The sequence below is a fragment of the Oryzias latipes genome, chromosome 3 (genome assembly GCF_002234675.1).
Source record: "Oryzias latipes chromosome 3, ASM223467v1".
Classification (NCBI taxonomy): Eukaryota; Metazoa; Chordata; class Actinopteri; order Beloniformes; family Adrianichthyidae; genus Oryzias; species Oryzias latipes.
Window position 1 is genome coordinate 1,824,042 of NC_019861.2, and position 288,358 is coordinate 2,112,399.

The 288,358-nt window shown below is 43.3% G+C and overlaps 11 protein-coding genes across 24 annotated transcripts in view; 6 read left to right on the top strand and 5 right to left on the bottom strand.

Annotated features, from left to right (window-relative positions):
* Nucleotides 1-1,783: 1,783 nt before the first annotated feature.
* Nucleotides 1,784-6,356, bottom strand: LOC111946827 (ZP domain-containing protein-like). Its single transcript, XM_023951574.1, has 9 exons — nt 6,187-6,356; nt 5,635-5,776; nt 5,415-5,558; nt 5,263-5,325; nt 4,995-5,053; nt 3,053-3,644; nt 2,768-2,867; nt 2,345-2,534; nt 1,784-2,267 (listed from the first exon to the last, which is right to left on the bottom strand). The coding sequence occupies exons 3-9, from the start codon at nt 5,555-5,557 to the stop codon at nt 2,131-2,133; spliced, it is 1,284 nt and encodes a 427-aa protein (XP_023807342.1). The 5' UTR covers nt 5,558; nt 5,635-5,776; nt 6,187-6,356; the 3' UTR covers nt 1,784-2,130.
* Nucleotides 6,357-6,523: 167 nt separating this feature from the next.
* LOC111946831 lies at nt 6,524-9,929 on the bottom strand. Of its 2 annotated transcripts, XM_023951607.1 has the most exons (5): nt 9,343-9,929; nt 9,168-9,263; nt 7,750-7,955; nt 7,529-7,666; nt 6,524-7,074 (listed from the first exon to the last, which is right to left on the bottom strand). In XM_023951607.1, exons 1-5 carry the CDS (start codon nt 9,349-9,351, stop codon nt 6,807-6,809), a joined length of 717 nt encoding a protein of 238 aa, XP_023807375.1. In that variant the 5' UTR covers nt 9,352-9,929; the 3' UTR covers nt 6,524-6,806. The 2 variants fall into 2 exon arrangements, with proteins under 2 accessions (XP_023807375.1, XP_023807369.1); XM_023951601.1 differs by lacking the exon at nt 9,343-9,929 and having other exon boundaries at nt 6,525-7,074; nt 9,168-9,336.
* LOC101157114 (uncharacterized protein YMR317W-like) lies at nt 7,529-185,567 on the top strand. Its single transcript, XM_023950970.1, has 14 exons — nt 7,529-7,585; nt 177,849-178,006; nt 178,599-178,804; nt 178,888-179,025; nt 179,480-179,618; nt 179,709-181,287; nt 181,698-181,839; nt 181,916-182,059; nt 182,149-182,211; nt 182,414-182,472; nt 183,651-184,242; nt 184,428-184,527; nt 184,763-184,952; nt 185,032-185,567. Exons 2-14 carry the CDS (start codon nt 177,881-177,883, stop codon nt 185,154-185,156), a joined length of 3,603 nt encoding a protein of 1,200 aa, XP_023806738.1. The 5' UTR covers nt 7,529-7,585; nt 177,849-177,880; the 3' UTR covers nt 185,157-185,567.
* LOC101155409 (very-long-chain (3R)-3-hydroxyacyl-CoA dehydratase) lies at nt 55,382-82,681 on the bottom strand. Of its 2 annotated transcripts, XM_020711151.2 has the most exons (11): nt 82,664-82,681; nt 81,079-81,177; nt 74,984-75,029; nt 74,825-74,898; nt 71,686-71,850; nt 68,856-68,907; nt 68,634-68,744; nt 64,326-64,453; nt 60,634-60,853; nt 60,435-60,566; nt 55,382-56,418 (listed from the first exon to the last, which is right to left on the bottom strand). In XM_020711151.2, the coding sequence occupies exons 2-11, from the start codon at nt 81,157-81,159 to the stop codon at nt 56,342-56,344; spliced, it is 1,086 nt and encodes a 361-aa protein (XP_020566810.1). In that variant the 5' UTR covers nt 81,160-81,177; nt 82,664-82,681; the 3' UTR covers nt 55,382-56,341. The 2 variants fall into 2 exon arrangements, with proteins under 2 accessions (XP_020566810.1, XP_023807367.1); XM_023951599.1 differs by lacking the exon at nt 82,664-82,681 and having other exon boundaries at nt 55,384-56,418; nt 81,079-81,365.
* Nucleotides 81,578-92,662, top strand: slc22a18 (solute carrier family 22 member 18). Its single transcript, XM_011486316.3, has 11 exons — nt 81,578-81,689; nt 81,838-82,217; nt 84,721-84,818; nt 84,921-85,066; nt 85,579-85,711; nt 87,394-87,506; nt 87,876-87,986; nt 88,062-88,162; nt 88,244-88,345; nt 90,773-90,893; nt 91,089-92,662. Exons 2-11 carry the CDS (start codon nt 82,062-82,064, stop codon nt 91,271-91,273), a joined length of 1,266 nt encoding a protein of 421 aa, XP_011484618.1. The 5' UTR covers nt 81,578-81,689; nt 81,838-82,061; the 3' UTR covers nt 91,274-92,662.
* On the top strand, nt 136,997-141,486 carry LOC101156874 (photoreceptor-specific nuclear receptor-like). Its single transcript, XM_004066761.4, has 8 exons — nt 136,997-137,381; nt 137,682-137,832; nt 138,720-138,823; nt 138,910-139,197; nt 139,531-139,709; nt 140,245-140,485; nt 140,624-140,729; nt 140,985-141,486. Exons 1-8 carry the CDS (start codon nt 137,288-137,290, stop codon nt 141,115-141,117), a joined length of 1,296 nt encoding a protein of 431 aa, XP_004066809.1. The 5' UTR covers nt 136,997-137,287; the 3' UTR covers nt 141,118-141,486.
* LOC111946765 lies at nt 146,505-153,418 on the bottom strand. The gene is made up of 12 exons (XM_023950963.1): nt 153,293-153,418; nt 152,495-152,700; nt 151,682-151,820; nt 151,526-151,591; nt 150,487-150,733; nt 149,936-150,077; nt 149,716-149,859; nt 149,564-149,626; nt 149,303-149,361; nt 147,530-148,121; nt 147,246-147,345; nt 146,505-147,018 (listed from the first exon to the last, which is right to left on the bottom strand). The coding sequence occupies exons 1-12, from the start codon at nt 153,416-153,418 to the stop codon at nt 146,599-146,601; spliced, it is 2,304 nt and encodes a 767-aa protein (XP_023806731.1). The 3' UTR covers nt 146,505-146,598.
* Nucleotides 185,568-227,433: 41,866 nt separating the features above from the next.
* LOC101156150 (HLA class II histocompatibility antigen, DP alpha 1 chain) lies at nt 227,434-228,990 on the top strand. Its single transcript, XM_011486340.3, has 4 exons — nt 227,434-227,535; nt 227,617-227,862; nt 228,324-228,602; nt 228,673-228,990. Exons 1-4 carry the CDS (start codon nt 227,469-227,471, stop codon nt 228,792-228,794), a joined length of 714 nt encoding a protein of 237 aa, XP_011484642.1. The 5' UTR covers nt 227,434-227,468; the 3' UTR covers nt 228,795-228,990.
* Nucleotides 228,991-230,772: 1,782 nt separating this feature from the next.
* Nucleotides 230,773-237,998, top strand: LOC101156391 (H-2 class II histocompatibility antigen, E-S beta chain). The gene is made up of 6 exons (XM_004066759.3): nt 230,773-230,846; nt 230,925-231,197; nt 232,574-232,787; nt 235,224-235,291; nt 237,325-237,438; nt 237,514-237,998. The coding sequence occupies exons 1-6, from the start codon at nt 230,777-230,779 to the stop codon at nt 237,537-237,539; spliced, it is 765 nt and encodes a 254-aa protein (XP_004066807.2). The 5' UTR covers nt 230,773-230,776; the 3' UTR covers nt 237,540-237,998.
* A 16,480-nt stretch (nt 237,999-254,478) lies between these two features.
* Nucleotides 254,479-256,580, bottom strand: LOC101157353 (photoreceptor-specific nuclear receptor-like). The gene is made up of 4 exons (XM_020701272.2): nt 256,357-256,580; nt 255,602-255,842; nt 255,358-255,463; nt 254,479-255,102 (listed from the first exon to the last, which is right to left on the bottom strand). The coding sequence occupies exons 1-4, from the start codon at nt 256,474-256,476 to the stop codon at nt 254,970-254,972; spliced, it is 600 nt and encodes a 199-aa protein (XP_020556931.2). The 5' UTR covers nt 256,477-256,580; the 3' UTR covers nt 254,479-254,969.
* A 10,022-nt stretch (nt 256,581-266,602) lies between these two features.
* Nucleotides 266,603-288,358, top strand: part of LOC101157600 (liprin-alpha-1) — a 65,264-nt gene continuing 43,508 nt past the window's right edge. For 11 of the 12 annotated variants that reach the window (XM_023951646.1, XM_023951643.1, XM_023951668.1 and 8 more), the window contains exons 1-2: nt 266,603-267,488; nt 271,175-271,438. In XM_023951646.1, coding sequence (XP_023807414.1) covers nt 271,175-271,438 — 264 coding nt within the window. In that variant the 5' untranslated portion in view covers nt 266,603-267,488. Of the gene's footprint in view, nt 267,489-271,174; nt 271,439-288,358 lie in introns of those variants that run through there. The other variant, XM_023951655.1, reaches the window with a different exon arrangement.

Genomic DNA, 288,358 nt, shown 5'->3' on the forward strand with positions numbered 1-288,358 from the left:
AGTAACAAAAAATATGTTTCCTCTAAAAAAAAACAGAGACTTGATTTTTTTATTAACTAACTCTAGAAGCGCTAAGGGTCTGAATGGGGCGTTAACATGCCCACGCCTTAACACCCGGTGACGGAAAAATCCGCTGTGACTGAGACCGTGCCCTACCATCCGGTGCGCCCTATGGTCGTGAAAATCCGGTACATGTGATGCAAACAAAAGGACGTCCAATCACAAGTTTGCTTCCATCAAGTCAGGTCAGTTCCAATTGGCTGAAGGTGAACCACAGTGAGGGATTTGTGTTGTGTTCACGAAACATATAATAAACCTTTTTTGCATAGCACTACAAGCAATACGTGAATAAATTATTATGACACACTTTTACTAACCACAAAGTCTAACGACTTAAAATACAGTGATCCCTCGCTATAACGCGGTTTACTTTTCACGGTTTCGCTACTTCACGGATTTGCATCGTGCATTGTGTTCTGCATTCTGATTGGCTAAAAAGTCACTCCACTTCTTACCTGTGCGTCAATAACGTTGCAGTTTAATATGTACACGTACGTAAATCAGCTTGCCAAATTACAACAGATACGTGCAAATCATCTTGCAATTTCGAGTTTCTCTATAACCTCATGGAAAAAAGAGCGACACCAACTGTCAATCACTGTGTTCTTCTCCCGAACAAACACACACCTGCGCTGCGGGCTTCAAAGGGAGAAAACACTGCAAAGCAAAGTCAGGATGCAGTGGCTCAAGAGCAGTGAAATACACCGGAGTCACTATTTGTCTGACCTTACTTTGTATTTTTTTTAAAAATCATTTTAATTTTTCTCCCGTTTAATCCAATTACTCTCGGGTCGCGGTGGGCGGGGCTAATCTCCGCGATTTGAAGCCTGATTAGTTATTATTTGACAGTACAGTACAGAAGATATTTGTTGAAAAACCTTTTCTAAAGTACTTTTATTTGTGAAACAAATGTCTGAGCCTGTAAAACGGTTTGTTCTTTCTTTTCAATGTATAATAGAGTATTTAATAGTATAATAATTGTTAAAAAAAAAGGTTTCTACTTCACGGATTTTGCCTTCCACGGGTTCTTTTTGGAACGTAACCCCCGCGAAAAACAAGGGTTTACTGTATACATATATGTAAAAGAATTTAACTGTGTTGTATCGCCACAAAGTTCATCTTTTATGCAGCCATAAGTGGGCCATGCATGGAGACACGTATTGAATCCAGCGAGAGGGACAGATACACAACCCTAAGAAAAACAAATACACTTAACAAAACTGTACTGGACTTTTAACTTTATCTGGACAGAGAGTAGTAGAGAAACATGACAGACTGAGACGTGGGTGTTTTTATCGAGTCCTTAAGAATAAACAAACATCTAGTTTAGGCTAAAATAGTTTTTAGTGTTGTGATTGCTTATTGGTAGCTGATTAGCAACTTCTGATTAGAGAGTTGAGGGCATGGGTCCACCCCAAAGAGGGGCTTTTCTGCAATGTTAGAACACAAACTTAAACCGTTTCGGTGTCATCAGCCTCAACAAAACATCCATCAATAAGGCGGTGCCCACCCGAAGACCTCAGTGACCTGCTTGGACCCCTGCAACAGCTGGGCATTGTTTTCCAGTGTTGAGCACAAATGTTAGGTAGAATAAAAAATTCTAAGACATAGTTTTATCGGATTTTCACCTTTGGCTTACCTTCCCCAGCACATTTTCTATGTCATAAAAGAAACTTTCTTGAAACAGCATTTTGTAAGATTTGAAAAAGGAAATGCTTAGAAAGACAGTTTTGATTTTGATTTTATTTAATCATGTCCTCCAACATCAGCAAAATGACATAAGAACATGTTAAAAACACCAAAAACACAATTTTCTTCAGAGAGGGTGTGGCCTGAGGTCCTTTTTTGTAAAGCAATGGGTCAAAATATGGATTTAAGTTTTTGCTAGACTACTGCTTAAATGGTTGTCCATTATTTCTTTATTTGTATAGTGTATTTATTGTTAGCACATGAATGTATTTTCTAACGCCAATACAAAAAACAATCTGTTAAAATGCATACATATATGAAGATTCCCAAAGCGTGAGCTTAAGGATAAAAACTGGTCTGCAACCTGCACCTCTACAAGCTTTAGTTTTCGTAGGTTGGTAGAGGTTGGTATCTGACTTTGGACATTTTGGTCTTGAAGACGACCACGCTGCAGATCATTCCCAAAGTAGCAAGAAGACATCCGGCAATAAAGACCAGGTTCAGGTTCAGGTTGATCGCTGGAAATAAGGAAGGCCCAATGCTGTTTCAGTTTTGCCCACAGATTCAGAAACCTCTTCTGGACTGCCGTACATACCTGACGCACTGTTGTCTGAGTGCAGGCGCAAAGGACCCTGGGAAATGAAGTGAGGTCTGCTCTGGACGGTGGCCTCTCTCTTGAGGATGTGATGATGATTGTTGGAACTGGAGGAGTTCATGCATCCCTGAGAGCACCTGGTGTTGGGGTTCCCTGCTTCACACACCATCACTGAGCAGCTGATGTACACCTGAACACAACATCACACTGTGTCACTCTTCCTTTCCTGCTGTGGACCAGTGGACCAGTGGACCAGGAACACAAATGTGGTCAAATCCTCCTCAAATGTCTGCCACAGAACCACATTCATTCAAGCTCCTATCACAGGGTTAAACTTTCTAAAGTCAGAGCGGCGGTTTTACAGACCTTTGTCACAGAAAAAGGAGAACGGTGGCGGCTACACCGAGACATAAGAACACAAACCTGATCATGCAAACCAATGAACTTGAAGGCATCCACGCTGAACCGGAACTGTTTCTGGTTGGAGGGGGCGTAAATCTGAACAGTTGGATCCACTGTGCACCTTCAGGATGATACAGAGATGTTAGTCTTTTTGTCTGGGAATGGCAAGATACCACACAAAGTACAATCTAAAAAAAACTCTTCTTCTTGACTCTGAATGACCCAAGAGGTGAGCCACGGATAACAGAATATGACCTGTGGTTGGAAAATAGATGGATTTTCTCTGTGCTATGTTCTCATGCCTACCCATTGTCAATGATGGTGTAGGTGGAGTGGTAGTTGGGGTTGTCATAGGGTGAGGCTCTGCAGGACTCCACAAACATCTCAGTGTTGTTGGGTGAAGAGGAGGCTTCAATCTCCATGTAGATCTTGCTTCCTAGCTCATACTCCAGAGGGTAGGAGTTCGGGTCAATCATGGCTTGGTACTGGCTGTCTGGGTAGAACTCAAACTGGTAGGTGAAGGTGCCGAAGCCTCTCTCCCACACGGTGACGTTCTTCCTGTGAGCTGTGAAACCCACAGTCATGTTGCTTTTCTTGGCGTACTGGCAGTAGAAGCTGATCTCCATGAGGTGCTTCCTGGTGATCAGCTGACTGGGGTCGTCCACTGTGGTGATCTCATTCTTGAAGAAGAGGTTCTCGTCATCCTCCTCGATCTGAGTGCCACAGGCGTTGAGGGGGAAGTCGGCGATGACGTGAGAGCTGTTGGAGTGAGTGGTCAGGCTGCAGACAGTGTTGGTGGGGTCACTCAGCTCCAGATGGTCTTCAGAAAGTCCAGTGAGGGAATCTTTGGGGATCTCCACCCTCATGGAGGACTCACCACAGACCACGTTGGCTTTGACTGGAGGGAGAAACCATTCATTAAAAAACACCTTCATCTCCACAGATCTACAAAATGACATACCGTATTTTCCGGACTATAAGTCGCCCTTTTTTTCATAGTTTGGCAAGGGGTGCGACTTATACTCCGCAGCGACTTATATTAGAAATAAATTGAAATAAATACATTGTTAACCCTCTTGTTATGTTCATTTGTGAGGAACAGAGATGATGTTCCTGGGTCAATTTGATGTATGAGGTATGTTAAGTGTTAAGAGTATGTTAAGTGACTCAGAGAATCAGCAAACTTTTTTTACAGTAAGATCTTGAAGGCTAAGAACATAATATTCTATTTTCCAATGATTTCATAGATTCAGAAATGCAATAAAAATGATAACTGTTTCTACAAATACAGGATGAAAACAGAGTATTAGTTGGCCAATGATGCTTCATGAAAGGAATAAATAAATAAGTATGACAAAGAATTACTGTGAAATTATTAGATAAACAGTCTGCTATGATTGTGTCATATAAGGTTGTGAAAGTTAAAATGCGACTTATAGTCCAGTGCGACTTATCTGTGTTTTTTTCTACTTTATAATGCATTTTTGGGCTGGTGCGACTTATACTCCGGTGCGACTTATAGTCCGGAAAATACGGTACATTTATAGAATAGAGGAAAGTTGCATTTTGGCTGCTATTTTCTTTTAAATGAGCCATTTCTGAGGGGATTCATTTTGAAGACCCACTGCAAAAGTAGTTTTATTCAGGTGTGTTACAAGTATACTTAGGCCAAATCTGAATTCATCCCTTACCCCTACGGCTTCTCCCTACCCCTCCAATTGTAGGGGCATTTGGAAGGGTAGAGTTGTTCCAAATGGATTTTTTAAAGCTCACCCTTAAAAAGGGCATCCCTCTGCTGCAAGGGTGTTCTGCGCCGCACTGCGCAACAGAGGAGTAGTGCTTTTCTTCAAGTGGGTGTGCGCTGATGCACAGAAGTTACATCTAAATGCAAGTAATGACTTTCTTTCAGCATGACCTTTCTAAAGGTAAAAAAGCCGATGTTATGCATTTCTAGAGCTTGCAGCTCCGCACCAACGTAGCTGACCTGCGACTACTGAAGACGTCATAGAGTGGGACTAACGTTTGAATTTGAAGATCCAATTTTTCTATAACTAGGGAGAAGCCATAAAGGTAGGGGGAAAAATTCTGATTTGGCTTTAGTCTGTACTAAAAGTGAGGCAGTATGCTTTAATAACTGATTTATTAATAACTGATATATTTGAGTAGTTGTAAATGAGTTCAATATTTGGCGCTTTGCCTTTGTGCCATTGTCAGGTTTTCTTTTTATAATAGAAGATTGTAGACTCACTTTGCTCCTTTCCAACGTCCACAAGAACACACCTCATCTCAGTCTGATAGACACCAGACCTAAAAAATATTTATAAGACTTTTGCATCCAGGAGAAAATGTGTGTTCATGTATGTCTAGATATAAATAAAAAACTATTTTGGAAAAAAAAAAAAAAGAGCAGTGTTTGTTACGTATAATGGGAATCTGCTTAATAGGGTCAATAAATAATTCCAATAAATAATTATTTATAATTTTCTTAAGGTTTTAACAACTGAAATGTCACTTACTGTGAGACGGGTGTAGCATGAACATGATTATAGGAGGCAGTCTGAAAGCTGCTAATAGCTGACCTGTAAAAAAATGAAGAAAAAGGGATTGTTGATGATTGTTTCTTCCTCCTAACTATCTTTTTGCTAAATGAAACAAACTCTAGGCTCACCCAGTTGCTGATTCCACAGCAAAGCAGATTGGGTAATGCTCTCCCAGGTCATCTGCCATGGGTGTCCACCGGATGACAAACTCATTGTGTGTGCTCCTGTGCATGCTAATGTTTGAAGGTCCACTCATGATGAGGTCTTGCATTCTGCATGAAAACCAAAGACAGGATGATTGATGGCATCCTGCAGCCACCAGGCTTCTCTGAGCTCCACCTGACTTACACTGAATGAGTTGCTTCTGCTTTGACTTTAATCTCCACCTCTTTGTTGACCTCTGCCTTAATGCGTGCTCCATCTGCAGGGGTTGGATGCACAAACGTTGGAAGGTAGACTCCTTCTTTACAGGAAGGGACCGCTGGATCCACTGCAGTTAGGAAGGAGAGACAAGAACATTCTAAATTTAAGTACCGCTTGATAAAATCAACAATGCTTCTTGGAGTTCACTGATAAAAAAAAGGAAAAGTATTCGTCTGAACTAAATGTAATCTGACTCTGTTAAATCCTAAAAGAACCAGTGGAAAATGTAAATATTACACCTAAGATAACACTGTCTCTTTGTTCTTCAGTGCTTAGGCTGTGATGTCATACGATCGGAACAGAAAACCTTTGGTGTGGTTTTGCACAACATGTAAAAGTTTATATTTCATTGTGTATGTTCACTGTGTTTGTTAAAACAGTAGCAAGGTAAAAAGCATTGCTGGATCAAAAGATGGTGGTTTTTATAACTTGAATTAAAAATCTAGAAAATCTGACAACAAACACAAATATCCTTACCAAGTAAAGAAAACTGGAGGGGCAATTTACTGAGAGGTGGAGTGTTGGTGTACGGAGGATGTCCTGCGGTAGTTGTGCTTTGTCTTGTAGTGGATCTTGTAGTTTGTGTTGTTGTTGGTGATGTTGTTGTTGGAGTTGTTGTTTTCGTTGGTGATGTTGTTGTTGGTCTTGTTGTCGTTGGTGATGTTGTTGTTTGTGTTGTTGATGTCGTTGGTGATATTGTTGTTGGTCTTGTTGTTGTTGTCGTTGGTGATATTGTTGTTGGTCTTGTTGTTGTTGTCGTTGGTGATGTTGTTGTCGTTGGTGATATTGTCGTTGGTCTTGTTGTTGGTGATGTTGTTGTTGTCGTTGGTAATGTTGTTGTTTGTGTTGTTGTTGTTGTTGGTGGTGTGGTTGATGTTGGCCACATCCAACGGCTTGCTGCTGATGTTGGGGATGGTGGTAGTGTGATTGGCTCTGATTGGTTTTGAGGGGATGGTGTAGAACTCTCCACAAACACACTCCTCTTCCTTCTGGCCAGCAGTGGATGCTTGTGGGCCTTTGATCCGTCTGAGTAAAACAGATCAATATGCTGTCTGGAATAATCTTCTACCACCATCTCAAAGCCATAGACTCTTGGGTCAGCACTGCCCTGCTGATAGTGCAACGTGCAGGAATCCTGAAGGGGGAAAAGTCCACACAACTGAAGTTGGCAAAGCACGACTTCTTGTGTTTGTGATATTCTTGTACAAAACTGTTTTTGAACCAACCTCATCAAGGTGAAAGCCTGATGGTTGATCACATCCGTCACACTCTCTGTCATTGTATTTTCCATACCGACAGCGGACTCTGTCACCGTCAGGATCAAAGGCCATCAGCTTGTATGACCGCGGGCAGTTTTCAGGAACTCTTGAATGGACACAAAGAAGGACTAGTAGTTCACAACAAAACTGGGTTAAATCAAGGAAAGTAATTACAAATGACCACATACGTTACTGACTACATAGCAGATATGAATCAAATGACTTTCAATTAAGGAATCTTTGAAATCAACTTGTTTGAAAAGTGCTGCTTTCTAAAATACCTTATTAACAATTAACTGGCATTATGATTTGGTCAGTAGAGAATGACCTTACACAGGATTTAGCAGACACTTCTACCAAAACACTCATTGAAGACATTTGGAATTCTGGTGTCTTGCCTAAGAAGACAGATGCATTGTGGGATCTGAAGCCATGAACCATGTGACAGACAGCCTGTTTGTCCCAGTTTAACACAGCCACACAGAAATGAACCTGCCAGCAAGTTCATTGTGTTTTTAAATGAAAAAGAGGGAAAAGGAAAAAACACAACTGAAGTTTACCTCATGAAGGGAAGAATGGCAGTGTCTGGTGAATTGTTTGGTTTTCCGGTGTCAGATCTTCTTCCCAGATCCACCAGAGTATTCAGTCTCCAGTTATTGACACCGTTTCGTGTTGCAACCCAGCAACAGCTCTGATCGCTGGGAAAAAGACAAATTGAACTTCAAGTTCAAGTAAAGCAGCAAATCTGCTGGAGATGAGAATTCATTGAAAACATGCTTACCTCAGTTCAAATGGTTTGTCACTCCCAACAGTTCTTGTTTCCACTGTTTCCGTTTCACACCATTGGCTGTTGTAGATGGGAGCATTGCTACTGCTGTCAATCACAGTTTTTTGCCCTTCGTTGGTGGAGCCACAGTTCCCTCTGGAGCAGGACCAGTAGTGACTAAACTGACATCCATCATAGGTGGCCTTGTTACGAAAGGAAACCTATAGAAGAAGAGTTAGCAACATGAAGGAACTCTTTTATTGCAGCAGGAGAGATGTACTTCACTTCTGTTTTTGAGTTTCTGGTTTAATGAAATATAAAAGAAAACACAAAAGTGAAAAAATAGAACTAACAAAAGTTAATAGAAAACATTTCAAAGGCTAAATACTCAAATAAAGAACAAAATATTTGTATGTTGATAATTTAGGACTTTACTGAATAAAAACTTATCTTTTGTTGCTCTGCATCCTAAATACAAAAACGTTTAAAAAACATTAATAATAATTTCTACCTTTTCTGTCCATATTATATTATAATTAAATTAGATATCAATATTAAAAGGTGAACTGTCTTCATAAAATCCTCTTCTAATACACATGTGTCAAACTCAAGGCCCGGGGGCCAAATGTGGCCCGCCATGTTATTTTATGTGGCCCGCGAGAGCATAAGAGTTTTTAATTTCTTAAGATAAACTGTTTATTTAGTTGATTACATATTATTCATGTTTAGCTGCTGTTGTAATTATTCAGTTTTTGCAGGTCTTCTGTGAGTTTGCTGACAAATTGTTGTCATCAAACCATCAGTTGGATGCAAGGCTGTGTGCTGCCTTTTTTGTAAAATGTTACAAAATGTAACATTGTAAAAATGCTAAAACAAAATGTAAATGTAATACATGATCTTTGCAGCTCAGTTTTATGTTATTTCTCTTTATTCACTTGGACAGTCTGATCCTTCATTAATGGAGTTATGTGGGTTTTAATATGCGGTCAAAATTTAAAAGGATTTATGGTAGAGTAACAAGCAAACATATGTTTTCTGTGCAACTTCAATTGCCACTTTAAACAGTTATAATACATAAATAATGTATTTTTTTACATCAAGGAGTAGTTACATTTTCTTTTCATTACATTTAGCTATATGTATAAGTTATATCTGGCCCTTTGAAGACAGCCACTATGCTGATTCGGCCCTCAGTGAAAATGAGTTTGACACCCCTGTTCTAATAGATCATTCAGAGCACTTGTTTCACCAGAACGGTGTGAATTAAGACGTAGAAATATTATTGTTGGGACAAACTTTCCATTTTTCTTTCTTTCACGGTTGATGGAAATTGAAATATTTAAACCACTGGAAAGAATCAAAGCCCATAAAGCTAACTAAAGAGACTTAAATAGGAGTAATACATAACATGAATTTATTGCTGCAAGCATCACCTTGAAGGATCCATCAGGATTTGTTCCTTTGTAGCTGAAGCTCACGGTTCCCCCAAAGTGATGAGAGGCCGACACCAGCGGGAGCAGCAGCAGCGTCTGAAGCAGGAGCAGCACCATGGAAGTCATGTTGGTGCTCCAAAGTCCACTCTGTGGAGAAGATGCTGCTCACATGCACCTGCAGCATCTTTATACAGCAGTCTGCAGGAGGTGGAGACGCCTACCTCAGTCCAGTGGCATGCACACCGGGCTCCAGAACCGGAAAAAGGCTGCAGAACCGGTTTGAAGGATTCATTTTCAACAAAAAGGAAACAAAATATTTCTCCATCTTGGAAGAAAGAGTGGAGTTTTTTTTCCATTAATCAAAAAGCTCAGAAAGTGGTCCAGACATTAAAGAACAAGTTAAGATTAACACCAGAAATTCTATTTTAATTCTAATTTAACTAAGATACGTTTAATAAAAATGTTCTTGATTTTGACTAAAATAACTTTGTTTTTTAATCTTAGCTTCCAGCCATCAAATTATTTTTACTTTTGTTTCTTCTGCAGTGGTTATTCACCAAGCACTCCCAAAATTCTGCACAGAGGTTGAGTCAGAAGAAAGTAACGTCATCTGACTATAGGATCACTTGTTTCAGGCTAAATATTTGTAAGCATTCTTAAACTTATGTCAGTAAGGAACCCAAATCTTTCTGCAATCCTGCATCATGCAGGAAACAACAGGAGAGAATTAGAATGAGAGAAATCCTTCAGAAGGACCAGCGACAGAAAAAAAAGCCTCTGGATAATCATTAACAAGAAAAAGACGACAAGTTTCTATTGATGATACACAGACACAAAGTTAAGAGGGCAGAGTAGGAAAACGGAACGGTCAGGAAAAAGTAAATGGGGTGAATTGATTTTTCTTTAGTGTGTGTACAGATTGGGTGGATCCGCCGCACCACTGAAGTCAATGTTGCTGCTGCAAAAGCTCAGGCCTTTCCGCCAATAATTATAGTAGTATGTAACTGCAGATGCTCCTCAACCAGCAGCAAGATTTCTGTCCAAAATGTAGAAATACCAGCTTCCTTCCAGCGGCGCTGGATGGGCTGCCCATCTACACCTGGGGCTGGGATCGGCCCTTCCCTGGCTCTGGGGCGGGACAGGACAACCCTCTTGGGGCCCCCGGTCGCTCTGGGTGTCATCCGCTTCGGCTGCGGGGTCTGGGGTGGGGTGGGGGGTCTTGTCGGCCCTGTCCTGTTGGGGGGCATTCTGGGGGAGGGGGGGGGGCGCTATTGGTACGGGGCAGGGGGGCTTGACGGGTTGGGGTCTCCGCTGAGGCCATTGGCGGTTTCCCCGGCCGGTTGGCTGCCTCGGTCCCGTCGAGGCCTGACCAGAGCCCTTTTAGGGCCGGCGTTTGGGGGTGGGTGGGGGGGGGGACGCTTTCTGGCTACTCTCTCTCTGTGTGGGGTGGGTGGTGCTGGGCCTGGGGTGTCGGCGCCTCCGGGGGTGGGGCCCCTGGGCTGGGTGGGCCTGGCCCCCTTGCTGGGGGAGGGCGGGGGACAGCTGTTTGACCACCGGGGGACAGTCTACCAGCTGTCCCCAACTTATATAACCTCATATTAGGGTGAGGGGGTGGGGGGCTTAGCCTGCGATGAGCCTTGGGGGGGGGGGGGGGGGAACTAGGCGGTGGCCCCCCTCCTATGGTTGCCGTTTGGAGTGTGCCCCCCGTCTTTCGGTTTTATTTGCACCTTAGACATGTAGGGTCCTTGGTAGGGGGGGTGCTTGGACATCACTGCCAGCAAGCAGCAGATGTCCTCCTAGCACCCTACCCACCAATTTTAATCGCACCTTAGACATTTAGGGCCCCTTGGTGGGGAGGGTGAAGGGACGTCACTGTGTGTAATCAGGAGATGTCCCCTTAGTGCCCTACCTGCCAATTTTAACTGCACCCCCCTTAGTACACACACCCCTCCCCCCTCAATATATACATCCCAACATTAACACACACACATGCACACACACACCCTCTCAAACACACATACACGCACACACATTTTGCAAGGAAGGTGGGACCTAGGACCATCTGTCCCCTACCTCTTCCCTGGTGGGGGGTACGGGCCCCTTTGCAACGGCGGCCGTGTCCCCGGGGTGCCGGCTTCCTGGGCCCGGCGGTGCTCTCTCCGCGCGGTGGGGGGGTTCACATTACATCTGAGCCGGGGGTGTTCGTGTCCCTGGGGGGTGGGTTCTGGTCCTTGCTCCTGAGCGCTGGGCCCCGCCAAATTTCCAAATGTGGCCGAGCCTGGTCGGGCCATATTTACAACACCCCTTGTAGGCCCTCTTTTTTCCCCGGGGTTCCCCCCTCCTAGGCGGGGGCGGCGGGCCCCTGCCTTGCTCCTCCCTGGACCAACCGTGGGCCGGGAGGATGGCTGCCTGGAGTGCGGAGCGGGTCTCCCATGGGGGGTCCTGGCTCGTACCTGGGGTTGGGGCAGGGGGGATGCACGGAACTCCTGGGTGGTGGTGGGGTGCTCGTCTCGGGCTGTGGGCGTCCTTCTCCGGTGGGGCCCTGCGTAGGGCTCTCCCGGCGCGGCGGGGGGGCTGCTCTCCTGGTTGGGCTGGGGCGACGCTCTCTTTCCCTCCCTGCTCTCTGGCTCTGGGGGCCTTGTGGCGGTCCTGCTGGCCCTGGCCTGGGTGGCGGGCTTGGTCGCCCGGGCGGCGGTTGTTCCCTGCCGGTTCCCGTGTGGCGTTGGGGGGATTCCGGCTGCTGCTGCTGCTGCGGTGGGGGTCTTGGGGTTGGGGATGGCTGGGCACTCTCCCTCCTTCTTTTCACGTTCCACCATCCATTTTAGAAGAACATAAACACTCACCTGAGCACAGGTGTTAGCTCACCTTTGCACTAACAGTTTGCATGATTGAATGACTGAAATATTTCACACTAGTTGGTTTTAAGGCATAAGTATGAGTGTGAACACTATCTGTTTTGTGTACATGTCGACAGGTGGACATTTTTGCAGCTAGCAGGTGTGTTTATAACATTTGAGTGTGTGTGTGGACAGGCCCCGCCCATTTTGTACTACATTTGAACCTTACCATAATGATTAACAACCAGTAAACTTGTTGCTTTATGCTGCTTCATGGTCTTATCCCCCCTCCCCTCCTATTATCACCCTCCTACCCCCCCCTCTCCCTAGCGTCCCTCTCTCTTCTTCCCCTCTTTCCTTTTCCGTCCGGTCCAACACCAAAGATTTTCAAACGTGATTGAAATTAATAAAGTTTGGCCTCAATTACAAAAGGGGTTTATTCAGACATACCTTTGGTTTGTCTGAAGATTAATAACCCCTCTTGTTAAAGTAAAATATGTACAAACACAAGAGGCCCTCAGCTCTCATCTGTCTGCCCAGCTGTTGGACAGGACAAGTTAAAAAAAAAAGAAAAAAAAAAAAGAAAAGAAATAGCAGCTTCCTGCAACTCAACCACAGAAACGTCTGAGAATTGATTCTTTTTCCTTTCAGCTTTTGTTCTCCAGATTACTGTAACCAGCATCCTGATCAAAGGCGTGTCTCAAGTTCAACATCATGTTCCCGTCAAAAGCACTTGTTTTTTCTCAGAACAATGTTGTTGTTGGTTCAGTTTCATAGTTCACTAATCCTGCTAGTTTCCATCACACTCATTCTATACGGTGATTTGTGTTCTGTCGTAACAAAGGCCGATAGATTTTTTTCCTTTCTTTCTGTTTGCACACAAGATCAAGACAAAGACAGGAACTCATGTTGAGTTTCAGCTGTCAGTCACGGCATCTGTACACAGCAAACAGGAGCCACATCAATTCCTATGGTTTTGTGCACCTAATCTGTTTATTTTCTGTATTTTTCCTTGAATGAAGGGAGTTCCTTTTGTTCTACAACCTTTTGTCCTTTATTGTAGCTGGGGATTAGAAGAAACTTGATTTTCCTAAAGATTTTCTTGTAAAAAGGGTGGTTGTTGTCATGGTGCCTCTGCCAATAACGCCAACCACAAATCGTCACCTTTGTGGATTTCAGCAAGGCTTTTGACACGGTTCATAGAGACACCCTATGGAAGATACTGAGTCGTTACGGTTGCCCACAAACCTTTATCAGAGTGTTACGCAGTTTTCATGATGGTATGACTGCTAGCATTTGCTGTGGTGATAGTTGTTCAGATGCATTCAGTGTGGGACATGGCGTGAAGCAAGGATGTGTTCCTGCACCAACTTTATTCACTATTTTCCTTACTGCAGTCCTACAAATCATGCCAGAAGAACTTGGTGACCTCTTTATTAGAACCAGAAGCGATGGAGATATTTTCAATCTTAGGCGCCTGAAAGCAAAGAACAAGACACGGCAACTACTGATACAGGAGTTGATCTTTGCGGATGATTCAGTGCTTGTAACTCACAGTCTTCAGGCCATGCAAGAGCTACTGACAGCCTTTGCTAAAGCTTCCACAAGATTTGGACTAACAATCAACATCAAGAAAACAGAAGTCCTAATCCAAGACACCCATAAGGCAAAGCTGAACCCACGAATCGTGCTCCTGAATGGTATTCCACTGGCTGAAGTAGACAAGTTTTCTTACCTGGGAAGTACTATCTCCAATAGTGGAAGTATAGACTGGCCAACTTCCCGACCCTGCTGACCCGGAAGGCCTCCACCTAGCAGTCAACACGCAGGGCATCATGTTGGGACGTCAAGCGGATGCTTTGACACAAATGGCTTCTGCCCAACAGGATCTATTCCAACACCTGGATGGTATGACCCAAACATTATTAGAATTAACAGGACAATTTTCCAAATCTGACGTTTCAGCTCCACTTCCGCCCTCCGGCAACATGACTACTTCCGCTTCCGCCACGACCCTGGAAAGTTATCATCTCCAGCATGAACCTTTTTATGGCGATGTTGAAAACTGTGGAGGATTTCTCTTACAATGTCAACTCCTGTTTCAACAAGCTCCCAGATTCAATCACACGGACCACAGTAAGACAACTCTGATTATCAACTCTCTCTGGAACAAGGCGTTACAATGGGCTCAAGTCTTCCTGGCAGCTAATCCCATCAGACATCGCCACCAGACAATTACTGAGCCTCAAGCAACGTAATGTCAGCGATCACGTGATCGACTTCTGAATTCTAGCGGTGGAGGCAGGATGGTCCGACCCAGCTCTACGAGGTATTTTTTTTAAGCAATTTCTTAATGACACCACAAAAGACCATCTCTGTACCCAACCTGAAGCACAATCTTTTGAGGAACTTCTCTCCACAGCTCTACGCTCCGACACCTGCCTTAGAGAACGCCAGAATGAACGCAGTCATCAGTCTCGTAACCAATCACCTAACAACTTACAGCAACCTATCGTTACCAATGTTTCATCGCCGTCTGAATTACCACGTAAACCTCCAGATGAACCTATGCAACTCGGTCATTCCAGACTATCAGCCGAAGAACGTTAAAAACGCAGAGAAAAAAGGCTGTGTTTCTACTGAAGCAACCAGGGACACCAGGTATCACAATGTCAACTTCGTTTAAACTCCCGAATCCCCCTGCTAGAAGACAGGCCGTGTGAGGTTCAGCCAGTCATTTCCACCCGGAAAGACTTTTGTTATATCCCTGTCAAGCTATGTTGCAACTCGGAGGTCACTAACGCTCAGGCTTTAATTGACTCTGGAGCCGAACAGAAAAACCCGGTTGTCTTAGGCTACTCTTGGCTTAAGATCCATAATCCCCAGTTCGACTGGATCCACCAACGTGTGGATATTTGGAGCGCGTTCTGTTTGGCTAACTGTCTCCAGTCAGCCATCCCACCCGTTCTGTCTTCCGATACCACCATGTCAGAAAATATCGATCTCTCTTCTGTTCCCCCTGTTATCATAACTTCAAGGCCGTCTTTAGCAAAGCCAAAGCTAGGGGTGAAACGAGAAAAGAGGTGAAATGTTTTCTAACTTGAAAACTGTGTCAGTCATCAGGAAGTCGCTTTCTGCCCTGCAGCACATCAAGTCCCCGGCAGAAGACCACTGTATAGTATATACACTGAACAAATATATGAACGCAACATTTTTGTTATTGCTCCCATTTTTTATGGTATGAACTCAAAGATGTAAAACATTTTCCACATACACTAAATAACCAGTTCTCTGAAATATTGTTCACAAATCTGTCTAAATCTGTGATAGTGAGCACTTCCCCTTTGCCAAGACAATCCATCCCACCTCACAGGTGTGCCATATCAAGATGCAGATTAGACAGCATGATTATTACACAGGTGAGCCTTAGACTGGCCACAAGAAAAGGCCACTATGAAATCTTCAGTTTTGTTTTATTGAGGGGGTCAGGGGACTCAGACAACCAGTCAGTATCTGGTGTGACCACCATTTGCCTCATGAAGTGCGACACATCTCCTTCGCATTGAGTTGATCAGGTTGTCTATTGTGGCCTGTGGAATGTTGGTCCACTCTTCTTCAATGGCTGTGCGAAGTTGCTGGATATTGGCAAGAACTGGAACACGCTGTCGTATACGCCGATCCACAGCATCCCAAACATGCTCAATGGGTGACATGTCCGGTGAGTATGCTGGCCATGCAAGAACTGGGATGTTTTCAGCTTACAAGAATTGTGTGGCCGTGCATTATCATGCTGCAACATGAGGTGATGTTGTTGGATGTACGGCACAACAATGGGCCCCAGGATCTCGTCACGGTATCTCAAAATGCCATCAATGAAATGCACCTGTGTTCATCGCCCATGACAGATGCCTGCCCATACCATAACCCCACGACCACAATAGACAACCTGATCAACACTATGCGAAGGAGATGTGTCGCACTTCATGATACAAATGGTGGTCAAACCAGATAGTGACTGGTTGTCTGAGTCCCCTGACCCCCTCAATAAAACAAAACTGAAGATTTCAGAGTGGCCTTTTCTTGTGGCCAGTCTGAGGCACACCTGTGCAATAATCATGCTGTCTAATCAGCATCTTGATATGGCACCCCTGTGAGGTGGGATGGATTGTCTTGGCAAAGGAGAAGTGCTCACTATCACAGATTTAGACAGATTTGTGAACAATATTTCAGAGAACTGGTTATTTTGTGTATGTGGAAAATGTTTCACATCTTTGAGTTCATACCATAAAAAATGGGAGCAATAACAAAAGTGTTGCGTTTATATTTTTGTTCAGTGTATATATATATAAAATAACACCCCTCTCACCCGCTGTTTACTGCCCGGGTCTTGTTTGCATTTATGCAACATATTCTTTGTTCTTGTTTTTTTATATTATTCTTAGTCTTTTTTTTCCTCTGCTGTCAGTTGCTATGGTAACAAACACATTTCCCACGTGTGGGATCAATAAAGTAATTCTGATTCTGATTGTTCTTGCCATTGAGCTGGCTTCTCAGGACTTCCCTTACTCGTTGGAGGTATTTAGCTGTTGCAGCTTTCCTTGTTGCCTGCTCCAGGTTGCCATTTGCCTGTGGAATTCCAAGGTACTTGTAACTGTCCTCGATGTCTGCTATTGTTCCTTCAGGAAGTGAGACCCGTCCTGTGTGGACTACCTTGCCTCTCTTTGTCACCATCCGGTTGCATTTCTCAAGCCCAAATGACATCCCAATGTCAGTACCGTAGATCATGGTGGTGTGGATCAGGGAGTCAATGTCACGCTCGCTCTTAGCATATAGCTTGATGTCATCCAGAGGAGGTGACTGATGTTGGCCCCATTTCTGAGTCGGTATCCATAGCCAGTCATGCTGATTATTTGGCTGAGGGGGTTCAGACCTGTGCAGAACAGCAGTGGTGACAGAGCATCACCTTGGTATATCCCATATTTGATGGACACTTGTGCAAGTGGCTTGCCATTGGCTTCAAGGGTGGTTTTCCACAGCTTCATTGAGTTTCCTATGAACGCTCTTAGAAGACCCATGAACTGAGACCAAGCTTTCTGACACTAGGAAGCACATACAAGCATACATCCATAATGCCTTGATAATCTGGAGATTTCCTTTTACCTTGCACAACCTCAAGATAACCTGTGCCAGATGCAGCAAAGCAGCCCCAGAACAGAACTGATGTTTCACAGTAGGGACAGTGTTCTTTTGGTTGTATGCTTCATTTTTGAGTCTACCAACATGGAGCTGATGTGCTTTACCAAAAAGCTCCAGTTTGGTCTCATCTGTCCAAAGGACATTTTCCCAGAAGCTTTGTGGCTTGTCAACATGCATTTTTGCAAATTCCAGTCTCGCTTTTTCATGATTTCCTTTCAACAGTGGTGTCCTCCTTGGTCGTCTCCCATGAAGTCCACTCTGGCTCAAACAGCGACGAATGGTGCGATCTGACACTGATGTACCTTGATCTAGAAGTTCACCTTTAATGTCTTTGGAGGTTCTTCTGGGCTCTTTGGATACAGTTCAACTATCTGTCTCCTCAATTTGTCATCAATGTTCCTCTTCCATCGTCCAGGGAGGTTGGCTACTATCCTGTGGGTCTTAAACTTCTGAATAATATGTGCCACTGTCGTCACAGGAACTTCAAGCTGCTTAAAGATAGTTTTATACCCTTTACCTTTACCATGTTTGTCTATAATTTTGTTTCTAATGTCCTGGGACAATTCTCTCCGTCGCTTTCTGTTGTCCATGTTCAGTGGACAACACACATACATATATATATATATATGCATGTATGTATGTATAAGGTATATAAATAAAGATAGATAGATGGATAGATGGATAGATCGATCTTCCAGACATTGTCAACTCAAAAGTAGCTCACATGCCAAAAAAGTGTGGGCACCCCTGGTCCATGTGATGGATAACTGTACCATCCATTCCATTACCTAAACCTGCTGTATCATTTTTGGGGTCACCAGGCTGCTGGAGCCTGTCCCAGCTACACCCTGGACAGGTTGCCAGTCCGTTGTAGGGCTTATTTCCTGGCATGGTGTATTAATACTTTTGTTTTTGCCAAAGTAATACTAGAATTGCAGCTGACCTTCTGAAGGTTAAAGCCTGTGCTATCTGGCAGCGTTTGAAAGGGGCGAACTTTCTGTTCCTGTATTTTCCCAGTGAAGCAGAGCATACTTTTTAGAGATGATTGCCAACTTTCTTTGTGCGGGGGCAGTTGGTTGAGATGGGGGTAAAAAGGCCAATCTGGTTTTTTTTTTACAACAAATTCAATTCTCGTCACTCAGAACAATTCTGTTCTTGAAAAAGAAAACCCTTGTTCTTATGTGGGTCCTGCAACACCTTCATGTGTATGTAAGCAGTTGTTCTGAGGGTGGATGCTCTGACCCAGCAGCCTTTAAGTCCTCTTCCAAGCTCACACTCCATGTAGTGGTCTCTCTCTCTTCCCTATTTAAGGTACATGATTTGTGTTCAACCTTTGACAGTAAAGATTAAAGTATTGTTTTTCAATGTGTTTTAACCATTCTTTAAATATATTTATTTTACCTTTCCAAGTTTACACAAAATGTCTATACAGAACCAATACAAATCAGAGCAACTAATATTCAACCAATTTTTTGAGCTCATTTAAAATGTCAATTGTTTTATACATTTTAGAAATGGCCTAATTGGCCTCCGACTGCGGCTGGCTTGGCGTTTCTGGCTGCCCGGCCGCTCTGGGAGGGGGGGCGCCTACCGCGGCCGGCTGGGGGGCCGGTCGCTCGGGGGAGCCTTCTCCCCCGGTTGTGCCCATCCGCCCGCTCCTCCCCGCTCTCACCCAAACAAATATTGCACACAGGCACATAGGGCCCCGGGATCTGGATGGGAGGGGTATGCTGGCGGGGCTCACTGGGGATGCCCCTCTCTGGGTTCTCGTTGGCACCCGCCCTCCTCCCCGCTTTTTACTTGCATATTAGACACTCTGATTCATCTAGGGCCTTGTGGAGAGGGTCTGGTGGAGGGGGGCACGGTGAAACATCCGTGCTCACCTTTCGCTGGCCCCCCCACAATTTTAACTTCCTCTGTAGACACACACACTGCATGCTAGCAGCACACACACAGCAAATACACACCACTCACAGAGGGACTCCGGAGTGGGGGGCTTTGCGGCTTGGCAGCGGTGGATCCCCCCACACTGGTGACCTCCTATTTTACCTGCAGCACACACACAGCACTCCCACACCTCCATACATGGGTGGGGTCGGGGGGTGGCGGCCGGTCTTCACCCGCCTGGTCCTCTCAGGGCGGCCGGGCTTATGGGTGTCCTGTCGGCTGCGGGAGGGGTCGGGCATGCGGCGCGTGGGGTCGGCCGGCTGGGGGGGGGGTTGCTGCTTGGCGGCGGGGGTAGGGAGGGTAACCAGATGATTGTGAGTATGTGTGTGTGAGTGCATGGGTAGGACCGACCTGGGGGCTGGCTCGCTGGGACCCTCTGGGGCTTTCCCTCCCCATCACAGAGAGGGGAGGGCACTGAGAGGGTTGGGGAGGGGGGGTCAGATATTATGGCGGGGGGGGTGGTAGTGCGTAGGGTTTTAGGGGGGTGGCTGTGGCTGTGGGTGCGTGGCGATCCCTGGGTTGCTAAGGTCGCGGGCCTGGGCTGGCTTGCGGGGACGGGGCGCCGGTCGGGTGGTGGCCGGCTCTTGGGTTCCGGGGGCCCTGGCTTCGTCCCTGGCCTTTGTCTCGGTGTCCGGCGCCCGGTGGCCCCCATGGCTGCCGCCTGGTACGGCTAAGCGCTCCTGTCTTGTGGCCTGGGGGCCGGACACTGGGTTCGCTTGTGCCTCTGGGCATTGGGGGGGCCCCTGTAGGGGGGCCCTCTCTGTGCCTGGCTGGTGGGGTGGGCGGTCCCCTCCTCCTCCCCTCCCGGGCTGCCTGGGTCCGGATGCTGGGGGGGCTTCTGGCCTGGGGGGCTCTCCTTCCCTCTCCTGGTCTGGCTGGGTAGGATCTGGCTCCCTTTATGAACACACGGTTCACGTCGGCAGCATGCATGTATCTCCACCCCCACGTGCACACTCCACACTGCTCCCTGTCTGCTTCATCCCTCCTCCTTACCTACAGTGTATTGATGGACAGATTTTTTTTTTTCTCGCTCATCTTAGTGTCAGATTTTCACCTTTGATGTAACATTCGTCTTTCCAGCAGATCTGGTATAATTGTTACAGCTTAAATTAATAACTTAGTCAAATCAGTGCTTGTATCCCCCACCTTTTCACCTTTCTTCCTTTTACTCTGTTCCACCCTCCCCTCACATTCTTCCCCTCTCCCTCCCCACACACACTAAATGTAACAAATAAATAAAAAATAATACGACAAAAAGGGGTTTATACAAATCTACACTCTAGTTTCTTGAAGCTATATAACCTCTTTTTGTGATAGTAAAACCTGTCCAACACAAAAAGCCTTCAGCTCTAATCTGTTTGCTCAGCTGTTGGACAGAACAAGTTAAAAAAGAAAAGAAAAGAAAAAAAGTAAAAAAAGAAAAAAAAAAAGAAGAAGAAAAAAAAAAAAAAAAAAAAAAAAAAAAAAGAAATGGCCTAATTGATAAATTGATAAAAATTAGTTCCATTGTAAAACCAACAATTACATTGTGATTAGTGGTTTCTGAGTACAGGGAAAGGGTTTCATAGAAGCAGAAGATCAGGGTATTGCCATTGTAGCATAGAGTGGCAAGTTCTGTTTTACATTGAAAACCAGGTACATTTATGAAATGTAGAAGGTTAAAGGACAAATATCAATAACATGACTGTTTCCAATAAAAAAACATGGAAATGTTGAAAAACAGCTAAAGACAAGAATGCAGAAAAGACCAAAATGATGCTAAAGAAATCACATTCCCTAAACAAAACCAATTTAGTGATGTTGCACTTACTACAGAAAATTCAAATAATTCATAAAGTTGGATATATAGCAGAGATAAGTGTTTTTTGTGTGAAGTTGGTACTGCTGAAATTCAAAGAGCTTTAGGAGTGTTTAAAGTTAAAAATAGAGCTGTACCAAGAAGTCAACAAGTTATTTGTTTCGCTTCAGAAGATAAGAATCACAGGAGAAGCTGTGATTTCAAGTTTCAATTTCCTCGCATTGCTTTAAAGCAAACCTGTTTTTACTTTGGTTGGGCTAAAAGTTTGGAATTCCCTACAGAAGGTCCTGAAAAGTTGTCCAAAAAGCTTTTGTTCATGAGATAGAAGAACCCTGAGGATTCTGTAGTGTGGTTATTGTATGTGCTGGCAGGCAGTGAAGCCTGTCAGGAATTGTCTCTTTTTTTCAATTAACATTTGATAAAAGGGCAGAAAGTAAAGAACAACTTTATTCTTCTCACCTCCCTTCCCTGTTATGAAGTTGAGTGCATTTATGAAGTGAATGTGAATGTGTTGATGCGGTACTCCCAATGAAAGGAACAAAGAAACCGAACCGAACTTTCAAAAAAGCCCTTTTTACTTAAAAAACTGAGACTGTGCTTAAGCAAACCCTTAAACGTACCTGCTGATAACTGAGGCAGTAAGAGAGTAAAACCTGATCACAAACACTGTTTTTCTTTTTATGCAATCAAAACCCTTTTTGCAGTCTTCTTTTCACCTCTGCTGAAGCTGCATCGTTACACAGCACCATTTCCGTAACTAGAAATCTCCAGAGCATTGTTTGAATTCCAAGTAAAACGTTTCAAGTAACAAATAAATCTCTACTTCGGTGTTAGAAAACACATTCATCCAAACAACCAAGAGTAGCAGCGCAGATTACATTTCATTCATTAGACTTGGAATCCACAGTAAGAGTTCTTCTGTTGTCCCTGAGCAGAGAAACTTGAGCACGTAATTATCAGGAACCAGATGAGGCAGAACAACCACATGAATAACCATTATAATTGCAGAAACTGACAACCAGTCCATGAGGAAGCTAAAACTAAAAAAATACCAGCAGCAATTATTGGCTTAAAAGTATTGCTAATGCCAAAAAATAAAATCTTTGCTAGCTTCTTTTTTTTTAATTCCTGTCTTTTTCCTGCCATTGTGTAAAATCTTTAAATTATTCACAAAACTAAGATTCTCCTGCTACTTTCCGTACATTTTCCCGTCCTACTTTGAGGGATTTCAGCATCTTTGTCTTATCTTGGACTTGGACTTCATCTTATCTCATCTTTGCTTGATGAAGCCAACAGGACAACATCATCTGCAAAGAGGAAATCCTGTGGTCCCCAAACCAGCCCCCGTTTGGTCTCTGGCTGTGCCTACAAATTCTGTTCATAAAGATAATAAACAGAACCAGGGATAAAGGGCAGCCCTGCACAGAGTCCAACATGCACCTGAAACCGGTCTGACTTACTGCCAGCCATGCACACCAAGAACTGGTCCCACAGAGACCAGAAAGCCCTCCGTAATGTTTGGATATTCTCGAGGTGCTTCAGGTTCTTCACAGCCCCAAAACAAGCATTACTGGTCAACTGAATTAGGTGTGTAGTTGCAATTGTGGTTGTGGCCTGCAGGTAACGCAGTATGTAGTCCAGTATTACTTTTTTGAGAGTTTCAGGCATGTGAGGTACTAGCCTACAAAACACAAAAAGCATTTATTTCTTCTTAAATATTTTTTTCAGGGGCTGAATTTGAGACTATGGTGAGGTTCATTTCAAATGCCTAAAGTGGTTAAGGTCGAAGAATCTGCTAAACTGAAATGTTAAAATGATTGATTGTCTGAACTTGATTTTCTGGCAGAATAAATTTCTGACAAAAAAACTATCACTGCTTTGTTTGTCAATCAAATAATGACAGGCAGCTAAGGTGTGTCACAGGAAAATGCCAAAGTCATTGCTGATCGTTTATTTGAACAGAATGTTGGTACAATTTAAACCAAATGGGACTTTGCACTCCACCAAAAAGCCATTGACTTAGAATAGTTGACCTTTACTGTAACTTATGGTACTTGTTGTATGCTTACTTGGACATTACCCACTTTCAAATACTCAGTTTCATCCAACTAATCCCTTGGATAAGCTCTAAAGGTCATGTTTGTCATAACGAGAATGACGTGGCAGACCCAGACGCTGAAACCCGGAAGTAAACTCAAACCAGGAAGTCTTGGAACAGTTTTATTTCACTCCCAAGCGTGGTATAAAAGAAAGTTAGTAGTAAGGGTTTGTAGCTTCTTGTAGTCTTGCCATCGGCGTAGAAGCTGGATGTTTGTCCGTGGCAGGAGTCTTGGGCAGGCCGCTGAGAGCGAGACCGGAGTGTGACGAGGCAGGATCGTCGTGGCAGGAGCTGGATGGACCGAGGAGCTCTAGAGAAGGAGGAACCAGGGATACTCGTGGTATTGAACCTGGGAGTGAGCGACAAAACGAGGTAAGTACAAGTCATGATTGGGAAAAAAACGAAAACGTAGCTGAACTTGGAGACCAGACATAAGCACCGTAGTGAGTAATGAACTTGCAATGAATTCTGGGGTTGGATCTCCTTATGAAGGCAGGAATGTGATGAGGTGAGTAACGGCAGCTGGTTCCAATCAGCAGAGCAGAGGGGAGGGGGAAGGTAGACTGCCAGAGGCACCATGACAGAACGCCTCTCAACGGCCGCCTCCAGTCGGTCCAGGGCGGCGATCCGGGTGAGCCCGATAGAAGTCCTCAAAGAGTCCTGTGGGGGGGGGGGGGTCTTTCCGGGGGGGGGGGGGGGGGGGGGGGGGGGTTCGGCGGGTCGGGGGCAATCGCTGAGGCAATCGGCGGTTGGCAACGGCGGCCGTGTCACCCGGGTGCCGGTTTCCTGGGCCCGGTTGGTGTTCTCCCCACGCAGGGAGAGGAAACCCTGAGCTTTCTGGCAAGGCCAGAAGCCGGGGATCATATCACACCTGAGCCGGGGTTTTCTGTTTCCTTGTGGGGTTGGTTCTGGTCCTCGCCAATTTCCATCTGTGGCTGAGCCTGGTCGGGCCATGTCTACAACAACACTTGTGGGCCCGCTTCTTCCTAGGGCCCTCCTCCTGGGCGGGGGCGGCTGGCCCCTGTCTTGCACCTTTCTGGACCAACTGTGGGCCTGGTGGATGGCTGCCTGGAGCGCGGAGCGGGTCTCCCTTGGGGGGTCCTGGCTCGTACCTGGGGTTGGGGCGGGGGGATGCCCAGACCTCCTGGGTGGTGATAAGGTGCTCGTCTGGGGCTGTTGGCACCCCTCTCGGGTGGGGCCCAGCGTTGGGCCCTCCTGGCGCTGCGGGGGGGGGGGGGGGGGGGGGGGGGGGGCTGCTCTCCTGGTTTGTCTGGGGCGGCACTCTCTTTCCCCCCATGCCTCCCTGCTCTCTGGCTCTGGGGGCCTCGTGGCGGTCCTGCTGGCCCTGGCCTGGGTGGCGGACGTGGTCACCCGGGGGGGGGGGGTTGTTCTCTGCCTGCTGCCGCGTGGCGTTGGGGGCTTCTGGCTGCCGCGGCTACTGCGGCGGGGGTCTTGGTGTGGAGGTGGCTGGTCACTCCCCCTCCTTCTTTTCACATTCCATCATCCATTTTAGAAGAACATAAACACTCAACTGAGCACAGGTGTTAGCTCACCTTTGCACCAATTGTTTGTGTGATTGATTGAATGAAATATTTCACACTAGTTGGCTTGAAGGCATAAGAGTGCATGTGTGAACAATATCTGTAGTGTGTACATGTTGACATGTGGACATTTTTGCACTTAACAGGTGTGTTTATAACATTTGAGTGTGTGTGAGGACCGGCCCCGCCCCTTTGAGATTTGTATTCTATCTGAACCTTATCGTAATGATAAACATCCAGTAGCTTGTTGCTTTACGCTGCTTCATGGTTTTACCCCCTTCCCCCCTCCTATGATCACCCTCCTATCCCCCCCTTTTCTAACATCCCTCTCTCTTCTTCCCTTCTTTCCTTTTCCATCCGGTCCAACACAAAAGAATTTCAAAAACAATTCAAATGAATAAAGTTTGGTCTCTATTACAAAAGGGGTTTATTCAGACATACCTCTGGTTTGTCTGAAAATTAATAACCCCTGTTGTAAAAGTAAAATATGTCCAACACAGGAGGCCTTCAGCTGTCATCTGTCTGCCTAGCTGTTGGACAGGACAAGTTTAAAAACAAACAAAAAAAGAAAAGAAAAAGAAGACCTCGATGAGGAAACGGTACAGAATCAAGGAACGGGAGATCCATGAGCTTTCCTCTGGACCTTAACCCTCCCAGTCCACCAGGAACTGAAATCCATGAGACGGCGCCAAACGTCTAACACCCGATTGACAGTGAACGCAGGAGCAGCATCGATGATGCGGGCGGGTGGCGGGGAAGCGGACGGCGGGCACAGAGGGCTCTCCTGAAAAGGCTTGATTTGTGAAATGTGGAAGGAGGGATGTACCTTTAGGGCTGCCGGGAGCTGTAGACAGACACAGGTGGGATTTATTATCCGTTCGATGGTGTAAGGTCCGATGTAGCAAGGAGCCAGCCTGTGTGAAATAGCCTGGATGGGGATGTTCCGTGATGAGAGCCAAACCCTCTGACCAGGCTGGTACGTGGGCCCCACCACCCTGCGACTATTGACGATGCGGCAGTTGCTCTCCCTGGTGCGCTGGAGAGCTACCCTGGTCTGGTGACAGATACGTTGGACACGCTGGAGATGGTGGTGGACCGAGGGCACTGCCAAATCGAGTTCCTGGGATAGAAACAGAGGTGGGGAGTACCTGAGGGAGGCCTCAAACGGAGACAGCCTAGTGGCGGTGGACGGATGATTATTGTGGGTGTATTCAATCCACACCAGAAACTTGGACCAGTCGGAAGGATTTTGGACAGCCAGGCAACGTAGAGCGGCTTCGAGCACCTGGTTAGCTCCTTCTGCCTGCCCATTGGATTGAAGGCAGAAGAGAAGAGATCAAAGCTATGAAGATTGTTCACGGACAAATTCTGGATCCTATCGGAGAAGTGAAGCAGGTCCGGGCTCTGCAGGAGCAGTGTTTCAACAGGATGGATATAATCCAAAAACAAATGGATGACCAAGAGCAGATCTCCAGATCTAATGACGTGATAATCACCAGATTGAAAATCAAACCCCGGTCATACGCGCATGCAGTGACCACCGGGGACGGTGAGGAATCTGACGAGCAGGAGACGATCTCTGTGAAAAAACAGGTGAAGGAGTTCCTAAAGTCCAATGGAATTTCTCTGGACAACAACAATGTGGAGATCTGCAGACCGCTTCCCAAGAGAAGAGACACCAACAAACAAGCAATCCTCTTAAAGTTTATCAATCGGAAACACAAAGCAGCTTTATTGAAGCAAGGAAAAAATCTGAGGGGAACCAACGTTTTCATGAATGACAACCTCACGAAAAGGAATGCCGACATAACCAGAAGAGTACGTTACTTGAAAAAGCAGGGAAAATTCAAGGAACCTGGGTAAAAGACTGTAACATTTATGCCAAACTCTGTGGCTCCCCTGAGCAGTCCAAGGTTGTTCTTATCAGGAGCCTGCAAGATTTGGAAAAATATTTACCCACTATAGTCTAAACAAGAGATACGTGAAGATGCTGGACTTACGAGATGAAGAGACGAACTCTACTATCCATGGCTTCTAAAAAATACAATACTTTTTATCCAACAGTCACCTGCAACCACAACTCTCAGAGAGATCTGAATGGTGAGCAAACCGACCTTAAAATATACAGTGATCACAACAACAACCTTCAAGACATTGACCCTGATCAATTCTTTTCCACTGATAATATGGACTGCAAATATTACAAAAAAAATTAATAAATTGTCTGTGGCAGTGGATGGAATACTGGAATGTCTTACAATTGAAATATGTAACAATTCAGTGAAAAATGTCATTATAAGCTGTGTTTATAGGTCACCAGGGTCAAGCTTAGAAGTGTTCAGTGAATGGATGGAAAAGATGTTTACCTCTCTAAATAACAAAATATTATACATCTGTGGAGACTTCAATATGGATCTGATAAACCCCAGCAAACATAAAGCCATCGACGACTTTATCAGCAGAATGTATGCTATGAGTTTATATCAAATCATAACAAGACCCAGCAGAATCACTACTCAAAGTGCTACTCTTATTGTTAATATTTTTACAAATGATATAGAATACACTCATATGAGTGGACTAATGATATGTGACATTACTGATCATTTACTAGTTTTTGCACTATTTGACATCAAGGTGAAGACAAAGAAAATTATAAAAGAACCAATCTACAAAAGGTTGAGAAATGAAAAAACCATGAATGCTCTAAATAATGACTTATCCAGACAAAACTGGAACTCTGTGTACAAAGAGAAAGATGTTGATATTGCTTATAAGTGTTATTCAGAAATATTTAGCTCACTTTGCAATAAGAATTGTCCAATATATAAATTCAAGAACAAATTTGCCAAATGCCCTTGGTTAACCACCGGTCAAAAAATTCTTGTAAAAAGAAAAATAACCTCTATAAAAAATTCTTAAAACAGAGGACAAGAAAAACTGAACAAAGATATAAGTCATATAAAAACAAACTAACTGAAATAACACAGCACAGTAAAAAAGTGTACTTCAATACTCTACTGAATGAAAATAAAAACAACGTCAAGTGAGTTTGGGAAATATTAAATAACATAATTAAAAATGGGAGAAAAAAGCGATCATATCCAGATTACTTTACAGATGAGAAGGGTCAAAGCTATAACATCAATGTAGCAGCAAACGGTCTCAATAACTACTTTGTAAACATGGGTCCAGAGTTGGCAGCGGAAATTCCAAGATGGAAAACTAGCAAAGACAATAATCCACCATGGAAAGGATCCCACACTCGATCTTTCTCTCTGATGTGAACGAAAATGAGCTGATATCAATTGTGAATACATTCAAGAGTAAAAACTCAAAAGATTGTGAGGAAGTAGATATGAAGGTGGTGAAAGAGGTCATTTATAGTGTATCTAAGCCTCTAACATACATATGTAACTTATCATTACGAACTGGGAGATTCCCAAATCAAATGAAAATGGCCAAAGTGATTCCTATCTATAAGAATTTACAAACTATAGACCTGTTTCTCTTCTTCCACAATTCCTTAAATATTTTAGAAAAAATATTAAATGATAAATTAGCATTATTTATTGAAAAACATAACATTATAAATGAAAACCAATATGGTTTTAGAGAAAATAGATCAACCTCATTGGCTATCATTGATGCTGTGAAGGAAATCCCAAATGCTCTGGACAAAAAGAAATATGCAGCTGGAATTTTCATTGACATCCTACTTGACAACCTGGAAGTGTATGGGATTAGAGGACTAGCGCTAACTTGGGTCAAAAGCTATTTAACGGGAAGAAAACAATTAGTAAAGATTGATGAATTTACATCAGAAACCAAAGAGATCAGTTGTGGTGTCCCACAAGGATCAATTCTAGGCCCGCTGCTATTCAATATTTACATAAATGATATATTCAATGTTTCAAAGCTTATGAACATCATATTATTTGCTGATGACACAAATGTATTCTATTCTACAGACAATCATAGGGAACTTATCAATGTGGTATACACAGAGTTAAACAAAATAAAATTATGGATGGATTACAACAAATTATCTTTGAACCTAGATAAAACCAAAGTGATGTTTTTTGGAAACTACAACGCAAATAAAAAGTGTTACAGAAATCAAATTCTTAGGGGTTTTTATCGACGACAAACTAAGTTGGAAGCCACACATCAGACACATACAAACTAAAGTCTCAAAAAGTATTTCAATCGTAAATAAATCTAAACATATATTAAAATACAACAGTAGATTTTTATTGTACTGCTCCTTAATATTACCATATTTCACCTACTGTATAGAATTTTGGGGGAATAATTAGAAGAGCTCACTACATCCTCTCATTTTACTTCAAAAACGAGCCGTCAGAATTGTACATAAAGCCGGTTATCTTGATCATACAAACAATCTATTTTATCAATCGAGACTTTTAAAACTGCATGACCTTTTTACACCGCGCAACTTTTATACAGAGCCAGAGGGAAATCGTTACCATTCAATATCCAAAAAAAGTTCTTAGAAAATAAAGGAGGCTACAGACAGGGGATGTAGGAACTTCAAGATCAAACTGATAAGAACCACAAAGAAAAGTTTGTGTATGTCGGTGTGTGGCACTAAACTTTAGAACGATTTAAGTAATGAGCTCAAAAAATGTTCAAATATTCAAGAAAATGTATAAAGAAACTATTATTTCAGGATATGAAGATAAGAGGATTCAAGGATCAACAGGTGGTTGAATAATTCCAAATACATGTTTGAACTTGATTGTGGTGAAATAATCAAAGCTCTTTTAATTACAACCAATGAGTATTACATTGTAATGTGCATTAATGATTACTGACTAATGTTTGAATTGCAACCAAAAAGCTATTGATTTTGTTTACTTGATCTGCAATGTGTAGCAATAATTACTGGTTTATTGTGATCATGTGTTCTAATGATAATCAATTATTATTACATATCGGTACAGTTACTGTTTACTCAAATCATGAATGAATGTTTTCTGAAGATTATCAGTCATTACTAGGCACTGGATTTTTTACTTGAAGAGAATCTATCTGATCAGAATCGGATTTAAAACACTGTAAAACTATCAAATGAATGGGGTGGGATTATATAAGATAGCTTCTTCCCCCTCCTTTTCAAGCAATAAATCAAACTCTACTTATACTTTAGTTAATGATCACTGTATTTAATTAAGCAAATGTGATGTAAGTGACGTTTTTGTTTTATTTTCTGTCTTTTTAATCTTTTCTGTCAATCATTTCTGTAATGAGTTTGATAAATATGTGTAAATTCTTTATTGCTTTGACTACAATGCTTGAAATAAATCAATAAAATCAGATTACCTATGATGCAGGTTGGTGGAATGATAGGGGTAGAGTCCTGGTTGTCACTGGTACTGAATTTGCGAGAGAGGGCACCGGCCTTACATTTCTGCTGCCTGGCCTGGACAGGCTTGGTATACGGGTGTGATACGGGTAAGAAGCTGGCCCCCTTGTCCCTCAGCCTTGACAGGTTGATCCAAAGGTTCTATGGGGAGATTTAGCCTGGAAACATTTAAAACATAAAAAATTCTTCTCCATGTTAAGGGAGAAACTACCCGCCCGCATCCTGTCGTCTAGCGGGGGGTTCTGGCATTCAAACGCAGCGTACATTGGTGGACTAGATGACCTGGTTGACCACAATAAAAGCAGGTACCTTCATCTCTGCGCTTACGTCGTTCCTCTGGTGTGAGCTTCGAATGACCAATTTGCATTGGTTCTTCGGAAATCTTTCTGACGGGTTCCTGGGGAATGGATGATGAAGGTTCGAGAGTCGTAGGTTTAAGATGTGAGTTGGGGAAAGTCTTTTTCTCGTGACGGTTTTGTTCCACCTGGCGTTCCCGGAGTCTGATGTCTGAACGAAGGGCTGCAGAAACAGGCCCTTCGAAGGTTCTAGTCTCTGGTTGAGAACACAGGTGGTCTTTGATGGTCTCATTTAATGACTGATAGAAAACGCCTTTTAATGCAATGTCCGGCCAACCTGCCTCCACAGCCAATATACGAAGTCAATTAAATGATCACTCACAGATCTCTTGCGTTGCTTGAGACTTAAGATTAGACGAGTGGCCTCCTCCTCCTTGCAGGGTTGATCAAAAGTGAGTTGGAATTCACCTATGAAACGATCAAAAGGAACTTGATAAATGGGGTTAACGGAAAGATATGCCTGAAACCATTGCAATGCTGTGCTTCTCAGAGAATTTACAATCAGAGTTATTTTGCTGTGATCAGCTTGATAATATTTTGGAGCCTGCTGGAAAATCAGTTGACATCGTAGGAGGAAACCCCCGCATGATTCAACGTCACCATGGAAAGGTTTGGGTTGGAGCCTGAAATTTTCGTGGGTCCAAGTGGCAGCGGAAGTGCCCGAACCCGAATGGCCGTGGGGGGTCCTGGGGGCTGGGGCCTGGGCTTTCTTCTGGGGGGGGGCATGTTTATAACACTCCTTGTGGACCCCCACTTCTCTTGGGTGTCCTCCTCCTGGGCAGGGATGGCTACCCCCTGCCCTGCTCCTTCCTGGACCTACCGTGGGCCGGGTGAGTGGCTGCCTGGAGCGTAGGGTGGGTCTCCCTTGGGGAGCTTGCACTCTCTTTTCCCCCATGCCTCCCTGCTCTCTCGCTCTGGGGGCCCCTGTGGCAGTCCTGGTCTGGTACCTGGCCTGGGTGGTTGATGTGATCACCCAGGGGGCGGTTGTTCTCTATCTGCTGCTGTGCAGGCGTTAGGGGGTTTTGGCTGCTGCTGCTGCTACGGCGGGGGTCTTGGTGTGGGGATGGCTGGACACTTTCCCTCCTTTTCACATTCCATCATCCACTTTAGAAGAACACAAACACTCACCTGAGCACAAATAGTTTGCGTGATTGAATGAAATATTTCGTATGTATGCGTGTGAACAATATTTGTATTGTGTATATGTTGACATGTGAACATTTTCGGAGCCAACAGGTATGTTTGTAACATTTGAATGTGTTACAAATAGATTTGTATTACATCTGAACCTCACTGTAATGATAAACATCCAGCAACTTGGACAGGACAAGTTAAAAAGAAAAAAGAAAAACTTTGACGCAGAGACATCACATTTGAATAAACTCCATCTGTGTAAGAATGACTATGGTTGCTATGGAAACCTATCCGTTGTGAAGCTTGCAGGCTTGAATTTAAATGTGACTTCATAACAGGTTACAGCTGATTTGTTATTTAGACTTTATTGTTATTTGGAGGTAAACATTTGGTTTCTTCTAAGACTATCACAGTTTGTTGGCTTCAGCATACAGAGCCATTCAGCGGTGCATTTAGCTTCAATCATAATCCTATTTTAATCCAGAAGTGACTTTCTTTGATGTAAACATATGGAGAGAAAAAGGTCTCATTGGATTTGTGTGTGTTTGGGTGTAATACTTGATTTGTAACTCATGCAATACATTTTCTGTGTGTACTTGCAATTAAGTATTCACATGTACACTTGTAAAACGTAATATTATGAAAGCATGAAAGCACTGATGTTTTTTTAATATGAATGTGAATTTTCAGGGCAAATCTATTTTAGAAAGTGAGAAAAAATGTCAAGTTTTTACTAGATATTAGTCTCCAATCATATTTCTTGTGAGCTACTGTCCTCGTTTTGCAGCTTTGTCTGCTTCAGTGATTACTAGTCACCTGTGTGTTCAGCCAATCAGAAACTGGGTTGAGTCAATCAATCAATCAATCAATCAATCAATCAATCAATCAATCAATCAATCAATCAATCAATCAATCAATCAATCAATCAATCAATCAATCAGGGTCCACTGAAGCAGGGATAGCTGTAAAGCCATCAGGGTAGTAGCTCATGAGGAACAGGGTTGGAGACGCCTGTTAAAACTCTGATGACCCAGCATTCCAGCAGCATTTGAACACATCGTCTCACACAATTCTGAAGTCGTGAAAGGAGTCACACAACTGCTGATGCACTTGTACCTCTGATCTGTGTATAAATGTGTATAGATGTGATTGATGCCGTTTTGAATTCCTAGTTATTTTTAAGTTGCTGGAATTTTAAGTTGTGCGTGTGTAAATTTTACTTCATATTTATATTTTTTTGATATTCCAGTGTACATGTGAATACACAACTCCAAGAAAACACAGTTACACACAAAATATATTGTATGAGTTACAAATCAATAATTATGAATGTAAATCTGGTGAGACTATTTACTCTCTATATCAACATAAAATACATAAAAAATTCATCTGAATGATGCTGATCTGAAAATGATCATTTTATTGATGAAGGTATAGACTTGTCATTAACTTTTGTGTCATTAACTTCAGTGAAGGGACTTGACGTGTTAAAGGGCTCCAGCGTCGTCCTCAGTCCAGATGATGCAGAAACGCCGATCACCAGCATAACATGGAAACACGGAGCTGATTTGGCTGCAGAGTGGTTTGGATGGAGTCCAACTTTCTACCACAGCTTTAACTGTGAGAACTTAGTTTTCTAATAATAAACTTTTAAAATGAGACTTTAATATCCTGTAATGTCACATCTCGTCTATGTCATTTAGTGTGAAATGTGATTGTTGGACTGGCGTTATCCTATGTGCTATCTTAGATGACCCCCCCCCTCACATTGACGTGTTCTCCCTACCATGACAAAGGTGGATAAAGGTGGAAAGATTTCATGTAATCCATGGACACCAGTGAAGATCACAAATCATTGAAGAAAAAAGGTTCAGAGCACTGTCTAGTGGGTCTAGATGACCCCACTCCCAACGTTTAAGTGCCTTGGATAACACAAGGGATAAGCCTTTTTTAAGTCCCTACCCTTTCTTGCTGCCTAGGTGTATTTTTCCTCAAATATCCCCTTTTTGCAAATATCTGCAGTTTGTCACCTGAAGCTCAGTTTTCTGATCATATGCTGCTATCTTTTTGTGTCAAAGTCTCAGTTTCCAAACTTCCACTCACCATAACTTTGTGGCATTGCCACATATGTAAATATATGTTTGGGATTGTCTATTTACTGAAAAGAAAAGAGAAAAATGAGTATTGACTTTCCTTTGTAAACCCTGTTTAATATGGTCCTGTCTATATGTTCATTTCTTTTGGAGTTTATGTTAAATGGATAGCAGGGGCACAGAAACTACATTATCAGGAGACTCAGGACTACAAATCTGGCTACCTGGGGACTTCCTGTGGCCAGGTGAAAAACTAATTAATACGAGCAAATGGGGGTTTAAGCAGGGAGACACAGGAGTTGACAGCCACAGGATACATACATACATGCCGAGGATTACCGTGACGTCGGAGAGAAGTCCAACCGCGTCAGTGGAATTTATTTCTGAAGTCGGGTGAGACCTCCACTTGTATGGAGTGACTGAAAACACCGCAAACAGTGGACAGAGCGGGTAAGGCCGCGTATGTTCATCCTAACGACGGAACTTCCACGTCCGGCGAGTCACTTGGATCTCTGATTTCATATGGTGCTGATAACGCCAATAGAGGCGGTGACTTTGTAGATAACGAACTAATATAAAAAAAACTTTGGTGTATTGGCAGAAAGACTGGGGAAGCTCACCTGGGGTTGAATACCTGAGACTGTTTAATAGCTTGAGTCATTTTGTTTGTTTGATTTTTGTTTATTGTGTGTAATACTTTAATGGTGGCTAGTATGGGGAACGATTTGGGAATTTAAAGGGTTTTTGTTTTTGTTTCAGGAGTGCTGTACTTTTGTAAAGAATGGCAGCTGGTGGTGAGGATAATATGAGGACGTCAGCCAGGTTTTCTTCCCGTGTGGTTTTTGCTTTGGATCCTGGCTTTACTGCAGGTCCTTTTGTTACACGGCTGTCTAATTCGCCTGGGGAGATTTCTTCCATGTTAAGCTTGCTGCATCTGCAAGATGAGGATCAGGTCTCTGTACACGATGCGGGGGAGCTAAATATTGAAGGTGGGCATGAATGTGATGCGGATGAAGGTGCACAGTTAGAACAGGGGAGACAGTTTGAGGAACCCGTACCACCAAATGACGATGATGTGAACCTAGAACTCACTGCTTTAAAAAAAAGGTGGAAGGATGTGAATAGAGAGAGTAGTTTCAGAGAGTATGTGGATGCTAGTTTCGCTACACTAGAAAGACAGTTTACGTGTACTGTAGATAAATTAGAAAAGCACATGGTAAACTACATGCTTGGCCGAGATGAACAATGGAAACGGCAGTTAGCGACACTTAGATCTGCTAGTACCCCAGTAGCAAAAAAAAAAACATAGCTATTTCCACAGATGTTAGTACCATTGCTCCATCACCTCAATCTTACTCCCATCTCTCAGGTCTGTCTGGTGCAACCCCATATTACAATAAACCTCCGGTTCGACTGGATTTCCCTACGTTCAGTGACAAAAGTGATTCTGATCCTATTAACTTCATGGAACTATGCGAGAATTGCCTGGACCTGAGGCCTTTGTCCAATCATGAGTTAATGGGAACTTGGTCTGCAGTCTTGAAGGGTCTGGCTTTGAGTTGGTGGAAAGCCACAAAGGCTGAGGTGCAGGACTGGTTATTGTTCAAAGAAGCTTTTCTGTCTGCATTCCTCCCCACTGATTACTTAAGTGAGGTAGAAGAAAAATTACGAGTCACGGTCAAACAGCCAGACCAATGTATCAGGGATTTGGCCTTTGATTACCGGGCATTATGTCTAAAATGGAAACAGGATATGCCTAAAAAAGAAATAGTCCATAGAATTCTTAACAACATAAAGCCAAGAGTTGCTGGATGTCTACACGGAACAGTTTAATCTGTTGCTCAGTTGGTAAAAATTGGATCCATGGTTGAGAGAGACTGTACAGGTGTTAAAGAGTATTGGCAGAAAATAAATGCCAACACCAATCGACCTCCAAGAAGACCAGGAGACACGAAAAATACACCAAAAGGGAATATGGGTGTGACACTGTGCCAAACAAACCACCAAGAATACCAGGACCCGAAACTTTTGATAGTGCCCATTACTCTTAGAGGAGTAAAGTGTAAAGCTGTGTTAGACACCGGGAGCACATTCACTTTGATGAAAGCCAGTCTGTGGAGGGCTGTCTCTCATACGGACGACGCAGTCCAACTAGTTACAAGCATAGGTTTTGTGATGGCAGATGGAACTGTTCACTAGGCTCTAGGGAAGAAAACAATAAAGGTGGAATGGCACGGAAAACAATGGCCATTAGATATAAACATCATGGAGGATGTCAATCTGGCTTTCCCTCTGATCTTGGGTTTGGATTTTCTGACGAAGACTGGTGCTATTCTCAACCTAGCCAAAAGCAGCTATGGTCTGAAAACCGACCAGGGATATGTATTCCATGCTTTCCTTCCACCAAAAGACCCTCCTTCGATACAGACGAACCCTGGATTTCATCCAACTTCTCAAGTCCTTCACTTGTATTATGCTTGGCAGCCATTATTGGACTGCTACTGCTAGTTATTCTGGTGGTCCGTTATTCAACTGTGGTTGTCCTGAGTTACTCCAACAGCTGGTTAAAAAGTGGCCAACAGTCACCTCAGGTGTGCTGGGAAGAACTCACCTTGAACAACATACTATATTTTTACAGGATGAGGTCCCTGTAAGGCCTCGAGCATACAGGGTCTCTCCCCTAAAAAAGAAAATCTTTGAAGAGCATATAGACAAAATGTTAAAAGAAAACATCATTGAACCATCCCAGTCTGCTTGGTCATCCCCTGTGGTCCTGGTGAAAAAGCCAGATGAGTCTTACCGGTTTTGTGTGGATTATAAACATGTAAAGGCTAAGACCTTGCCCGATGCATATCCGATGCCAATAATACATGACATCTTGGAGTCACTTGAAGGTGCCTACTGGTTTAGTTCCCTAGACTTAAAGTCGGGACACTGGCAGGTCGAAATGGCAAAAAACAGTACCCAACAAACCGCATTCACCACACACATGGGCCTATTTCAGTTAAAATGTTTAGGGGTGCCTCAATACGGGTCCTAATGCACTCTCCCGGGTTGTTGAGCCGCTCGTCATCAGACCTGGACCACAAAAGTACTCAGGCAAGAATTTGGCTCCATGTTTGAACATTTCAGCCAAACCTTTTTCTGACTTACCTGCTATGTTGGCTGAAATCCCACAAGAACAAGATAAAGATCAAGTTGTTATTGGTCTACGCCAATCCCACCTTACATCCACCCCTTCGGGTCGCATAGGTTTTGAGACACATCAGGGTGTGCTGTATCGAAGGGCGCCATTAAAAGACCAAGGTGTAAAATATCAGTTGGTAGTTCCCAAGTCCCTTATTTCGGAGTTCATCAAATATTTCCATGACAAGCCACTAGGGGGCCACCTAGGTCAACTGAAGACATTCTTACGGGTCTTGAAGGTTGCTTAGTGGCTGAACGTAAGAAAGGATGTGTGGGTTCACACAAAGAACTGCCAAATTTATCAAAGAATGAAAGCAAACAACCCTAAACCATCCGGTTTAATGCCGACCACCTCGGTGACTGCTCCAGGAGAAATGTTGGGGATTGATATTATGGGACCATTTCCTAGGAGTAATAAATCCAACACTGTTTAAGTGGTGACAGTGGACTATTTTTCAAAGTGGGGTGAAATGTTTCCACTGAAAGACAGTACTACTCCACGTCTGATTAAAATCTTGAGGGAGGAGATCTTCACTCGCTGGGGCGTTCCCAAGTAGACCAGACAGGGGTCCCCCAATTTACAAGTCACCTGATCAAAGAACTAAGAATGCATGGGGGGTCATTCATAAGTTGACTACCAGTTATCATCCAAAGACAAATCTCATGGAGAGATTAAACAGAACGATCAGAGTCATGATAGCCTCCTTTCTTGGCCAATACCACAACACATGGGATCAATGGCTTCCTGAATTCCGTTTTGCCGTTAATACTGCCCAACAAGAGACCATTGGGAAGACCCCTGCAGAGTTAGCTTTAGGACGGAAAATATATCGACCACAACAGAGACCATCCCCCGAACATTCATCTACATATGGTTTATTGGAACAACAGCAAAGGATGTTTGAGGATGTTCAAAGGAGAGTGGGGTTTCACCAGTCCAGACAAGCAAGGTATAAACCGGAGTGTTAAAAAACTTGAGTCATATGGTTTTTTTGCTACCCAGTATTGTTTTTTTGGGTGGCCAGAAAGGTGTGTGTGTGTATATATATATATATATATATATATATATATATTATAATCAAGTAGACAAATTCTGTTTGGTAAACATTTCAACATAAATATCTGTCATTCTTCCAGATCGCTGCAGTTTAAATACTGAGACGGGGAATCTGATGATCAATGATGTGAGACCAGAGCACGGCGGTGAGTACACGCCAGATATTAAAGGAAAAACATGATCGGCTATAAAACTACAGGTTTTCTGTAAGTTGTAGTTTGTTTTTCTGTAAATTTGCTTTGATTTGATTTATTTTTTTGTATTTGTTCTCTTTTCAGCTCCAGTCCCCAAACCCAGCATTAGTCATGACTGTTATCCTGGAGAATCCAAATGTTCCCTCACCTGTTGGTTTGACAGAACCGATAATCTGGGAAATGTTGAGGTTTGCTGGTTTTTTGACGGCAGATGTGAAAAATGCACAGAGCCACTGAGGTACAGAGAAACATTCGACATTCAGCCACAAACAATAAAATAAAGAATTTCTTAATTAAACTAAAAATTATTAAAAGCAAAAACCCAAATTTTCTCCAGAGAGTTATTTTGTCTTTAGGAGACAAAGGAGGATGTTTATCTGCGGCCTGAAAAATTCTGTCAGCTCTGAGACCAGCACTGAGCTGCAGAACCCTCTTATTGTTATAAACATGGCCCGACCGGGCTCACCCACAGTTGGGGTATCAAGTGTGTAACAGAATCACAAAAACCACTACAACCCAGAACAACTCATTAGTGAGTCTGATTATTCTCTGTGTTCTGCTTCTTGTAGGCGGAGTAAGTTTTGTCGCTCTACTGACTGTTGTGTTCCTTAATGTTCTAATGGTTCTCTTTGTTCTGATTGGGGTTGGACTTCTCTTGATTTTCCACTACAAAAGTAAGAAAATCTTCTTTTTTTTCAGTTCAGTAAAAAGAGCAATAATCTGAGTGTCTTTCTTTTTTTAAAGTGTTAAATGAATTCAGTGTAGCCAAAGTCCTCAGCATCAGTCTTTTACTTTGCGACTCTGTTTTTGTTTTTCGAACAGTTTATCTGAAGATTTCAAGGTTTTTCAGAGGAAGAAATGAACCACCACCACCAGAGGTCCCACAGCATCACACAGCTCTTCAAAGGTTATGTGGAACTGTTGGATCCACAGATTCTCAGTGAAATCACCATTTCCCCAAATGTGACAGAGTTTATGCAGTTCTCATTTGCTCACACATGCAGTTATCACCCTAATATGATTGTGTCTCAGTTCTGTCTTTCAGTGAGGAAACAATGACGTGCAAACTGTTGACTATACACGACAGGATGTTCCTGTTCTGCCTGATTGAATGACCCTCTTTCATGTCTGCAACCCCTGTCAACAATAAAAGCGGACTCCATGCACGGGGAAGACAAAACTCCTCTGTTGCAGTTGTGACAGACCGACTGTCCTCCTGCAGGAGTCTAAGAGAAATTCTTGTTTCCTGTGTGGTTCTTCTCTTTGTTAAAGAAATAATTAAAACCCTGACAGCTTCATCCGTAGCCCCTACCACGTTAAGCCGGGTTTATACTTCAAAGTGACCGGTCATCGCACCAGTCACATCCACATTTGAGCGGTCTACACTTTTATGTTTCACATAAACAACATCCTGCTCCTTAATTTGCTGTGTCACACTGAGGACGTTTAGCAAAAAGTAGTAGAATGAATGACTTTAACCTTACTTTTCTTTACAAATGTCTCCCATTGTGAGAAAAATGCCAAAGGAACATGTTAAAAACCCCTTTTCATTGGAGTGGGTCTTTAAAGACACGCCCCTCCAGAGAAAGCAGCTGCTTTTTGAGGAGCTAACAACAACCTTGAGCAGCATGGAGGTCATGGAGGTCACAGCATCCAGCTAGTGGTCCGCCTTTGGTCTTCAGCAGGTTTCAGCGATGCAGCAAAAGCTTCAACTCCTGCAAAAGCAGAACAAAGTAATCCAGCTGGACCTCCAGAAACAGCAGCTGTCCTTCTTTAGACGTTTCTCAACACAGAACCATTATTGACGAAGGTTTGGACCAATCATCAACAGATGACCTGCGTAAACCTGGACTCATCTACATTCAACAACCACTTTATGAAATGAAGGCAGCTTGAAGGTCTCCTGAGTGTCCAGCCCACCTTCTGTGCAGCGTTGGAGTACGGTGCCAGGATGTCGCTGTCATCCATGGACTCCAGGGCTTTCAGGGCCCAGTCCAGGCGTCCCGGCTGCTGCTGTAGGGTTGTGAGGGACAGTTGGGCCTCCAGAGTCTGCGGTGCCACCACCACCCCCTGCTGCAGCTGTCTGCCGCTGCCCCCATGTGGCCCAGAGCCTTCAGACACTCTGCAGCATAGAATTAAAGAAGCTAAAACCTAATTTAGATCCTGGAGGGGGCCAAAGTCACTTTACTGTCAAACACGTGGTAGAATTTTTCAGATCTTCTCCAGGGCTCTACTCTTGGACATCTCTTGTTTTTTTCTTAATAAGGCCCAAGTCTCCACCTTCCATTCCTGAAGTCAACACAAACTCAGAAAGACCTGATGGCGTTCCTCAAACGACCACTGGTGGCAGAAGAGAGCAATTTCTCCATCCATCTATCAATCTAAACAGAATTTAAGCCTAATGATGTTTAAAAAAATATGTATTGCATGATTTTCAATTTGTGACAACCTTTTTTTTTTATCAATCATTTTAACCTCATTAGAGCTCAGATTTGTTTTCTTTGATTGGCAGGGGAGTAAACTCAAATCTTCTTTCTCTTTCAGCTTTTCCCATCAGGGGTTGCCACAGCGAAACAACCTCTCTTTTGAGGAGGAGTCGCATGGTGAACTTGGCCGGATGCCTTTCCTGATGCAACCCTCTCAAATTATCCGGGCTTGGGACCGGCACAGAAGCAGAGAAGGGAATAGCGAGCAGCCCGGATTTGAACCCTGGTTTCACGGACGGACGGAAGGCGCCGCAAACCGGCACGAGCTAAACTGGCTCCCACAGGGGAGTAAACTCAAATAAAAACCCAAATGCTATTTCAGTCAGTCAACTCATGCAGTAAAATGTTTATTTCACATCTTTTAGTTTGCTTTCACATTCTTTGACATTCACTCTTTACGTTCCTCTAAGTTAATATTTACATTCCTTTAATTGCCATTTCACATTCTTTTAGTTTGGCATAAGACTCCGTGCAATTCCACGAGACAAATTTCCATAAACTTTTGGGTAATAACTACCCCCAACACCAATTTCATCAAGGTTGGATAGAAATTAAATATATATATAAGTGTGTAATCAGATGGAGTGTGTTTCGGAGGCATTCCATATTCAGACTTACCAGTATGACTGCAATGTGTGGCCCGGCACCTTTGACCGTTGGGCCGCTCCCTTTGGAGTACAGCACCACGAAGGGAACACACTATCTAGAACAGGCGTCGGCAACCCGCGGCTCCGGAGCCGCATGCGGCTCTTTAGCGCTGCCCTAGTGGCTCCCCGGAGCATTTTCAAAAATGTTTGAAAATGTAAAAAGATGGGAGAGAGAAATATATTTTTTGTTTTAATATTGTTACAGTAGGAGGAAAAACAAGACACAAACGTTCTTAACGTTTTCCAATGCTGTAAGAGTTTGTAGAATAAATATTGTAACGCCCAGCAGGACGTACGTCACTTGCAGCGGGAAATACGGGGGATAAGCTGTCAGCAAGTTGAGCTGTCAATCAACTGGCTGCGCTGAAGAACTGTCCGTGTCCCAAACACCGCACAACTCCAAACAGTCTCAGAGAGGAGGAAGCTTTTAGCGGACCGCTAGGCAGGTGGCTGATGTAAATGATCCACCGTCAGTTCCGTGCATTGCTTGATGAAGTTGAAAGCGAATATTCTGATCTCCTGCTACACAACAGAGTCCGATGGCTGTCCAGGGGTGACGCTTTGCGTCGCTTTGTCGTCTGTTTATAACACGTGAAAACATTCCTGAAAAGCAAAGACCTGAACAACCCGCAACTGGAAGATCCTGTGTCTCGAAAAGCTGCAGGTTTTGGTGGATATGACTGTGAGGAGCCACCTAAACGAGCTGAATGAAAGTCTGCAGGCGCCGCAAATGCTTGAAGCTGTTCTGTCATTCGAGCGCAAGCTGACTGTCATGGGGAACGTCTTCACGCACATTCCATTTTATTGTTTTGTGTTTGAATCCTCAGAGTAAAAACAACATCAAAAATCTGATTTCTTTATTACATTTCTTTAATTTTATGAAAGCAATGAAACATAATTCATTGATATTGTAATGAAGTTAAACTTGAACAACAGAGCAGTCACGTGACGCGTCGTTCTCCGCAGAATGCACTGCAGGGCAAATAAACATTTAATCGTTATAATGCTCATTATGTATTTGTAGCAACTTAGTCATTTTGATAGTAGACTAATATAGCTAATATAGATACATATTGCATGTGTTGCCTTCATTATAAGGCTTAAATAGGGCTTTTAATATTTTGCGGCTCCAGACATATTTGTTTTTTGTTTTTTGGTCCAATTTGGCTCTTTCAACATTTTGGGTTGCCGACCCCTGATCTAGTGGATCTGCTATGTGTGACCCGGCACCTTTCACTGTTGGGCCACTCCATTTCGAGTATAGTGGCAAGTAGACGACACAACTTAACATAAAAACCCGAAGCTTCAACTGGCATAATGTGATGAAAGCTTAAGTGACATTCATAATTTAAAAGCTTCCATCTGAGAACTACGGACGAGCTTAACGCTATAATTTCTATGCTTCCATCCGGCAGTAACCGGAGTAACCTCAAATTTCGAGCTACATGCATTTCGTAACACCTTAAGAACGTCCTAATTTTGAGGCTTCCACTTTGCAATATAGTTTTTCTTTAAAATCTAATTTTAGATTGTGTATGCCAGTCTGATGCTAACATATTGGTTGATTCAAGTAAGAAAACTCATTGAAACTCGGAGGAGGTTTACCGCCCCATCACTTCCAGTGCAGAGTAGGTGGAGTGCAGTCGTCGTTGCAGCTCCAGATCAAGGAGTGCAGGGGCAACGATCTGCAGGGAAGCTGCAGGACGAGCAGAAACTGTGGAACTTGGAGCCATCCGACTTTGTCGAGGGTTTTACATCATCCTCCAGAAACTGAATTGCTGACCGGGGAGTATGGGTCGCAGGCTCAGGAAGTGATGCATAGATGTGGACAAAGCAGTATTAGTCTTGGCAATCTATCTATCTATATATATTCCCAGGCTTTGTCCCACCAAGGTGGGGTAGCCTAGACAGGGCTCACAATTTTAACTCCCTCCTTCTCTTCCCCAAACCCTCCTCCTTCAGTGCGTGTGTGCGTGCGACTGGTCTGAGATCTGGTCTAAGCCACACCACACTGCACCAGGGTCAGCTGCACAGCCCAGTGTGGGCACCTCCACTGCAGGGCCTCAGCCAAGGCTGGTTTCCCCTTGCCGCTTCATCCCAAGACCAGACCTCTACCACACCCATCCATTCATCCATACACAAACTCTCTCCACCCATCCCTGTCCTGAGCAGCCTATCTCCCCTGCACCACAGTCATCCCTCTTGCATTTAACGCTCTCCTTACACCCTCTGTCCATCCCATTCGCGGTCTTCCTCTCATTCTCACTCCACTCACATCAGATTCGTATACCTTTTTCACCAATCGCTCCCTTTCCATTCTTTCAACATGTCCAAACCATCCCAGTGCCTTTTGCTCTGCTCTATAAGCCAACTCTGACATCACACCAGTTCTCTCTCGGATAACTTCATTTCTCACACGATCCATACGCGGCACACCACACATACTCCTCAAACATCTCATCTCAACTACATTCAGCTTCCTCTTTTCCGCCGCTTTCAGACTCCATGTTTCAGCTTTTTTGTTTTCAGACTTCATGTTTTCCCATGTTTCAGTTCCCCAACAGGAACACATGATGACCTGACCACAGAACATTTGGAGAATCTCCAAGAAAAAACTCTCGGAGAACCAAAACAAGAGCTGGGAGCTCCTCTGGAGAGGAGAGGAATGAAGACAGAGGATCTGTGTGGGAATGAGAGGAACTCCAGGGGAACAGTGCAGCGAGGTTCTGGGAGCACAGACGGTGGAGGACATTAGGGTCTGGAGGTGAAGAGGGCTGTGAGAGCAGTTTGGAACGGGAGGAAGAGGAGGAAGAAGGTGTGACTAAGGGGGGGGGGAGGAGAAGACTGTGGTGAGAGCACCCATGTTCTTGGGTTGCAGACAGAGCTGGAGGTTTTTTCTGTTTTTATGGAAGTGTATCATATGGAAATATTATTGCATTTCATAAAAATAAAAAAACGAGTGATCTTTATTCTAACTTTCTGTGATTTTCATTCTGATATTTTAAGAACTACAAAAGTGAAGAACTCCAAACATGGTGGGCTCTGACCTCATCTGTTAATGAAAACTGGAAGATGATCTGCTAGTGTCCGTGTCACAGACATGATTCGTGTAATAATAATAATAATAATAATGGATTGAATTTATCTGCGCTTTTCTAGACACTCAAAGCGCTTACAGTGTGTCCATTATTCATTCACTCCTCATTCATACTTGGTGATGGTAGCTACAGTTGTAGCCACAGCTGCCCTGGGGCAGACTGACAGAGGCGTGGCTGCCATTTCACACCTACGGCCCCTCTGACCATCACCGGGATCATTCATGCACATTCACACACCAGTGGAGCCACACTGGAGGCAAGGAGGGTGAAGTGTCTTACCCAAGGACACAACAACAGTTGGCTGGGGGGGGTGGGGATCGAACCGCCGACCTCTGTAGTTTATGTGTTGGTCACCACATCACCATCTGTTCTGTTCTTCTACTGACTTTATCCACAAACACTACAGAGGAAAACGTTGGATGGAGTTCTATTGACCAGCATGAACTGTTTGTTTTTGTTTTTGGTGATGTAGAAAACGACTTCCAGACAGAGTTTAGCTTGATGTGAAGCTGCAGAAACAGGCAGGGAGCGTCAATAAAGTACAGGAAAACACCCCAGACAACAATAGCAGTAAAAAACTCTTTACAGTATTGTTCAAACTAACTCCACAGAAATCCCTGATATCATCCCTGTCTCTCTTAAAGTGAACCAGCATAAAGTAATGCAGGGGGGTATTCCAGAAAGCAAGTTATGCTAGCTCCCATGGTAAGTTTGAGGCTAAGGAAGTTGATAACCTCAGTTTTTGGTTCCAGAAATGGAGGTATGTTTCAGGGTAGGTCAAGTTGCCATGGCAACTCATGCTCTGAACATAACCTGGTCGGGAGCAGGTTTAGTTGAAGGTTAGTTTGTTTTCAGAGAGGTGAAGCAGCATGGCGTGTCCATTTGAAGATGATTTAGTGGATGAAGAAGCTCAGATAATACTTTTTCCACCGTGAGAGGGTGATAAGACCACATATGGATGTTGGAAAATTCAACTTTTTCACTTTTATCTAACATAGTTATTTGCTTCAGTTAAGATAAATCATTTGTTTGTTAAGTCAATTTAAAAATAACACTCAGCTTTCAGACAGTTATTTTACTTTCATTCAAATTAATTCAATTAAGTAGATGTAACTTTGGTCCTGCTGTTAGAGCGGCACCGCAAGGGATTGTGGGATACTATTTCCTTTGCCTGTCTGGATGGATTTTGGTTTAAGTGTAGCTTTGTGACCAAATGTGTTTAGTTGTTTAGCTGTTTTACTGTGTTGTGCCATGTTTTGCTGAGTTGTTTAGTCCTACTGTGCTTATGTCTCTGCACCATGAGTGAGAGTGAAGGAGAGGATGATGAGTTTAAATAGCACGTGTACAGGTATTAACTGTAATGTCAAGAATGGAAAATTCTTTAATGAATTTGTGCGCAATTAGCTTTTTTTCTCCCGTCCTTTTTATTGTTATAAAAATGAGCATATCTGCCGGCTCATACTTAGACATATGAGAGATCAAGAAATATAAATAATTAAGATGGAAAAATATTAATTGAATTGGAGTGATATGACATTTCGTTAAATAAATACATAAATTATTTATGTATTACGCATAAATAATTTATGTGTATGTATTATACGCATTTATAATTTGAGTTATATATGCGTCACAAGGAAAATGGAAATAAGATCAGAAACTCGTGTGTTTACTTTGTCTGTTCTTCTACTACAAGCAGAAACTCTTTCTTTTGATGATGCAGCCGTGTTACTTTTTTGATGGTCTTATAATCTTCATACGCCATCATTAAAACCTCAGACTCCGTCTCACCGAAGTATAGCGCTTTCTTTTTTTCCACGCGTTTCCAGGGTGACGCCAGAAATCGGTGATCCAGTGAAAATGTCTTTATTTACCTGCTGTGCACGTGCATTAACCCAGGGTTACCAAGTCGAGCGTAATTACGCCAACTCATATCCAGTCTGTTGGAACCGACATACCCAGAGTAAGCGAGTTCAGGCGGATTTCAGCCAGAGTTCAGGGTTAAAGTCAGAGGAGTTTAAACATGCTTCCTGGAATACCCCCCCAGGTTTTAGACGCGTCGCTTTAGGAATTCAACTGTTGTAGTCCCAAAAATTAAAGGCAAAAAAACTGTTTTTATCATCTGAGGAACGTGGAAAAATTAAAAAGTATTCTGTCTAGATCTGACCTGGAAACAGCTATCCAGGCTTTTATTTCTTCTTGTTTAGATTACTGCCGCTCTCTTTTTACCTGTTTTAAGGAACGTTCCCTAAACCGTCTTCAGCTTGTCCAGAACTCTGCAGCGAGGCTTTCAACAGGAACCAGTAAACGGACACACATCCCTCCTCTGCTGTCTGCTTTACATTCGTTACCTGTCAAATTTTGAATTGACTTTAAAATCCTACTTTTAGTCTTTAGAACCCTGCATAGTCAAGCTCCAACGAACTTATCTGATCTTTTAACCCCGTACTCTTCGGCCTGATCCTTGAGGTCTTCCAACCAGAATCTTTTAAGCGTTCCAAAAACCCGCTTTAAGACAGGAGGAGATCTCTCCAGTCAAGCCCTTGCTCCTCGTCTTTGGAACTCCCTCCCACTGTCGTTGCGTCAGATCGACTCCATTGAGTGTTTTAAATCTCAGGTCAAGATGTTTTTATTTTTAGTTGATTTTATTCCTTGTTTTGCTACGTTTTACTGTGTTTTGTTTTATTATTATTATTATTATTATTATAGTATTTCGTTACTATTTGTGTTTTGATATGATTTTATGCTCTTTGCAAAGCACTTTGTGATTCGTTCTGGGAAAAATGCTAAATAAATAAAGTTATTCTATTCTATTCTATTCTATTCTATTCTAGAGAATTCAGAAAAAAATATTAAAAAAATTACATAAAAATGTAAGCAACAATGGAAAACCCTAATAAAAAAAACAGGACAAATGTCATGTTAGCAGAATGAAACGTCACGGATCCAGTAGCTAGCAGTCTGGAAAGATCATGGAGACAGAGTGGAGGATAGTTAGTTTTATTGTCCAGGTGGAAAATAGTGAACGGGAATGGAGATCTGTGGCTGTTGGATTGGAGCAGACTGGGAGGAGGAATCTGTGAATGATGGGAGAGTTACCAAGGAGAGGAGGAAGGAGGCGCAGGATGCAGTCCAAGCAGGTGAGCAGGGTTTTCCTTTCTTTCCTTAGTGGCGTTTAGTCCATGGATGGAGGGAGCCGGCAGCGTGGCGTGGAGGCGTGTCCTTGAGTAGAACCAGACTGAGGCTGTAGTGTGTTGGACCCAGCTTGGCACATGTGATCCTGAAGACAAGAAGGTAGGCGTGAGTACACAGAAAACTTCAGGTGGGAGAGGTAAAACTTCATGAACTTGGAGATCAGCCAGAGTACGAGGCCGAGTTCTGCACCAGAGAAGGTAAACGGATGCTGGTGGAAGCTGGATCAGGCACAGCCTAAATGGAGGTCCAATCAGGAGTGGCCACGCCCACAGTGTAGGTCACAGTAGTACTGCAGAGTAACCAGAAAGGATGAAAACAGGAACCTCAGGATGAAAAGGAGGAAAGAGAAAAAAGGGTAAAACCCGGGACAACATGACAAAAAATTATCTTGAAAGAAACAATAAAAGCCACAAACTTGACCTCATCCACAACGTGATGCGTCCAGCAGGTCACCCACATCGTTGGGATAGACTCACAAAAAAAAAAGAAACAAACAAAAAGGGCGCTTTGTTGCATGTGAGTGCAGTTATTTTTTTTAGCCAGCAGAGGGCGCTATGCGAAAATGTAATGACTTTTTCTTCTTTAAAATATTAATAACATCTCACATGTAGCTTTAAAGAATTTTAAAAAGTGTGGAGCCATCCCTGCCCTGCCAACATCAAGTTTAAAATCATAGCAGCTCAAAAGGTGTCAATGAACTCAAGACTAAAAGGAATACAATACAAATGGTAAATGAGTACAAGTGTAACACCAGCAGATTTAAATATGTAGAACAGAAATATACCAGATGTTTGCCCAAAATATATGGAAACTAAAAGAACATACTTCCACTGTGCATCCAAATGTGTACAAAAATTTTGGGAAGAAGTGAAAGCCACAATAGAGAAAAATACTTTAACATTGTGTTTTATGTCATCAAGATGAGAGAAAAGTTGGAGAAGATGTCTGCCCTTGCTCAGGAGCACATGGTGATGTCTGAAACAAACCAGAAAACCTGGTGTGATGAAGCAGCTCACACCACAGGTCAGAAAGTGTTGGTGATGCTGCCAACAGTGGAGAGCAGTTACTGGCTGAGTGGCTAGGGCTCGATTCAAAAATTGGGTCCCACCACTTCCAAAATCAGAAGAAAAACACACAGTGACCTTCATAGGGAGCATGGCTGATGAGGCAGTGGAAGAACAATATCTGCCCACTCTATCAGCCACTGCTCTAAAACTAAGCCACCTGTCTGAACAACAGCAGCTACTCCAGGTCAGAGCTCTGTGTTCACCAGTTGTGTTCAGTGAGAAACCAGGATGCACCAGTGTCAACACAAAGCTGGAAATTCCCTCAGCTTTACTTAGCAAAACTCCACCCCTCAATGACAAATCTCTCTGCTGGTTCAGCTTAGTCTGTGTTTTCTAAATAATTGGATCAAAGTTTAATTGGCATCTTTAGAAATGATGATTCCTAGGTAGGTGATGGACTCTTTCACTGGAATATTGAAATAGAGAGGATGTCACAGTGTTTGAGAGCAAATAATTCACATTTTTTATGTTTAACCCTTGTGCTATCCTAGGCACTTTAACGTTGGGAGGTGGGTCATCTAGACCCACTAGACAGTGCTCTGAACCTTTTTTCTTCAATGATTTGTGATCTTCACTGGTGTCCATGGATTACATGAAATCTTTCCACCTTTATCCACCTTTGTCATGGTAGGGTGAACACGTCACTGTAAGGGGGGGGGGTCATCTAAGACAGCACAAGGGTTAAGCAGAGTCCAGATGCAGCAGAGTAATTATTGATCAGATCAATAACTAACAGTACCTGAGAATGATCGTTTAGAAACAGTGTGGCGTCATCAGCGTGTTGGCCGATGATGAAGGGGGGGGTCTGCTATTGGGATACCTTTTAGTGGACTGAGTTTTATAGTCAGTGAGGAGCTGGCTACAGAGGAGGAAAAAATAAGGAGAAATGGGCTTCCTTGCCTGACTCCTCTTTTAAGTATCGAGGAGAGGTCCCGGCATGAAGTTTGATGGAACGGTTCCCCGGCATACATCGTTTTAACAGCTCCTCTAAAATGTGGACCAAAACCAAATTCTTCTATGAAGTATTGAGTATGAAGTTGTGTTTAAAGGCTTTGTAAAAGTCCAGAAAAGAATGAAACTTTTGTTGGGGCAACAATCAGAATAATTCATTAAATGAATCTGATATAATTTGAGATGTGTCTATTTCACATCAAGCCAGACTGAGTCTCATCTATTATATGATCCAAAACCTTTTTTATTCTTGCAGCAAAGATTAAGGCAAGTATTTTATGATCATTATTAAGCAGACAGATTGGACGCCATATGTCACTGAGGAGTAAGTCCTTTTATTAATGTAAGGTATTAATGTTATAAGGCCCTGGGATAAAGTAGGAGGAAGGAAATTGTCTAAGCTTTCCAAGAAAAGATGGAGAAGGAAAGGAGCCAGTTATTTGGAGAATGTTTTGTAGAATTCAGAGGTTAAGCCGTCTGTGCATGGAGATTTATTTCATTTCAGGTGTTCAATAGCTAGGGTGTCCAGGGTGTCCAGGGTGTCCCTTGCCTTCGCCAACAAGTGGCCGGGATAGGCTCCAGCAGCCCTGTGACCCCAAAAGGGATAAAATGGAAAAAGATGAATGTTCTATGGCTGATAGAACTTCTTGTATCAATAGTTGCTTGTCACAGGATTCCTTCAAATCAGCATCAATGACTTCAGTTTCTGTGAGAGATTCTAAGAAGAGATTGGTAGTTTCTTCACAATCTTCAGATTCATCACATTTTGTGTAGAAGTCAGAGCAATAACTAGCTATTTTTTAAAGATTATCTGTAACATTCCCATCAACATTTCCTTTTTTATTGAATTCTCCTCAGCTTTTTAAACTGATCCTAAACTGAATCCAAACACCTTGAACTGCAGCCGTAAAGGAAATTCTAAACGTCACTGGATTGTCTTGATTGATTGATGGCGCCCTTTTGTGGTGGTAAATCTATCCAATGTGTTTGTTGAGCGTCTGGCCGGAAACTCAGACGCAGATTTGATGACGTATTTTTCTCCTTTCTCTCTCTGTCAGATCAATGACAGTGTTTATTAAAACATTTAAATTTAAAAACAGAAATCCAAAACATTTTTCAGTCGAATCTCAAATGTTTGCACTTTCAGCCTCCAAAAGAAGCTGCCAACAAGGATGAAGATAACAGAGACCCCTGCCTGTCTCTGTTCTGGTGGTGGTGCCGGACGCACCCTGCCGACCTGCCAGGACCCGAGGACTGGCCTGACCCGCCACCCTTCTTAGCCGGCTGCTCGGTGGAGGCTTACGTTTCTGTTTCCGCCATGGTCGACACATTGGTGAACTCTGACGACTGGCACTTTTTGTTTTACAACTATTAGGCAAGGCAAGGCAAGGCAAGTTTATTTGTATAGCACAATTCGTACACAAAGTAATTCAAGGTGCTTCACAAAACAGAAAAGTGCATTAAAATCACAATACATCATAGAAATAATCAACATAAAATTTACTTTAAAAGAAAAGGAAGAAAAAAAAAAAAAAAAGAAAAAAAAAGATTTAAAAAGAAAGGAAGGAAAGAAAAGTGCAGATAGGACCTTTCAGTCATATACACGGCTAAACAGAAATGTTTTAAGTCTAGATTTGAACATGAACACAGAAGAGGCCTGTCTTACGACTTCAGGGAGGCTGTTCCAGATTTTAGCTGCAGAATATTGAAACGCTGATTCCCCTTGTTTAGTTCTGACTCTGGGAATCAACAGGAGGCCGGCCCCTGAGGTCCTCAGAGTACGAGATGGTTCATATGGCACTAACATGTCAGAGATGTACTTTGGTGCGTGGCCATGGAGAGACTTGTACACAAGCAGAGCTGCTTTGAAGTCTATTCTTTGAGGTACAGGGAGCCAGTGCAAAGACCTGAGCACAGGACTAATGTGATCATACTTCCTGGTTTTGGTCAGGACTCCAGCAGCAGCATTCTGGATGTACTGAAGCTGTTTTACAGCTCGTTTGGAGAGGCCGGTGAGCAGGCCGTTACAGTAGTCTAACCTACTGGAGACAAATGCATGAATAAGTATCTCCAGGTCTCGCTTTGAGATTATGTTTTTGATTTTGGCAATGTTTTTCAGGTGGTAAAATGCCGCTGATGTTACTGACTTGATATGGCTGTTAAAGTTCAGGTCAGAGTCCATGATTACCCCTAGATTTCTGACTTGATTTGAGGGTTTAAGAGACAGAGAATGAAGGTAGCTGCTGACACTTTCTCTTTGTTTCTGTGGGCCAAAAACAATAACTTCGGTCTTGTCTGAGTTTAGCTGGAGAAAGTTGTTCTGCATCCACGCGCTGATCTGTTGGAGGCAGTGGTTGAGAGAATCCACCGGCCCATATTCACCTGTTGTCAGTGACATAGATCTGAGTATCATCTGCATAGTTGTGATAAGATATGTTATTACTGCGTATTAACTGCCCTAGTGGCAGCATGTAGAGGTTGAACAGAAGGGGTCCCAGGATCGATCCCTGGGGCACACCACAATTCAAGCCCATGTAGTCTGAGACACAACTCCCAATTTCAACAAAATATTTCCTGTCTTCTAGATAAGACTTGAGCCAACTTAGGGCAGATCCAGAGATGCCAACCCAGTCTTGGAGTCTGTGCAAAAGGATCCCATGATCAACAGTATCAAAGGCAGCGCTCAGGTCTAGCAGGATTAAGACAGAGACTTTTCCATCATCAGTGTTCAGGCGGATGTCATTGGTTACCTTGATAAGAGCAGTTTCTGTGCTATGATGGGGTCTAAAACCTGACTGGAAAACATCAAACGAATTGTTTAATAAGAGAAAATCAGTGAGCTGTTGGTAGACAACTTTTTCAAGGACTTTTCCTAAAAATGGCAGATTAGAGATAGGTCTGTAATTATTCAGTACAGTGGGATCAAGACCGCTCTTTTTCAGGAGGGGTTTAATGACTGCAGTTTTTAAGGCCTCTGGAAATATTCCAGATTGAAGAGACATGTTAACTATTTGAGTAATTGATGGCAACACACTGTTCAAGACAGACTTTAGAAATCTAGTGGGTAACACATCAAGGCAGCATGTAGACGAGCTCAGACGGGTGATGGTCTCTTGGACAGTTTGGTCAGTGACAGGTATAAAGTGAGTCAGCTTAGAGTGAGTAGGTGGCCGTTCGATAGTTATATGTGTTGTGGAGTTGATGGCTTTTTTAATGCCCTGAACCTTGTCATTGAAAAATACAGCAAACTCATTACATTTAGGTGTACAAACCAATTCTATTGGTAGCTGGGTTGGAGGGTTAGTTAATCTGTTAACTGTTGTGAACAGGATACGAGAGTTGCTGCTGCAACTTCCAATTATTTCAGAGAAGTACCTTTCCCTTGTTCTGCATAAGATCTGGTTATAAGCGTACAACTCCGCCTTATATATTCCATAATGAACCTGGAGTTTTGACTTGCGCCACTTTCGCTCGGCTCTGCGGCACTGTTGTTTCTGTGCCCTGACTAGATCATCATTCCTCCAGGGAGCTTTCTGTCTATGTTTTCTCAATTGAACTTTCATAGGGGCAATGGCATCCAGAACATTCAAGATGCTAGAAGTAACAGAATTCAGCATTTCATCAACATTGGCACCAGAGGTGTTTTCAGGGTTTATCATTTCTACAAACTGTGCCCTAGTGCTCTCATTTATTTGTCTCCTTTGGACAACTGCAGGGCCAGGCGGTGGTTTGGGAGTAACAGACAGGTCAAAGAATACACAGAAATGATCAGAGAGGGCGACATCAACCACACTGACCTTGTAAATATTAACCCCCTTTGTGATGAGCAGGTCCAGAGTGTGCCCTCTGCTGTGGGTGGGGCAACTCACATGCTGAATTAGATCAAAGGTTTCAAGGACAGCATTGAGCTCTTTTGCATTTCTGTCATTGACATTATCAACATGAACATTAAAATCACCTGTAATGACTAGACCATCAAAGTCTGTGCACACAACTGAGAGCATTTCAGTGAAATCATCAATAAAACTTTGGCTGTGCTGAGGAGGTTTGTACATAACTATGCAGAGTAAGGGAGGAGTTTGTTTTAGCTCAATCTTAAAGGACACATACTCAAATGATGAAAACACACCAAATGATAGTCTGCGGGTTGCAATATTATCTCTAAACAGTGCAGAAACGCCTCCACCCTTTTTATTTTCTCGTATTTCCGATTCATGTTTGTAGTTGGGGGGAGTTGATTCGACTAGAACTATGTTTCCTGTGTTTTTGTCAAGCCATGTTTCAGTTAAAAACATAAAATCAAGATTAAAAGAAGAGATAAGATTATTGATTAAAAATGATTTGTTGCATAAAGATCTGACATTGAGTGCAGCAAGTTTGAGATTAGTTTCCTTGGGACTGGTCAAAACCTTCTTGCAAGGGATGTGAACTAGATTTCTTTGATTGGACAGTCTAACTGCCCTTTTTTGCATTCTACGTGGTGCAACTACAGGTATAGCACCAGAAGGAAGCTGTTCATCACAGGGCCCCAGTTTGACATAACCTTTCCTAGGACACTGGGGGCCCGTTTCATCCTAGCTCCGGGGAATAGTACGTCTAGAGGCGCGCAGGAGAGGTTGAGTTGAGGGTAGTTTGGGTGATGGACCAGGAGGAGTGGGAGCTGGACGGGATTTGGGTGAACGACGGAGGGGGCGTGCTGGAGGGGGTTTGGATGAAGGCCGTGTTGGAGGGACTTTGGGTGAAGGATGAGGAGGGGGCGCTGGAGGGGTAGGAGAGCTCCTGTGTGGTGTGAGGCTCACAGGTGTTAGGGGAGCCATCTTAATTCCTGACTTGATGAGGCTATCAAAATGGCTAGGTAGGGCCATGGGTGAAAGTGGGGGGGACGAAAAGGAAAGTGAGTCTTCACTGGGAGTAGATGTAGCAGGGGGCGCCCACAGCTGGTCAGACGGTGGAATTTCTGGGGCCAAATCTGGTGGTTGTTGTGGTTCTGCAGCTGGGTCCTTAGCTGGCGGTAGTTGCTGTGGTGCTGGTGCAGGTGAGTCCTTAGATGGAGGTGGTTGCTGTAATGCTGGTGGAGCTGAGTCCTTAGGTGGAGGTGGTTGTGGTGCTGGTGCTGCCGGATCCAAGTCATTGACCGGTGTTGGTGGAGGTAGTTGTTACACCCCTTTGACTTGGAACCACCTGCCTCCTCACCTCTGCATTTCAGGTCCTTCATCCCCCCAGCAAACGTGACAGATGTAGAAACTTCAAGATCAAACTGATAAGAAGCACAAAGAAAAGTTTCTGTGTTTCGGTGTGTGGCTCTAAACTTTGGAACGGGTTCAGTACTGAGCTCAAACAATGTTCAGATATCCAAATATTAAAGAAAATGTAGAAAAAAACTCTGATTTCAGGATATGAAGATAAGAGGAATTAAGGATCAACAGCTGATTGAATAATTCCATATACATGCGTGTAAAATGTGTAACTATAGATTTTCTTTATTGATCTGCAATGTGTAGCAATAATTACTGGTTTAATGTGATCATGTGTTCTAATGATAATCAATGATTATTACATAACGGTTACTGTTTACTTAAAATCATGAATGAATGTTTCCTGAAGATAATCAATCATTAGACACTGGATTTAGTAACTTGAAAAGAACCTTTTGGATCAGAACCGGATTAAAAAACTGTAAAGCTGTCAAATGAATGAACTCAGTAGGGGGGGGGGGGGGGGGGGTTGTATAAACTCACTTCTTCCAGATCCTTTTCAAGCAACAAATCAAGCTTGACTTTAGTTAATGATCACGGTATTTAATTAATCAAATGTGATTAAAGTGTCTTTGTTTTTCATCAATGCATTTCACCATTTCTTCAATGCGTTTTTATTGTATTGACTACAATTAATGCTTGAAATGTATCAACCAACCAGTCAAATTAATCAATAGAGAGGCCAGAGCTTTAAAACCGACGTGTTTATTCTCTCAGAGACCAGTTTGCCGCCCAGAGTGAAAGTGAGAAACAAACACATCAAACGTTCACAAAACAAACGAAATAATCTCCATAAAACAGATCATTTAAGGCTTCTAAATGTCAAAAATAAATACACTAAAAGGCGTTTTTTGTAAAGGAAGAAGTTTTGAAGACATAAACTGAGTGGAATAAATGCTGAAAAAGCAGTGGTGCACGGCTCTGGGGGGCATTTAGACTAGAAATGTAAACTTCATTTGCTTCTGAACCCAAAGCAAAGATGTCATGAAAACCAAAGAACATGCATGTTCCAGCACGGCCAGAACCCAGAACCCATTCAATCCGGGCTCTCCATTCTTTATTTACATTCACTGTTGACTTCAATTCTCAAAGACTGCTTGGTTTGGTGCAGAAAACTGTGATTTCAACTGATCAAGGGTGGAAGAAAAAAGGATTTTGTCCATGATTTTTGGATTTGGTTTGGCGCCGTCTATAAACTCTGACGCTGAAGTTGATCCAAACAGCTGACAGGACACAAAGTTTGATCCCAAAGAGAAAGTCTCCGGATAAAAGACGTGTTCTCAGATTTTGAATTTACATTTCATCCTGAATTTAGCATCAGAATCAAACGGTTCAGGCTGAGCAGGAGCTGGTGCCGGTCATAACAGTCACTGATCTGTTGTTAAGCAGAAAGAAATCAAAAACAGTTCTTAAGTTACTGCTGAATGATTGAGCACCATCAGGTCACACACAGAGCTTCATTCTACCAAAAGTCTGCAGTCATCTTTGTAAAAGCATCTTTTCCAGTAACAATGAATAAATAATCCCCAGTGGACACACGTCAACACTTTCAGGCAAAGCAGACAGATCAAACTCAGATGGCATGATGGGAAGCAGTCCTCCTCCTCATCAGGATGAAGAGCAGGCCAACAGGAAGGCGGTGGGAGGACTCAGTGGGTTTTCCTCTTCCTGGAGCGGAAGCGTCTCTGTCTCTGCTTGTACAGATGTCTGAGGTTGATGAAGAGTCCTGAGAGGAAGCACAGCCTTCGTCAGAGTCCAGTGGAGTTTCTCACCAGACAAACATCCTAAAATGTTCCACTTGTTGGATTTGGGTCTGCACACTTTTAGTGGTGCTTTTCCAAACGCTTCCACTGAACTTCCCAAACTAAACATAAACACGTCAGTCAGGCTGTCGGCGCCACCAAATCAAACAACGACACAGATTAATATCAGTGCTGTCAAGCAATCACAATTTTTGATCAACTGATTGATCATGACCTGTAAATAATTCATCCGTTTTATTTGCTGTGAAAGGCATCAGTTTAATGTATTTTTTTAAAAATGTGTGATATTGTGAAACAGGAAAAGACCAAAATACAACCAAAACGTGGCATTCTGAAGTTCCCATCATAACACGGTTCCAACCTTTACTTTTATTGTGAATTCAGAGAAAATTACAGCAACCACAGACTTTGCTGCTTTATGGCTAATATTGTTGTCGGGATTGAGTCTCAAACATCATAAACAAATAAACAGTTCATCCTGGTCAATATTAAAGACTTCCCCAGAGTTGTGCTCTGTAATATCAGACCAGTGTTTTCAACCTTTTGTCAAGGTTCAAGTGTGCCTTGGCTGAAAAAAGTCCCGCGGCAACCAGCATCCATACATTAAAAAGGAGAAACTCATGTCTGTATTGATGTTCAGTCCCTCCATGACCTCACGGATATTTTTGTGATAATTGTGGCAGAAAAAGTTGGAAGTTGCAGCTGTTTTTTCTAAAAGTTGTAATAAAAGTTAAGTTAGTTTTCAGTGATAATTTTACCCTGATAGTTATTTTTCCCTCCAGTTTATTAACATGCAGTTTTATGTAACCTCACAAAAAAACAAATATCTTCTTTCTAGACAGTGATTTATTTTTTATGATCAAAGGCAACTGTAATTTTTGAAAAATTATATGATCACAATATGTTTGATAAATTTACACAAAAAGACTGACATTATATTTATGTTTTCTGTAGCTGCACTAAAGTGAACATGTTGAAGTTTTATTAGTTTTTTTTTTGTCTTAATCAAAGCTGAAGTCTTTGAAAACTTTAACAAAAATGTTTTATTTCTTTTTTGATGATTAAATTGCTTCAATTTAGTTTAATTGTGTCTGTTTCACCTTCATCCTGTTTCTTAAATGTTGTTCTTACTTCTTCTTAAGTTTAACATCTAAAATAATCCAGACGTTCTTAGAAAAGTGTTTCAGTCAGAAAGATGACTTGGAACAAACTCTGGGATGTTTGGCTGTTAAGAAACACAAACCTGGAAGGAGAACTAAACTATTGACCTCTGACCTCTGATTTCATCAAGAAGATTGAAAAACTGTTAAATGTGTGTTTGTTGTGGTTTAAGACGTTTAACAGGAAGACTCATTGTGCGCTGAGACGCTGTCACTTTAACCCAATGCATCATGGGAGATGTAGTGATGTCAGACAGACTCTCTTCTCTGAGCTTCATGGTTTTGTTCACTTGTTCCACGGTCTGACACCGGATTCTGTGGAAAGCTACACCGCTAAAGACGAGCTTTAGCTGGTATTTCTGTTGGAACTGAGAGACTTTATGAGCAGAATCAGAACAAGGAAGTGAAGACTTGAACCACTTCTGATTGGTCAGACTGATGACATGGGATTGAGCCTCCAAGAATGATTGGTGGAGACAGTTAAAGGGGCGGGACTTTTCCGAAAGCTGCGGCTAAATCACGGTACCGTCATTCTTATCAAAGTGTCTTAATAGAATCAAATAAACACAAAGAAAAAGTATTTTATGATCTTTCATATTCCTCACTACTCAGTGTTTTATCAGGGCCTGTTTGGATGAACACAGAGCTGATTTCCTGGAGATGGAAAATGTTTTTAGATCAGTGAATAGACAATTTCCCGCTTTTTTAACACCGGTTAAAAAAGGTTTAGTGAATAAAGTAGGACGAACAGAACAGACTGGTGATGAACTAAACAGATCATGCATTGCATTGTTTAATATATGTATGTACTGTTTTGTAAATATGTAATTTTATTTTTATCTTTTAGGGTGATTTTAACATCCACTCAGGGACTGCAGATGAAAAATAGCCCTTTGGCAAACTCTGGCATATTGACAGAAATGTTTATTAATATGCGCTGTCCCCCTATATTAAAGTAAAATAAAATAAAAATGCTGTGATCATCAGCTAATCTTGTAGTTTTCATGGGCAGATGAGGTCAGAGCCCTCCATGTTTGTAGTTCTTTTTGTAGTTCATATGTAGTTTGTAATTAAATTCTTTCTTTGAGGACAGGGATCCCTGGAACGGATTGACCTGAAAACTCACCTGCATCTGAATTTTGGGCCGACTCCAGTAGCGGCTTTAGGCACGGGCCGTACGGGTGATTGCCCAGGGCGCAAATTTAAAGGGGGCAGCGGCTCAGTGCTTGGGGAAACAAAAGGTAAATGGGGCTTTTCTACCTGCCCAAAGTGCTTTACAGTCACAGTCCCATTCACCCACTGATGGCAGCTCTACTGCCCAACACAGGTGCCAACCTCCCTCCAGAGGCAAGGTGGGGTTCAGTGTCTTGCCCAAGGAAACTTTGACACATGGGCGGGCAGGGCGGGAATAGAACATGGAATATTCCGATCGGAGTTCGACCGCCTTACCGCTGCACCACAAAAACAAATTTGCTGCACTTTTTTTCTTTTATTTTCTATTGGTTTTCTATCATCTATTACTGTAATTTCCGGATTATAAGGCGCTACTTTTGTCACACACTTTCAACCCTGCGGCTTATTCAATGATGCGGCTAATTTATGCATTAAAAAAAAAAATTAATGCATTTTTTCTAACGTCCACTAGGGGCGCTCGAGCAGAAAGGGTAATATATGTGTCGAGGAAGACGAATAGCACGAAGAATGAATAGCAGGAACAGACCCTCATCATGGAAAATGCAGGAAGAAACGCAGATGAAGCAGCTTTCAAGTTCAGAGCAATCGTTAAATCAGTGTGAATAAATCCACCATCACAAACGGGTTTGGAAAAGCCGGTCTGCTGCTGACGGAGAGGACAGAGCAAGAACAGGAGGGAATTTACCTCAGAGTGACACTGATGACAACGAAGGAGAGACTGAGAGAGAGAGGTGAAGAATGTCTGACGCTATTCCAATCCCACACTGAGGAGGAAGACTTCCATGGTTTCAGTGCACAGGAGGAAGATGAAGAAAGCTCTCAGTGACTTTTACGTTCATGTTTGTTAACCAGCCCTGTTGGTGCTGTTACTACCATGTTGCTGCCGCGTCACAGGCTCTGTTTGGAGTAGAGCTGTGACGGTGTGGGACTTTGGATGAAACAACAGGAGTCGCGGTGGATGGAGGTTTTTAGAGGATTTTTACTGTTGGTGTTGCACAAAATTAGAAAAATGTCAAATATGTTTGTAGTAATCAGTGATGAGTTCTATGATTTAGTTTGTAATGTTTTATAGACCTAAAAATGACATTCACAGTAATAGGTTTACAAATCCAATCCTCTGATCCGTTTCACAAAGACACACTCAGGACGTCACACACCAAGAAATGAACTGATTGTTAAAAATTATGCAGCAGTCCAGCTGTAAAAAAACGACAAAAGAGCAAGGAAACGAATGATTTGATTTATTTCTAATTATTAATATTTCCAGGTTTTGTTTTGTTCTGCAGCATCTTCATATTTGTATAATTTTGACATTTTATGGAGAGCAAAATGTTCAATGTTATTTAAGGTTTATCTAAATTTATTCTGGATTAGTATTCCTGTTTTTATTCATATTTGTGCTCAAATAGTTCAGTTTTAAAGGTTTAAAAGTTCAGCTTTAGTCTGTTCAGTAAATATTAATCTTGTTCGGCCCAAAACCTAAATGTGTTTTTGATTAAGTTTGCCCCCCTTTAATACGAATTTATAAAATTCATGCATTTTTCATATAAAATGGGCAAATAAAAAATAGGGAACACAAAAGGATGTGTGTGTGTGTGTGGGGGGGGGGGAGTTACCCATCTCACCCAGAAACATGAGGACCAGGTAAATCTGCAGCGTGTAGGAGAAGCTTAAGGAGCGGCCTCTGAAACCAGGAAGCGGGAGGCTGAACAGACGGGTGTCATCAAAGATGGGGAGGGACTGGATGACCGCCACCGCTGCAGGAAACACACACATCAGCAATGCAGACAAAACCGCCACCCCCTGCAGCAGGACGCCACAAACCTTCAGCGAGGACGGCGAGCGGGTACAGAGGGATCCACAGGTTGTATCTCAGCCACGTTAGGAGCTGCCACTCGGTGTCGATGTAGGCCAGCATGTAGAAGGGGTACCTGAAGATCTCGATGGAGCTCCAGGCGTAGAACACGAAGAAGACGATGGATCTGCTCTGCATCTCCTCCAGACAGCCAAAGATGACAAACAGCACCACGTTCCTCCCAGCAACCTGAGCAGAGAGAGAAGAGTTCTAACCAAAAAACCGGATCCGTGTTCCCAACGGAAAGGTCAAAGGTCAAGGCAAAGAGCTGCAGCATCAGCTGCTGCTTCACACCCAGGGGGAATCTGACAGCAAAGCCGTCTTTCCCCATCAGAGCCTCAATAATCAGCTGCCTGTTTTGAATTCATGTGACGACTAAAGGATGAAACTCCGTTTCCCAGCTGGTCGAAAATAAAATCCTTTCAGCAGTTTCAATCAAACGACCATCCATCAATACAATTCCTGACTCGGATTTTCCAAGAATTCAAACTACTTTTACTAAATTAAATACGATAAATAGTGATTTCACCATAAAATTCTTGGAAAAAAATAAAATAATAAAAACAAGATAAATAGTGATTTTGGGGCTGCTTGGTGGGGCAGTGGTTAGCGCTCTGGTTGGGGGGCCTGACCCAGAACATCAATGGGGGACCTTTCTGCGTGGAGTTAGCATGTTCTCCCCGTGCATGCGTGGGTTTTCTTCCTCCCAGCGTCCAAAAACATGCTTCACATGTTCAGTGGTCACTCTGCAGTGTCTGTAGGTGTGAGTGTGCGTGTGCATGGGTGTGTGACTGTGGCCCTGTGACAGACTGGTGACCCGTTGTGACGTTGCCACACATATTATGCTAAGCAGCTGTTAAGCTGTTAAGTATTTTATTATTATTATAAATAGCTGCTTTTTGTGCTAATGTTTCCTGGCCAGAGCTTTATTGGGACTTTCTGTTTCTAATGAATATTTGTAAACCTGGAATTAGCGGCTGAGTAGCTCGGTTGGTAAGGTGAGCAGCTACCATGCAGGAATCCAGGGTTCGATTCCCGGAGGGGAAGAAACAATGGTACTGGGGGCAATTACCATATCAATGGCGAGCAGTTAACATCACTCAGTGAGGCAAGGCCCTTAACGCTACCGCCTCCCGAGCGCAGTTCAGTTGCAGCTCACCGCTCCCCCAGGGGATGGGTCAAATGCGGAGAAGAATTTCCCCATTGAGGGATAAATAAAGTATACGAAAAAAAATTGCAGCCGGCGCCTTTAAGAAACAGGCGCCGTCTGGGAGGAGTGAGGCTGTTAATGACGCGAGGACAGCGAGGGAAAACACCTGCTGCTTTAAAAAAGGAAAAGACCGGAAGCAGCAGCAACACAAGGGGGGAGCCGTGTCTGAGGACTACGTTGGATGTCCCAGAGCCGCTCCGTTTTCAAGCTCCACATACTGGAGTATTTTTTCCCATTTCCTGGTAAACGGATTATGGCGGCCTTCAATGGCTGTGGCCTTCCCGGGCGTTGGCTGGGTCCTTCGTCGAGCGGCTAGGTCAGATGGTAACGGCTGTGAATTCGGACCAGTCTAGGCTTTAGATAGTTCCAGCTGTTAGATCGGCAAATGTCCTGTCGCCTAGCAACCGTGAGTCCCGAACAGAGAGGAGTCGTGAACCGGGTAAGGAGCTGGAAATGTTCCTGGTTTATTTCACCCAACTGTCAATCTCGGAGGAGTAATTACAAAAAGGTGTAATTATTTCCAACTACGAGTCCTGTTCCACAGTCCGCCATTGTTGTCAGAAAATCTTTGGTTTCAACCACAATGCATCTTGGGATATGGACAGCATAGAAGGAGACCCCCAATGAGTTCTATCACTACAGGAGACATCACGTGATTCCTCATGGGAGGAGAGCACCGCCATCTTGGTGAGGTCAAGTTACTGCTGCAGTGCAGCATGTGAACACATTTATTGCAAAATGCCAGTTCGTTGTGCAAGTATTAACTGCCAAAATCAGAGAAATTAGTCCATGAAGGAGGAAAGCAGAACATTTCACAGGTAAATACTATAATTTTTATCTTTCAATGCTGCAGGGGCTTCATTATTAGAACACATGTTTACATGCATGATGCTGCAGGGCTGTTATCTACGTGCTGCATGATGTACGGATAATTTGCTGTCGACATAAATCTACATTTTATTTTGCTAAACCTGTATACAGTATACTAGGACTAGGCTACTATAGTAACCTAGATTTATACATTTCTGACTCAGTGACTGAACTTTTCTGAACTTAGATTCAGACTTAAGGAAAAAGTGGACCGTAGCTATCACAAGAGCTAACCCAGATGGATCACTGTGGTACCAACTAGTAATACAGTCTGGATATGTTAGAAACATTTTTTGTAACCAGATTTTTATAAAACTGTTCGCTTGAAACCCAACACCATAGCATCTGTGTTACACAAACTGATCACTCACATGAATCAGTAAATATTGTTTTTCTTCTTTTTTTGTAAGGGTAAATGTCATGACGTCGCAGAGCAGAGTGCTGGGGGAGGGGGAGGTGAACTGACAGACACCGTGACAGTAAATCTGTTATTGACTTTTGTCTTAACATTATTTTTAAAAATTCTTGGTAATAATGTTTTTTGTAAGAAGTCCTGCAACTATGTATTTTTTATTAAAGTTTGAGGTTTTAAGGCTGCCTGTTTCTCTTATTTAACAACAACAAATGATGTCAATAAATGATATACATATATATTATATATACATGTATAAATATATATATAAACATAAATATATATATTATATAAAAGCTACTTAGATGCCACCAAAGGCTATAGAAATCATTGTCATGTGGGCGCTGTCGACCTCACCAAGATGGCGTAACGCTCCGCCACCGTCGGCCAGGCTTCTCAAGCGGGCGTGTCTCCTCTAGCGATATAACTCATTGGAGACACCAGACCATCCTTACAATCTGGAAAAAGGATGCATTCGTCTGCCGCATCTGAAGGAGTCGCTGAACTTGGACAGCACTTGTCGCGGCGCTGTGACCTAAGCAGCACAGGAAGAACGCAGCCCCCCGATTTGGACACGCCCACATACCTGTTTGTCACCGCAAGGCGACCAAAACATTATATTTTTGCTATGGAGATAAAACCAACAGAAAAGCCACCATTTTGAACAAAAAGTGTATTTTCCATGAATTTATCGTGTGCAGCTTTGAACAAGGTAACGGGGGGGGGCAAAAGGGGGGAGTGAGGGGCATGTGGCAGCCGCTCAGCCAGTGGGGGTGGGTCGGGGGCGAGGAAGGATAGCGCCTGAGGGCCTTACAGCTTTCAGATGAACCGTTTTTTTCCTTGCTAGGTTTGGTGAAACAGTTCTGGTTAAGCCCCTCCCCCCTCTTGATTGACTGAGGTAATTGGTTCTTTATGTAGTGTTGGTGTGTTTGACATTAGAGGCTCTGGGTTCTGATAAGTTTGTAAATGACCTGTTCTGGTTTCCCTGATCCGTGCAGCACAGAACCCAATAAGACCGGATGCTTACAGTGCTGCTGTTTGATGCCCAACATGTTAAGCAGGAATGATGGTTTTTCGATTCAAACAGAAGGAAAACTGTGTCGCTGAGAAACCTGGTTTGAATCCGTTTGCGGGGATGTTCTGAGACTCCTCCCCCTTCAGAGTCTTACCTGTATCATAGCAGGATATAGTCCTGTCTTAACCAGACCCAACAGGGGGTTCACCACCTCGAACACGGCCAGTATCTGACAGAAGTACATCATGTCCGCCGTGGTGTGGAACGTGTCGTAGAACGAGTCTGTGGAGGCAAAGACAGACGCCGTTAGCCGGCGTGGCACAAGCCTTCATCAATTCCTCCAATCATTTGCAAAACAAATTCTAGCTGCAGGTTCCCGTTTCTATTCAAATCAAATCTGTGAATCAACAAACCCACAAGCCCCTTCTGTCTGTCCGCTGGAGCTCCTGTTTGCTCGCTTTCACTGAACCATCATGCTGTTTGTGTTCGTCTCTTCTCAGCTTGTGCGTTCTCTAGACAATCGAAAACAGCAGCTCATTATTTCTCTGTCTTTACAATTTCAAAGCTGGGAAACTACAAAGCCCCGTCTCAACGCTGATGGAGGACACGCTGTCACAGTCTGAGATGTTTTCTCATCAGACTTCAGCCAAGCATTTTACTGAAAGTGACACTGCAACCAACTCACTGCAGGTGCAACCAGAATGCCTCTTTTTAGGAAACATTCAGTCTCCTCCAACAGTCCATGGGAAAAGCTACCTTCTGCTTCGTCCATCATGGCGGTTTTCTGCGGTCAAACATGGAAACGTCTGCAATGGTTTGGTTCTTCCTCCTGGAGTCTGAATCTGGATTTGTGGTGTTGCAGGGCTTAAGACTAGATCTTGGCACTGGTCGCACCGACGCGTTTACACGTTTTTCTTAGGTGCACCAGTACAGAGGTTTGGTGCACCCACCTTTTTGACCACGTTGCCTTTAACCCGCTGTCAATAAGGACTTGAAAATGAATGATTTAAAACCTGGGGAACAAAAAGTCCTTTATTTGAAACAAAGTTGTACAGGAATGATGTGAAAAAATTGGCGTATAAAGTCCCACTCCAATGAAATTCAGGCTTTTAGTATTTTTCAACATGTTCTTGTGTCATTTTTCTCATGATGGAGAACATTTATAAAAGAATTTTACATAAATGTCTAAAATACATTTCTGGGTATTTCTTTATTTAAACCAGGGCAAAAAAAAAAAGCTCAAATGTGTGACCCAAAAAGAAAAAGGAGTGGACCACAGTGTCCCTGCTCTGCTCCATTCTGATCATCCGCTGTCAGACTGATGGATCCATGAACGTCTCTGTTTTCCTGGTCTGAGCTGGAATCTGGATCAGAACTGGACGGAGGGAAAGCTACGATGTTGCTGCTATTTTTGTTGCAGCAGCAATGTTAGGTTGAAGTTGTGAGGGGCAGTAAGCTAGCAAGAGAGTGAGTAGACAAAGGAATCATGGGATATCAGCAGAGGGTTACACCAGTGCAAACAGTCCCGCCCACAACTCAGAGGTAATGACCTCCTGCTGCTCTGCAGGAACTACGTCCAAGTAAACAACAGTTTGCATAAAATGCATAATCATGATTTTAAGACCAATGGCAACACTTTAACAATGAACAAAAGTATAGTTTGCTTCACTGAGCTGAAATTTAAGCTAAAAAACTGGTGGTTGAAGGCGCTTCATCTCTAATAACTGTCAAAATGATGGACAAACGTCATCATCAGATCAGCGATATCCCATAATTCCTACTTTGTCCTGTTTCATCTTTGCCTCATTTTTAACATTTCATTTTGATTCTGAAAATTACTTTTGTTCTTTTTTGTTTGGATTTCTAAAACGTATGTCTTTTTAGTATTTGTTTTGCTTTTTTTATTGTTCAAATCAAATCAAACTTTATTTATAAAGCACTTTTCATATAAAAATATAACACAAAGTGCTTTACATTAAAACAACAAAATATAAAAACAAGCAAGCATTAATAAATAAATAAATAAATAATAGGGCCCCCCTCCCCGTACCTAGCCCCCCACGCCTTTCACACCTCCCACTCTCTAACTGATGGAAAATGACAATGAAAAATAGGCTGTAAAACATATGCTGAGCACAAAAACATGATGCGGGAAACGCTAGTAATTGGAACCTCCCCCCCTGTGAACAGCCGCATAGACAGCCAAATGAAACATCACAGGCGGGGACCGCTCCACCACAGCTAAGCGGTGATGCAGGTCCCCACCCAGAGCCGCAGCGGCTGAACAGCAGCAGTCCCAGAGGGAGAGGTTCCAGCTGAGGAAGCACCGGAAATAAAAATGAATAAAAATTGAGAATCAAAAAATAAACATATTGATAAAAACGATAAAACATTGAAATAAGGTAAATTAAAATAACACGTTAAAAATCAGGTTCAAGTTCATAAAACAAGATAAAATGGATAAAGAAATAAAATAAAAATAGAAAATACATATAGATAAATAACAATAAATTAATAAAAGTAGTAAAATAAATAAATAATAAATAAAAATTAGCTAAAAGCCAGGTTAAAAAGATGGGTCTTGAGCCTTTTCTTAAAAGTATCAATGCTCTCTGCGGCTCTCAGGCCCTCTGGCAGACTGTTCCACAAACGGGGGCCATAGTGCTGAAATGCAGCCTCTCCGTAGGTTTTAGTTTTTACAGTTGGAATGGTTAACAGACCAGTGCCAGAGGATCTCAGGGTCCGCGAGGGTTCATATCTTACTAAAAGATCTGATAAATAAGAAGGCGCAAGACCGTTAAGACATTTAAAAACTATTAAAAGTATCTTAAAATCAATCCTGAAGCATATGGGGAGCCAATGCAGGGATTTTAAAATTGGGGTGATGTGAGCTCGCCTCCTGGTCTTTGTAAGAACTCGTGCAGCAGAATTCTGGAGAAGCTGAAGGTTCCTAATATTTGTTTTTGGAAGACCAGCAAGCAGGGCGTTACAGTAATCAATTTTACTCATGATAAAAGCATGCATTAGCATCTCCATATTAGCAAGAGAGAGTAGTGGGCGGACTCTAGCCAGATTTTTGAGATGATAAAAACCAGTTTTAACCACCTGTTTTATATGGGGGATAAAAGTTAGCTTAGAGTCAAAAATAACACCCAGGTTTCTGACTGCCTCCGAATGACTTAAGGAAAGTTCCTGTAGCTTCAGAAACTGTTTCTCCCTCTTGGCTTCAGGACCAATAACTAAAATTTCAGTTTTTTCCTGGTTGAGCTGCAGAAAATTATTTGCCATCCATAATTTTACATCTAAAATACAGTTAAAAAGTGCTTCTATTGGTCTTGTGTCATCAGGAGACATAGCTATGTACAGCTGGGTATCATCAGCATAGCTATGAAAACTGATGTTGTGGCTCCTGATGACATTCCCCAGAGGAAGCATGTAGCATTGTTGTGGTCTTTCTGAGGTTTTTTCGTTGAGTGATTTGAACTTCAGGGCCTCCGTCAATCATGTCCCAATGACACCTAAATAACACGGCTTCTTGATATTCTGTAAATCATCAGCGCGATTCCTGTGACTCAGCTGACTCTGCCGCAGTTTCTTTCTGGCTTCACACCGACATGCAGCACATTACCAACGTATAGAGCTGCGGCACAACGCCGCTCTGCTCTGCTGATAAACCCGATTAATACTTGCCAACGGTGCAGTGCTGCATATCGGTGCACGGCTCCTTTACTCCACTTCAGAATCCACTGGAAGGCTGTTGATTGCGTTAACGGTTGAAACGTAACGGTAGATGAAGACTGTAACCACTGCAGCTGAAGCTCTGAGGTTTCAGACTTTTTTCATCATGCAGCCAGCATCAGGCGTGTGTGCACAGGGTGCATGTGTGCACGGACTCAAACCCAACGACTCAGATGTACATTCTTACACACAAAAACAATCCTTCTTAGCCCCTGTGCTATCTTGTGGAGTCCAGATGAGAGGGGTCATCTGGACCCCACAAGGTAGCACAGGGGTTTTTTAGGCGTGTTACACCTGCACACATACAGGAATGACATAAAAATATACCTATATATCCCCAGTGCGACCATGAATGTTTTTTTTTTTTTTTTAGGCACACCACTGAAAAATCCAGTCGCACTCCTGGGGCCTGTGTTGCATTATCTGGATTCTTTAGTTTGATTGATGCAAGAACACCATGAACTGGTCAGTACGTACGGGAAAATGCGTGCATCATCAGGAATGAACGCAAGCCGTGGAAGCCCGCAAAGTGCATTTTCTGACCAACAGAATGGCTGAGTTACAGCTGTTTATTTCTCTATAGAGGTCTATGGGATTTTGGTTTCTTGGAGCCACTTCCTGTTTGGAACACCACGGGGGCATTGGTACTGTAATGGTGCAGTAAAAATGCTTATTCAGCACACAAAAATCTGTGCGTTGATGCTTTGTGCGTGTTGGAACAAACCTTGGCCCAGGATGAAGAGCCGAACAGTCATGTTGACAAAGATCCAGGAGAAACCCAGGAACTGAACCAGGTTGTACATGAACAGGTAACCTTTCTTCAGCCCGAGATAGGCTTAGGAAACGGAAACAAACCATGACGATAAATAAAAATGGTATTTCAGAAACACTAAAACATTAAACACCTGCCAGACGGACTAGCCTTTGAAAAAGAAAAGGGACTCACGGTCTTTACGAACTCTGGACTCCACATTTATCTTGCTAATCTTTTGCTCCTCCTGAAAGAAAAACTTTGGTTACTTTCTAGCACAATGTTTCAGACACGTTGCCATGACAACACAGATATAGTCAGTGATAAAATGAAAGTTGTATGTAAAGCCATTCAAGAATGGGTGAATTTTGGCCACATGACATGGTTCCGGTTACATTCAGAGTCTTCACAAAGAGACCACCTGGAAAAATGGGCGTGTCCTCTTCACCAACCTACTGATTGCTGCTGCTTTCAAAGAAACCCTGGAGGTCCCCTTGGTCCTTTGTTCCACTAAGCCACCTGGTGTAAGGTAATGCTACGCTCAGGGTTGTTATCCTGTTTGTGTTTTTCCCTGTGGTGTTACAGTTCCACTTTCCACTGTGACGGATTTCAACAGATTTCCAATCATTTCAAATGTGGCCCTTTGCGTCTGCCTCAGTGTTGGGTGGGAGCACGACTTTAAAATGCAACTTCATTGTCTTTTCCAGACATAGATGCTAGATCCAAGAGCAGCTGCAAACCCAGTTGTGGTGGTGGGCTCAGCAGCAGCATCTGCTTCTTCACTTCTGTCCGGCAGCAGCCCGTCAAGGAGGCAGGTAAAGATGCCGGTCAGAAGGGCCGGCCCGTCACGCCTTTTTTTTCCGCTAAACACCAGCTTTTAGCCATCAGCAGCAAACCATTTTTATCACATTTAAATAATATAACAGGCTTTGAAGTAACACTCAGGGTTTGACTTTGTGCCGTCTGTGATGGGACGTTGACACCAGACATGCTATATGCGGTTTGATAAACGTACATTCAGCCCGTGGTGTTCACAATGGACAAGAAGGGAGGGGCTACCGTCTGTATACCTTGTATACACATTTGTTCTCTTGTTGTGTACTGGAACTCTGTTCATTAAATTGCAAAATGCAAAGATGCGACTCATGTGTCACTACCAGAGCCGACTCCCCAACTGGTCAAAGTTCAGCTGTTCAAGCAGTCAAAAGCTCAACTGATTGAACTTTCAACGGGCTAAAAACGCAAGAGTGTGGAAGAGTTTTCATTGAAAGTGGTCGCTTGAACGCCAGCTGTGTGAACGTAGTTTTAGGAACACTATTGGAACCCCTGCAAAACATCTGGACATCTTCAGCCGGAGGCATGAGCAAGGAGCACCTCTGGTTCAACAGGTTCCAAGAATTCCAGACTTGGACAGTATTCCCCCCGTATTCCTGGGGGTAAGGGACCAGAGACACCCGCGAATACGGAGAACCCCCTCCCATCCACGCAGCCGAAGAATGTCCGTCAACGATCCTTACTCATCAAAAATCCAGCTGCTGTGGTTTGCTTTCACTTCTGATGCACTTTTTCTGGGTTTTCTACCACCTGAAGCGTCGAATTTTTCTTGACAATAGCCAGGATTTTCATGCTTTAAGCTCTTTGGTGATGTTAAAAACTCACAAGTAGTTATGTTAGCCAGTGATGAAAGTCAGGCAAGGAAAAAATCCCTGAACTTTTCTTTGAGCGATATGGCGGGCACAGAGCGAAATTTTGGAAAAATACGTGGTCTTAGATGCATTCTGGTGCATTCTGGCAGCTAGTTATTCACTTCTTTATCAAGAAACTAAGACTAATTGGAGCATCATGATTTGTCATTCAAACCCCTAGTTTGACTCTCCATTAAGGACTTGCTGGTCCTAAAAAAGAATTTGGAAAATTGCTCAAAGTAACACAATCCTACAATCTACGCTTTTCCTTAAAGCTGCAAAACATACAATTGCTAAAATATAGTAACATCAAAGCCCCAAATGGCAAAAAGAACACCAGTAACTATGATATTCTATGAAAATACCTCAGTTATTTATACATTATTTCTGCTTTAGAAATGACTGATGTACAACATCCACTTGCACTGTTTTCTCAAACTATAATTACATCAAAATATGGGATCTGCTTTAAACTATAATTCTATAACATAATACATCAATTCTTTAACACCAATACTAAGTAATCTGGGAAATATCAAAACAAACATACAAACTAAACTAAACATTGTAAACATTATTTTTTAAGGGAGTGCGGGTCCAAACCATCAAATACTTATAATTAATGTTAACTATACTGAACTAAATCATGGTAATTAGGAAATACAAATAAATTAGATAGAGAAATGTATTCAAAATAAAAACTGAAACTCAAAACTAAAATTGAAATTATTTCAAAATGTGGTTTTGAGATTATTTTACACAAAAAAGTATTTGACCTACACTACCTTAAAAATCTTTTTTTTTTTTCCAGCCAAGACCACTTCAATTTGTTTTTTATCGTCTTCTCACAACTGAGGTCGTGACCACGCTCAATAATGACGATGCCTGCCATTATTTTAACACAAATTTGATCGCAAACTCTTCAGATGTGTTTGTGAAAGTTTAGCGTGGGTCCGCCAGTTTTGGTCTCTAGGGAAGCAAGTCACGCTGACCACGTGGTGCAGACAGAGCCAATCAGACCCGTCGACGCATCCGAAAGCAACTAAAACGTCCCGTCATTGGTCAATTAGGCCGGGAAGACGAAAGATGGCCACGACCATAGAGGAAGCGATCTGCGGAGAAATATAGAAAATAAAGCTAAAATTAGCTGATTTCAGACCATTTTCTAATCCAGAAAGCGATTTGTCCGTAGAGATCAGGTCTTTATTTCCCGGAAAGTACGTTCGGTTTGCTCAAAAACCCGGATTTCCGGGAATTCCCGGAAGACTTTCATCACTGGTTAGCTAAACGTTGAACATGTGTAAAGTTTTCATTTTTAAATGAAGTGGGTCTGAAGTAACCTGAGCCTGGAGCTCCGTCTCTGCATCGGACTCGTCCAGCCAGCGGTCAAAATCCGGCGCCAAGAAAAGAGGCTTTTTCTCCTGAAGAGTCAACCGGTCCCACCAACGCACCCTCTGCTTTCGGATCTTGATGTCCACCTGGCGCTGAGTGGATTTGTGGTCAATCTTAGAGAACAGAATTAGAAAAGAAACGCGTTTTTGTAACGTATTTATGCATACGTGAGCACCCCGCGTGATTGACCTTCTGCTCTCACAGACACCTTTTCCAGCTCTGCAGACACGATGATTAGTCGGCTAATTGAATCAGGCGTGTCAGACCAGAGGGAAAAAGGAAAAACCTCCCCTGAGTCCACGCCTCAGTCTGGTGGGTTTGGTTTGTTCTACTGCATAGGGCTGGGTTGATAAAATGGAATAATCGATCTGAATCGATCCAAGCTTAATAGATCAAAAACCGATCCATAAGAGTAGAGATTGATCTTTTATGCCTTTCCTGTTCCGGTGACCTAATGCTACTAAGCTTTAGAACCAATGAGTTATATCACTAGAGGAGACATCACGTGGTTCCTCATGGGAGGAGAGCACCGCCATCTTGGTGAGGTCAAGTTACTGCTACAGTGAATGCATTTGAACACATTTTTTGCATAATACCAGTTCATTGTTTGTGTTTCAACTGCCAAAATCAGAGAACTGAGTCCATGAAGGAGGAAGTATATCATTTCACAGATAAGTATTATAATTTTTTTCTTTTAATGCTGCAGGGGCTTTATTAATAGAACACATGTTGACATGCATGATGCTGCAGGGCTGTTATCAACATGCTGCATGATGTACGGAGAATTTGCTGTCGACAGAAATGTACATTTTATTTTGCTAAACCTGTATACAGCATACTAGGCTATTATAGTAATATAGATTTATACATTTCTGACTCAGTGACTGAACTTTTCACTATTCAGACTTAAGGAAAAAGTGGATCTTAGCAATAAAAAGAGCTAACCCAGATGGATCACTGTGGTACCAACTAGTAATACAGTCTGACTGTTCAAAACATTTTGTGGAAACACATTTTGATGAGAGGCCAGACTGTTTGCTTGAAACCCGACACCATAACATCTGTATTCCACAAATTGATCCCTCACATGAATCAGTATAAATCTATAATTTTTCTTTGTTGTTGTTATTTTAGGGTAAATCTATTGTTCACTTTTGGACTTCTTTTGAATATTTATTATTATTATTATTATTATTAATAATAATAATAATAATAATAGACTTATATTTTATTATTTATTGACTTATTATGTATGTATTGCTATTATTTATTGTTTGTATTGACTTACTATTGATTTATTATTATTATTATTATTATTATTATTATTATTATTATTGACTTATTGTTGGGTTTTTCTAAATAATTTAAATTACATGTCAAAGAGGTCTAAAACTCCTAAATGTTTACAAATAATTTATTTAAAATTCTTTGTAATAATTTTTTTATTTGTAAGAAGTCCTGCAAAAATGCCTTTTCATTAAAGTTTGAGCTTTTAAGGCTGACTGTTTCTCTTCTTTAACAACAACAAATTATGTATCTATATATATATTATATATATAAATATAATATATTTACATATATGTATAAATATATATAAATTGTAAAAACATATATAGTGTCATGATTTGAACTTGTTGTCTTGTTTTTGGTCCTTGTTCTGTCTTGTTTCTGTTTCCTGTTTTATTTTGAAAGTATCCTGTCTTGTCTGTTTTCTTGGGTTTTACTTCCTTTGGTCCCCATCTGTCCTGATCATGTTCACCTGTGTCTTGTCTGCCCTGTCTGTATATAAGTCTTGTCTCTGCCTTCCTCCTGTGTTGGTCCATTATTCCTGTTCTGGTGTTCATGCCATGTCATGCCCTGTTCCTCGTTCCTTGTCCCTCGTTCCTTGTCCCTCGCTACGCCACAGTGAGTTTTCGTTTGGTTTTTGTCATCCTGCTCTGCAGCGCTTTTGTTTGTGTTTGTAATTAAACCCCTTGCCCCGGAACTTTGTGCCTCCTGCCTCTGCATTCTGAGTCCTACCGGCTCTCGAGCCACCCCTCCACCGTGACATATAGTATATAAAAGCTACTTAGACACCACTAAAAGCAATAGAAATCATTGTCATGTGGGCGTCGTCGACCTCACCAAGATGGCGTCGCGCTCCGCCACCGTCGGCCAGGCTTCGAAAGCGGGCGTGTCTCCTCTAGTGATATAACTCATTGTTTAGAACAGTCATAGTGTACAACTGTAAAACTGCTAGACACTTTACAAAATACAATCAGAAGGTTCATGGAATTACATACATTTAGAATATAATTTTAACAATAGTTGCAGTAAAACCAAAGTTTGCTAGCTTTATGCCAATGTATAATGTAATTTCCCATAGGACGGCTAATGCTAACGCTCGACATTGCTGACTAATTGAACAGCTTTATTTACTCACGGGCAGGAATTGTCCAAACTCTTTTAAGGAAACCTTTTTTAAAGTAGACATACGTAGTCTAAAGCAGCGTTTTTTTTGCTCAAATCTTCTGGAATAAAGTGTACTGCTATAGCGAGAGCCCCAGCCGGAGCCCCCGAATGGAATGAAAGAATTGTGAATGGTGTTGATTCAGGCTGTGGTGAATGGCATAGATTCTGGAAATGATTGGTGATACTCAGCCCTACTACTGCAGAAGACTGTTCCCTCCTTTCCACTTCTCCACTGGTAAACTTGCAGCATTAACCGATTGGGGGATTGAGATAAAACTTGATTATTGGGATTCAGGCAGCAAACATTAGCTTCTTTCAGACTTCTCTAGATGTTCTGTTTCGTAGATATTGGATTATATTAAATTCTTGCAGTTCATCATTGAAGGATAGTGTTCTAAAAACGTTTCACTCTCTTTCAGATTGAAGAGCAGTCCGGTTTTCCTGGAGGCTCCACCTCCTACAGACCAGATAGAAATAGTTTTTAATGTTTGAATGGGAATAAAATACCGGCTTGTGTGATCTCAAAGTCTTTGGATTTATTGTGTTTAGTTCTCACAGCCAATCATGCACTCACATCCAAGAGAGGCTAAAGGAAATTGATAAGACACAAAGCAATAGTTGTAAAAAGATCAATACCTCGGGTCTGACAGGTTCCAGGAATTCCAGACTGAACTTGTACTCGTTATCCCCTTTGGCTCCGTGGCCCAGTGCTGTCCAGAAACATTCTTTTAGCATCAGTTTGAAGGTTTTAAAAACAAGAATTTTGCCTTGAGCGAAACTTGAAAGACAGCAAACCTCTGAAGTGAAGCGTGTTGTTTTGGTTCAGGCTGATATCAAGATTCTGAAAAACACAACAGGAAGTGGTCATATCCAGGAAGTGGAACGCTGGACATCAACATCAGGAGCAACTCAAAGGTTCAATCCAACAAAACGACATCCGTGCATTTGAATGATGATGAATGTAAGCAGTTTGAATCTCACACTGGGAACACAAAAGTTTATCATTCATAAACTGTAAAGATTTGCCCACTGAAGCAGCTGGAATACTTGGCAATAAAGATAGAAATCTCAACAGATATCGATCTAAATGTACCAGGCTGCTTTAGACCACCTTCAGATCTTTCAAGGTCTGTCAAAGCAAGATCAGCAGGTCAGCAACATTCAGAACATTAAAGCCGCAAGCGGCGTTGTATGGCCCGCAGACGCAACCCGCCTTCCACGCCCAACTCTACTCACAACGCCTACCTCACCGCCCTAACAGCCCACAAATTAAAAGCTAGTCAAGGCTGCATTTGCTAATTATGCTAACTATGCTAGCTATGCTAATGTGGCTTAAAGTGCTAGCATTGCGATCAGCATCATCAACTCTCTCAGAAAAACACATTGTTCAAAATGCTAATTATGCTAACTATGCTAGCTATGCTAATATGGCTAAAAGTGCTAGCGTAGTAATCAGCATCATTAACTGACTCAGAAAAACACATTACCTAAAATGCTAATTATGCTAACTATGCTAGCTATGTTAATGTGGCTAAAAGTGCTAGCATAGCAAGCATCATCATCAACTGACTCAGAAAAACACATTCCTCCATTGGTGAGAGCTATACGTCATAAGTTAGTAAAAAAACACTTTTTTAAAAATGGCGGCTTTTCTGTTGTTTTTATCTCCATAGCAACCATTTTATGTTTTGGTCCCCTCAGGAGGACGAACAGATTGACGTCAGTTTCGGACATATCGGTAAAAGTAAACTTTTTGTCGTCCTTAGCAACAGCGGTTTTATGCAAACCACGCCCACATTCCTTATATGTCCATATCCAGTTTTTTTCAATGTATGCAGTTTCAGGCATCATTGCATGCATTCAAATTTCACAGTAGTCCTTTGAAAAACATAGGAGTTATAACAGTGCGCCACTTTGCTAGCTCGCCACGCGCACGCCGTTTAAAATCTACAACTTCTAATTCCAAAATTTTTTCCACAGTAGCTTGCCATTGATGCCCAACCTTGGTTATTGGTTTCGTTAGTCGATTCTCAAAAAAAAAGTTCCGAATTTTTTCGTTTTTGCCGAGTCGGCACATTTTTTTGCGACGGTTTTTTGCTTACCACGCCCACATTCCTTTATCGATCTTGTCGTGCGTAGCATCGTTTTGTTCAGCGCGGGCCAAGGAATCGCATATTTCCTCTTCACGACATTCCGATGAAAAATGTGCGAGCTAGCCAAGATGGCAACGGTTGCTAGCTCGCCACGCGCACGCCGTTCAAAATCTACAACTTCTAATTCCAACATTTTGTCCATAGTAGCTGGCCGTTGGTGCCCGAAAAGTTACGAGACGATTGATGAAAATTCCAACGACGAGTTTTCGTTGGTATCTGGTGCTAAAGGTGCTTTTTTGAGAAAATTCCAGATGGCGGCCTTTTCCCAAGGTCAAAGGTCAACAACACTTCTGGGGTGTTTGTAGACTGGAGCTGGCAGCAAGTGTGTGCAATTGCGTGAAAATCGCTCAAACAAAAGCGTCTTTTCCCCATATTGTGGGAAAACACGAAAATCGCCAATTCTCAGAGTTCGCCACAAAATGGCCGCCAAGCCGTAGGTCGTGTGGCCGTCCCGTAATGATTTCAAAACATCTTTGGGATATCCCCGACACGTGTGTCTTGGTTTCGCGGCTGTATTTTGAAGTACATTTTGTTCGGCCCCATACGCGATTTTCGGCCCATTCATTTTTTTGACGGGATCGCTGGCCGTGATGTCATCGTCTTCGGGGGGGTGACGTTGACTTTGTGGAAAATTCATTTGCAATTTATCCCAGGTGTGTGCACATTTTGGTGACTTTTCGAGCATGCGGCGGGGGTCAAATTCTCGCTGAAAGGCGGCGAAGTCGTCGTTCCAACTGCGAAAACAATATGGTCCTTGCAGTCAGTGACTGCTGCTGCGGGCCATAATTAAGAAAGAGATGTTCCTCAATAATAAATAAACATAGGCAGAATTTGATTTAAAAACAAAACATTTTTGGAAAACAATAAAAACTATCTACAAAGGATAAAGCGCAGTCCTTGCCAGCTTATGTTATAGACAGACAAAAGATGTTGAACCATTTTATCAAGTGGACCCTAGGGTTGTGCCGATGGACGATACCATGTGCCTTTCCATCACGATGGAAAGACACAATCTGGACAATTCCTAGAAGTATAGAATTTCTTATCTGACTTTCAATCAGGATACAGGAAGATCATTTTGATGACGATTTAACTTGCGATACACAAACAAATAGCAAAACGACTAAATACGTCGTTTCCATTTCATTGCAACAGTTTAATATAAATAAAAGTCAACATAACAAATTACATTCCAAAAGACCCTCGTCTACATGGGAGGCAGACATCTAACATCAAAGGGGACCACCCGATTGGTCAAATGCATTAATGGATTTATTTGATTTGTCAAATACATCAAGCTGCCATAGGATTGCTTTAGCACATTCAAGGTTACCATCTTTACAGTTTTTGCGAGATGTGTTTTTGCACAGCTTGATTTTGCGATAACGACACATTTGTGATTTACTGTGCTGGGCTAGCCCTAATCAATTATTTCCAGGATTAAATAGATAGAACAACACTGGTGCATTCAAGGCACACTGTTGCACACAGTTCTATGCAAAACGTTTCAGGAACAAGCAAACGGAGGAAACGGACGCTGCAACCCGAGCTTTCAGGTTGAACAGGTGGAAGACGGCTTCAGGTGTGATGGGACCAGCAGGAATGAGAGGATGTGAGGCTTAGGCTACGTTCCCACTGCAGGCTGAAACGACCCAATTGCGATTTTTTTTGCCCCCATTTGACCTGTATCTGATCTTTCCATGACAGTCTGAACGACACAGATCCGATACGTATTCGATCTTTAGAAATGTGACCTCCGTCTGAACGGCCACATGAATCCGACCCGTACGCCATCGGTACACTACAAACGTCATCATTATGCGTTGAAGCAGGCGGGAACGAGAACATGAACATCAATCATGGCGGACGATGCTGCTGAGACAGGTCACTGATTGGATTCATATTGGGGGTGATCATTCTATTCAGGCCAAACTCCAGGACTCTTATCGCAACCAGGCGGTTTTTGAAAATATTTCCAGCGAAATGGCAGAGCGTGGTGTTGAACCTTTCCAGGGATGACTTTTTTTCTTTCTCCCCTTTCCGACCGTGGTCAGAAGCGCGGGGGACCCAAGGCGGATCCTCCTCCTCCTCCTCCCCGTTCGTTCATCCGTTTGTCACGATTCAGCGGATCATCACGCTGCGAGAAACCCTGGTCTAGGAGGAACACAGGCCAGACAGCGCATGCTGGCCAAACTACTGACTGCATATGAGAACTGGACTGAGTGAATGAGACTTCCTCCAGAGAAAGTGGTTTACTTCCTGCTCCAACCAAGTGAAGTCAATTCAGTCGCCATGACAACATGACAGATAATGTCATGTTGGAGCCAGATGTTGTCAGTAAACATTTGTTGGTCCAAGTAGGTCCAAGTCAACATTTCTATGGCAACTGTTCTCACCAATCAGGAGTGAGCTTTTTGGAAGGCCACTCCCCTACCACTTCAAAGCAGGCTATACAAAAATCTGTCAATCAAAGGTTGAATATTTTGACTAATTTGAACTAACAAAAATGTTTTTTTCTTAAATTGAAGATTATCTAGAAAATGTTGACAAATGTATCAGATCAAAGAATCAATAGGGGGACTGAGTAACAGCTGTTTATTTCTCTGTGGAATGGGAATGTTGGCTTCTTGGAGCCAGTGGGTACTTCCTGTTTGGAACACCAGGGGGGAGGGGGTCACTCAGTCCAGTTCTCATATACAGTCAATGGGCCTCACCCATCTGGGCTCTCAGGACGAGGTGTGTCCGGTTTGTCATGGCTTGACAGTTTGAAACTTTCGCTTCATTTATAGAAATTCAGCTGAACTGCTGATGCAAATCAGACTGAACACCTGTGCAGGTGTGCAGACAGGTTAGATATCCCATCATTCATGCAGGAAAATGTAAAGTTACAACAAAAACAAGGATGTTGAGATGACCATTTCCTTCTAACTGAACACAAATACAAACATGTTAAAATTGCACATGTAATGATAAACGGACATCCTTTACTTCTTGTCTTCACTGTAACTTGTCCTTTGATCTTCTGAAGCAAACCATCAATAAACTTCAGCTTATCCTAAATTCAGCTGCTGGCCTTTTTACCAGAATCAAAAAGGAAAGAACCAACAGTCCCATACAGTCCCCAATGGTTCCCCAGTCCCTAACGGTCCACAACCATCCCTAACAGTTCCCTACAGTCTCTTAAGGCCCGTTCACACCGGGACGAATTTTGCCCGCGATATTCGCCGACGTTTAACGCCTCGTGACTAAACAAAGGGCACCAATGTGAGTGTGCACACCGAGGCGAAAAAACGCCACGCGTCAAAGCGTCACTTTTTAAAAAACGCCTCGGGTTCGTTCTTTTGGTTCGACGCGCCGCGTCTAAAACTATACGACCAATGAGAATGGCGCTTTTGCACACGTCTCTGGACCTTCTGAAGTTACAGTAAAAAACAACTTGGGGGCGCTCAAATATCGAACTGCCTTGCTGAGCACACATACCAGCGAAGAAGATAGACGCCGAGTAGCGTCTACACTGCCGCAAAGAAATAATGACGGACATTCTCAAATATCCCTGAACCAAGTACCAGTTGGAGCTACTGATGCTTGAAATATTCATGTTTTCTTTGTTCGATTCTGACAAGCGCGTAAATACTTGCTCTCTTCTTCTGAGTGAAAAGCGACTTTAAGAAGCGTAAAGTTGCGCAGCGCCACCTTGTGTACAGGAGTATTTCTGTTTTACATTAAGCGCCATCTAATGTCAGGGAATGAAATTGCATGTTCGCTCGGCTCATCGTCAGCGAAAATCGCCTGGGTGTGAGAACAAAAAACCGTGTTGAAAACGCTGGTGAATAACGGCTGGCGAATATTCGTCCCGGTGTGTACGGGCCTTAAGAGGCTCCAACCATCCCTAACGGTCCCCAACAATCCCTACCGGTTCCCTACAGTCCCTACCGGTTCCCTACAGTCCCCACCTTGCCTCTAGTGGAATGTTGGCGCCAGTGTTTGGCAGCAGAGCCACCATCATTGTGTGAATGGGACTGTGACTGTAAATCGCTTTGGGCCTTCGAAGAAGGTAGATAAGCGCTATTCCAGTATACAACATTTTACCATTTACGGTCATGACATCACAAATGTCCTCTTTGTCTGCCATTACATGCAAAGTCTGTCACGTGAAGCACTACAGGGTTTTGGGTGCAGTTTGTTGCTACTGCCACCAAGATCCCCAACTAGAACAACTAAGTTCTTTTAGGACAGGAACTTCTTCAATCCCAGTAGGCGGGCACGCTGGCACCGTCTCTCTTTGCGCAGACTAAATTATTAAAATGACCAGTAATGTGAAGGAAACCAGGAGCTAAACCCCTGAGAGCCGGTGAGCAGTTTCTCATATCTGCCTCACAGAGGACTGGTTTAACTCTTCATCATCTTAAAAACTATGTCCACATGACTGGCAATTTAAAGAGGGCGATAATTGAATGAAAACAACAGACAGAAAGGGTCCCTGAGAGCTGAATGTGTGAATAAATATCGACTAGTCTCTTTTTTGTCCAGTGCGGGGATCCGTCGGAGCTCTAAACAGCCTTGAACGCGGACAATTAGCTTACAGTCAAATTAAAACAAGCACAAAACGCCTTTCCAGGTGGACATTTCAGTGACATTCCTGGTTAACAGAGGAGAAGCCAACATGAGAAGTGATGATGATGGAAGCGATGCGGATGCTGCTGCTGGAGGAGCGGCACCGGCAGAGCTCCGTCCTACCTTGGCATCGCTGAGTTCCACCCGCAGGAAGATCTCGCCGTGGCGCTGAGCCCAGTACACGTGAGGGGTGAGGATCTGCATCTTCACTGCCAGGTCCTGCTACATACCACAAACACCAGAACGCTGCTGCAAACTTCAAAATGAGTCCAAGCAAAGTGCACACCGCAACGCACCGCGCCGCGCTCACCGGGGACTTCCGGCCGAGGCTCGTTTTCAGCTTTTCACAATAAGAGCGCATCATTACAGAGGCTAACATTGCATTCAGATTTCAGAGATTTGAATAGATCACGTGTCCCTATCAATCAGAGGTACCCCACCCTTTTTTTATTATCAGTGATTTTTTTTAAAGGAAGAAAGAAAGAAAGAAAGAGACAACAGGAAAGATGATTCTTCTTTAAACTAGATATTAAAAAGATGGGGTTTATATGTTCACATTGATATTTACGTAATTCGTGACCACGTTGTTACCCCGCAGTTTAAGTCACGGACTTAAAACCTGGATTACTAAACTAAGTTCCACGGGTCTCGAGCTTCCGATAACCGACGTTCTTGAACGCACCACAGTACTCGATCGCCTCCATTCTGGGAGGACTGCTTCCAGACGCGTTCAGGTAAAATCCCGTCATTTTGCCTTTTTTGTGTGAGCCGAAAACCAATATAGTAGTGGACATAATCCCGAGGATTCCCGTTAAAGCGGTTGATTCCAGAGCGTTACTTGACTTTTGAGAGTTGGATGGCATTGTTTGTGTGTGATTACAGAACTACCGGGATAACGCCGCCTCCGGTTTCAAAGTGCAACTCCCGGAAGATTGAACCGTTTGTGTGAAAGTTCACAGGGTGAAAGTTGACGGTGGAACAGAGACGTTTTGGATCACCGACCACAGCGCAGCATCCCTGCTCCTGTTTTCTGTTTGATCTGTTCTCAAGGACTCTACGTCAGCGGGGCTGCAGTCAGAGTTGTTGGAAAGACAAAAACAAGAAAAATGCAGCTCGGAAAAGAATTGCAGGACTCTGCCGGTACCGGGACATCTGCGGCCAGAACCACCGGCCGCCGGAAGAACACCGCAGTTATTTACGTGACGTTTCTAATCCTCACTCTTGATCTGAGCATGATGTTTTTGCAGTTCTCCGTGACACCAGTAAGTATGTGACGTCAGAAGGGAAAGCTGAAATGTCCGTGCAGGCCGTGAACTCACCCAACGTACAGGGCTGATGTGAAGAAGATCTTTGTTTTTTTTGTTTTTCTGGCAGCTTTTTTCATTAAAGTCAGAACAGTTATGTAACATTATGGGTGGACTCTTGTAGTTGTTAGATAATAGCCGAAATAAATCAAGCAAAGGCTTTGAAATGATGCCTTTATTGTGGAAAAGGCATCGACAGGACAGTCTGAGTCCTCAAAGTTGACAGAAAAGTTATCTAAGTCTAAAGATGTCTGACCTCATCCTCTTATTCAGACTTCCACAAGAAGATTAATGAAGTAAAAGTGAACCATAAGGTGATTATGCTTAGTTTACACTAAGAAGAAAACTCAAAGATTAACCATCAAAAGTTATGAAAACGGATCACATATAGAAAAAAGACTCACCTGCTGTCAGGTAATAATCCCAGAAGTTCAAATCATGTCATGATGAAAGCCTAAGAGAGAAACAAACGGCAGCAACAAACAAATTGTTTTTAGTGTCCTGTTAAAGTTGCTGAGGATTCTGGGAGTTTTTTTCCACATTATCAGAGCATAGTAACTAGAGATCGAGTCACTTTGATACCCCAGGTTGGAGCACGGCCTTGGGCTGCTCAGCACGGTGAGCGCCTGTCAGCTAGTCCAGCCACAAATGCTGCTCAGCACAGCGTTTAATGGCTGAGAGCAGCGTCCTCAGCAATGGTGATGAGCATCGGACGCTGGATGGCTGCATCCTTTGGCCCTAATCATAGGCCTTTTGTTCAGCTGCTGATACCCGCTTTGGGAGTCTCACAAGCCAGGCAGGCTTGATGGGACTCCATCTTCAGGTTGACTCCATCTCGACTTTTGGCGACCCCCATTGGGTTTGTAGCTGGCCCAGTAGGTACCTGAGACCCTAAAAGCACAGATTTGAACTGCTTTTTTGATGGAGGTTCAATGGAGAGACTCAATGTCTCCAGCCTTCCTGAGGTAAGGGTTAATGGCCGACAAAGTGTGCATTATTAGCATTAACGCACGATATGGAAGCCTGAAAGGTTCCGGCTTCCATATCGTGCATTCATTTCTGATAATGCACACTTTGTCTGCCATTCTCCTGCTAATACCATGGTCACTTACAAAAGAAATAAATATTCCACCAGTTTTTAGTCCTTCATTCTTGTTATCTTTTCAGTTGATCGCTGAAGGTGGACTATTTGTAACGTGATGCGGCGTGCTGTCACGTTACTCTGACAACACGCCCCTTTGCTGGCTCAGCCGGCGCAGGCCTTGAGTGCAGCGGCAAGGAAAGCGATATCTATGCTGACGATCATGATGTGTTAAATAAAGCATCAGATCATTTCCTGCCCTGTGTCGAAGTGTCCTTGGGCAAGACACAGAACCCCACCGTGCTCCTGGTTGTTATAGGTTGGCGTCAGCGTTTAGCTGCGGAGCTGCCATTAGTGTGTGCATGAGTGAATGGGACTGTGACTGTAAAGTGGTTTTGGCCTTCTAAGAAGGTAGTAAAGCGCTATAAATGCTGTTTACCACCAGGTAGGGATTGGTTGAAAGCACTCCCCCTCTTGTCTCTGGGTGTCCCAGGCTCATGGCCAAAGGTCAGATGACACAACCACAAAGTCAGTCATTGACCTCCTGTCTAGGGTGTTCTGGTGCCATGTGCACCGCTGGACACCCTCATGCTCAAACATGGTGCTCATTAGGGACAAACTGGGGTTGGCATTGATGTCAAACATCATTCCTATCAATCACTCCCTTTCAAGAATCACTGTCTCTGCTCACGTTGGTGATGAAGTCTCCCTGTATAACAGTGGAGCTCCTGGCCGGTAGCAGCTTTTATTACTCCTACTTGAGACTCTAAACAGGCTGGGGGGCTAAGAGTCAACCCACACGAGCCAGCATCCTCTTACAATAGACAACACAGCGGGGGATTCCAATTCCTTACAAGTAGTTCAAGTCCAAAGTGTTTGAGTGGAAGTGAGCCCAGCTATCTATCTCTAGGTGGGACCACTCAGGCCCCACACAAGCTGAGGCTCCAATCTTCTCAGTGAGGTGACATTTTATGTCCGATGGTTAGATTCCATTTCTGTGGATGGGGCCCTTCTCTTGGAGGGGGTCTGGCCCTGTGATCCCAACCCAGCACCTGGTCCCAGAATGAGGCCATAGTGACATGATTCCCAGAGATGCAGTGGACCTCGTTTTTAATGAAGCAGCCTCAATAATTGTTTTGATTTTTTTAAAGGTTTATTTTTATTCCAGTCTAACTATTTTTAGCCCGGTAGCAAAAACTAATTACAAATGAGGTCCTTTTTTTGGAGCAGAAATCTTATTGTTGAAATGAAACCTTTCATGTTACGAAAGGTTTCATTAGAAATTAAGAAACTCTCCAACTTTTCTAGAGTTTAGGTTTTACTTCCAGAGGTTGACGTGTGCGATGCTGCATCTGATATGTTCATCTCTATTCATTACAGTACTTGGCGAAGAAACTTGGCTTTGACACTTTATGGTTTGGTTACCTGCAAACTACAGTTGGTGTTGCTCAGCTGATTGGGGGTCCTGTGTTTGGAAGGTAAGGGCCCGTTTCCATGGATACGGTAATGACCTGCCTGCTGTGTGCTGCTGCAGACGGTGACTTGTGCTGATCTTGTGACTGTTGTGTTTCTATCCTCAGGTTTGGAGACCTTTTTGGAGCACGGGCAGCCTTGACTCTCGTGTGTTCTGCAAATGTTGTTTTCTTTGTGCTGCTGGCATTAGCCAACCATCCCATTTTACTTTTCGTTCACAAAATCCCCACCATCTTCATGCACATCGTGCCTGGTGAGCATCCTTCATGTTTCATGCAATCGAGGAAAACTTGAGTCTCAGGACGTTTCATCTTATGAGCCAGTACTCACACTTTACTAATGACTAGAGTGAGGCGTAAGGACACTGTACAAAAGCATCACCCATAGGTCATAAGTGCGTTCAACTTCCATTAGCCTTACGAATACTTCACGAAACACTTACCACACGCACAACAATGGTACGTTCCACTTTCATGATGTCCGTTGAGATGGTCGTACGAGCCTTGAGGGAACTGCAGGACACGCCTGTGCTCCCCTTAAGACACAGCCGCCCCTCTCTGCGACCCGGACAACCCAAAAACGGCTCAACCCCTGAACAGGGTGCACAAAGGTGCTAAGGCTTTAGGTGTGGAAACATTCCTTATATCTATGCAGTTGAATAAAACCCAGTTTGGCCCCCAAATGCCTGCCTTTGATCTGACTGAGTTTCTATTGTGTTGCTGTAACGGATAGGCGGGACTTCACGCGGTCTCTTTCTGTCTGCAGCTTGTCAGATGGTCCTCACGGATCTTTCAGAGCCGGAGAAGCGAGCTGATGTCTTGTCAAAGACAGGCCTGTGTTTCGGCATCAGTCTGATCCTCGGCTCCACTTTAGGCGGGCAGTTAAATGCGCGCTTTGGGTGAGTGTATCGCCTTGTTGTTTATGTGTCTAATGTTGTTACAACAATACTTTGAAAGATGGGATACTGCCAGTTTGCCAACAAAATGGACTAGAATTATAATCATATTATCTCATTCTCATCTGGAAAGGACCAAAAGTTTTTGTTTCAGACACATGAAACTATAGAGCCTGGATGCAATGGACCCATTCATAAAGCATTTATACATCCTTTGAGCTAGCAATGAAAACGTGTTTCTGAAGTTAGTAGTTTAAGGTAATGTACAGAAGTTGAAATAAACCTAATTAACCTTTAATGCCTCTAACAGAGAAGAAGTCAGTTTTGTCAAAATATAACATTAAAAAAATATTGCTACATTTTAAAAAACGCTTCACTGAACAAGGCAATTTCAAAAATGTGTTTCTGTTACTAAAGTTGAATAAGTGAAGGAAAGTAATTATTGATATAATGACTTCAATGCAAGTGTGTCCTTAAAAATTTAGCTGGACACCACAATTAAGCTGTTTTTAGTCACTGGAGAAAGGTGTAATACGGAGCCCTTGACCTGACATGGGTAAAAAAATTATTAAATCCTTACCACAAATGAATTGGTATCATGTGTCTAATACACAGTCTTCAGCTACAAAGCCTTTTGTAAAAGTTGTTAATTTTATTTCTGTACTTCAACCCCAACATGCCTTGAAAAAGCAAGTTTATCAATTTTTGAGGTAATACATATTAAATTAATGCATCAAACATTAATAAAAATATACATAAATGACCCAGACTAGCATGTTTGGACCACCTTAGCACCCACAGCCTGATTTCTCTCTATGAAAATGTGATCACTAACCTGTGAAAGGAGATTCCTCTCCATCGGATTATTTTCCTGTCCTGTCCCTTCATGACTCGTTGTGTGTTTGGACCTCGTCATTCCTTCACTAGACTCGGTGCACAGTGATGGCGCATGTGTGTCGCGTCGTATGTCACGTGACGGCCAATCCAGTGATATGTATCAATATATATATAATTTTAGCTTTGAGATTTAGATTTCTTAGAGTTGATAAAGAAACCTGCGAAGACGATGGAGATCCAGCAGGAATGTCATTAAAACTGTGCTTCACTTTAGCAAAGACTTCACTCACTTTGTCATAGATTTAGATCACATATCCAAGTTATAAAGGAGATTTTAAAGAAGATCTATAGTCTTTAGCCCCAAACATTGTAATCAAAGGTTCATTAAAATATTCTTATATTTCTTTAAGCATGAGATGAAGAATTCAATGGATTCTGCTTAGATTTGGAACCACTGATTGGCTGAAAGGCTAAATGGTCCTTGTGGCCTTGCCTGGACAGGACTGGCAACCTGTCCAGGGCAAACCCCGCCTCTGTAGGTGGAGCATCATCCAGCATCCCTGCTGGAGACCCTGCTGGACAGGAGTTAGCAGGTGATGGATGGAAATGGAAAAAACGACACGCTGAACAAATGAGTGGAGGTTAAAGGATCTGAGCACTTTGATTGCTTTCATTCACATTTTATGAAAAAAGGCCAAACACAAATAAAAGCAACCTTTATAAAGTACATCAATGTTTGTATTTTTTTAGCTTTTTGTCAGAAAGACATGATCCTCCCCACTCTCCGAGGTCCTCCAAAATAAAAGCAAGTTGTGTGTTTTCCAGCTAATGCTGCTTTTCTCCGACAGGGAATCGTTTACAGCATCTGTTGGTGCTGCAGTGAGTGCCTTCAATTTGCTTCTGGTTTTATGCTTCATCCCAAAATTTACAAAGACTGAGGCTCCTAGAAGCAGTAATAAAAGTAAGACACTCTCTGTACTAACACCCTGATTCACATGAGGCCGACGCCGTCCTGGAAAGTGTTAACGTGGCGTGAAACGCACTCGCTGACGGTTTCTAAACAGTTGGGTTCAATAGAAATCTGTAATGTGAGTTTTTTTAAATGTTGGTCCTTGTTTTCAGAAATGTGTAAAACTTTGACTTAAGGACTCGGACATTAGCTATTGGGAGCCATCCAGAGCAGTTCGTTTAGTGAGGAGGAATGGAGAAAGACATGCTTTCCATGAACTCGTGTGCTGTGATATCAGTGCAGTGGGAAGGAAATTGTTATAAGCTCAGACTAGAAAAGATTCTGCAGTTCTTTCCAAGATTTCCTTCGATTTCTCTGCAGCTGAGAGCCAAAAGCAGGGCGTCTTCAATGTCAGAGAGATCACACGGCTCATGAAGTATCCACGGGTGATGCAGATCTTTCTCATCAAGGTGATAGGAGGTTTGCCAGCAGGTGAGATTGAAGTTCCAGCTCTGCATGCAGGTGTTTCTTACTGACAGTCAACGGTCTAACGTCTCTCTTCTGAAGGGATATTTCAGGTCATGTTCTCTATCGTGTCAATGGACTTTTTCCAACTGCAGCCAGAGGAGCACAGCTACCTGATGGCCTTCTTTGGGATTGTTCAGATGGTGAGAAAGATTTGGTCTTTTGGTGGGCGAGTTGCATTCTGCAGCACCAGAAGGGGGCAGTAAAAGCAAGTGTTTGTGCAGGTCATTCAAGGAGCTGTGATTGGTCGACTTGCAAACAGATTCCCTGAGAAGACGCTGCTGCTCTTGTCCATCGGGGTTGCTGCTTTGGTGGGCTTGGTTCAGGTGCGTGAATCACACAGCGACATTTTCCTTTCCAACCAATGCATGTGTAGGAAACAGGATTGCCTGTGCTGGCAGTGAACCAGCAGCTGCTGGTTCAGTTCAACTTTCCCATTGGCTGTTGTTTCTCAGGCCTGTGTGTGGAGCTCCTGAAAACTGAACGTAGGTGCCAAAACTGAAGGTGTGTCTATTTAGTTGAATGCAAGTGATTTCCTGTTTACACTGGTGTGGTGGGCGTGTCACTAGATAGCAGTGATTAGAAGTGGATTCACCTGTGAGTCGAGGATGTATGTAGTTGTAGAGTTAGATAAGTTTATTCTTCTCTATGAGTTCTGGTAAATCGCCTGTCCGTCCTGGGGGAGGATCCCTCCTTCATGTGGGCACCCCTGAGGTTTCTTCGTTTTTTCCGGAATCCGAGTTTTTCCTTACCGCGAAGGGGGGTCTAAGGGCAGGGATTCCAGTTTAGTTTAGTCAGTTTGTTAGTTCAATTTAGTATTTTCCTATTGAATTCTATGTATTTACAATCCTTTTGATTTTATGTTTAACTTTTTCAATTATCGATACGAAGCCCATCGAGACGACTGTTGTTGTGAATTTGGGCAACACAAATAAAATTGAATTGAATTGAATTGAAACCTTTGGATTACCAATTTCAGCATCCCCTTTGAAATCGCTTTATAAATCGTCCATTACTATTTACACCAGGGGTGGGCAAACTTTTCCACAAGGAGTTGTGAAGTGCTGTATGAATCAAGTTTCATACATTTATGATCATTTAAAGACGATAAACCAAACTATACTCCATCTACCATCTGAATGTGGCAGCAGAAATGGAGACTCATCAGACCAGACAAGGTTTTTCCATCTTCTATGGTCCAGTTTTGGCGAGTCTGTGTGAATTGTAGCCTCAGTTTCCTGTTCTTAGCTGACAGCAGCGGTACCCGGTGTGGTCTTTTGCTGCTGTGGTCCATCTGCCTCCAGGTTGGACGTGTTGTTCTTTCAGAGATGCTCTTCTGCAGACCTCGCCTGGAACCAGTGGTTCTTTGAGTTCCTGTTGTCTTTCTATCAGCTGGAACCAGTCTGGTCATTCTCCTTTGACCTCTGGTGTAAACGAGGCATTTCTGTCCACAGAACTGCTGCTCTCTGGATACTTTCTTTTTTTCTGACCATTCTCTGTAAACCCTGAAGATGGTTGTGGGTGAAAATCCCAGTAGATCAGCAGTTTCTGAAATCCTCACACCAGCCCATCTGGCACCAACAACCACGTTCAAAGTCACTTCAATCGCCTTTCTTCCCCTTGCTGATGCTCGGTTTGAACTGCAGCAGATCGTCTTGACCATGTCTACATGCATAAATGCATTGAGTTGTTGACGTGTTTGGCTGATTAGAAATTAGCGTTGATGAGCAGGTGGACAGTGTACCTGAAAACGTGGCCAATCAGTGTCCAATGACTGATCAATAGCTGGTTAATTCTCTATAGAAGTCTTTGGGATTTTTACGTTCTGTTTGGAACGCCAGGGAGGAGGGGTCACTCAGTCCAGTTTTCTTATACAGTCACTGGGTACCACTATGGCCTCAAATAACAAAAACTAATGAGCATGACAACTACATTTAAAAAAATCATCTGTAAAACATACAGACACTGGTGGGTATTTGCATGCAGTGGAGCCACTACACAGAGTTGAACCCGTTCATCAGCACATCCACATCCTCACCATCACAAATGGCATTTACAGGTTTTGTTTGGACCTGCAACCACATGATGGCGTCCTTTTCCTTTTCATTGTTGACATGACGTAACTTGACTTTCTTTTTTCCTTTAGGCAGCAGCTTAGCTAATCAGCTACTTTCATCAGATCTTTTCTGATCTTTGCTCTCCTGGTTACTCAAACAAATCCCTTCATGGCTCTGATGGACAAGAAAACTACAGTTTTCATCCCCTCATCATCCCATATGTACATTTGTTGTTATGGAGCATTATTTAGGTTTTGCTCTACAATAGAGCTGCCAAGGCGCCGCAGTGCAGCAACCTTTTGAACCATCCTTCTATACAGTAGTTTCATCGCAAGAGCAGATCTGTTTAACATGCTTGTTCCACCACTTTGGTGCTCTTGAGCAAGGCATGTGACGCAAACGCCTCCAATGGAGCCATAACTTTGAAATCCAGTTGAACGGTTTTAATAATGTCCTCTGGTACATTCTATGGGCCCCTTCGGTGTCTCCTGTCATGAGGACTCCACTCTTCATCCCCTTCAAAACTTCGAAGAATCATTTGTTTTCATTTTGAATGATGATCTGCTTGTTTTTTCTGCTTTCTCTTCTGGTTCATTCGTCTTCTTTCTGCTGTCTCTTTGTGAAAAACTCTGTGATGTTTTGGACAGTGAGTTTTAAATAAAGTATTTAGAAATGCCTCTTTCTTCCCTGTTGCAGACCTACATGGAGACGGTGTTCCAGCTCTGCATCTCCATCACCCTGATGATGTTCTCGCTGTCTGTGCTGAACGTCATCACGGACAGCATCCTCACCAAAAGTGTGCCTTCCTCCGATTCTGGTGAGCCCCCTCCTCACCGTCACATGTTGCACGGTAAAGCTGCTAAACACGGCTGTGAAGCTGGACCTGCTCTTAGGACTGGGGGCAGATCTGTAGCAGCAGAAATCTCACCAAGTAGACGTTATGCAGAGAGCTGTCAGTAGCAACTATTGATGAAAGCAGGAAGGGGTTGAACGTTCTCCTCTCTGTCCTCAGGAACCATGCTGGGACTGTGTGCATCTGTGCAATCCCTGATTCGCACCATCGGACCGACTGCTGGAGGCTTCCTGTACGTGAATTATGGCCTCTCCTCTCTGGGCCTTCTGCAGCTCATCGTGAACGGAACCGTGTTTGTTTACCTGCTGTCCCGACGCCTCAGGAATTCAGCGAAAGATGACTGAAACCTGTTCTTTATGTCAAGAAAACATCTTCCAAACAGTCGTTTGTTCTTTAAAATGCAGGACATTCAATCCAAAACTGAAATCAGATCAAATCATAGGAGTTTGTTTCAGTCTAATCTTCTGTTTTACAAGTGAACGCAGGCCAGACGTTGACCACTAGATGGCAGCACACTGTTGATTGTGGCTCCGCTGTGAATCAGTTTGCTGCTCTCAAGAATGAATTGAAAATGATATGGACTGAGCAAAACCCATTCCTGAAACATTCTCAGATTTATTGTGAAAGGAATCTTACTTGAAATGTTATTTTTGGTAAATCTCTTGAAAGTTTATTTGTGTAAATTTCAGTGTAAGTAAAGTTTCAAAGTGATGTGAAAGTCTGACAAACTTGTTCCAGATGACAGCAGCGTAGTCTTTAGGGTGTTCATGCACGTTTCTGCAGAGCTCATCAGTCCCAAACTGCCGTTTCTAAAACACTTAGCTGTAATTTCAAGATAACAATATTTTATAGACATTCGTTGGACAACAATGTAAACCCATAATCAGTCTTCAAACCGTTGTTTTCTTTGTGGAAAATATAATCCCAAGTTTTCTCCTATTTGTCAGTTTATGATCATTTCTGAATTCTTCCAAATAGAACATATTTTAGATTATTTGTTATCATTACTTAAAGTGATCTCTTTTCTTATAACATGACCACTTAGAGTTGTAATGAGCAACACGACTCCTGGATTTATGTTTGATGGAAGCCAGACGTAAAGACTGATTGACGATCCAAACGTGTCGGTTCACATCCGACCGGGCTGGAAAGAGCAGCCATTCTAAAGTGATAAATTTACTCTCAATGCGTACAATGAAGATGATGGACGTTTCAGTCTTCAAGATGAAGGTCTTTTTACCAAAGGCTGGATACCTGAACCCTGAAAGTTAAAGAAGGCTGAGGTTCAAGTGCAACTAAAGGCTGGCCAGAAGGTTCCTTGTTTCAAACCCTGGCTTCTTCCCACAATTTGGATCATCCGCTCCCCAATCCTGGCCTCGAGGACCGATATCCTACATGTTTTCCAATCAAGCTGCCATTGAAGCTCCTTATTGGCTAAACACACCTGATCCAGGCAATCAGCAGCAAATCAGGCAGGATTTCTGGAAAACCAGCAGGACGCCGGCCCTCCAGGCCTGGATTCAGTGTTTTAAAGTGTTTTGGCAGATTTTTACGCCGGATGTCCTTCCCGACACAACTCTGTGCATTGTCCGGGCTTGGGACCGGCACAGGGAGACCCAGACTTGGACCCCTCGTGGCTACACAGTTTCCTCCCCAAGACCCTCAATTGTACTCTATAAAGTATTTTTATGACAAAAAGAAGTACTTCATGTTAATAAAAAAATACAATGAAATCCTGTCTGTGCAGCAGATATTTGTTACTTTCACAAAAACCTGTGTTTGAAATGTTTTCTGCACTAAGCCCAGACAAACATGATTTTATTTGCGCAGTGGGGGGGGTAGACCATGCTTTCTTGTCACAGTCCCATTTGCACTGATTACACTGGCACCAACCTATAACCACCAGGAGCGATGTGGGATTTAGTGCCTTGCCTAAGGACACTTCGACACATGAGAGGGCAGGAACGGACTCAAACGATCAGAGGTTGACCACTCTGTCAGGGTTCTGACTTCTTCTTTACTTCAGAGAAGAACCACAGGAGATGAGAACTTTTGACTTCTGCAGAAGGAGAATTGGTCTGTGACAGCACAAAGCTGTAACAGAGGAGTTCTGCCGTCCCAGTTGATCCAGTTTTATTGGTGGCTGGGGTTGATAACATAAAAGTGGGTCATTCAATCAAGCAGTACAGGAACATCATATTCCTGTATAGTCAGAACTTTTTACGTCATTGTTTTCTTACTGAAAGATAGAACTGAGACAATCAATTTAACCCTTGTTCTATCCTAGGCACTTTAACGTTGGGAGTGGGGTCATCTAGACCCACCAGACAGTGCTCTGAACCTTTTTTCTGCAATGATTTGTGATCTTCACTGGTGTCCATGGATTACATGAAATCTTTCCACCTTTATCCACCTTTGTCATGGTAGGGAGAACACGTCAACGTAAGGGGGGGTCATAGGATAGCACAAGGGTTAAGGTGTTAATAGAATGTAAGCAAATGATAATTACATAACCCTAACACACTTTACCACGGCAGCCCTCATTGGCTCAGATTCCATCAGTGTAACATGTCATTAAACAATTCACATGAACAAGGAGAATTTTGCATTTGAATTTTACGTTCTGTGTAAAACAGACCAAAGACGAGACACATTTCCTGTCCTGACGAACGCTGACAGCTGAAGTCTGGTCAAAGGTTCAAGGCCAAGCAGGAGCTGACGTCTTTTAGATGGATTACTTTCATGAAATAAAGGGTTGCTGCAGACGTGTAAGCTGCTGTCAGAGTGTCTTACCGGATATTTCAAAATAAGGTTTATCTGCGTTTGACGTTCACTCATGGACACCGTGAATGATTGAGGTACCGTCAAACCAGCTGACAGCTTGTTGGAGCTTCCGTTGTAGCTCATAGTCACTGGTTTCATTTAGTACTCGTCTTCAGAGTTTTGTCTCTTTACCTCAGTGTTGACCGGTCTGGATCAGAAGTACGAAGAACTATCTTTACTTTGCTGTTTTCTGGGTGGGGTAAGGTGAGGCCTTCTCCACCAGGTGGATGTAAAGAGGACTGACGGTTCTGGAAGGGACTTGGTTGTTTAAAGAGACTGGAATAGTTCTGCAGCAGCTGGAAGCGGGTCAAAGAGGCCAAAATCAACATTGGTCTTCATGGCTTTATTTCTCTCTTTTATTAATATGTTTTATTTTGTTTTCAAATAGACAAAATCACAGGCAAGCAAAACAAACAGTTCAGGTGCTGCTTCGACCATTACAAAACAGAATGAAAAAATAAAAGTATATAATTGCCAGTTACCTTCTATTCAATATGTATCTACAGGCCGTCCAAATAGGGCATAAAGAAAAGAAAAACCACGGCATTTGCTTTTGGACTCATTGAACAGAAGACAAACGCTTCATTTCACCACCTTTCCTGTTTTTGTGAGTGTTTTAGAAAAACAAATACAAAAATGATGTCTCACTACAGAGCTAAATAATTGTAACTTTCTGAAAGTGATTTAGAAATGGTGTCCAGATTTTATTGTGAGCATTGACTGAGATCCTGACATGGGGAATTTTTTCCGTTTGGATGACAGATAGCATGTCAGTGAGCCACACTGTAAAGCAGGGAGGAGCCGGAGATTTCCACTCTCGCAAAATTCATCTTTCTGCAGTCATCCACCCAGGTTCTAGTGGCTGCTGCATGACAGTCTGTACAGACGTGGGCAGCCATAAATAGATAATAGCATCGGGTGGAAGTCAGCAACCATGGGCTTTGGAATACCAGCACAATATTCTATCCCAAAATCCAGCCAATGAGGGACAAGACCAACAAGCATGAGCCAATGTGCCTTCAGATGTTTGGCATTTGTCACAAATGGGAGTCATTGATGGATATATTTTGTGCAGTTGTACTTTGGAGTAGTGGAGCCCATGGATGATTTTAATTGGAATCAGTTGGTGTTTGCTGACAACAGAACCAGAGTGAATCTTGGATAAACACTTTTCCCACATTGACTCTGAGATTTCTATGCCCAACTCTTCGCTCCAAGCATCTTTCATATTTATTACTCAGTTTTAAAAGAGGATTACACGGATAAAAACACAGGCGCCGGTCTCTGCACAACTGCAGAAGCGGTTGGGTTAGTCTTAGTTGGCAGGTTTTGGTGAGCTGTTAAGACGGACTGCGCCTTTAATGTGATCAGCCTTCTCAGAGGGAATCCTATCATCTGACTCTCATCCTGCACGGGGTCATCAGGCGCAGGAGCCCGAGCCTTTCAGAAAGCCACGTTTGATATCAATAGAAATCCTCCAGGCTCCGCCCCTTCCCCCCAGCTCCATTCTCAGCATCTGTCTCGTCATCCTTGATTTCCCTAAATATTCTGTTAGACCAGAAATCAAACGGGGAGACTTCTCAACGCTTATTCTAATCAAAGTATTTCAAAACAACCCCTTTCATGCTAAAAGCAACGTTTTTTGAGAGTCTAAACATTTAGGACTTCTCCTGTTTTTTGATATTTTCAAAATAAAAGCAGATGTGGTAGCTCGGACGTTTCTGTGTCATGTGGGGAGGGCTGTGGTAGCGTGAAGGACCCAAAATGCAGAGGCGGAAGCACACGGTTCAAGGGCAAGGGGATTTAATCTAAACAGAAGGCGCTGCAGAGCAGGAAACAAAAAACAAAACTCACTGTGGGCATAGCAAGATGAACAGGGCAGAAGACTTACATGGAAGAGACATTGCGACGTTAATGGACCAGCACAAGAGGAAGGCAGAGACGAGGCTTAAATACAGACAGGGGAGACAAGACACAGGTGAACATGATCAGGACAGATTGGGACAAAGGAAGTAAAATTCGAAAAACATGACAATACAGGAAACCTTTCAAAATAAAACAGGAAACAGAACCAAACATGACAGAACAAGAAATAAAGCAAAAACCAAGACAAAAGAAACCCAAACCATGACATTCTGATCACAAAGATAAAATGCCTCAACTTCTAGTTTTAATTTAATTTGCTTCTTTAGTTACAGTTACAAGTAGCGATCTAAAAAAAACTAAATATAACTATGATGATAAGTTCTGGTCAACAGGACTCAATGCTGATTTCCTGGATTTTTATTGATCTTTTAGTTACAACGTGAAAAGAAGCGTTGTTCGTTGAACATCTTCATCCAGTCTTCATCAGGTTGTTTGGACCCTCAGCAGCACTGAATGTTCAAAGTGTTGCTGCTTGTTCCTTCCCATAACTCCAGCCTCTCTGACTGACACGTTATCCTCATCTGTCACATTTTTTCTTTGATTGTTAAAAGTGACTAAACATGGGGAAGTTTGTGTCGAAACAGCTTCAGGATCCTCAGCTCAACAGGAAGTGGGGCCACGGGTTTTTCCATTCCTGGTTTTCTTGGAAACAGAGGTCAACGCCCGACTCAGAGGTTGGAAGGCGCTGAGGATGGGTTGGATGGAGGAGTGACACCGTATCGGTGCGACCGCGGGGGGCAGCGCTGACCACCGAAGGGGGTGCTTTGTTACACCCACTCTTTGAAGCCGAGGGAGCGCGGACAAAAGTGCTGTTGACGCTGCTGACAGGGATCTTTGGGTCCTCTGAAAGTTTAATGTGATTCTGCAAGCGACCCACACCCGCTGAGGTCAGAGATGAACACAGCTCCGCTATGGCCCAAGGTTGTCTGTAGGAAACTAAATGCCAGTTGGGGGGCCACCAGGCCTGTGTCCTCCCCTGTGGCATTGATAATGAGGCATCTTTCCCCACATGCTGCCTGAAGAGGCCGGGCTCACTGTCGCTCTTTAGAAGCATGCCAGGGACCCGACCTGAAGCCGAGGAGCCTGAATGTTTCATGACTTTCTTACTTCGTCTTCCTCTGGAAACGTACTCATATGTGGACATCTACATGTGAACGTCATGCTTTCCCACAGGAGAATCTCCTTCCTTTAGTGCAGTAACCACGACCAAACATCAGGCTTGATATGAAGCAGAACACGCTAAGCAGTGACAGCAGGTTTTTATAGCCAACCCCCCCCCACCCCCACTGAGCTGGAGGGGTTGGCAGCAGCAATGAAAGGTGATCTTGTAGGGTTTTGTCTTGGTGTAATCAGGCAGCGACATCATCAATCATGATGGAGGGAATTACAGTGGGTAACAATGGGAGATAAGATAATGAGTGGGGCCACGCGGACCTGGGGAGGGACAGCTCGAGTTCCCATCCTGATTACTTAGCAGCAGCGGCTTGATGGGTCCAAGCAGTCACGACGCTGCCGGTGCAACTTCAGGATGAAGAGAAGGAGCCACTGATTTACCATACGGTCCAACCTTTTGGACTTTTACAGTCCATTTGGAAATGGAGGAAAACTGGATCCGTTTTCTGTAGAGTTTTACAATGATGCATTCCAGAGCAAACGGGTCTGAAGGTCATAGAGGTCAAGCATGTGGTGAAGATACCAAACTTCACAGATCTGCTGGTTTGCAGCAGCGAGACCACCCACTGCTGTAGCACATTCAGAAATCCTTCTCACATGTATCATATATGAGAAATTTGTGTTGTTGCTCCCAAACGCTGATGATGTCAGCGTACAGATGCCCCTCCTTTAGACTTTTTGTGATAACAGTGTGAGAAATTCATCATTCATTAAACATGTCAAACATAGTGTAACAGAGTTGATCCTGATGGACACAAGGCAAACATTTGCATTACACAACCCCCCCCCCCCACACACACACACACACACAATTATTGAAAGTAAGATCTTAACCCTCAATCACCATTGGTATCATCTTGGAAACACACATTTATGAGACCTCTATCTCATTAGCGTGATCCGAACTTTCCTTAGAAACCAATAGTTACAGATGTTCGTCTGTTTTCTGCCCTGTACTTCATCATCATTCCACTAGGGGCAGTAGAAGGGCTTTTCCTGCTGGTCTCCACATGGCTGCTTCCAATACGTTTCAAAAACACTTGCTGAGAATAGTTCCTCTTCTTCCTCTTTCGGCTTCTCCCATCAGGGGTCGCCACAGCGAACAAGTCGCATGGTAAACTTGGCAATGTTTTACGCCGGATGCCCTTCCTGACGCAACCTTTCTCAAACCGGGCTTGGAACCGGCACAGGGGTAGAGAAGGGAACAGGGAGCAGCCCGGAGTCGAACCCTGGTTTCACGGACGGAAGGCGCCGCAAACCAGCACGAGCTAAACCGGCTCTCACTTGCTGAGAATAGTTCATCTATTGTTATTCAGTTTATAAAATTACTACATTCTGTGTTGAAGAATGCAAAATGCCTACAAAATACCTGCATAAACATGAGGATAATGCCCAACGAGGTGTGCATTATCAAACATTAATGGACGATGTGATGTTGGATTCCATATCACCTGTCAAAAGGATCCATGGAAAGATGGCGGCGGAGGAGTAGGTCACGTCAAACTGTCTCCCCCTGAAGTCTACCTTGAACAGATACCCACTCTCAAACTGCGTTACAGAACAAAAGGGTAAATAAATAAATAAATAAATAAAGGAGTCCTGAAATGCCTAAACCAGCAAAACAATCTCGAGCTGACCGTGAAGATGGCACAGCTTCAACAGCATCCAGTATGTCCCATGACACAAGTGCTAATGCTAGCGCTTCGACAAAACTCGACTCGCCTGCAAGTTACTCGGAGTTTTCACCGGAGGCTCTGTTAAAAATTATTTCTACAGCCGTTGCAGAGGAAGGACAGCGCACTCTAACGTCTGTCAAAGAGTCATTCGACAAGTTTGAATCCATTCTGGATGCCAAGCTGGACAACATAATTAAACGCCTTGATAGTGTTGTAGCTACAACCGACTCGCTCAAAGCTCGCCAGACCGAGTCAGAGTCACGGATCTCTGGGCTGGAGGACGACATCGCTCCGATAAAAAGGAAACTGGATGAACTTGAAAAAACAAACAAGGAGCTGACCAGCAAAGTGATGGACCTAGAAGGCCGGTCAAGACGTGACAACGTCAGACTGTTAAACCTCAAAGAGTCCACAGAAGGCAGTGACCCGGCTCTGTTTTTTGAAAAGTTTATCCCTAAACTCCTGAAATTGCCGGTAACCTCAGTTACCATCGACCGCGCCCATCGGGGCTTTGGAACACCTGCAGATGGACGCCCGCGCCCGGTGTTCATCAAACTTCAACACACAAGAGACGTGAGGATGATTCTGACTGAGGCAAAACGACGGGGGAAAATAGCGTATGAGGATTCATACCTGCAGATCGTTCCCGACATTCCACAAAGCGTTCGTATCGCCAGAAGAGCGTTCAACTCCGTGTGCGCGCACCTCATCGAGAGGAATATACGCTTCCAGATGGCTTATCCAGCAACATTGTCCTTCACAATCAACGGAACTAAAAAGACTTTCAGAGACTCGAAAGAGGCTGAACTATTTCTGAAAATTGCCCACAAATGAGGTACTGTACTCCTACTCCAACCTCAATAATAATCTGGTGAGTAAACATCGCAGTCATCAATGACTAATGTTTGTTAAGGGTATTGAATGAATTGCACTCCTCGGGAGACAGAAATTTGACTTGAGTTTACTTTAATGACTATGGTAATCTTTATGTTTCTTAAATTTTTTTACTTATTTTTTGTTTACTATGTTTGTTTGGTGCGGGAATTTGGGAAAGTGTCTACACAGAGTCTTCTACTTGCAATCTGGACATCATGTTTTCCTCAAACTGTATGGGGTTGATAAAAGTAAATTGTTGTCTTGAAGAAGACTATTTTGAACATCACTATCTAGGTGCAAAACTGGGAAATTTAAACTGTGAATATTATAATCCAGAGGATTTAATAAAAATTAACAGTAGCTTTACCTTCTCCTCCTTGCATCTAAATATACGCAGTATTAAAAAACACCATGATGACCTACTTTCACTGCTGGCAACAATAGGTCACAATTTTGACATAATAGGCTGCAGTGAAACCTGGATTAATGAAGCTGCTTATTTAGATCTTTACAACTTAGATGGATATACACTGTTTTGCAAAAATAGAGCTGGTAAACCTGGTGGAGGAGTTTGCCTGTATGTGAGCTCCTCATATTCAGTAAGGGAACGAACAGACATTATACTGGATGATGGTTTTTCTGACTCAATATTTCTAGAACTAAAACATAATAATGCAAAAAGTATTGTTATTGGAGTAATATATCGCCCACCAGACTCTGATTATGACATATTTAGAGACAAACTTGAAAACATTCTTCTCCACATAAACCAAACGAACATAAATTGTCTTATTATGGGTGATTTAAATATAGATCTATCCAAGGACAATAAAACCAATAATGACTTTATTAATACTCTTTTCTCCTCATCCTTTTTCCCAAAAATCAATAAGTACACCAGAGTTACGGAAAAAAGCAAATCCATTTTGGACAACATGATAACTAATACAGTGAATATTGAATATAAATCAGGGGTTGTATACTCAGACATTACAGACCATTATCCTATTGCATGCTATATGAAACTAAATAAAAAACCGTCAATCCCACGTACAAGGAGAAAAGTGAAAGTTGTAAACACTCAAACCTTAGCAAACCTAATCAGTCACCTTCAGACCAAAAGGTGGGACGCAGTATTCAACACCACAGATCCAGAATCTGCATATAATTCATTAATTGAAGAATTAACTGACTCAATTAGTATAACAATCCCAGAAAAAACAATTAGACAAAAAGACATAAAAGTGAAACCTTGGATAACCAAGGGAATACTAAATTCTATCAAACAAAAGAATAAATTGTACAAAAAGTATATAAAAAAACCAAATACCCAAAATAAATCAACTTACATAAAATATAAAAACAATCTAATAAAACTATTACGAATAAGCAAACAAAATCATTTCACTACACAACTGAAGGTTGCATCTGGAGATCAAAAAAAGTCTTGGAGGGTGTTAAATGACATTCTCAGCCGCAGAACAAAAACTACAGTCATCCCTGATGCCTTAGAGCAATGTCAAACAAACAATCTCAGTTTACCCGATATTTTTAACAATTATTTCTGTTCAGTTGGGAAAAGTCTCTCTCAAAACATTCATCCACCAGGTGGTGCAAATTACAATGCTTATCTTCAGGGAAATTACCCAAATTCATTCTTTCTAAAACCAACCTGTAAAACAGAAGTGGTGAATATTATAAACAAGCTAAGATCGTCCTACACAGTTGGTGCTGATAACATAAGTAGTAACATCATCAAAGCCATAGTAAATGAAATTGCAGAACCTCTCGCTTACACCATTAATCTTTCTTTAACACATGGCAAAGTCCCAAAAATTACTAAAATAGCTCAAATAATACCCATATATAAGTCTGGGGACAAAAATGATACTAAAAATTACAGACCCATATCAATACTGCCAACTCTTTCCAAAGTATTTGAGCGAGTTGTGTACTCAAGATTATCAGACTATTTTGTAAAACACAATGTATTAGTGCCACAACAATATGGCTTTAGGAAAAACAGCACCACGGGTATGGCTATCTTAGATCTTGTAGAAAAAATCAATGACGCCTTTGAAAGAGGTGAATATGGTATTGGGTTTTTTCTGGATCTTTCTAAGGCATTTGACACTTTAGATCATGAAATCTTACTCAGCAAATTAAGGCATTACGGGGTCAGGGGATTAGCGCTCCAGTGGTTCAGGAGTTATATCTGTGGAAGAGAGCAATATGTAAAGGTTAAAGAACTAAAATCACAAAAACTCAACATTCAAACGGGTGTACCACAAGGATCCATATTGGGACCACTTCTTTTCATAATTTATATAAATGATTTTGTTTTCTGTTCTGGAGCCATCCACAAAATACTTTTTGCAGACGATACTAGTTTATTCATGTCACATAGAAATATCGACTTATTGGAAAAACTCTTAAATGAACAACTAGTAAAAGTAGATACTTGGTTCAAATGCAATAAATTGTCATTAAACACGAGCAAAACTTTTTTTATCATATTCCACACATCCAGACACAAATCCACCTACAGGAAATTGAACATAAATATAGATGGGCAATCTCTTCAACAGGTGGACTCGATCAAATTTCTTGGAATCCACATAGATCAATTTATAAATTTTAAAAAACACATAGATGAACTAGTTAAAAAATTATCCAAACTTGTTGGTTTATTCTATAAGATTCGGCACATCCTCCCATCAGATGCATTGCTAACATTGTACAGATCCCTGTTTGAGCCCCACCTGAATTACTGTAACATCATATGGAATAACACATATTCTACCTACACGGCAAAACTCCTGATTACACAAAAGAAAGCAATAAGAGCAATAACCTGGTCCACGCCAAATTCCCCAACGGATCCACTCTTCCACAGATACAGCCTCCTTAAGTTACCGGAACTCAACACGTATCATAATGCATGCACAATGTACAGTGTTGTTAATAAATTAAATAGTCGTTTGTGTGACCTCATACCACTTTTTTTGCCCTCTTATCACCATGACACCAGGGGAAAGCATATGCTAAAAGGCAAAAACAGAAAATTAAAATGTACAAGCTTCTCTGTCTGTATTAGAGGTCCACAAACTTGGAATATTTTAGAAAATGACGTTAAACAGTCTGCAACAATGTACATGTTTAAAAGGAAACTGAAATTGTTATTATTGTCAACATACTGTGAAAATGCTGCTCCAACCGAAACCATCTATTAACGTGTTTGTGATTTCTTTCTGTCTGTTGACACTTATATGGCCACACGCCAGAGTTTATGTTGTTCAAATTCATTGTCCCTATTGTCTAACACTTTCCACTATATCACCATCATTTCTCGCATTCTATTAGTATATTTTATTTATGAAATTATTTTCTTTTCTTTTCTTTTCCTTCCGCCACTTATCTTTTGTATTTTTATGCTTGTCTAAAATGCTGGACCCCTAATAATAAGCAGCTGCTTCTGGGATGTCCATTTTTTCCACATTCTGTATTGTGAGATTTGTTGCTTTCGATGCATTGTGGAAAAATAAAAATAAAATAAAATAAAAAAAAAATTTAATAAATGGGCATCACAAAGTGCTCCAGAAGCTCGCAAAAAAATAAAAAATACATGAAAACAAACAAAAGCCAGATTGTGTCAAAGTTTTCTTTTTTTAATTATTTTAAGACATACAAAAATAAATATTTACTTTTTTTTTTATTAAACTTATTAAAAACAGTTTTTCTCAGTCTGTCTTTGAGACATTTTGTTTAAATTTAGGTTTACACACAATTGATTTAGTGTTTGACATGCTTCTGGCCCTCAAAAAAAAACACAGTCATCTCCTTTCTCTAGTTTGCTAGCAGTTCCAGATTATCGTCCCCCCACCACAGGCCTTTTTGTGCTCAGTGTTTTCATATAATTACTGCAGAGTAATCTGAGTAGGAATTTGACTTCTATTGTACATAACAGTCTGAGGAGAGCATACTCAAAAGGACATGTCATTCATCTTCTAGGCCGTTTTGTTCCTTTCGGGGTCGCGGGGCTGCCGGAGCCTATCCCGGCCTCTCATGGGTGATGGCAGGGGACATCCCGGTTGGGGTACCAGTCTGTCACAGGGCCACAATTACACAACCACACACACTCACACCTATGGACAATTCAGAGTAACCAACACCCGGGACTTGTACCTTGCTTTGAGGCAAGAGCGCTAACCACTGCGCCACCGTGCAGCATAGCCTTGGGGTCAGGGTTGTTTTTATCATTCTTTTAGTTTTGTGGTTTTTACTTTAATCTCTATCGTTCTACAAAATGTGATCAAATTAGGAAATATTCCAGCACAGATGTGACACTCTATAAAGTCAGAATGCCCCTCTTGCATTATGGTACGGTCCACCATGTCTCACTGTCTCCCAAGACTGACACTATTTGTTTTTAAGGAAGCGGTTGATGGTTCTGCTGGACAGTTGACCTGTCCTGCTTGTAAAGTCTTTCTTCCATCATTTGCTTTGATCAGCAGTCGGGTTGCTGTCTGCCTCTGCCTGGAGGTGAGCGTCACGTGTGCATAGCGTGAGCTGCAGGTACTGCGTCCTGTCTGAAGACAAGCGGCCCTTCCTGGGCGTGAATGGACCAGCTCATGTGTGCGTCAACCCCGCTGAGCCCCGTCCACACTCTCACTGCTGGACATGTGCCGCGGCTCCTTAATCCCCCGCTGACGCCTCTGCAGCGGCGTTCTGCACGACTGGAGATGAGCAGAGCGCTGACCTCAGAGGGCGTTAGACAGGATCTGCTCCATGACACCACACCACATGGAAGCTGCGTGTTAGCTGATTAATTTATGGGATGGCAGCTATGGTGGATCAGTCTTCCGGATCACACTTATGGAAATTCATTGTTTACTTCAGGATTAAGACAGTTGAGGATTTAGGTGCATGAGGGTTTTTCAAACAATACGATGTTGATCATTTTAATTATAAATGAGCCGATTAGAAAACAATACAGTTGAAGGCGGGAAAAGTGTGCCAGGCGGAGCTTCTGTTTGAATGAAAAGGTGTGAGCTCTCCATGTTGTTGATGACTCATGGAGCAGCATCTGTGTTCTGCAGAAGTAAATCTGTCCTTTATTGGTGGCGATTAGTAGCTCAAAGGAAACGTGGCATGACGTAACCCAGAAGGTGGGCTGCTTATCGGCATGTCAAAAACCGAAAAGACACAAAAAATACATGAACCAATCACATCAAACTGTCTCCTGTACCACTGCTTGCATAGCTTCCAACTGTCATTGAAAAGTCAACACTGTCAAAACTACAAGAAAGGAACGCTTTAAATATTTGAATTTCTGTGTCATGATTCTATATCAAAAATGGAGTTTCACATTTTAATTGACAGACATGTAACTATGTCCACACAGTGAAGAAAATGTATTTGTCTGTCACAGATTCAACAAGTTTGTCCCACTTAAAAAGATAAGAAAAGTCTGTAATGTTCAACAGGTTCATAGAAACACTTCAACTGTTGGAGACAGAATATAAAAAGGAAACCAAGAAATCACATTGTTTGATTTTTAAAGAATGTATTTCTATAATACTGCAGAAAATAAATATTGGGCTTCAACAAACCAGAATTCTCTTCTTACTGACCTGTTTCTTCGTTTTTAAGAAGCTCTTCAAACCCCGCCCTAGTTACCTGCATAAATGTCACCTGTTTGAACCGGTTATCTGTATAAAGACACCTGTCCACACCCTTAAACAGTCCTCCAGCCTCTCCCCTCAAGATTGTAGACCTGAACCAGACTGGGATGAACCAATCGGCAGTAATCAGCAGCTTAAAGAGAACTGTTGGAGCGATTATTAGGAAAGGGAAGAAATAGAAGATCACTGACAGATAAGATCTGCCTCCACCTGGAGATCCTTCAAATTTCTCACCTGGTGGAAAGAAAAAAAAAGGTCTACAGAACGGTGAGGAAATAGTCCAGAACTACACAGAGGAACTGACCTGAAGAGAGCTGGGACCCATTAGCAAATGTTACCATTGACATGAAGTCTGAAGGTCCCCCAGCACAAACCAGCACATATCCAGACCCATCTAAAGTTCTCCAGAGACCATCTAGAGGATCCAGGTGATGACTGGGAAAGGCCAAGTGGATGGAATGGATTACAATGGAACTCTTTATTTATCTTGCCAGGAAGTCCCTTGAGGTAAAATCTCTTTTTCGAGAGAGACCTGAGCAAGTTTGAAGGGAGAGGAACGTTGAGTCCAAGAACACCATACCCACTGTGAAGCATGGGGGTGGTAGCATCATGCTTTGGAGCCAATTTTCTGTAAAGCAGGCGTATGAAAGCCTTAGTCAAATGCACCTGCACAGGGGGGTTGACCGATACAAGTAATGTAGGTTTTTGGGTTGCCCAGTCTGTGGAGCGTCGTAGAGTGGACCAACTGCATCCTAATGCTGCATTCATGCCATCAGTAGCGGTTTCAAGGCCCGTACACACCAGGACGAATTTCGCCCGCGATGTTCTCCGACGTTTAACGCCTCGTGACTAAACAAAGGGCACCAATGTGAGTGTGCACACCGACGCGAAAAAACGCCATGCGTCAAAGTGTCACTTTTTAAAAAACGCCTCGGGTTCGTTTTTTTGGTTTGACGCGCAGAAAACTATACGACCAATGAGAATGGCGCTTTTGCACACGTGTCTGGAGCTTCTGAAGTTACAGTAAAACACAACTTGGGGGCGCTCAAACATAAAACTGTCTTGCTGAGCACACATACCAGCGAAGAAGATAGACGCCAAGTAGCGTCTACACTGCCGCGAAGAAATAATGACGGCCATTCTAAAATATCCCCGAACCAAGCACCAGTTGGAGCTACTGGTGCTTGAAATATTCATGTTTTCTTTGTATTATTCTGACAAGCGCGTAAATACTTGCTCTCTTCTTCTGAGTGAAAAGCGACTTTAAGAAGCGTAAAGTTGCTCAGCGCCACCTTGTGTACAGGAGTATTTCTGTTTTACATTAAGCGCCATCTAATGTCAGGGAATGAAATTGCATGTTCGCTCGGCTCATCGTCAGCGAAAATCGCCTGGGTGTGAACACAAAAAACGTGTTGAAAAACGCTGGCGAATAACGCCTGGCGAATATTCGTCCCGGTGTGTACGGGCCTTTAGGCACGGGCCATACGGGCCATTGCCCAGGGCGCACAATTAAAGGGGTTGGCAGGTCAGTGCATGGAAGAAAAGAAAATTTGCGCCACTGTTGGTTTTCTATCATTTATTATATCAAATTTCTTAACAGACTGAAACCTGTGAATTGGTGCCCCTGCAGCTGCACGCTCCTGTCTGTGAGAAGGAGCCCAGCCTCGATTGTGCAACACCTGGATCATTCTTTAGATGACTCAGCACATGCTAATGATGTCATTCTTTATTAACTATTGTAGACATTAATATTACGTGTCTTCATTTTTTATATAAAATGTATTTTTGACGTCTGCCTGTCGTTTAGTTGGTGTCAGTATTTGACATAAAGACAGCAGGAAATGCAGGAAAACAGCATTTATGATATATAAATAAACTATAGATCATTTTTATGAACGGATGGAGGGTTTTGGAGGATTTTTACTGTTGCTGTTGCAAAAATTAGAAAAATGCCAAATATGTTTGGAGTAATCAGTGATGAGTTCCATGATTTAGTTTTTAATGTTTTATAGCCCTAAAAATGATATTCACAATAACAGGTTTTCTCTGAAGCATTTCACAAAGACCCACACAGGACCATAGACACACACAGGACCAGAGACACACACAGGACCAAAGACCCACACAGGACCAGAGACCCACACAGGACCAGAGACACACACAGGACTTTCAGAGTCTCTTCTTTGCATTTCACTCCTGTAGCCCAAGAGGGGAAAAATGGAAATAAACTGGAGGATCTTGTTATTATTGTTTTGATGAAAATAATCCAATCCAATCCAATCCACTTTATTTATATAGCACATTTCTCAAACAGGCAGTTTCCAAAGTGCTGTACAGTGACCAAAAACCGGACAAAAAATAAGATAAACATCAAAAGCCCATGCAGTTGGAGCGATCGCACCTGCTACGACTGCACCTGCTACGACTGCACCTAATACGACTACACGTGCTACGACTACACCTGCTACCACTGCACCTGCCACCACTGCACCTGCCACCACTGGACCTGCCACGACTACACCTGCTACCACTGCACCTGCCACCACTGCACCTGCCACCACTGCACCTGCCACCACTGGACCTGCTACGACTGCACCTGCCACCACTGCACCTGCCACCACTGCACCTGCCACCACTGCACCTGCTACCACTGCACCTGCCACCACTGGACCTGCCACCACTGCACCTGCCACCACTGCACCTGCTACCACTGCACCTGCCACCACTGGACCTGCTACGACTGCACCTGCCACCACTGCACCTGCCACCACTGCACCTGCCACCACTGCACCTGCTACCACTGCACCTGCCACCACTGGACCTGCCACGACTGCACCTGCCACGACTGCACCTGCTACGACTGCACCTGCTACTACTGCACCTGCTACCACTGCACCTGCTACCACTGCACCTGCGGTGGCTCTCTGTCTGCCTGGCAGCCAACCGCCCGCGCCAGCAAAGCGAGAGCCGCTCGCTACACGGTATACTGGGGGCAAGAGATCAAAGATAGCTGTCCCGCATTAACCCACAAGGTAAAAAATAAAACCAGGAGACCTGATTTATAAGTATTGTCTTGATGAAAATAAAAAAATATCATAAGGTTCAGGAGGCCTAAGCAGGCTGGCCCCACATCCTGCAGCGGGTGCCTGTCTGGCCGCCAGCTCACCTCCCGGGAGCCGGCACATGTGTCAGGAAAATCTTGATGTGACGTCAGACTGGATCTTTGAGCACAGACAGCGATTTTAGCTACAGAGCAGAGAAGAGCTCTGAGAGAATTGCGTTAGGATTTTTGGATACACCCAACACACATAAAAATGAAAGAAGATGCCATCCACTTTACAGCGTAATTACTTATGATCATGAATGGAGATTTATGCAGCAATGCGTACAATACACACTTGACAGGACAGCAGTCTGTCAAGAGTACCTTTATCTAAATATCTCTAGAATCCCTTTCAGGGTGACAGGGTTGCTGGTGCCAACCCAGAGACTGTAATGGCTACTGTGTACAAAGAATACACACTGAAGAGGTTTCCAGTCTGTCACAGGGCCACACAAACACACCCAAGCACAATTCAGAGATGCCAGTTAACCTATGAAACACGTTTTTGGACTGCGGAAGGACGTTGGAGAAAACCCACACATGTACAGGGAGAACATGCAAACTTCACACAGAAAGGTCACCAGCTGGGATTTGAACTAGAGGATTTTCGCTGTAAGACGAAAGAGCTAACCACTACACCACTGTGCAGCTTCTTCGTCCACAAATAACAAGTCATTACAAATATCTACAAGTATCAAATACTTTGACCAATATCTAACTGGGGATACACGGTCTCAGAAACTTACATCAAAACAACAACCTGACATTTTTATATGCAACTTCATGTGAGAGCAGAATATTCATTCAGAGGAATCAGAAGAGCACATCCTAATGTTTCAACTATCTTACAAATCAGAACGTAGGACAAAAAATCCCCCAACAATTCAGATAGCAACAGAAACAGGGGGCAACAGACTGGCAAAATATTCAGGCAGCACCCCCCCTTTACCCGACAGTAGCTGGGTTGGAACCAGCAACCCTGTGATCCCAAAAGGGTTCAGTGGATTCTGAGCATGAATGGATGGGTGTAAGATCGCAGTGTTTATTTTATATCTAGGAAATGGTTTTAAAAAGTTCTTCAATAGAAAACATTTCCAAGATTAAACGATCACAAGCTCTTCATGCAGAAACCTTCCAGACCACTGTCGGTGCAGCTTACACAGTGACGTAATAAAGGTGTCTGAGATGTCCAACAGACATCCACAATAGATGTGGATTAGTTATCAAATAGATATCTTGTTCCTGGTGTGAAGAAACTACCCAAATGGCATGTTTATAACGCACAAGTCATGATGGGACCACAGCACGATTGGCTGTGGGAAAGTCGTCTGCTAGAGATCTAAACAGCGATGTGCAATTGGCCTCTTTGAATAGGCGGCCGTCAAAATGCATATGTGTAGCTGTAAACATCAAAACACCCATGATATAGATATCTAATAGGTGTTTTTTCTGTCAAGTGGGGGATGGTATTGAGCCCCTTTGCAGTGAAACACTTGCAGAATTGGCCGACACCTGAACGTCGTCTTGTAAAAGAGCCGATGTCTGTGATATTTACTCATGTCATTGATTTCCTCACTCTGATTATCACAGCATTTGGCTGGCAGATGGCGGGTTGGTGGTAATCCCATCTGCCCCACGGACTGAACCTTTGAACTCCTCCCAGTCTAACACGCAACACCCCCTTTACCAAAATCTTTAACGGGCTGCACGGCTGAAGACTAGCCTCTCACTGGTGAGCAATGGCTGTGTCAGCAGTCAGTAGATGAGCCTGGTTGAGGGGCTGGAGGGGGGGTTATTAGGCAGGTGGTGGTGGTGGTGGTGGGGGGGGGGAGTATTAGTGTCCCACTGATGCTGAAAAGGCTCCATTGTTATTAAGAGAATGTACTGTAAACAGTGTAGCTACTGTAACTGTACATGCTGCCGACAACAAGCCAAAGCCCCAAAATCTGAGCCGAAGACAAACATTTACGTGAACAAAATGTTCCTTCATCTAAAAGAATCACTTTGAATTTGACAGCTCTTTTTTCCATACAATAAATGACAGAAGGTCAATCAGCAAATGAACCATTTCCTCTAGAAATGCCCCCCCCCAAACACACACACACAAACACACACACACAAACATCCTGTCCAGCTCAAAGGGCCACGCTGTTCGGAAAAAGGCTTTAGTCTGTAAAAACAAAGCAGCGGGGCCGTGTCCAGGCAGAAAGAATCGTCACAATGGTCATTTCAGTTACCTCATTTGCTGTAATCTTCTTGCCTTCTCTGTGTTTCAAAAGACCCTTAATCTCATCTAAAGTCATGGGACCTAATCCTCAGCAGCAGCAGCAACAGTGGTCGAGGTAAATTACTTCTTTGACTGACAGCCATCTGCTGGACGTGTGTCTAATTAGACTGTTTTACTTACTGGTTGATGCCGAAAGGAAACTTGGATTGATGCGTGTCAGCGTTCGGTTCACGTTTAAGGTTTCTCTGGAGAGGAAAGTTATTGTCAACCTGCTTTTGTCTAAGCTTTATGTTTTAAATGATCATCAAACTGAGGCAATGAAGATTATTACATTTTCAACGTGTCTTCAGCCCTGAAGGCAAAACACCAACTTTTTCTCTTAGCTTCTAACTTTTGAAATGAATATAATTTTAAGATCAAATTAAAGCATGCGGTAAAGAGCTGTTTATGTTACACTGTGTGCCGTAATCCGGGGAGGTAACGCATGAGAAGTAACTGTACCTGGAACTTGTAATCCTACTCTTTGACAACAGCTGACATTGAAAAGGATTACTCAAATCTGATTAAGGTGATTCGACGTTGAACTTCACCCGGGCGGATCGATCCACAGCAGCAAGAACCAACATTTCAGAACACAAACACCTGCAGCTAAGCAGCAAACAGGGTATGATCTGAAATCATTAAGAACAATGCAAAGTCTTTTTTTGCGTCTACCTGAAAAACACTGTTCAAACGGGGGGGAGAACGCCTACATTTCATTTTCTTTCATGTTGAGAGCATCCGCCCACCTGAAGATGTCCAGAGTTGACAGCAGCTGCTCCTCTGGGAGGATTTTACCAACAAACTGGTCAAAATAAAAAAAGCAGAGGAACCTTTTAACCTTTTTTTACAAAGTTATTTTAATGCATGAGCTAGAAAGAACTGTTGAGGTCATTTCTATTAGCGAAGGGACTGGGATTGAACCAGCATGCACTGGGGCGGGGTTGTGGTTTTCACCAGAGCAGGAGAAGCAGCAGAAAACGATGGAATATTAGAAAAAAAGCAATAGATAGAAGGCTGTGGATCAAAACGGCATGGTTGTGGATTGGTAAACAGATTGCCAGTCCACCTCTGCCGTCAATCAAACACATCATTTAAAAAAGGAAAAGCTGGAGGTGGGGGTGGACGGGGGAGTGTTCCAGCAGAGACTGTGTAGCGATGCCCAGAGGTCGATCGTTAAAACGATTCGTCCAACATTTTCAGCCAGCAGGTTGGACGTCTTTGACAAGTAAAGCACAAGGACATGATGGACGCCACTCTGGAGGGAATCAGTTCAGAAACAGAGCAAAATCCAGCTTTTATTTTGAAAGTCCATTTCCATTCATCAGCAAGTTCATTTGTATTTAGTTTGGACTTAAATATTTAACTCCAAGCTAAATGTATAAAGCTTAATATTTCATTTGAACTCAAATATTTATTCAACAAATAAATGTTTAGTTATGAAGCTTAAATGTTTAGTTTGGAAATAAAATATTTAGTTCAGATCTAAATAATTAATTTGCAAACTAAACATTTTACTTTGTAAAATTAAATATTTATTTTACAAACTAAACGCTTTTTTGTATATAATTATAACATGTTTTTACCTTTAAATTAAATATGTAGCTTAACAAAACATTTATGAAGTAAATGTAACATTTATAAATGCCTTTTTTTGTCCTGTCCAGCAGCTGTGCACACAGATGGGAGCTGAAGGCCTCTTGTGTTGGACATGTTTTACTCCAACAACAAGGGTTATGAATCTTCTGACACGCTAGGTGCATATTTGAATAAACCCCTTTTGTAATTTAGACTAAACTTTATTTATATTAATCATTTTTGTAACACTTTTTCGTTGGACCAGACAAAAAAGAAAAGGAGGGAAGAAGATGGGGGGATTCTAGAGGGGAGGGGGGTAAATCATAAAGCAGCATAAAGCAACAAGTTGCTGGATGTTTATAATCATTTACAGTTAGGTTAAGATGTAATACAAGTCTAAAAGGGGCGGGGCCTGTGCACACCCATTCAAATATTATAAACACACCTGTTGGTTCTAATATTGTTCACGTACAAGCTGGTAAACATGGACATGATACAACTACCATTCGCACACGCATATGCATTTAAACCTACACATGTGAAACATCTCATTCAGTCAAACTATTTGTGCAAAGGTGAGATGACACCTGTGCTTGAGTGAGTGTTTCTGTTCTTCTAAGGTGGATGATGGGATGTAAAAAGAAGAAGGGAGAGATGCACATCCATCTTTGCTAAAATTCGGATGTTGTTTGTTTTGTGGGAGAAACAGAAAAAGGCCGACTCAAGAATGACATCATAAAATGGGCGGCACCCACAAGGAGAGAAAGGCGGAGCCTCAGAGATCAAGTCTGTGGATAGAAAAAGACTCAGGAAAATAACTAATATTTTAAAAAAAAGTATTCTTTTGTGTGCCAAAGGTAATATATAGTGATATGTATGGATATTGCTTACTATAAAAGGCTCAAGAGTAGCATGAGATAGAACCTTTACATTTTCTTGTGTAGGACCTCTGTGGCAGGGTCAGAGTCAGCTCGCACACAAATGTCTTTATCAAGACAAACGTTGTTTCACAAAACTGCCACTTGCATTAAGATTTGAGCAAGCAGTCAGAAGTGAGCCAGATGTAACATCATCTGTGCATGAGACGGATTCAGCTGGCTGTGGGAGGGGCCGAGTCACAGACTACAGGATCTCTTGAAAGTAGAGAATACAAACAATATGAGCTTCAAATTAGAATCTCAGTAATTCATCAGTAAGGCTTTAGAAAATGTAAGTGGACTCGTGACCCTTGCCTGTTGTTCTTTTTTAAGAAAAACGTTTGGAAATCTGTAAACAGAGTCTCACGTTGCTGATGCTACTGACTCTTTAGTGTGCAAATGAAAATAGATGACAGATGCAGTTGGGCGTTCTTGTTGTGGTTTTGATACAATGAACAAGCGTTGTTTGCTGCTGTTAGATGCTGAGTGAACGTGGATCTCCTAAGAAGAACACTGAGCTGCATCAAGAGGATCAGCTGAGCTTCAATCTGACATTTATCTCTCAGCGTCTTTCTGCTGATGCTAGCATGAAGTTGCTTTAGGAAGCAGCTGTTTGCTCTCAGAGAAATAGGTCAGGACTGTCAGAGTGGACATGTGGCCTGCCAGAGAGCATCTGCAAGTGGCCTCCATGTTGGATGTTTGTCATTCTACGAAGCCTGTGATCTGACATTGTTATAAAAAAATCAATAATTTGTTCCCACGAAATAATTAATTCATTCCTACGAAACAATAATTCACGTGATCAGTCATTCATAAAGACGGATGGCTTGCTGCTTGCCCATGTAATATTCTGATACACATTTATCCTGTTGTATTTCAAGGCAAGTCAACTTTATTAATAAAGCGCTTTCAAAAACAGCAGAGGCTGACCAAAGTGCTTAACAATGAAAGATAAAACAAAACAACAATCCAAAATAAACAAAAATATACAAAGTAATAAAAATCAATGAAATCACCAACTCAGACTGAGTTAAAAGTCAGAGAGAAAAAGGGAGTTTTCAACTTGGATTTCAAATCATTCATTGACCGGGCCTGCCTAACCTGCATAGGCAGTGCATTCCACAAGCTGGGCCAGCAACAACAAATGCCCCATCCCCTCTGAGTTTCTACCCTGTCCTTCATCCAGAAGCAGCTGGTCAGCTGATCTAAGCAAGCGGGAAGGGGAATGCAGCTGTAGCAGCTCAGAGTAGTAGATTTAAAAACACATAAAAGAATTTTAAAACGAATTCTAAAGTGGACAGGCAGCCAATGGAGAAGCCGGAACTGGTGTGATATGCTCTCTCTTCCACGTTCCAGATAACAAACGTGCACCAGCTGGAGATGGGAAACGGACGAGTGGGAGACGCCAAGATAAAGAGAGTTACAGTAATCCAGCCGAGTTGTAACAAAGGCGTGGATTACTGTCTCAAAGTGCTTTCGTGATAAAAACGGTTTGACTTTATGGCCAGCTGCCTTAACTGAAAGAAGCACTACTCACTACTGAACTGATCTGCTTGTCCAAATTAAAACCATTGTCCATCTTCACTCCTACGTTTGTGACGGTAAATATAACAGATTGAGTGAGAGAACCCAGAGCTTTAGGGTGTGACTCACTGTTGACACTGGGACCGGAGCCAATCACTCACTGAAGTGGAGAAAGTTAAGAGCCATCCAGGCTCTTAATTCCTCCAAGCACTCAATTAAAGAGCTGATTGAGTAGGCATCCTTCTTGGTCAATGGCACATATATCCATCCATCCATCCATCCATCCATCCATCCATCCACCCACCTTCCTCTGTTTATCTGGAACGGGCTCATGGGGGCAGCAGTCTAAGCAAAGATGCCCAGACTTCCCTCGCCCCGGCCACTTCCTCCAGCTCCTCTGGGGGGACCCCGAGGCGTTCCCAGGCCAGCAGAGAGACGTAGTCTCTCCAGCATGTCCTGGCTCTTCCCCGGGCCCTTTGCCCAGTGGGACATGCCCGGAACACCTCCCAAGGGTGGTGTCCAGGATCCGGACTAGATGCCTGGGCCACCTCAACTGACTCCTCTTGATGTGGAGCAGAAGCGGTTCTACTCCAAGCTCTCTCTAAGAGACCGCCCAGCCACCCCACAGAGGTCGGGCTCTGGAATGGGCCGAGGCTACGACAGGACAGACGCTCCGTGTCTGATTACTCAGTTGACTTCCACAGACAAAAGCAGGTTGGGACACAAGAACCCTACCGTCAGTCTTCTATAATGGACTAACTGACTCAATCAATCAAAGACGAACTATTGCATTATGATAAACCAGCATCACTTGACTCTTTGATCACTCTCTCCATCAGGATCGATAATCGCTTCCGGGAGCGCCGCAGTTCTCAGAACTACAAGTCCCAACCAGCCTTCCCGAGATCTATGCCACGTCCGGTCATGCCCCCTTCTGGCCTTCCTCCGGCCGAATTTGTTACCTATTCATTAACCCCTCAGGGGCCGATGCAGCTAGGAAGGATGCGTTTAACACCTAAATAAAGAGCTGAGGATGTGATTGGCTGCAGCCTTCCATCTCTCCAAGACCTATACGTCTCCAGAACCCGGGGGTGTGCAGGTCGGATAGCAGCCGACCCTTCTCACCCTGGACATGGTCTACTTGAACCACTCCCTTTGGGCAGAAGGCTACGGTCCATCCGGACCAGAACCTCGAGACACAAGAACAGTTTCTTTCTCTCTGCAGTCAGACTCATGAACACTTTTTAACTCTTCCCCCATTAAACGTGTCACTATCGGTCCAGTTTTCCATTCCCTGCACCTTATTCACTCTCTGTTGCACTATTGTATTTCTTTTTATTGTTCTGATCACTGTGTCAATGTTTGGCTCATTTTATTATTGTCACTTTGTTATTATTATTAGTGTTTTATGAGGCACATTGGCACCGCAGCAAATTCCTAGTCTGTGAAACTGTTTTGTTCACTTCACTGACAAAAAAACCCTCTGATTCTGATTTAGGTTTCTCTTCTTCAGAGCGGGAAAATGACTCACTTCCAACTGATTCTGCCTGAAAGCAGATTTAGTTTGTTTCAACACCTCCTAATGTTTTTTTCCACAGACCTACAAAAGCAAAATTCTGATGAAATAAACATTTTTTAAGTTGTTTTGCATCTCTTTTAATGAAGTGGGACATTACATTTACACAAATGTTTAAAAATCTGAGCATAGAAAGGTAATGTGAAAACTGTTAAAGAGTAACATTCGCCATGTACGTTTGAGAGTTCTATATGGATGATGCTTCAGTTTTTGTCCATCAAAGGAACTTTCCCTTTAGGCCGCCACATCATTTATATGATGTTCAGACGTAAAGCTCCTTAGTGGGGGGGCTTAAGTAAGTCTGAGGTTTAGATGGTTGATAAAGCCGTATGATACAGAGTAACCTCACAGAACCAACATAATCCCATATAGCTGACACAGAATCGGTACAATTAGAATATTTCTCATGATGATGATGATGATGATGGTGGTAGAAGACCGAAGATATGAGTACTTTGTAGTTTCAAAATACTAAGGATAAATGTGAAAAGACATTGTTTTAATCTGACCATGGACACAGAGCTCAAGGTAGAACAGTTTGTGAGCAAACAGATGAAGAAGACAACGGCGATGATGCAGAGGATGAAGACAGGCAGCTGTCAGAGCTTCCCACCTGACACACAGGTAAGAGGCTCAGCGGCCACAGTCAGATCCCAGAGGCAGCTTTATCCAGCAGTTATATAACAGAACACACACACATGGACGCAGCGTTGATGTGAGGATGCAGTCACACTGCCATCGTCAGCACGGGTCAGATCAGATTTGACCCCTACAAACCCTCCCCCCACCTTCCCTGAGACTCTCCTCATGATCCATGGTAACACCTATGTGTGTGTATCATGAGTGTGTGTGTGCCTTATCTTTCACATGAGCCTCATTCAGTTAGGTGAGATTAACAGGTGGCGATGCAATCGACGGTTTTGTTGTATGTTTATGATTGTCAAATGTAGCAGGTTCGTCATTTTGGGAAAATGATCTCTGAGGTCACACCGGTAGTGTTGGAAGGACACAGTGATGGGAGTTTTCTCCGACCACCTCTACAACGTTCCAAAATGGGGTTTGGTAAAGTAAAGTTTGCAGCTCTGTTGGTGCCCAGCAAAAACCACCGGCCACTTTATTAGGTCCACCTTACTAGAACCGGGTTGGACCCCTTTTGCCTTCAGAACCGTCTTAAGCCTTGGTGGCATCGATTCAACAAGGTTCTGGAAACATTCCTCAGAGACTTTGGTCCATATTGACATGACAGCATCACACAGTTTCTGCAGATTTGTCTGCTGAACATCCATGATGCTGATCTTAACAGAACAAAAACATAAAACAAGTAGAACAATATAAACCTCACCTGCTGTTAGACACTTCTATGAAGAAAACCGTCACATTAATGGCATTACATAACATCGATCCTCTAATCATTCTTTGAATCCTAATATTAGACTACTCCCATGCTAATCTGTTTGTCTTGGCATAATCTATGGCCTGCTCATGTAAGCAAGTCTCCACCTAAAACTTGACGGTGTCACTGTGTAGTGCAGGGTCACATTATTATGTAAAGGGTTAGAATGCTGTGACTGGCAGGCTCTCCACAGAGAAGATGATGATCTGATCTGCAGCTCCTCTCTCTCACAGGCAGAAGATGTTAGCTAAAACGCATGTTTTGGCTTTCATAACTCCTGAGGGCTTTCTTTTACTCCCTTTCCAGTTCTAGAAGGTACTTTATGACAGGGATTGAAGCAAACTTGTTGGGACGTGGTGTAGCGGTATGCACTCTCGCCTCTCAGTGAGTTCAAGTCTCGGCTGGTTCCTGTCTGTGTTGTTTGCAAGTCCTCCTTGTGCATGTGTCGGTTTTCTCCAGGCACTCCAGCTTCTTTTTTTACTATTTTATTTATTAATTTTTATTTAAGTGAGACAACAACAACAAAACAACAACAAACAAATGAAAATACACTGGAAAAACAGATCTGACAAACAAAGACAACAACCAATACTAACACAAGAGAAAAAAAAGGGGGGGGGGTAAAAGAGGAAAAGTGCGTGCATGTGTGTGTATGTGTGTTTGTGTGTGTGTGTGATGAAAGGACAACAAGAGAGAATTCCATCCTATTACTTACACACAGGCTTAACCTAACCATCATGCATTCTGCTAACTATACATATTCAGGGATACATTATTAGAAATTCCTATAGACCAGGGGTGGGCAATTATTTTGACTCGTGGGCTACAAAGGGTTCTAAAATTGGATAGAAGGGCCGGACCGGGAGCAGATGCGTGGAGCGAGAAACAAATAACATGGAAATCTGAATGAAAACATTTGGATTGAAAATTATTTTTTAAAACAGATCATTTTAGAGTTTTTAGGTTAAAACCGTTGTTCTCATTTTAGAGCCAATTGAACCTCGTGTAAAACCTAAAGAAATGCTGCGTTCATGTGGTGTTTGAATGATCGGAAGAATGAAAAACAACAAATCTTCCATCACCACATGGATGCTTGAGCGGAGTCCCCAAAATTTTTCTTGTGAGGCCACAAGAACTTTTATTCTTTAAACTTATTTGATCTTTCTTTTATCGTAAAGCCCAATAATAAAGTTTTATTGATTCGTGATGCTTTTAATAAAATAAATAACACTATTTATGAAATAAAAAATGAGCAAATAACTCTCTCTGGGATTTTCAAAGACAAAAAGTCAGGAAAAAATATACTGATACATGAAAAAGAAAACCAATAAATAGTGGATCCTCTGCCGTCTTCGTCCCGCTGAGACTTTGAGGCTGCAGCTCCTCACAGGTCTCACAGTTTGCACTAAAACTGAGCAGCTGTGTCCTGCACATCTGTTTCTCATCCAGTAAAAATGAAAAAGGCACATTTCTATGTCTTCTGCTGCAGCTACGCGTATGTCTGTGTTACCTTTCCACCAGAACAGAGTCCCTTGTTTATTGTGGGCGACAGTGGCTCAGGTGGTTGAGCGGGTCGTCCAATGACTGAAGGGTTGGCGGTTCGATCCCCGCTCCCACCAGCCAAAAATGTCCTTGTGTCCTTGGGCAAGACACTTCACCCTCCTTGCCTCCAGTGTGGCTCCACTGGTGTGTGAATGTGCATGAATGGTCCTGGTGATGGTCAGAGGGGCCGTAGGCGCGAAATGGCAGCCACGCCTATGTCAGTCTGCCCCAGGGCAGCTGTGGCTACAACCGTAGCTACCATCACCAAGTATGAATGAGGAGTGAATGAATAATGGACACACTGTAAGCGCTTTGAGTGTCTTGAAAAGCGCAGATAAATCCAATCCATTATTATTATTATTATTGCAGGAGTTACTGTCATGGTGCCTCTGGCAGTCTCTCCTGCCCCTCTCTGCTCTGCTCCCTGACTTGTACCAGCTGTGATCACTCACCTCATCATCCACAACCCCTTCATAAGGAGATCCAGCTCCAGCATTCTTCGCCAGTTTGTTGCCCCTGATGGTGCTTGGTCTGTTCACTAGAGCTTATGTTTTGCTCCTATGTTAATGCTCCTCGCTAACTTTTGTTCTACTGCGTCAAGACTTCAAACCACAAGTATCACCTGAGACAGATGTCTCCACGAGCAGGTTCTACTCAAAACCACACCAAGACCTCCAGCCACGCCACGAGTTCTGATGACGCCATGACCTCCAGTCACACCACGAATCCTGACCATGCCAAGACCTCCAGCCACGCCACCAATCCTAATCACGCTAGGACCTCCAGCCACGACTCCAAGCCACGGCAACAATAAAATCCAAATACTAACCATCTTTCTTCTGTTTTTCTTCCAGGTTCCAGCGTCTGGGTCTGTCTCGCCTACTAGTCATGACAGATATGTTCTAAAAATAACCATGATCTGTGAAATCCACGGAGTCTGCTTACAGACGTTTATGGCAGTAAAACTCCTCACTGCACACTTTCTACACTTTTCTCAGACAGACAAACATTTTCATCCAGATTTCTGAAGTGCTCCACGTTTCTGAACGGGAGACAGAGGAGATTGACAAGATCTCCAGCCAATCAAGACACAGAACAGGGTGCGCTGTTTAAAAAAAAAAGCAGCATAATCACTCTAAAATAATAAGCTAAACCAGGAAGGATGCACTGCGACATTGAAAGGGAAGACTGTCTTCTCTGTTTGCCAGAGATTTTAGAGGGTTTCAGGTTGAAGAAGACTCCAGAAGGGTGGAATAAAATGTCACGTTCTATGCTGATCTTTATCATGTGGCCATATAAAAAAAAAAAAAAAAAACTTTGCTCTCTGATATTGTTCAGTGGGCCGGACCAAACATGGCGGCGGGCCGGATCCAGGCCGTAGTTTGCCCACCCTCTGATATAGATAGATGGGAAAGGCTATAGACGTATATCACTATACATTCATTATATTCTTGATCCTAGAAAAGTCCAAGCAGTAACCATCATAAAACCAACAATAGAAATAATCATCTTGTCATTATTACAATATATATATATATATATATATATAGAGAGAGAGAGAGAGAGAGAGAGAGAGAGAGAGAGAGAGAGAGAGAGTAATTACCCCTAACCATCAGACGCCAGATGAGATGAATAGGGTACCGTAGAGAGACAAAGGCAGGGAGACAACGGAAGAGCAAAGTCAACCCCCCCAACATCATAGAGGCCAAGACATTCACGTATTTGGTTCTCAGATAAAACTTAATGTTCGCTTAGGAATTCGATGAGAGCTGACCAAACAGATTGTGGTTCGGTCGTGTCAGTGGAAGAAGGTAATGAATGAGTTAAAAAAAATGTATTTAAGAAACAAGTTTTTCCATTTAGACAGGTTTATGGTGTCCTTTGATTTCCAGTTTATGAAGATAGTTTTTTTTTTTTGCAATGGTTATTGCTACAAGAATAAATGTATTCTTAGACGGGTCGAGATTAAAATGTGATAGTTCTGAAAGGTCTCCTAACAGACACAGTGAAGGTCATAAAGGGATGGGGCAGGCCAAGAAGGTAGATAAAGTTTGGGTAATTTCTTCCCACAATTCTTTAATGGGTGTGCAGTCCCAAGTTACGTGGATATAAGTGTCCGGTGTATTTTGAGTACAACATGGGCGGATCTCTGATTTAAATCCCATTCTTGACATTTTCTCTGTTGTGTAGTGAATTCTATAGAGGATTTTGTATTGTCTTAGTTGTAAACTTGTAGTTTTTATTGTCTTGATATAGATGTTTTTATATATTTGAGCCCAGAAATCTGAATTACCAGCAATAGAAAGATTGTTTTCCTACTTTGTTTTGGGAAGTGTTAAAGACTCATTGGAGAGTATGATTATTTTATATATTTTAGAGAGAAGTTTCCTTCTTGAGGTTATTTTTATCAAATCTGTTACTGCAGGTGGAAGATCTAGATTTATTGTAATTGCAGAAATTGTAGCTACGATTGAAGATTTAAGTTGTAGATATTCTAAAAATTAACTGTTCCTGATGCCGTATTCCTGGATAAAATATCAAAATGATAGAAGACCACTGGAATTACCATTGGTGGTTATTGTGGCTGAAGGTGTGTTGTAGAGAGTCTTAATCCAGTTAATGAATGGCTCCCCAAAACCGAATTTTTTCATTACATTAAAAAAAAGGTCCAATTGACTTTATCAAAGGCCTTTTCTGCATCTAAGGTAGCTAAAATGGTGTCTTACTGCTGCAAAGTTGAATGATGTATTACATTAAACAGTCTGCTTTTGTTACTAGAAGAATGTCTTCCTTAAATAAAACCAGTTTGATCCGGATGAATTATATGGGGGGGTTACTTTTTCAATCGTGTAAGATAAAGCTCTGCTGATGATTTTTAAGTCTACATTAATAAGAGAGATTGGACGATAATTTGATGGGAGGGTTGGATCCTTATTAGGCTTTGGGAGCAGAGAAATGACATTTCATGTGTTTTGGAAGTATTGAGGTTTGTTTTATTTCTGTAATTGCTCTGATGAATAATCTAATCTAATCTAATTTGTCTGCTTGTTCTTTAGTGAGTTGAGGAAGCTCAATATTATTAAGGAATGAGTTGATGGCTTCTTGTCCAGTGTTATTAGTAGGGGCGTATACGTTTATATAATTTTCCCTAAATATTTCATTAATTTCTTGTAGTGAGGTTGTCAGCTTCCCAGCTCAGTCCCTTAAAGTAGAGATAATTATTCTTTCTTTATCTCGTTTAATTTGGTAAGCAAAGAATCTACCTGATTTATTTTCATGATTAAATTATTCTTGTCTTAATCTTTTAATTAAAAATTGTGTCTTTTTGTTTATTACAGTGTTTAGTTGAACTCAATATTTTCTTAATTTCTTCTGTGTTTTTTCTGTTGGATGATTTGCATTCAATGATTCAAGTATTTTAATCCTTTGTTCTAGTTTCTCTTCTTCTTCTTTTTCTTACTTCTTTTTATAAACAGAATATGTTGTGATTTTTCCTCGTGGAACTGTCTTACCTGCATCCCAGAACAAATGTGGCATGTCATTAATTTCTAGAAGGATGTCCATTCTTTCTCAAAATAATTATTAAATTCAGCATCTTTAAGGAGCGATGTATTGAATCGCCATCTGACACTGTGATTTTGTGTACCTAACGGATTCCACTGAAATGTAAGGGGAGCGTGATCGCCAAGTATGATTGAATGGATTTTTGAATCCCAGATCTCTGACATAATCGAGTTACTACTTAAAAAGAGATCAATGCGAGAATAAGTGCCATGGACAGATGAAAAAAATGTGAACTCTGGTTTTGGGATTTTGTGATGGCCAACAATCTGCAAGGCCAAATTCCTTCATGAACTGTTTTATTTAATTTGTGGATTCCTAATTACGTTTACTATTATTATTGTTGAACGTGTCTAATGATGGATTTAGTACGGCATTAAAATCCCCTCCTATAATGATTGGACAGCTGGAAATATCTGAAATAACTGAAAACAAAATTTAAAAAAACAACGGAATCATCTATGTTGGGCTCATAAATATTACCAAATGTTGCTGGGTGATTGTTAATAGATATATTTAAGATGATAAAACCTCCTTCAGGGTCTGTAATTGTTTTATTAACCATGAAATTAATTATTATATTAATGAGGAGCCGCCGGGCTCTGGTGAATGCCGTGCCGGGCTCAGGCACTCCAGCTTCTTCCCACACTCCCCCCTTCTTCCAAAGACTTTCTTGGTGTCTCTAAATTGCCCCTAGATTTTGGGGTTTGTGTTGGTGTGCAGCCCTGTGACAGACTTGAACCCCACTTTAACCCAAAAGTAGCTGGTTGGCTCCAGCAACGCCATGATCTTGACAGGGATTTGGTGGAAGATAGATGGATGGATGGACGAAGGTAGTGAAGGAGCATTTTAAACGTGATTCTGACGTAAAATAATCTAAAGATGACTCAAAATCTGACACCCTGAGTTTGAAACGGCTGTAACAATTGATCAATGAACCAATTTCTATTCCGATGATCCAACCAGATGATTTGTCTGAGGAAAGTTGTTAATTAAACACAATACCTCCCTGTTTGACACTCAGCATTAAGGGGTTGGATTGGTGGGTTAAACCACCAAATGGTTCCTGGCTTTGTCTGCAGCTCACCGCTCCCCTAAGGGAGGGGTCAAATTGGTCAACGGAGAACCAATTTTACACTCCTAGGTGTGTGACAGATAATGGTACTTTAACTTTAACATTTGGATTGAGGCACGGGCCTTGCGACAGACTGGCGACCTGTCCAGGATTTCCCCGGCCTTTGCCCATGAGAGGCCGGGATAGGCTCCAGCAGCCCCATGACCCCGAAAGGGAATACACAGATGAAGCGGATGAAGATGAATGAATGAATGGAGGTACGGTAGGTTTCCTTTACTAAAAATGATCAAGTGCATCACAGCGGTCCACAGACAAGTGATGCAGCAAAAATGGATCAGTCCATCATTCCAGTCCAATGTGTGGACAGACTTTGAATAAAGTCATGTGACCATCCAGTGTCTAGAATGTTCTAAGAATGTTCCCTTTGGATTCTTTGGATGTGGAAAAACAACAGAGGGGAACTTTAGGAAACCAACATGTGAATGGATTTGACATTCATTCTAGTTTACTTGTTTGTTTGGACACAGATTTCATTTCCACTTAAAGATCTGGAAGAAATCCAAGAATCTGGAAAACTGTTCAGTAGCAGGAATTTCTGTTGTCCAAAATGAACCAATATCCACAATGAATTGTATTGTCTACCATCAATTAAGATAAAATCCAATGTTAAAATTAATCTATACATCCCTACGGATTTCTGATTGTCCTCCAGTCTTGGGGGAGCAGCAGGGTCTTTGAAATAGTAATACTAATAGTAAACTTAATACTGAGAAGGAGGGACTAAGGGCAGGGGTGCCCAGTAGTTTAATCTTTCTAGTTTAGTTTAAGCCATTACCTATTGAAGTATGACTTTATGTTCTTTATGATTTCATGTTCTTATACAATTACCGGTATGAATGTAAAAGGGGAACCACCGCTTCAGTTATCATCTGGATTTAGCAGAGATGTGTCTTCAAAGATGGTCCAACTGTTTGTTCCTTGTGGGCAAAACCACTAATTCAGGAGAAAAAAAAACACAAACCTGATTTATTCAGAAATCAGAAAGCCTGACTGGTGTGATTATAGTTTGAATGGAACCAAACCGCCTTGGTTCTGGTTCTGCCCAGGCGTCTACAGCTGTTTCTCCCGGCCTTTCTGGAGCACATCCTCCTCTTTGCCTACCTCCTTTGCTGATGCTGGCCGCCTCTTTCTGGTGTAGATAGCTCTCTTTTTGACTAGCTTGAGCTTCTGTGAAGGTTCTCCACGGATAGCCCTTTGGTTCTGCTTTTGTTTGATGCATTTACAGGTGTTTCTGCCACAGGTGAGAGTGAGAGTTAAGGATTATTAAAATTCTTTCAGCATTTAAATCCCTCTGTGGGACCTTTCACTGTATAAAGTGCTCTACAAAGTTGTTGTGAGTGATGGATTTGAGGCATAGAAGACCAATAATATGTTTACAAAAGGTCAAATGTTTGGTTTGGGATGGAAATCACCATTGTTATGATATGAAACTGCATTAAAATTTTGTTTTATTTCTTATAAAAGACAAAGGATCAATAAAGCTTCAGCTCCATTAAGCTTTTATGATTCCTTTTTATAGGCAAATTTTCATCATAGTTATGAAGGATTTTACAAATCCAACCTTTTAAATACACATTGAGATTAATAAGTAATGAAGCAATAGCAGGAAGATTTATGGAATTCTTTGCTTTTTTGATAAGGAGTGGAACCATTGTCATTAATACATTAAATATGTATGACGTATAAAGAGGGAACACAAAAGAACTGCTGTGTCAGTGTCATTGCTGATTATCTTTTATTGATTTAGATCTATAAACTGTGAATATGTCAGGTTGGGAGGGGCTGGTGAGCATGAAGGACCCAAAATGCAGAGACGGGAGGCACACAGTTCCAGGGCAAGGGATTTATTCAACTAACCAAAAGTGCTGCAGAGCAGGAAAACTAAACTAACTGTGGGCAAAACATGAAGACATGGACATGACAGTCAGGGAAGAGACGTTAATGGACCAACCAAGAGGAAGGCAGAGACAAGACTTAAATACAGACAGGACTGACAAGACACAGGTGACAACGATCAGGAGAGATTGGGACCAGGGAAGTGAAACTCAAAAACATGACACAACAGTAAACCTTTCAAAATAAAACAGGAAACAGAACTCAAACATGACAAAAACAAGACGGAAAGCAAAAATCAATACAAAGAAACCCAAACCATGACAGAATATTGTCCAATAATGTGCAGATGATAAAGTTAAATGGAGGCTTATAATACATATAAGATCAGTAAAAATAATAACAATTAAAGCTTGAAAATGATACATTACACTGTCATAAGTGTTCATTCTTTAATTTATCTTTAAAATTATTCATTTATGTTTTCTATCAGCTCCATGTCCATCGGTGCATAAAACCATCAGCTTTCCTACAGTCTGCCTCTACAAACGTCTGTGAAAGAACGGTTAGCTTCACCTGTTCCTCCGTCCTGCTACCCAATAACATCTGATTTAAAAACACTAACTTCCCTCCATGGTTGTCAGCAGTGAAAAAAATCACACGGCTGCTGGTTGAGAAACAAGGCTGGACATGCTTGTGGCCTCTAACTTTAAACTCCCTTCTATAGAAATCTGTAGGCTATTATGGAAAAGAGCTTTAATCAATGATAAAGCGCAACTTTTGGGGGTTGATTATAGGAGGGGGGGGGGGGGGGGGTAAAACCATGAAGCAGCATAAAGCAACAAGTTCCTGGATGTTTACAATCATTACTGTCAGGTTCAGATGTAATACAAATCTAAAAGGGGCGGGGCCTGTCCACACACACACTCACATGTTACAAACATACCTGTTGGCTGCAAAACTGTTAACAAACAAACGAGTCTGTGGTCAATCTCAATTCAGCCACCTGCCACTTTCAAAAACTGTACAGAATACTCCAGAACTGTCAGCAAGAGGATGAAAAAAGCTATTTTACTGTATGTTGCATCAGAAGATTGCAGGTCCAAGGTCATAAAGCAAGGTCATAGCTTATTAAACATGTCTGTTTTGGACATGCTTTCTGTACACCGTGAATCAGAGTGGGTGGATGGGCATGCTCTCTACAACAAAGAGTCATTGTCCACATCAGTGTTGTGTCTGTAATTGGTTGGATCCTCTCAGAAAGCCTCCAGACTGCTGACCTTACAGGACTAATTAACTGTTAAATCTGAAAGGTCAGCTGTGTCTTGGCCAAGGATGAAGAGAGTAGCCACCATATGGCTAAAGATGCTCACAAGTGTGTCTTCAGTGCTCTTTTAATCTTTTGAGCTAATTGTGTGTGTTTTACTGGCTCCTGTGATGAATGCGGCTGGAGCATGGGCAGACAAAATGTGGTCAAACTGTAATCTACTTAACTGCTTGCGGCTTTGTTTTTGATCAGGCCTGGTGAGGCCAAAACACCCTGACTTCAGCCTGCATTTTCTGCTTTGAGCAAGAAAACCGGAGACTGGAACCGCATGTAGATTACAGTCGTACTCTGCTGAATGGATCTAAGATATAGAAAAAACACAACATTTTACAATCAGATTGTTATATTAGCAGAGAAATAAAAAGTTGCTGACAGAATACTCTTTGAACCTTGCAGAGTTAGGTCACACATGGGAGGATGACTTCTACCTCTAAAAGGTCAATATTTATAATTCTGTGTGATGCTGTGGTATTGGAGCAGACGAGAATCAACGGCGCTAAAAAATGAGACTCTCCGAAGGAGCCATTCTAATCAATCAGAACCATCCCAGTGAAGCCTCCCAGGATCAACCAAATCCACCTCTTTTGCAAAGCAGTGACTGATTTTTTAACTTGGCCATAAAGGAGCCGGGGGGGGGGGATTGTTGACATGGTAAAACAATCAGAAATAAATACATAGTTGATTACTTGGAACAATTTCTGACTCATCAATAATCCACAGTAAATAAATTATACTGCAAAGTGTTTTGTTATTCCACATTTTAAACAGCATTTCAATAGAAAGTATGGTGCACTCGGGTTCCATTCTCTACCCTCATCTACTCCTCCTTTCCTCCATTCTTGATCATTTATTTATCTCTTGGTTCTCCATGCCAGTGGGATGCTTCCAGATTCCAGTTGACTCATCCGTGGTCCTGTACCTGACCGTGTACCTCGTCTCTGCTCCTGCTCCTACACCTGCCTCTGGCTCATCTCGCGCCCCCAGCCGTCACCCCACTCAGCTCATCTGCTGGACTAGTTAAAGATGTAGTTGTAGGGTTAGATAGGTTCGTTCTCTCTAAGAGTTCTGGTCCATCACCTGTCCGTCCTGGGGGAGGATCCCTCCTTCATGAGGACACCCCTGAAGTTTCTTCTTCTTTGTTCTGGAATCCGTTTTTTTAGGGGGTTTTCTTTACTGAGAAGCAGGGTCTGAGGGCAGGGATGCCAGTTTAGTTTAGTCTGTTTAGTTAGCTCAGTTCAGTTTAGTCTGTTTAGTTAGCTCAGTTTAGTTTATTCTGTTTAGTTAGCTCAGTTTAGTTTAGTCTGTTTAGTTAACTCAGTTTAGTTTAGTCTGTTTAGTTAGCTCAGTTTAGTTTAGTCTGTTTAGTTAGCTCAGTTTAGTTTAGTCTGTTTAGTTAGCTCAGTTTAGTTTAGTCTGTTAAGTTAGTTTAGTTTAGTTTAGTCTGTTTAGTTAGCTCAGTTTAGTTTAGTCTGTTTAGTTAGCTTAGTTTAGTTTAGTCTGTTTAGTTAGCTCAGTTTAGTTTAGTCTGTTTAGTTAGTTCAGTTTAGTTTACTCTGTTTAGTTAGCTTAGTTTAGTTTAGTCTGTTTAGTGTAGTCTGTTTAGTTTACTCTGTTTAGTTAGCTTAGTTCAGTTTAGTCTGTTTAGTTAGCTTAGTTTAGTTTAGTCTGTTTAGTTAGCTCAGTTTAGTATAGTCTGTTTAGTTTAGTCTGTTTAGTTAGCTTAGTTTAGTTTAGTCTGTTTAGTTAGCTCAGTTTAGTTTAGTCTGTTTAGTTAGCTCAGTTTAGTTTAGTCTGTTTAGTTAGCTCAGTTTAGTTTAGTCTAGTTAGTTCAGTTCAGTTTAGTCTGTTTAGTTAGCTCAGTTTAGTTTAGTCTGTTTAGTTAGCTCAGTTTAGTTTAGTCTGTTTAGTTAGCTCAGTTCAGTTTTGTCTGTTTAGTTAACTCAGTTTAGTTTAGTCTGTTTAGTTAGCTCAGTTTAGTTTAGTCTGTTTAGTTAACTCAGTTTAATTTAGTCTGTTTAGTTAGCTCAGTTTAGTTTAGTCTGTTAAGTTAGTTTAGTTTAGTTTAGTCTGTTTAGTTAGTTCAGTTTAGTTTAGTCCGTTTAGTTAGCTTAGTTTAGTTTAGTCTGTTTAGTTAGCTCAGTTTAGTTTAGTCTGTTTAGTTAGTTCAGTTTAGTTTAGTCTGTTTAGTTAGCTTAGTTTAGTTTAGTCTGTTTAGTTAGCTCAGTTTAGTGTAGTCTGTTTAGTTAGCTTAGTTCAGTTTAGTCTGTTTAGTTAGTTCAGTTTAGTTTAGTCTGTTTAGTTAGCTCAGTTTAGTATATTCTGTTTAGTTTAGTCTGTTTAGTTAGCTTAGTTTAGTTTAGTCTGTTTAGTTAGCTCAGTTTAGTTTAGTCTGTTTAGTTAGCTCAGTTCAGTTTAGTCTTTTTAGTTAACTCAGTTTAGTTTAGTCTGTTAAGTTAGCTTAGTTTAGTCTGTTTAGTTAGCTCAGTTTAGTATAGTCTGTTTAGTTTAGTCTGTTTAGTTAGCTTAGTTTAGTTTAGTCTGTTTAGTTAGCTCAGTTTAGTATAGTCTGTTTAGTTTAGTCTGTTTAGTTAGCTTAGTTTAGTTTAGTCTGTTTAGTTAGCTCAGTTTAGTTTAGTCTGTTAAGTTAGTTTAGTTTAGTCTGTTTAGTTAGTTCAGTTTAGTTTAGTCCGTTTAGTTAGCTTAGTTTAGTTTAGTCTGTTTAGTTAGCTTAGTTTAGTTTAGTCTGTTTAGTTAGCTCAGTTTAGTGTAGTCTGTTTAGTTTAGTCTGTTTAGTTAGCTTAGTTCAGTTTAGTCTGTTTAGTTAGTTCAGTTTAGTTTAGTCTGTTTAGTTAGCTCAGTTTAGTATAGTCTGTTTAGTTTAGTCTGTTTAGTTAGCTTAGTTTAGTTTAGTCTGTTTAGTTAGCTCAGTTTAGTTTAGTCTGTTTAGTTAGCTCAGTTCAGTTTAGTCTTTTTAGTTAACTCAGTTTAGTTTAGTCTGTTAAGTTAGCTTAGTTTAGTTTAGTCTGTTTAGTTAGCTCAGTTTAGTATAGTCTGTTTAGTTTAGTCTGTTTAGTTAGCTTAGTTTAGTTTAGTCTGTTTAGTTAGCTCAGTTTAGTATAGTCTGTTTAGTTTAGTCTGTTTAGTTAGCTTAGTTTAGTTTAGTCTGTTTAGTTAGCTCAGTTCAGTTTAGTCTGTTTAGTTAACTCAGTTTAGTTTAGTCTGTTTAGTTAGCTCAGTTTAGTTTAGTCTGTTTAGTTAGCTCAGTTTAGTTTAGTCTGTTTAGTTAGCTCAGTTCAGTTTTGTCTGTTTAGTTAACTCAGTTTAGTTTAGTCTGTTTAGTTAGCTCAGTTTAGTTTAGTCTGTTTAGTTAACTCAGTTTAGTTTAGTCTGTTTAGTTAGCTCAGTTTAGTTTAGTCTGTTTAGTTAGTTCAGTTTAGTTTAGTCTGTTTAGTTAGCTTAGTTTAGTTTAGTCTGTTTAGTTAGCTCAGTTTAGTGTAGTCTGTTTAGTTTAGTCTGTTTAGTTAGCTTAGTTCAGTTTAGTCTGTTTAGTTAGTTCAGTTTAGTTTAGTCTGTTTAGTTAGCCAGAAAAGTTAGTTAACTTTTCTGGCAGCATTTTTTAATCTGCTTTCACACCCGTGTGATGTTGTATTGTATTTTATAAATACACAACTGTGTAAGTTCTCCCACTTAAAAAGACGAGAGATCCCTGCAAGTTACATCATAGGTATACCTCAAATATGAAAGATAAAATGAGAAAAATAATCCAGAAAATGACATTGTCTGATTTCTTAAGAATTCATTTGAAACTATGGTGGAAGAGAAGTATTTGGTCAATAACAAAAGTTCAACTCAGTACTCTGTTATCTACCTTTTGTTGGTAATGACAGCTCTCAATTTTATTTCTTCTAGTTTTCACAAGGTTTTCACAAACTGTGGCTGGAATTTTAGCCCATTCCTCCAGGCAGATCTCCTCTACAGCTGTGATGTTTTGGGGCAGTTGCAGGGCAACAAAGACTTCCAATTCCCTTCAAAGATCTTCTATAGGGTGGAGATCTAGAGACTGGTTAGGTCACTCCAGGACCTTGAAATGCTTCTTATGAAGAAAAATCCTGGATGTTCTGAGTGTCTCTGTGTTTGTTAGCAAAGCTAATATTAGCCTCAACTGGGATTGGTGGTCAGTCAGATAAAAGTGTGAGGGTGGGAGGAGCTTCATGTGATAAAACTGTCAATAAATGACCCGGAGCAGCACAGCTTTAATAAAAATAACATTTCACATAAACATTCTCCATTTTAAATACATTTAAAACTGAAAATGTCATTTTTTTTTGCAGACTGTTTATTCTGAGATAATCATGGTTCATTTTGCTGTTGATTAACTTGAAAAAAGACAGGTGAAGCCACCAAAAGTTATATTTATAAGGAAAGAGTAAATTCAAAATACTGAAATAATACAAAAAATGAGAAGAGGAGGTGTCAGCTGATGAAAAAAGCGGTTTAAATGTGACTTAACTGCATAGAAACGTAGTAAATCAGACAAACCTCAAAGCAGCTAAAAGTAAAAACAATGATGCAGAAGTTAACCATATAAGAATTTTCCCCCAAAAAGGTTACTCATATATCCCTTGTGCTATCCTATGGGGTCCAGATGACCCCCCCCCCCCCCCCCCTTACATTGACGTGTTCTCCCTACCATGACAAAGGTGGATAAAGGTGGAAAGATTTCATGTATTCCATGGACACCAGTGAAGATCACAAATCATTGAAGAAAAAAGGTTCAGAGCACTGTCTAGTGGGTCTAGGTGACCCACCTCCCAATGTTAAAGTGCCTATAGCACAAGGGATACATGTCTTCTTCTTTCTCTTTCGGCTTTTCCCATCAGGGGTCGCCACAGCGAATCATCGTTTTCCACCTCACTCTGTCATGAACATCTTCTACCCTAACGTTAGCCAACTTCATGTCCTCTGTTAAGACATCCATGTATCTCCTCTTTGGCCGTCCTCTTGCCCTCCTGCCAGGCAGCTCCATCTCCAACATCCTTCTACCAATATATCCACTATCCCTCCTCTGAACATGTCCAAACCATCTCAGTCTGGCTTCTCTGACTTTGTCGCTAACACAGGCAACATGAGCCGTCCCTCTGATGTACTCGTTCCTTATCCTGTCTAACCTGGTCACTCCTAAGGAGAACCTCAACATCTTCATCTCCGCTACCTCCATCTCAGCCTCTTGTCTCTGTCTCACTGCTACCGTCTCTAACCCATAGAGCAGAGCTGGTCTCACCACTGTCTTGTACACCTTTCCTTTGAGTCTTGCTGACACTCTTCTGTCACACAACACTCCTGACACTTTCCTCCACCCGCTCCAACCTGCCTGCACTCGCCTCTTCACCTCTTTTCCACAGTCTCCATCACACTGAACTGTTGACCCCAAGTACTTAAACTCCTGCACCTTCTTCACCTCAGTCCCCTGTAACCTAACGCTTCTACCTTGATCCCTCTCGTTCAGACACATGTATTCTGTCTTACTACGACTGACCTTCATGCCTCTTCTTTCCAGAGCAAACCTCCACCTCTCTAGCTGTTCCTCCACCTGCTCTCTACTCTCACTGCAAATTACGATGTCATCCGCAAACATCATTGTCCAGGGAGATTCCTGTCTTACCTCGTCTGTCAGCCTGTCCATCAACATAGCAAACAAAAAAGGACTCAAAGCTGATCCTTGGTGTAGTCCCACCTCCACCTTGAACTCCTCTGTCTGACCTACAGCACATCTCACCACCGTCATACTTCTCTCATACATGTCCTGAACTACTCTGACATACTTCTCTGCCACTCCAGACGACCTCATACAGTACCACAGCTCCTCCCTCGGCACCCTGTCATACGCCTTCTCTAAATCTACGAACACACAATGCAGCTCCTTCTGACCTTCTCTGTACTTTTCCATCAACATTCTCAAAGCAAAAATGGCATCAGTGGTGCTCTTACGGGGCATGAAACCATACTGCTGCTCACAAATCTCCACCTTCTTCCTAAGCCTGGCTTCCACTACTCTTTCCCACAGCTTCATTGTGTGGCTCATCAACTTTATTCCTCTATAGTTGCTGCAGTTCTGCGTGTCACCCTTGTTCTTAAAGATCGGGACCAGAACGCTTCTCCTCCATTCCTCAGGCATCTTCTCACTCTCTAAAATCCTATTGAACAAACGCTTTAGAAATTCCACTGCTGTCTCTCCTAAGCACTTCCATACCTCCACAGGTAGGTCATCAGGACCAACGGCCTTTCCGCTCTTCATCCTTTTCAGAGCCTTCCTAACCTCCTCCTTTCCAATCTCTGCTACTTCCTGCTCCACAACAACCACATCTTCCTCCCTTCTTTCCCTGTCATTTTCCACGTTCATCAGCTCCTCAAAATACTCCTTCCATCTTTTCTGTATACTCTCTTGGGTTGTTAGCACCTTTCCATCTCTGTCCTTAATCACCCTTATCTGTTGCACGTCCTTCCCATCTCTGTCTCTCTGTCTGGCTAGCCTGTACAAGTCCTTCTCTCCTTCCTTTGTGTCTAACCTGTCATATAGCTCATCGTAGGCTTTCTGTTTGGCCTTTGCCACCTCTCTCTTCACTCTACGCTGTGCTTCCTTGTACTCCTGTCTACCTTCCTCAGTCTTTTCTACATCCCACTTCCTTTTAGCCAACCTCTTCCTCTGGACGCATTCCTGTACTTCCTCATTCCACCACCAAGTCTCTTTACCGTCTTTCCTCTTTCCAGATGACACACCTAGCACCTTCCTACCTGTTTCCCTGATAATCTCTGCTGTAGTTTCCCAGTCATCTGGAAGCTCATCCTGACCACCCAGGACCTGTCTCAACTTCTGCCTAAATTCCTCACAAGTTTCTTCATTCTGTAGCTTCCACCACTTGGTCTTCTTTTCTGTTTTCCCTCTCTTCTTCTTCCTGACCTCCAGAGTCATCTTACACACCACCATGCGGTGCTGTCTGGCTACACTCTCTCCTACCACCACTTTGCAGTCATTAACCTCTCTCAAATGACCTCGTCTACATAGGATGTAGTCCACCTGAGTACTCCTACCTCCACTTCTGTATGTCACTCTATGTTCCTCTCTCTTCTGGAAGTAAGTGTTGACTACAGCCATTTCCATCCTCTTTGCAAAGTCCACCACCATCTGTCCCTCCAGATTCCTTTCCTTCACACCAAACCTGCCCATCACCTCCTCATCACCTCTGTTGCCCTCACCAACATGCCCATTAAAGTCTGCTCCAATAACAACTCTCTCTCCTCTGGGAAAACTCTCTATGACCTCATCCAACTCACTCCAGAATCTCTCCTTCACTTCTAACTCACAGCCAACCTGTGGCGCATACCCACTGACTACATTCACCATCACCCCTTCAATTTCTAACTTTAGGCTCATCATCCTGTCTGAGACTCTTTTCACCTCTAGAACACTGTTCACAAACTCCCCCTTCAGAATCACTCCTACCCCGTTTCTCTTCCTATCAACACCATGATAGAACAGTTTGTATCCTCCTCCAATACTACGTGCCTTGCTGCCCTTCCACCTTGTCTCCTGCACACACAGTCCATCTACCTTCCTTCTCTCCATCATGTCTGCCAGCTCTCTGCCTTTCCCTGTCATTGTGCCAACGTTAAGAGTCCCTATTCTCAAACCTATGTTCCTGCCTTTTCCCTTCTCTCTCTGGCCACGGACCCTTCTGCCTCCCCTCTTTCTTCCACCAACAGTAGTCAAATTTCCACCGACACCCTGTAGGTTAACAGCATCGGTGGCGGTCGTTGTTAACCCGGGCCTCGACCGATCCGGTATGTCTAAAGTGTTGTGGATGATTCGCATGGTTATTTTGGCAATTTTTACGCCGGATGCCCTTCCTGACGCAACCCTCTCTATTTATCCGGGCTTGGGACTGGCACAGAAGTAACTGGCTTGCAACCCCTGTGGCTAGATTAGCACAAGGGATACATGTAACTGTCTAAATATAACTGTCTGCTAACCACTTCTTAGAACAGTTTACCTGTAAAAGTAACTTTTTGTAAGCCTGTTATTCTCATTCTGTACAAAAAGTAGTCCTTTCTTGTTCCGGATATTCAATACTGATGTCTACTTGAACTCAATTGTTTTCCTTTTCCAACATCTCCCTGTACGTCACATTAACCAAGAAATGCTGCTGTTTCACCCCCATGCAGTAGGTGGCTGTGTGCACTTTTTCATTGATTTAAAACGCTTTTGAGGGTGAAAAAGTCTATATCTGCAAAGATTCAAAAAAGACACTGATGTATCTTCTTTTTTTGTCCAGAACAGCCTGAAATGCTGTTCATTTATTTTGGTCATGTCCTTTTTCCGCTAAACTCTGGTCTAAAGTTTGTAACTTCATTTCCACATAGACTTAGACTTCCGCCTGTACTCAGAACATATACAGTTTGGCCTCATGGATTGTCCATCTCATAAAAAAGAACAATTATACATAATTGATATCATTTTATTTTTATGCAAATGGCACATTCATAAATCCATATTTTCAAATCATACCCCTCATTTCTCTGTCTTTGTCAGTGAGGTCAAACAATTCATGGACACAATAAAACATTCTGACAATAAGAAACAATTAAAAAACACTTGATCTGTGCTTCAGCTTCTATGTCTTTGTGTAAAATATAATTATACCCCCTGGGTGGTTCTTGGATTGTTGTGTTCAATAAAGTCTGTGGAAAAAAAAGTCTTTGGCTGTCTACAAAGTTCGTCACTAACAACCCTTGAACTCTCAATGGTGCGGGATCATCGAGGATCCTGGAGTTCAGACACCCTGCTCTCTACATTTTCTTTTTTTTTTACAATAAATATGATGTCACCAATTTGTCAAAGTTTTCTGATGGAGAAAACTTACCTGGTTTATGAAAAATAAATGGAAATACTTCTTTCCAAATGACACCGTTCAATGCATGGTGGTCCATATTTTCCGATCTAGTGAGCTTTGAAGCACACTGGTTTTTGGCAGAGACTTCTGGGAAATTTCCAGGGCATGTGATTTTGGAATTGTAGGCCCAGACTGCACTAGAAAATGGTGAACCCACTAAATAGTGCGCTCAGTAGTGAGTAGTGAGAGAATTCAGACACAAGCTTTAAGAGCTAACAGTGTTTTTTGTCGTGGAAAGCACAAAGCTGTCTGTTCGGTTTGACCCTGAGCCTTTCTCTGTCATTAATGTTGGACCTTTACACAATTCCCAGCACGGTTTGGATTGGATTGATCTGGTCTGAGATGGAAAATGACAATCCTGGATTCCTTTGGGAACATTTGATCGTATTTAATTCTAGTTTTGACTTGCATTTTGAGACCATCTCTGCTGTGAATTTGTTCCTTATAATAAACATGGAACTGAACTGCATTGGTAAATCAGGTCATCTGTTCCTTTTTGTTTTGGCCCTGAGTTGAAATAAGAAACCAGTGCTGTGAAACAAAATAAAGCTGATTGCTGTTTTCTGAGGGAAATTCTTTGTTTTGCTGCTGACATGCAGGAAACAGCCCATGAGTGACTAGAAAAAAGACTTCTGGGGCCGTTAAAGACACGTTAAAGAGGACTTGTCTGAATGAGAGCTGCTTCAGTCCCTCGTGCTTCTAATGTCCCCCTGTTAACTTTTTCACCTGCAACTGAGGAGAATCATTGATCTGAGGTTTATGTAAAAAATGGATGGAAAGGAGAGTTAATAGGCAGCTCCTCTGCAAACTCATTATGAATGAAGGCAATCATACAGAACAAATACACAGCACATTCAGAGGCTCCAAAGGAGCACCGGAGGGGGGCATACAAATTGAAGGGGCGGGTAAATATAATAATGTGTGCCTCGTCCCTTTAATTGCAGTCACTAAAGACGAGTGTTGAGTGATGGGGGCAAAGGAGACGCGAGGAGACGGGAGCTGCTCTAAAGTTACAAACCGCCATATTCCAGCTGAAGCTGTGAGGCCAGTCCGTCTTTCTCCCCCCTCCTGCTTCAGCTCCACACCAGTGTTCCAGCAATGTGACTGATTGATCCGCTAGATGAACAGTAAAGATTAAGAGGATGACAAATATGCATGCTGCTTACACAGCGCTTGGAGCTAATCCTGCCCCTCCACCCCCTGGACTCCCTTTTGAGGACCTGCTGGCGAGGAGAACCCGCAGACGGCTACAGACCCCGGCAACGCTCAGCCTCCAGACAGACCAGCAACAAGTGTCAGATCAGCCAGTGGGAGGACCCCTGACCATCTTCATCTGCTGAAGTCTCCAACAACATTACAGGCTGAGAACTGCCCCCAGGGGCCCAAGGGAGAGCCAGGGGACCTCATCTGGAAATAACATTGACAAGAGTTCAAGCTCGTCTGACAGAAACAGCCGCTTTGTCTCACATCATTCCACTTAATCATTTTGAGTGGAAAATGATGGAAGATCACCTGTCAAAGATCCCCATGATGGCCTCGTCGTCTCCCACCGAGTCGTCTGGCAGCAGCGGGGCTGAAGACAGCAGAGGAGGTGAGAGCAAATCCTCCCAGAGGGACCCAATGGGTTGTGACATGTTCTTTTGTTTGCTTTATGATGCATGTTAGCAGTTTGAACAGATCTGACAGCTCAGTGGTTTCTAGCTGCTCACTGAAGTTCAGTGTCATTCTATTGAAGAGATGTCATAGATATGCTTGTAGTTAAACCTATCAGACTCAAACGTGGAGCTGCGGGGCGGCCGAGGTCATGTGCAGATGGCAGGCACACGCACCCAACAAAGCCTGGCTCAGCCCACGATAACTAACTGCCCCGTTGACGCGTTTTGACTTGCAGCCAAGAGTCCAGGCCCGGGAAAGGCTCTGAGCCCAGCTCTGGTCTGCAAAGTGTGCGGAGACACCAGCAGCGGGAAACACTACGGCATCTACGCCTGCAATGGTTGCAGCGGCTTCTTCAAGAGGAGCGTGAGGAGGAGGCTCATCTACAGGCAAGAGAACACCCCCCCCCCCCCCCCCCCCCCCCCGACAAATCACTGTACAGGCTCTGCTTCACCACGCAGAGGTCAGGCTCAGCTCCAACACCAACATGTACTTACCGAAAGCTACAATAGATAGCTAAAAATAATTGTACGTACTTCTTTTTAAAATAAAAATAAAAACAATTAACCTCTGCGTTTTGGCTTCCGGTCTACTGATTGGCTCTTTCACAACACACCTTGAAACTACAGTTAAACTACATATATATCTATATCTCTCTCTCTATATATAGATATATATAGATATCAATATATCTATATATAGATATAGTTTAATAATATATCTGAAACTGAAAAATGTTTACACATTTAACACAACTTTGTAGTTTAATGCTAATAATGTGTTTTTCTTTTAATAAACGTTTTTCTTTTCTCGATCACAGATTATATAAGATTATATATTCTGTTCTCCACAACGACATAATGATCCTCAAGAGAGTGAAACATTTTTTCGTGTTATTTTGTCGTGGTAACACATTTATATTTGAGGTGACGTATATATAAATATTAAAGGGAGCAAAGAGCAAAAACATGAACCTAACCTGCAGACACCTGTCAATACAACTGTCTCCAACACTTCAACAGTGTCTAAAACAGCCAAACGTTGATCTAGAGAAAAGAGCTTTTTGCTCCAAGAAAAGTCCATGATGGTCTCTAGCTCTGCTGAAGGTTTTCTGTCTGCCATTAGAGAAAAGAAAAGATAAAGACCAACTACCTCATTTACAGCGAACCCTTCAGTCAACTGAAGGACAAACTAAAGTCTCACATTGTCTAACCAGAAACGGTTCAGTGTATGGTTCCGTTTTGATTGGACTTTAAGAGCTTGATTGGGTCAACAGGTGCCAGGCAGGTACCGGCATGTGTCCAGTGGACAAAGCCCACCGGAACCAGTGTCAGGCGTGTCGGCTGAAGAAGTGCCTGCAGGCCGGCATGAACAAAGACGGTGAGTTTCTGAGCTCTGTCTCAGTCGCCCCCTGCTGTCCGTCAGAGGGCCAAACCTGAGCCCCCCCTGTCATCTCCTCTCTGCAGCCGTGCAGAATGAGCGGCAGCCCCGCAGCACCGCCCAGGTCCGCCTGGACTCCATCGATGTGGACCCGGAGAAGGAGCACCTGGCCACCACAAGAGAACCTGCATCCTCGTCCTCCTCTTCCTCCTCCTCCTCCAGCGGTTCTGTCATCACATGGCCCCACATCACTTCCTCCATGGCCATCACGTCCTCCGTCACCCCCCAGCGCTGCGTCAGTCCTCAGAACAACCACCGCTTCATGGCCAGCCTCATGACGGCTGAGACCTGTGCCAAGCTGGAGCCTGAAGACGGTGAGGAGGTCAACATCACACTCGTCTCCAAAACATTCCTTTACCAAAAAAGCAAACCACTTCCTGCTCTGTCTGGAGGAAAGAGGGTTTTCCTCCACGCAGCCTGAAAGCAGCTCTACTGTAAAGACTGAAGCTCAAGCTGAGAGTGTAGAGCAGCAAAAAGGCTTTAGAGCAGCTCCTAAAGTCTGAGGAGGTCAGAATCATCACCCCATCACGTTGGCTTAACTATACCTCATTATTTACTTTTAATTGTAACGATTTGCTGAAACTGAGTTGTGGCCGCTCCAAAGAATGCGTTCCTCTGCTGACCCAGACCTCTTGTTTGTGTCTCAGTGGATGAAAACATTGATGTGACGAGCAACGAGCCGGAGAGAGCGTCATCAGAGTACCACATGGCTCTGTACCCCTCCAGCTCAGAAAACGTCTACGAGACCTCAGCCAGGCTGCTCTTCATGTCCGTCAAGTGGGCCAAAAACCTGCCGGTCTTCTCCAACCTGCCCTTCAGAGACCAGGTAAGAGCAGCCGAGAACAGGCTGAGAAAAGAAGCCAGCATGGATCTCTGACATCATGATAAGAGCTGCATGATGAACAGAAAATCCTCAACAAATGCACCTGGAAGAAGGAATCTTTACAACTTTACTAAACACACAACAAACTTTGACTTTAGGCTGTTCATTATTGACAAAAACACTTGGAAATAAACAGAATCACTGCTGGAAGATCCACTCTCATCATCTTCTGATGCTGCTTTTTTTTAAAGTGATCTGTTTTCAACTGGTCCTTTATTCCTGATCATGCATCTAATGTTAATCCTAATTGTCTTTATATTTGTCCTCCATCATGACAAACAGATGTTAAAAACACCAAAGCACCATCTTCATCAGAATGGGTCTTTCAGAGAACCAGAGTTCTCTTGTTTGGTTCAAACTGGAATTTAGGAGAGCTTCTACACACGACAAACTGACCATCACTAGGATTATTTGTTGTTCTTCCAGCAGATCTGGTTGCTTAATGTCGTGTTTCCAAACGCTGCTTCTGTGTTCACAGGTGATCCTGTTGGAGGAGGCGTGGAGCGAGCTCTTCCTGCTCTGTGCCATCCAGTGGTCGCTGCCGCTGGACAGCTGCCCGCTGCTGTCCCTGCCCGACCTCTGCCCCGGCATGCAGGGCAAGACCAGCTACACCGGTCTGGACCTGCGGCTCCTGCAGGAGGCCTTCAGCCGCTTCAAGGCCCTCGCCGTGGATCCCACAGAGTTTGCCTGTCTCAAGGCCATTGTGCTTTTTAAACCAGGTTAGAATCACAAAACATGCTCCAATTTGTCTCTAGCATTACAGACAAACCAATCGTAACAGCTGACCTGCCTAATATGCTCCGAAATGAAGGAGAATTCCTTGAATTTGATGCTTAATTCAGTTCTTTCCCACACAGAGACTCGAGGTTTGAAGGATCCAGAACAAGTGGAGAACCTCCAGGATCAGTCTCAAGTCATGCTGGGACAACACATCCGCTCCCACTACCCCAGCCAACCAGCCCGGTAGGAAGGAAGAAGCAGAGCTCAGATGAAGCCAATGAAACACCTTTGACTGTCTTGTTGAGGAATGAAGGATTTGGATTTGAACTCAGTCACACGTTGGACCTCATCTGACCGTCATTAGTTCTATAAGGCCGATTTTTGATTGACGGTTTTGGATGCTTCGTGATGCTTCGTGATGCTTCGTGAAGCTTCGTGAAGCTTCTGTCCTTCTTCTCCATCTTGCCTGCTGAGCATCTTTCTGCTTTGGTCTTTCAGGTTTGGAAAGCTGCTGCTTCTTCTCCCCTCGCTGCGCTTTGTGAACTCGGAGCGGATCGAGTTGCTGTTCTTCCACAGGACCATTGGAAACACTCCCATGGAGAAGCTGCTGTGCGACATGTTCAAGAACTGAATTCTGTGTGCAGGTCTCAGTGGGACTCAGAGCGATAACATGTGACGGATGTTTGCTTCCTTCTCTGCATTCATGTCAGAGAGCTGCATCTTGGGATTTTTGTAAAAACCCTTTGATTGATTTCTTGCTGCTTCCTCGTCTGCTGTTGCTGAACCATAAAAACCGTCCAGTTCCTGTTGAAATGTTTGCTGTCTGTTTCAATTGTATTTATTTCTCTGCTGACGTCCTTTCAGCCTGTAGTATTTTGTCTTTGCTGTTTCATTATCGGTGTTCCAGTGCTGATGTCGGTTGGTAGATGGATTGTCTGCTACTTCTGTCAATAAAGTGACTTAAGTTTTGCCTTTTTAAAGTAAAACGTGTTGAAACAGATTTTTGACGACTCATTTTTCTACCTTACAGAACTGCACCAACTTCTACTTTTTTATAAGTTACTTTCCTTGACTGTATGTGAGACCTGTCAATCAAACATTTTGAGCGTTGGATGTGGGGGCATAGGCTCCACCTATTATAGGTGGAGTTTATAACTTGAGCTTGAACCACATAAAAAATGAGAATAAATCTGGATGATCAAAAAAAGGCATCAGATCCAGAATGTTTCTTCTGACCAATAGAATGACGGAGGAACAGCTGTTTCTTTCTCTATTTCAATAAAGTTCATGGTGTCTGTATTTTTAAATGACTTCTTAGGTTCTTCTGTTATCAGACACAGTTGTGTTTTGTGGAAAAAAACACAACTGTGTCTGATAATGGAAGAACCTAAGAAGTCTGCTTTCTCTATTGAAGTCTATGGGATTTTGGCTTCTTGGAGCCAGCAGGTACTTCCTGTTTGGAACGCCAGGGGGAGGAGTCACTTAATCCAGTTCTGGTATACAGCTTCTCAAACACCACCCTCTTCTGGCTTAGAGATAAAAATGTTTCCACTCACTCTTGGGCGTCTGTTCCAGGTTCTCCTTCATAAATGCTGCCGTATCCCTTGTTCTATCCTAGGCACTTTAACATTGGGAGTTGGGTCATCTAGACCCACTATACAGTGTTCTGAACCTTTTTTCTTCAATGATTTGTGATCTTCACCTTTATCCACCTTTGTCATGGTGGTGAGAACACGTCAATGTAAGGGTGGGGTCATCTGGACCCCATAGGATAGCACAATGATAAAACAGTCACAGAAAAGTGGAAATGCAGTTTGTAGTTCAAACTTCTGAAATGAAAACTTATAGACAAAGAAACATCTTTAATGTGAAGCATTAAAATGTTTTCTCACATGAATCTGTTCATCTTTGAACTGCTTCCATGTAAAATAAAGAAATGTAGATAAACAAATAATCCCAAAAGCTGGTTCTGTGACTGTACATCAGAGGTGTTTTGGTGTTTTCGGTGTTTTCTGTGAAACCCGACTGTGGAAGGTGGACCATGACGTAGTGAGGGCTCACTGTAATGTGTCTGTAAAATATTAGGAATCTCTTCCAGATGGATGTGCTGCTCCTCTGAGGAAGATGCTGAGAGGTTTTCTGCTGACATTGTTATTTCTGACAAAGATTCCCCTTAATGTACAGAAAACTTTAGTGAGCAGCCCTTCCTGTTTCTGTTTGCCATGAGCAGCTGCGTCCATGGAAGCGAGAACGTGGCTGGGGGGTTTTGGCGCCACAGACCCATATTGGTAAGAGTTCAACACTGTTTTCTGTTCAATGTGAGAGAAAACATCTAGATAGATAGATAGATAGAGTACTTTATTAATCCCGAGGGAACTTGCATATCCATCCGATGCTGCTCAAATACAGAAACATTCAATAGAAATTTAAAGTAGTTGAGTAATAAATAGTCATAAAATCATAAAATAGTCACACCCACTAAAAACAGAACAAAAGGGATAAAAATATAAGAGCAATGAAAACAAAATAGAAGAAGTAAAAGCAAAACCATAAAAGTGGTAAAAAGTAGATGCCTGTTTAGTGACTCCTCCTCATGCCCCCTCCCCTCCCAGCAGCATTGAACAGTCTAATTGCACTCGGTGCAAAGGACTTCCTGGGTCTTTCTGTGGAGCATGGCAGAGAGCGAAGGCGGTCGCTGAATGTGCTCCTCTGGTCACTAAAGAGTCCATGCAAGGGATGACCAGTGTTCTTCATGATGCTGTCCAGTTTGGACAGTATCCTCCGCTCTGCCACCACCTCCACTGTCTCCAGGCTCCGCCCCACCACACAGCTTGCCCTCCTGGTCAGACGATTCAGTTTTTTTATGTCCTTTTTGTTCGCGCACACCCCCAACACACCACCGCATAGGACAGGGCTCTTAAAACAATAGACTGATGAAACATCAAAAGGAGATCTGAGCAGACATTGAAAGAGGCGAGTCTTTTTACAAAGTACAACCTGCTCTGCCCCTTCCTATATATGGAGTCCAAGTTTACCGACCAGTTCAGCTTATTGTCCAGGAGGACTCCAAGGTATTTGTAGTTATCCACTACCTCCACCTCTGCTCCACCAATGAGGATGGGCTGAACCTCAGTAGGTGTTTGTCGGAAGTCCAGCACCATCTCCTTTGTCTTGGATGTGTTCAGGTGGAGGCAGTTTCGTTGGCTCCAGTGCACAAAGTCCTCCACCAGCTGTCTGTACTCCCCCTCCTCAACCTCTTTGATACATGCCACAATTGCTGTGTCATCCGAGAACTTCTGAAGGTGGCATGCATCAGAGTTGTAGTGGAAGTCGGTGGTGTAGAGGGTAAAGAGGAGAGGTGATAGGACTGTGCCCTGTGGAGCCCCCGTGCTGCCAGTCAGCATGGAGGAACTGCAACTCCCCATTTTGACAAATTGTGGCCTGTTGGTCAGATAGTTCATTATCCATGACACCAGGTGGAAGTTCACACCAAGGGAGAGGAGCTTCTGCTGGAGAAGGAGGGGCTGGATTGTATTAAAGGCGCTGGAGAAGTCAAAAAAGAGCATTCTCACAGCACAGCCCCCGGTGTCCAGGTAGGAGAGGGCCCGATGTAGAAGATACAGGACGGCGTCCTCAACTCCTACTTTAGGTTGTAGGCGAACTGGAGAGGGTCCTCATCCCCCCGCACCTGGGGTCTCAGGCAATGCAAGACAAGCCGCTCCAGCGTCTTCATGACATGAGATGTAAGGGCCTGTAGTCCGGCCTGTAGTCATTCAGCTCACTGGGGAGACTCTTCTTGGGCACAGGAACTATGCATGATGTTTTCCACAGTGATGGGACCCTCCCCAGCAGCAGGCTCAGGTTATAGACCTGCTGTAGGGGTTCTCCCAGTTCTGCAGCATAGGCCTTAACCCTTGTGCTATCCTAGGCACTTTAACGTCGGGAGTTGGGTCATCTAGACCCACTAGACAGTGCGCTGAACCTTTTTTCTTCAATGATTTGTGATCTTCACTGGTGTCCATGGATTACATGAAATCTTTCCACCTTTATCCACCTTTGTCATGGTAGGGAGAACACGTCAATGTAAGGGGGGGGGTCATCTAAGATAGCACAAGGGTTAAGGAGCCGTGGACTCACTCGGTCTGGGCCAGCTGCCTTCCTGGGGTGGAGTCGTCTCAGTTCCCTGCTCACTTGATCCGCAGTGATGGAAAAGGGGTGATCATCGGGAGTTGGTGACTGAGATGGGGGCAAGGGGAGGGCAGCAGGAGGGGGAGCAGAAGCAAGATGGTTGGGGAGATCGGTGGGACACTGCAGAACCGGGGAGCAGGCAACATGGGGGGTAGCCTGGGGGGAGCTGAACCGGTTGAAGAAAATATTGAGTTCATCTGCCCTCTCCTGACTCCCGCCTGTCACACCGCTCTCTTTTTTGCTGCATCCAGTCATGGTCTTCATGGTGTTCCAGACCTCACGCAGGTTGTTGTCCTTCAACTTCTGCTCTAGCTTCCTCCAGTGTGCTTCTTTGGCCTCCTTCATGCAGACTTTTAGTTCCTGTTGGACCTTTCTCATCTCCTACCGATCTTTGCTCCTGAAAGCCCTCTTCTTCCTGTTCAGAACTGCCTTAACTTCCCTGGTAACCCAGGGTTTGTTATTTGAGAAACTCCTGACAGTTCTGACAGGCACCACCAAGTCCACACAGAAGTTCATATAGTCCGTCATGCAGCCCGCAGCTCCTTCAATGTCATCTCCATGAGACCCAATCAGTTCACTCCAGTCCGTGCACTCAAAGCAGTCTCTGAGGGCCTCCTCAGCTCCAGCAGACCATCTCCTGACCTGTCTGGTGGTAGCTGCCCTTCACAAGAGGGGTGTAGCTAGGCTGCAGGTGTATGAGGTTGTGGTCCGATTTTCTAAGGGGGGGGGAGGGGCAGCTGAGTTTGCGTCCAGAGTGTTTGCATACAGAAGATCAATAGTTCTGTTATTTCGAGTGGGGCAGTCGACATATTGGTGAAAGGTGGGCAGAGTAGTTTCCAGGGATACGTGGTTAAAATCACCAGAAATAATCATGAACGCCCCTGGGTGCTTGGACTGCAGTTCTGTGGTTGTGTTATATATTGTCTCCAGAGCCGCCTGTGCTTCCGCTCTCGGAGGAATGTAACCACAGAGCGCGACGACGTGGGAAAACTCACGTGGGATCTAAACTGAACAGAACTGTTTTAGACCCACTTTGATCATCTTTCCATCTATTTTCAAAGTGTTTTTTTTAAATTATGATTATGCCATTTTGAGCGATGGACATGGGGCCCAATACACCAAGAAGTAAGCCCCCCCCTGACTTCTCATCATCCCTTTGTTTACTCGCTCTCCAGCTAGCTTACAGCCCCTCACCACCCCGAGCTAACATTACAGTGCAACAAATATGGCGAGCAGTTTTGCAGTTATCCAGTCGTACAGTTTAGATCCAGATTCCAGGAAAACAAAGACCTTCGTGGATCTATTTGTCTGACAGTTGATACATCAGAATGAAGCAGAGCAGAGAGACTCTGATTTGTTTTTCTACGTCACAAATACGATCTTTTTCAAACAGCATTCTTTGTCATCTCCTAATTCACAACAATTTGAAGAAAAGAAATGCAGTTTTAAGCTTTCTTTTTCATTTTAGATGTCCTCCACCATCAGAAAAATGCCACTAGAAGATAAAAGACCAAAAACACCATTTTCTTCAACTGTACAGGACTGTTTGTGAAAAAGTGGAAGAGAAATATGACAAGTGAAAAATGAAGATGTTTAAATAGTCAGTAAGAATCAACAACACAACAAAACACAAAGCAAATTTTTCAGCAAAAAGACATTTTAAAATCCCAGAGAGCTGATTGGTTTGAATCTTTAACAAGTACAACATTGGTAACAGCATCAAAGCTGCAGGAGGTGACAATCAGCTGACAGTTGCGGTGCAGGACCATCACACTTTACATCAATGTATAGAAAACACAGAATTTTACCCTTTTAGAAAAAAATCCCCTTTCAGCTTCAAGCAGCAAAGATGATTTCAAAAGTTAAAAACATCTGTTTAAATGCACACAAGCTCAAACCCAGACACTGTAACCCTGAGATAAAGTCATGAAAACAAATCCCTTACAGCTTTCAAAGGGGGAACGGAGGTCGAGGTTGGACTTGGGCCATTTTGGTCCTGAAGACGACCGTGCCACAGATCATTCCCACAGCAGCCAGAAGACATCCGGCCATGAAGACCAGGTTCAGGTTCATCCCTGGAAACAAGACAGGCTGAGCTGACTCCGTCTGGCTCACAGACGGACTCAGAAACCTCTTCTGGACTGCCGTACTTACCTGAAACACTGTTGTCTGAGTGCAGTCGCAAAGGACCCTGGGAAATGAAGTGTGCTCCGCTCTGGACGCCGGCCTCTCTCTTGTGGATGTGATGATGATCGTTGGAACTGGAGGAGTTCATGCATCCCTGAGAGCACCTGGTGTTGGGGTTCCCTGCTTCACACACCATCACTGAGCAGCTGATGTACACCTGAACACAACATCACACTGTGTCACTCTTCCTGTCCTGCTGCGCCCTCTAGTGGACCAGGGACACAAATGTGGTCAAAGCCTCCTCAAACGTCTGCCACAGAACCACATTCATTCAAGCTCCTATCACAGGGTTAAACTTTCTAAAGTCAGAGCAGCAGTTTTATAGAACTTTGTCACAGAAAAAGGAGAACGGTGGCGGCTACACCGAGACATAAGAACACGAACCTGATCATGCAAACCAATGAACTTGAAGGCCTCCACGCTGAACCGGAACTGTTTCTGGTTGGAGGGGGCGTAAATCTGAACAGTTGGATCCACTGTGCACCTTCAGGATGATACAGAGATGTTAGTCTTTTTGTCTGGGAATGGCAAGATACCACACAAAGTACAATCTAAAAAAACTCCTCTTCTTGACTCTGAATGACCCTAGAGGTGACCCACGGATAACAGAATATGACCTGTGGTTGGAAAATAGATGGATTTTCTCTGTGCTATGTTCTCATGCCTACCCATTGTCAATGATGGTGTAGGTGGAGTGGTAGTTGGGGTTGTCATAGGGTGAGGCTCTGCAGGACTCCACAAACATCTCAGTGTTGTTGGGTGAAGAGGAGGCTTCAATCTCCATGTAGATCTTGCTTCCTAGCTCATACTCCAGAGGGTAGGAGTTCGGGTCAATCATGGCTTGGTACTGGCTGTCTGGGTAGAACTCAAACTGGTAGGTGAAGGTGCCGAAGCCTCTCTCCCACACGGTGATGTTCTTCCTGTGAGCTGTGAAACCCACAGTCATGTTGCTTTTCTTGGCGTACTGGCAGTAGAAGCTGATCTCCATGAGGTGCTTCCTGGTGATCAGCTGACTGGGGTCGTCCACTGTGGTGATCTCATTCTTGAAGAAGAGGTTCTCGTCATCCTCCTCGATCTGAGTGCCACAGGCGTTGAGGGGGAAGTCGGCGATGACGTGAGAGCTGTTGGAGTGAGTGGTCAGGCTGCAGACAGTGTTGGTGGGGTCACTCAGCTCCAGATGGTCTTCAAAAAGTCCAGTGAGGGAATCTTTGGGGATCTCCACCCTCATGGAGGACTCACCACAGACCACGTTGGCTTTGACTGGAGGAAGAAACCATTCATTAAAAAACACCTTCATCTCCACAGATCTACAAAATGACATACATGTATAGAATAGAGCAGAGGTGGGCACTGAGGGCCGCAGTCCTGCATGTTTTCCAGCATACCCTGCTCTGGCATGTTCTGATTGGCTGGACACACCTGAACCAGGTAATCAGCCATGAGTAGGGCAAGACTATCTGGAAATCATGCAGACACACTGGCCCTCGAGGCCTGGAATTGCCCACCCCTGGAATAGAGGAAAGTTGCATTTTGGCTGCTATTTTCTTTTAAATAAGCCATTTCTGAGGGGATTCATTTTGAAGACCCACTGCTAAAAGTAGTCTATTTAGGTGTGTTAGTAGTATACTTAGGCCAAATCTGACTTCCTCCCTTACCCCTACGGCTTCTCCTTACCCTTCCAATTGTAGGGGCATTTGGAAGGGTAGAGTTGTTCCAAATGGTTTTTTTAAAGCTCACCCTTAAAAAGGGCATCCCTCTGCTGCAAGGGTGTTCTGCGCCGCACTGTGCCATGGCGGAGTAGTGCTTTTCTTCACGTGGGTGTGCGCTGATGCACAGAAGTTACATCTAAATGCAAGTAATGACTTTTTGTTTCAGCATGACTTTTCTAAAGGTAAAAAAAAACTATGTTGTTATGTAGTTCCAAGACCTAGCAGCTCCGCACTAAGGTAGCTGACCTGCGACTACTGAAGACGGTTAGGGTTAGAAGGGTTAGGGTTTGAATTAGAAGACACAATTTTTCTATAACTGTCCGTTTGGAGGGCTGAATGTAGGGGTAGGGAGTAAATGTAGGGGAAGAATTCAGATTCGGCCTTAGTTTGTACTAAAAGTGAGGCAGAATGCTTGAAGTTTACTTTTCATTTCCTCTCTATTTATTGTAAACTTAAAATGTTCCAATTTGTTCTGAAAAAGTATTCAGTAAGTATACTTCCCACACTACATGTACCTCTTGTACTTGCCATAATTATGCTCAGGTTCATGATTCGCTAAGTTTACTGCTTTTTGTTAAGGGGAACACTTTGTTTAGCAGGAAATTGGCATGAAATTAGCATTTTTAATAATAACTGATTTATTTGAGTAGTTGTAAATAAGTTCAATATTTGGCGCTTTGCCTTTGTGCCATTGTCAGGTTTTCTTTTTATAATAGAAGATTGTAGACTCACTTTGCTCCTTTCCAACGTCCACAAGAACACACCTCATCTCAGTCTGATAGACACCAGACCTAAAAAAATATTTATAAGACCTTTGCATTCAGGGGAAAAATGTGTGTTCATGTGTGTCTTAATATAAAAAAAAACTATTTTGGAAAAAAGAGCAGTGTTTGTTGCGTATAATGGGAATCTGCTTTAAAAGGTCAATAAATAATTCCAATAAATAATAATTTATAATTTTCTTAAGGTTTTAAAAAGTGAAATGTCACTTACTGTGAGACGGCTGTAGCATGAACATGATTATAGGAGGCAGTCTGAAAGCTGCTAATAGCTGACCTGTAAAAAAATGAAGAAAATGGGATTGTTGATGATTGTTTCTTCCTCCTAACTATCTTTTTGCTAAATGAAACAAACTCTAGGCTCACCCAGTTGCTGATTCCACAGCAAAGCAGATTGGGTAATGCTCTCCCAGGTCATCTGCCATGGGTGTCCACCGGATGACAAACTCATTGTGTGTGCTCCTGTGCATGCTAATGTTTGAAGGTCCACTCATGATGAGGTCTTGCATTCTGCATGAAAACCAAAGAGAGGATGATTGATGGCATCCTGCAGCCACCAGGCTTCTCTGAGCTCCACCTGACTTACACTGAATGAGTTGCTTCTGCCTTGACTTTAATCTCCACCTCTTTGTTGACCTCTGCCTTAATGCGTGCTCCATCTGCAGGGGTTGGATGCACAAACGTTGGCAGGTAGACTCCTTCTTTACAGGAAGGGACTGCTGGATCCACTGCAGTTAGGAAGGAGAGACAAGAACATTCTAAATTTAAGTACCGCATAATAAAATCAACAATGCTTCTTGGAGTTCACTGATAAAAAAAGGAAAAGTATTCATCTGAACTAAATGTAATCTGACTCTGTTGAATCCTAAAAGAACCAGTGGAAAATGTTAATATTAGAATTAAGATAACACTGTCTCTTTGTTCTTCAGTGCTTAGGCTGTGATGTCATACGATCGGAACAGAAAACCTTTTGTGTGGTCTTGCACAACATGTAAAAGTTTATATTTCATTGTGTATGTTGACTGTGTTTGTTAAAACAGTAGCAAGGTAAAAAGCATTGCTGGATCAAAAGATGGTGGTTTTTATTACTTGAATTAAAATTCCATAAAATCTGACAACAAACACAAATATCCTTACCAAGTAAAGAGAACTGGAGGGGCAATTTACTGAGAGGAGAAGTGTTGGTGTACGGAGGATGTCCTGCGGTAGTTGTGCTTTGTCTTGTGGTGGATCTTGTGCTTGTTGTTGGTGATGTTGTTGTTTGTGTTGTTGTTGTCGTTGGTGATGTTGTTGTTTGTGTTGTTGTTGGTGGTGGTGGTGTGGTTGATGTTGGCCACATCCAACGGCTTGCTGCTGATGTTGGGGATGGTGGTAGTGTGGTTCTCTGTGTTGTAGTTGTTGTCGTTGGTGGTAGTGTGGTTCTCCGTGTTGTTGTTGTTGGTGGTAGTGTGGTTCTCCGTGTTGTTGTTGTTGTCGTTGGTGGTAGTGTGGTTCTCCGTGTTGTTGTTGTCGTTGGTGGTAGTGTGGTTCTTCGTGTTGTTGTTGTTGGTGGTAGTGTGGTTCTCTGTGTTGTTGTTGTTGTCGTTGGTGGTAGTGTGGTTCTCCGTGTTGTTGTTGTCGTTGGTGGTAGTGTGGTTCTTCGTGTTGTTGTTGTCGTTGGTGGTAGTGTGGTTCTTCGTGTTGTCGTTGTCGTTGGTGGTAGTGTGGTTCTCTGTGTTGTAGTTGTTGTCGTTGGTGGTAGTGTGGTTCTCCGTGTTGTTGTTGTTGGTGGTAGTGTGGTTCTCCGTGTTGTTGTTGTTGTCGTTGGTGGTAGTGTGGTTCTCTGTGTTGTTGTTGTTGTCGTTGGTGGTAGTGTGGTTCTCCGTGTTGTTGTTGTCGTTGGTGGTAGTGTGGTTCTCCGTGTTGTTGTTGTCGTTGGTGGTAGTGTGGTTCTCCGTGTTGTTGTTGTCGTTGGTGGTAGTGTGGTTCTTCGTGTTGTCGTTGGTGGTAGTGTGGTTCTGTGTCCCCACCACCACCATGAATGCCATAAGGGAATTGGCTCTGATTGGTTTTGAAGGGATGGTGTAGAACTCTCCACCCACACACTCCTCTTCCTTCTGGCCAGCAGTGGATGCTTGTGGGCCTTTGATCCGTCTGAGTAAAACAGATCAATATGCTGTCTGGAATAATCTTCTACCACCATCTCAAAGCCATAGACTCTGGGGTCAGCACTGCCCTGCTGATAGTGCAACGTGCAGGAATCCTGAAGGGGAAAAGTCCACACAACTGAAGTTGACAAAGCACGACTTCTTGTGTTTGTGATATTCTTGTACAAAACTGTTTTTGAACCAACCTCATCAAGGTGAAAGCCTGATGGTTGATCACATCCGTCACACTCTCTGTCATTGTAGTTTCCATACCGACAGCGGACTCTGTCACCGTCAGGATCAAAGGCCATCAGCTTGTATGACCGCGGGCAGTTTTCAGGAACTCTTGAATGGACACAAAGAAGGACTAGTAGTTCACAACAAAACTGGGTTAAATCAAGGAAAGTAATTACAAATGACCACATACGTTACTGACTACATAGCAGATATGAATCAAATGACTTTCAATTAAGGAATCTTTGTCATCAACTTGTTTGAAAAGTGCTGCTTTCTAAAATACCTTATTAACAATTAACTGGCATTATGATTTGGTCAGTAGAGAATGACCTTACAGGGGATTTAGCAGACACTTCTACCAAAACACTCATTGAAGACATTGGGAATTCTGGTGTCTTGCCTAAGAAGACAGATGCATTGTGGGATCTGAAGCCATGAACCATGTGACAGACAGCCTGTTTGTCCCAGTTTAACACAGCCACACAGAAATGAACCTGCCAGCAAGTTCATTGTGTTTTTAAATGAAAAAGAGGGAAAAGGAAAAACACAACTGAAGTTTACCTCATGAAGGGAAGAACGCCAGTGTCTGGTGAATTGTTTGGTTTTTGGGTGTCAGATCTTCTTCCCAGATCCACCAGAGTATTCAGTCTCCAGTTATTGACACCGTTTCGTGTTGGAATCCAGCAACAGTTCAAATCGCTGGGAAAAAGACAAATTGAACTTCAAGTTCAAGTAAAGCAGCAAATCTGCTGGAGATGAGAATTCATTGAAAACATGCTTACCTCAGTTCAAATGGTTTGTCACTCCCAACAGTTCTTGTTTCCACTGTTTCCGTTTCACACCATTGGCTGTTGTAGATGGGAGCATTGCTACTGCTGTCAATCACAGTTTTCTGCCCCCCGTTGGTGGAGCCACAGTTCCCTCTGGAGCAGGACCAGTAGTGACTAAACTGACATCCATCATAGGTGGCCTTGTTACGAAAGGAAACCTATAGAAGAAAAGTTAGCAACATGAAGGAACTCTTTTATTGCAGCAGGAGAGATGTACTTCACTTCTGTTTTTGAGTTTCTGGTTTAATGAAATATAAAAGAAAACACAAAAGTGAAAAAATAGAACTAACAAAAGTTAATAGAAAACATTTCAAAGGCTAAATACTCAAATAAAGAACAAAATATTTGTATGTTGATTATTTAGGACTTTTCTGAATAAAAAGTTTTCTTTTGTTGCTCTGCATCTTAAAAACAACAATGTTTGAAAAACATACTAATAATAATTTCTACCTTTTCTGTCCATATTGAAGATTAAATTAAATTAGATATCAATGTTAAAAAATGAACTTCCTTCATAAAATCCTCTTCTAATAGATCATTCAGAGCACTTGTTTGACCAGAACGGTGTGAATTAAGACGTAGAAATATTATTGTTGGGACAAACGTTCCATTTTTCTTTCTATCAAGATTCAAAGCACAAATGAAATTAAAAATAGTTAAACCACTAAAAAGAATCAAAGCACATAAAGGTAATTAAACAGACTGTAATAGTAGTAATCCATAACATGAATCTATTGCTGCAAGCATCACCTTGAAGGATCCATCAGGATTTGTTCCTTTGTAGCTGAAGCCCACGGTTCCCCCAAAGTGATGAGAGGCCGACACCAGCGGGAGCAGCAGCAGCGTCTGAAGCAGGAGCAGCACCATGGAAGTCATGTTGGTGCTCCAAAGTCCACTCTGTGGAGAAGATGCTGCTCACATCCACCTGCAGCATCTTTATACAGCAGTCTGCAGACGCCTGCATGCACACTCAGAGCAGGAAAAAGGCTGCAGAACGGGTTTGACCAAACCAACAGGAGGGACAGCACTGATTCAGGAAACACCTATTTCAGCTATTTTATGACTTCACCTAAGTTTATTGTTTTGTTTTCTTTATCCGGAATATTTCTTGGTGCTATAACTGATGGCTGTCACTCAAGCTGCACATTGGAGAGATCTGATGAAAAATCCCCTTGGAGTCTGCACTGGAAGCTTCTGTGGCCACAATGAAGTCAGAACTACCATTCCTCCCACTTCCTAACATTTCAGACCAAAGACCAAAAAAAAGGTTTCAATCCAGCCAAATAAAGACGGTCGGTTCCCAAACAGTAAGTCCATGGATGGACCTCTCAACTCCAGGAGTTCTGTTCAGACACGTCTTTACTGAGTGATAAGAAGTTTCTATCCCAGTTTCAAGTACAGAATCTCCAGCAGAGCTGTTTGCTCAGTAACATCCACATGACTGAAACCTGCAGCTCCTTCAGGAGAACGGAGGACACAGAACCCAAGATGTTCCAAATGGGTCTGGAAGATCCAGACACCCATGAGAACTGTGGTGGAAGCCCCCCCAACATCTACGACCCATCAGATTGACGGCGTCGTCTTCTTCCAGCTTCTCCGTCTCTTTGTGTGACCTGAGACATGAGCATTAATCTGCTTTCACTTGGATGATTTCATCCCAAACCCACTCCATGGGGGGTTGAGTTATGGGCTATGGGTGTCTTTGGTGGCCTTTGGGCCAGCCTGGGCTCCAACATACAAGCTCAGTTCTCTGGGGTGGGAAAACCTTCAAATGGGATGGAAAGTGCTGACTCAGGATAACAGAAGACTTCCTTTCTTTTATTAGTTTTTAAAAATGTCCATGGTCTTAGTCCTTCTTTCATTTCCGACTTGCTTTTAACTTATGAACCTCCCAGAGGCCTTAGCTCCTCAAGTCCAGGCCTGCTGAAGGTCCCCAGGGTCAGGACCAAAATCCACGGCGAGGCCTCGTTTAGAAACTACGGGCCTCGTCTGTGGAGCAGCTTACCTGAGGATGTGAGGGCCTCATCCACTGTCCAGGTTTCTGAAAAGAAACTAAATACAAACCTGTTTAACTCAGCTGCTAATTAGATTTCATAACATATCTTTTATAAGCTAGAATTTTTATTTTTTTAATTCTTCTGCTTTATGATGTTTTATCACATCATTTTATTGTTTAATTTGTTTAATCTAGAATTTGTACTCTTATATTTTTTGATATTTTAACATATATGTATTTGTTTCTTGTCTTTTAGCCAAGTTAGACGGTTTACGAGTGTTTTCTCCCCCTTAGCTGGGGTGTTTGTGTCTATGCCGACACCCCAGCCAATAGGAGGACAGGACAGACGGCGCCTTCTGGGTTTTCTCTTCTTTAGCTTTTTCCTTTAGTTATTTCTCTTTTACTTGTGTTTGCTTTTGTGTATTTTATTGCATGAATAGGATTGGTGTTTTCTGCACCTTGAGCTGTTTTTGTACATGAAAGGTAAAAATGAACTATGGCTGTTTTTACCTTTGCTAAAGTGCATTTTGTTATTTTTAACTCTTGATTTTTCACTTAATTAAAAATGCTTGTGCAAATATAAATAAATACATTAAATAATTTGCATTACTCAGTGATTAAGGTAAGGGATTAAGCAACACTCATGAATAGAATTTTATAATATTTATCCTTGTGGGACTCTGAGGCTCCTACTATATAAGCATGTTATACAAACACTCAATGTGGTTGAGAGCAACCGCTTGATGCAAGGCTTTTAAGTACATCTACAAGTTATTTTTTTTGAGTGTATATGAATAAAATTCATTTGAATTTGAATTCCATGTGTTAAACATGACTCATGGATCTGAGAGACGGAAACTATAAAGACGAAAACAGGTCAACATGAAAAAAAAGGAGTTATGAGGAATTCTATTCAAATGCCTGGAAGCATTTCCTGTAGTTGAAGTAGAATCTATAAAAAACAAAAGAAGTGAGGTCATGTGACTCTCAGGAGGAAACAGAAATCGCCCTCAAGCCTTCAGAGAAATTTTTCAATTCTATCATGAATACCAACAGTTTATGGTTCTTAGAAAGAGGCCAGAGAGAAACAATAAATCCAAACATGTCACTCATTTCTTTCTACCCTGGAAAAACGAGCGGCTGCATAGCTCAGTGGGATGGGTGTCTTTGTCTTTGGTCAAGACCCTCCTGCTGCTGCCTCTATGGATATTTCTGTGCCTGAAACTCACCTTGAAGAAGATGATGGAAATCTAACCACAACAGCAAACATGTAGATGAAAGCTTTATTTAGTTTTTCTGGTCTCATTTGAAACAAAATAGCCAACAATCATTGAGAAATGTCAAAAGGATTCAGTTTGGTGTTTTGCTTCTTCTGTCTAACTCAGTGCTTCTCAAATAGTGGGGCGTGCAGTAGTGGCGGTTTTAGGCACAGGTACGGGCAATTGTCTGGAGCGCAAATTTAACGGGGGGCGGTGGTGACAGCAGCTCAGTGATTGGAAAAAAATCTGCGCTTCTATTGGTTGAGCTGCTGCTGTCTCCTGTCACACGCGTGTGTTAGAAGGAGAGGGGAGGGGTAGTGGGCTCAGGCTGCGAGGTGGACTGTCCACGCGGAGAGCAGCAACGCTGCCTGGATTACGCAACACCAGGATCATGGCGTGCCTTTAGATTCCTCAGCTCATGCTAATAATGCCATTATTTATGAACTATTGTGGACATTTGGATGGCGTGTCTTTATTTTCCATAAATGTATCTTTGTCTGCCTGTGGTTTAGTTGGTGTCAGTATTTGACATGAAGACAGCAGGTAATGCAGGTAAACAGCTGCACTTTATGAGATCATAAACAATCAATCCATCATTTAAAAAAAAAATCAGCACAATGTTTTCACCTGTTTCTTCAGACTAAAAACGTTAAATATATTGGTGCTGCCATGTTAATCAGAATTAGCTTTAAGTACAGTGCATGTACAAGGAATTTGGCTTCGGTGTCTTAACCCTTATGTGGTGTTCGGGTCTGTGGGACCCGTTTTCATTTTTTATCAAAAGAAAAATGATACAATTAATTAATTTTTCAAACTCAGACTCACTGGCCTTGGCTCATTTTCTGTGAAGAACATATATCAGAATACATTTTTAATGACCACACACCGTATACCCCCCCAACACATTTATATTACATATAAGATGTTCGGGTCCACTGGACCCGGGGCTAATAGAAGTGTGGAAATTGATGTTTTTATGTACCTACACTCTGTCCTCCACCTGTCTGGGCCTGCTGTGTGTGTGTGGGTGTGTGTAGGTGTGTGTGTGTGTGTGTGTGTGTGTGTGTGTGTGTGTGTGTGTGTGTGTGTGTGTGTGTGTGTGTGTGTGTGTGACCAGTGAGAAAGAGAGAGAGAGAGTGGCAGAGAGAGAAAGTTTCACTGTAAATGTGAGTTCTGTTTCTGCACCTGCGGTTCCCGCACAAGGTTGCAACATTGTTAGAATAATTCAAGCATCAACTCTGTTTGCTCTCGTTCTCCCGCACATTTGATCATTTGACTTTCTTGCGGGAATCTTTAATATCTCACATAGCAGATAAAGATCTGCTACAAATTGGAGGCGGGACACTATAAATATAGCTTTGCCAGTGTGGTTTCTTATCACAACTGATCAAAATGGCCAAAAGACTTTCTGTGCAGAGGACCCTGGAATTGATTTTAGAAGAGAGAGACGTTTTTGAGGATGATGTAGAGGGAGACGATTCAGAAGAGGAGGTTTCAGAATTGGAGGATCACATTTCTGAAAATTCAGAGTCTGACAGTGACTCTGAAGAAGATGATTAGATTGGGGCGGCCGTGGTGCAGCGGTAGGGTGGTCGACCCCTGATCGTAATATTGCAGGTTCAATTCCCGCCTTGCAGGCCCATGAGTCAAAGTGTCCTTGGGCAAGACACTGAACCCCACCTTGCCTCTGGTGGTAGGCGGGCACCTGTGTTTGCCAGCGGAGCGGCCACCAGTGTCTGAATGTGTGAGTGAATGTGTGTGTGACTGGGTGAATGGGTCTGTGACTGTAAAGCGCTTTGTCCTTGTAGGAAGAAAGGCGCTATACAAGTATAAGCCATTTACAATTTACCATTTAGATTGAGCATCAGCCAGTTCCAAAACGAAGCCATCAGCGACCAGGCCGTCAGCAGCCAGGACCATGTGTTGTACAGGCTAGTGGCTAGAAGGCCATGGGGCTGATGTGTTGTCTTGACAATAGGTTTACTCTGTGTTCAGCTTGTGTTGTGCACCTGAATGGGTTCAGTTTCTGTGTTCAAATAAATAAAAGTTAGTAGTTTTGAAAACCATTGCTTCACTTGAAAATTTGTTTCCAATCATATCTTGATTTTAATTGATTTTCTTTATCACGTTTTAAATAATGAGTTATGAATGTGATCTAACAAAGGTAAAGGGCAAATATTAACCAAATAAACTGATTGTAATTGGATGAGGTAAACATCTGTCGAGTATTTTAACATCAAAGTGTTTGATTGTGAGGCATTAAAAACCACAACATGCAACGGGTCCACCAGACCCACGAACACTGGCTGAGTAACAACAATATGAACACCACACAAGGGTTAAGCTCTCCTGCAAACTAGAAAGATATAAAAAAGTGTAAAGGAGGAAGACAAGAGAGTATAAACAATAAAAAGAAAGTACTATGATGATAAAGTTTCAGATCAATTTATATTTAATAATACTTATTGATTGAATTATTTTTCTCAGCATCAAATGGTTCAGTTGGTTTAAAATGTTTCTAGTTTAAATAAGGACTGACAGATGTTTTTTATTTCAGGCACTTTAAGCTTCTTTTCTGTTTTAGACTAGAACAGGTTTTTTTTGGCTAAGTAAGGGTTAATGGCCGACGAAGTATGCGTTATTCCTTTTTAACGCACGCTGTGGAAGCCTGAACACTCAGGCACACTTCGAAGGCCATTAACCCGCCATTGACCGAAGGCCGTTAACCCGCCATTGACCGAAGGCCGTTAATCCGCCATTGACCGAAGGCCGTTAACCCGCCATTGACCGAAGGTCCGTTAACCCGCCATTGACCGAAGGTCCGTTAACCCGCCATTGACCGAAGGCCGTTAACCCGCCATTGACCGAAGGTCCGTTAACCCGCCATTGACCGAAGGCCGTTAACCCGCCATTGACCGAAGGTCCGTTAACCCGCCATTGACCGAAGGCCGTTAACCCACTTATACCATGGTCAGTTACAAAAGCAATACATATTAACCAGTTTTTAGTCCTTAACTCTTGTTTTTTTTCCGATTTGGATCGCTTTTCTCACAAAAAGCGGACTATGTGTTATTTGATGCGGTGCATCACGTCAGTCCTTGTCGTGCAGCACCACCACTGCAGTCAAGATTCAGCGATATATATATGCTGATCGTGGGTTGGATAAAGCATCAGTTCAGAGAGAAAGTTCTCCTCTTACCGCTTGTTTTTGTCCAAAGGATGAAGCAAAAGGTTGTTTTAAAGAAGCCGGCGCAGTGATACAAAACATTTAAGCTAGGTGAACGGAACTTCTTTTTTCACTGTGCGGTTATCAGGTTTTAATGCACACCCAGCAGCCAATCAGAATCGAATATTCAACCAAACCATGGTATAAATAAATTTAATATTTGTTGTAAGTGGATTTATATTCATTTTTTCTTTTGTTAATGTTAGAAGTGTGTGTGGTTGGGTGGAGGGGGGGAGGCGCGAAACAATTTCTTTTTCCTAGGGGGGGCCTGGCAAAAACAAATTGAGAAGCACCGCTCTAACTGCCTCTGTCAGTTAACTGCTTCGCAGGTCAGCTGTCACTCCTCCTGGAAGAATCCTCCTTCCCTCCCTGTGGCTCTCTGTGGAGGGGGCACAGCTGCCTGTACTTTGTAATCAATTTGTAATAATTCGATTGTTTTTGTGAGATCAGTCCAAAAACGAGCTGATATGCTACACAGGGCGGCAAGGAGGAGAAGCAGACGTCTCATATTCAGAAGATTTCCTCTGGCTGCCATAGCCAGACATGAACAACTTGTGAGTTAAACTTTAGCATTTGGGGGTACGCCATGTACTGGGCAAGAGTTTAACATTCTTTTTCAACAGTATGAGTTTAGATTAGATTTGTTTATTTATCCCACGAATGGGAAATTTCCTTGTCACAGTAGCATGGAGTTTGGCACAAGTATGTACAGACAGTAATGACAAGTTAGACAGACACACATTTGAAAGAATATATACAAAAGTAAGAGTGTTCTGACAAATAAACAGGGAAAGAGATGTGCAGGTATATAGAGTCATCTGTATATACAGTTTTTGTACAGTGAATAAAAAACAAAAACTATGAAACTATTTACTTGGGCTGGTGTTGAACAGCCTGATAGCAGCTGGGATGAAGGACCTGCGGCAGCTTTCCTTTTTGCATCGTGGGTGCAGCAGTCTGCCACTGAAGGAGCTGCTGAGGTCTGAAACAGTCTGGTACAGTGGGTGAGAGGGGTTGTCCATGATTGATGTTAGCTTGGCTAACATCCTACTCTCGCCCACCTCCTCGATGGAGTCCAGGGAGCAGTCCAGGACAGAGCCGGCCCGTCTGACCAGCTTGTTCAGTCTCTTCCTTTCTCTCTTCCTTTCTCCCACTGCCCCAGCAGACCACTGCATAAAGGATGGCTGAAGCCACCACAGAGTCATAAAAAGTTCTTAGCAGTGTCCTGCACACCCCAAAGGACCTCAGTCATCTGAGCAGGTGGAGACGACTTTGGCCCTTCTTGTACAGGGCATTTGTGTTGTGTGTCCAGTCCAGTTTATTGTTTAGGTGAACACCCAGGTATTTATAGTCCTCCAAGCCCTGGATGTTCACCGGTGCAGTCAGATGTGGTTTCCTGCTGAAGTCGATCACCACCTCCTTCGTCTTGCTGGCGTTGATGTGCAGGTGGTTCAGAGCACACCAGTCCACAAAGTTGGTGATGACCTCCAGGTACTCCAGATCGTTTCCCTGAGATATCCGCCCGACAATGGCTGTATCATCAGAGAACTTTTGGAGGTGGCAGCTGTCAGTGTTGTGTGTGAAGTCCGATGTATACAGGGTGAAGAGGAAAGGAGAGAGCACAGTACACTGTGGTACCCCAGTGCTGCAGACTACCACATCAGACACACAGTCATGAAGCCTCACATACTGCGGCCTGTTGGAGAGGTAGTCGATGGTCCATGCAGCCAGGCTACTGTTGACTCCAGCTCCCTCCAGCTTCCCCCTGAGCAGTGATGGTTTGATGGTGTTGAAAGCACTGGAGAAGTCAAAGAACATGACTCTCACAGTGCTACCAGTGTCATCTAGATGGGAAAAGCATCTGTGCAGCAGGTAGATGACAGCGTCTTCCACACCTATTCCTGGACGATAGGCGAACTGCAGCGGGTCCATGTTGTCGTTCACCAGATGACGGAGGTGGTCCAGGATGATCCTCTCCATGGTCTTCATCAGATGAGAAGTTAGGACTACTGGCCTGAAGTGGTTCGGCTCACTGGGACGTGCAGTCTTGGGAACTGGGACTACGCAGGATGTTTTCCACAGGGTCGGAACTCTCTCCAGACTGATGCTCATGTTGAAGATGTGCAGGAAAACCCCACAGAGTTGATCTGCACAGTCCTTGAGGAGTCTGGAGCTGATGCCATCTGGGCCAGTAGCCTTCCTTGGTTTGATCCTCCTCAGCTCCCTCCTCACCTGGTTCGTGGTTATGGAGAAGTTGGAGGGGTGATGTGAAAGGAGCCCTGTTATGTTGGGTGGGGGTTGGGGTGAATGGATCCCCCCAGCAGAGTGTGGTGGAAGAAGGTGTGTTTCTGATGGCAGTTCAGAGGTGTTCTCGGGGGTGGGGATGTTGCGGGGGGTTGAGTATAGGGGGTGGTTTATGGGTGCCGTTTGGTCAGGGCTGTGGGAGGTGGGGGAGGGGGCAGGAGCACAGTCAAATCTATTGAAGAACAGGTTAAGTTCGTTGGCCCATTCACGGTTTCCCGCTTCCGGGCCCCTTCCGCTGTCCCGTGTCCATAGATGGTTTTCAGGCCTCTCCAGACCTCTCTGGTGTTGTTATTCTGGAGGGGCTCCTCCAGCTTCCTCCTGTAGCTGTCCTTACCCCTCCTTATCTCTCTCTTCAGCTCTTTCTGGATCCTCCTCAGCTCCTCTTTGTTTCCAGTCTTGAAAACCCTCTTCTTCTCTTTCAGCAGAGTTTTTAATTCTGGGGTCACCCAGGGTTTGTTGTTGGAGAAGCACCGTACCTTCTTCATAGGTACGGTGTTGTCCACGCAGAAATTTATATAGTCTGTGATGCAGGTTGTCAGGCTGTCGATGTCCTCCCTGTGTGGCCTGCATAGCACATCCCAGTCTGTGGTGTCGAAACAGTCCCTCAGCGCCGCACTGGCCTCCTCTGTCCATCTCCTCACATACTTCCTGGTGGGTGGCTGTCTGTTTACCATGGGTATGTAGGCAGGGATCAGATGAACCAAGTTGTGGTCAGAACGACCCAGTGGGGGGAGGGGGGAGGAGGTGTATGCATCCTTGGTGTTTGCATACAGCAGGTCTAGTGTCCTATTGTCTCTGGTCTTGCAATTTACATACTGGGTGAATGTGGGGAGGGTGGAAGACAGGGAGGCGTGGTTAAAGTCCCCGGAGATCAGAAGCAGGGCCTGGGGGTGCGATGTCTGAAGCTCTGATACAACACTGTGTAGGAGCTCGCATGCTGCAGCAGCATCGGCAGAGGGCGGGATGTACGTTGTTATCGCGATGACTTGCGAGAACTCCCTCGGGAGGTAGTACGGCCGCATGCTAACAGCTAGCAGCTCAATGTCCCTGTTACAGAGCTGCTCCTTTACTCTGATGTGTCCTGGGTTACACCATCTGTTGTTTACAAACATGGCGATGCCCCCTCCTTTCTTCTTACCGCTCTCCTTTACCTTCCTGTCCGCTCTCACGGTCTGAAAACCATCCAATGAGACGTGCGAATCCGGCGTCAGTTCATTCAGCCACGTCTCCGTGAAGCACATGATGCTACAATGCCGGTACTCCCTCTGCAGCCTGGTTAGCGCTGTCAGCTCTTCTATCTTATTGGGGAGAGATCTCACGTTCCCCATAATAACAGACGGCACGCATGGTTTGTACCGTCTGTTCTTTTCCCGACGCTTCACTCCAGCTCTGCAGCCCCGTCTCCTTCTCTGTAGTTCCACGGGGATCTCCGGTCGTTGTCCCGGGAACACCTTTGTGTTGCACAGTGCTATCAGCTGATTCCGTGTGTAAACAATGGAGCCCTTGCTGAACGGGTCTCCGGATGCCGTATTTAACAGGCAAAGAATTACAAGTACACATATTCCAAACCTCGCTATATGTACATCCATAGTAGTGAAAGTCCGACTGAGGTTGGTAGCAAAAAAGACGACAGACAGCACGAAAGAAAACACAAAAACACGGCGAAACACGGCGAAACTCTCGGAGCTACTGTAACAGGCTGCCGGCATGTCCGGCGCCAAAAAAAAAAAAAAAAAAAAAAGTTGTATAAATCCGTGAGTTCAGAGAAAGTTATGTGTTTTTTCTTCAGAGTCAAACCACATCAGCCTTCAACACAAAGTATTCTATACCAGTTTATTTATAAAAAAGGTTTACAGCACACTTGTTTTATACAAAAATGCTTTCATTTTTAAAAATTAATATGAAAACCCAGCCAAAAAAACTTGAGATTTTCCAGAATTCAAACATACTTTATAAACTAAAATGTAAGATTTCAGAATAAATAGAAACATTCAAAAACTGAGATTTAATTTACAAAAGGAAATAATGTTCTATTTTACAGGGTCTTCCGCGTATCTACTGCCTTTCCAAAATAAAGGTGTCTGTCCTGGCCCTCTATGCTGACGGTCAGTCTGACACAGGACAGGATTACCGGTTGACCCGCAGGACGATTGTGCATCTGGTGGAGCAGCTTCGGGGTTCCTCACAATCAGGGGTGGGCGCAGGAGACTGTGGTCCTGGTGATCCTTTTCTGGCTGGCGTGTGGCACATCTTACCGTGTGGTAGCCAGAGAGTTCGACATGCCACGGTCCACTGTGAGTGACATTGTCCACAGGACGGCAGACCGCATCCTCCAGCTGATGAGCAGGGTCATCCGGCTTCCCAGTAGGAATGAACTGCCATAAGTCGCCTCCGGTTTTGAGCAGCTCCCTGGGTCTGCTGACTTCCAAAAGGTCGTGGGGAGCATTGATGGCTGCCACATACGAATTAAGGCCCCAAAAGAAGATCCAGCTTTTTATATAACAGGAAGCTTTTTTATTCAATTCAGATGCAGGCTGTATGCGACTCGAATGCCAAATTTATAGTTATTTGTTGTTAAGCATCCAGGATCAGTCCATAATTCACAGGTTCTGCGTAAAAGCCCAATTTATGTAAATCAAACATACCCACCTGAAGGATACATCCTTTTAGGTGATGGTGGGTATCCCTGCATTGCACATCCCATCACGCTGCTGACACCCTACAGGGAACCCCTGAGGAATGCGGTTGAAGCCAGATACAACCGGCACCACTCCAGAACACGCTCTGTGGTGGAGAGAGCATTTGGCATGATAAAGATGAGGAGAGCAATATTTCTGGGGGTGTTTGAAGTTAAAACAAAATTTGCAGTTAAAATCATTGCCTCCAGCGCCATCATGCACAATATGTGGATCAGTGAAGGGGACTGCTTGGAGCTACAGATGTTGAGCCACAGCAGGACAACGCCAGGAACCAGCAGGACGAGCAGAGTGGCGTCCGTCTGTGAGGAAAAATCTCTGGTTTCCTGTCAGCTCCAACTGTGCCACAAATGGCTCTAGAAGACCACGATTATTATTAACATGTATAAAAAATGAATGTTAAATATAAGATGAAATTGTAAATTGTTAACCTTTGATGTTTATGAGATTGTTAAAAATGTCTCATGTTTAAATAATACATGTAAATAATTCATTTCTGTTCATGCATTTATTAAACATATTGGAACAATAAAAACAACGTTACATCTTTTCAGCGATCTTTTCCAGTATTATTAACCATCTTTCTTGTCTGAGCCAGTTTAGCTCGTGCTGGTTTGCGGCGCCTTCCGTCCGTGAAACCCGGGTTCGACTCCAGGCTGCTCCCTGTTCCCTTCTCTACCTCTGCCGGTTCCGAGCCCGGTTAGAGAAGGTTGTGTCAGGAAGGGCATCCGGCGTAAAACATTGCCAAATTTACCATGCGACTTGTTCGCTGTGGCGACCCCTGATGGGAGAAGCCGAAAGTGGAAGAAGAAGATTAACCATCTTTCTTGTCTCTCTTCCTCTCTTGCGGCTCTATCCTCCTCTCTGCCTTTTCTATAATATTGAAAAGGCTGCCCCGCCGTGGCCTCTTAGCTGGCAGCCGCTCCTCCTCCTCATCTTCTCCTGCCTGCTGCTGCTGTTGTTGCACTGAGGCAGAGGATGCTCCAGAGGATGTGGAAGGTTTCTCCCAGCATGAGGCAATGAGGCCTAACTGATGCCCTGGTGCCTATTGCCTCATGCATGAAAGAGAACCACTTCCACGATGCTGCTGAAGGTTCCCCTGCCTCAGAGCCACTGCCGGTCGGAGGCCTTATAAGTTCCTTCAAATACCAAAAGGACACTTGTGAACAAATATCTTAATTGCATTTACACACACATTTGTAGGCCTTTGTTTCTTCACAACCTTGTATGTTTTCTTCAGGTTCTCCCATTTCTTTGCTGTTCTGGTTGGACTAATATATTCTGTCAGCCCCATTTACCGTATCACTGCTCTAAATACAAGGTTAGGTAACAATAAAAACCTTTACCCCAAATGACAACGATTAACAGTTTAATGATAAATGAATAAAAATCTGAGCTGTATCTACTCCCATCCGGCAGCTGAGGCGAATCTTTTGCCTGAAAACAGGCTCTCCTTCATCCGCAGGCGGATCAATCTCTCCACATCCTCGTCTGTCCCTACATATATAAAAACATTTTTAAAAAACGCATTAATAACTTATGACTGTGGTTAGAACTCATCCTTTTTGGATGTACTACAACCTCCTGTGTTGAGGAATATAACATATTAAACATGTTATATAATTCATATACAAATATATTTGACAACAGATACTTGCTACTTCTTCAAATACTTACATTTATAAGCCACCGTCCGCCATTTTCGGATCCATCAAACGCAATGTATTGTGGGTCAGACGCAATGCATTCTGGTTTGAACGCAGTGCATTCTGGACAATATTCACCAATCGAGTGAGTATCGATCCACAGTGGTTTTTCGTAGAGACTTCTGGGAAATTTTTAGAGCTCATGATTTTTGAACTGTAGATTCGGACAGTCATACAAAACGGCGACCGCACTAAAAGGGGGTAAGGCCCGTACACACCGGGACGAATATTCTCCAGCGTTTTTCGCCACGTTTTTTGTGTTCACACCCAGGCGATTTTCACTGACGATGAGCCGAGCGAACATGCAATTTCATTCCCTGACGTTAGATGGCGCTTAATGTAAAACACAAATACCCCCTGTACACAAGGTGGCGCTGCGCAACTTTACGCTTCTTAAAGTTGCTTTCACTCAGAAGAAGAGAGCAAGTATTTACGCGCTTGTCAGAATCATACAAAGAAAACATGAATATTTCCAGCACCAGTAGCTCTAGCTCCAGTTCCAGCGATGAAGAAATTTGTCATGGTGCCTCTGTCAGACTCCTCCCCCTCCCCTCTCTGCTTGGCTCCTGATGCGACTCAGCTGCGACCACTTACCTCATCACCTGCCTGCCTACTTAAGGAGTTCCAGGATCAGCATTCTTTGCCAGTCCGTTGCCCCTGATGGTGGTTAACATGATCGTCACGTTCTTTGCCCTTGTTTCAAGCCTGTGCCTAAATTCTTGCACTTACCTGTCTCCAGGAATTCATTGCCACGAGTGGTCGCCTGAGTCTGCAGCCTTTCCGGAACACAGCCTCGTCATTGCCTCCTGTCAAGCCACGAGCCTCTGCCGTTCCTTCAATCCACCACGAGCCTCTGCCGAGCCTTCAGCCCTTCACGAGCTGCGGTCGCAACCACCAGTGACGTCACGAGCTGACGTAAACCCTCCATCATCATCGTGGGTCCTCCCCGGAGTCTGCCGCTTCATCAACAATCCTCTAAACCAAGATCTGAGTATTAAACCCTTTTCAAACCATTACAGAACTCACCTGCGTCTTCTTCTGGGTTCCAGCGTCTGGGTCTGTTTAGTTCCGTTAGCCAAGACACAATTATTGTTCTGTTGAATGATGAAAGACGCCAATTTTGGGTACATCCCATAGTTACGAGAAGAGAAGAACATGGGGAGTTTTATCGACTGGTACAAGAACTGAAAATGTATCATGTGCGTTTTCGGGGATATTTTAGAATGTCCATGCTTATTTCTTCGCGGCAGTTTAGACGCTACTTGGCGTCTGTCTTCTTCGCCGTGACGTATGTGTGCTCAGCAAGACAGTTTTGTGTTTGAGCGCCCCCAAGTTGTGTTTTACTGTAACTTCGGAAGCTCCAGACACGTGTGCAAAAGCGCCATTCTCATTGGTCATATAGTTTTAGACGCGGCGCGTCAAACCAAAAAAACGAACCCCAGGTGTTTTTTAAAAAGTGACGCTTTGACGCGTGGCGTTTTTTCGCGTCTGTGTGCACACTGGTGCCCTTTGTTTAGTGACGAGGCGTTAAACGTCTGCAGATATCGTGTGTACGGGCCTTTAGGGCCGTAATTCGGACACAGTGTCAGTCTCCTCAGTGTCGGTGTGTCCCAGTTAGTTCTCTAGCCTTGCTGCTCAGCCGACACTGACGTCTGCTTGTCATCATTTCTTTTTGTCTTTGCTAGTTGTTGTTTTTTTGTCTCGGTAGTTTTTCCCTCTTGTGAGGCATTTTGTTTTCTTGTTCCCACCTTGTGGCGTTTTTTTTTTTTTTTTTTTTTTTTTTTTTTTTTTTTTTTAACTTGTCCTGTCCAACAGCTAGGCAAACAGATGAGAGCTGAGGGCCTCTTGTGTTGGACATATTTTATTTTAACAAGAGGGGTTATTCATCTTCAGACAAACCAAAGGTATGTCTGAATAAACCCCTTTTGTAATTGAGGCCAAACTTTATTAATTTCAATCATGTTTGAAAATCTTTGGTGTTGGACCGGACGGAAAAGGAAAGAGGGGAAGAAGAGAGAGGGACGTTAGAGAGAGGGGGGGGTAGGAGGGTGATAATCGGAGGGGAAAGGGGGTAAGACCATGAAGCAGCATAGAGCAGACAGGCTTACTGGTTGTTTATCGTTACGGTACGGTTCAAATGTAGTACAAAAAGGGCGGGGCCTGTTCACACACACTCAAATATTATCAACACACCTGCTAGCCGCAAAAATGTCCACATGTCAACATGCACACAAAACAGTGTTCACGAACGCCTTTAAACCAACTAGTGTGAAATCTTTCATTCATTCAATCATGCAAACTATTAGTGCAAAGGTGAGCCAACACCTGTGCTCAGGTGAGTGTTTATGTTCTTCTAAAATGGATGGTGGAATGTGAAAAGAAGGAGGAGGAGCACCCAGCCACCCCCACACCCATACCCCCGCCGCAGCAGCAGCGGCAGCCGGAATTCCCCCAACGCCACACGGGAACAGGCAGGGAACAACCGCCCCCCGGGCGACCAAGACCGCCACCCAGGCCAGGGCCAGCAGGACCGCCGCGAGGCCCCCAGAGCCAGAGAGCAGGGAGGCGCAGAGGGAAAGAGAGCGCCGCCCCAGCCCAGCCAGGAAAGCAGCCCCCCGCCGCGCCGGAAGAGCCCAACGCAGGGCCCCACCGGAGAGGGACGCCCACAGCCCCAGACGAGCACCCCACCACCACCCAGGAGTTCCGGGCATCCCCCCGCCCCGACCCCAGGTACGAGCCAGGACCCCCCAAGGGAGACCCGCTCCGCACTCCAGGCAGCCACCCACCCGGCCCACGGTTGGTCCAGGAAGGAGCAAGGCAGAGGCCCGCCGCCCCCGCCCAGGAGGGGGGAACCCCGGGGAAAAAAGGGCGGCCCACAAGGGGTGTTATAAATATGGCCCGACCAGGCTCGGCCATGTTGGAAGTTTGGCGGGGCCCAGCGCCCAGGGGCAAGGACCAGGACCCACCCCCCAGGGACACGAACACCCCCGGCTCTGGTGTAATATGAACCCCCCCACCGCGCGGAGAGAGCACCGCCGGGCCCAGGGAGCCGGCACCCAAGGGACACGGCCGCCATCGCCAAGAGGCCCACACCCCCCACCAGGGAAGGGGTAGGGGACAGATGGACCCAGGTCCCACCTTCCTTGTAAAATGTGTGTGCGTGTATGGGTGCTTGAGAGGGTGTTTGTGTGCATGTGTGTGTGTTTATGTTTGAATGTATATATTGAAGGGGGAGGGGTGTGTGTACTAAGGGGGGTGCAGTTAAAATTGGCGAGTAGGGCACTAAGGGGACATCTCCTGATTACTCACAGTGATGTCCCCTCACCCTCCACACCAAGGGGCCCTAAGTGTCTAAGGTGCGGTTAAAATTGGCGGGTAGGGTGCCAGGAGGACATCTGCTGCTTGCTTGCAGTGATGTCCAAGCACCCCCCCTACCAAGGACCCTACATGTCTAAGGTGCAAATAAAACCGAAAGAGGGGGGGCCCACTCCATACGGCAACCATAGGAGGGGGGCCACTCCCAAGTAGCCCCCCCCCAAGGCGCATCGCAGGCTAGACCCCCCACCCCCTCACCCTAATATGAGGTTATATAAGGAAGGGGGTAAGTTGGGGACAGCTGGTAGACTGTCCCCCGGTGGTCAAACAGCCGTCCCCCAGCCCACCCCCAGCAAAGGGGCCAGGGCCACCCAGCCCAGGGGCCCACCCCCGGAGGCGCCGACACCCCAGGCCCGGCACCACCCGCCCCACACAGAGAGAGAGGAGCCAGAAAGCGTCGCCCCCCCCCGGAGCAAGCCCAGGCCCCCACCCCCAGACGCCGGCCCTAGAAGAGCTCTGGTCAGGCCTCGACGGGACCGAGGAGGCCAACCGGCCGAGGCAACCACTGATTGCCTCAGCGGAGACCCCGACCCGTTAGCCCCCCCGACCCGTACTAATAATGGGCCCCCCCTCCCCCCCCAGAACGCCCCCCCACAGGACAGGGCCGACAAGCCCCCCACCCCACCCCACCCCAGACCCCGCAGCCGAAGCGGGTGACACCCAGAGCGACCGGGGGCCCCGAGAGGGTTGTCCCGTCCCGTCCCAGAGCCAGGGAAGGGCCGATCCCAGCCCCAGGTGCAGATGGGCAGCCCATCCGGCGCCGCTGGGCCCCCCCCACCCGAGCAGGGCCCCCCGCCAACCCCCCCCAGCACAGGCAAAGGGACCACCCCCCCAAGCCAAGCCAGACCACCACCCCACCCCCCCACCACGCACCCCCACACCCAAGCCCAGAGGACCACGCAGCGCCCCAGCCCGCCCCAGCCAGGCACCGGACCCGACCCCCCGACCAACAGAGCCCCCCACCGCCCCCGCCAGGCACCGGAAGCCCCGACCCCCACCCCAAACCACGGCAGAAGGGCAAGGAGCAGCGACGACCAAGCCCCCCACCCCCTAAGTCATGGAGTCAACCACAGGAGACCAGAGAGACTGAATTCTTTCAAAGTTACTTGAGCTTTGGGCTGACATTTTTTCCAAGCTGATATGATCAAACAGCAGATTTCTGTGTTGACTTATGTTTATATTTTTCTTGTTTTTCCAATTTATTAAAATAGTTTTTTTGGCAATACAAAGAGTTATGAAAATGATAGATGCTAATCCTTCTTCTATATCGATGGCACTCATGTCACCAAGCACACAAAGTGACGGTGAGGCAGTGATTGAAACCTTAAGCCAGACTGATAGATCGGCACATACCTGCTGCCAGAGAGCCTGGACAGGAGTGCAGAACCACAGTGCGTGCATGTAGCTGTCGGGTAGATTATTATCACAGTGCTCGCAAATGTCTGAGTTACTGAGACCCATCTTGAACATCCTCTGTCCAGTGTAGTAAATTCTGTGAAGAGTTTTGAGATGGATTAGCTGCAGATTTGGACTTATTGTCAGTTTAAAGGTGTTTAGACAGAGTTCTGACCAGAAGCTTTCATCTGTGCTGATGCTCAAATCTGCATCCCATTTTTTTGTTGGAAGGGCAATATTGTTATCTAAATTACATAAAAGTTTGTATATTTTGGAGAGAGTTCTATTCATTGAAAAATTAATCAGAGTGGTAACTACATCTGGTAGCTTTAAATCGTCGTCTTTAATTTTATACTTTTTAGTAATACTTGATTTAAGTTGCTGATATTCCAAGAAGTTATTTATTCCATGTTTGTCTTGAAGTTCCTGGGGAGTTATGAATCTTCTATCAATAATTACGTGCTCTAGTTGTTTTATGCCCCCTGCTTGCCAAGCTGGGAAGTGAATCATTTTTTTGTTAATAAGGATGTCCGGGTTGTTCCAGATGGGTGTCATTTTGCACGGTTGAATTGATGATTTTGATATTTTGAGAAATTCCCACCAGGCTGTTAAGGTGGCATTTATATTAATGCTTTTGAAACAATCCTGTTTTTTAACTGTTTGGCTAATAAATGGTAGCTGTGAAAGGTTGATCTTTCCACATAACGCCTGTTCCAAGTCTAACCATGAGTTGGTTTCTGGATTATTTTTTAACCATTTTAAGATATATTGTAATCTATTTGCAAGAAAGTATTTGTGGAAATTAGGTAGTTCTAATCCTCCACAGCTTTTTGCAGATTTTAAAGTTTTTAGACTAATTCTTGCAGGTTTGTTGTTCCATAGAAAGCTTGATATGGATGAGTCTAATGTTTTGAACCATTTTAATGGCGGTTGTGTGGGAATCATTGAGAAGAGATAATTAACTTTGGGTAAGATTTTCATTTTAACCGTGGCTACCTTGCCCATAAGGGACAGAGGCAGGTTGGTCCAGCGTGTTAGATCGTCCTGTATGCTTTTCAGTAATGGGGTGTGGTTTAGCTGCACCAGTTCTGATAGTTTGGGGGAAAAGTAGATACCCAGATATTTGATATTTCCTGTTTTAACTGGAATTGTGAGTCTTTGTTCCATATTCCTGTTGAGTGGTAATAAAACAGACTTATTCCAGTTAATGGAATAGTCTGATATGGAGGAGAATTCATTTATGATCATTGCTGTTTCATTTACAGATTGTAAATTCCTTAAAAACAGTAATATGTCATCCGCATAAAGACTAATTTTATGATGGCTGTGTTTGGTTTTTATTCCTATAATGCTCTCATTCTGTCTTATTGCTGCAGCTAAAGGCTCAATGAATATAGCAAAAAGAGAAGGAGAGAGTGGGCAGCCCTGTCTGGTTCCTCTTCCAAGAAAAAACCTGTTTGAAGTCTGTTTATTGGTTCTAACTGATGCATTGGGGTTGTGATATAATATTTTGATCCAATTGATGAATGATTCTCCAAAACCAAACTTATGGAGGGCAGCAATAAGGAACTTCCAATTAACTCTGTCAAAAGCTTTTTCAGCATCCAGCGATAGTACCGTCATTTCCTGGTTTTCAATGGTGGCAAAGTCTATTATATTAACTAGTCTACGGACATTATCATCCGAGTGTCTGCCTTTGATGAATCCAGTCTGGTCGAAGTGAATTATGTGAGGAGTGATTTTTTTCTATTCTCTGTGCTAGTGCTTTGCAGATAATTTTTACATCTGCATTGATTAGAGAAATAGGGCGATAGCTTGAAGGACTAGTGGGATCTTTGTCTGGTTTTAGAAGAAGAATTATGTTGGCTGAGTTCATGTTAGGTGGCATTGATTGGCTCTCATTAATAGATGTGACAGTTTTATAAAATGTTGGTGCCAGTTGTTCCCAGAATTCTTTATAAAACTCAGCAGGAAAGCCGTCAGGCCCTGGTGCTTTACCATTGGGCATAAGTAACAGAGCTTCATGAAGTTCAGACGGCGAGAGCGGAGAATCTAAGTTTGTGATTTGATCCTCATTTAGCCTGGGTAGGTTTACATTGTTAAGAAATGAGTCAATACTTTGCTCTGACGGATTGATCTGCGGTGTGTACAGGTTTTTATAAAAGTTTTCAAATGCGTTATTAATTTTGACCGGGTCATGGGTGACATTTCCTGTTTGGTCCATAATAGAGGTGATTGATGATTTTTCTCTATTAATTTTAAGCTGATTAGCCAGAAATTTGCCAGATTTATTAGAGTTTTCAAATCTTTCAAGTCGTAGCCTTTGTATTTGAAATTGTGTTTGTTTATTGATGATGTCATTTAACTGCAGCTTTAAATTTTTCAGATCTCCCAGAATGCGTTCCTGTGCAGAAGCAGCATAAGCAGTCTCCAGGGTTTTGATTTTATTTTCTAATTCTAATAAATCTGCTTTCTCTTTGCGTTTTTTGTGCGTTGAATAAGAAATGATTTTCCCTCTCATGACTGCCTTTGCTGCTTCCCAAAGAACACACGGTGGGACGTCCGGAGTATTGTTGAAGTCTAAGAAGGTTGCCCACTCTTTTTTAAAGAATTCAAGAAATTCCTGGTCCTTTAACAGAGACGTATTAAACCTCCAGGTTGTACCAGAGGGTGTGGATTTTTCCCTAGAAATGTTTACAGAGACTGGTGCATGATCACTGATAATAATTGGATGGATATTGGAGCTTTGAATATTTTTTAAAAGAGAGTTACTGATTAATAAATAGTCTAAACGGGAGTGTGAGTGGTGAACTGGAGAAAAAAAGGTGAACCCTTTAGTGTTTGGGTGACATGAGCGCCACGCGTCGCAGAGACCCAGATCATTCATGTACTGCTTTAGAATACTTGCAGATCGCCATGTACGCTGATTTGCTGCTGTGCTGAGTCTGTCAAGTTCAGGGTCCAAAACAAGGTTGACGTCTCCTCCTATAATGATTGTGGAGTCAGAGTGAACTGAGAGTGAGGTGAAGAATCTGTGAAAGAAGGAAGAGTCGTCAACATTGGGACCATAAATACTCACTATACAAAAGTCCTTATTCTGAATGGATATATTAATGATTACAAATCTGCCTTCTGGGTCAGTAACTGTATCCTTATGAGTAAAATTAAGATTTTTATTAATTAAAACAGCAACTCCTCGTTGTTTGGAGTTGTAACTGGCAGAGTATATAACTGGAAATTGTAAGCAGCACATAAGGTGATTCAAAGAATTTGATAAATGGGTCTCCTGCAGTAGAGCTATATCTGCTTTTAGACCATCCAGGTGATTTAACACTTTCAGTCTCTTTGGCCCAGAGCCAAGTCCACGCACATTCCAGCTAACGATGTTAAGACTGTTCATAACTGCTCTGACTGAAAAGGTGTAAAGCTAAGTAGTGCTTGTGTACCAGTCCGTGTGCGCGTGCCCGCATTGAGAAGCGCTGTGCGCGTGAACGTTTTCTGGCTATGTGAGCTGCGTGTCGCGTGCGTCCTATGAGAGCCTGTGTGAGGTGATTGCAGTATGTCGGCGTGTGTGTGCAGGATCGCATGTGCACGCCCCTGTGTGCGCTTGTGTGTGCGCGCGCCCGCTCCGTGCATAAATAAATACTTACCGAGGATGAGTTGCTTCCAGGTGATTTACATATAATGAGGGGGGAGGGGGGGGGGGAGTAAAGGAAAGAAAAAAAGAGATAGAAGGGAAAACGAAAACAACAACAAAACAACAATAGAAACATCAGTGGGACTTGTGGCGTTTTTTTTGATTCAATAATTACCACGTGTGCATTCCAGAGTCTGCACCTGTTATTCCAGCTTTAACACAAAACACCAAACATGACAGATATGAATCTATTCTTTATATCTGCTCTGAATCTGGACTTTCTCTCCAGTCCAGTGTCCCTGAGTTCATCCTGGTTCTGACTCATTTTAATCAGATAATTAAAGCAGCATGAAGCAGATTTCTATCAACTTTCTGCATGTTTGAGATGGTCTCATAATGAACCAGATCATAACTTTGGTATCTGAATAATTCTGACTATGATTGGAAATAGTGTGTAGCTTTGGCCTCATCCTCCGGAATGAAGAATTCAAAATAGGAAATCCTATTTTGTTTCAGGAATCTTTTTAAAAAGTGGAGACTACTGCAGGGCTAAGAAGAACTTCAGTGTTTGTGATGGTGGCAAATACTGTTCCACCCATTGACAAATGGTGGTGAACCCCGAAACTCTGCTCCACCCGTGGAGCAAAGCATCAATCATCAGGCGGCACCGGAGCGAGCCCCTATACTTTCCCCGTTAGCCGACATCATTGGCTGAACCAGGGGCTCCAGTGAATCCCAATTAAACGGAGAAGGCTCAGCATTCTCTTTGCTACAGTCAGAACTCAGTGGATTCATAAATACTCTTCGTAAAATGTCGCTCTTTATTAAGTTTCTTTTGCAATTGAATGAGGAAATACAAATAGTTAATGAGGGAGCATGTGCTCCTAAATGCTCCAGTGATCCGTGATCACACCTCAGATGTTTGTTCAGTCAAATCTGTGGCCCTGAGGGCAAATATTCTCTAGAACTACAAGAAACATTTTAATGATATAGGCGTTGTGTTTCCTGAAGCTGTCACTGCACTTTCCTGTTCCAGTAGCTGATCCTTTGAAGCTTCTCAGATGAGTCATCTGGGGAGAAGCAATTTCATTTGTGCTGTGTGTCTTATGGATGCAGCATATTTGACAATAAAGCTGACTTTGACTTTGAAGAAGAAGAACCATCGGTGTTTGCTGTTCAGGTCCAGGTTTCTGCAGTCATGCTGACCTTCTGGTCTTCTGTAGAGAGTTAGCTTGGACTGTGAAGCAGCTACACACCTGTGTGTGCAATAATTGTGAAGGGAAGTGGAAAACAGAGTAAAAGTACTTCGATTATATGCAGACCATTTTCCATTGAATCCAGCCAGAGTTAAGCTGAGAGTAAAGGACAATAAAGAGTTATGTTAGTTGAACAAATTCAAATGTTATGCTCTGGAACCTGAGCAACTAGAATAACATCTTCAGTTTCTGGGACCAAGAAAAGAAAGCAAACATGTTTTGTCAGGATAAAAATGAAAAGGAAATGCTTAGATTTGTTGCTGCCTTTAGGAGTTGTTAGTCATTGCCCTCTTTCTGTGAACCATAAACGGTTTTTGTTTTTAAGAATGAATCAGTGGATTTCCCTAAGGGTTGAGGGCGATTTCTGTTTCCTCCTGAGAGTCACATGACCTCACTTCTTTTGTGTTTTTTATAGATTCTACTTCAACTACAGGAAATGCTTCCAGGCATTTGAATAGAATTCCTCATAACTCCTTTTTTTTTCATGTTGACCTGTTTTCGTCTTTACAGTTTCCGTCTCTCAGATCCATGAGTCATGTTTAACACATGGAATTCAAATTCAAATGAATTTTATTCATATACACTCAAAAAAAATAACTTGTAGATGTACTTAAAAGCCTTGCATCAAGCGGTTGCTCTCAACCACATTGAGTGTTTGTATAACATGCTTATATAGTAGGAGCCTCAGAGTCCCACAAGGATAAATATTATAAAATTCTATTCATGAGCGTTGCTTAATCCCTTACCTTAATCACTGAGTAATGCAAATTATTTAATGTATTTATTTATATTTGCACAAGCATTTTTAATTAAGTGAAAAATCAAGAGTTAAAAATAACAAAATGCACTTTAGCAAAGGTAAAAGCAGCCATAGTTCATTTTTACCTTTCATGTACAAAAACAGCTCAAGGTGCAGAAAACACCAATCCTATTCATGCAATAAAATACACAAAAGCAAACACAAGTAAAAGAGAAATAACTAAAGGAAAAAGCTAAAGAAGAGAGAACCCAGAAGGCGCCGTCTGTCCTGTCCTCCTATTGGCTGGGGTGTCGGCATAGACACAAACACCCCAGCTAAGGGGGAGAAAACACTCGTAAACCGTCTAACTTGGCTAAAAGACAAGAAACAAATACATATATGTTAAAATATCAAAAAATATAAGAGTAAAAATTCTAGATTAAACAAATTAAACAATAAAATGATGTGATAAAACATCATAAAGCAGAAGAATTAAAAAAATAAAAATTCTAGCTTATAAAAGATATGTTATGAAATCTAATTAGCAGCTGAGTTAAACAGGTTTGTATTTAGTTTCTTTTCAGAAACCTGGACAGTGGATGAGGCCCTCACATCCTCAGGTAAGCTGCTCCACAGACGAGGCCCGTAGTTTCTAAACGAGGCCTCGCCGTGGATTTTGGTCCTGACCCTGGGGACCTTCAGCAGGCCTGGACTTGAGGAGCTAAGGCCTCTGGGAGGTTCATAAGTTAAAAGCAAGTCGGAAATGAAAGAAGGACTAAGACCATGGACATTTTTAAAAACTAATAAAAGAAAGGAAGTCTTCTGTTATCCTGAGTCAGCACTTTCCATCCCATTTGAAGGTTTTCCCACCCCAGAGAACTGAGCTTGTATGTTGGAGCCCAGGCTGGCCCAAAGGCCACCAAAGACACCCATAGCCCATAACTCAACCCCCCATGGAGTGGGTTTGGGATGAAATCATCCAAGTGAAAGCAGATTAATGCTCATGTCTCAGGTCACACAAAGAGACGGAGAAGCTGGAAGAAGACGACGCCGTCAATCTGATGGGTCGTAGATGTTGGGGGGGCTTCCACCACAGTTCTCATGGGTGTCTGGATCTTCCAGACCCATTTGGAACATCTTGGGTTCTGTGTCCTCCGTTCTCCTGAAGGAGCTGCAGGTTTCAGTCATGTGGATGTTACTGAGCAAACAGCTCTGCTGGAGATTCTGTACTTGAAACTGGGATAGAAACTTCTTATCACTCAGTAAAGACGTGTCTGAACAGAACTCCTGGAGTTGAGAGGTCCATCCATGGACTTACTGTTTGGGAACCGACCGTCTTTATTTGGCTGGATTGAAACCTTTTTTTTGGTCTTTGGTCTGAAATGTTAGGAAGTGGGAGGAATGGTAGTTCTGACTTCATTGTGGCCACAGAAGCTTCCAGTGCAGACTCCAAGGGGATTTTTCATCAGATCTCTCCAATGTGCAGCTTGAGTGACAGCCATCAGTTATAGCACCAAGAAATATTCCGGATAAAGAAAACAAAACAATAAACTTAGGTGAAGTCATAAAATAGCTGAAATAGGTGTTTCCTGAATCAGTGCTGTCCCTCCTGTTGGTTTGGTCAAACCCGTTCTGCAGCCTTTTTCCTGCTCTGAGTGTGCATGCAGGCGTCTGCAGACTGCTGTATAAAGATGCTGCAGGTGGATGTGAGCAGCATCTTCTCCACAGAGTGGACTTTGGAGCACCAACATGACTTCCATGGTGCTGCTCCTGCTTCAGACGCTGCTGCTGCTCCCGCTGGTGTCGGCCTCTCATCACTTTGGGGGAACCGTGGGCTTCAGCTACAAAGGAACAAATCCTGATGGATCCTTCAAGGTGATGCTTGCAGCAATAGATTCATGTTATGGATTACTACTATTACAGTCTGTTTAATTACCTTTATGTGCTTTGATTCTTTTTAGTGGTTTAACTATTTTTAATTTCATTTGTGCTTTGAATCTTGATAGAAAGAAAAATGGAACGTTTGTCCCAACAATAATATTTCTACGTCTTAATTCACACCGTTCTGGTCAAACAAGTGCTCTGAATGATCTATTAGAAGAGGATTTTATGAAGGAAGTTCATTTTTTAACATTGATATCTAATTTAATTTAATCTTCAATATGGACAGAAAAGGTAGAAATTATTATTAGTATGTTTTTCAAACATTGTTGTTTTTAAGATGCAGAGCAACAAAAGAAAACTTTTTATTCAGAAAAGTCCTAAATAATCAACATACAAATATTTTGTTCTTTATTTGAGTATTTAGCCTTTGAAATGTTTTCTATTAACTTTTGTTAGTTCTATTTTTTCACTTTTGTGTTTTCTTTTATATTTCATTAAACCAGAAACTCAAAAACAGAAGTGAAGTACATCTCTCCTGCTGCAATAAAAGAGTTCCTTCATGTTGCTAACTTTTCTTCTATAGGTTTCCTTTCGTAACAAGGCCACCTATGATGGATGTCAGTTTAGTCACTACTGGTCCTGCTCCAGAGGGAACTGTGGCTCCACCAACGGGGGGCAGAAAACTGTGATTGACAGCAGTAGCAATGCTCCCATCTACAACAGCCAATGGTGTGAAACGGAAACAGTGGAAACAAGAACTGTTGGGAGTGACAAACCATTTGAACTGAGGTAAGCATGTTTTCAATGAATTCTCATCTCCAGCAGATTTGCTGCTTTACTTGAACTTGAAGTTCAATTTGTCTTTTTCCCAGCGATTTGAACTGTTGCTGGATTCCAACACGAAACGGTGTCAATAACTGGAGACTGAATACTCTGGTGGATCTGGGAAGAAGATCTGACACCGGAAAACCAAACAATTCACCAGACACTGGCGTTCTTCCCTTCATGAGGTAAACTTCAGTTGTGTTTTTTCCTTTTCCCTCTTTTTCATTTAAAAACACAATGAACTTGCTGGCAGGTTCATTTCTGTGTGGCTGTGTTAAACTGGGACAAACAGGCTGTCTGTCACATGGTTCATGGCTTCAGATCCCACAATGCATCTGTCTTCTTAGCCAAGACACCAGAATTCCAAATGTCTTCAATGAGTGTTTTGGTAGAAGTGTCTGCTAAATCCTGTGTAAGGTCATTCTCTACTGACCAAATCATAATGCCAGTTAATTGTTAATAAGGTATTTTAGAAAGCAGCACTTTTCAAACAAGTTGATGACAAAGATTCCTTAATTGAAAGTCATTTGATTCATATCTGCTATGTAGTCAGTAACGTATGTGGTCATTTGTAATTACTTTCCTTGATTTAACCCAGTTTTGTTGTGAACTACTAGTCCTTCTTTGTGTCCATTCAAGAGTTCCTGAAAACTGCCCGCGGTCATACAAGCTGATGGCCTTTGATCCTGACGGTGACAGAGTCCGCTGTCGGTATGGAAACTACAGTGACAGAGAGTGTGACGGATGTGATCAACCATCAGGCTTTCACCTTGATGAGGTTGGTTCAAAAACAGTTTTGTACAAGAATATCACAAACACAAGAAGTCGTGCTTTGTCAACATCAGTTGTGTGGACTTTTCCCCTTCAGGATTCCTGCACGTTGCACTATCAGCAGGGCAGTGCTGACCCCAGAGTCTATGGCTTTGAGATGGTGGTAGAAGATTATTCCCGACAGCATATTGATCTGTTTTACTCAGACGGATCAAAGGCCCACAAGCATCCACTGCTGGCCAGAAGGAAGAGGAGTGTGTGGGTGGAGAGTTCTACACCATCCCTTCAAAACCAATCAGAGCCAATTCCCTTATGGCATTCATGGTGGTGGTGGGGACACAGAACCACACTACCACCAACGACAACAACAACACGAAGAACCACACTACCACCAACGACAACACGAAGAACCACACTACCACCAACGACAACAACAACACGGAGAACCACACTACCACCAACGACAACAACAACAACACGGAGAACCACACTACCACCAACGACAACAACTACAACACAGAGAACCACACTACCACCAACGACAACAACAACAACACGGAGAACCACACTCCCACCAACGACAACAACACGGAGAACCACACTACCACCAACGACAACAACAACAACACAGAGAACCACACTACCACCAACGACAACAACAACAACACAGAGAACCACACTACCACCAACGACAACAACACGGAGAACCACACTACCACCACCAACAACAACAACACCGAGAACCACACTACCACCAACGACAACAACAACAACACAGAGAACCACACTACCACCAACGACAACAACAACAACACGGAGAACCACACTACCACCAAAGACAACAACACGAAGAACCAGACTACCACCAAAGACAACAACAACACCAAGAACCAGACTACCATTTAAGACAACAACACAAAGAACCACACTACCACCAAAGACAACAACACGAAGAACCAAACTACCACCAAAGACAACAACACGAAGAACCACACTACCACCACCAACAACAACAACACCGAGAACCACACTACCACCAACGACAACAACAACAACACAGAGAACCACACTACCACCAACGACAACAACAACAACACGGAGAACCACACTACCACCAAAGACAACAACACGAAGAACCAGACTACCACCAAAGACAACAACAACACCAAGAACCAGACTACCATTTAAGACAACAACACAAAGAACCACACTACCACCAAAGACAACAACACGAAGAACCAAACTACCACCAAAGACAACAACACGAAGAACCACACTACCACCAAAGACAACAACAACACCAAGAACCACTCTACCACCAAAGACAACAACAACACCAAGAACCACACTACCACCAAAGACAACAACAACACGAAGAACCAGACTACCACCAAAGACAACAACACCAAAAACCACTCTACCACCAAAGACAACAACAACACCAAGAACCACACTACCACCAAAGACAACAACAACACGAAGAACCACACTACCACCAAAGACAACAACACCAAAAACCACACTACCCCCAAAGACAACTACAACAAGAGCAACAACAACTACACAAACTACAAGCACAAGATCCACCACAAGACAAAGCACAACTACCGCAGGACATCCTCCGTACACCAACACTTCTCCTCTCAGTAAATTGCCCCTCCAGTTTTCTTTACTTGGTAAGGATATTTGTGTTTGTTGTCAGATTTTCTAGATTTTTAATTCAAGTTATTAAAACCACCATCTTTTGATCCAGCAATGCTTTTTACCTTGCCACTGTTTTAACAAACACAGTGAACATACACAATGAAATATAAACTTTTACATGTTGTGCAAAACCACACCAAAAGTTTTCCGTTCCGATCGTATGACATCACAGCCTAAGCCCTGAAGAACAAAGAGACAGTGTTATCTTAATTCTAATATTAACATTTTCCACTGGTTCTTTAAGGATTTAACAGAGTCAGATTACATTTAGTTCAGACGAATACTTTTCCTTTTTTTTATCAGTGAACTCCAAGAAGCATTGTTGATTTTATTATGCGGTACTTAAATTTAGAATGTTCTTGTCTCTCCTTCCTAACTGCAGTGGATCCAGCGGTCCCTTCCTGTAAAGAAGGAGTCTACCTTCCAACGTTTGTGCATCCAACCCCTGCAGATGGAGCACGCATTAAGGCAGAGGTCAACAAAGAGGTGGAGATTAAAGTCAAAGCAGAAGCAACTCATTCAGTGTAAGTCAGGTGGAGCTCAGAGAAGCCTGGTGGCTGCAGGATGCCATCAATCATCCTGTCTTTGGTTTTCATGCAGAATGCAAGACCTCATCATGAGTGGACCTTCAAACATTAGCATGCACAGGAGCACACACAATGAGTTTGTCATCCGGTGGACACCTATGCCAGATGACCTGGGAGAGCATTACCCAATCTGCTTTGCTGTGGAATCAGCAACTGGGTGAGCCTAGAGTTTGTTTCATTTAGCAAAAAGATAGTTAGGAGGAAGAAACAATCATCAACAATCCCTTTTTCTTAATTTTTTTACAGGTCAGCTATTAGCAGCTTTCAGACTGCCTCCTATAATCATGTTCATGCTACAGCCGTCTCACAGTAAGTGACATTTCACTTTTTAAAACCTTAAGAAAATTATAAATTATTATTTATTGGAATTATTTATTGACCTTTTAAAGCAGATTCCCATTATACGCAACAAACACTGCTCTTTTTTCCAAAATAGTTTTTTTTTATATTAAGACACACATGAACACACATTTTTCCCCTGAATGCAAAGGTCTTATAAATATTTTTTTAGGTCTGGTGTCTATCAGACTGAGATGAGGTGTGTTCTTGTGGACGTTGGAAAGGAGCAAAGTGAGTCTACAATCTTCTATTATAAAAAGAAACCTGACAATGGCACAAAGGCAAAGCGCCAAATATTGAACTTATTTACAACTACTCAAATAAATCAGTTATTATTAAAAATGCTAATTTCATGCCAATTTCCTGCTAAACAAAGTGTTCCCCTTAACAAAAAGCAGTAAACTTAGCGAATCATGAACCTGAGCATAATTATGGCAAGTACAAGAGGTACATGTAGTGTGGGAAGTATACTTACTGAATACTTTTTCAGAACAAATTGGAACATTTTAAGTTTACAATAAATAGAGAGGAAATGAAAAGTAAACTTCAAGCATTCTGCCTCACTTTTAGTACAGACTAAGGCCGAATCCGAATTCTTCCCCTACATTTACTCCCTACCCCTACATTCAGCCCTCCAAACGGACAGTTATAGAAAAATTGTGTCTTCTAATTCAAACCCTAACCCTTCTAACCCTAACCGTCTTCAGTAGTCGCAGGTCAGCTACCTTAGTGCGGAGCTGCTAGGTCTTGGAACTACATAACAACATAGTTTTTTATACCTTTAGAAAGGTCATGCTGAAACAAAAAGTCATTACTTGCATTTAGATGTAACTTCAGTGCATCAGCGCACACCCACGTGAAGAAAAGCACTACTCCTCCATGGCACAGTGCGGCGCAGAACACCCTTGCAGCAGAGGGATGCCTTTTTAAGGGTGAGCTTTAAAAAATCCATTTGGAACAACCCTACCCCTCCAAATGCCCCTACAATTGGAAGGGTAAGGAGAAGCCGTAGGGGTAAGGGAGGAAGTCAGATTTGGCCTAAGTATACTACTAACACACCTAAATAGACTACTTTTAGCAGTGGGTCTTCAAAATGAATCCCCTCAGAAATGGCTTATTTAAAAGAAAATAGCAGCCAAAATGCAACTTTCCTCTATTCCAGGGGTGGGCAATTCCAGGCCTCGAGGGCCGGTGTGTCTGCATGATTTCCAGATAGTCTTGCCCTACTCATGGCTGATTACCTGGTTCAGGTGTGTCCAGCCAATCAGAACATGCCAGAGCAGGGTATGCTGGAAAACATGCAGGACTGCGGCCCTCAGTGCCCACCTCTGCTCTATTCTATACATGTATGTCATTTTGTAGATCTGTGGAGATGAAGGTGTTTTTTAATGAATGGTTTCTCCCTCCAGTCAAAGCCAACGTGGTCTGTGGTGAGTCCTCCATGAGGGTGGAGATCCCCAAAGATTCCCTCATTGGACTTTCTGAAGACCATCTGGAGCTGAGTGACCCCACCAACACTGTCTGCAGCCTGACCACTCACTCCAACAGCTCTCACGTCATCGCCGACTTCCCCCTCAACGCCTGTGGCACTCAGATCGAGGAGGATGACGACAACCTCTTCTTCAAGAATGAGATCACCACAGTGGACGACCCCAGTCAGCTGATCACCAGGAAGCACCTCATGGAGATCAGCTTCTACTGCCAGTACGCCAAGAAAAGCAACATGACTGTGGGTTTCACAGCTCACAGGAAGAACATCACCGTGTGGGAGAGAGGCTTCGGCACCTTCACCTACCAGTTTGAGTTCTACCCAGACAGCCAGTACCAAGCCATGATTGACCCGAATTCCTACCCTCTGGAGTATGAGCTAGGAAGCAAGATCTACATGGAGATTGAAGCCTCCTCTTCACCCAACAACACTGAGATGTTTGTGGAGTCCTGCAGAGCCTCACCCTATGACAACCCCAACTACCACTCCACCTACACCATCATTGACAATGGGTAGGCATGAGAACATAGCACAGAGAAAATCCATCTATTTTCCAACCACAGGTCATATTCTGTTATCCGTGGGTCACCTCTAGGGTCATCCAGAGTCAAGAAGAGGAGTTTTTTTTAGATTGTACTTTGTGTGGTATCTTGCCATTCCCAGACAAAAAGACTAACATCTCTGTATCATCCTGAAGGTGCACAGTGGATCCAACTGTTCAGATTTACGCCCCCTCCAACCACAAACAGTTCCGGTTCAGCGTGGATGCCTTCAAGTTCATTGGTTTGCATGATCAGGTTCGTGTTCTTATGTCTCGGTGTAGCCGCCACCGTTCTCCTTTTTCTGTGACAAAGTTCTATAAAACTGCTGCTCTGACTTTAGAAAGTTTAACCCTGGGATAGGAGCTTGAATCAATGTGGTTCTGTGGCAGACGTTTGAGGAGGCTTTGACCACATTTGTGTTCCTTGTCCACTGGTCCACTAGAGGGCGCAGCAGGACAGGAAGAGTGACACAGTGTGATGTTGTGTTCAGGTGTACATCAGCTGCTCAGTGATGGTGTGTGAAGCAGGGAACCCCAACACCAGGTGCTCTCAGGGATGCATGAACTCCTCCAGTTCCAACGATCATCATCACATCCACAAGAGAGAGGCCGGCGTCCAGAGCGGAGCACACTTCATTTCCCAGGGTCCTTTGCGACTGCACTCAGACAACAGTGTTTCAGGTAAGTACGGCAGTCCAGAAGAGGTTTCTGAGTCCGTCTGTGAGCCAGACGGAGTCAGCTCAGCCTGTCTTGTTTCCAGGGATGAACCTGAACCTGGTCTTCATCGCCGGATGTCTTCTGGCTGCTGTGGGAATGATCTGTGGCACGGTCGTCTTCAGGACCAAAATGGCCCAAGTCCAACCTCGACCTCCGTTCCCCCTTTGAAAGCTGTAAGGGATTTGTTTTCATGACTTTATCTCAGGGTTACAGTGTCTGGGTTTGAGCTTGTGTGCATTTAAACAGATGTTTTTAACTTTTGAAATCATCTTTGCTGCTTGAAGCTGAAAGGGGATTTTTTTCTAAAAGGATAAAATTCTGTGTTTTCTATACATTGATGTAAAGTGTGATGGTCCTGCACCGCAACTGTCAGCTGATTGTCACCTCCTGCAGCTTTGATGCTGTTACCAATGTTGTACTTGTTAAAGATTCAAACCAATCAGCTCTCTGGGATTTTAAAATGTCTTTTTGCTGAAAAATTTGCTTTGTGTTTTGTTGTGTTGTTGATTCTTACTGACTATTTAAACATCTTCATTTTTCACTTGTCATATTTCTCTTCCACTTTTTCACAAACAGTCCTGTACAGTTGAAGAAAATGGTGTTTTTGGTCTTTTATCTTCTAGTGGCATTTTTCTGATCGTGGAGGACATCTAAAATGAAAAATATAGCTTAAAACTGCATTTCTGACCATTTCTTTTCTTCAAATTGTTGTGAATTAGGAGATGACAAAGAATGTTGTTTGAAAAAGATCGTATTTGTGACGTAGAAAAACAAATCAGAGTCTCTCTGCTCTGCTTCATTCTGATGTATCAACTGTCAGACAAATAGATCCACGAAGGTCTTTGTTTTCCTGGAATCTGGATCTAAACTGTACGACTGGATAACTGCAAAACTGCTCGCCATGTTTGTTGCACTGTAATGTTAGCTCGGGGTGGTGAGGGGCTGTAAGCTAGCTGGATAGCGAGTAAACAAAGGGATGATGAGAAGTCAGGGTGTGACGTGTGAGTTATTTGTTATGGCACAATACACACCAGGGGCCTGTTTCAGAAAGGAGGTTAAGTGTAAACTCTGAGTGCGTTAACCCTGAAATCAGGGAAACCCTGGGTATTCCGTTTCAGAATGGGAGGTTTGTTAAACCAGAGAAAGCAGAGTCAGTCAAACCCGTTTCTGAAAGAGAGGTAACTTATACTCGGAGTCAGTGTCCATGGTTACTTATGCTGTGAACCTAACCTGGTCGGGAGCAGGTTTTATTCTCTAAACTCAAGGTTTCTGCCGGTCCCCTCCCCTTTTTAAAGACGAAGCGGTATTTTTTGCTTTAACCTTTATTGCCCAAATTTCCGTCACACAGACAGAGACGGTCTAAGTGACAAGAATGGCTTGTCCTTTTTTGGAGGACCCAATAGACGAGGAGGCTGCATTAATTCGTAGAGAATTACATTTACGTCGTGCGAGGATTTTGAGACCTAGACTCGATTTTTGGTCATTTCCCCATACGTTTTTGTTTGAGCGTTACCGTTTTTCGTTGCAGTCAATTACATATATACAATGAAACATTATATATGTATTGCTATGTAGATGTTTCATATGTCAAATATTGTCAACATAGCCTACATCCATGACATGCTCACATTTGACCTGATTGAATTATGTTTTATACTTCATTTTTAGCTGCTGCCATGTTCTTTTAGTTCCTGCAGGATTGCATCTACATGAAAATGAAATCAGGGACATTGAATTAGATTAATGTAACAATTACTATTTGGAAACACAATTTGCTAGTACTGCTTACTTTCTTAATCCCATATAAACCTATACCACTTCATCAATACAAGGGTAGACATAAGCTCACTTTTAAAAACGCAATTGCATGTATTAATATTAAACTGACCAACGTTTGCAAGAGGGGGAGGTTAACAAAAAAGTCCTCTAAACATTACCGACGTTAAATGCATTTTTCCCCCAGATTGGTTCTGAACACTATGCAGCATTTCATGCATTTACACCAGGAATAACACTTCAAAAGTACACCTAAATATCCCCATTTGTATTTCAGTCCTTACGCTATTTAAAAATGTTATTACAGCCAATATTTTATAACAATGATTTAAATGCAAACTTGCGCATTAACTGGAGCAGCTATGTTTTCCACGCTAACTGTCTCTGTTTTGCAGATGCAGTGTTGCTTGTCTTCCGGAATATGTGCTCATATTCACTGTAACTCTGCAGCAGCACGTCAAGTTCAGCTGGCGAAAAATATACAGACCCCTTTTTTTCCAAGGTTGCCATGGTGACTCGTAATATCTGCGCTCCATTGATAATGGCTTCTTGTGGTCGCGGTGCGCACGCTTAACTCTGAATCAGTCCACTCAGAATTGATTGACCTAACTCCGATCAGCTGCTCTGAAACAGAAAACTCAGTTGTTAATCTCTCGATTGACCAACTCAGAGTTCAAGTTTAACCTCAGAGTTGGTTGAACCTCCTTTCTGAAACAGGCCCCTGGAAATGGTGTGGTGTAAAAATAAAAGCCTGTTCAAACAAAGTCGACCGTCCTGACTCCTCAATACTACATGGGGTCAGAAAAAAAGACTTCTGAAAGAAGAGGAAATGGCGCTGTTTCAACCCCCACCGAATCTGAGTTTACAAGGAAACTTGGTGGAGAACTGGAGAAACTGGAGTCAGTGTTTTGTAATCTTCTGTACAAAAGTCCGAGAAGGTGCAATGTACAACTTTTCTTCACGTCGCAGGAGATGAAGTGGTAAAAGTATATAATACTTTTGAATTGAGGGAGACGACGAGAAAGACAATATTGAAGAGCTGAAAAAGAAGTTTAAGGATTGTTGTGAACCTAGAAAAACTTAACTTACGTACGGCACATGTTCTTCACAAGAGCGCAGAAACAGGAAGAAACTATTGATGCATATGTCACAGATTTAAGAAACAAAGCCAAGGACTGTGATTTCAAAGATTTACACGATTCCGTGGAATGTGACGGAATTGTGTGTACCATGACAGATGACCAAGTGAGTGGCAGATTACTCAGAGAAGCAGATCTGACACAAGACAACGCCATAAATATTGGCCGTGCCAGTGACATAACGACCAGCCAGGTGATAGCTCTCACTGACAAAGCAGTAGTGAGTAGATTAAAAAGAAAATATTGGAACATTCAAACCAGTGAAAGCAGAGCTGAAAGAAATAAACTGCAACAGATGTGGACTCAAACATGCAGTTAAAAAATGTCCAGCATATGGACAATCATGCAATTTGTGCAAGAAAAAGAATAATTTTGGTAAAATGTGCAGATCCCAAGTCAAACTGAAAATGACACATTTCTGCGAGCAGTAAAAACTGAGAAAAAAGTCATCGCCGTGATGAATTCTGGAGATACAGACACTGAGATTTGGACAGAAAACTTCAAGATCAACAAAAACAGCTGACGTCACCTGTTTTGTTGATCAGGAGCAGGTTGTAATGTCATGTCATGTCAGTCAAAATTTCACTGCACTGGAAGCTGCAGAATTATTGAAATTAATCGAAACAAAAGTAGTTCCCTGTTTTGGTTCAAGGTGGCAGCAATAGGCAAGAAACACCAGATCTGTGAGTACAAAGGAAAAAAGGACAAGACTGAGTTTGAAATCACTCAGGAAGATGTGAGCACTATAGTTGGAGGTGCTACAATCTTGAAACAAGGCTTAGTTCAGAGAGTATGATGTTGGAAGAGAACTAGACATTCTCAAAGACTTTAATGATTTGTTTAATGGTCTTGGTTGTTTGCTAGGTCAGCATCACATCCAAATAGACCACGCACTCTCACCAGTCGTACATGAAACCCAGAAGGTTTCCTGTAGCCCTGAGAGACAGAGTAGTTAAAGAACTGGAGAGAATGGAAAACATGGGAGTTATTATAAGACAGTCAGAGGCAACAGAGAGGGTTAACAGTATGGTGACTGTGGTTTACCCAAGAAAGTTAGTAAGTAAGAAGGCAGAGTTAAACTTCACGGACCGCTTCAGTTGTTATCTCTTACTTGTCCAAATCCACAAATTACTCTAAATGTCCGTTCCAACATTCCGATTGGATTCCAGCTGAATCGTAGGGGGCGCGGGGTTTGTTGATCTTCTCGCTGTCAGCACTGGGTCCAACTGATTCGACCTCTCTAAACAATCCAAAGATGCTCCAACCTGGCTTCGAATCCAGAGATTTCCATAAATCCATCCAAAGAAAGAGAAGGTTTTTGACTAATAATATCAAAGCTAAAAGCCTAGAACCTTTTTGCAACTCCTAGCACTTTGAGATACTGAGATGTGACACCAGTCCTGGCTGATACGTAAGCGGGCCGTCGTTTCCCTGTACGACAAAGAATATACGTTTTTTTGCTCCGATCAACTTTGCAATTAATTTGTTCCTTTATTATTTGCATTATTTAAAACTGATTTGACTTCCGCACCAGCGGTCAAAAAGCTTTTCTCCCTCAAAAAGCTTTTCTCCCCCCAGCCCAGGGGGTCCCATCCCCCGATTTCAATTTTTAATGCAGCCAAAAATGACAACAGGACATATTACACTATAGGGCTCCTACAGGGGGGTTGATCCAGTGGATGAAATATTGGCACTGAACGTTACCAGGGAGTGGTCTGAGAGAGGAAGGGGATCCACTTTGCAGGCATTTAAACAGGAACTCACTGTCAACGTTTGAGCTTGGAGTTCCTCCTATAACCACAAAATGTTTGTAACCCCGCCCTCTCAGGTACTGCTTCCCACATCTGTTAGAGATCTAAATCATGGCTATTTCAAAGCTCTCAGCTATAGAAATGCATCATGCATCTGATAGACATTTATCTGTAGAGGTCTACTGCACATCGCGGTTTAGATCTGAAGTAGACGACTTTACCACAGAGTCCCATCGTGCCTTACGGGTTGTAAACAAGCCATTTGGGTAGTTTCTTCCCACCGGGCACAAGACGTCTATTAGATAACTGATATACATCTATTGTAGACATCTACTGGACATCTCAGAAAATTCTATCATGTTACCCATGCGGGTGTTGGGGGGACCCTGGCAGCTGCTGCTACTTCTGTGGCGGGGGTCTTGGTGTGGGGATGGCTGGACACTCTCCCTCCTCCTTTTTACATTCCATCATCAATTTTAGAAGAACAGAAACACTCACTTAAGCACAGGTGTTAGCTCACCTTTGCACAAATAGTTTGAGTGATTGAATGAAATATTTCGCATGTGTTGGTCTGAACGCATAAGTATGCGTGTGTGAACATCAGTTGTATTGTGTACATGTTGACATGTTTGTATGTGAACATTTTTGGAGCCAATAGGCATGTTTGTGTGGACAGGCCCCGCCCCTTTTAGATGTGTGTTACTTATAAATCTGACAGTAATGATAGTAAACTTCCAGCAACTTGTTGTTTTATGCTGCTTAATGGTTTTACCCGCCCCCCCGTCTTTAATAAGATAAGATCAATCAATCAATCAAACTTTATTTATAAAATAGCACTTCTCATGCATTTGCGCAGGTCAAAGCGCTTTAACATTAAACACAAAGAACACACAATAATACAGTAAAAACCCAACCCACCCTTCACCTTTCCCACTCCCCTCCGTTAAAACATATGACCCATGATCCCCACGTACCATAAATAATGACTGTAATTGTAAAACATTTTTTTTTAAAAGATAAATAAAAGAAAATAAAATAAATAAACAAACAAGTAAGGGTTGGCTCTGCTGTGAGGAAACAGTATTTGGGAATCTCTTCATACCAGGAGCCAGCCTGGCCATAGGAGCATTGCCACAGCGCCCACCCAGACTGGGACAACACTGGGGTCCACTTCACAGCTGTGAGGCTGCAAAGTTAGTGTCCAGCTGCCCCACCAAGGGCGACTACCGCGGCAACAGCCACCGACCAAGCCGGCAAACCCTGGAAGAAAAGATCCCCACAAGAAACACTGGGGCTAAAATCATGATAAGATGTTAAAATTAAAGACATAAGATGAACATAAAAACATCCAATTGAGAATAAGATGCATAAAATGAAATTAAATACATAAAATAGCCTAGATAAATTGAGATGAGATAAGACTTTTATTTTCTGTCTGCTCCAACAAAACATTAGTAATAGTAAAAAAGAATATGAATAAAGTTTAGTATAAATTACAAAAGGGGTTTATTCAAATATATATCTAGTGTGTCAAAAGATTCTTAACCCCTAATGTAACAGTAAAATATGTCCAACACAAGAGGCCTTCAGCTCTGTTTGCTCAGCTGTTGGACAAGACAAGTTAAAGAAAAATGTCCTGAATTTTTTCAAAAGGCACATGATGGGTAGCTACTTTCTGTTGTGTTTGTAAAGAGAGTCTTAGCTTGAACTGTTGGTTGTCTTGGTTGTTTGGGTTTTTCTCTTCCCACACCCTTTAATGCTTGTACTGAAAATATAGGATCACAAGCAAGATCTGTTCACAAGCAAGATCTGTTCACTAGGTCTTTAACCCCTGGCTACATGTCAAAGGTTTCTCTTGTTTCCTTAATCTTGCAGTTCCTAAACAAACTACTCTGGAAGTTTGATCAAGATATTTTGGCACTCATTGCATTCTTTGAGAACGTCCAAGGTCCTTTACATGTGACATAGCAGCGGCCCTCGGCTCCCTGTTCAGTGCTTCTTTTTCTATAAATTCTTTATTCCCTTTCTATACATTGCACTGCAAACACCCACTACACTCGTCAGACGCACTTGGACATTGGAAACCTACATCAAACCGCTGTTTCCAGCAACTTCCACCACAAGCACAACTATCCGAACTACATAGTGAGACCCCCGGGCCCACCTTGGATTGTTGTCGGTACTGGCAGGCGACGCATGCAGAGTAGGCAGAGGAACCTATAACCTATAAAGATGTATAAAGAAACTCTTATTTCAGGATATGAAGATAAGAGGATTCAAGGATCAACAGGTGTTTGAATAATTCCAAATACATGTGTGAACTTGATTGTGGTCAAATAATCAAAGCTCTTTTAATTACAACCACTGAGTGTTACATTGTAATGTGCAATAATGATTACTGAAATGTTTAAATTACAATCAATAAGCTATTGATTTTATTTACTTGATCTGCAATGTGTAGCAATAATTTCTGGTTTAATGTTATCATGTGTTCTAATGATAATCAATTATTATTACATATCGGTATCGTTACTGTTTACTGAAATCATGAATGAATGTTTTCTGAAGATCATCAATCATTTCTAGGTATTGGATTTTGTTACTTGAAGAGAATCTATCTGATCAGAACCGGATTTAAAACTCTGTAAAACTATCAAATGAATGAAGTCAGTAGGGGTGGGATTATATAAGCTTGCTTCTTCCCACTCCTTTTCAAGCAATAAATCAAACTCTACTTATACTTCAGTTAATGATCACTGTATTTAATTAAGAAAATGTGATTTAAGTGAAATTTTTGTTTTGTTTTCTGTCTTTTTAATCTGTGCATTTCATCATTTCTGTAATGAGTTTGATAATTATGTGTAATTTTTTTTTTATTGCTTTGACTACAATGCTTGAAATAAATCAATAAATCAAATCAAATAAATCAAAATCAACCTCTCCCTGGCCCAGGCAGTAATCCCATCCTGCCTGAAATCGGCAACCATAATCCCTGTGCCAAAAACGTCTTCTACCACCAGCCTCAATGACTATCGCCCAGTGGCCCTCACGCCGGTCATAATGAAGTGCCTTGAAAGGCTAATCCTCCCGCACATCAGAGACCACCTCCCCACTGGCTTGGACACCCACAAGTTCGCATACCACAAGAACAGTCCGGATGCTCTTTGTGGAATACAGTTCTGCTTTCAACACAATAATCCCGGACAGACTCTGCAACAAACTGCTCACTCTTGGCCTCCCACCCCTCACATGTAATTGGATAAACAACTTCCTCACGAACCGAACACAGACTGTGAGACCTGGCCCCCACCTGTCTTCTACCCGCACACTGAACATCGGCGCCCCACAGGGCTGTGTGCTAAGCCCCCTGCTATACTGCCTCTACACTTACAACTAGGGCTTTGACGATAACCGCATCACCGTGGTGATGAGGTCATCACCGAGGTGATGAGGTCATCACCGCATCACCGCACTTTTTTTTTTAAAGTTTTGCATATGGTGCGTGATTGGAACTATAATAAACACATTAAACACATTCATCTTTGCTGATAATTTACTTTCTCTGCTAGTCCTGTGTTCAGACTTCAAGGGTTTCTATGGGAAACCTTTTATCACTCTTCTCCTTCTCTCCTCGTCGCACCCGCCTGCGCCTGCACACGGCTGTCACTGTCACAAATTTACTGCGTTCTAATTATTCATTCCCATTAAAAGCTGCGTGCGTTCTTGAGTGCGCGACACGGCCACCCGCCTGAGGATTTTGTTTTGTTTTCTTGTTTGTTTTTTTTTGGGGGGGGGGGGGGGTATTACTCTTTTTAGTCACTCTGCAACACCAAACATGAACGCGTGCTGTTAGATTTCCATGAATATCACTACATTTTTTTGTTTGGGAACTATTTTGTGCTACGCACAGCTAGAGAGCAGAGGAATCAACACACACCCACAACACACGTCACGTGTGTGCGCTCCTTCCTCCTAGTCCTACACAAGACGCTCCGCGCTCACACAGTCACAGTCAATCTACAACATAATTAGTTCATTAGTTAGATAGGTAGTAGTTAGTTGTTACTGTTATTTGTTGAAAAAAAAATTGTACGTTGTAATTGTATTTATTTCCGATGCAGCCGCCGGGGGATTTAATTTTTTTTTTTCAAGTGTTAACTTGAATGAAGGAAACTGTCATGGTGCCTCTTGGAGTCCCCTCCTCCCCCCTCCCTTCTCTGCTCTGCCTCCCAGATTGGACACAGCTGATGGCACTCACCTCATCAACCTGCCTGCTCTACTTAAGAGGAACCTTCCCCAGGATTCTTGGTCAATTCGTTGCCCTTCTGTGGTGGAGTACCTGGTCTCAAGTCTAGTAACCAAGTTGTTTTTCTTTATGTATACGCACCTAACTAAGTTCTCCACCTCGTCTACAGGACAGAATCCACGAGTGCCAACCTGGGTCTTTTCTCTACACAAGCTGACAGAAAACCGCCAGAGATCCAAAGCCTCCAGCCACACCACGACTCCAAGCCATTCCACCAGCCTTACCAGACCGTTGGATAACCAACAGTCAAGCTCTGCTCCCACGTTATCGCCGCAGCGTTGTCTTCCTCACAGTCCTCATGGAATCCCATAAAGCTTAAATTATTTCTCTGTTCTCTATTTTCAAAATTATCCATCTTTTGGCAAAGTGTTTCTACTTCAGCCTTGGAAGCAGAAGGATTGCTTTCTTGTACCTTGTGGGCATCTTCCAAAAAGCAAAGTCTGCTCTCCACTTCACAAATGCAATTAGCTATATCCGCTAATTTACTCTCGGTAGCAGTTGTGCTCACCTGTATGTCTTCCAGTTTCTTGTCTTGGCTTTCAGACTTTTCCAAAATAAGCGCCGAGAGCCGAGCCAGTTCTTTCGCCACATTGCCGGTCGGCCCCTCCTCCGTATCCGCTTCATGTCGCCATGGGGATGTTTTCGGGTTAGCCGTGCTAGCATTAGCAGTCTCAGAGAGTTTGCTCCCTGCTGCCCCGGAGTTGGACTTGGCGGTGTGTCTAGTGGCGTTCGGCATTTTGGTGATGTGATATTGCGTTACCCGGTCGGGGAAGCCCGTTTCTTAGCTCTTGGTTGTATAAATGTCAGCAAAGATGCACGGGGATAGGCGCAGATCGCTCTTAAGCAGCCATACTTGCCAAGCACGTCACGTGACTCCCCAAGTCGTTCAAGTTTTCTATGTTTGTCTTGTATAGCCTGAACTCTAGCTTGTTTCTCTGACTCGAACTGAACAAGACACACCTTATTTTTAGCTTCCAGCCTTTGAAGTTCACCTTTTCCTTTTCCTGTTCCTCCAAACTCCAACACTGACATGCAGCAGCTTCTCTTCTTTTAGCTGATTGGACACTAGAGTGGAAAAAAAAAATCACACTTTGACTAGTCAGACATTGACCGAGATGATGAAACTGTTGAATTTAAGATTGATCCCACATCTTGCCAACGTTCCTACTCTTCATCTGCTGGTGATCCTTGAAGCTTTCTTTTAGCCTTTTGGATCATAAATCTTGACAGTGACATACAGGTATCAACTTTGCGCCGCAAGTCTGACTCAGGTGCTAATACTTGCCGCAGCTTATCGTACATTCCCTTTACAGCAGAAGAGGTAACTTGAAGGTTCTCAATTATTTCATTTTAAAATGTTATCTGATATTTATTTTCTAATTCTTGCATGATATTTCCACTTTTCATATGCCATTCTGTGCTTGACTTCCAGTGCTTTCAGTTTTTCCTTTTGGAGTTCTTTTCCTTTTTCAGTCAAGCCTTGAATTCTTTCACTTCTTCGCTGTGTTTTTGCTTCTTTTTCAGGTGCAAGGTGAGCAATCTCAACTTGGGCTGATGGCTCTGCTTGCTCCTCTAGATTGTGCGTTTCTGCATGTGACATCTTATCAAGTGATGGGGTGTAAATGTTCAGGAATATATATTTTAGACAATATGTCTGAATTTGTTGACATTTTCAAATGTAATTAGTATATCTGAACATAAAATGCAAATTATATGTCACTAAATAAAATAAATGAAGTTTACAAACACTTTAAGCCTAAACTGCAATGGAAAAAAACATAGAGTAACATTAATAATTCTGAGGAACTGTAGTGTTAACTTTACTTAAAAAAATCTTTACCCTTTAAATGGACAAAAAAAGGAATATGTGACTTTCCAAATACATCACAAATACATTTCCTTATGTAACAATAGAGTAGAAATACCTTAGAATTCCAAATACAACAGCACAAGAAATACAAATAACTTCTTTCTTAAGCTGCAACCTTTTCACACTTTTCACACAATTTCTTCACTAGTTGGAAAATAACTTTCTTGGCTTCCTTAGAGGAGCTGCGCTTCCGATTGTTTTATCATGTGCTTGCCTGCAGGCGCGGTGAAGAAATGGGCGTCGGCTTCCCGTGCGAGGCTCTGCTTTGCGAGCTTCACGCTGCAGTCTTCTCTCTCCTCCCCGTGTGGAGCACAGAAGAGTCACAGACTGTCTCATTAGGGGGAACAAAGGAGTAAAACCAGAGTGAGAAGGTTCTCCTCCTGGGATCCAACTTGAAAAGTTAGAGTCCAGATGCCATAATTCAATTTCAATACAATATCACCTGAAAGAAGGAGACCCTTCATAAACATGCTGCGAAAATGTTAAAAATTAAAAATATGTTTGAACTCAAATGCGTTTTTTATCAGAAAATGTCAATGTCAATTATCCAGTGTGGCTCCACTGGTGTGTGAATGTGCATGAATGTCAGAGGGTGATGGTCATAGGGGTCGTAGGTGTGAACTGGCAGACATGCCTCTGTCATTTTGCCCCAGGGCAGGTGAGGCTACAGTAGTTACCTACTAGCCTAGTAGTTACCATCACATTACAAATAAATAATGAACACATTTGAAGAACTTTGAGCATCTGGAAAAGAGAAGATAAATTCAATCCATTGTTATTATTAATTAAAAATCATGAAAAAGTTATCAATCATATAACTAAGGTCAAGAAAATAAAGAAATCCACTAGAAACAGGATTTCTGTTAGATAACTAAGAGACACTCCCCTGTGAACCGCCACGTTAACGTGGTAGGGGAGTTTGAGAGCTCGAGTGATCTCAGGAGCTAAGCTGTCTAAGGCCTAGGGTCACCCATGGCAGACAGGTCCTGGGTGACGAGCCAGACAAAGAGCTGTTCAGAACCCCCTGATGACGAGTAAAAACAAGGACCCGATTACGTCGCCCGGATTGGCGTCACCGGGGCCCCACTCTGGAGCCAGGCCCAGGGTAGGGGCTCGCAGGCGAGCGCCTGGTGACCGGGGCTTTTCCCACGGGCCCCGGTCGGGCACAGCCCGAAGGAGCGACATGGGACCACTCTCCCATGGGCCCACCACCAGTAGACCCCAAAATGGGCCGGTGCATTGTGGTTTGGGTGGCAGTCGAGGGCAGGTGCCTCGGCGGCCCAAACCCCGGTCATGGAACTTGGCTTTTGGGACATGGAATGTCACCTCACTGGAAGGGAAGGAGCCTGAGCTGGTGCGAGAAGTTGAGAGATACCGTCTAGATATAGTCGGGCTCACCTCCACACATAGCCTGGGCTCTGAAACTCAGTCCTTAGAGAGAGGTTGGACTCTCTACCACTCTGGAGTTGCTCAAGGTGAGAGGCGGCGGGCTGGTGTGGGCTTACTTGTGAGCCCCCAGCTTAGCCACCAAGTGTTGGAGTTCACCCCGGTGGGCGAGAGGGTCATGTCCCTCCACCTTCGGGTGGGGGATGGGTCTATAACTGTGGTTTCGGTTTAGGGTTGAACAGCAGCTTGGAGTACCAGGCCTTCTTGGTGTCTCTCGAAGGGGTACTGGAAAGTGCCCCAACGGGGGACTCCATTGTCCTCCTGGGGGACTTCAATGCCCACGTGGGCAACGACATTGCCACCTTGAGGGGCGTGATTGGTAGGAGGGCCCCCCCTGATCTGAACCCGAGTGGGGTTTTGTTTTTGGACTTCTGTGCTCGTCACAGTTTGTCCATAACGAACACCATGTTCGAGCACAAGGGTGTCCATCAATACACCTGGCATCAGGACACCCTAGGCAGAAGGTCGATGATCGACTTTGTAGTTGTTTCAAGCCACGTTCGGCCTTGTGTCTTGGACACTCGGGTGAAGAGAGGGGGCGGAGCTCTCCACCGATCACTACCTGGTGGTGAGTTGGATTCGCTGGTGGGGAAGGAGGCCGGAAAGACTTGGAAGACCCAAACGTACTGTGAGGGTCTGCTGGGAACGTCTGGGTGAGCCCTCCGTTAGGGAAGTCTTCAAACTTCAAACAGGTACCGAGGGAGGTTGGGGACATTGAGTCTGAGTGGACCATGTTTTCCACTTCCATTGTGTCTGCTGCTGCTCGGAGCTGTGGTCGCAAGGTCTCTGGTGCCTGTCGCGGCGGTAACCCCCGAACCCGGTGGTGGACACCGGAAGTAAGGGATGCCGTCAAGCTGAAAAAAGAGTCCTACCAGGTCTGGCTGGCTTGTGGGACTCCAGAGGCAGCTGACAGGTATCGGCAGTCTAAGCGAGCTGCGGCCCGGACCGTTGCGGAGGCAAAAACTCGGGTCTGGGAGGAGTTCGGTGAGGCCATGGAGAAGGACTATCGGTTGGCCTCGAAGAAATTCTGGCCAACTGTCCGGCGCCTCAGGAGGGGAAAGCAGTTCTCCACAGACACAGTTTTAAGTGCAGGTGGGGGGCTGTTGACCTTGACTGGGGACATTGTCGGGCGGTGGAAGGAATACTTTGAGGATCTCCTCAATCCCACTGACACGCCTTCTTTTGAAGAAGCAGAGAATGAGGACTTTGGGGTGAGCCTGTCTATTACCCGGGCCTAAGTCACAGAGGTAGTCAACGAGCTCCTCGGTGGCACGGCCCCGGGAGTGGATGAGGTCCGCCCTGAGTACCTCAAGTCTCTGGATGCTGTGGGAGTGTCTTGGCTGACACGTCTCTGCAGCATCGCGTGGCAGTCGGGAACTGTACCACTGGACTGGCAGACAGGGGTGGTGGTTCCCCTCTTTAAGGGAGACCGGAGGGTGTCTTCCAACTACAGGGGGAATTACACTCCTCAGCCTCCCTGGGAAAGTCTATGCCAGGGTACTGGAGAGGAGTCCGATAGTCGAACCTCGGATTCAGGAACAACAGTGCGGTTTCCGTCCTGGTCGTGGAACAGTGGACCAGCTCTACACCCTATCAAGGGTGCTGGAGGGATTGTGGGAGTTCGCTCATCCAGTCCATATGTGTTTTGTGGATTTGGAGAAGGCATTCGACCGCGTCCCCCGTGGTATCCTGTGGGGGGTGCTCTGGGAGTATGGGGTCCGGGGAGCCTTACTAAGGGCTGTCCGATCTCTGTATGACCATAGTAGGAGCTTGGTTCGCATAGCTGGCAGTAAGTCAGACCTGTTCCCGGTCCACGTTGGACTCCAGCAGGGCTGCCCTTTATCACCGGTTCTGTTCATAGTTTTTATGGACAGAATTTCTAGGCGCAGCCAGGGGCCGGAGGGGATCTGGTGTGGGGACCACATCTGTTTTTTGCAGATGATGCTGTCCTGTTGGCTTCATCGAGCCAGGACCTCCAACGTGCATTGGGGCGGTTTGCGGCCGAGTGTGAAGCGGCTGGGATGAGGGTCAGCACCGCTAAATCCGAGGCCATGGTTCTTGACCGGAGAAAGGTGGCTTGCCATCTCTCGGTGGGTGGAGTGTCCTTACCCCAGGTGGAGGAGATTAAATATCTGGGGGTCTTGTTCACGAGTGAGGGAAGACCGGAGCGTGTGATTGACAGGCGGATTGGAGCGGCGTCTGTAGTTATACGTTCGCTGTATCGGTCCGTTGTGGTGAAGAGAGAGCTGAGCCGAAAAGCAAAGCTCTCAATTTACCGGTCGATCTTCATTTCCAACACTCACCTATGGTCATGAGCTATGGGTCATGACCGAAAGAATGAGGTCCCGAATACAAGCGGCTGAAATGAGCTTCCTCCGTAGGGTGGCGGGGCGCTCCCTTAGAGATAGGGTGAGAAGCTCGCCCACCCGCGGAGAGCTCGGAGTAGAACCGCTTCTCCTCCACATTGAAAGGAGCCAGTTGAGGTGGCTCGGGCATCTTGTCCTGATGCCTCCTGGACGCCTCCCTGGAGAGGTGTTCCGGGAATGTCCCACTGGGCGGAGGCCCCGGGGAAGACCCAGGACACGCTGGAGAGACTACGTCTCTCGGCTGGCCTGGGAACGCCTCGGGGTTCCCCCAGAGGAGCTGGAGGAAGTGGCTGGGGCGAGGGAAGTCTGGGCATCTCTGCTTAGACTGCTGCCCCCGCGACCTGGTCCCGGATAAGCGGAGGAAGATGGATGGATGGATGGATGGATGGATGGATGGATGGAACTAAGAGACATCTACTGTAGATGTCTACTGGACATCTTAGACAACTCTGTTTTGTTAAATTAAATCACACCATCTGTCACACCTGTGTGAAATTTGTTCTCTGCATTTGACCCATCTCCTGGGGGAGCAGTGAGCCAGTTGGTGGTTCAACCTCCCAATCCAACTTCAGTGCTGAGTGTCAAGCAGGGAGGGATTAGGTCCCACTTTTAAAGTCTTTGGTACGACTGAGCCTGGGTTTGAACCCACGACATTCCAGTCTCAGGGGAAACCACAAGGCCACTGAGCTGGTCATTCTATTAGTTTTCTGGTGTTTTGATAGATATCTGTATATAGAGGTCTCCTACACATCTACCTGATCTAATCAGTGGATATTTTTAGACGTCTATTAGAGAACTTTTGAAACATTTACTAGTTACAAAAATAAATTTAGGAATTTTACATCCATTCATCTTTAGAACGCACTGAATCCCTTTTGGGTCACTGTTTCCGGTCCAGCTACTGTTAAAGGTGAAGTACACCCTAATCAGGTCACCAGTTTGTCACAGATCCACACAAACACACCGCAGTTAACCCGTGAAACAGGTTATTGAATTGTGGGAGGAAGCAGGAGAAAGTCAACACCTATAGAGGTAAACTTTACACAGAAAGGTCCCAGCCAGGATTCAAACCAGGTTCTTCTCGCTTTAAGGTGAAGGAGCTAACCGCTATGCTACTAGTAATACTACTGGTTACTACTAGTAAGACTAGTAGTAATCACAAAGTTCTAATTCCAAGAAATAGCAAACATTTCTACTGAAATGTACCAGGGGGGTTAAAGGTCACAGAAACCTGCATCAAAGCAACAATCCATTTATATTTCTGTTTAGATGTTGAACTTGTCATATACCTGAACAAAATGATGATGAAAGGTTTAATCTATGATCAGAGCAGATTTGTTTTAGGAAGAGCTTAAAGCACATTTTCTTAACTTCTGCTGAGCAACAGAGTCTAGTTGCTTTTTGGAGGTGAAGCTGTTATAATCTGGAATTACATTTACACGTACAGATTAGGAAAACAAGTGGACTCTACACCAATGTTGTCATGTTTGATAATTTAAGGAGAAAGTGGATGATGACACAACAAAGTCACAATGATAGAAACATGTTTGACTTGGCTTTTCTACTTTATATCTAGTAAATGTTTCAAAAGTTTTCTAAAAGATATCTAAAAATATCCAAAGCCGTCTACAGGTAGATGTGTAGTAGACCTCTATGTGAAGTCAACGCAATTAGCTGTTGTAACATCGTCTACTGGAGATCTAAACCGCGATGTGCAGTAGACCTCTATGAATAAATGTCTATCAGATGCGTGATGCATTTCTATAGCTAAGAGCTTTGAAATAGCCATGTTTTAGATCTTTAACAGATGTGGGAAGCTGTACCTGAGAGGGCGGTGTTACAAACATTTTGTGGTTATAAGAGGAACTTCAAGCTCAAACGTTGACAGTGAGTTCCTGTTTAAATTCTTGCAAACCAGATCCCCTTACTCTGTCGAACCACTCCCTAGTAACTTTCAGTGTCAATATTTCATCCGCTGGATCACTAATTTTAACCTGGATCATTTCTCCTCTCATATCACTAACCTTCCCTGCAATGACAACCTCCACACACCTGATGAACGTGTCTTAAATTATAATGACAATCTCTGCAGCATCCTGGATATCTATTGCCAGGATGAAACTATGGCCTGGACTCAGATGCAGAGTTTAAGAGTTTTAATCTTTGATTGCTATGGCTATGGCACAGGACACAACCAAACAAACTGGCATAGGACAAAGGGAGACTCAGACTTATATAAGACATGAGGAAGGGAAACACAGGTGGAAACAATCAGGGAAGATTAGACAAAGGCAGGAAGAAACAAGGACTGAAACGAGAGGAGAGTTAGTGTTTCAAAATAAAACAGGAAGTGACATCGTAGTTGTGCTCTGTCTTGGACAGTTGCCTATCTATCTATCTATCTATCTATCTATCTATCTATCTATCTATCTATCTATCTATCTATCTATCTATATCTCACCATGTATTTTGGCACACCCCTAGTTGATACGTGTTGAGTTTCAGCTTCATGCAGGCGTTGAGACTTACATCCGTTAAACGTGATCCTAGATTGATCTGAATGTTCTTTGGATGTGAGAAAGACTGCTCACATGCAGACGTGGAGCCAAACATTGTCAGTACAGCAATACTCACACGCTGCAGTGTGTTGTATGTGATGGGCAGCATGTTCTAAGTTCCTGGATCTGTGAGGCCATAAGCAGATATCCAGGAAGCACAGCCTTAACAATTGGGGGACATCATCATCTTCTCAAGTGCAATATCACAGGGCTGTGCAATACTATAATACACTGTGCAAATTGTAACATACTTTCTGTGCAATACTCATCAGGAACCACACCGTAAGTATGATATTGATGTTATATTATTTATTGTTTCTAAATGTAAACGGCTGGTCTGGGACCAGAGAGCCTAATTTCGTTTTATCATGTGATAAAATGACAATAAAGATTCCTGATTCCTGATCCTGATTCCTAATAAACATGAAACCATAAAAAACATGAAGTCATTGAATTCAATAGGTAATAGCTAAACTAAACAGACTAAACTGGGCATCCCTGCACTCAGACCCCCATTCTCTGTAAGGAAAATCTCCTAAAAAAACAGATTACGGGAAAAAAAAGAAGCCTCGGGGATTTCCACATGAAGGAGGGATCCTCCCGTAGGACGGACAGGCGATTTACCAGGAATCTTAGAGAGAATTAGCATATCTAATAATACAACTACATGTTTAAATATTCCGGCAGATGAGCTTCATCCAGATGGAGTTGGAGGACGGCTGGGAGAGTGAGACGAGCCAGAGGCAGGAACCACAGCCAGGTGTAGGAGCAGGAGTAGAGACGAGGTACACGGTCAGGTACAGGAGCAGAGACGACCCAACTGAAATCTGGGAGCACTCCCACTCCCCAGGAGGGAAAGAGAGACAACACATGAATCAGACTGCACCAAACAGAGGCATGGAGAACTAAGCAATAAATAAATGATCAAGAATAGAGGCGCGTAGCAGAGGAGAAGTAGATGAGAGTAGAGGACAGAACCCCAGTGCACCATCAAAGTCAGTTTTATTATCAAGTATATTGCATACACATGATATACAGCACAGATGAAATGTCTTCCCGCTCGACTCATAGCGCAAGCAGCTTATAAAAATAATAAGAACAGCAATCTAAATGGTGCAAAAGAGCATTGAGATGGATTAAAAGTGACAATCAGTTTAAAGTGACAATAGTGCAAAGAAACGGTAAGTAGACGAGTGGGTTATGGCAGTCTTAGTGAAGATGATGTCCTGATGCAGCTGGTAAAGTTTTTCAGTGTGAGTTTGTAGGATGGAGTGGAGGGGCCAGAGGGGGGAGGGCAGTGAGGGAGTCCTTATCGCCTGATGGAGGAAACTGTCCTTGAGTCTGCTGGTTCTGGCCTGGAGACTTTGCAGCATCCTCCCTGATGGCAGCAGGAGGAAGTGTCTCTGGGATGGGTGGGAGGGGTCCCCTGCAAACCTGATGGCTTTGCGGGTGAGGCGGGAGCGGTAAATGTCCGAGAGGCCAGTGAGAGGGACACCAACGATCTTCTCAGCTGTTTTTACAATGTGCTGCAGAGTCTTCCGGCAGGACGCGGTGCAGGCTCCGTACCACACGGTGATGCAGCTCGATGGCGCCCCTGTAGAAGGTCTGCATGATGGGGGGAGGAGCTCTAGCCCTCTTCAGTTTGCTGAGGAAGTACAGGCGTTGTTGGGCTTTGTTGGTCAGTGATGCAGTGTTGTGGTTCCAAGACAGGTCATCGGAGATGTGCACCCCCAGGAACTTGGTGCAGCTCACCCTTTCCACAGCAGCACCATCGATGATCAGTGGAGCGTGCTGGGTGTGATTTCTCCTGAAGTCCACAACTATCTCCTCTCTTCTCCACATTAAGGCAGGGATTGTTGTCTTTGCACGACAGAGCCAGCCTGCTCACCTCACTTCTGTAGGTGGTCTCATCGTTGTTGTTGATGAGACCCACCACTGTTGTGTTGTCTGCAAACTTGATGAAGAGGTTGGAGCTTGATGTTGGGTGCAGTCGTGAGTCAGCAGAGTGAAGAGAAGGGGGTCAGCACTAGGGTTGGGTACCAAGCCCCGGTATTGAACGAGCCCCGGGGCGACATTCTTCAAGACCGCAGTATCGTTAAGATCTGACCTGAACGGTTCTACCGGTACTGAAAAAGTCGCTTTTTTTGTGTCCCACAAAAAATGAACTGCTGAAGAGGAGAGGTCTGTCTGGCTGTTTGTGTGCACGGGGGCGGGTCTGTTGTTCAGACAGTCTGCGGCGCGCGCACACAAGGCAAGGAAGCGCACACAGGAACGCCACCAAAGATCTACGATGGTGGAAAGAGCTAAACGGTCCAAAATGCTGCGGCTCTCTGTGTTCTTGTAAAATAACTATCATGATCTCAGATTGTCGTGGTGCCTTCAACACCGTCAGAGCGGGCAGGAGGAAGAGAGCCATCATGGATTGTCATCCATAAAATTAATACAAGTTATTGGGTTTACTGGATTTAAAGAAAATAAATTAATAGAAAGGAGTCTGCATCAAAATGAATTTGTATCCATCATCTCACTCATCATACCTCTGGGTGTCTTACAGACACCCAAGGTTGTGGAAAATGGACAAAAGATCAAAGGAAACACCATAAACAATAAAAATAATTCCAATAAATAATTAAATATATATCCTCACAGCATTTTGAAATAAATGAACTATTGCTATATATCGGCAAAAAACTTTTTTTCTAACAGTAACACATCTAGTGTTGCGGCTCCCTGTGCTTTCAACTCAGTGGGAAACTGATCCAAATGGCTCTCCACGTGCATTCCAGGTTTGTAATTGATCATTATCGTGTATAAATTATATATATATATATATATATATATATATCCATCCTGATCCAGAAAGATCCCTCGACGAGTACAGTCCCATCCAACTACCGGCCAATAACCTGTCTCTCCACAACATGGAAGCTCATGTCAGGCATCATTGCAACCAAGATAAATAGGCACATAGATCAATACATGAGCAACACACAGGAGGGCATTGGTAGAGAAGCCAAACACCAACTCCTAGTTGATAGAACAGTCGCTCAAGACTGCAAGTCACGACACACCAACCTTTGCAAAGCCTGGAGAGATAACAAGAAAGCCTATGACTCAATGCGTGGATCACAGAATGCTTGGAGCTGTACAACATCAACAGGACTCTAAAAGCCTTCATAGGAAATTCAATGAAGCTGAATGAAGCCAATGGGAAGCCACTTGCACAAGTGTCCATCAAATGTGGGATATACCAAGGTGATGCTCTGTCCCCACTGCTGTTCTGCATAGGTCTGAACCCCCTCAGCCGAATAATAAACAAGACTGGCTATGGATACAGACTCAGAAATGGGGCCAACATCAGTCACCTCCTCTACATGGATGACATCAAGCTATATGCTAAGAGCGAGCGTGACATTGACTCCCTGATCCACACCACCAGGATCTACAGTACTGACATTGGGATGTCATTGGGCTCGAGAAATGCAGCCGGATGGTGACAAAGAGAGGCAAGGTAGTCCACACAGGAGGGGTCTCACTTCCTGAAGGAACAATAGTAGACAGTGAGGACAGTTACAAGTACCTTGGAATTCCACAGGCAAATGGCAACCTGGAGCAGGCAACAAGGAAAGCTGCAACAGCTAAATATCTCCAACGAGTAAGGCAAGTCCTGAGAAGCCAGCTCAATGGCAAGAACAAGACCCGGGCAATAAACAGCTATGCAGTGCCAGTTATCAGATACCCTGCAAGAATAATAAAATGGCCAAAGAAAGAGATACAGACCACGGATGTTAAAACACGAAAGCTCCTCATCATGCATGGAGGGTGCCATCCCAAATCCAGCACCCTGAGACTGTATGCTAGCCGCAAGGAAGGAGGCCGAGGACTAGTGAGCGTAGAAGCCACTGTCCAGGGTGAAATATCCAAGATGCATGAATACATCAAGCTCAAGGCCCCAACTGACAGTGTGCTCAGGGAATGTCTCAGGCAATGGAGAGCAGAGGATACAGTGCTGGAGGACAGATCCTCATGGGAGGACAAACCCCTGCATGGGATGTACCACCTGTGTCATGGCTAGCGGGAAAACAGACCCTAACGCTGGAAACCGGAAGAATACACAGGCGAGTAGATGATGGGTTATGAGTTTTAATGTTCGGTTCTAGGTTTTGTAGATGTTTGGGTGGAGTAGTCAGGTCCGAGAGATTCCCACGAAGATGATTGAATGTGTCTGCAGCCCGTGGCGTCACTGGTGGATTAGCTTGAATCGGCGGCGGTTGGTGCGGCTTGAGTCGGCAGAGGCTCGTTGGTGTGACCGGGAGAATTCTGAGGCTTGGTTCCAGAAGCGAAGATGACTCAGGCGCCCACTCGTAGTAACGGATTCCTGTGGACAGACGGAGAACAGAGACTTAGGCGAGAGCTTGACAGCAGTAGCTGTGAGCGAGGTGACCATACTAAGCACCATAGAGGAGCAACGATCTGGCACTGGAGACTGGTCCTGGATCCCCTTAAGAAGGCAGGCGGCTGATGAGGTGAGTGGATGCAGCTGTGATGAGTCAGGAGCCAAGCAGAGAGGGGAGGGGGAGGAGTCTGACAGAGGCACCATGACAACCTGACCATAACTGAAGTGGCTGATATCAAGAAGTCCTACCAATGGCTAGAAAGGGCTGGCCCACAGGACAGCACTGAAGCACTCATCCTGTGAGCTCACGAACAAGCCCTGAGCACCAGAGCCATAGAGGCTCAGATCTACCACACCAGACAAGACCCAAGGTGTAGATCTACCACACCAGACAAGACCCAAGGTGTAGGCTGTGCAAAGAGGCGCCTGAAACAATCCAGCACATAACTGCAGGGTGTAAGATGCTGGCAGGTAAAGCATACATGGAGCGCCACAATCAAGTGGCTGGAATAATATACAGGAACATGTGTGCAGAATATGAACTGGAAACCCCAAGGTCAAAATGGGAAACACCTCCAAAGGTGGTAGAGAAGGAGAGGGCAAAGATCCTGTGGGAACATCAGGAAGAAGGAACATGAGAAACTGGAGAAATACCAGGGACTCAGAGAAGAACTGGAGAAAGCCTGGAAAGTGAAGGTGACAGTGGTGCCTGTGGTAATTGGAGCACTCGGGGCAGTAACCCCCAAGCTGGAGGAGTGGCTACAACAGATACCTGGAAAGACCTCAGACCTCTCAGTCCAGAAAAGAACAGGAACAGCTAAGATACTGCAGGACCCTCAAGCTCCCAGGCCTCTGGTAGAGGACCCCAGCTTGGAGGAGAAACCACCCGGGGAGGGTGAGAGGGGCGTTTTTTTGTTTGTTTGTTTTTTATAGTATTTTGACTCTCAAATGCTGTTTAATAAATACAGTATTATGAAATATTTGTACATATTGTTTATGTGCTGATAATTCAAAAGCTACACAGTAAGAGTACACAAAGATACTTTTGCATTAACAGATCAGGTGTTTTATTACAAAAACAGAAGGCAGCTCCGATCGTACTTCATGCTCTGCTATGGGAGTGCAATGGGAGGAGCATAGCATTTCTAAAGCCCTGCTGGTCAGCGTTTGAGATGCTACAGGAAAACACTGCTGCCAGGACAGCTGTGTCAGAAGGCGCAACTCCAGATCAAGGAGACATATGGGGCGATCCGGGCCTCAATAAACACTCCAGTGGGGCAGAGTGTTCTTCTGCCGGGGACTTCACGAGCCGTGGGGCAGGTAGCGACTCTCTGATGACAGAATTTGCACTCAGTGTATTTAAATACGCATGTGCAGTGACATATGTGTCAGAGGATGTCCGATTGGTCGTTCTGCATGTCAATCAAGTCCCGCACTTCTCGTTGAGGCTTTAAATTTGCTGACGGTTTTTTAGAAATATTTTTTATTTTTTTGGTTTTTTATCTTTGCTGGCCTGTGATCTACCCTCTTGTACTTGGAGATCGACCGGTTGATCGCAATCAACGTGTCATGGTGCCTCTGTCAGCTCTCCTCCCCCTCCCCTCTCTGCTTGGCCTCTGATTCATCCCAGCTGCGTCCACTCATCTCATCACCCTACCTGACCTACTTAAGGAGCCTCAAGTCCAGGATTCAACGCCAGATCGTTGCCCCTGATGGTGCTAGTCTGGTCTTTCTCTCAGTCTTCTCATGCCAAGTATCTTGTCCTTGTCTCACGTACGTTTCCCTGTCTCCAGGACCTTCATGCCCACGAGTGGACGCCTCGAATCAAGTGATTACCGAGCAGAACTTCACCGGAAGCCACCTACCTCGTCACGGAGCCTCAGCCACGTTCAGAACCATAGCCGAACCTCCTGCCACGCCAAGAGCCGCAGCCGACCCGAAGCCACGTCGGAGGCCGCAGCCGTACATCTAAGTCTCGCTCCGGAATTTCGATGGCCTCCCAACTTCGCCGTCCTCCTGCCACAGCAAACTATGTCACCCTCTGGAACAATAAACTTGTTTACTTACTTCCATTCACCTCCTGTCCTCTTTCCGGGTTCCAGCATCTGGGTCTGCCAAGTTAGCGAGTCATGACACAACGTAATAGGCACCCCTGCTGTAAAGCCTCCGTAGATCCCTCAGGCCAAACCTGTACCACATTTCTTAGCTGGTCTGGTGGCTTTGACCTTTGGCCTGTATGCTGGAGCCCAGGTGGGGGTGGGGGGGGGGGGGTGTTAGCTCACATTTGCACTAATATTTAGCTTGATTGAATGAAATATTTCACACAAGTTGGTCTGAAGGCATAAGTATGCGTGTGTGAACAATATTTGTATTGTGTACATGTTGACATGTGGACATTTTTGCAACTAACAGATTGTGTTTTTAACATTTGAGTGTGTGTGGACAGGCCCCGCCCCTTTAAGACTTGTATTACATCTGAACCTTACCGTAGTGATAAACACTCAGTAACTTGTTGCTATATGCTGCTTCATGGTTTACACACCCCCCCCCCCCCCTTTCTATAATCACCCTTCCACCCCCCCCTCTAACATCCCTCTCTCTTCTTCCCTTCTTTCCTTTTCCGTCCGGTTCAACACAAAAAATTTTCAATATGATTCAAATGAATAAAGTTTGGCCTCAATTCCAAAAGGGGTTTATTCAGACATACCTCTGGTTTGTCAGTAGATTCATAACCCCTGTTGTTAAAGTAAAATATGTCCAACACAAGAGGCCTTCAGCTCTCATCTGCTTGCCCAGCTGTTGGACAGGACAAGTTGAAGAAAGAAAGAAAAGACTCTGGGCTGAGGACATAACGGACTCACTGACCAACATGGCCCACTTAAGTGTCTTTTGTTACAGTAACGTAACATAGAGACATTAAAAACAAGTTATGCACAAGTGTGTTTGTCAGCTGAGTGCGTCCACACACAGGTATGACGCGGGTTCTTAATTTCTTATCTATGGCTAAGGGTGGTCATAATATGTTTAGGTGGGTGGAGCGTGAGTGGGATTAAAACCTTTTTTTTCTTTTTCCTGTGGAGCGGAAGCCACTTTTGGCTGCATCGGGGGTCTCCTTACAATTTCAATTTGGTGTGTTTTTATTTTTATTTCTTTGGACAGTTTACAGTTGTAATCGCTATACCACTCCTTTTTGGTATTTCTTTTTCTTCTTTTCTTTTTCAAGATGTGTGTAATTGTTCTTTGGCCATCACTGTTTGATGGTTGTGTTTTTGCCAGCACAGCAGATCCAGATACTGTATTATTTTGAGAATCTTTTCTTTTCTCCTTCTCATGGTGCTTTACTTCATGCTGGACTGATGATTGTGTGTAATGAGTAATAGAAAAATATTAACCCTTAATGTTAAGGGAATCAATCACGTTATCAAAAGGCGTAAAACTCTCACTTTGCTTAAAAAAGAGAAGGTGCAAATTGCTCTATTACAGGAAACTCACCTAACTGATCATGAACACTCAAAACTAAGGCGCGACTGGGTGGGGCAGGTTTTCTCTTCTTCCTAAAATTCTAAAAGTAGGGGTGTAGCAATACTTATTCATAAAAACTTACCCTTTACTGTGGAAAAAATGGTTAAAGATCGAGAGGGGTGTTACGTAGCAATAAGTGGAATCTTGTATGGTGAGCAAATATTGCTCCGTAATGTATATGCTCCAAATGTATATGACAGTGCATTTTATTCAAAATTTCTGGCAGAAGTTTCACCCATTTGTCCCTCTCATGCTCTAATAGGAGGAGATTTTAACACAGGTTTGATCCCCAGCTCTGACTACAGCCCACCTAAGAACCAGCCACTCTCTAAAATGGCAAAAGCAACCAAAGGGCTATGTAATGTTCCGGGTCTCTTTGATGCCTGGAGGATTTGTAATCCAAATGTAAGGGATTTTACATTTTTTTCTAGGCTTCATTAGTCTTTTTCTAGAATTGACTATCTGTTTGTCTCCAGATCTATCCTGGATAAAACCAATCTATGTTCCAGTAATCCGTGTGTCTTGTCAGATCACTCCTCGGTCTTTATAGAATTATTACCACCTTATTATGATCCTTTATCAAGACAGTGGCGTTTGAACCCATCTCTTCTAAGAGACCCTGTATTTATAAAATATTTGGAAGACCAATGGGAATTATATATCACCACAAATGATACACCAGAGGTTAGTGCAACTGTTCTGTGGGAAGCTGGCAAGGCGTTTCTTAGGGGTTCCATAATTTTTTTTACCGCAGCAAAGAAGACTGGTCTCACCAAACAATTAGATCTGGAACATCAAATTTGTACTTTGGAGAGAGACCTTAAACAATCCTCCTCGCCATTTGTGCTTAAAAAATTAGATGCAGCCAGGTCTGCTCTGGACCAACTACTTACCCAAAAAGCAGAAACAACAATATTTTATGCAAAACACAGACTTTTTGAATCTGGACACAAACCTGGAACCCTCCTAGCCCGACTTGCTCAGGGGAGAAGTGGGTCCTATGCAAAACCTTCTCTTAGAGATAAAAGAGGTCATTTACATTTCGAATCCAAAATGATATGTAAAATTATGAAAGATTTTTATCAACATCTTCATTCCCCAGAGTGTGACAACACTGCACATCTTGTAGAACATTTTCTCTTTTGGAATATATATTTGTATGTATGTGAGGCGTTTTCTTACAAAGAAAGAAAGTAGCGACAATCAAATGGGTGGAAAAAAACTTTTCCAGTGCGATGCAGCCTCTTGTTAAAAACGTAACATTCTCCCCGGGCTTAGATTTTGGGATATTTATCAAATGGCATGATAAGGGTTTAAAACTTGTCTGCAACTTTTCTGAAAAAGGTGTTTTTCTGTCTTTTGGACATTTTCAAGATAGATTCAGGATATCACGCCAAGATTTTTTAGGTTTCATACAGGTGAGACACTTTGTTCGGACCTCCCTCTCTTTCCCAGGTGACCAACCAATCCTACACCCACTAGAAAGTTTTCTATTAAAATTTAATGAAAATGCCACCTCCAAGAAGAAATTCCTTTCTCTCTGTTTTGCAAAATTAACGGCACTGAACCCTCTAACAAGTGAGAGATCTAAGTATTGTTGGGAGACAGATTTGGGAATTGACCTTGATTTCGAAACTTGGTCAAATGCTTTGGTGTCTGCACAAAAAACATTTACATGCAACAAACTCAGGGAAAACCAATATCGAATTTTACACAGAACTCAATATACACCAGAGGTTTTACATAGGATTCAACCACAGCGCTCACCTCTCTGTATAAAATGTAAAAACGCTGTTGGATCTTTCATTCATCATTGGCAGTGTCAGTTCATCTCCAGATTTTGGCAAAATGTTGCTATGAAGCTCAGCTCAATTTTTCATAAATCTTTTTCCCTGGACCCTCTTTTGTTTCTTTTTGGCCACTCGGGGTGGTTGCCTGTGTTACCTGGACAGATGAGGTTGCTCCAAAAACTTTTACTCCTGGCTAGGAGATGTATACTTCTACAATGGATACAAATAAAACCTCCATCCGTTACACAGTGGTACAGAGAGACTTTTAAAGTTTTTCCAATGGAACTCCTCAGTGCTCTGTTAAAGGGTAACTCCGACATTTTCAACAAGACGTGGGAGCCTTATCTGGATCCCCTTCCTCGAGAATTATCTGATATACTTTGTAAAGGAGGCTCACATTTTATATTTCTAAGTATTTAGTAATTGTTTTAAGAAAACATCCCAACATGTTATTGTAACCTATATTGTGTGTGCACCTTTTACTATTAAATGTCTGCTGTGCTGTGCTGGTTTGTGTTGTGTTCTTTTCTTGAAAAGTTAATAAAGTATAACTTTAAAAAAAGACATCATAAAATTAGTCTCTACGCAGATGACATATGACTCTTTTTAAATAATTCACATTCTGTAATTCACATTCTGTGAAACGGCCCCAGGAGGAGGGTTTAACCAACAACAAACAGGTGCGCACCACAGGGAGAACAGGTGATAACACTTAAGGTGAATTACACTGGGAGGAAGAAGTCAAAACACCAGGGGGGTATTCCAGAAAGCCCGTTTAAACTCCCCTGACTTTAATCCTGAACTCTGGCTGAAATCCGCCTGAAGTTGCTTACTCTGGGTATGTCGGTTCCAAAAGACCGGATATGAGTTGGCGTAATTACACTCGACTTGGTAACCCTGAGTTAATGCACATGCATGGCAAGTACATAAAGACATTCTCACTGGATCACCGATTTACGGAGTCACCATGGAAACACGTGGAGAAAAAAAGAAAGCGCTATACTTCGGTGAGACAGAGTCTGAGATTTTAATGAGGGCGTATGAAGATTATACGTCCATCAAAAAAGTAATACGGCTGCATCATCAGCAAGAGAAAGAGTTTCTGCTTGAAGAAAAAGAACAGACAAAGTAAACGCACGAGTTTCTGATGTTATTTCTATTTTCATTGTGACGCATATATATATATATATATATATAACTTATCCAATTTAAATGAATTACATCTATTGGTAACAAGTAATTGAGTTTAATTTATTCAACCTAATTTCTTACGTCTATGAAACTTAATCAGTGTTTATACAACTAAAATTTACATATTTATCTAACTTAATGTCATATTACTCCAGAACACTGCAGGAGACAGGCTTCAGGAGAGACACATGGAAAGACGGGTGGATGCGCAAGGAGGCAGGCAACTTAAGACGGACCACCGAGGGGTTGATGACCAGGTCGATCTCAAAAGGGCCAATGAACCTCGGAGACAACTTCTTGGACTCACACTGCACGGGAATGTCACGTGTGGACAGCCAAACCTTCTGTACTGGTCTGTAGTCCGAGGCTGGGACCCTGCGGCGGTCCGCCAGAGCGCGGTTCAGAGAAGCTGTCCGGGAGAGGGCTGCCCGGGCCTCATGCCAAACACGACAAGCCCTTCATAGATGGTCTTGAACAGAGGGCACGGCCACTGCTCTTTCCTGAGAAGGGAAGAGGCTGATAGCCATTGGATGCCATGAATGGAGACAGACTTGTGGCAGAGGTGACCAAGCAATACTCAATCCAGGGAAGATGAATTGACCATGATGCAGGATGACTGGCAGCAACACAGCGCAAAGCCGCCTCCAGGTCCTGGTTAGCCCGCTCTGTCTGGCCATTGGTTTGGGGGTGGTATCCAGAGGACAGCCTAGCTGTGGCCCCGATGGCCCGGCAGAAGGCGTTCCACACCTTGGAGGTGAACTGGGGACCACGGTGTGACACAATGTCCTGGGGCAGACCGTGTAACCCGAACACATGCTGGACCAGGAGGTTGGCTGTCACTAAGGCAGATGGGAGCTTGGAAACTGGCACAAAATGGACGGACTTTGAAAAACGGTCGACTATGGTTAAGACTGTCGTGTTACCTTCAGACGGTGGGAGGCCAGTAATGAAATCCACAGCTATGTGGGACCAGGGTCGATGAGGAACTGGGAGTGGTTGCAGAAGACTAGCTTGTGCTCGATGGGAAGCCTTTCCACGAGCACAGACAGAACAGGCCTGGACAAACTCCCGTGTGTCAGCAGATATGGAGGGCCACCAGAACCGCTGTTTAGGTAACGCCATAGTCCGGTGTATCCCAGGATGGCAAGCCACCTTGGAGCTGTGGACCCCACTGCAGCACAGAGGAACGAGCAGGTGGGGGAACAAACAGGAGACCTGAGGGACATTCAGGAGGAGAGGGAAGGTCCTCCAGAGCTCTCTGAACCTCCCGCTCCACCTCCCAGATGGCTGCACCAACAACACAGGATCGAGGTGGGATGGTATTCTGAGAAGTGTCGCAGGAAGCTGGCAGCTCGAATTGCCTGGACAGGGCATCAGGCTTTAGGTTGCGAGACCCTGGGCGGTATGTATGGGTAAAATTAAAGTGTCCCAGGAAAAGGGACCACCAAGCTTGACGGGGATTCAGTCTGCGGGCAGAATGGAGGTTAGACAAGTTCTTATGATCTGTCCTTACCATAATAAGTTGAGATGTTCCTTCCAACCAATGAGGCCATTCCTTTAAGGCCAGCATGGCTGCCAACAACATCCTCACTAAATGATATGCGTTTCGGAGGTCGAGTTTGGTGAAGACGGTTGCAGTCTGGAGGGAGCTGAAAGCAGAGTCCATGAGTGGGAGAGGATACTTGTTCTTTACAGTGATGTTATTCAGACCTGTGTAGTCAATGCATGGGCGAAGGCACCCATCCTTCTTATCTACAGAGAAAAATCCTGCTCCAACAGGAGAAGAGGATGGGCGGATAAGTCCAGCAGTCAAACTCTCAGTGATGTAGGTCTCCATCACATCCCTCTCAGGTTTGGAAAGGTTGTACAGTTTACTGGAGGGGAGTGAAAGCACCAGGTAACAACTCTATCTCACAGTCATAGGGTTGATAAGGGGGTAGAGAGGAAGTAGGATCCTTGGAAAAAACCTCCTTGAGGTCATGATACTCCAATGGAACACACGAAAAGTCAACAGCTTTAGGTGGCTCAGGAGAGGTGGAAACATGTGGTACAGCAGCGTGTAAACAGTGAGAATGGCAGAAAAGGCTCCAATTAACAATGGATTGTGATGACCAGTCTATGTGTGGATTATGGGGTGAAAGCCAGGGCAGACCCAACACAAGCAGAGAGGATGGAGATGGAATATTGTTAAAACTAATTAGTTCTCTGTGGTTGCCAGAAACCAGCAGGGACAAAGGACGTGTGCGGTGCGTTACACAGGTCAACAGTCTACCATCCAGAGCAAACACTTTTTTAGGGCAAGATAGAAGCTCAGTGGGGATGTTAGATTGGGACACAAAACGAGAGTCAATAAAATTGTCATCTGCACCGGAGTCCATCAAAGCCTCGAACTGTAATGTTGTGGTGTCATATGAGATTGTACCTTTAACCCTTGTGCTATCCTAGGCACTTTAATATTGGGAGGTGGGTCATCTAGACCCACTAGACAGTGCTCTGAACCTTTTTTCTTCAATGATTTGTGAACCTCACTGGTGTCCATGGATTACATGAAATCTTTCCACCTTTATCCACCTTTGTCATGGTAGGAATAACACTTCAATGTAAGGGTGGGGTCATCTAAGATAGCACAAGGGTTAAGATGGATGCGTCTGGAGGAGGAATCCACAGGGGTTCGGCTCACCAGTGCCCCCTCCTGAGCCTGATGAGGCTGGACTTTTGGCAGTACAGGGCAGTTGGGCCGGAAATGGCCAGACTGGCCTCAGTAGAAGCAGAGCCACTGGTAGAAGCGGCGCTGACGTTCCTCAGGGGTGAGAGTCATTCTTCCGAGCAGCATGGTGTCCTTGCTGCTGCGCTGCGTGTTCTGTTCCTGGGGAGGCGTGGTCGCGAAGTCCTGCTGAGTTGCAGGTGGAGGGAACACCGGCAGCTGAAGGGGCATGACCTGCGAGGAGCTGGCTGGACGAGAGGGTCTAGCTGCTCTTTCCCTGCGTCTCTCCCGAAGGCGGTTATCCAGTCTTATGGAGAGGGAAATTAACTCCTCTAGACTAGATGTTTCATCACAAGCTGCCAGTTCGTCTTTAATCTCCCCTCTTAGACCCCGGTAGAATATTCCGGTTAGCGCCTTTTCATCCCATCCACACTCCGCAGCGGAAATACGAAAGTCAATGGAGTACTCCAAGACAGAACCGGAACCTTGGTGTAAGGAGAGCAGGCGATTTCTAGTCTCTTTGTCCTGCAGAGGACGATCAAAAACTTTGAGCATTCCAGCCGTGAATAAGGCCAAAGAGTCGCAGTGAGGAGAATTACTTCCGACTAAAGCAAAACAGCCCAGGCAGAGGCTTTGCCTGCAAGTAAATTCATGATGAACGCCACTTTGGATTTTTAAGAGGAATAAGTAAGAGGCTGCTGATCGAACACGAGTCTAAAGTGGTGAATAAACGCCTTGCATAGACCTGTTTCTCCGGAGTACCTGCTGGAAGTGGGGATGAAGGACTCGCGGAGGGATGATGCAAAAACGTAAGGAGCAGGTGCTGGAGCTGGATCCAATCCTGCGACTTGAACTGGAGCTGGCGATCTTGAGGTGAGTTGAGAAGATACGTCCTCCAGGTGACCCCCGAGACAATTTACTCTGGTGGAAAGGTGTTGGAGGGTGTTCATAATCTCCTGGAGTGCTTGGTCATGCCATCCAAAAAGAGCCCCTTGGGAAGAGAGGGCATGTTTAACCTCTTCAAGCTCTGCGGGATCCATGTTGGCCGGATTATTTTGTTAGGTGGAGTGGAAGGATCCCAAAGCGGAAACTGAAGCCGAGGGCAGTTTGACAATTTTATTCCTCAGGAACAAAAACTAAATCAGACAGGATGCTGAATTCACAGAGCTAGACCGATAAACAGGACAGGTGCTAAGAGCCACTGAATAATGATAATCCGGCAGGGAGCAGTGACAGGCTCAGGCTTTTAAATACAGTGACGAAATGAGGATCAGGTGTGCAGTGTAGAGAGGCATGAGGGAACAGGTTAGCCACGCCCCCCTGCTCACACTGATCATAACACTTAAACCCAAATCCATCCAGACAGGCAACGGGAATGGTATCCCACAATTCCTTGCATTGCCGATCTAAGAGCAGCACCAAAGTTACACCTACTTGATTTCATTAATTTGAATGAAAGTAAAATAACGGTCTGATAACTACGTGTTATTTTTAAAATGACTTAACTAAATAAATGATTTATCTTAACTGAAGCAAATAATTAAGTTAGATTGATGTAAAAAAGTTTATCTTTCCAACATCCATATGTGGTCTTATCACCCTCTCACGGTGGAAAAAGTATTATCTGAGCTTCTTCATCCACTAAATCATCTTCAAATGGACACGCCATGCTGCTTCACCTCTCTGAAAACAAACTAACCTTCAACTAAACCTGCTCCAGACCAGGTTATGAGTATGAGTTGCTATAGCAACAGAGCATGAGTTGCTATAGCAACTTGACATACCCTGAAACATACCTCCATTTCTGGAACCGAAAGCTGAGGTTATCAACTTCCTTAGCCTCAAACTTACAGTGGAAACATGCTTTCTGGAATACCCCCCTGAAAATGAGAGGTCAACAGAAAGTAACAAAATAAACCAAAATAAATGCAGAGAACCCACCCTAGCCCCAATACCTTACACAAAGACTCTCGATACCTAACCCTCTGGGTCAACCTGCCTCTGTCCCTCATGGGCAAGATAGCCACAGTAAAAATGAAAATCTTGCCAAAAGTTAACTATCTCTACTCAATAATCACCACACAGCCGCCATTAAAGTGGTTTGAAACATTACTCATCCACATCAAGCTTCTCATGGAACAATAAACCCGCAAGAATTACCGTATTTTCTGGACTATAGGCCGCTACTTTTGTCACACGCTTTCGACCCTGCGGCTTATTCAATGATGTGGCTAATTTATGCATTTTTTTAACGGTCACCAGGGGTGCTTGAACAGTCTCAGAGAGGAGGTTGAATGCATACTCCTGTTTCTGGCAACAAGTGTATTTATGACATAACCAGAAGCAGCCAAACAGCATGCAAGTGACTTCTGCTCTTAGCCCCCTCAGTCATGGTGCAACAAAACAAAACACCCATGCTCAGCCCTACTTTGGCCGCATCCCACAATCCCTTGCTGCTATTAGACCCAACGTGCACGTGACCGCTACTACAAAATGACACAGCTCTCAAGTTAAAAGCAATCATTAAAAGCAGTGTGAAAAAATCCACCATCCGAACCAGTTCCACCTGGGTCGTTAACAGCTGAAAGAGATGACCAGTTTGGGGAGGGAGTCACTGGCTCCCCAACCCCCAGCTGAGGACAAAGGACTCTTAATGACCCAAAACCATGTAGGCTAAGTTGACAATACCATCCAGTTTCAGGTCTGACTCTTCCCCCATGAGCGCATATTTACCAGCTAATTCATAATTGACAAAGCCTCTTGGAAAAGAGGTGAAACGTCTCCTAACTTTTTAAACTAAGTCCAGATGAGAGCCCTTAAACCTACTACTATGATGGTATCAACCTGGATGAATGAGAGTCTTCATAGACAATCTGCTAAAAGCTGTGGAGGCTTAGAATTGCCAAACTTACCTAATGTGTGTGGAGAGGCTCCACCCCTTTTGGATTTATATCACTTATAAACCTGACTGTAATGACCGATTTTATGCTGCTTCGCGGTTCCACTCCCCCCCCCCCTTTTTTTAATCAGGATAGGCTTGTTAGCCCTGTCCAGGGGGGGGGGGGGCCACTATCAGTACAAGAGGTTTGGTGGGTTGGGCTCTCAACTGAGGCCATAGGTGGTTACCCTGGCTGGTCGGGGGGTGGGGCGCGGCGGAGGGGCTGCTCTTCTGGTTGGGCTGGGGCTTGCACCCTATGTCCCCCATGCCTCCTTGCTCTCTGGCATTGGGGGCCCCTGTGGCGGTCCTGCTGGCCCTGGCCTGGGTGGCGGATGTGATCACCCTGGGGGCGGTTGTTCCCCACCTCATACCGTGTGGGTGTAAGGGGGTTCTAGCTGCCGCTGCAGCTGTGGCGGCGGTCTTGGTGTGGGGATGACTGGACACTCCCTCCTCTCTTTCACATTCCATCATCCATTTTAGAAGAACACAAACAATCACTCCAGCACAGATGTTATCTCACATTTGCACAAAGAGTTTGCGTGACTGAATTTGAGGTGGCCCGGCCGCCCCTTGAAAGGGACCATACGGTATAGAAGATGATACACACATACACAGATACAAACCCCAGCCAGCAAGGCCAAGTGGGCCCCATATGGGTTTGTCAGCAGTTTCCATGGTGGCCCCACCTGTGTTTGACTTAAGTGGGCACTCAGTGGGCTAGCTCGCTACGCTGACCAGCAGCCTGGTGGACAAGTGAGCTGTCCACTAGCCAGTGCTAGCCGCCAGTCTGGTGGACAGCACTGTCTGCTCTCTTAAGCTAATGTGGGCCAACCCATCTGGGGCCCACTTGGCCTTGCTGGCTGGGAGACGTGTTAATGACAGAAAAAGCAGCACATTGACAGAAAAAGGGGAAATTTCATCTTCATTGAAGCGTCTGATCTGCTTCTCAGCAGGTTTCTTTAACAGACTGCAGTTTGTTTGTTTTCTGATTCATCTCTGCTGAAGAATTAAAGCACAACGATGATGAAGATGATGATGATTGTAAGCGCCATTTATGTGACACATTTATAGTTTATTGCCAGCGATGTCATAATTAAATTTTAAAGAACAATTTATGCTTTTATTTTGAAGTCAGTAAGTTCCGTTTATATACAGGAAATGTTTTTGGGTTTGATGCAATGTACGGCTGGTGAATTCTTCAATAAATGAATGGACGGCGGAGCCATACGGTTGTTTTACCGTTGTTGGTATGGATGGCATCGTTGGCACCTCTACAGAGCCATTCAAACGAGTAAGACAGTCTCTTGTCGTTCATTGAGTTTGGATTCAAGATTGAAATGAAAGAAACAAGAAAGTGCAATGAAGAAGAAAGTTTAACAAAGATAACTTTACATTAAGTAAAACAACCTTCTGCTCCGAAGCAAGACGTCTGTTTCCTTGCTAAAGACCACACAGAGCTGAGAAATCACACGAAAGTTAAAAAGTGTTTGAAGTCGCCACGATATGAGGCATTCAATGACTGCGTGGATATCGAAGTGATGCTATTGCTAACAGTGTCACTAGCTAAGACTGCATGAAACTCTGCTTGCCTTGAAAATACAGCTGCTGAAATATTTGGTCTTCATAAGATGAAATTTTTATGAAAGCTCGAAGAGTTTTTTGTCATAGACCAGTTTTCTCAAGTTGCTGAAGAAAGACTAAAAGAGTTCATTGTCATGGAGGACGGCAGTCACGTTTCACGCGCAGGAACAAGGAGCTGTAGTAGCAGAAGCAGCCACAAGAGGGAGCAACGATACACAGAAAAGGGACTGGAGGAGCAAATTACTAGATGCATTGGTGCAAGAAGAGCAAAACTGTCACAACTGACATCAAAAACAAATAAGATTGCAGAGTTAATGAAAAATGACAAGAACTTAAAACTTGTCGAAGAACATTTAAAGGAGTGCTCAAAATTATTGAACGAATTTATTCATGCAAATAACCAAGTTCTTAAGTTTTTGCCTGATGATGAAAAGGACTCGGACCAAGAGTTTTGGTTCCATCCAAAACAGAAGCAAATTTGTGATCTATTGGCTGAAGCTGAAAAATGGAAAAGATTAACTCAACAAAATTATCAAGAAGATGTGAGTCCAGATGATAGTGTTTCAGTAACTGATTCAAATGTAAAAAGGAAATCAATTTCCTGTATCAGTGGATCAGTTATAAGTGGACGTTCGTCAAGATCCTCTAGAGTCTCATCAGTATCATCTGCACGTCACAAGGCTCAAGCAGAACGGGCGGCTTTGCTTGCACGTGCAGCATCACTGAAACAGAGACAGGCACTGGACATCGAAGAGTGCAAATTGAAGACAAAAAGAGAACAACTAGAGATTGAGACAGCTATTGCTGAATCTACAGCCAAAATAAAGGTGCTTGAAGAGTGTGAACATGAAACTTGGAAAGATCCTGCAATCACTGCTAAAGTAAGTTTGATGGACAATCAGATGCCAAGCATTCAAAGTGTTCCTGCAAGCCACCAGAATTCGGCTCAGTTAAACACAAATCTTTTTCAAAGTAGTGATTCCAACACCATAGAGCAGTCAAATGTTCCAGTGAGTTTGTGTGAAGTTATGCTAAAACAAAATGACATCACTGAGATGCTAGTCAAGCAGCATAAACAGTCACAGTTGCCACAGAGAGACATCCCTGTGTTCAGTGGAGACCCACTGGAATTTCAACCCTTCATAAGAGCATTTGATCATACTATTCATGATAAGACTGACAGTGATACTGACAGGCTGTATTACCTTGAGCTGTTTACCAGAGGTGAGCCAAGAGACTTGGTTAGAAGCTGTCAGCATATGAACTCACAACATGGCTACCTAGAAGCAAGGAAGTTACTTTACCATCATTATGGAAATGAGCTTAAGATTGCAACTGCATATATGAACAGAGCCTTTACTTGGCCACAAATTAAACCAGATGACTCCAAGGCTCTTCAAAGTTACTCTTTGTTTTTAACTGGGTGCAACAATGCAATGCAAGATATTTGTCATCTCCAAGAGCTTGAACATCCTACAAATCTCAGAACCATCATTTCAAAGTTGCCTTACAAGATGAGAGAAATGTGGAGAGTATCAGCATTTGATATACAAGAGGCAACTGGAAGAAGAGCAAAGTTTTCAGACCTTGCCAAGTTTGTAAACAGACAAGCAAAAATTGCTGCTGATCCAGTTTTTGGAGACATTAAGGGCACCGAAGATAAAGTTAAACCTTATGTCAATGAGAAAATTATTCGAACATCCAGGCCAAAAGGAAGCTCATTTGCTACAAGTGTTGTACCAGCTGTGAAAGAAAAATGTCCTGAAGTTGCTAAAGGTTCAAGTCATCTCACCTGGAATGCATTTCAGAAGCCATGTGCTTACTGTGAGAAGCAACATGCATTAACAGAGTGTTACAAAATTCAGAGCAAGCCCTACAATGAAAGGTTGGAATTCCTCAAGGAACATGGTCTGTGCTTTGGATGTTTGACCCCAGGACATTTAAGCAAATACTGTAAAAAGAGGGCTTCATGTGATAAGTGCGCCAAAAGGCATCCCACAATGCTTCACTTTTCAAAGGATGATGATCATGAAACTGTAAAGAACAACCAAAAAACATCTGAGGACACATCAAGCAGTGAAATGACAAACATCTCAAGTGGAACATGTGGTGCTACTGGGGCCGGAAAAGACAACAGAGTTTTGTCAATTGTGCCTGTGTACGTTAAATTGAAGAAAGGCAGCAAGACAATATCAACGTATGCATTCTTGGACAATGGAAGCCAAGCCACCTTCTGCTCTGAGAAATTGATGAGACAACTTGGCATAGAAGGTAGGAAAACTCAAATTCTGCTTCGAACGATGGGTCAAGAAAAGTTAACACCAAGTTACCATCTCTCCGGTTTGCAAGTATGTGGTTTAAAAGAAAGCATTTACATTGACCTACCTGACATTTACACTCACTCAGACATTCCAGTGTCTAAAGAAAACATCCCATTGCAACAAGATTTGGAAAGATGGCCACATCTTCATGGAGTTCAGTTGCCCAATGTACAAGCAGATGTTGGTCTTTTGATTGGATGTGATGTATACAAAGCAATGGAACCATGGGAAATTATTCACAGTGTAGACACTGGTCCATATGCAGTTCGAACAGTGCTGGGTTGGGTTATTAATGGTCCTCTCAGAGATGGCAACACCAACAGTTCATCTGAGAAGGATCACTGTGTTTCAGTCAACCGCATCTCTATTGCAACAGTTGAAGATCTGCTGATTCAACAGTTTAATCATGATTTCCCAGAAAAGGCCTGTGATGAGAAGCAGGAAATGTCATGGGAAGACATTAAATTTATGAATTCTGTAAACGAGACATGTACAAAGATTGATGGACATTACAGCATAGGTCTTCCTCTAAGAAACAAAAATCTAAAGATGCCAAACAATCGCAGCGTTGTTGTACAAAGAGCAGAAAATTTGAAGAGAAAGTTCCTCAGAAACCAGGATTTTTACATAGAGTACAAGGAGTTTATATCTGATCTGTTGGCTAAAGGTTATGCTGTGAAGGTACAAGAGAAAGACAGTTTGACCACCAGCAACAAAGAAAAGAACAGAGTTTGGTACATACCTCATCATGGGGTGTACCATCCTCAAAAAAACAAACTTAGAGTCGTTTTTGACTGTGCATCATCGTATCAAGGAGTTTCATTGAACACAGAATTGTTGCAAGGCCCTGACCTGACAAACAGTCTTTTGGGCGTATTGACAAGATTTAGACACGACAACATTGCTTTAATGTCTGATGTAGAGGCTATGTATCACCAGGTGCAAGTGCCACCAGAAGACAGTGACCTTTTGAGATTTTTGTGGTGGCCGGAAGGAAACATAAACCAGCCATTACAAGATTACAAGATGGTTGTGCATTTGTTCGGTGCAACCTCCTCACCCAGCTGTGCAAACTTTGCATTGAGGAAGACAGCTGAGGATGCTAAAGGCTTGATGGCACCTGCTGCAGTGAATGCAATCATAAACAATTTTTATGTGGATGATTGCCTCATATCTGTGTCAGATGAAATTCAGGCATGTAACATGGTTAAAGACCTTACAGATTTGTGTAAGAGTGGTGGGTTCCACATTACCAAATGGATGACTAACAACAGAGCAGTTCTTGCTTCGATTCCTGAAAAAGAACGTGCTAAGGAAGTTAAAGACATGGACTTGTGCAACGATCCTTTGCCTGATGAAAGGGTCCTTGGAGTAAACTGGTGTGCAGAACTTGACATATTTAAGGTCAGGTTAAATCCAAAGAGTGTGTCACAGACAAGACGAGGCATTTTGTCATTTGTGAGTGCAATGTATGACCCTTTAGGATTTTTGTCACCAGTCATTCTTCCAGCAAAAATGATCCTTCAAGAATTGTGCTGTAAAAAAATCTCCTGGGATGAAAACCTTCCACCAGAACTGGCACAGAGGTTTCAAGTGTGGCTTTCAGATCTGGCAAAGCTTGATGGGTTTGTAATGAACAGGTGTCTGAAACCTGCTAAATTTGGACAAATCATCTCTGCACAACTTCATCATTTTGCTGATGCAAGTGAGAAAGGTTATGGAGTAGTGACCTACCTTCGAGTGTTGAATGAAAGAGTTGAAATCCATTGTTCTTTCATCATTGGCAAATCAAGAGTGTCACCTCTTAAACAAACAACAATTCCACGACTGGAACTGACAGCTGCCACAGTGGCTGTGAAGATGGACAAACTCATGAAAAAGGAGTTACAAATGCCACTAGAAGAATCATTGTTTTGGACTGACAGTACCACAGTTTTAAAGTACATTGCCAGTGAAAACATCAGATTCAAAACATTTGTTGCAAACAGAGTATCACTAATCAAAGAAAACACCAAGCCAAATCAGTGGATGTATGTGAACTCTGAGTTGAATCCCGCAGACCACGCTTCAAGGGGATTAAGTGCAGATTCTTTCATAAATTGTCAAGAATGGATCAATGGGCCAGACTATCTTTCAAAAGACAAGAAATATTGGCCAGTGTCACCAGACATGAAAGATGTGACTAACGATGATGTTGAGATTAAAAGACAAGTCAATGTGAATGCTACAAATGTTAGCGAGGATCTGCTAAACAAGCTGTTTTGTCATTACTCAGAGCGGCACAAATTGAAAAGAGCAATGTCATGGTTTCTGAAATTTAAGCAGTTACTTCTCAAGATTAGCAGACATCGCAAGCATCTGTTATCACAAGTGAACGACGAAGGGAACAAAGAAAGATCAGTTGAAGCTGTCGACAAACAATTGCAGAAGTTCAAGTCAGCAATTAAAGGATCTTTGCTCACAGCTGGTGATGTTGCAGAAGGAGAACTTGAGATTATTAAATGCTGTCAACGTCAACACTTCAGTCAAGAATTTCTGTCTCTTCAGAAAGGCGAGAAACTAAAAGGGAGTAGCCATATAATCAAGCTTGATCCTGTTGTGCATGATGGAATCTTGAGAGTAGGAGGAAGGTTGCAATTGTCTGCTCTGCCGGCAGATGCTAAGCATCCTGTGATTCTTCCGAAAGACCACCATGTGTCTACGCTGATCCTCAGGGGGATACATGAGGAAACGGGACACAGTGGGAGGAATTACACACTTTCACGGCTGAGAGAAAAGTTTTGGATTCCACAAGCAGATTCTGCAATCAGAAAAATACTCTCAAAGTGTGTTACATGCAAAAGAGTATTATCAAAGCCTGGACAGCAAAGAATGGCCAATTTGCCTCAAGATTGTTTGGTTCCAGACAAGCCTCCCTTCTCTAATGTTGGAATGGACTATTTTGGACCTTTTGATGTAAAGTGTGGTAGAAGCACTGTAAAAAGATATGGAGTGATTTTTACGTGTCTCACTGTTAGAGCGATTCATATTGAAGTGGCACACTCACTTGACACTGATTCTTGCATAAATGCCATCAGAAGATTCATTGCAAGGAGAGGTCAAGTATCTATCCTGAGATCAGACAACGGCACAAATCTTGTGAGTGCGGAAAAGGAAACGCGTGAAGCCATAAAAAATTGGAATCATGCAAAAATCTCAAAGATGCTTGTGCAAAAGAACATCACATGGATATTCAACCCACCATCAGGCTCACACTTTGGAGGCATTTGGGAAAGACAGATTCGTTCTGTGAGAAAAATCCTCAACCAAATCCTAAAACAACAGACTCTTGATGATGAGCGCCTTCAGACTTTGCTATGTGAAGTTGAGGCAATTGTTAATGGCAGGCCCATAACAAGAGTGTCAAATGACATCAATGATTTGGAGGCACTCACACCAAACCATTTACTTCTGCTGAAAGGACAACCACATTTGCCACCAGGCATATTTTGCAAAGAGGATGTGTATGCCAGAAGAAGATGGAAGCAGATACAGTATTTATCTGATATCTTTTGGAAGCGTTGGACAAAGGAGTATCTTCCACTGTTGCAAGAGAGACAGAAGTGGTTAAGGACCAGGAGAAATCTGAAGTGTGGAGATGTTGTGCTTATAGTTGATGATAGTGCTCCAAGAAACTCCTGGTTGATGGGAAAAGTTGAAAAGACAATCTCTGACTCAAATGGACTTGTCAGACGTGTTTTTGTTAGGACTAAAAGTAGTGTGTTGGAAAGACCAGTGACTAAGCTGTGTTTGTTGCTTGAAATGGATGAGTAAACATTATTGTTTGGATTGTAACTAAAATGCTTCAATTTGTTTTGTTTCTTGATGTTTTTGATGCAATCTGTTGAACTTCTTTTGACAATACTGGTTTAGCTATATTTGACAAAGATTTTTTTGAAACAAGTTAAGCTTATTGTATTTTTGAACTTGACGTTAATTGTCGCTTAATGTTATGGTAATTGTTAAGTTAAGCATTAACAATTAGGGGCCGGAATGTAAGCGCCATTTATGTGACACATTTATAGTTTATTGCCAGCGATGTCATAATTTAATTTTAAAGAACAATTTATGCTTTTATTTTGAAGTCAGTAAGTTCCGTTTATATACAGGAAATGTTTTTGGGTTTGATGCAATGTACGGCTGGTGAATTCTTCAATAAATGAATGGACGGCGGAGCCATACGGTTGTTTTACCGTTGTTGGTATGGATGGCATCGTTGGCACCTCTACAGAGCCATTCAAACGAGTAAGACAGTCTCTTGTCGTTCATTGAGTTTGGATTCAAGATTGAAATGAAAGAAACAAGAAAGTGCAATGAAGAAGAAAGTTTAACAAAGATAACTTTACAATGATGAAGAAGAAAAGAAAAAAGGAGCCATGTTTCTGAAGGAGAACACGCAGCCCATAGTGACCATGTGACCACTCATGGGGGGGGGGGGGGGTCAGTCATGTCATTGGAGTTTACAGAACAAAGATTCATCTGAACCTTCTCACAGACTGAAGAACATGAGGGGGGGGGGTCGTCTGTGTTCACTGAATTTAAAAATTAGTAATCAGATTCCTCTGAGTAATTTGATTACTCAGAGGAATCTGATTACTCAGACTCCTTATTCAGTCACTTTGTGTGAAGAAATGATCCAACTGAAGCTGGGGTCTCTATCTGTCCTGCAGACTCTGACTCCTCCCGGACACTGATGACATCACTGCAGCTCTGCTCTGTGATTGGCTGCTGTCAGACTTAAAGGTGAGATTTGCAGAAGTTCACTTCAGTTTGATTCTGAGAGGTGATGAAGGTGAAGCTGCTGCTCTTCCTCTGCGAGATCCTCTGCGGGATCCTTAGTGGGACGGCTGAAGGTCAGAACAAATACACAACTTCTACTCAACACTTACAACTGTATACCAACACAGAGGCTGACCAGGTTCTTCTTCTCTCAGTTCTTCATGAGGACTTTGGCATCTTAGGCTGTTCAGACTATGATCAAGAATACATGTACGCTCTGGATGGTGAAGAGAAATGGTACGCAGACTACAAGAAGGAGACAGGAGTAGGACCTCAGCTTCCTCTTGGAGGTCATTTTATAAACCCTGATGGATATCAGTTTGCTAAGGTTTATGAACAGGTCTGCAGACGAAACCTGAAGGCTCTTAAAAAAACTACAAAAGGTCTTCAACTGGAACAAGGTAAAACCAAAACCTTTCCTTCAAAGTTCATCTGTGACTGACAGAATGAGACTGAAGGATCAATCATTGTTATTAATTATCGATCAGAGGAAACATTACATTAAAAACGATCATGAAGTTCCTGTTTTCAGTCAGAGTTCTGATCCAGGATTCAGGTTCTTCACAAGCATGAAAACAGATAAACAGAAACACACACACACATGATTTATAGATGTTCAGGAGAACATCTGTGGTTCCACCATGTTTCAACTTTAATCTCTGAAGTTCAGATCTCCTGCAGGAGGATCCTCCGCAGACCTTAGGAGAAGAAATTTAAGGACTTTTTTTCCCTCCAAAATCTGAATGTTTCCACAGAGAAGTTAGAAGAACTTTTTTCTTCATGTTCAAGAACCTGAACTCTCAGGGAAAATCAGACGGTTTCTGAGCTTCTGGTCTCAGTCGAACCTCCTCCTTCTACTCAGACCCCCCCTCCAATGTGATGGTCTACAGCAGAGACGAGGTGGAGCTGGGGCAGCAGAACACTCTGATCTGCCACGTCTCTGGGTTCTACCCGGCTCCTGTGAACGTGTCCTGGACCAGGAACGGTGAGAAGGTTCCAGGAAGCATCAACGTCCCCCTCCCCAGCAGTGACGGGACCCTCACCCAGATCTCCAGGCTGCAGTTTGTTCCTCAGCTGGGGGACATCTACAGCTGCTCAGTGGAGCATCCGGCTCTCCCTGAGGTCCAAACCAAGATCTGGGGTGAGAAATGCTTCAGAGCAGCAGCTGCAGCATGAAGCTCCACCCTCATCTTCATCTTTTGTCTCTGCAGATTTTGAGAAGTCCCAGCCCAGCGTTGGACCCGCACTCTTCTGTGGACTGGGTCTGGTGGTGGGTCTGCTGGGCGTGGCAACAGGAACCTTCTTCCTCATCAAAGGAAACGAGTGCAGCTGATTGGAGGATTCTGATGATGTCATCATGTCTGTACATAGAATTGATCTGAAAGTTTTTAAACATCCTTTTATTTTTTGCTCTTCATGAATAAACCATCGGGCGGGCCGGGTACGGCCGTATGTTAGACACGCCTGCTCCATAAAATGATGATGTTCCTCTGGACATTCCTGTTAATAAATCTTTATTTAAATACCAACTTTTGTCGTGGTTCATCTTTGGTTCTGGTTCTGATCCAAACACTTTTATTGTGAAATCAGGTTCTGGTCATGTCTTTGAGGAGTTTCAGTCTGGATTTGAATCACAGACACAGCAGGAGGTCTCAGGGATCTCCTCTTGGCTGCAGACTCTTGGGGTTCCTTTGAACCAGAAGAATGTGACCTTTGACCCTAAAAGAGCCAAATGGTCCAGTTTCTTACCAACCAGAACCCAGTTAGAACCATCTAGTCTAACTTCCCTTTTTAGAAAACTACACCTTTTTTGTGGCAATAAAATAATTTGTTTAATGTAACTTCTGATTAGTTCTAATAGAATTACAATAGTGTTTTATTTATATTACTCATGACAGCGGCACACACAAGTTCCATTCAATATGAAAGACGTCCAGGATCAAATCAAATCCTAATAGTTGATCTATTTACAGTACTACTTTAAGAATGTTGCCTTTGAGCAGCAACCAGAGGGTTTTGGTTCAGTTAACCCTCTGGCTAAGAATGTGAGTTTAAATATATTTTAACGTATTCCATTCTTCAGCAGAGATGAACAACAAAACACTAAGTAGATTAAAGTTTCTACTATAATTCTCACTCAGAGACTGTTTGGTAAAACTCTTAAATGGATTTACTGTGATGTCACTAAAACAAACTCATGAGAACAAAGTGGATCAGAACATTTCCCTGCAGGTTCTGGACCATGTCCGGTTTCACAGGAACAGATCTAAGTTTTTTATTCCACAAGGTTTCAGTTTCCTCACAGCAGTCAGAGAACTGGAGAACTTTGGTTCTGTTTAGAAGAACCTTTGGGTCGTTTAGATGAAGAGTTAAACTCTCAGGAGTCCAGTTTCTAGAAAATTCTTTTTTCAGGAACATCCCATAATGCTGCGGAACATGACTGGATGTTCCTTCAGGATGAAGCTGCTCTTCCTCCACCTTCAGAACCATCAGATCCTTCATCTGCTGCAAAAAAATCCTTTCTAAAGGAGAAAATCTCCAACATGAACTCACTTTTTATGAATTATTTCAGGATCAATCAACTCTGATCAGACAGAACATCTGAACTTCTCTGCTTAGAACCAGATTTTCTAACAAAACGTTTCCACAAAAAGCAGAAAAGATTCCAGATTCTTCTCTTAGTGGTTCTGGTTCCTCAAATGATGGATCTGGACTCAAAAGGATCTTCTGCTCTGAACGAACCAGAACCGTAAAACTGAACCGAAAGAGAACCAGAAGATTAGAAACAGAACTTTAAGAACTATTGAGACCAGAAACCAAAACCTGAAACCAGAGTGGACACAGTTCTGACAGTAGGAGGGTTTACACATGAGGCTTCTGAAGCTTCATGAAGCTCTGTGAGGTCAAAGTCTGTATGTTCTGAGAACTTCATCATCCAACCTTCAGCTGACATCTTCTTCCCCGTCAATGAGGACTGAGGAGAGCAACACGTGCACGCACACGTGCACAGCTGACTGGGTCTATGTGGTGCCTAAAGGTTTTGATGAAAGTTTCTGCTTGTTGTAGGAGGAACTGCAGTAATGTTCTCATACATCTTCTAGTGTAAAAGTTCTGATTGTTCAGGAGAAAAGATATGAGGTTCTGGAAGTGAAGAATTGTCTGAGGAAGTACCAGAACCTGTGAGGAAAAGTTCTGCTGAGGTCTCCATCCAAGATCTGAGTCCTGTCGCTGTGATGTCTGCCTGGAAACAGCTGACACCGCGGTCATGTGACCGCTGGAGTTTATCAGCAGTTCTCAGTCTGTGTCCTCAGTCTGATGGGAAACACAGACATGGACTCTTCATCTCTTAGAGTCTTCCTCCTCATCCTCACTCTGTACCCTGCAGGTAACATCAGTGACGATTAATACTACAACTGATGATCAATAATCCTCTGATCGTCTCTGACATTTGTTTCTTCCTCAGATGGATTTATACATTACATATTGAATCGTTGTCTGTTTAACTCCTCTGATCTGAAAGACATCGAGAACATTTACTCCTACTATTACAACAAAGAAGAGTTCCTCAGGTTCAGCAGCAGTTCGGGGAAATTTGTTGGATACACGGAGATCGGAGTGAAGACAGCAGAACTCGCCAACAATGATCCTGAAAAAATGAGCCGCAGGAGAGCAGAGAAGGAGACCTTCTGCAAACCCAACATTGATAATGACTACTCAACTATCCTGACTAAATCCGGTGAGTTAAAGTTGTTCATGTTTTCAGGATTTTTAGTAACGCACTTTTTCTGATTCACTTCAAACTTAAACGTCAAACTACCAGAACCTGAATTTTCTGGGCGCTAGTGAAATGGAGAAGGTGTAGGACGTGTTTTCTGGGCTCCTTGTGGCCATATATATTTATGTTAGCACCACCTAAGTGCTCAAAACCCAGCAAGATGGACCTGGCTTTGGTGTCTGACAGGCAAGTCAAGGTCAAGGATGAACTGCCACTCATCTGGCAGAAAATGTCGGACAAACTTCTGCTGTCCATCAACGAGCGGTTCGATAAGTTTGAGCAGCCAGACAGTCCAAACGAAGGATAAATCAAATAGCAGTGACAAGCTTCCAAATTCACACAAGCAACGCGATCAACAAATGATATGACTGGCTCACCCTACTTCCCCATCCATTCATTGTACGTCACCAGTGAGTCAGTTAGCACCTTTCAAACTTGGTGTCACACACGCCCACAGTGACACACCCACTGGCACAGGTGAAGGAGGTGGCTTCACCTGCGCCACCTCCTGTATGGCTCCTACACTGCAGATCACGAGGTCCATATTACCGCCATGGAAAGTTCAGTAGCAAGCCTCCAGGTTGAAACTGCAAAGCTACATGCTAAGCTGTTGGATCTCGAGGGAAGATCCAGAAGGAATGATATAAAAATATAGTTTTTCTGGAAGGTGAGGAGAAAGGGAAACCTACCGAGTTTGTTACAAACCTCATACCTAAATTGGCGGGGGCAACAACGCCTGTCCTTCCTCCACAATCTGAGGAGGGCCAGAGCTCCTCCCCCATCATGCAGACCTTCTGGAGGGGTGCCATCGAGAGCCTCCTGACCAGCTGCATCACCGTTTGGTACGGAGCCTACACGGCGTCCTGCCGGAAGACTCTGCAGCACATTGTGAAAACAGCTGATAAGGTCATCGGTGTCCCTCTCACTGGCCTCTCAGACATTTATCACTCCCGCCTCACCCGCAATTCTCTGACTGTCAATAAAGTTTGAAAGATTTGCATACAATTTTAGTGGTTTTTATGTCCGTGTGAACCGAAACTGAATCAGTTTTATTCTGGCTCTAATGTGTCTGACACGCTTGTTACATCCATGCAGCTCCACATGCAGGTGTCACATGTGTAGCGTCCATCATGGAACAAGAACAGATCTGCTCAGACTGAAGATTTTCTGGACCAGAACTTCTGCTGGTTTAATTAGGTTCTGTTCAGGAACCTGGTTCTTGTGAGGAATGTTCTTAGATGGAACAGCAGCCCCCTCTGCTGGTGACTCTGTGACATTACAGGATGAGTTTTACTGAAACAGTATGGAAACCTTAAACTGAATCCTTCATGTTTCAGTCCAACCCAGAGTCAGAGTCCAGTCTCTGGAGCCCTCTGGTGGTAACCATCCCGCCATGCTGATCTGCAGCGTCTATGACTTTTACCCCAAGAAAATCAAGGTCAGCTGGCTCCAAGACCAGGAGGAGGTCTCCTCTGACGTCACCTCCACCGCTGAAATGGAGGACGGGGATTGGTTCTACCAAATCCACTCCTACCTGGAGTACACGCCCAGGTGAGACCAGGACCACAACCATGAAGTCAGTCTAGAACTTTACTCTGAAAGATTGTTAGAATCAACTGTTCCATCAGAATACTTTATTTATCCCAGGAGGAAAATAGTTTACAGCAGAGCTCCTCATCAACTTTCCAAAGTCAGATAAACAATAGAGGAAGAAACGTTTTACTATATGCAGCCAAATCTGGAGTCTTTGAAGTAGTTATGTGTACCAGGATGATTAATGTGTAGCTAAAAGCATTAATGTGTAGCAGAAATATTAATGCACAGCAGAAGTATTCACGTGTAGCTATAAGTATTAATGTATAGCAGAGGTATTGATTTGTACTAGAAGTATTCATGTGTAGCACAAGTATTCATGTGTAGTAGAAGTATCCATGTGTTGCAGAAGTATTCATGTGTAGTGGAAGTATTCATGTGTAGTAGAAGTATTCATGTGTAGTAGAAGTATTCATGTGTATTAGAAGTATTCATGTGTATTACAAGTATTCATGTGTAGAAGTATTCATGTGTAGTAAAAGTATTCATGTGTAGTAGAAGTATTCATGCATAGTAGAAGTATTCATGTGTACTAGAAGTATACATGTGTAGTAGAAGTATTCACGTGTTGCAGAAGTATTCATGTGTACTAGAAGTATTCATGTGTAGTAGAAGTATTCATGTGTCTTAGAAGTATTCATGTGTTGCAGAAGTATTCATGTGTAGTAAAAGTATTCATGTGTAGTAGAAGTATTCATGCGTACTAGAAGTATTAATGTGTACTAGAAGTATACATGTGTAGTAGAAGTATTCACGTGTTGCAGAAGTATTCATGTGTAGTAGAAGTATTCATGTGTAGTAGAAGTATCCATGTGTAGTAGAAGTATCCATGTGTAGTACAAGTATCCATGTGTAGTACAAGTATCCATGTGTAGTACAAGTATCCATGTGTTGCAGAAGTATTCATGTTTAGTGGAAGTATTCATGTGTAGTAGAAGTATTCATGTGTAGTACAAATATCCATGTGTTGCAAAAGTATTCATGTGTAGTAGAAGTATTCATGTGTAGTAGAAGTATTCATGCGTAGTAGAAGTATTCATGCGTAGTAGAAGTATTCATGTGTAGTAGAAGTATCCATGTGTTGCAGAAGTATTCATGCGTAGTAGAAGTATTCATGTGTAGTAAAAGTATTCATGCGTATTAGAAGTATTCATGCGTAGTAGAAGTATTCATGTGTAGTTGAAGTATACATGTGTAGCAGAAGTATACATGTGTAGCAGAAGTATTCATGTGTAGCAGAAGTATTCATGGGTAGTAGAAGTATTCATGGGTAGTAGAAGTATTCTTGCGTAGTAGAAGTATACATGTGTTGCAGAAGTATTCATGTGTAGTAGAAGTATTCATGTGTAGTAGAAGTATTCATGCGTAGTAGAAGTATTCATGTGTAGCAGAAGTATTTATGTATAGTAGAAGTATTCATGTGTAGTAGAAGAATATATGTGTAGTAGAAGTATACATGTGTTGCAGAAGTATTCATGTGTAGCAGAAGTATTCATGTATAGTAGAAGTATTCATGTGTAGTAGAAGAATATATGTGTAGTAGAAGTATGCATGTGTTGCAGAAGTATTCATGTGTAATAGAAGTATTCATGTGTAGTAGAAGTATTCTTGCGTAGTAGAAGTATACATGTGTTGCACAAGTATTCATGTGTAGTAGAAGTATTCATGTGTAGTAGAAGTATTCATGCGTAGTAGAAGTATTCATGTGTAGCAGAAGTATTTATGTATAGTAGAAGTATTCATGTGTAGTAGAAGAATATATGTGTAGTAGAAGTATACATGTGTTGCAGAAGTATTCATGTGTAATAGAAGTATTTATGTATAGTAGAAGTATTCATGTGTCTTAGAAGTATACTTGTATAGTAGAAGTATTCATGTGTATTAGAAGTATACATGTGTAGTAGAAGTATTCATGTGTAGCAGAAGTATTCATGTGTATTAGAATATACATGTGTTGCAGAAGTATTGATTTGTAGTAGAAGTATACATGTGTAGTAGAAGTACAAGTCTCTGAGGCTGTTTTCTTTCCAGCATTTCTAGACTTTTGTTGCCAAAGGGAGGAAGAACTTTCTGGGTTCTCAGTCTTCTTCTCTCTGACATCCTCTATTGGTCCAAGATCAGGTGGATGGGATGGGCGGAGTCATCCAGGGTGCTTCCTGTTTTTAGTGGAGCTGAGGTAGAGCGACCGTCCTCTGACCGCCGGTTAAGTTCCTCTGTGGAAGTGTCCTTCAGGACCCAGAACCTTTAGGGTCAGAACCTTTCATGGCAGTTCTGGTCCTCCATGTGAGACAATGAAGGGTTTCATGACAACAATGGAATAAATCCAAACGTGTGGTTCTAACAGCTCTTGAGGAGGTTCTGATCCACTTTATCCAGTCTGATGTTTGTCTGCAGGTCTGGAGGGAAAATCTCCTGCAGGGTAGAACACATCAGCTTAAAGGATCCTCTCATCACTGACTGGGGTAAATATCCGCCTCACCTGTCTGTGTCTCACCTGTCTGTCCGTATTTTACCTGTCTGCATCTCACCTGTCCATGTCTCACCTGCACCCTATGTTTAGGGGTGTGGGGCATAACATAGAGAAGAAAAAAATCAGAAAATGACCTACAATGCAAAAAGTAAGCCCTCAAAAATCACCAAATATAATATTTCTGCCCAAACAATGTGTACAAATAATTAAAGGGTTTATTGTCCCAAATGTAAATGTGATAAAGAGAATGAAAAAGGAGCATCTAATTTCAGGGTGAACCCGGGCCAAAATAATAAAAAAAACAGAACTAACTCAAATGTCAAATGTTCTACCTGACCTTCCAGAAAACATAGTGAAAATCAAGGACAGAGTCTGACCTGTCCCCCTGAACCTCAACTAAAACAGGAGAAAACAGTCAAACAAAATGGCAGTTCACCCCTACTGCTCTACAACAACAAAAATATCCTGATGAAAGTTACACAACGTTTTGAGGAATAGTTCACACAAAAGCTTCACCAAGAAGCTCACACAGCTAAAAGGGCTCACAAAAGCACTTAAGTGTTGTCAATGGGGGAAGGCGAGCCGAAGCTAGAGCCAAAGACTTCTTCCCCCATGGGGCTGTGGAGATGGCAGGTTTTTAAAGTCCCATCCTCCAATCACGTGCAGCCACCAATCTTCTTCATCCAATCCTAAACCAGCACCAGTCACTCATCCTCCAATCCAGAGCAGCCACAAGGCCTTAGTGCAGAAACCCAGGTCACCTGAAAAAAAAGGAACCTACACACGTACAAAAGTACTTTCACCCCCCCTACACAAACACTCAATGTACTAAACAACACATTTAAACAAAAATCAAACACAATGATGACATGGGTCGTAACAGTCTCATCTGTCTTTGTGTCACCTGCCCGTGCCTTACCTGTCTGTCTGTGCCTCACCTGTCTGTGCCTCACCTGCCTGTGCCTCAACTGCCTGTGCATCACCTGTCTGTGCCTCACCTGCCTGTACCTCACCTGCCTGTGCCTCACCTGCCTGTGCCTCACCTGTCTGTGCCTGACCTGTCTGTCTGTGTCTCACCTGTCTGTGCCTCACCTGTCTGTGCCTCACCTGCCTGTACCTCACCTGTCTGTACCTCAACTGCCTGTGCCTCACCTGCCTGTGCCTGACCTGTCTGTCTGTGTCTCACCTGTCTGTCTCACCTGTCTGTGCCTCACCTGTCTGTGTCTCACCTGTCTGTGCCTCACCTGTCTGTGCCTCACCTGCCTGTACCTCACCTGTCTGTGCCTCACCTGTCTGTGCCTCACCTGTCTGTACCTCACCTGCCTGTGCCTCACCTGCCTGTGCCTCACCTGCCTGTGCCTCACCTGTCTGTCTGTGTCTCACCTGTCTGTGCCTCACCTGTCTGTGCCTCACCAGTCTGTGCCTCACCTGCCTGTACCTCACCTGCCTGTGCCTGACCTGCCTGTGCCTCACCTGCCTGTGCCTGACCTGTCTGTCTGTGTCTCACCTGTCTGTGCCTCACCTGCCTGTACCTCACCTGCCTGTGCCTGACCTGTCTGTCTGTGTCTCACCTGTCTGTGCCTCACCTGCCTGTGCCTGACCTGTCTGTCTGTGTCTCACCTGCCTGTGCCTCACCTGCCTGTGCCTCACCTGCCTGTACCTCACCTGCCTGTGCCTCACCTGCCTGTGCCTCACCTGTCTGTGCCTGACCTGTCTGTCTGTGTCTCACCTGTCTGTGACTCACCTGTCTGTGCCTCGCCTGCCTGTACCTCACCTGCCTGTGCCTGACCTGTCTGTCTGTGTCTCACCTGTTTGTGCCTCACCTGTCTGTGCCTCACCTGCCTGTGCCTCACCTGCCTGTACCTCATCTGCCTGTGCCTGACCTGTCTGTCTGTGCCTGACCCGTCTGTGCCTCACCTGCCTGTGCCTCACCTGCCTGTGCCTCACCTGCCTGTGCCTCACCTGCCTGTACCTCACCTGCCTGTGCCTGACCTGTCTGTCTGTGTCTCACCTGTCTTTCTTCAGACCCGTCCATGCCAGAGTCAGAGAAGAACAAAATCGCCATCGGAGCTTCAGGACTGATTCTGGGTTTGGTCTTGTCTCTGGCTGGATTCGTCTACTACAAGAGGAAGACCAGAGGTCGGTCCAGTTTAAACCGGTTCTGAATGGTTTTGACCAGAGTGGATTCCTGAGTGTCTGTGGTTCTGGTTTCAGGTCGTATTCTGGTTCCCAGCAGCTGAGGCTGCAGTGCTTCTGTTTCTGCAGACAGACGTTCTGATCTGATCTGTTACCCCCCCCAGTACATGAAGGAGCTACTGCAGGTCCTTCCTCCCCGCAGCCATCAGACTGTACAACACGGTGCTAAAGTGACACACTACGAATCCACGGGTGCTTTTTTAGTTCACTCATTTATTTAATTTACTTATTTACAAACTGTTGCAGTCGTTGTTTTTCAGTTGTTGTTTTTTGGTCTTCAATGGTTGTTTGTGCTGCGTATTTTTACTTATGTATTTTTGTTTGAATTTAATTTACTTCATCGTGAAAACAAGCAGTTTTTACGGATGTTCCTCTGTCTTATTTTCTCTGTAACTGCCACTTATTTTTGCTATTTGTATTTCTGGATGTCTTTTTTGCTCCTGGAGAGAAGAGAATTTCCCCATTGTGGGATAAATAAAGTTTATCTGTTCTATTCTATTCTATTTTATTCTTCAAGCTCTCATTTTTATTCATTTTACATTTTAAATGTTTACATTGTTATTGTAAATGTGATTTATTGTTTCCCCTTATCTAAGACTCCATTGAGAAAGAGATTCTTAATTATTGGGTAAATAAAGGTTAAATAAATAAAATAAAATAAATATTAAGTCAAAATACATAACAATGCCATACATTGATAATAATAGGAGACATAAATCATTGAAAAACCTAGCATATAAAGTCCATAATTGATGTCCCATCTTCTTTTCTTCTCATAATAATGACCTTATCCGTCATTATGTCATGCTCAAGTCCATCAGCTGAAATATTGCATTGTGAAGCAGTTCCTCCTCATCCAGCTGCCTCTTCTTGTAGTACACAAATCTTTGTTATTGGGTGATCCAGACATGTTTTGGTTTTAATCCGCACTTGACACACAAATCCTCTTCTATCTGGAAAAGTCTGTGAAGGTCTTCCCATGATCCAGGAATTTCTAGGTGCTGTGCTGTCCATGATGACTATGTCTCGTGGCATTTCTGATGCTCCTGAAGTAGAGGTAAGTATTCTTAATTCCATCTTTTTCAGAACAAATCCGACATGTATTGCACCTGCTCCCATCTGCGTCGAGTATACATCACCCTCCTGAAAGTTACCTGGTGGTAAGGATGGTATAGTTTTCCTTAGCAGTAGGTGGTTTGGTGTTAGTGCTTCTAGGTCATTAGAAACTGTGAATACTTTAGTTATGTTGATTATTGACTCGACTTCACAAACAACTGTGTGAAGTCCATCTTCATCTAAATATTGAACCTTCAAGGTGGAGGTCAGGACTTTCCGTACAGATCTTATTAATCTCTCCCAAGAACCTCCATGATGTGAGGCAGCTGGTGGATTGAAACTCCATTTGATTCATTTCTACCGAAGCATGATGTTAATCTGGGAATGGTTTCACTGTTCTATAGCAGTTTTCAGCTCACGTTCTGCTCCTACAAAGTTTGTTCTGTTATCGGAGCAGAGTTCCAGAACTTGACCTCGCAATCGAAGACAACTCTCATCTTCTTTTTAACTGGATGGTAAACACCATGGTGAGGAATGTAACAGACTTGGCATTCACTGCATTGCAATTCATCTTCAGGCACCTTTCGGCGTAACCTTTAGCTACTAAATCTTTCATAAAGGTAACGTAGTCTTCATGAAATGATGAGACCTTCTGAAACTTCCTTTTCAGGGAACAGAACAGGGGTGGAATTATATAAGTTCGCTTCCTTCCATTCCCTTTCAAGCAATCTTTGTTGTTTAATTATCCTAAGTTTGATACGTCTTTGAATAAATGTATGAATGCTTATTGTATTGTTTTGTGAATTATTCTGCGATTGCTTGAAATAAACCATTTCAAAACAAAAAAAAGGTATGAAAAATGCTGTTCAATAATTTTCCTATTGTTTGGCATATTAAGTTGTTAATTTCATAATTGCCCATAAACTAATCTGATAATGACCATTCACTTGTTTTGCTGAATATGTAACTAATTCTATAAACCTTTAATCCTCCCTTGACATCCCAACTTGTTCATCCACTGCTGCTGCCAAAGTTCCTTCAACTCCATAACTGACACGTTGTTGACTGATACCTCCGAGTTCTCACAGTAAGTTGCTCCATCAGTTCTTCTCAGAGGTCCATTCTAGAGCCCTGCGCGGGACTATTTTCTTCATCCCGGTCCCGCCCGCGCCCGCTGACTTTCTGGCCAATCCCGCCCGCTCCCGCAACGTATGCGTTACACTCCCGCCTGCACCCGCAAAACTCATAGAATTTAGTCCCGCACAGTAACAGAGATGCATTGATTTTGCATCGTCTCCCGTCCCGCAGGAAAAAAACATGTATTTGTATTGATATTATTAAAGACATTCATGTCCCTCCTCCAGCCTCATCTTTTCATGCATTCCTCTTTCGTGTAATTTGCAACTTAATTATCAAATATTTTTTCAAAAATCCTGTTCGGTTAAAAGTGTGCGTGTGTGCGCGCGCAGACAGACGGCCTGAAGCGCGCTCTTAGTAAGAGGCGGGGCGGGGCGTTGCACACCCCCAACAACAGGTTAGATGACAGTGGCCATTGGGCGTCTCTACTTGGTGCGTTCACGGAGCTTCAGTACATAAGACTCCAACAGCCGCACGGCCAAACGTAGTCCGCTAATATATATTCATGAGATATTCATGGCAGCACTGATCCCGCGGGGTATTTTTTAGCCACCCGCTCCCGCCTGCAGCACAATTCAAACCGCTCAATCCCGCGAGATTTGGGTTGGGTCCCGCGGGACCTGGCGGGACCCAATCCCAATGCAGCCCTCTAGTCCATTCCAGCTTTTTCCTGATTGCGTAGGGTCCTCCAATGTTAATGACTTCCAATGGCTCCAAAAGCCTCCAAAATGGCTTTCAAAGCCTGAGGAACATTTGCCCAAATTAGCAGCTCAATATCTGGGTCTATCTCAGGCAATTTAACAGGTTCCAAACATGCCCATCTTTGAAGATCCATTTGTTCTGGGATGTTCCTGTTGTGGACAAGCATGTCCTGCTGTCTTTAAGTCTTTGGCAGTTCACAGAAGTTGTCACCTTGTAAACCAGCAACCTCCAATCCCGAAACAACATAACTATTCACAACTTTCCTCAAGAGAATATGTGATTTCTTTCCTGTGAGACCTAGCTTATAACTTAGTGCCTCTGTGCAAAATACTGCTGTACTCCCTGGATCTCGGAAAGCATATGTAGTAATGGTTTTGTCACCTTCTTGACATTGACATGTACAGGAACAATAGGGAGTTAAACATTATCATACCAGCCCCAGTGAGCCCACTTGACCCCATGGTGCTGTCCACTGACACCTCTGTCTTTTCAGCTTGACTAGGGTTGTTTTTCTTTTGAGGAATGTGAAGTATATTGGGATGTTGAAGACCACACTTTTCACAGGATATCCATTTTCTGCAGTCTTTGCTGAAGTGTCCAATACACAAACAGCCAAAATAGACACCTTTTTCCCTTAAGAAGCCTATCTTCTCTCCAGTTTCAATGACTACAGATCAGTGGCTCTCACTCCAACAGCCATGAAGTGCTTTGAAAAGCCTGTCCCTAGTCACATAACAGCAGCTCTCCCACCGTGGAGGACCCACACCAGTTTGCTTACAGGGCGAACCGATCCACAGAGGACGCCGTAGCAACTGCTCTGCATGCTGGTGTCTCCCATCTGGGGCAGCGGGGGAGCTATGTGAAGATGCTCTTTGTGAATTACAGTTTCGCCTTCAACACCATCCTCCCACACGTTGGAGGACTTGGGATTGCCCCGTTCAACCTGCCTGTGGATCAGCAGCTTCCTCTCCAGAGTGGGACATCATACATCCTCTGCACTGAGCCTCAGTACCGGCTCCCCCCAGGGTTGAGTCCTTTGCTCTGCTCCCTGTAAACGTCCGACTGCACACCGGCCCATCCCAGAAACACCATCGTGAAGTTTGCTGATGACACCATAGTAGTGACACTCATCTCTGATGGGGACAAATCTGCCTACAGAGATGAGGTGGAACGGCTGTCAACATGGTGTTCAACCAACAACCTGCTCCTCAAAAGATCAAACACCAAAGAAATGATCATAGGCTACAGGAAGAAGAAGATGGACAAACTGCCAATATTCATCTCCGGGGACTGCTTGGAGACGGTGGCCGACTTCCGCTTCCTGGGAGTCCACATGGAGGAGAGCCTGACCTGGAGAACAAACACCAGTGAGCTCCAGGAAAAGGCCCAGCAGAGACTGGGTTTCCTCAGGATCCTCAGGAAGAATAAGTGCTGGTGACCTTTTACCAGGCCAAAGTAGAAAGTGTACCAACATAGTGCATCAGCACTTGATCCAGCAGCTGTACAGCAGCTCAAAGGAAAGCTCTCCAGTGGGTCATCAACACCACCCAAAACATTGATGGCTGCCATCTCCCCACTCTGGAAACCCTCCACAGCTCCTGCTGCCTCAGCAGAGCAAAAAAATAGTATCAATGACAATGACAAATAAAAGATCTGTCCATTTATCAATGGGTTTTTACTCCATCTGTGGACACATTCCAATATATGTTCTCCTCCACAGCAAAAACATGTCCACAAGGTGGTTTTTTTTATAAATGTAGTTGCAGGTGATGTTTTGCTTTCCAAAGGGCCACAGCAGTGGCAAAACCTGTTCTTTTAATGCCAAAGTGAGGCTGCAGTTTAGGTTTGTTAATAACTCTGTTTGTCATTGAGTGAGAATCTTTTATATTTCCAAATACTGGGTCAGATAGGATTTTCACTTGTTTCTCAATAAATTCTGTGATGTCAATGAATGTTACTCTTCGTTTTTACTTTTCTTGCAATTTACAGGCTACAGTTCTCCATTTATCTCTGAATTTATAGGACAACTTCCTTACAATGGTTGGCATACTGACAGGCATATTTAGCTCACGCAAATAGTCCACTCCTTCCATGGCATTACAACAGCTTCTAAGGAAAAGACTGTAGTCATCTCTGACTCTGAGGACCTCAGGAACCGGCCTCCTGCGGGTGTCCAGAGTCAGGACTAAAAGGACTAAACAAGGGGAATCAGCGTTTTAATCTTCTGCAGCTAAAAGCTGCAGAAGAATCTAGACTCAAACATTTCTCTTTAGCTGTGTATATGACTGAAGGGTCCTTTTTGACACCTCTTTTCATGTTTCTTTCTCTTTGCGTTCTTTTAAAATACATTTTATAATGATTATGTATGATTTTAACCTTTGCACTGTTGTGTATTGTGATTTTAATGCATTTTCCTGTTTTTAGAAGCACTTTGAATGACTTTCTGTACGAGTTGTGCTATACAAATAAACTCGTCCTGACTTGGAGAGCTTTAAGGTCTTCTGTCTTGATTGGCAACCATGAAAGAGCTTTTTCCATGCATTCAGATGCAACTAGATGTTCATTTCCAAAATGTTCCGTTACTACAGCTTTAGCTTTAACATAGCCCCTGTCTGGAGTAACATGTTGACAGCTTTTCACCGTTTCTTTTGCGTGAACTGCTCCCGGAAATACAGGCGATCTCTGTAATCATTGGTCTTTCTCTCCACACCATTCTCAAAAGCTTAAATGAACACATGATGATTTAATGGATCTCCATCAAAATTTGGTAATTCTTTTTTAGTACTGATGAGAGGCCTTGCTGTCGAATCAAGAGCGTTGTTGTTTCATTCTGCTTTCTCAATAGTCCCAGCACACTGTAATCTTCATCTATTGACTGATTCTGCATTCAAGAGCCTCCATATTAACTTGTGCTATCCTATGGGGTCCAGATGACCCGATCCTTATATGCACGTGTTCTCCCTACCATGACAAAGGTGGATAAAGGTGGAAAGATTTCATGTAATCCATGGACACCAGTGAGGTTCACAAATCATTGAAGAAAAAAGGTTCCGAGCACTGTCTAGTGGGTCTAGATGACCCCACTCCCAACGTTAAAGTTGGGATGTAGGAAGTTCAAGATCAAACTGATAAGAACCACAAAGAAAGGTTTCTGTGTGTCGGTGTGTGACACTAAACTTTAGAACGGTTTAAGTAATGAGCTCAAAAAATATTCAAATATTCAAGAAAATGTATAAAGAAATTCTTATTTCAGGATATGAAGATAAGAGGATTCAAGGATCAACAGGTGCTTGAATAATTCCAAATACATGTTTGAACTTGATTGTGGTGAAATAATCAAAGATCTTTTAATTACAACCAATGAGTATTACATTGTAATGTGCATTAATGATTACTGAAAGGTTTGAATTACAATCAATAAGCTATTGATTTAATTTACTTATCTGCAATGTGAAGCAATAATTACTGGTTTATTGTGATCATGTGTTCTAATGATAATCAATGATTATTACATATCGGTACCGTTACTGTTTACTGAAATCATGAATTAATGTTTTCTGAAGATCATCAATCATTTCTAGGTATTGGATTTTGTTACTTGAAGAGAATCTATCTGATCAGAACCGGATTTAAAACACTGTAAAACTATCAAATGAATGAACTCAGTAGGGGTGGGATTATATAAGCTTGCTTTTTCCCCCTCCTTTTCAAGCAATAAATCAAACTCTACTTATACTTCAGTTAATGATCACTGTATTCACTTAAGAAAATGGGATTTAAGTGACGTTTTGTTTTGTTTTCTATCTTTTTAATCTATGCATTTCCTCATTTCTGTGATGAGTTTGATAAATATGTGTAAATTTTTTATTGCTTTGACTACAATGCTTGAAATAAATCAAATCAAATCAAAGTGCCTAGGATAGAACAAGGGTTTTGTCTGTTTATTATTGTTGTGATTCTCTGAATATTGTCTGGGTTCATAGTCAATAAATAGAGGTATAGATTTCCTTTTCAGCCCTGTTTCCAAGAGATCTTGTTTAGAATATCTTTGTTTTACTGATGGTTGTGGAATAAATGAGTTTGCATCAACATTGATAATCATTTGTTTTGATGTTTCTTTTTCCAGGTAAGAAACAGTCAAAACTATGACTGAAAGAGAAAAAGACCAATTTGAGAGCATGATTACACTTGAGGAAGTACAAAAGGCCATTGAACAACTTAAATCTAAACAATCACCAGGGACAGATGGACTGAATTCAGAATTTTATTAATGTTTTGCTGAGGCTCTTTTTCCCTTTTTACATCAAATGTTTTAGAACGTATTGATAAAGAACTGCTTCCTACAACATTGACTCAAGGCTTGACAACATTAATTCAGAAATCTGGAAAAGACACATTATTCTTAGAAAACTGGCGTCCAATATCACTGCTCAACAATGATTCTAAGACCTTTGCAACAATCTTGGCCAAAAGACTAAACCTGACACTGGACTCAGTAATTGATGAGACCCAGTCTGACTTTATGCTAGGAAGACATACAATGAATAAAATAAGGCTAGTTTTGGACATTCTTGATCATCCAGACATTATATATGATAATGGTTTATTTTATTTTTGGATTTTTACAAAGCATTTGATACCGTCGAACATCAATTCATTTTACATTGTCTTAAAAAAATTGGTTTTGGAGGATACTTTTATTCAGCTATTGTTACATTATACAAAAACTGTAACAGCTCTATTAAATTAGCAGGTGGCACCTCTCCAAGATTTAATCTGGAGAGAAGGATTTGGCAAGGTTGTTCTGTCTCTCCATATCTTTTTCTTTTAGTTTCTCAACTGTTAACAGATCACATTAAATCCAGTGTAGTAGAAGGCATCAACCTCATTGACAACGAACTAATTATCACTCAGCTTGCAGATGGCACTACACTTTTTCTAAAAAATGAAAAGCAAATTCCTGTTGCTTTTGACATTATTGGGACGTTTTCAAAGGTGTCCGGCCTTTGTTTAAATGTGAATGATTGGGAACTAATGGCATGTAAAGAATGTACTGCTACCACATTGTATAATCTTCCCATTAAAACTGTTTGAAGTGAAATATTTAGGTGTTTTAATAACAAAAGACCAACATGCAATAAGCTCCCTAGATTTTAACCTAATAATAGAAAAACTAAGAGGAAATTGAATCAGTGGCTCTACAGAGATTTATCTTTGAGGGGAAGGATTTCACTCAGCAAAGCAGAAGACATTTCCTGTCTTACATACTCAGCTTTGGCTTTACACGTTGATGACAAAGTGATCAAAGAAATGGACAAAATGCTTTTTATATCATGGTACTCCTGGGAGCCCTCTCCTTCCCCCTCCCTTCTCTGCTCCCCAAATTTGACCCAGCTATTGGCACTTTCCACATCAGCCTTCCTGCTCCCTCTGCCTATTTAAGATCGACCTTCTCCAGCATTTGTCACCAGTCCGTTGCCCATTATGGTGCAGTACCTGGTCTCATGTTTACCTCTTGAGCCCTATGTTAGTTCATGTACCACGAATACTCAAGTAACCAAGTACTACAGGATTACGATCCTCCACGAGTGTCAACCTGGGTCCGCTTACCATACCACACCAACCGGTTCCGCCTAGAATCTGGACCTCCAGCCATGCCACGCCACAACTACACACCACGTCATCAGATCAACAACCACTATGTTCTGCATTTCCAGCCTCAACTAATCTGCTCACACAAAGATCACACTCACCTTCTGGTCCTCGTCCCTCCTCCATCATCTCTGGGTGTGAACATCCACAAGACTCCTCGTACCATTTCATCCTGGACAATAAGTCAGTCTCTACTCCACTCCTGTGTGCGTGATCTTTCCGGGTTCCAGCGTCTGGGTCTGTTCATGTCATCGCTAATCATGACATTTTCATTTCATATGGAAAAACAGAACCCAAATATGTTCTAATTAATTCTTATGACAAAGGTGGCCTTAATTTTCTCGATTTTTATGCCTTAAATAACACATTTCAAATTCATTGTTTGAAAAAACTTTTCGGAAATCCCAGCTCCATTTGGAATACTATACCTCTTCATATTTTATCTAAGATTGATGGCGTTGATTTCTTTCCCATGTGTAATTAGGATGTATATAAAATCCCACTTTAGTTATCTGCATTTTACCGCCTAGCCTTCTTGGCACAACTTTTCACTACACAAATATTCTGTCTGGAATAACGGACATTTGTAAGCCCTCTTCATAGAACAATGGTTTCGAAATAAGATTAATTTTGTGTATCAATTATTTAACAACCAGGGCTTACTTTTAACTTATGAGGAATTTCTGTCTAAATTTAACATCCCTGTTCCCCCTCAGAATATGCTAAAGTGTTTGGAGCGAGTCCCTCTGGCGTAGGCATTCGGTTTACATTTCAACAGAGAGTTCATGTTGAGGAGCCTTTTCGGCTCTCTCTCATAAATACTCCTGTGGGGAAAATATGTCTGTCTGGTTATCCCAAGAAAAACAATAAATCCATAAGAACACTATTTCAAATGAAAATTGTTTTACTTCATCAGAGCATGGCTTATTGAAATATGTTTTTTAAAGATACTGCATGGAAGTAGGTTTGTCAAACACCCAATAAATTCTTGATAACCAATAAAGTAAAATACATTTCTTTTAAGATTATTCACAGAATTTACCCGGCTAAAAAAAAAGAATTTACCCAGCTAAAATATTTAATTAAAATGGATTTAGATTAAACATTGATTGTCATGTGCGGGGAGGCTCGAGAGCCGGTAGGACCCAGACGCAGAGACGGGAGGCCAACGGGTTCAGGACTAGAGGGTTTTAATAACAAAAAGCGCTGCAGAGCAGGAATGACAAAACAAAAACAAAAACTTACTGTGGCGTGGCAAGGGACATGGAACGAGGACGCTAAGACAGGATGACGTAAACACCATGACAAAAGCTAATGGACCAGCACAAGAGGAAGGCAGAGACAAGACAGGGCAGACAAGACACAGGGCGTCTGGCGAGGTAGGTCCGGAAGACGGCCGGGAGGCCGAGCGGTCCGGCGAGGCAGGTCCGGAGGACAGCCGGGGGGCCGAGCGGTCCGGCGAGGCAGGTCCGGAGGACGGCCGGGGGGCCGAGCGGTTCTCCGAGGCAGGTCCGGAGGACGGCCGGGAGGCCGAGCGGTCCGGCGAGGCAGGTCCGGAGGACGGCCGGGGGGCCGAGCGGTTCTCCGAGGCAGGTCCGGAGGACGGCCGGGAGGCCGAGCGGTCCGGCGAGGCAGGTCCGGAGGACGGCCGGGAGGCAGGTCCGGAGGACGGCCGGGGGGCCGAGCGGTTCTCCGAGGCAGGTCCGGAGGACGGCCGGGAGGCCGAGCGGTCCGGCGAGGCAGGTCCGGAGGACGGCCGGGGGGCCGAGCGGTTCTCCGAGGCAGGTCCGGAGGACGGCCGGGAGGCCGAGCGGTCCGGCGAGGCAGGTCCGGAGGACGGCCGGGAGGCCGAGCGGTCCGGCGAGGCAGGTCCGGAGGACAGCCGGGGGGCCGAGCGGTCCGGCGAGGCAGGTCCGGAGGACGGCCGGGGGGCCGAGCGGTTCTCCGAGGCAGGTCCGGAGGACGGCCGGGAGGCCGAGCGGTCCGGCGAGGCAGGTCCGGAGGACGGCCGGGGGGCCGAGCGGTTCTCCGAGGCAGGTCCGGAGGACGGCCGGGAGGCCGAGCGGTCCGGCGAGGCAGGTCCGGAGGACGGCCGGGAGGCCGAGCGGTCCGGCGAGGCAGGTCCGGAGGACGGCCGGGGGGCCGAGCGGTTCTCCGAGGCAGGTCCGGAGGACGGCCGGGAGGCCGAGCGGTCCGGCGAGGCAGGTCCGGAGGACGGCCGGGGGGCCGAGCGGTTCTCCGAGGCAGGTCCGGAGGACGGCCGGGAGGCCGAGCGGTCCGGCGAGGCAGGTCCGGAGGACGGCCGGGGGGCCGAGCGGTTCTCCAAGGCAGGTCCGGAGGACGGCCGGGAGGCCGAGCTGTCCGGCGAGGCAGGTCCGGAGGACGGCCGGGAGGCCAAGCTGTCCGGCGAGGCAGGTCCGGAGGACGGCGGGGGGGCCGAGCGGTCCTCCGAGGCAGGTCCGGAGGACGGCCGGGAGGCCGAGCGGCCGAGCAGTCCTCCGAGGCGTCAGGCGTGGAGTCCTCCGAGGCGTCAGGCGTGGAGTCCTCCGAGGCGTCAGGTGTGGAGTCAGGCGTGGTGTCAGGCGTGGAGTCAGGCGTGGAGTCAGGCGTGGAGTCAGGCTTGGAGTCAGGCTTGGAGTCAGGCTTGGAGTCAGGCGTGGAGTCAGGCGTGGAGTCAGGCGTGGAGTCAGGCGTGGAGTCAGGCGTGGTGTCAGGCTTGGAGTCAGGCTTGGAGTCAGGATTGGAGTCAGGCTTGGAGTCAGGCTTGGAGTCAGGCTTGGAGTCAGGCCGGCGGGTCGGGCCAGGAGTCGGCCGGCGGGTCGGGCCAGCAGTCGGCCAGCGGGTCGGGCCAGCAGTCAAGCTCTGGCGGGTTGGGCCAGCAGTCGAGGTCTGGCGGGTCGGGCCAGCAGTCGAGCTCTGGCGGGTCGGGCCAGCAGTCAAGCTCTGGCGGGTCAGGCGTGGAACCGAGCTCTGGCGGGTCAGGCGTGGAGCCGAGCTCTGGCGGGTCAGGCGTGGAGCCGAGCTCTGGCGGGTCAGGCGTGGAGCCGAGCTCTAGCGGGTCAGGCGTGGAGCCGAGCTCTGGCGGGTCAGGCGTGGAGCCGGCTGGAGGGTCAGGCATGCCATTGGAAGCGGGGACCGGTCGGGGTGTAGCCAGCATCCCCCTGGGAGCAGGGACGGGTCGGGGTGCAGCCAGCACCCCCCTGGGAGCAGGGACGGGTCGGGGTGCATCCAGGACCACCACTGGAAAAGGATGTGGTGCATCCGGGACCACCACCGGAACAGGACGGGGCTGGGGTGCATCCGGGACCACCACTGGAAGGGGATGTAGTGCGTGCCGGACCACCTCCGGAACAGGACGGGGCTGGGGTGCATCCGGGCCCACCGCCGGAACAAAAACGGGACGTGGACGGGGACGGTGGCGGCGACGACGACCCCCCCTCAGGAAACTCCAGGTGGCTCCCACTCTAGGCATACGAGGCAAACTGGGCCTGGTCAAAATCCCAGTAAGACCTCGTACGCTCTGCTTCTTGGCAGTAGACCTCCAGAAGCTGCATGTCCCGCTCTGCTGGGTCCAGAAAAACACCAGCTGCGACCACTTTCCTCATCGCCTCACCCGCCTTCATAAGGAGTTCCAGGATCCTCATTCTTCGCCAGTCCGTTGGCCCTGATGGTGCATAGTTGGTCATCACATCTCGTTCATGTTGTTTTGTCAAGCCGGCGCCTAACTTCTGTCTCTACTTACCTCCAGGAATCCATTGTCACAAGTGGTCGCCAGAATCTGCCTCAGTCCGGAGCCCTCCCTCTGTCTTCTCCTGCTGGTCACACCTCGAGCCTCTGCCGTATCCTGCCATCTCTCGGACCTCCTCCGACGTCGACTCCTTCCGAAGGTCTGCGGAAGAATCCACCAGTGACGCCACCGAAGTCTGCTCTTCGCTCGTTGGGAACTCAAGATCTTGCTCTCGATCTCTCACCTACCTGTTGATTAAAACCCCTTAACTGCCACGCTTGTCCTCCTCTGTGTTTCTTCCGGGTTCCAGCGTTTGGGTCAAAAAGTGTTCTGTAGCCATGACAGGTTCATTGTATTCTTTTCTGAGTTGAATCAGTATAATATTAGTATTCGTTACTCGGAGAAGCAAAAAGCAATCAAAACCTTATCTGTAGGTGATAGATTCAACATTTTCTCGTAGAGTTTAACCTCCTGGCTTATTTCTATTTCTATTCTTGTTTTTTTTTATACATATGTGTATTTGATATTTGCATTTGTGTTCTTATTGCATACCGTAATGTTAATTTTGTAAAATGGCACAATGTGCAATAAAGTTTTTTTTTTTTTGAAATGCTCGGGCCAATATTGTGGTATATTGTGTATGTGTCTATTATTAAAAAACAATACTATATCAATCAAATAGACATATCACTGTTTCAAAAATCTTCATAGCATAAATTGATCAACTATCAAAAGTTAAAATTATGTGCAAATTACGTTTCATTGGGAAAAATCATGAGTCAATTTTGGAAATTGATGTAAATTGAAGCCTGTTCAAACAAAGTCGGCCGTCATGACTCCTCAATTGTACACAGAGTGGGCTTACTTTGCGCCAACAGTACCGCCCACAATTCAGAGGTGAATTTCTAATGAACTCCTGCTGCTCTGCAGAAACTATGTCCTAGAAAACGACATTTTAAATCAATTTTGGCTAAAATAAACTGCATAATCATAATTAAAGAAAAACACTTTGAAAATAGATGGAAAGATGATCAGAGTGGGTCTAAAACAGTTCTGTTCAGATTAGATGTTTTCTCCCACATTGAACAGAAAACAGTGTTGAACTCTCACCAAAATGGGTCTGTGGCGCCAAAACCCCCCAGCCACGTTCTCGCTTCCATGGACGCAGCTGCTCATGGCAAACAGAAACAGGAAGGGCTGCTCACTGAAGAAAAGCTTTTAGTTTTCTGTACATTAAAGGTACATTGTACTAGAATTGAAAACTAGTGACTTTACTGCCGTGTAGAAAACCTGACTTAGGCTGAAAGACGCAATAACACAATGTCAGCAGAAGAGCACCTCCTCAGAGGAGCAGCACATCCATCTGGAAGAGATTCCTAATATTTTACAGACACATTACACTGAGCCCTCACTACGTCATGGTCCACCTTTCACAGTTGGGTTTCACAGAAAACACCAAAACGACTTACGGTTATGGCGACCACCTGAACTGACGCAATACTCACTGCTCTGCTATCCCGACACTTAAATCCTGCGAAAATACTCCAATCTCCCCCAAAACTTAGGTAAAGGGATTTGAGAACACAAAAGGAATGCCGAAGGGCAACAAACAAAGGCAGGATACCAACAACCAGCCAAAGCTGGGAAACTTGCTCATTTTCTAGGAGTTGATTTCTCACAGGAAAATGATTCTGTTCGAATGAATCAAACCATGTATTTTAGCAAAATTTTGGAAAGTCTGATTGCAAATCAAAGGCAACTCCCAGTTAAATCAAATGTGATCTAACTCCAGAAGGGGCCAAAACGGATCAGAGGAAATACAGGGGCATGTTGGGAAACCTTATCTATATCATGACCTGTACTAGGCCGGACATAAGTTTGATTGTAAGCAGGCGGTCTCAATACATGTCTGATCCCAGGGAAAAACACATGACAGCACTGAAACGTGTACAGATACTTACAAGGAACCAAGGATTATGGACTGTGTTATAATAAATGTAACACTGAACTTGAACTTATGGGCTACTCTGATGCCGATTGGGCTAACGACCTAGAGGACAGGAGGAGCACTACAGGCTATTGCTTCAGCCTTAGCCAAAACGGTGCCATCGTGTCATGGAAAACAAAGAAACAAACAGCAAACTGTTGCTCTGTCAACGTGTGAAGCTGATTACATGGCGTTAGCCGCCGCTATTCAAGAAGCGCTTCACCTCTCGCAACTTTTGAAGGACATGGACCCTAATTTTGAACCAACAACCAAACTGTTCGAGGACAACCAAGGGGACTATACGCCTAGCAAGGAACCCTGTAAATCGTCAGCGGAGCAAACATGTGGACATAAAATATCATTTTATGTCCGAAGTCTGCTGTAACCCTTGTTCTATCCTAGGCACTTTGACATTGGGAGTTGGGTCATCTAGACCCACTAGACAGTGCGCTGAAGCTTTTTTCTTCAATGATTTGTGATCTTCACTGGTGTCCGTGGATTACATGAAATCTCTTCACCTCTATCCACCTATGTCATGGTAGGGAGAACACGTCAATGTAAGGGTGGGGTCATCTAAGATAGCACAAGGGTTAAGAGCCAAGATTGAAAAGTTTAGTTCTTCTATGTTCGGTAATTAAAAATGATGTTATGAGAATGTGTGTGATTTCATCGAGTGGGGGTGTTGAACTACGATGAATATCACTAAGTATTTTTGTTTGGGGAACTATTTTGTGCAGCGCAAAGTTACCTGCCTGCCTGTATAAATAAAGGCGGAGCCACCTGCCAAGCTCTTCATGGGTGACAGGAGTAATGGCTGCCGGAAAGTTGAATGTGCCTCCAGTCTCGTTTGTCCCAGAGAAACAGTTAATACTCCAGAGGGATGTCTGAACCTGGGAGCACAGGTGGGAGCTCGCGCACGGCTCGGGAGCAGTCCGCTGCAGGAGATTCAACACAGCTGAAGCACAGAAGTTTGTCGAGAAGATCCAGGAGGACACAGCGTAAATATAAACCCACAGAGATGTCATTTATATGTATTATTACTTACTAGTGAACAAGCAGGTAATATCGGGTAAACATTTAAAGTTTGTGGCAACAGTTAAACGGGGGAGGGAAAGTTTATGTGGAAGATAAGTGAAAAATAATCAGTGAATAAATCTGTTAGAGAAACCTTCAGGGTAGAGCATGGACTGTTACTACACAAGATAGCACCAGTGTTCAAACAAAGACAATGGTGAGTGGAGGGACCGATCCTCGCAGGCGTGGAATGGTCCATGGCGATAACGGGAGACGACTTTCAGGGGGAAGGGTTTTCTTACTTAAACAATGGGAAAGGGGATTTGTTTTGATGCATGTTCAAGTATCCAGGGTTTTTTGTGCCTCTCTATTTGTACAAAAAAGTGTCAAGTTAATATGTATGTCGTAGTTGAAAATGACACAAGAAGTAAAAATTAAGTTTGTTTCTTGGAACTGCAGAGGTCTTCGAAATCCAAACAAAGTGAAACAAGTCATAAACAGAATAAAAGATATGGATGGCCAGGTGGTATTTCTGCAGGAAACTCATCGTCTTGATAGAGATTTGAAAAGTATTAAAAGAAGATGACAAGGCAGTGTGTTTACAGCACCATTTTCATCTAATGCAAGAGGAGTTATGATATTAATCCGTAATACAGTTCCTTTTCAAGTAATAATATAATATAATAAAAAATAAATGGGGAAGATATCTAATCATTCAAGGTCAATTACTTTCAGAAGATTTATGTTTTGTAAATGTTTATGGCCCTAACGTAGATGATGCTAAATTTTTTGAGGATCTATTTCTTACAATAGCGTCACTCACAGGACAATATATCATAGCAGGTGACTTTAGCTGTACTCTAGACCCTAAAATAGACAGATCAACAGGAACAGATCAATCTCACAATAAATGTAGAACGGTTATTCAAGGTCACATTAAAGAATTGAACCTATTAGACATATGGAGAGAATTAAATCCCAATGATAAGGGGTACTATTTATGCTACTCTAGTAAATATAAGACATTTTCCAGGATTGATTATTTCCTAATCTCTTTAGAATTATGTCATAAAATTAACAATTGTTTTCATGACTCCATTGTGATCTCAGACCATGCTCCATGTTGTTTAGTATAAATGGATAAAAATATTATTAAAGACCCACCCCGGTGACATTTCCAGCATAAATGGTTACAGGACAAAGAATTTATCAAACATATAGGAAAACATATTGATGAGTATTTCTATTTAAACACGGCGCAGACATCTGCATGTATAAGATGGGAAGCTTTCAAAGTGGTTCTTAGAGGTCACATCATTAGCTATACAGGTTCAAAATCAAAAAAGTGGAGAAGGGAGAGACAACAGTTGGAACACAAGATTAAAACACTACAGGAAAAGGTCAACAAAGAAAATAATTTGCAACTGATAAACGAGTTAGCAACTTTAAGAGCAGAATATTATAAACAATCAGCAAAAGACAAAACACAACCGTGTCTGATAACAGAAGAACCTAAGAAGTCATTTAAAAATACAGACACCATGAACTTTATTGAAATAGAGAAAGAAACAGCTGTTCCTCCGTCATTCTATTGGTCAGAAGAAACATTCTGGATCTGATGCCTTTTTTTGATCATCCAGATTTTTTCTCATTTTTTATGTAGTTCAAGCTCAAGTTATAAACTCCACCTTTAATAGGTGGAGCCTATGCCCCCACATCCAACGCTCAAAATGTTTGATTGACAGGTCTCACATACAGTCAAGGAAAGTAACTTATAAAAAAGTAGAAGTTGGTGCAGTTCTGTAAGGTAGAAAAATGAGTCGTCAAAAATCTGTTTCAACACGTTTTACTTTAAAAAGGCAAAACTTAAGTCACTTTATTGACAGAAGTAGAACACAATCCATCTACCAACCGACATCAGCACTGGAACACCGATAATGAAACAGCAAAGACAAAATACTACAGGCTGAAAGGACGTCAGCAGAGAAATAAATACAATTGAAACAGACAGCAAACATTTCAACAGGAACTGGACGGTTTTTATGGTTCAGCAACAGCAGACGAGGAAGCAGCAAGAAAACAATCAAAGGGTTTTTACAAAAATCCCATGATGCAGCTCTCTGACATGAATGCAGAGAAGGAAGCAAACATCCGTCACATGTTATCGCTCTGAGTCCCACTGAGACCTGCACACAGAATTCAGTTCTTGAACATGTCGCACAGCAGCTTCTCCATGGGAGTGTTTCCAATGGTCCTGTGGAAGAACAGCAACTCGATCCGCTCCGAGTTCACAAAGCGCAGCGAGGGGAGAAGAAGCAGCAGCTTTCCAAACCTGAAAGACCAAAGCAGAAAGATGCTCAGCAGGCAAGATGGAGAAGAAGGACAGAAGCTTCACGAAGCTTCACGAAGCATCACGAAGCATCACGAAGCATCCAAAACCGTCAATCAAAAATCGGCCTTATAGAACTAATGACGGTCAGATGAGGTCCAACATGTGACTGAGTTCAAATCCAAATCCTTCATTCCTCAACAAGACAGTCAAAGGTGTTTCATTGGCTTCATCTGAGCTCTGCTTCTTCCTTCCTACCGGGCTGGTTGGCTGGGGTAGTGGGAGCGGATGTGTTGTCCCAGCATGACTTGAGACTGATCCTGGAGGTTCTCCACTTGTTCTGGATCCTTCAAACCTCGAGTCTCTGTGTGGGAAAGAACTGAATTAAGCATCAAATTCAAGGAATTCTCCTTCATTTCTGAGCAGATTAGGCAGGTCAGCTGTTACGATTGGTTTGTCTGTAATGCTAGAGACAAATTGGAGCATGTTTTGTGATTCTAACCTGGTTTAAAAAGCACAATGGCCTTGAGACAGGCAAACTCTGTGGGATCCACGGCGAGGGCCTTGAAGCGGCTGAAGGCCTCCTGCAGGAGCCGCAGGTCCAGACCGGTGTAGCTGGTCTTGCCCTGCATGCCGGGGCAGAGGTCGGGCAGGGACAGCAGCGGGCAGCTGTCCAGCGGCAGCGACCACTGGATGGCACAGAGCAGGAAGAGCTCGCTCCACGCCTCCTCCAACAGGATCACCTGTGAACACAGAAGCAGCGTTTGGAAACACGACATTAAGCAACCAGATCTGCTGGAAGAACAACAAATAATCCTAGTGATGGTCAGTTTGTCGTGTGTAGAAACTCAAACAAGAGAACTCTGGTTCTCTGAAAGACCCATTCTGATGAAGATGGTGGTTTGGTGTTTTTAACATCTGTTTGTCATGATGGAGGACAAATATAAAGATAATTAGGATTAACATTACATGCATGATCAGGAATAAAGGACCAGTTGATAACAGATCACTTTAAAAAAAAGCAGCATCAGAAGATGATGAGAGTGGATCTTCCAGCAGTGATTCTGTTTATTTCCAAGTGTTTTTGTCAATAATGAACACCCTAAAGTCAAAGTTTGTTGTGTGTTTAGTAAAGTTGTAAAGATTCCTTCTTCCAGGTGCATTTGTTGAGGATTTTCTGTTCATCATGCAGCTCTTATCATGATGTCAGAGATCCATAGTGGCTTCTTTTCTCAGCCTGTTCTCGGCTGCTCTCACCTGGTCTCTGAAGGGCAGGTTGGAGAAGACCGGCAGGTTTTTGGCCCACTTGACGGACATGAAGAGCAGCCTGGCTGAGGTCTCGTAGACGTTTTCTGAGCTGGAGGGGTACAGAGCCATGTGGTACTCTGATGACGCTCTCTCCGGCTCGTTGCTCGTCACATCAATGTTTTCATCCACTGAGACACAAACAAGAGGTCTGGGTCAGCAGAGGAACGCATTCTTTGGAGCGGCACTAAACTTTAGAACGGGTTCAGTAATGAGCTCAAACTATGTTCAGATATCCAAATATTCTAGAAAATGTTGAAAGAAACTCAACACCTGTTGAACCTTATTCAACAGCTGATTGAATAATTCCAAATCCATGTGAGAACTTGACTGTAGTGAAATAATCAAAGATCTTTTAATCACAATCAATTAGGGTTGTGACGATAACCGCATCACCGCGTCATCACCGCACTTTTTTTTGTTTGTTTTTTTGAAAGTTTAGCATATCGTGCGTGATTGGAACTATAATAAACACATCAAACACATTCATCTTTGCTGATAATTCTGCTAGTCCTGTGTTCAGACTTTACTTCTTTCCTTCAGACCATTCTCTCCTTCTCTCCCACCGCGCCTGTCTTTAGCCGCGTTTACATGGGCAAAAGTAATCGGAATGAACGCCTGATCGGAAAGAAAATGCGTCATGTAAACGCGCCGTTTGGAATACTCTGCCCCGATCAGACTCGTTCGGATCAGAATTTCTATTTTTTTTTTTTTTAACTTGTCCTGTCCAACAGCTAGGCAGGCAGATGAGAGCTGAGGGCCTCTTGTGTTGGACATATTTTACTTTAACAATAGGGGGTATGAATCTTCAGACATTCGGATCAGAATTTCTTTCCAATGGAGATAGCTGGGTTATACCGATCGTTTATCCGATTGTGGAGCATGTAAACGGTCATTCCGATCGTGTGTCACGTCTGCTCTGGTTTACGTCACGCATAGACGGTGTTTCACTGAGAGAAAGCCTTGGAGCGCAGACGGGACCGACCAGCTGCTCTGCGGACGCCCCGTGAAAAGCGCCGCTCCGCTCTCGCCCCACTGGCTCTCCCCTCTTTCACCCCTCACGAGGGAGATGCCGGGCAGGAGCGCTTGCCCCCCGACGCTCACTCGCTCCACTGGCACCCGAGTGAGCAGAGCAGAACAGCTGGATTAATAACTTTGTGTCTGATGGGAGGAGGATGCTTGTTACGTGTGCGTTTTTTTGTTTTGTTATGTGTGGGAGAATTCAGACTGCGAGCCGTCCGGCCGCTCTGGGTTAGCCGCCAGCTCACGCAGCGAGTTTGGGGAAGCAGAAATAAATGTCGCTCAGTCCTTAGAAACTGTTCAAACAATCACGTGGATTTGTGTTTCCAGTTGTGTCCCGACAAAATAAAGGCTGATGATATTCCCAGACATTTACGTGCAGCCAAGATGCAGATTGCAGCGTTTCATGGTCCTGGACTTTGTGTCCATCAGGCTAATGTTAGCCTGTGTTTATAGCCTGTCCTAACCCTTCTTCCAGCACTGATCGCACGGATTAAATATAACGATGAGCGAACAGGCGCTTCATACCATTCATGACATTAATAAAAGCACGTTTGGAAGATCGTCTCGTATATTACCGAGCTGCTGCATAAAATAAATGTCTGTGGCAGCTGTTTGTTTAGAACGGGACCTATTTCCTCATCCGGGTGATTTTACACTACTGCGCATGCCCACATGATTCATTCCGACTGAAAGTGTGAGCCATGGGAACGTTTGTTCTAATCGGAAAAAGGTTTTCTGTGCCCATGTGAATTTTAACCCGACCATTGATCTGATCAAGATATTCTGCCCATGTAACCGCGGCTAGTGTCTTTTGTCGTCGCGCGCTCTGCGCTGCACGTGACACGCGGCTCCCCTTACACACACAGGCGCGCACTTCAGAAGCACACATCCTCATTCTAAAACAGAAGTTTTTATCTTGCGAGGAAATACGACAAATTTACTGCGTTTTAATTATTAATTTCCATTGTATTCATTTCCGTTGTAAGCTGTGTGCGTTCGTAAGTGCGCGACACGGCCGCCTGCCGGAGGATTTTGTGTTAGCGGCGGCTTATTACTGTTTTCCTTCACTCTGTAACACCAAACGTGAACCCGCACTGTTAGATTTCCATGAATATCACTACATGTTTTGTTTGGGAACTGTTTTGTGCGCGCAAAGTTACGTGTCTGTATGAATAAAGGCCTCCTGCCCCGCGTTCTTCATGGGTGTCAGGCTCACGGCTACCAGAAAGGTGACAAAGTGTCTGCAGTCTGTTTATTACTGGGCAATATATAATATTCTGAAAAGATGTCTGTACCAGAGAGCACAAGTGAAACTCGCGTGCAGCTCCAGAGTGGTCCGCTGCAGAAGAATCAACACGCACCCCCAACACACAGCGCTGACCCACACAGTCACAGTCAATCTACAACACCTATATAGGCTATATAGTTAGTTCATTAGCTAGATAGGTAGTAGTTAGTTGTTACTGTTATTTTTTTTAACTTCAATAGAACTTTAGTTTAGAAATATTTGTTCCGGGTTCTGATCAAAGCGAGGAGGTCACATGACTGTTTCATTCATGTCCTTGACTATTCAACCTTAATATCAGAGAATGGAAACAATCCAAGATTTCTTTTTAGCACTATAGCTAAATTAACTCGCAGTCAGAGCTCAGTAGAACCACATGTTCCTGTTTCTCTCAGCTCTGATGATTTTCTTACATTTTTCGATAGTAAAATCTCAAATATTAGACATAAGTTAAATCAAGTTATTCCTACTATCAGCCCAGAACAGGCTGAAGCGGTAGAAATGGAGGCATCCATAGAAACCTCTGTAACATTAGACTGCTTCACTGCTGTGGATCAAGCGGAAATAACATCAATTATTACGTCCTCCAAATCCTCAACGTGTCTGTTAGACCCAATTCCCACTAGACTTTTTAAAGAAACTTTTCCCCTAATTAATGATCCCATATTAACAATGATAAATGCCTCTCTGGAAACGGGTTACGTGCCACAGTCTTTTAAATATGTAGTTGTTAAACCTCTTCTGAAAAAGCCCAGTTTGGATCCTAGCATCTTGGCCAACTATAGACCGATATCAAACCTGCCCTTTATTTCTAAAATCCTAGAAAGAGTTGTAGTTAAGCAGCTTTACTGCCACCTACAGGACAACAGCCACTTTGAAGACTTTCAGTCGGGGTTTAGACCTCACCACAGTACGGAAACTGCACTAGTTAGAGTCTCTAATGACTTGTTATTGGCCTCAGAAAAGGGACTACTTTCTATTCTGGTCCTGTTGGACCTCAGTGCTGCCTTTGACACTATCGACCACGGTATTTTACTCCATAGATTAGAGCAGGACATAGGGATCAGAGGATCTGCTCTCCAGTGGTTTAAATCCTATCTGTCTGATAGGTATCAGTTCGTTAATGTAAATGGCCATTCCTCTCAGTGCACTCGAGTCAACTATGGAGTCCCACAGGGCTCAGTCTTGGGACCGATCCTGTTTACGCTTTATATGCTACCCCTAGGAAACATAATCAGGAAACACAGCATTAATTTTCATTGTTATGCCGACGATACGCAGTTGTATTTATCCATGAAGCCTGAACAGAATGACCAGATAGAGAAACTGAACGCCTGCATCAGTGACATCAAGACCTGGATGACAATTAATTACCTCCTCTTGAACCCAGAAAAAACTGAGGTCATTATACTTGGTCCTAAAAACCTCAGAGATGCTCTGTCTGCTCAGATAGTCTCCCTGGATGGTATAAGTATAGCCCCCAATTCCACAGTTAGAAACCTTGGGGTTTTACTTGACCAGGATTTATCATTTAAGGCTCATATATCTCAGGCGTGTAGAACTGCCTTTTTTCACCTGCGGAATATTGCTAAGATCAGAAATCTACTTTCTAAGAGTGATGCTGAAAAACTCATCCATGCATTTGTTACGTCGAGGCTGGATTACTGTAACTCCTTGTTAGCAGCGTGTCCTAAGAGTTCCTTAAGAAGTCTCCAGCTTGTTCAGAACGCAGCTGCTAGATTGTTAGCTGGAACCAGCAGAAGAGATCACATCACTCCTGTGTTAGTTTCACTTCACTGGATCCCAGTTGATTCTAGAATCAAGTTCAAGATCCTCCTGTTAACCTATAAGGCCTTACATGGACTGGCCCCGTCCTATATTAAGGACCTCATAGTCCCTTACCATCCAATGAGAACACTTCGCTCGCAAAATGCAGGACTGCTTGTTGTTCCTAGAATTGGTAAAAGTACGGTTGGAGGTAGAGCGTTTAGCCACCAAGCCCCTGTCTTATGGAATAAACTCCCAGCTCATATAAGAGAGGCCGACTCAGTTTCTACATTCAAAGCTAGACTGAAAACATTCCTCTTTGGACAGGCTTATTGTCAGACTAGTTAGTATTCAGAGATTATTTAACTTAATGTTAGTTTGTTTAAATTAAACTTAATAATAACTATTTCTTTTAAAAGGCTGCTAGAAGTTGAAGCTGGGGTAACTATGGTACACTGGGGTTCTGTCCTCTTTCCTTTTTTACTTCTACCCTTCCTCTCCTCTATTCTTGATCATAATTTATCATTTAGTTCTCCATGCCTCTGTTTGGTGCAGTGTGATTCATGTATTGTCCCTCTTTTCCTCTCCCCTCCTGGGGAGTGGGAGTGCTTCCAGACTCCAGTTGGCTCATCCGTGCTCCAGTTCCTGACCGTTTACCTCGCCTTTGCTCCTGCTCCTACACCTGGCTGTGGTTCCTGTCTCCGGCTCGACTCGCGCCTTTGACTGTCCCGATAACCACGGCTGGATGAAGCTCGTCTGCTGGACTTTTATATATGTAGTTGTAGATTTAGATAAGTTAATTCTTCTCTAAGATTTCTGGTAAATCGCCTGTCCGTCCTGGGGGAGGATCCCTCCTTCATGTGGGCACCCCTGAGGTTTCTTCGTTTTTTCCGGAATCCGGTTTTTTTGGGAGTTTTTCCTTACCGCGAAGGGGGGTCTAAGGGCAGGGATGCCAGTATAGCTTAGTCAGTTTGTTAGTTCATTTTAGTATTTTTCTATTGAACTCTTTGTATTCGTGATCCTTTTGATTTCATGTTTTACTTCGAAGCCCATCGAGACGACTGTTGTTGTTATTTTGGGCTATACAAATAAAATTGAATTGAATTGAATGGAATTGACGTCCCCAGCTGTTCTGAAGGATCTCAGTTCTTTTCATCCACTGTGCAATTATAGTTCAACAAAATTTAACAGCGTGACAATCGTGTTGATTTGAATATATCATCCACAGTTTCACAAAATGAAAATTATTATACATTTTTTTCATTTTTTCCTCTTTCTCTGTTTTTGACAGACATTTTGTGTCTTTCCTGATGGTGCCTGATAATGGCTGTAAATTAGCAGAGCATTGAGAGCTTCTCCAAACAAGAGACATTTGTGAAGTCTTCCTGTAGCTGAGCGATAAGCAGGTATCAAGCATTTTGGGGAAAGAAAAGGAGGGAAGCAGAAAGCCTCCAGATCAGCCGACTGGAAGCCTGTTGAGCTTCTGAAGTGATAAAGCTTAAATGTCTGTATCATACACTTATTAATATTTTGTAATAAGACAACATCAATGACAACAAAACATCCTGATGTTTCATCCAGTCGGAGCTCAACTCAGCCCACTGCAAGTCTTTTAGCATTTTGCTTTTCCTCTTTTTAAAACATACATTTTTAAATGCAGCGTTTGAGCATGTTGTCATTCATTAGCAATTATCTGTAATATTTACAAAATAATGGTAAATCCTTTCATCTCACTCAAAGCTTCTGCATCATGAATACGGTTTAGATAGAATAAAATGTCCTTCCATATAAAACTTACTTTATAAACCAACCTATGAAGTGAAGAAGACCCAGGAGAACCCAAGAGGATCCAGGAGAACCCAATAGGATCCAGGAGAAACCAATAGGATCCAGGAGAACCCAAGAGGATCCAGGAGAACCCAATAGGATCCAGGAGAACCCAAGAGGATCCAGGAGAAACCAATAGGATCCAGGAGAAACCAAGAGGATCCAGGAGAAACCAATAGGATCCAGGAGAAACCAAGAGGATCCATGAGAAACCAATAGGATCCAGGAGAAACCAAATGATCCAGGAGAACCCAAGAGGATCCAGGAGAAACCAAGAGGATCCATGAGAAACCAAGAGGATCCATGAGAAACCAATAGGATCCAGGAGAAACCAAATGATCCAGGAGAACCCAAGAGGATCCAGGAGAAACCAAGAGGATCCATGAGAAACCAAGAGGATCCAAGAGAAACCAAGAGGATCCAGGAGGACCCAGGAGGACCTAAGAGGACCCAGGAGGACCCAAACACACGAAACCTTCCAGTTTATTGGGTTCAGTCTTTTTCAAACGTGCGTCAGCCACTAGATGTCGCCGTAGCTTCAGCTCTGTTTCAAGGGTTCCTGGATTGAACCTTTTTTAGGACAGTAGTTCCAAATGATTAGATCTCCTAGGTGTTCAGTTTCTCCCATCACCTCACAGAGAGTCTACTCTGCTTCCCTGAAGACACCATGGCTCTGCTGCACCTCACAGGCAGGAACACTAAACCTTCATTAACATGGTAGACAGCTGCTCAAACAGAAATCGCTTTTTTTGATTCATATTTTGCTAATGTGGCTCTTAGGTTGGACTCACTAAACCTCACTAAACCTCCTGCTATAAAGCCTTTAACCCTTGTGCTCTCCTAGGCACTTTAACGTTGGGAGTTGGGTCATCTAGACCCACTTCAATGATTTGTGATCTTCACTGGTCCAGTTATCCACCTTTGTCATGGTAGGGAGAACACGTCAATGTAAGGGTGGGGGTCATAGGATAGTACAAGGGTTAACCCATTGTTTTCCTGTTTCTCTTTCTTTTTCCAAGTATCTTCCGCCATTTTTTGTTCCTTAACTCATTCTACAATTTTTCATCTATTATAACCGTTCAACCATTCAACTATTCAAATGTTCAGCTCTTTCAGCTTTTTCCAGCTATGACTTCTGCTCCTTCAAATCCTTGAACTTTTCCAGATATTCCAGGATTTCCAGGATTTTTGCCTCCATTGAAATACATGGGGACTCCTTGATGCAGAACTCGCTGGCATTTTTTACAAAAATATCTTTTTTGTTTTTGTGCTGTTTTGATTTTATTTATGGTCAACCTTGATTATTTCTTTTTTTAATTTATTTTTGTGCCAATTATTACCATTTAAGTTTCATTTTCATTCAGCAATATAGCATTCAATCCTGCATTTTCTTCAGGAAATGCAGCTCATTCTAGTTCTATGAAGTTTTCTTTGTGCTTTAATGTGTTGATGCTTCTTACCGATTCAATAAAAATGTTTTTAATTTTTTGTCGTATTTCTCTTCTCTTTTACACTCCTGTGCAGCAGAAATCTATTTAGTAATTCTGTTCATTGTAGTTTTATATTTCCGCTTTCTCTAAACGTCAAGGTAACAAAGAAAGTGTCTGTGGCGCCAAAACCTCCCAGGTTTGTGTTCGCCTGGTTTCCATGGCAACCATGGGGACACTGAGACAGCAGGCATGTGAACGCACAGCGTGGTCTTCAACACAGTATGTGCTCATCTCCTTTAACATACGCAAAGCTATTCACAAATGTAAAAATACATATTTTTACTCTACTGAAAATGATCTGATAAAACACAATTAAAGATTTTGTTTTTAGCAACATGTTTACCACAAAAAGAACCACAGTGAAGCAACATTTCCTGCTGATCTGTGTTTTTGGGCATTTGCGTTTTGCTTTCCCCAGTCTCAGGGAGGTCGAGGTCAAAGTTCAGCTCAGACATTAACTGGCATTGCACACCATCATGGAGGGACCTTTACCCGTTTGCAAAATACCTCAGAGGTCAGCATTATCCAATCAGAAAGATCAGTTAAGCAGGATTTATTTAAGACACTGCTAAAGTTGAAACAGCTTGAAGTAGAAGTTAAGAACTGGATTGAAACACATTTTTTTTTGGTTTTGCCAAAATTCAGGCCAAAAGCAAAGAAAAGATGTGTTTGAATTCAAGGAGGCAAGAAATGTTAAAGAAACTAAATTACCTTAAAAAACTGGTGATTGAAACTGGATTATAGCCACTATGTAAAAGAAACACACCAGGGATGGGATTAAACATCTTTAACACTCCCTTTCAAGAAATAATTCATATAAAAATATCATATTTAAATTGAGGGCTTCATGTTTGTATCTTCAAGAGGAAACACGTATAAGAGTAAGTTTCTAGGAATCGTTTCTGCAGAGCGGCAGTAGTTCGTTAGAAACTCACCTCTGAGTTGTGGGCGGTACTGTTCACACAGAGCAACACCCCCCCCATCTCCTCCCCACTGCTGAGAGCTCTCTGGCTTGTAGCCCACCCAGCATATTTTCCTTCACAAACACAGTTTCTTTTCTGGAGCCCCTCTCAATACACAAAAACAAATGGGTCCGGAAATTGTGATGTCACAAAGTGAAGAACCGGCCCTTCCAGTCTGCACACTATGGATTTTTAATTATGCTACAGAATCGCTTCCATAGCGCACCAGCACCGCCCCCAGGCTAACAGACACACCCACTGTCTCCACGGAGATAACGGCTTCATTTTATATGCATCATATGCTCGTAAGCACAGTCAGGCATCTTTGCAAAAGATTAGCTGTTGTTTGTTTTCAAACAACAGCTAATCTGGATTAAGTAATCAAAGCATTTGATCAGGTGTTTATGTTGCTTTCCCATTAATTGTATCATTATTATTTTCTATAATTGTTGGGTTGTGTTCAATCTCTTTAGTTTCTTTAACCTTAACCTTTTCTTAAAAGTTTTAGACGTTTTAAAGACCCACTTCGATCATCTTTGCATCTGTTGTTAAATCTTTGTTATTATTTTGTTTTTTGCCAAAATCAATAGTTTCCGCAGAGCAGCCGTAGTTCATTAGAAATTCACCTGGAGTTGTGCGTTGCTGCGGAGTAGCCCCGCCCCATTCCCTTCCACCAGCAGCCAGGAGCTTGCTGGCTCGTGACGCTCAGCGTATTTTCTACGTCAAGTTCTGTTTTCTTCCCCACTGCATTTTTTTGTCTGCTTCTGATTCACATTCATCATCTTTTAGTCCGTTTGTTCCCTTTCGGGGTCAACGGGCTGCTGGAGCCTATCCACTCGTGGGTGAAGAAAGGAGGCATCCTGGACAGGTCACCAGTCTGTCACAGGGCCACAATCACACACCCATGCACACTCACACCTAGGGACAATTCAGAGTGACCAATGAACCTATGAAGCACGTTTTTGGACGCTGGGAGGGAGAAAACCCACGCATGCACGGGGAGAACATGCTAACTCCACGCAGAAAGGTCCCCCATTGGTGTTCTGGTTCAGGTCTCCCAGCCGAGACTTGAACCTTGCTGTGAGGCATGAGCGCTAACCACTGTGCCACCGTGTAGTCTGCCTCTGATTCACAACGATTTGAATTAAGAAATACTCAGAAATACCATTTTAAGCCCATATTTTCTGCATAAATGTCCCCAAGAACTTGGTAAAAACACCCAACACACCTTTTTGCTGTTTTTTCCCCCTTTTCCTTTATTCATATATAAACCAGGTTAGGGTGAGCAAACATTTGAAATGCGCATACAAAAAAATAAAATAAAATACAACAAAACACAAATAGGTTAAGACAAGCCAAGAAGGCAAGCCAACAATTAGAATAAAGTAAGAATTATTTTGATATATTTCGATAAATTACTGTAGTTTTATTGTTTTTGTTTGAAATGCATTTAAGACGCTTAAATAATCAGAAAAATAAAGATAATAAACAAAGGGCAAGTGTTTTCCATTTACATAAATAAATAAAGTGTTTACAAAAAATAAGAAGATTGATGACGTCAGAAACTTCCGGTCCAGGTTTTCCTTAAAGAAGAGAACATCAGGTAAAGAAAAGAGGGAATATTGAATATCATTTATCATCGCGTCTATGCACGACTGGAACTCCAAATGCAGCTTCCTCCTGCTCCTGCTCCTCCTCCTCCTCCTCCTCTTCCTCCTCCTCCTCCTCTTCCTCCGCCTCCTCCTCCTCCGGAGCGGGCCGCCTCTCCTCCAGCTTCTGTCACCGAGCCTCTATTGGCTGTCCGGACTGCCGAGGCTAGCAGCCACTGGCGACGGGAAAGGACCGGACCTGTTACGGTGAAACACCAGGAGCAGCTCTGAATATCGAGGGAACATGATGGAAATATAACTTTTACTCGCACTTTTGTTTGTTGTTTCTCCCTGCGGGACTAGAATCGTCGCCGACGGGCTGGAAGTTTTTCCGAGCGGAGCGGTTCGTGATGCGGTGACGCGGCTCACTCCGCCGTGACAGCCAACGGGAAGCTAACGTTAGCTACGCCTTCCAGACACATTTCAGGGCTTTAGACACAAAAACAAAGCCGCAAATTTTCTTAGAATATATTTTAGCATCTTTTCTAGTTTTTATAGAAAACTGTACTCGGGTAGTTAACCTGTACATAAAACTAGTTACTTTAGCTAGCTAGCGGGCTAGTGGCTAACGTCGGCTAGCTGTGGACTTTAAAGTGACTCGAAGCCAAAGATTTCTGTTTCAAATTAGCACGAAGCAGAGCTGCAACAGTTTCCACGTCACCATCATCACCACCACATTCACGGCCAACTATGAAAGGCTGTTTTCGTCGAGCTGAGCTTCACATTTCCAGGGAGCCGCTTGTTTTTAGTTGCACAGATGGACACTTTATGTTTCCAAATGCAGGTATGCAGTGAAGTAGAACCAGCTCCCGTTCTGTTAGCATGCTAAAGGTGGAGTTAGCCGGCTAAACTTGGAACACTGCCCCCTGCTTACTCTCTGCGGCTCTGAGGCCTTAAGGAATTTCCCAACGTTTTGTCAACTCAAAGAAAGAAGGAACCCCTTCGCACATCCCCGGATTATACTCTGGATGTTTTTGAAGCGTGATCCGGTCACCGGGACACACGGTCGGAGTTCAGCAGGGACTTCTTCTGACGTCGACGCATATCCGTGGATTATCATTAATTAAGTTACACGTCAAAGGTGAGAAAAGCACACGGGACCGAGCCGTTATTGGTTTGCTAAGTAACTCCTGCTGTTTTCAGCGCTCACCTTCTCAGCATCAGGTGAGGACGGACGGTCCTCCAGCATTCCTGGTTCCTTCCCTCTGGAGCCCAACAAAGTTAGTTCCATCCACAGATGCAAGGCAGCTGTGTCGCCTTCATTAGATCCAACAGGGGGGTTATGTTGGGGGCCCCTCATCTCTCCTGGGCTGTAAAGAAAAACACCCCGACAGCTTCAGTAGTTTTCTCTAACAGGAGGGTCTTACCTCCATCCATGTTGTTATTTGTTGATAAATAAACGACGCTGAAGTTGGCTTCTGATTCGCGAGGGCACTAAAGGAACATTCAAATTCCACTGCATTTTTCGCACTAAGATCAGCTAAAACCGGGTCCTGTTCAAAAACCAGACAGCCTGGACTGCTCAAACCTGGATTAAATTATGATTTAGATACTAAAGTACACATCAAACACGGATTCTGATTTGTGAAAATTCGAAATAGGTTCATTTTTATCGCATTTTACGCAATGAGTGAGTCCACCTTAGACCAGGTCCTGTTCAAAAACCACACAACCTGGATTAAATTATGATTTAGAGGGTGATGAAAACATTAAACACAGTTTCTGATTTGTGAAACCTTCCGAGCAGGAAGTTGAAACCTTTAATTGATTTCTCAAAATGAGTAAGGGAGAGATAACGATCGACGGAGGAGAGAAGATATATGAACAACAGAGAAAGAGAAGGGTGAACCTGAAATGGGAAGAGATAACTCTTAAAATATCAGGGTCCAAAAAGAGAGGGGTTATCTTACAAGTTGGTTTGGTTGCGTTTACTTTATGAGAGGTTTTGGTGGCCTTTCCTGCTCGGAAGGTTTCACAAATCAGAAACTGTGTTTAATGTCTTCTGTAGTATCTAAATCATGATTTAATCCAGGTTTGAGGAGTCCAGGTCGTCTGGTTTTTGAACAGGACCCGGTTCTAGGTGATCTTGGTGGATGCAGTGGAATGTTCCTTTAGTGCCCTCGCGAATCAGAAGCCAACTTCAGCGTCGGGATGTATGACGAGGTTGTGGCCCAATTCCTTCCCCACTCACTACATAGTGTTCTATATAGTGGGTTGGCCATTTTGTAGTGCTGTCCAATCTACAATTCCAAAATCCAGAGCCCTAGAAATTTCCCAGAAGTCTCTGCAAAAAACCAGTGTGCATCAATGCTCACTAGATGGCTTTTAAAATCCGGGACACTACATAGGGCAGCACTACCTTAGTTTTTTAGTAGTTAGGGGTTAGGGTGGGAATTCGGACACAGCCATGTCTGTGTAAAGTTACTCCCAGCCCACCATCTGTCACTACCTCTCGCTGATGCTTTGCAAACCTCCCCCTCGGTGCTGATCCTGAGGGGCTTGACCTTAATATGAAGCTCTGGTTTAGTATTGTTGCTTCTTGTAAATTAGGTTAAATTCACCCTATTGTTTGAAGTTTGGGGGTTGTTGTTTGGATCGTGTGGAGCTTAATTGGAGTTAATGAAGAATGAAAGTCTTGAGTTTAGTTCAGAAAAGCCGTTTGTAACAAATATGATCTGGACCCGGAAACCAGCGCTGTAAGCGTGTGGTTAAGCTCTGTCGCTCTGATCCAAACACAGGGGCTTCTTGAAGGACACGGCCTTTGGCACCCGGGCCTTAGTAAAGACCGTTGATTCGGTGGTTCTGCCAGCCACCGAGTTTTTACTTTGCCCGTTCCAGTGTGCGAGTTGTTGTTCTATATGGGAATTTTAAATCCTGCTCACATGATTCTTGGCTTTTGTCTGGCAGTCTGTCTACAGGACATAAGCCCCTTGGTGCAGAGGGCTGCTATAATTCCTCAGACCTTCTTTCTCCACCGTTGTTGCAGTGAACTCAAGGCACCCCAGCTCTGTGATTAAGGACAATCTGTGCATTTCTGAACTCTGCTATTGCAGGTGACAGTGGCTTGTTTGTTTGCTTTGGACTATTATTCTAGCATGCAGGCTTTATCTGCCTTTCCCCAATTGTCCAGTCAATAGGCCGCTGTGTTGGTCGACTTGGTGGTAGCTTTAAATCTTTAAAAGAACAGTGATTCAATCAACTGCTGTCTGCATTTTCAGAATGTTCTCACAGTTGCATCTCAGGCGTGTGTTTGACCATAAACTGAACTCTGCCACCTTTAAAGTCCCACTCCGATCATCTTTTGATCTATTTTAACAGTCTTCCAGCTTTTGTTTTTTTTTTTTAATATGATGATGCCGTTTTTAGCCAAAATCAAAACAACGGTCGTTTTCTAGGACATAGTTTCTGCAGAGCAACAGGAGTTTATTGCAAATTCCCCTCAGAGTTGTGGGCGGGACTGTTGCTGCGGAGCAACCCCGTCCCCCTTCCCATCACCCATTTCTTTACACACACTCTCCCGCTATCTTGAAGCCCTTCACCCCCCCGACCTGACATTACTGCTGCAACAAAATGGCGAGCAATATTGGAACTATCCAGCCGTACAGTTTAGATCCAGATTCCAGCTCAGACCAGGAAAACAAAGACGTTCATGGATCTATTTGTCTGACAGCGGATGCATCAGAAGGGGGCGGAGCATGGAGACTGTGGTCCGCCGGTTGTAGTTTGTACTTAACCACTACAAGCTCTTTAAAGTGGCATTTTTTACATCTGCAATTTGAATAAATAAATCCCATTAAATGCAGTTTTAATCTGAATTTTCTTTATCAATGGCCTCTATCATTAGAAAAATTCCACAAGAGTTGTTAAAAACACCAAAAAACACAATTTTCATTGGAGTCCGTCTTTAAGAGTCAAACTGGTTTCATCTATTTGTTAGCTATAATTTAACAAAAATCTTACACCGTGCAAATAAAAAACCTTTTTCAATATTTAAATGTCTTATTCCATTACAATACTTCTAGAAGTTGAATGACGGCCTCATGTTCAGTGTGTTTGGTAGCTCCTGAACCCTTTCTGAGAAAGCCAGTCCTTTCATTGCATTTGAGATTCTGCCTGTTGTCTGAGAGGAAAAATAAATATTGATAGAAAAGGCTGTTTATTTAGTGGATTTAGGTCAATAGTTGGCATCATTTCTGACCACATAGTGCTGACTCAGCTGAGGTAACCACAGATTAGACCTGCACCTAAAGCTTCAGGCGTGAATGAAGCATCACTTTATCTCATGTCCCCATCACTGTAGCAGGGTCAATCCAGACTTATCACATCAGTCTGTTTTCCTTAGTTCTAAGCTTTTTCTATTTTGTATCCTCACTGATGCATTGTTTTAAATAATAAAACTGTTTATTTGTAAGTCTGGGATATGTTCTTCCTATAAGTGTGACACATTTCTAAATGATCTCCAGTCAGTCATTTTTTTTTCTTCAACTTCAATTCTTCCTCAAATGTCTCATCCTTTTAAAATACCGGGACGTCTGTTTTTGTGCACGGATTTACTGGTATTTATTGTACTTGCTTATGTTTTCAGTTATTTCTGGATAACAGCAGGAACAGCCACTCCAGTGAATGTATTGGGGAAGGAGTTTTACAACCCTATAAAATATATTGCCTGTCTAAAGCGTTTGTCAGTCGTGGCTTACTCTTCTGTTTCTGAAATCCTCCCGGCTCCTTTCACAAGCTCCATGTCCTTCTGTCACACTGTGGTTGCAGATGATGTGTGAAGTGATGCCAACCATCAGCGAGGCCGAGGGGCCCGGTGGAGGCAACGGCCGGCGAGGTTCTGGCTCCCCCCTGCAGTCGGACTCTGAGGGTCACTTTGAGTCATTGATGGTGTCCATGCTGGAGGAGAGGGATCGCCTTCTGGAGACTCTGAGAGAGACTCAGGAGAACCTGGGCCTGACCCAGGGGAAACTTCATGAAGTCAGCCATGAAAGGGACTCGCTGCAGAGGCAGCTGAACTCCGCTTTACCACAGGTGAGTCCGAGGGGTCTGGGTGGGCTGCTGGAGCCGATGACACTATTGTTTTTAGCTAAATCCGCTTCTGTCGGTTGATTGCTTTGCTTAAAACATGTCAGTGGCTTGGAAGAAGGTTGGTTAACCAGCTCAGGCTAGATAAGTCAGAGGGAGGAAATGCCACAATCGTTTTCACAATAAACGGACTAAATACAGTTTTCATCATTAAAATAAAAAAGAAAATATATCCATGAAAATAGGCCCTGCTCTTTATGGATTTTCCTCTAAATTAGCACAGGATGAGAACATGGGATGTTTAGACTGGAAATGCCTCACAGTTACAACTACTAGAAAACAGGCTAACATGAAAAATGTTTAAAATCATTACCTTAGGGATAAAAGCATTGCTTTTGAACAGTGGTTTCATATTATGTGTATAAAAACAGGCCACAGCCATAGGATGGTGGCCCTGGAGGCCTGGAGTTTCCCTCCTACAATACGAATTGCATAAGAAGGCTGTGGTGATGTTGAGGCTTTGCAGATATGATGGACAAATTTTGAAAAGAAAACTTCAAGATTCTCCCGTTTTTGTGTTAACAATAAATGTCCAGTGTCACATGATTGTTTGTATGTCTTCACACATACCTGCTGCATTATAATTGTCAGTAATTTGCTGTTGCAGAGGCTTCAGAAGCCTCTATGCCGCTGATATGTTAGTTTGTTGCAGACCTGCGGATGCCATTTCTTCAAAGCCTGATTTAAAACGACAAAAAAGCTCAACTAGATTCACGTTTTTTGCAGCCTTTGTTTTTAAAAACACATCATATTTAGGATTGAGCTAAATGATCACTAAAAGAATGATTAAAAAAGTCATTTAGTTCAGTTGCACCCAGAAGTATACAACTGATTGACATTTTAAGAGTGTTTGCTGCAGGTTTTTCCTGTCTATAAAAATGCGTTTATCACATGTAATTGAATTACTGTAGTTTTGTTGATTGTGTTCAACTTTGAGCAAAGGATAAAGTGACACACGTTTGCACCTGAATGAGTTTCTCATGTCTATAGATGTTCTGGAACAAAGCCGGCTTACATTGTTCTTTAAAGGATAAGCTGACAATTTTTCAGAAACATCTTCAGTTGCATCTTTAAATTGGCGTATAAAGGTCTCACTCGCTTACTCACTGATTGTTTAGACACATAATGTAGCGAAGGGAAAAAAAATGAGAATATACATGAAATATTAAAGCAGTCATCGCTACCGTTTTCCAGCTGGTTCAATTATTTATGGAAATGTGCCGGCAGTGTTGGAGGCTGGTTGCATGCTGCTGGTCTGGTGACCTTTCCAGCATGTACGGTGTTCACTTATAGCTTTGGGTTTTTGAAGATGCTCGTTGAAGCCGTGCTGTCCAGTTAGACCCCGACATTTTGCTGAAGTTTGGGAATAGTTTGTAACCTATAGACACAGAAAGGATTTGCTCAGGCTGAAAAGATAAAGATATTAAGTCTGTAATCCTGTCGACAGAGGTCTATCTCACAATCAGCATGTGTAGTAGCGGTTTTAGGCACGGGCCATACGGGCGATCGCCCGGGGCGGAAAAATGACGGAGGGGCGGCACCAGCGGCTCAGCTCTTGTAAAATACTTTATGCACCACTATTGATTTACTTATATCACAGAGTTTGTAACAGCCTGAAACCTGGCGGCGCCCCCGCCCCGCAGCTGCGCTCCCTGCTGTCTTTGAGAAGTAGACGCAAATGTGTGTGAGAAGGAGAAGGGAGGGGGCGCGGGGTGAAGAAGGAGAAGGGAGGGGGCGCGGGGTGAAGGGTGCAGGCTGAGGTGAGCACGGAGCACAAAACGCATGCGCAAACCTGGCTGGATCTTCTTCCAGGGGGGCAACGGTCGCAGGCCGCGGCTCAGTGCTGGATGAAAAAATAAAAATAAAAATTATGTAGCGAATTGGCGCCCCTGGGTGCAGCTGCACGCGCTCCTGCTGGAAATGTTTGACGAACGGGAGGGGGGGGGGGCTGCGGGTATAAAAAAAGTATAAAAAAATCATGCTTTTTTGGTTATTTCAAATAAAAAATGGGAAAACAAAAAAAAATTCTTCACTTAGATGACAGTTGGTTTAGTCGACAGACTTGATACCTATGTCAGGACATTTATGCTAAATGCAAAAACATCTGAAATATGGAGAAAAAAGGTCAAAGTTGGTGCCCAATTTAGAAAGAAAAGAGAAGAAGAGGAGAAAAGAGACAAAGAAAAGGTTATTATCGCATAGCTAGATGCACGTTTTCTAAATTCGAATGCTACCTGCCCTACAACAACAACAACGTTGCAGAGGAAAAATCTCTTGTTTGGTCTATCATGACCAAAACTGAAGTAGGCCCAAATATTGCAAATAACGTCATTTTTAAGATATTTATTCTTAAATGTTTGCTCTGCCTTAACTTGTAACATTAGTTATGATTCGTGTGTCTGTCTGCTCTGCTGTAACACAAAGTTTTTGTTGTGTTTTATTGTTGTATATTAGTTCATAATGTTAAATAAGCTGTGATGGTAGCATGCTGCTGCTGCTTCTGCTGCTGCTGCTGCTGCTGCTGCTGCTGCTGCTGCTGCTGCTGCTGCTGCTGCTGCTGTTAGCTTTTCAAAACTCCAGTTGATCAAGTCATACCTGAGGTCACCAAAGTCTCAGGAGCAACTCACTAACCTGCTGTTGTTAATATCAATCATTCAGGGGGGGAGCAGATTTCATATGATGACGTTATTGACAAGCTTGCATCAGGAAGGCCACAAAGGTTAGGTTTTAGTGTTTTCTCTTCTTAGTGCTGCAGTTACATTTATTCTAGTGTATTATTAGTGTGATTTGTAGTTTATAATATTTATTTCAGATTGTTTGTGTTTATTAAATATTTCCTAACTGTATTTTCAGTTACAATAAATGGACAAAGTGACTCTATGGGGGGGGGGGGGGGGGGGGGGGGGGGGCGCTAGAGGAGGGCCTCGCCCGGGGAGTAATTCAGGGTAGAACCGCCACTGAGCATGTGTAGGTTTTGTTAGATTTGCGTTCTCTTCATGGTATTGGATTTAACCGTTGGGGGGAGAAAGTGCAGACATTTTTAGAGATGAATCATGTCCTTGAAATGCATGCATCACAACTGTCTAAGGGCTTTTTATTTAACCGCCATTGTGTGTTGACGATATGCCGGTGGTCACGATGCAGCGCTGTCAGTCTCGGTCCGTCAGGCAGACTCCTATTAAGGAAAACAAGACTATTTGAATATTAAAAAACATTGTGGATGTCTCCATGGGCTGTTGCTCAGAGGTAGAACAGTTGTCTCCTAGCCGAAAGGTTGCTGCGTCCTCTGGCAGGACGCTGGATTCTCAGTTGCCTTAGATTGAGCAGAATGTCCTTTTCCTCCATCTTAGTGTGGATGTGAAAAAGTGTACCAGTAAGTAGAAAATATCTATAAGTCATGTACCATGTGTCACTGTACCATCATGTTTCACTTACATCTGTTGCATTCTTCCAAAAGACTGTAAACAAAGACAGAAGGTGAGTCATGTGACTTCAACCATCTGCATGGAGTATTAACTTGTCATATTGTGCAAATGTTCACTATTTGCCATTTGCTGTGTCATTATTTGATCTGTTTTTGGAAACTTTAAGCATGTTGGTTCTTCAACTGTGAATATTTCTGTGCTAGCTACATGCGTTATCTTTAGCTTCGTAGGTTTGATGTTCATCGTAGTGCAGTCAGGTACAAATTTTACGTTAATACAACTGCCTTAAAAAAACAATGATTTGAACTGACCAAAGGTGGAACTTGGAAAAATAAAATGATATATTTTTACTTTAAAATAGATATGATTTTGATGAGTTGCTTTATTCATTTTTTGTTAAATCAGCCCTAACCATGGGTGAGGAGACATGTTTGGTTTTCTGAGGCTCCATGCCTGCACACTAGTGTAACATGCACAAGTGTCAGTCCATCTGTGGAGTCACACATTTAGAAAAGTAAAAGAAACTTGTGTACTGTACAAAAAATGTTTTTTTTTTAACAAACACAACTTAGTTCTTTATAGATAAAATTAATATAGACGCAAACGTTAAAAACAGTAGGAGCTATTGTTCAAAACTTGCTTTAGATGATTAAAAAGAAGTGGGTTTTAAATGAAACCAGACATTCTGACTTTTCTATGTTGTTCTGTCAGTTTATAAGGTCTAAAGTCTTGGGCTTCATAAAAAAAAAAAACTGGGACAAGGCTTCATGATTTTCTGCCATGCAGACCCTTTCTGCCCCGTCTACTTCAGGTGATGCCTGCTGGTATTTTGGATGTTGTGGTTTGGATGAGTTGTTGCTGCGCTCATGGTGGAATTTAACTCCTGGGAGGGCTCAACGCTGTTCCCTGTTTTCTCCTTTTTTGGATAACGGCTGTCAGTGTGGCTCTGGGAAAACCTCAAGCTGTGAAAATGGCTTTACTTTTTTCCAGTCTGATCACTCTCAATAAACGCATCTGTCATTCCTTCCTGATTGCCTTTGGATTGCAGCAGGATGTTTAGCTGCGTCAGGGCTCACCTGAACCATTCAGGGACTTTCCTGAGATGTCTTGATCGAGAGCAGGTGTGACAGAAATCAGGACGGGGTCTGGCCTGAGAGTGGGGCTGTCAAGCAGCCTTTCCAGGTTTGAACCAAAGCTTGAGTGAATAAAGATCTCCTTAGTCATTGGTCAGGAATTACGAGGGCGGAGCAAAGCAGCTAGAGACAGAAATTATGGAAGTCCTGCGCTTTGCAGTCCTTCTCGGGGCAGTTCATTCAAACTTTAGATTTTGATGACCGATTTTAAACGTCTGTATGAAGGTCAGGCTCAACCCTTTTTACTGCTTCTTTGGTTACTGACAGAAGACGTCTAAGAAAGGACACTAATGTGTGTTTATGACGTAGAGACAGTCAGGAAAACGGTGAGAAGTGATGTGGATCACCTTCAAATAGTCTGAATGAGCCTGATTTCAGTGAGTTTCTGTGTCTCATCGTTGTGCAGTTATGGCGTTGATTTAAAGAATTCTGTTCAGGAACTACAAGGTAACTTTTAGGATGACGTCACAGCGGCGTCTGTCGGCCGCGTAACCACACAGAAAAGCCTGTCGGAAGCGTTGAAATAAACGTTCTAACAAATAAACAGTTGGAATCTTTTTCCTCTCTGATCACACGACAAGCGTTGCTTTAAATTTGTCCATGGCTCATTTGTTCCTTCATTCCTGCTCTGTTTACGTCGGCTACGGTGGCCCGGTGGGTCCAGATGTTCCGCTCCGAGGACGGATTGTATTCAGACTGAGGAATCTCAGTCTGATTGGAAACGAACCCAGACCACCTCCAAAGGTGGTCTTAAAGACAAAATCACATACATAAATGAGAATCTTTATTAAACTTATTAGTCATGTTCCCTGATCTCCTTGAAAAAGAAATGCTGTTTATGCCAAGTCCTAAAGCTGAAATGCCCTTAAAATGATTCAGATTGAACTTCTGTCAGTACGTAAAGGCTCTTGTTTTCCCAGTTTCTGCACAGATTTCAGATGTTTATTCTTGCGAAGATGTCATACTATTTTTTAATTGTCCACTAAGTGTAAGGCACTAAAATTCTGTATCAGCTGGCTGTGATGATGCATCCCTTGGTTCTTAGATCACAACAAAAAAGCTCAAAGAAGGAATGAATTTGTTGTCTTTGAATGAGCGACTCATTTGTTTCGGGGTAAAGCCAGTGAGCCTCCATGCCAGCTACCAGCTGACGTGACCTCAGCCGCCTCTCTAGGAAGCGACTGGTCATAGCCGACACTGCTCAGTGGATAAACAATGCATCGACCTCCTGAACAGTTGAGCTGTTGTCACTGTTTTCATGTGTTTTTTTTGTTTTTACTGAATAACTTGTTCCAGCTCACTTTTAGGACCTCCCATAGTTACAGATAAAGCACCATACAGCTGTTTTTTTTCTTTAAAACTGAACACCATGAACAGCAGTGACAGAAGAGCAAACGAGGATTTGGAGCCGAAGAGGAAACTTAACGTTAGCTGAAACTTGTGCGCTTTGTCCCCTCTTCACTCGCTTTAGCTTTTTGGTGTTTTGGGGCTCTGCTTGATGGTCTGTTTCCGCATGTTTCTCCTTATCTGAAATCAAAATCGATGGCATGCTGGCTGATGAAGGACTCCTAATAGATGTTTGTTTGCAAACGCTTCATGCTGGGGTGGGGAACTCCAAGCCTCGAGGGCCGCGTTCCTTCATTTTATTTCCAGATAACCGTACCCTTCTCACTGCCGATAAACCTACTCCAGGTGTTTTCAGCTAATCCGAATATCCAAAGTAATTCTTAGTGATGCACGATACTGACTATTTAACAACCGATACAGATAACCGATATTTTCCTGCCTCTTGTAGCCGATACCCATATTCAACCAATATTTTAAAAAATACTTGAAAAAAATATTAGTAAGTTCAAAGTAACAGCGAATGGCTCTTATGTATTCAACAAATTTGCAGAACTAGTTTTACCTGCAAATAAATAGAACAGATTGTACAAACACTTTATTAGCCCTTTCAGTCTGCCATACATCTGTGAACAGAGAACGTGCATTTCAATGGTCAGAAAAAATACAAGACTTTAACTTAAATACCAATGTAACAAGGACATTTTTCAATACATATAATGCCGGATATAATAACGTGCAAAAGAAATAGTTTAGTCTTAAAGTGCACATTTTTTTGCATTGTTTCAAAGTAAAGTGCAAAATAAACGGTTGCTCATAATAATAAACTGTTCAAAAACAGGCATTCAAGCATTTTACAAACCGGAATGAACAGAAATAAACCACCACTATAACATATGTTTTTTACTGTGTGGTTGGATCAATGGGAGATTTTCCTGTCAACAAGAAGCATCTCTGCTTTCTGACAGGTTAGCTGTTGATGTTTTCATCCAACACATTTGCAGCAGAAGAAAACACGCTCACTATCCATGCTGGTGCAGGGCGCTGACAGCTACTTCCATGCCAGTTTGGTTTTTTTCCAGAATGAGCGCTAGCAATGAATGCAACTTCATATTCCTTCCATACATCGCGGTGGAGGATTTGTAAATAGCTTGTGACATTTGTGGTGTTAAAGCTTGACCTTTTTTCCCTCTTTTGTTGATCATATTTAGCAAACAGCGAGGGAGTCGTTGGTCTCAGACATGGTAAAATAAGCCACATGGGTGAGAGCTGCTCCATGTTGCAGACAGAGATCTCTAGCTCAGGCGCTGAGAGATGACATCACTAACCTGCGACAGAAGCGGCTGGGTAGCTCGGTTGGTAAGGTGGGAAGCTACCATGCAGGAAACCAGGGTTCGATTCCCGGAGGGGAAAAAGCAATGGTACTGGGGGCAATTACCATATCAATGGCGAGCAGTTAACATCACCCAGTGAGGGTCCTTAGGCAAGACCCTTAACGCTACTGCCTCCCGAGCGCGGTTTCGGCTGCAGCTCACCGCTCCCCAAGGGGATGGGTCAAATGCGGAGAAAGAATTTCCCTTCGTGGGATAAAATACAGTGTATAAAAAAAAAAAAAAAAAAAAAAAAAAAGACACCTTGCTGGCACTAGTAAATAGAGTGATGAGGGAGGAAGAGACGACAGTTTAAGCCTTTAGTTATCGGTCCATTTTATCTGCAAATTTTTTTCTAATCGGCATTATCGGCATGACGTCATAATGTCCAATATCGGCCGGTAATTATCCATATCCAGTATTATTGTGTGTGACTGTAAAGCGCTTTGTCCTTGTAGGAAGAAAGGCGCTATATATTTTACCATTTACCATTTGCCAAAACAGGGGTAATAAAAAAAGCACTATGTGGCTGTCTGCCTTGCTGCTGTGTATGAGATTGTTTTTTCTTTTGAATAATGAGAAGAGGTTTCATTTATACTGATGAACCTTGAAGCATAAGTGTTGGGGATGCTGCAGTAATATGTTAACATAAACGGACTTAAAATGCCTGTAATGATTGTGAAAACCCCAGGTTTAACAAATCAAACCTCACAACTAATGTGCAGTTTGGTAACTTGGTACTGGCAAAATACATTCTTTCAAAGGAAAAATGGAGGGAAAATGTTCCTTACAAATATGACTGTCTGAGGAAAATAAATTAAGACCCCATAGGAAAGTTTTTTTGTTCCCTCCTAGAAAAGGTCTTTGTGTGTTGCATTAAGCATCACAGTGCAAAACGGAACAACCCTTAAAAGAAAATTTAGGATGTAAAAAAAAGAAAACAAACTTTATTTTGGCATACTATGTAGCCTCAGTAACTCAGTTTAGGCTGTTTCAGCTGCATGACTTTTCTCCAATGTATGAAATATTTTTTTTTCTTAAAAAAACAAAAGGTAGCAGCGTTTATTTTTTGGTGTTTGTTTTCATTTTAACGTTCATTCAACCAGTAGGTTTATATTTCTTTTTGTTTTGATTAAACAGTCGGATTCCCCTGGTCTGCACCAGTTCTAAGTCAGCTGTTAGGTTCACCCAAGTGCCAAAATTAAGCATTTGTTGGTCTTCATACTCTTAGTTGCTTCTAGAAATCAAACGTTTATTTATTCATGCATTCATTTCAGTTGTGCTGTTTATCAGTGTAAAGAACTTTGAACTTTACCGCACCGAACTCCTGACAACATGATAACCAAATCAATCATTCATGTAGTAATTTATCAACCAATAAAGAGGGAGGGCACAATTTAGAAGCTTTGCAAACACTTCCTTGGTACCATGTAGGTGTCTGGGGGGGGGGGGTTCTGGCTTGCTGCCGCCCTCCCCAGTCAGCAGCCTCTAACTGGAATGCACAAACATTCCAGCCTGCTTGCTTCTTCCAGCTCCAGGATCTTTCATTTGGTTTCTAATCTGAGAACATGAAGCACATCTGGCCTTTAAAGACGGTTCTGAAGTCATCAAAGTTTGCCGAATGTCTGCTCCTGTTCTGGCTTTGCTTTGCGAACATTAGTTCTAATGTTCGACCACTTTAAAGAAGGGAATAAAAAGAAGAGAGGTATAGGTTAATTACATGCTTGAGTTGTCTTTCAATGTAATTGTCCTCAGCATGTCGAGACAAAAAAAAGAATACACCCCCCATCATAAAAAAGAAAAGAAAAACATGGTTGCGACTTTGGAACAAAACAATGTTCAACATTTGTTGATGATATTCTTTCCTGTAATTGCAATGAAAAACCCAATTTTACTCAGTATTCTGGTCTGTGGTACCAGAATTAACAGAGAGTTCTTTTTGCTATCTGAAGATGGATTTTTCAATTTCTAGGTAAAAATGATTCTCCAAGAGTTAATCCCAGTTGAATTAAAGCTGTAGTCTAGGTTTAGGACATGTTTAAGACCTTTTTTGCTCAATATTAGATTTGCACACAGAGTGCTTTTAATCTGTAGACATGACGTATGCTGTTCTAAATTGGCATTGCTAACAGTGTCTTGCAGTGGTTTTTGTAGCTTAAAACTTTTAAACCTTTTTAACTGTTTAAACATTTATGTTTCTTTCAGCTGGAGCCTTTTCAAGTTTAATGTTCTCTTTCTTTGATGTTCAAACTAACCTTGAAATGCTGCTCTGGTTGATTTATTTATCTATTTCTCTCTTCTCTTTTCCTTTTTTTCCATTCATTTTTTTAAACCTATGTATTCTGTTGCATCTAATGAGACTTAAAAGCATTGTGTGGTTTACTCAAGTTCTGCTCGTCATAGTTTTTTTGATAATCATGCATTTGCTGAAATGTTCAGTGTTTATTAGTGAACGTTTTGATTTGAGATGCAGCTGGTTATGGACGAGGCGGTGCACCGTTTATAAATCCATTGCAATGTGCCAATTCATTATTGTTTGTGAAACAGTGAGACTTAAATGTGGACAAACAGCTTCAAAGAGTGGCAGGATCACTGGGGTTCCGCATGCCACACAAAAACTTTTGGGGATGGACCGATGGACACGGCAAGAACAACGGCGGCAGCTAGTTTATCAAGTTTCATAACGAGGCGTGAGATTTATCCGTCAGGATCAAAGGCAAGCGAGGCAATTAAGGAAGGATTATTAAGATTTACCCACAACCTCACAGGACCAAGATACATTTTTATCTGTCATTAGAACTTTGATCGCAAAAGATTTACGTCTTTTTGCTGTCGTCAAAAATCAAGAGTAGACCTGCACAATAAATCGCGAATTTATCGTTGTCGCGATGTCAAGCTGTGTAAAACGCTTATCGCAAAAGACGGCGAAAAAGACAATAAACGGTTACCTTAAATGTGCTAAAACAATCTTATGGCAGCTTGAAGTATTTCACAAATCAAATAAATCCATTTATGCATTGGACCAATCGGATGGAGCCTTTTTATGTTGGATGCTGGCCTCCTATGTAGACGAGCGTAATTTGGAGTATAATTTAAGTTATGTTAACTCTTATTGAATTTCATCTGTTGCAGTTAAATGGAAATTATGTTTTTGATTGTTTTACTATTTGTTCATGTATCACATGTTATATCTCCATGGCAATATGGATCCCTAATACCGCATATCGTGAGTTTTCCTCATATCGTGCAGCCCTAATCAAAAGGCACGGCTACTGCACAGCGGAGCACATTTACCGTAATTACCGGATTATAAGCCGCTACTTCTTTCCTGCGCTTACAGCCCTGCGGCTTGTCCAGTGACGCAGCTAATTTATGGATTTAATTGGCGGCCGCCATGTACGTACTATCGGACTCAGTGTATGGTTTGAATTCTCTATCCAACTCCAACCAACAAGTCATTTATTTTTCAACACACCTCTTAGCAGCCAAACAGCATGCACCTCACTTCAGGTCTTAGACACTTCAGTCATGGTTCAACAAAAAGAAACCCGCATGCCCAGCCGCATCCCAGAATCATTTGGTGCCATTAGACCCAACGTGCACGTGATCGCCGATACAATATGATGCAGCTTTCAAGTTAAAAGCAATCTTTAAAAGCAGCGTGAAAAAGTCCACCGTCACCAACGGGTTTGGAAAAGACGGTCAGCTGCAGCTGGGCTGCACGTAAATATGTGGGAATAACATCAGCCTTTATTTTGTCGGGACACGACTGGAAACACAAATTGACGTGGTCGTTATAATTGTTTCTAAGGACTGAGCGGAATTTTGCTTTGAAAAGCTCACAGCCTCTGTGTGAGCTGGAGACACTGCCGATGGCAGTCTGATGGCTCCCACACGTAACAACGCATCCGCCCCTCATCCACAAAACGTTCAGTATTAAGTCCGATTGCTCTGCACAGACACGATTTGCTCCGTCCACCGGCGCAATGGGGACGAAGCGCTCCTCCTTGTAGCCGCCCTGGCCAGGGGTGTCGGAGAAGATAGGAAGGGGAGACAAGGAGCGCGCTTGGCGAGCGCGGAGCGCAGAGGCGTCCGCGGAGCAACAGTGTTTGTTGTGGAAGGAAACGTCTGACGCACGCGCCGTGCTGAGGCGCGCGCTTTTCAGTCGCCGATGCTTTATTTTACTGGTGTGTTTTTTTAACCAGCCCCGTTACACCAATAATGCTGCCGCGACACAAGCGGAAGGAGAGCTGTTCTTCCGTTCGCCCCTCCTGCCACTGCTGTTCCTTGCTCATTCTTAAACACGTACAACAGTGTGGCGAGCCGGGTTAGACCCGCCTTTAGCCCCTAAGACTCATGGGAAATGGGGTATCGCGGATGTAAATTTCCTCATCGTAACTGAGGGATGTAATGTTGATTATATGGTTACTGTTTGTAATTTTATGTATGATACCCAGATTGTCAATAAGTAAAAAAAAAAAAAAAAAAATTAAAATAAAAAAACCCATAACTGAGGAACTTGTGAACAGAGGGCAAAAAAGTATTCAGTCAGCCACAAATTAGGCAGGTTCTCCCACTTAAAAAGATGAGAGAGGCCTGGAATTTTCATCATAGGAATACCTCAACTAAGAGAGACAAAATGAGACCAAAAAAATCCCTGAAATCACATTGTCCTATAAGGAAAGAATTTATTAGTAAATTACGGTTGAAAATACGTTTTTTTTTTAACTCTTTTAATGTTTCCTTAAGAGGTTGGAAAGTCCATGCCTGTGTTGTATATAAGAATATAAAGCTGTTCATTTAGACAGCAATGTACAGCTGTATGTTTGGGTCAAACAAGTGTTAGCATTAGTAGTCTTATGGGAAATTCCATTATATGTTAGCGTCAAGCTAGCTGACTTTTGCTTTACTGATGCTTTGCGTTAGGTCACAGGAAAAGGACAGGGATAAAAGTTTGATTTCTACTTTTATGGATCAATTAATGATTTGTTAAGCTTGCATCGATTCAGATTGTTTAATAGATTTGATTAACCAACCCTAAAAAAAAAAAACATCCCAACTTTTGCAAAGATGGATGTGCATTATGTATAACTGCCTTTAGTAGCCCTGGTGTATAATCCAAAAAATGTGGCAGCTGGCTCTGCGTTTATTAGAGACAGGTGTATATTGGAAACCGCTGTTGATTCCACCACATACAGAACGCTGATGCTACCGGGGTCATTTTGTGGTGAAATTTGCAATGCAGACAACACCAGATGAACATCTCAGGAGCCATTGAAACAATGAGAACTTTATATTATGTAATGATTAGTGAACGTTCCTCTTAGGGTTGGGCGATGTCCCCTAAATTGGCCGTTGACGATGTTTGCTGTCAACCATCGGGATGGACGATGACATCGGGGGGGGGGCTATTTTTACATTTTTCGTTTTTTTACATTTTTCGTTTTTTACATTTTTCGTTCTTATAGAACTGCTATTCGTTATTTAACTTTTTTTATTTTATTTCCCAACTAATGACTAATCCGCGATGGTCCAGTATAAACTGAGGGAAGTGACTTTAACAAAAAAAGTAACAAACAAAATAAAAAAGAAGTAGTCCACTCCTGCACTTAACTAGTGAAGTGGACTGGCGGAGCGCGGACTTCCAGCTTTGTGTTTGATGGGAAGGGAGGGGGGGTGCTTTGTTAAATGGGCGTTACATGTATGGGAGATTTAAGACTGCGATCCGTCCCGCACCTCTAGGGGTACGAGGCTACGAGGCTACGAGCTACCGAACTCAGAACCGGGTCTAAAAGTGTGTGTGTGAGCACAGCTCGGATCGTCAGCAGACACACAGTGGTTTGAGCTTCAAAGCAGAAATGTCGCTCAGTTCTTAGAAAACAGTCAAACAATCACGCGGATTTGTGTTTCCAGTTGTGTCCCGACTAAATAAAGGCTGATGTTATTCCCACATGTTTACGTGCAGCGCCACCCAATGCTAATGTTGTTAGCCCGTGTTTGCATACTGCTAATCCTGGCTTCTTTCCGGCTCCGTCCAGAAAAAGCACTGACCACACGGATTAAAATTCAAATGATGAGCGAACAGGTGTTTCATAATAACCGTAACATTATTAAAAGCACGTTCAGAAGATCGTTTCGTATATTACCGAGCTGACATGTCAATGTATAGCCGCTCGGCGCTGTTTAACATCGTTTTGTATTGAATTGTTACATTCAATAAAGTTTGAAAAAAAAAAAGCCGCTCGGCGGAATTTTCCCCCCCTTCCGGTTTTCAAACCCTACTGCGCATGTGCGAATGATTTATTCTGACCGAAAGTGTGACCTTAGTGAACGTTTTTATATTCAGAAAACATTTTTCTGGGCCCATGTACACGGTTGGATTCTAATCCGACCATAGATCCCATCAAGATATTTTCACATGTAACCGCGGCTTATGGTGTCGACTCGCAACGTGGCGGCGGCGTGGCATCACAATGGTGTCTCGCCATCGGGATGTCAGTCACCCATCACGATGGACGATGATATCGTCCATCGGCACAACCCTAGTTCCTCTTCTCTTGGCTTTCATGCCGATTAATTTCCTGGAGACACGCCCACCTTTCCCTCTTTGCTCAATAATCCATGTTCAAAACAGTTCTTCTAATTCGCTGTCTTTGCATCTCCACCGGGGAATAGTTTGCTCCTTTTTCTGCAGCATCTTCATAAGATCATCCATCTGCTTGCTCCTTTCTCTGATGCGTTTAGGATCCACCCCAAAATGTGGTGCAGATTCCTGACCAGAATGCTCTTTGGCGTTTGCCACCGCACCAAGTTCAAACGCTAAATCGGATGAGCGTTTCTTGGTCATCGCTACACAACACAAATACGGCAGACACCCGGTGTCTTAGAGACCGGTGTCTAAGGAAACTATCTGTTACACAACTGGAAGATCGATGGTATCGTGCATTTAAACAAAAAGAGTTTAGCCAATCACTGCTAGCTCCACAAGTGGGTGTGTCTTTTAGCCTGGGGGCGGTGCTTGCACCACAGACTCTTCCTGGAAGGGGCTGTTCTCACTGGTCTACATCATAATGTGAGAACCCGCTTGTTGTGGGTTGGGAGCGGCTGGTGCTTGGAGAACAGGTTCAGAGGAATACACAGAAATCCATGAACGGATCAAAATACCACTTTGGGTTTGTTTTTAGTGAGGAATGAACATTATAATACACAAAAGCTCAAAAAGTTGACTTTGCAAAGTATATGCCCTTTGAAATGCTTTGATTATGTAAAGCAAAGTCTTTAGTAAGATCTGTGTGACTCAAAGAGAATTTTGTTTGGATATTAAAAAAAAAAAAGCTATTTGGTTTTAGGGGAAATCAAAAGTAGTGATGATCATTAGTGTAGTGAAAAACGATTAATAATCAAATTATAGGATTGATTGAATGGTGATGTACCAAAGGTGGCTCTCTCTGTAGCTGATGGCACAGGTTCTTTAGTGTAGTTCTGTTGCTTTCAGTGAAAAGCTCGGCTTTGTTGTTTGGTTTTCTTCCTACATCTGAGATTTACTGTGGCCAACACGACTCACACTACATGCAAAAGAAACAACGCAACCGCATTAACCAAAGCACAATGGAAATGAGGAACAGACTAATTTCAAAAAAATTAATTTAGTTTCAAGGTATTCAGCGTTTCTTGTGAGGTACGCAATATTTGTACTAGATAACAGGATTCCTTACTAATATACTTTTGTCTGAAAATGTAAATTTAGCTAGCTCTCCACATAGTGACATAAGCGTCCAACCTTTTTGTCTAGCAAAACGTATATTAGTAAGAAATTACATTATCTAGTAGGAAAACACGTTATCTAGTACAAATATCGCATACCTCTCAAGAAGCGCTGAAAAACCTTAAACTGAATTAACTTAATTTGACAGTAAATTAGTCCATTCCTCATTTCAATTGTATTCCACTTATGTTGTTCTCCAGCTCATGCCGTATACATGAGCCGAAGAAACATACATGTTTCTTTTGCATGTAGTGTGAGCCGTGTCGGCCTCCGTACAGATTGAATAGATCTGTAAAAATAAGGATTTTTAATGGCTGATTTAGTTTTTGTGGACCTCCTTGATAGGGAAACTCATTTCACTTCATGTTTGGAGGATGACCCATAAAAAGGCATTAAGGAAATTGGCAACATTTCACTGCCAATCAATGACTTCCAGGCAGACCACATTGTACATCTACACAACGATGAGTTGTGTCATGCATGAGGTGCATATTTGGCTGAAGCCCAGTGTTGTCAGTTTGAAAGTTTTGTTTTGATACAGGAATTTATAATAAGTCTAAGGTTTTCATCTGCTACTTAGAAAGTAAGGTTACTTTTTATTTGAACTAATCGTGAGACTAGCGGCACAAAAAAGACACGGTGATCATTATAACACTCCCAGGTCCCGAAGATGGACTTTTTAAGACAATTGGTGAACAGTTGGCCAGCAGGATAAGCAGCTCTGAATAAGAGGCGTCTAATTAGTTTTTGATGGCCGGTCCCTCTGCAGGAAGAGCAGATGCTACCCTGACTGTGTCAGATTTCAGCAAACCCTTTAGGCCTGTAAGAACAGTTAAAGTTCTTATGTTGGGGTGAGGAGGCCTGTTGGTACCGACCTTGGTACCAGTTGTAGGGCAGTCTGTTGATGGTGCGCTTTTAGAAAGAACAGCTATTTGTTTAAACTCTTTTTGTCTGAGGAATGTCTCATGCAGAGAACAGAATGATTGAACAGAGAATGCAGAGAAGTCCAAAAATGAACGTATAACTGTAGCCTTTAATACAGCATCCAAGTTGATGGTTTATCATGTCTCATTTGCCACCCGCTCATCTTGAAGAACACCACCATTTTATTTTTTACTTCTAAAACAACAGAACAGAGACGAGAATTTCCTGTTAAATTTAACACACGGATGACATGTTAGAAGTAAACAAAATGAGATAAAAGTCCTGCAGAACTAGTGTTGGGATACTATTTTTAAGGATTTAATTTTTTTAGTGTATACATAGTAGGGAGCCGGTTTAGCTCATGCTGGTTTGCGGCGCCTTCCGTCCGTGAAACCCAGGTTCAAATCCGGGCTGCTCCCTGTTCCCTTCTCTACTTCTGTGCCGGTCCCAAGCCCGGTTGCTTTGAGAGGGTTGCGTCAGGAAGGGCATCCGGCGTAAAACATTGCCAAGTTTACCATGCGGCTCGTTCGCTGTGGCGACCCCTGATGGGAAAAGCCGAAAGAGAAACAACAACACATGTATATAGTGTATTTAATTTCACACAGTGAAGTCTTATAAACCGTCTGTTGCATGACATAAAATGGTTTCGGTCTTGTTGCCATGGCTGTTGCAGGTTGGTTTTTATCTGAAAAGCTTTTATGTGTTGCCTTTTTGTTCTTTGTGCTGTTCCCATTACACTGGCACACATTTTTTGCCCCTCAACCCACCCCTCATTTGGAAAACCTACAGAGAGCTTGGATCAGTTAGCCTGCATGTTACTACGCTATACACTGGTTGAAGAGATAAAAACTGGAAGATGTAGCTGGATTTGCTGATAAAATCCCACAACTTTGTGAATGTAGCTT

Bases quoted from the DNA above. Each gene is read 5' to 3' on its own strand.
- LOC111946827 (XM_023951574.1), bottom strand. From the start codon at position 5,557: ATGCAAGACCTCATCATGAGTGGACCTTCAAACATTAGCATGCACAGG. The intron at 3,645-4,994 runs GTGAGTCTACAA...TTCTCCCTCCAG, and splicing joins GGACGTTGGAAAGGAGCAAA to TCAAAGCCAACGTGGTCTGT. The intron at 2,535-2,767 runs GTTTGTGTTCTT...TGTTGTGTTCAG, and splicing joins TCATTGGTTTGCATGATCAG to GTGTACATCAGCTGCTCAGT.
- LOC111946831 (XM_023951601.1), bottom strand. From the start codon at position 9,293: ATGACTTCCATGGTGCTGCTCCTGCTTCAGACGCTGCTGCTGCTCCCG. The intron at 7,956-9,167 runs GTGATGCTTGCA...CTTCTTCTATAG, and splicing joins ATCCTGATGGATCCTTCAAG to GTTTCCTTTCGTAACAAGGC. The intron at 7,667-7,749 runs GTAAGCATGTTT...TCTTTTTCCCAG, and splicing joins GACAAACCATTTGAACTGAG to CGATCAGAGCTGTTGCTGGG.
- LOC101155409 (XM_020711151.2), bottom strand. From the start codon at position 81,159: ATGCAGATCCTCACCCCTCACGTGTACTGGGCTCAGCGCCACGGCGAG. The intron at 64,454-68,633 runs GTTTGTTCCAAC...TTGCCTCCACAG, and splicing joins GCTCTTCATCCTGGGCCAAG to ACTCGTTCTACGACACGTTC. The intron at 60,567-60,633 runs GTTTGTGGCGTC...TGTTTCCTGCAG, and splicing joins GCTCGCCGTCCTCGCTGAAG to CGGTGGCGGTCATCCAGTCC.
- slc22a18 (XM_011486316.3), top strand. From the start codon at position 82,062: ATGCAGCTCGGAAAAGAATTGCAGGACTCTGCCGGTACCGGGACATCT. The intron at 84,819-84,920 runs GTAAGGGCCCGT...TTCTATCCTCAG, and splicing joins GGGGGTCCTGTGTTTGGAAG to GTTTGGAGACCTTTTTGGAG. The intron at 85,712-87,393 runs GTGAGTGTATCG...TTTCTCCGACAG, and splicing joins CAGTTAAATGCGCGCTTTGG to GGAATCGTTTACAGCATCTG.
- LOC101156874 (XM_004066761.4), top strand. From the start codon at position 137,288: ATGATGGAAGATCACCTGTCAAAGATCCCCATGATGGCCTCGTCGTCT. The intron at 140,486-140,623 runs GTTAGAATCACA...TTTCCCACACAG, and splicing joins CATTGTGCTTTTTAAACCAG to AGACTCGAGGTTTGAAGGAT. The intron at 140,730-140,984 runs GTAGGAAGGAAG...TTGGTCTTTCAG, and splicing joins TACCCCAGCCAACCAGCCCG to GTTTGGAAAGCTGCTGCTTC.
- LOC111946765 (XM_023950963.1), bottom strand. From the start codon at position 153,418: ATGACTTCCATGGTGCTGCTCCTGCTTCAGACGCTGCTGCTGCTCCCG. The intron at 152,701-153,292 runs GTGATGCTTGCA...TTTCTTCTATAG, and splicing joins ATCCTGATGGATCCTTCAAG to GTTTCCTTTCGTAACAAGGC. The intron at 150,078-150,486 runs GTAAGGATATTT...TCCTAACTGCAG, and splicing joins CCTCCAGTTCTCTTTACTTG to TGGATCCAGCAGTCCCTTCC.
- LOC101157114 (XM_023950970.1), top strand. From the start codon at position 177,881: ATGACTTCCATGGTGCTGCTCCTGCTTCAGACGCTGCTGCTGCTCCCG. The intron at 181,840-181,915 runs GTAAGTCAGGTG...GTTTTCATGCAG, and splicing joins GCAGAAGCAACTCATTCAGT to AATGCAAGACCTCATCATGA. The intron at 184,953-185,031 runs GTAAGTACGGCA...TCTTGTTTCCAG, and splicing joins CTCAGACAACAGTGTTTCAG to GGATGAACCTGAACCTGGTC.
- LOC101156150 (XM_011486340.3), top strand. From the start codon at position 227,469: ATGAAGGTGAAGCTGCTGCTCTTCCTCTGCGAGATCCTCTGCGGGATC. The intron at 227,536-227,616 runs GTCAGAACAAAT...TTCTTCTCTCAG, and splicing joins CCTTAGTGGGACGGCTGAAG to TTCTTCATGAGGACTTTGGC. The intron at 227,863-228,323 runs GTAAAACCAAAA...CCTTCTACTCAG, and splicing joins AGGTCTTCAACTGGAACAAG to ACCCCCCCTCCAATGTGATG.
- LOC101156391 (XM_004066759.3), top strand. From the start codon at position 230,777: ATGGGAAACACAGACATGGACTCTTCATCTCTTAGAGTCTTCCTCCTC. The intron at 230,847-230,924 runs GTAACATCAGTG...TTTCTTCCTCAG, and splicing joins CCTCACTCTGTACCCTGCAG to ATGGATTTATACATTACATA. The intron at 231,198-232,573 runs GTGAGTTAAAGT...TTCATGTTTCAG, and splicing joins AACTATCCTGACTAAATCCG to TCCAACCCAGAGTCAGAGTC.
- LOC101157353 (XM_020701272.2), bottom strand. From the start codon at position 256,476: ATGGCTCTGTACCCCTCCAGCTCAGAAAACGTCTACGAGACCTCAGCC. The intron at 255,843-256,356 runs GTGAGAGCAGCC...CTGTGTTCACAG, and splicing joins ACCTGCCCTTCAGAGACCAG to GTGATCCTGTTGGAGGAGGC. The intron at 255,464-255,601 runs GTTAGAATCACA...TTTCCCACACAG, and splicing joins CATTGTGCTTTTTAAACCAG to AGACTCGAGGTTTGAAGGAT.